The sequence below is a fragment of the Narcine bancroftii genome, chromosome 4 (genome assembly GCF_036971445.1).
Source record: "Narcine bancroftii isolate sNarBan1 chromosome 4, sNarBan1.hap1, whole genome shotgun sequence".
In the NCBI taxonomy this organism is placed as follows: domain Eukaryota; kingdom Metazoa; phylum Chordata; class Chondrichthyes; order Torpediniformes; family Narcinidae; genus Narcine; species Narcine bancroftii.
Genome location: NC_091472.1, coordinates 208,010,980 through 208,299,337, shown reverse-complemented (window position 1 = coordinate 208,299,337; position 288,358 = coordinate 208,010,980). Strand labels below are relative to the sequence as shown.

Genomic DNA, 288,358 nt, shown 5'->3' with positions numbered 1-288,358 from the left:
AAGTGGTTGTTATATTCAGAATATTTACATTTCAATTTACATTGATTAGATCTTAATATGTATATTTAAATTTTCTTTAATATTTTTTATTTTTTCTTTCTTTATGGCTCTCCTTAGGAAAGTTGGCTGAAGTGGGGGTGGTTGTTTTATATATAAAAAATAACACTCATGTTTATGGTTAATTGTTGTATATGTCATATAGTATTTCTTTTTTGAATGAATAAATAAAGTTTAAAAAAAGATAAGGGAAGGAGGGGCTGGATCAGGGACAGAGTGGGAGGATCAGTGAATGAGTCGGTGGATAAGGGAAGGCGAGGGGGATTGGGAAGGAGTGAGGGGATCAGGTAAGGAAGAGGTGGATAAGAGAAGGAGCGGGGGATCAGGGAAGAAGTCGGGGGATCAGGGAAGGAGTGTGGGTCATTAGGGAAGTAGTGAGGGATCAAGAAAGGAGTGGAGGATCGAGGAAGGAGTGGGAGGATTAGGGAAGGAAGCACTGGATCAGGGAAGGAATGGGGTGGATAACGTAAGGAGTGGGGTTCAGAGAAGGATTAGGGGATCAGAAAAGGAGTGGGGGTATCAGTGAAGGTGTGGAGTGGATAAGGGGAGAGGGAGTATCAGTGTAGGATTGGGGTAGTCAGTGAAGGAATGGGGTGGTTGGGTGGTGGGATCAGGGAAGGAAGGGGTGGATAAGGGATAGAGTGGGGTGGATCAGGGAAGGTGTGGGGGATCACCAAATGAATGGTGAATTAGGGAAGGAATGTGGTGGATAAAGGAAGAAGTGGGGGGAACAGAGAATGAATGTGGTGGATAAGGGAAGGAGTGAGGGGATCAGGGAAGGATTGAGGGGATCAGCGAAGGAATGAGGGGTTCAGGGAAGGAGTAGAGGAATCAGGTAAGGAGTGGTGGAATTCAGTGAAGGAGTGGGGGAATTCAGTGAAGGAGTGGGGGAATTCAGTGGAGGGGTGGGGGATCCTCAGGGAAGGAGTGGGGGATCCTCAGGGAAGGAGTAGGGGATCAGCTAAAGAGTGGGGGTCATCAACAAAGGAATGGGGGGATCAGATAAGGAAGAGGTGGATAAGGGAAGGAACGGGAGGATCAGGGATGGAGCGGGGGAGTGAGGGAATGAGTGGGGAATCAGGGAAGGGACAGGGGGGTCAGGTACGGAGTGGGGGGGATCAGGGAAGGAGTGGCGTGGATAAGGGAAGGAGGGGCAGGATCAGGACGGAGTGGGGGGATCAGTGAATGAGTCGGTGGGTACGGGAAGGCAAGGGGGATTGGGAACGAGTGAGGGGATCAGGAAAGGAAGAGGTGGATAAGAGAAAGGAGCGGGGGGATCAGGAAAGAAGCAGGGAGATCAGAGGAGTGTGGGTCATCAGGGAAATAGTGAGGGATCAAGGAAGGACTGGGGGATCGGGGAAGGGGTGGTGGGATTAGGGAAGGAAGCGCTGGATCAGGGAAGGAGTGGGGGTTCAGGGAAGGAGTGTGGTAAATAAGGGAAAAAGTGGGGTAAATCAGGGAAGGAGTGGGTGACCAGGGAAAGAGCGGGGAGGGATCAGGGAAGGAGTGGGAGGAATCAGAGAAGGAGTGGGGGGTATTGGGGAATAATTGGGTGTATCAGGGAAGGAGCAGGGTTGAAAAGGGAACGAGTGGAGCAATCAGGGAAGGAATGGGGGATCAGGGAAGGAATGGGGTAGATAAGGAAAGGAGATGGGGATCAGTGAAGGAGTGGGGGATCAGGGTAGGAGTGTGGTAAATAAGGGAAAAAGTGGGGTAAATCAGGGAAGGAGTGGGTGACCAGGGAAAGAGCGGGGAGGGATCAGGGAAAGAGTGGGGGATCAGGAGTATGGTAAATAAGGCAAAAAGTGGGGTAAATCAGGGAAGAAGTGCAGGATCAGGGAAGGAGCAGGGATAAGGGAAGGAGCGGGGGATAAGGGAAGGAAGGGTTGGAATCAGGGAATGAGCGGGGGGAACAGGGATGGAATGGGGTTGATAAGGGAAGGAGTGGGGGGATCAGGAAAGTAGTGGGGGGGATCAGGAAAGGAGTGTGTGAGTGAGGGAATGAGTGCGGGGATCACACAAGGAGTGGGGTTTTTAAGGAATGAGTGGGGGATCAGGGAAGGAAGAGGTGGTTAAGGGAAGGAGCAGGGGATCAGGGTAGGAGTGGGGGAATCAGGGAAGGAATGGGGTAGATAAGGAAAGGAATGGGGTAGATAAGGAAAGGAGATGGGGATCATTGAAGGAGTGAGGAGATCAGGGAAGGAGTAGAGGGATCTTGGAAGAAGTGAGGAGATCAGGGAAGAATGGGGGATTCAGAGAAGGAGCGGGGTTCATCAAGGAAGGAGCGGCGGGATAAGGGAAGGAAGGGGTGGAATCAGGGAAGGAATGGGGGTCATCAAGGAAGGAGTGGGGTGATCAGGGAAGGAGTGGGTGAATAAGGGAAGGACTGGGGGTATCAGCGAAGGAGCGGGGGGATCAGGGAGGAAGCGGGGTGTATCAGGGTAGGAATAGGGGATCAGGGACAGAGTGTGGTGGATAAGGGAAGGAGTAGGGGATCACTGAAGGGGTGGGGCAATAAGGGAAGAAGTAGGAGATAAAGGAAAGAGTTGAATGGATAAGGGAAGGAATGGAGGTATCAGGAAAGGAGTGAGGGGAATAAGGGAAGGAAGGGGTAGATAAAGGAAGGAAGGGGATCAGGGAAGGAGAAGGGGGAATCAGTGATGGACTGGGGGAAATCAGGGAAGGAATGGTGGTAATCAGGAAAGGAGTGGGGGGATCAGAGAAGGAGTGGGGGAGATCAGGAAAGGAGTGGGGGGTTCAGGAAAGGATTGTGTGAGTGAGGGAATGAGTGCAGGGATCACACAAGGAGTGTGGTTTTTAAGGAATGAGTGGGGGGATCAGGGAAGGAAGAGGTGGTTATGGGAAGGAGCGGGGGATCAGGGTAGGAGTGGGGGAATCAGTGAAGGAATGGGGAATCAGGGAAGGAATGGGGTAGATAAGGAAAGGAGATGGGGATCAGTGAAGGAGTGAGGAGATCAGGGAAGGAGTAGAGGGATCTTGGAAGAAGAGAGGAGATCAGGGAATGAATGGGGGATTCAGAGAAGGAGCGGGGTTCATCAAGGAAGGAGCGGCGGGATCAGGGAAGGAAGGGGTGGAATGAGGGAAGGAATGGGGGTCATCAAGGAAGGAGTGGGGTGATCAGGGAAGGAGTGGGTGAATTAGGGAAGGACTGGGGGTATCAGCGAAGGAGCAGGGAGATCAGGGAGGAAGCGGGGTGTATCAGGGTAGGAATGGGGGATCAGGGAAGGAGTGTGGTGGATAAGGGAAGGAGTAGGGGATCACTGAAGGGGTGGGGCAATAAGGGAAGAAGTAGGAGATAAAGGAAAGAGTTGAATGGATAGGGAAGGAATGGGGGTATCAGGAAAGGAGTGAGGGGAATAAGGGAAGGAAGGGGTAGATAAAGGAAGGAAGGGGGATCAGGGAAGGAGAAGGGGGGATTCAGTGATGGACTGGGGGGATCAGGTAAGGAATGGTGATAATCAGGAAAGGAGTGGGGGGGATCAGAGAAGGAGTGGAGGCATCAGAGAAAGAGCACGGTGAATCAGGGAAGGAGTGGGGTGGATCAGGGAAGGAGTGGGGGGTATCAGAAAAGGAATGAATTCGATAAGGGAAGGAGTGAGGGGATCAGAGAATGAGTGGGGTATCAGTGTAGTAAAAGTTAGGCATTAGGAAAGGAGGGGTATCGGGGAAGGAGTGAGGGCAGCAGGGAAGGAGTAGAGGAAATCAGAGAAGGAGTAGAGATCATTAGGGAAGTAGTGAGGGATCAGGGAAGGAGTGAGGGCAGCAGGGAAGGAGTAGAGGAAATCAGAGAAGGAGTAGAGATCATTAGGGAAGTAGTGAGGGATCAGGGAAGGAGTGTGGTGATCGGGAAAAAGTGAGGGGATCGGGGAAGGAGTGAGGGATCAGGGAAATATGGGGGGATAAGGGAAGGAGTGGTGTGATCAGGGTAGGACAGGTAGGACAGGCTGGATCAGGGAAGGAATGGGGGTACAGGGAAGGAGTGGGCTATTTGGAAAGGCGTGGTGGTATCAGGGAAGGAAGTGGTGGATAATGGTAAGAGCGGAGGGATCAGGGAAGGAGCGGGGTTACAGGGAAGGAGTGGGCAATTTGGAAAGGCGTGGTGGTATCAGGGAAGGAAGTGGTGGATAATGGTAAGAGCGGGGGGGGGATCAGGGAAGGAGTGGGAGGATATGGGAACGAATGTGGTAAGTAAGAGAATTAGTGGGGTAAATAAGGGTAGGGGTGGGGGATATGGGAAGGAGCGGGAGATCACGGAAGGAGTGGAGGGAATCAGGAAAGCGGGGGGGGGGAGTTCAAGGAAGGAGTGTTGGGATCAGGGAAGGCCAGGCTGGATCAGGGAAGGAGTGGTGGTTCAGGGTAGGAGTGGGGGGATCACGGAATGAGTGGGGGGAATCAGGGAAGGAGTGGAGGGAATCAGGGTAGGAATGGAGGGAATCAGGGAAGGAGTGGGGTGTAATCAGGGAAAGAGTGAGGGGATCATGGAAAGAGCGGGGTGAATCAGGGAAGGAGTGGAGTGGATCAGGGAAGGAGTAGAATGATCAGGGAAGGAATGAGGGATCAGGGAAGGAGTGTAGGGATACAGAAAAGGAGTGGGGGATCATCAGGGAAGGAGTGGGCGGTCAGGGAAGGAGTTGGGGGTGATCAGGGAAGGAGTGGAGTGGATCAGGGAAGGAGTAGGGGGAATCAGAAAAAGAATGAGGTGGATTAGGTGATCAGAGAAGGAGTGGGGGGTCTTTAGGGTAGTAAAATAATTAGGGATCAGCGAAGGAGTGGGGGTATCGGGGAAGGAGTGGGGGATCAGGGAAGGAGTGGGTTAATCAGCGAAGGAGTGGGGGGGATCAGGGAAGGACGGGCTGGATCAGGCAAGGAGTGGGGGGATTAGGAAAGGAGCGGGGGTTCAGATACAGAGCAGGGGTTCAGGGAAGGATTGATGTATCGGGGAAGGAGTGGGTGGATCAGTGAAGCTGTTGGGGGAACAGAGAAAGACGGGCTGGATCTGGTAAGGAGTGGGGAGATCAGGGAAGGAGCGGGGGATCAGAGAAAGAGCGAGGGCATCAGGGAAGGAGTGGGGTGGAAAAGGGAAGGAATGAGGGGATCAAGGAATGAATGGGGTGAATCAGAGGAGTGGAGGTCACCAGGGAAGTAGTGAGGGATTAGAGAAGGAGTGGGAGAATCAGAGAAGTAATGGGGGGATCAGTGGAGTGGAGGGAACAGAGAAGGAGTGGGGGGGATCACAGAAGGATTGGGTGTATCAGGGATGGAGTAGGTGGAATAATGGAAGGAAGGGGTGCATCAAGGATGGAAGGCGAATCAGGGAAGGAGAGGGGCTTTTAAGGAATGAGTGGGGGGATCAGGGAAGGAAGAGGTGGTTAAGGGAAGGAGCAGGGGGGATCAGGGAAGGAGTGAGGGGATCAGGGAAGGAGAGGGGGAATCAGTGATGGAGTGGAGGTCATAAAGGAAGTAGTGAGGGATCAGGGAAGGAGTGGGGGGATCAGGGAAGGAATGAGGGATCAGGGAAGGACTGTAGGGATACAGGAGTGGGGGATCATCAGGAAAGGAGTGGGCGGTCAGGGAAGGAGTCGGGGGATCAGGGAAGGAGTGGAGTGATCAAGGAAGGAATGAGGGATCAGGGAAGGAGTGTGGGGATACAGAAAAGGAGAGGGGAATCATCAGGGAAGGAGTGGTTGGTCAGGGAAGGAGTTGGAGGTGATCAGGGAAGGTGTGTGGGGGATCAGGGAAGGAGTAGGGGGGTCAGGAAAGGAATGGGGGGATCAGGAAGGAGTGGGCGTCATCAAGGATGGAATGGGGGATCAGTGAAGGAAGGGGTGGTATCAGAGAATGAACAGCGGGAATCAGGGATGGAGTGGGGGGATCAGGGAAGGAATTGGGTGGATAAGGGAAGGAGTGGGAGTTCTGGGAAGGAATGAGGTGGATAAGGTAAGGAGTGGGGGGGTTAAGGGAAGGAATGGGGGGGATCAGGGAGAGAGCGGTGGGGATCAGGGACGGAGTGCGGAGCATCAGAGGAGTGGGGGCATCAGAAAAGGAGTGGGGGGATCAGCGAAGGAGTGCGGGGATTCAGAGAAGTAGTGGGGGGGATCAGGGAAGGATTGGGTGTATCAGGGAAGGAGCAGGGTTGAAAAGGGAATGAGTGAGGCAATCAGGGAAGGAATGGGGTAGATAAGGAAAGGAGATGGGGATCAGTGAAGGATTGGGGATCAGGGAAGGAGTGGGGAGTATCAGAAAAGGAATGTCGATAAGGGAAGGAGTGAGGTGATCAGAGAACGAGTGGTGGGGTCTTCAGTGTAGTAAAAGTTAGGGATTAGGAAAGGAGTGAGGGCAGCAGGGAAGGAGTAGAGGAAATCAGAGAAGGAGTGGAGGTCATTAGGGAAGTAGTGATGGATCAGGGAAGGAGTGTGGTGATTGGGAAAAAGTGTGGGGATCGGGGAAGGAATGGGGATCAGGCAAATATGGGGGTATAGGGAAGGAGTGGTGTGATCAGGGTACGACAGGCTGGATCAGGGAAGGAGTGGTGGTACAGGGAAGGAGTGGGGGTATCACGAAATGAGTGGGGGGAATCAGGGAAGGAGTGGAGGGAATCAGGGTAGGAATGGAGGGAATCAGGGAAGGAGTGGGGTGTAATCAGGGAAAGAGTGAGGGGATCATGGAAAGAGCGGGGTGAATGAGGGAAGGAGTGTGGTGGATCAGGGAAGGAGTGGAGTGGATCAGGGAAGGAGTAGGGGGAATCAGAAAAGGAATGAGGTGGATTAGGTAAAGAGTGAGGTGATCAGAGAAGGAGTGGGGGGGTCTTCAGGGTAGTAAAATAATTGGGGATCAGCGAAGGAGTGGGGGGGTTCAGGGAAGGACTGGCGGGATTAGGCAAGGAGTGGGGGGATTAGGAAAGGAGCGGGGATTCCGATAAAGAGCACGGGTTCAGGGAAGGATTGGTGTATCGGGGAAGGAGTGGGTGGATCAGTGAAGCTGTTGGGGGAACAGGGAAAGACGGGCTGGATCTGGTAAGGAGTGGGGAGATCAGGGAAGGAGCGGGGGATCAGAGAAAGAGCGAGGGCATCAGGGAAGGAGTGGGGTGGAAAAGGGAAGGAATGAGGGGATCAAGGAATGAATGGGGTGAATCAGAGGAGTGGGGGTCACCAGGGAAGTAGTGAGGGATTAGAGAAGGAGTGGAAGAATCAGAGAAGGAATGGGGGGATCAGTGGAGTGGGGGGAAAAGAGAAGGAGTGGGGGGGATCACGGAAGGATTGGGTGTATCAGGGAAGGAGTAGGTGGAATAATGAAAGGAAGGGGTGCATCAAGGATGGAAGGCGAATCAGGGAATGAGAGGGGCTTTTAAGGAATGAGTGGGGGGATCAGGGAAGAAGTGGTGGTTAAGGGAAGGAGCAGGGGGGATCAGGGAAGGAGAGGGGGAATCAGTGATGGAGTGGAAGTCATAAAAGAAGTAGTGAGGGATCAGGGAAGGAGTGTGGGGATCAGGGAAGGAGTAGAATGATCAGGGAAGGAATGAGGGATCAGGGAAGGAGTGTAGGGATACAGAAAAGGAGTGGGGGATCATCACGGAAGGAGTGGGCGGTCAGGGAAGGAGTTGGGGGTGATCAGGGAAGGTGTGTGGGGGATCAGGGAAGGAGTAGGGGATCAGGGAAGGAATGGGGGCATCAGGGAAGGAGTGGGCATCATCAAGGATGGAATGGGGGATCAGTGAAGGAAGGGGTGGTATCAGAGAATGAGCAGCGGGAATCAGAGATGGCGTGGGGGGATCAGGGAAGGAATTGGGTGGATAAGGGAAGGAGTGGAGAGATCAAGGAAGGAGTGAGGGGATCGGGGAAGGAGTGGGAGAATCAAGGAAGGAGTGGGGGGATCAGGGAAGGAGTGGGGGTTCAGGGAAGGAGTGGAGTGATCAAGGAAGGATTGGAGGGATTAGGGAAGGAGTCGGGGGATCAGGGAAGGAGTGGAGTGATCAAGGAAGGAATGAGGGATCAGTGAAGGAGTGTGGGGATACAGAAAAGGAGTGGGGGGGTCATGAAAGGAGTTGGGGGTGATCAGGGAAGGTGTGTGGGGGATCAGGGAAGGAGTAGGGGAAGTAGTGGGGGGGATCAGGGAAGGTTTGGGTATATCAGGGAAGGAGCAGGGTTGAAAAGGGAATGAGTGAGGCAATCAGGGAAGGAATAGGGGGATCAGGGAAGGAATGGGGTAGATAAGGAAAGGAGATGGGGATCAGTGAAGGAGTGGGGATCAGGGAAGGAGTGGGGGGTATCAGAAAAGGAATGAGGTCGATAAGGGAAGGAGTGAGGTGATCAGAGAATGAGTGGGGGGGTCTTCAGTGTAGTAAAAGTTAGGGATTAGGAAAGGAGGGGTATCGGGGAAGGAGTGAGGGCTGCAGGGAAGGAGTGGAGGAAATCAGAGAAGGAGTGGAGGTCATTAGGGAAGTAGTGATGGATCAGGGAAGGAGTGTGGTGATCGGGAAAAAGTGTGGGGATCGGGGAAGGAGTGGGGGATCAGGCAAATAGGGGGATATAAGGGAAGGAGTGGTGTGATCAGGGTACGACAGGCTGGATCAGGGAAGGAGTGGGCAATTTGGAAAGGCATGGTTGTATCAGGGAAGGAAGTGGTGGATAATGGAAGGAGCGGGGGGGATCAGGGAAGGAGTGGGGGGATCAGGGAAGCAGTGGGGGGGATCTGGGAAGGAGTGTGGGGGATATGGGAAGGCGTGGGGTGGCAAAGAGAAGGAGTGTGGCATCAGGGAAAGAGTGTGGTAAATAAGGGAAGTAGTGGGGAAAATAAGGGTAGGGGTGGGGGATATGGGAAGAAGCGGGGGGAACGTGGAAGGACCGGTGGATCTGGGAAGCAGCGGGGGATCACGGAAGGAGTGGGGAGAATCAGGGAAGGAGTGGAGGGAATCAGGGTAGGAATGGAGGGAATCAGGGAAGGAGTGGGGTGTAATCAGGGAAAGAGTGAGGGGATCATGGAAAGAGCGGGGTTAATCAGGGAAGGAGTGGAGTGGATCAGGGAAGGAGTGGGGGGGATCAGGGAAGGACGGGCTGGATCTGGTAAGGAGTGGAGAGATCAGGGAAGGAGCGGGGGATCAGAGAAAGAGCGAGGGCATCAGGGAAGGAGTGGGGTGGAAAAGGGAAGGAATGAGGGGATCAAGGAATGAATGGGGTGAATCAGAGGAGTGGGGGTCACCAGGGAAGTAGTGAGGGTTTAGAGAAGGAGTGGGAGAATCAGAGAAGGAATGGGGGGATCAGTGGAGTGGGGGGAACAGAGAAGGAGTGGGAGGGATCAAGGAAAGATTGGGTGCATCAGGGAAGGAGTAGGTGGAATAATGGAAGGAAGGGGTGCATCAAGGATGGAAGGCGAATCAGGGAAGGAGAGGGGCTTTTAAGTAATGAGTGGGGGGATCAGGGAAGGAAGAGGTGGTTAAGGGAAGGAGCAGGGGGGATCAGGGAAGGAGTGAGGGGATCAGGGAAGGAGAGGTGGAATCAGTGATGGAGTGGAGGTCATAAAGGAAGTAGTGAGGGATCAGGGAAGGAGTGGGGGGATCGGGGAAGGAGTGGGGGGATCAGGGAAGGAGTGGGTTAATCAGCAAAGGAGTGGGGGGGGATCAGGGAAGGAAGGGCTGGATCAGGCAAGGAGTGGGGGGATTAGAAGAAGAGCGGGGGTTCCGAGAAAGAGCAGGGGTTCAGGGAAGGATTGATGTTTTGGGGAAGGAGTGGGTGGATCAGTGAAGCTGTTGGGAGGACAGGGAAAGACGGGCTGGATCTGGTAAGGAGTGGGGAGATCAGGGAAGGAGAGGGGGAATCAGTGATGGAGTGGAGGTCATAAAGGAAGTAGTGGGGATCAGGGAAGGAGAGGGGGGATCAGGGAAGGAGTGGAGTGATCAGGGAAGGAATGAGGGATCAGGAAGGAGTGTAGGGATACAGAAAAGGAGTGGGGGATCATCAGGGAAGGAGTGGGCGGTCAGGGAAGGAGTTGGGGGTGATCAGGGAAGGTGTGTGGGGGATCAGGGAAGGAGTAGGGGGATCAGGGAAGGAATGCGGGGATCAGCGAAGGAGTGGGCGTCATCAAGGATGGAATGGGGGATCAGTGAAGGAAGGGGTGGTATCAGAGAATGAGCAGCGGGAATCAGGGATGGCGTGGGGGGATCAGGGAAGGAATTGGGTGGATAAGGGAAGGAGTGGAGAGATCAAGGAAGGAGTGAGGGGATCAGGGAAGGACAGGGGGAATCAGTAATGGAATGGAGGTCATAAAGGAAGTAGTGAGGGATCTGGGAATGAGTGAAGGGATCGGGGAAGGAGTGGGAGGATCAAGGAAGGAGTGGGGGGATCAGGGAAGGAGTGGGGGGATCAGGGAAGGAGTGGAGTGATCAAGGAAGGATTGGGGGGATTAGGGATGGAGTCGGGGGATCAGGGAAGGAGTGGAGTGATCAAGGAAGGAATGGGATCAGGGAAGGACTGTGGGGATACAGAAAAGGAGTGGGGGATCATCAGGGAAGGAGTGGGTGGTCAGGGAAGGAGTTGGGAGTGATCAGGGAAGGTGTGTGGGGGATCAGGGAAGGAGTAGGGGGGTCAGGGAAGGAATGGGGGGATCAGGGAAGGAGTGGGCATCATCAAGATGGAATGGGGGATCAGTGAAGGAAGGGGTGGTATCAGAGATTGAGCAGCGGGAATCAGGGATGGTGTGGGGTGATCAGGGAAGGAATTGGGTGGATAAGGGAAGGAGTGGGAGTTCTGGGAAGGAATGAGGTGGATAAGAAAAGGAGTGGGGGGTTAAGGGAAGGAAGGGGGGATCAGGGAGTGAGCGGTGGGGATCAGGGACGGAGTGCGGGGCATCAGAGGAGTGGGGGCATCAGAGAAGGAGTGGGGAGAATCAGAGAAGGAGTGGGAGGATCAGCGAAGGAGTGGGGGGAATCAGAGAAGTAGTGGGGTGGATCAGGGAAGGATTAGGTATATCAGGGAAGGAGCAGGGTTGAAAAGGGAATGAGTGAGGCAATCAGGGAAGGAATAGGGGGATCAGGGAAGGAATGGGGTAGATAAGGAAAGGAGATGGGGATCAGTGAAGGAGTGGGGGATCAGGGAAGGAGTGGGGGTATCAGAAATGGAATGAGGTCGATAAGGGAAGGAGTGAGGTGATCAGAGAATGAGTGGGGGTGTCTTCAGTGTAGTAAAAGTTAAGGATTAGGAAAGGAGGGGTATCGGGGAAGGAGTAAGGGCAGCAGGGAAGGAGTGGAAGAAATCAGAGAAGGAGTGGAGGTCATTAGGGAAGTAGTGATGGATCAGGGAAGGAGTGTGGTGATTGGGAAAAAGTGTGGGGATCGGGGAAGGAGTGGGGGATCAGGCAAATATGGGGGGATAAGGGAAGGGGTGGTGTGATCAGGGTACGACAGACTGGATCAGGGAAGGAGTGGCGGAACAGGGAAGGAGTGGGCGATTTGGAAAGGCGTGGTGGTATCAGGGAAGAAAGTGGTGGATAATGGAAGGAGCAGGGGGGATCAGGGAAGGAGCGGGGGGATCAGGGAAGGAGTGTGGGGGGATCAGGGAAGGAGTGTGGGGGATATGGGAAGGCGGGGGGAGTTCAAGGAAGGAGTGGTGGGATCAGGGAAGGCCAGGCTGGATCAGGGAAGGAGTGGTGGTTCAGGGAAGGAGTGGGGGGATCACGGAATGAGTGGGGGGAATCAGGGAAGGAGTGGGGTGTAATCAGGGAAAGAGTGAGGAGATCATGGAAGAAGCAGGGTGAATTAGGAAAGGAGTGGAGGGAATCAGGGAAGGAGTGGGGTGTAATCAGGGAAAGAGTGAGGGGATCATGGAAAGAGCGGGGTGAATCAGGGAAGGAGTGTGATGGATCAGGGAAGGAATGGAGTGGATTAGGGAAAGAGTAGGGGGAATCAGAAAAGGAATGAGGTGGATAAGGAAAAGAGTGAGGTGATCAGAGAAGGAGTAAGGGGTCTTCAGGGTAGTAAAATAATTAGGGATCAGGGAAGGAGTGGGGGTATCGAGAAAGGAGTGGGGGATCAGGGAAGTAGTAGCTTAATCAGCGAAGGAGTGGGGGGGATCAGGGAAGGACTGGCTGGATCAGGCAAGGAGTGGGGAGATTAGGAAAGGAGCGGGGGTTCCAATAAAGAGCAGGGGTTCAGGGAAGGATTGATGTATTGGGGAAGGAGTGGGTGGATCAGTGAAGCTGTTGGGAGGACAGGGAAAGACGGGCTGGATCTGGTAAGGAGTGGGGAGATCAGGGAAGGAGCGGGGGATCAGAGAAAGAGCGAGGGCATCAGAGGGGTGGAAAAGGGAAGGAATGAGGGTATCAAGGAATGAATGGGGTGAATCAGAGGAGTGGGGGTCACCAGGGAAGTAGTGAGGGATTAGAGAAGGAGGGGGAGAATCAGAGAAGGAATGGGGGGATCAGTGGAGTGGGGGGAACAGAGAAGGAGTGGGGGGGGGGGATCACGGAAGGATTGGGTGTATCAGGGAAGGAGTAGGAGGAATAATGGAAGGAAGGGGTGCATCAAGGATGGAAGGCGAATCAGGGAAGGAGAGGGGCTTTTAAGGAATGAGTGGGGGGATCAGGGAAGGAAGAGCTGGTTAAGGGAAGGAGCAGGGGGGATCAGGGAAGGAGTGAGGGGATCAGGGAAGGAGAGGGGGAATCAGTGATGGAGTGGAGGTCATTCATAAAGGAAGTAGTGAGGGATCAGGGAAGGAGTGGGGGGATCAGGGAAGGAGTGGAGTGATCAGGGAAGGAATGAGGGATCAGGGAAGGAGTGTAGGGATACAGAAAAGGGGTGGGGGATCATCAGTGAAGGAGTGGGCGGTCAGGGAAGGAGTTGGGGGTGATCAGGGAAGGTGTGTGGGGGATCAGGGAAGGAGTAGGGGGATCAGGGAAGGAGTAGGGGAAGTAGTGGGGGGGATCAGGGAAGGATTGGGTATATCAGGGAAGGAGCAGGGTTGAAAAGGGAATGAGTGAGGCAATCAGGGAAGGAATAGGGGGATCAGGGAAGGAATGGGGTAGATAAGGAAAGGAGATGGGGATCAGTGAAGGAGTGGGGGATCAGGGAAGGAGTGGGGGGTATCAGAAAAGGAATGAGGTCGATAAGGGATGGAGTGAGGTGATCAGAGAATGAGTGGGGGGGTCTTCAGTGTAGTAAAAGTTAGGGATTAGGAAAGGAGGGGTATCGGGGAAGGAGTGAGGGCAGCAGGGAAGGAGTGGAGGAAATCAGAGAAGGAGTGGAGGTCATTAGGGAAGTAGTGATGGATCAGGGAAGGAGTGTGGTGATCGGGAAAAAGTGTGGGGATCGGGGAAGGAGTGGGGGATCAGGCAAATATGGGGATATAAGGGAAGGAGTGGTGTGATCAGGGTACAACAGGCTGGATCAGGGAAGGAGTGGTGGTACAGGGAAGGAGTGGACAATTTGGAAAAGCGTGGTGGTATCAGGGAAGGAAGTGGTGGATAATGGAAGGAGCGTGGGGGATCAGGGTAGGAGTCGGGGGATCAGGGAAGCAGTGGGGGGGATCAAGGAAGGAGTGTGGGGGATATGGGAAGGCGTGGCAAAGAGAAGGAGTGTGGCATCAGGGAAAGAGTGTGGTAAATAAGGGAAGTAGTGGGGTAAATAAGGGTAGGGGTGGGGGATATGGGAAGAGCGGGGGGAACGTGGAAGGACCGGTGGATCTGGGAAGCAGCGGGGGATCACGGAAGGAGTGGGGGCAATCAGGGAAGGCAAGGGGAGTTCAAGGAAGGAGTGGTGTGATCAGGGAAAGCCAGGCTGGATCAGGGAAGGAGTGGTGGTTCAGGGAAGGAGTGGGGGGATCACGGAATGAGTGGGGGGAAACAGGGAATGAGTGGAGGGAATCAGTGAAGGAGTGGAGTGTAATCAGGGAAAGAGTGAGGAGTTCATGGAAAAAGTGGGGTGAATCAGGAAAGGAGTGGAGGGAATCAGGGAAGGAGTGGGGTGTAATCAGGGAAAGAGTGAGGGGATCATGGAAAGAGCGGGGTGAATCAGGGAAGGAGTGTAATGGATCAGGGAAGGAATGGAGTGGATTAGGGAAGGAGTAGGGGGAATCAGAAAAGGAATGAGGTGGATAAGGTAAAGAGTGAGGTGATCAGAGAAGGAGTGGGGGTCTTCAGGGTATTAAAATAATTAGGGATCAGGGAAGGAGTGGGGGTATCGGGGAAGGAGTGGGGGGATCAGGGAAGGAGTGGGTTAATCAGCAAAGGAGTGGGGGGGGATCAGGGAAGGAAGGGCTGGATCAGGCAAGGAGTGGGGGGATTAGAAGAAGAGCGGGGGTTCCGAGAAGAGCAGGGGTTCAGTGAAGGATTGATGTATTGGGGAAGGAGTGGGTGGATCAGTGAAGCTGTTGGGAGGACAGGGAAAGACGGGCTGGATCTGGTAAGGAGTGGGGAGATCAGGGAAGGAGAGGGGGAATCAGTGATGGAGTGGAGGTCATAAAGGAAGTAGTGGGGATCAGGGAAGGAGAGGGGGGATCAGGGAAGGAGTGGAGTGATCAGGGAAGGAATGAGGGATCAGGAAGGAGTGTAGGGATACAGAAAAAGAGTGGGGGATCATCAGGGAAGGAGTGGGCGGTCAGGGAAGGGGTTGGGGGTGATCAGGGAAGGTGTGTGGGGGATCAGGGAAGGAGTAGGGGGATCAGGGAAGGAGTGGAGAGATCAAGGAAGGAGTGAGGGGATCAGGGAAGGAGAGGGGGAATCAGTAATGGAATGGAGGTCATAAAGGAAGTAGTGAGGGATCTGGGAATGAGTGAAGAGATCGGGGAAGGAGTGGGAGGATCAAGGAAGGAGTGGGGGGATCAGGGAAGGAGTGGGGGGATCAGGGAAGGAGTGGAGTGATCAAGGAAGGATTGGGGGGATTAGGGATGGAGTCGGGGGATCAGGGAAGGAGTGGAGTGATCAAGGAAGGAATGGGATCAGGGAAGGACTGTGGGGATACAGAAAAGGAGTGGGGGATCATCAGGGAAGGGGTGGGTGGTCAGGGAAGGAGTTGGGAGTGATCAGGGAAGGTGTGTGGGGGATCAGGGAAGGAGTAGGGGGGTCAGGGAAGGAATGGGGGGATCAGGGAAGGAGTGGGCGTCATCAAGATGGAATGGGGGATCAGTGAAGGAAGGGGTGGTATCAGAGAATGAGCAGTGGGAATCAAGGATGGTGTGGGGGAATCAGGGAAGGAATTGGGTGGATAAGGGAAGGAGTGGGAGTTCTGGGAAGGAATGAGGTGGATAAGAAAAGGAGTGGGGGGTTAAGGGAAGGAAGGGGGGATCAGGGAGTGAGCGGTGGGGATCAGGGACGGAGTGCGGGGCATCAGAGGAGTGGGGGCATCAGAGAAGGAGTGGGGAGAATCAGAGAAGTAGTGGGGTGGATCAGGGAAGGATTGGGTATATCAGGGAAGGAGCAGGGTTGAAAAGGGAATGAGTGAGGCAATCAGGGAAGGAATAGGGGGATCAGGGAAGGAATGGGGTAGATAAGGAAAGGAGATGGGGATCAGTGAAGGAGTGGGGGATCAGGGAAGGAGCGGGGGATCAGAGAAAGAGCGAGGGCATCAGAGGGGTGGAAAAGGGAAGGAATGAGGGTATCAAGGAATGAATGGGGTGAATCAGAGGAGTGGGGGTCACCAGGGAAGTAGTGAGGGATTAGAGAAGGAGGGGGAGAATCAGAGAAGGAATGGGGGGATCAGTGGAGTGGGGGGAACAGAGAAGGAGTGGGGGGGGGGGATCACGGAAGGATTGGGTGTATCAGGGAAGGAGTAGGAGGAATAATGGAAGGAAGGGGTGCATCAAGGATGGAAGGCGAATCAGGGAAGGAGAGGGGCTTTTAAGGAATGAGTGGGGGGATCAGGGAAGGAAGAGCTGGTTAAGGGAAGGAGCAGGGGGGATCAGGGAAGGAGTGAGGGGATCAGGGAAGGAGAGGGGGAATCAGTGATGGAGTGGAGGTCATTCATAAAGGAAGTAGTGAGGGATCAGGGAAGGAGTGGGGGGATCAGGGAAGGAGTGGAGTGATCAGGGAAGGAATGAGGGATCAGGGAAGGAGTGTAGGGATACAGAAAAGGAGTGGGGGATCATCAGTGAAGGAGTGGGCGGTCAGGGAAGGAGTTGGGGGTGATCAGGGAAGGTGTGTGGGGGATCAGGGAAGGAGTAGGGGGATCAGGGAAGGAGTAGGGGAAGTAGTGGGGGGGATCAGGGAAGGATTGGGTATATCAGGGAAGGAGCAGGGTTGAAAAGGGAATGAGTGAGGCAATCAGGGAAGGAATAGGGGGATCAGGGAAGGAATGGGGTAGATAAGGAAAGGAGATGGGGATCAGTGAAGGAGTGGGGGATCAGGGAAGGAGTGGGGGGTATCAGAAAAGGAATGAGGTCGATAAGGGATGGAGTGAGGTGATCAGAGAATGAGTGGGGGGGTCTTCAGTGTAGTAAAAGTTAGGGATTAGGAAAGGAGGGGTATCGGGGAAGGAGTGAGGGCAGCAGGGAAGGAGTGGAGGAAATCAGAGAAGGAGTGGAGGTCATTAGGGAAGTAGTGATGGATCAGGGAAGGAGTGTGGTGATCGGGAAAAAGTGTGGGGATCGGGGAAGGAGTGGGGGATCAGGCAAATATGGGGATATAAGGGAAGGAGTGGTGTGATCAGGGTACAACAGGCTGGATCAGGGAAGGAGTGGTGGTACAGGGAAGGAGTGGACAATTTGGAAAAGCGTGGTGGTATCAGGGAAGGAAGTGGTGGATAATGGAAGGAGCGTGGGGGATCAGGGTAGGAGTCGGGGGATCAGGGAAGCAGTGGGGGGGATCAAGGAAGGAGTGTGGGGGATATGGGAAGGCGTGGCAAAGAGAAGGAGTGTGGCATCAGGGAAAGAGTGTGGTAAATAAGGGAAGTAGTGGGGTAAATAAGGGTAGGGGTGGGGGATATGGGAAGAGCGGGGGGAACGTGGAAGGACCGGTGGATCTGGGAAGCAGCGGGGGATCACGGAAGGAGTGGGGGCAATCAGGGAAGGCAAGGGGAGTTCAAGGAAGGAGTGGTGTGATCAGGGAAAGCCAGGCTGGATCAGGGAAGGAGTGGTGGTTCAGGGAAGGAGTGGGGGGATCACGGAATGAGTGGGGGGAAACAGGGAATGAGTGGAGGGAATCAGTGAAGGAGTGGAGTGTAATCAGGGAAAGAGTGAGGAGTTCATGGAAAAAGTGGGGTGAATCAGGAAAGGAGTGGAGGGAATCAGGGAAGGAGTGGGGTGTAATCAGGGAAAGAGTGAGGGGATCATGGAAAGAGCGGGGTGAATCAGGGAAGGAGTGTAATGGATCAGGGAAGGAATGGAGTGGATTAGGGAAGGAGTAGGGGGAATCAGAAAAGGAATGAGGTGGATAAGGTAAAGAGTGAGGTGATCAGAGAAGGAGTGGGGGTCTTCAGGGTATTAAAATAATTAGGGATCAGGGAAGGAGTGGGGGTATCGGGGAAGGAGTGGGGGGATCAGGGAAGGAGTGGGTTAATCAGCAAAGGAGTGGGGGGGGATCAGGGAAGGAAGGGCTGGATCAGGCAAGGAGTGGGGGGATTAGAAGAAGAGCGGGGGTTCCGAGAAGAGCAGGGGTTCAGTGAAGGATTGATGTATTGGGGAAGGAGTGGGTGGATCAGTGAAGCTGTTGGGAGGACAGGGAAAGACGGGCTGGATCTGGTAAGGAGTGGGGAGATCAGGGAAGGAGAGGGGGAATCAGTGATGGAGTGGAGGTCATAAAGGAAGTAGTGGGGATCAGGGAAGGAGAGGGGGGATCAGGGAAGGAGTGGAGTGATCAGGGAAGGAATGAGGGATCAGGAAGGAGTGTAGGGATACAGAAAAAGAGTGGGGGATCATCAGGGAAGGAGTGGGCGGTCAGGGAAGGGGTTGGGGGTGATCAGGGAAGGTGTGTGGGGGATCAGGGAAGGAGTAGGGGGATCAGGGAAGGAGTGGAGAGATCAAGGAAGGAGTGAGGGGATCAGGGAAGGAGAGGGGGAATCAGTAATGGAATGGAGGTCATAAAGGAAGTAGTGAGGGATCTGGGAATGAGTGAAGAGATCGGGGAAGGAGTGGGAGGATCAAGGAAGGAGTGGGGGGATCAGGGAAGGAGTGGGGGGATCAGGGAAGGAGTGGAGTGATCAAGGAAGGATTGGGGGGATTAGGGATGGAGTCGGGGGATCAGGGAAGGAGTGGAGTGATCAAGGAAGGAATGGGATCAGGGAAGGACTGTGGGGATACAGAAAAGGAGTGGGGGATCATCAGGGAAGGGGTGGGTGGTCAGGGAAGGAGTTGGGAGTGATCAGGGAAGGTGTGTGGGGGATCAGGGAAGGAGTAGGGGGGTCAGGGAAGGAATGGGGGGATCAGGGAAGGAGTGGGCGTCATCAAGATGGAATGGGGGATCAGTGAAGGAAGGGGTGGTATCAGAGAATGAGCAGTGGGAATCAAGGATGGTGTGGGGGAATCAGGGAAGGAATTGGGTGGATAAGGGAAGGAGTGGGAGTTCTGGGAAGGAATGAGGTGGATAAGAAAAGGAGTGGGGGGTTAAGGGAAGGAAGGGGGGATCAGGGAGTGAGCGGTGGGGATCAGGGACGGAGTGCGGGGCATCAGAGGAGTGGGGGCATCAGAGAAGGAGTGGGGAGAATCAGAGAAGTAGTGGGGTGGATCAGGGAAGGATTGGGTATATCAGGGAAGGAGCAGGGTTGAAAAGGGAATGAGTGAGGCAATCAGGGAAGGAATAGGGGGATCAGGGAAGGAATGGGGTAGATAAGGAAAGGAGATGGGGATCAGTGAAGGAGTGGGGGATCAGGGAAGGAGTGGGGGTATCAGAAATGGAATGAGGTCGATAAGGGAAGGAGTGAGGTGATCAGAGAATGAGTGGGGGGTCTTCAGTGTAGTAAAAGTTAAGGATTAGGAAAGGAGGGGTATCGGGGAAGGAGTGAGGGCAGCAGGGAAGGAGTGGAGGAAATCAGAGAAGGAGTGGAGGTCATTAGGGAAGTAGTGATGTTCAGGGAAGGAGTGTGGTGATCTGGAAAAAGTGTGGGAATCGGGGAAGGAGTGGCGATCAGGCAAATATGGGGGGATAAGGGAAGGAGTGGTGTGATCAAGGTACGACAGTCTGGATCAGGGAAGGAGTGGTGGTTCAGGGAAGGAGTGGGGGGATCACGGAATGAGTGGGTGGAATCAGGGAATGAGTGGAGGGAATCAAGGAAGGAGTGGGTTGTAATCAGGGAAAGAGTGAGGAGATCATGGAAAAAGCAGGGTGAATCAGGAAAGGAGTGGAGGGAATCAGGGAAGGAGTGGGGTGTAATCAGGGAAAGAGTGAGGGGATCATGGAAAGAGCGGGGTGAATCATGAAGGAGTGTGATGGATCAGGGAAGGAATGGAGTGGATTAGGGAAGGAGTAGGGGGAATCAGAAAAGGAATGTGGTGGATAAGGAAAAGAGTGAGGTGATCAGAGAAGGAGTAAGGTGTCTTCAGGGTAGTAATATAATTAGGGATCAGGGAAGGAGTGGGGATATCGGGGAAGGAGTGGGGGGGATCAGGGAAGGACGGGCTGGATTAGGCAAGGAGTGGGGGCATTAGGAAAAGTGCGGGGGTTCCGATAAAGAGCAGGGGTTCAGGGAAGGATTGATGTATCGGGGAAGGAGTGGGTGGATCAGTGAAGCTGTTGGGGGAACAGGGAATGACGGGCTGGATCTGGTAAGGAGTGGGGAGATCAGGGAAGGAGCGGGGGATCAGAGAAAGTGCGAGGGGATCAGGGATGGAGTGGGTGAAAAAGCGAAGGAATGAGGGGATCAAGGAATGAATGGGATGAATCAGAGGAGTGGGGGTCACCAGGGAAGTAGTGAGGGATTAGTGAAGGAGGGGGAGAATCAGAGAAGGAGTGGGGGGATCAGATGAGTGGGTGTATCAGGGAAAGAGTGGGGGAATAACGGAAGGAAGGGGTGCATCAAGGAAGGAAGGGGAATCGGGGAAGGAGAGGGGCTTTTAAGGAAGGAGTGGGGGGATCAGGGAAGGAAGAGGTGGTTAAGGGAAGGAGCGGGGAGGATCAGGGAAGGAGTGAGGGGATCAGGGAAGGAGAGGGGGAATCAGTGATGGAGTGGAGGTCATAAAGGAAGTAGTGAGGGATCAGGGAAGGAGTGGGGGGATCGGGGAAGGAATGGGAGGATCAAGGAAGGAGTGGGGGGATCTGGGAAGGAGTGGGGGGGATCAGGGAAGGAGTGGAGTGATCAGGGAAGGAATGAGGGATCAGGGAATGAGTGTAGGGATACAGAAAAGGAGTGGGGAACATCAGGGAAGGAGTGGGTGGTCAGGGAAGGAGTGAGGAGATCAGGGAAGGAGTGGGGGAATCAGTGATGGAGTGGAGGTCATTAAGGAAGTAGTGAGGGATCATGGAAGGAGTGAGCGGATCGAGGAAGGAGTGGGAGGATAAAGGAAGGAGTGGGTGATCAGGGAAGGAGTTGTGGATCAGGGAGTGAGCGGGGAAACAGGGAAGGAGCGGGTGGATCAGGGAATGAGCTGGGGGATCAGGGAATGATACAGGTGGATAAGGGAAGGAAAGGGAGAATAAGGGAAGGAGAGGGGATCAGGGAAGGAATGGGGTGGATAAAGTAAGGAATAGGGGAAGAAGGAAGGAGTGTGGGGAATCAGAAAAGGAGTGAGGATCATCATGGAAGTAGTGAGGGATCAGGGAAGGAGTGGGGATCGAGGAAGGAGTGGGTGGATCAGGCAAGGAGTGGTGGGATCAGGGAAGCGCCGGATAAGGGATGGAGTCGGGGTTCAGGAAAGGTGTGGGGGGATCATGGAATGAGTGGGGGAGTTCGGGAATGAGTGGAGAGATCATGGAAGGAGTGGGGTGGATAAAGGTAGGAATGGGGGGATCTGGGAAGGAATGGGGTGGATAATGGAATGTGTAGGGGATCAGGGAAAGAGTGGGGGGATCAGTGAAGGAAGGGTGGCTCAGGAAAGGAATGGGTGATCAGAGAAGGAGTGGGGGAGTTCAGGAATGAGTGGGGAGATCACGGAAGGAGTGGGTGGTTAGAGGTAGAAGTGGGGTGTCTGGGAAGGAATGGGTGGAAAACGTAAGGAGTAGGGAAGCAGGGAAGGAGTAGGGGATCAGGAAAACAGTGGGGTGGATACGGAAGTAGTAAAGTGATCAGGGAAGGAGTGGAGTGTATAAGGGAAGGAGAGGGTTTATCAGTGAAGGAGTGGGGAAATTAGGGAAGGAATGGTGTGGTTAAGGGAAGGAGTAGTGCGATCAGGGATTGAAGGGGTGGCTCAGGTTAGGAGTGAGGGAATCAGCAAAGGAGTGGGGGTCATCAAGTAAGGAGTGGGGTGATCAGGGAAGGAGTGGGTGGATAAGGGAAGGAGTAGGGGATCACTGAAGGGGTGGGGCAATCAGGGAAGAAGTAGGAGATAAAGGAAAGAATTGAATGGATAAGGGAAGGAATGGGGGCATCAGGAAAGGAGTGGGGGGAATAAGGGAAGGAGAGGGGGGATCAGTGAGGGAGTGGGGGATGAGGGAAAGAGTGGGGGATCAGGGAAGGAGTGGGGGGATCAGGGAAAGAGCAGGGGGAAATCAGCGAAGGAAGGGGTGGATCAGGGAAGGAAGGGGGGATCTGGGAATAAGTGGAGGGATCAGGGAAGGAGTAGGGGTAATCAGGGAAGGAGTGGGGTAGATCAGGGAAGGAGTGGGGTGGATCAGGGAAGGAGTGGGGTGGATCAGGAAAGGAGTGGGGGGAATCAGAAAGGGAATGAGGTCAATAAGGGAAGGAGTGGGGTGATCAGTGAAGGAATGAGGTGAATAAGTTAAGGAGTGAGGGGATCAGAGAACGAGTGGGGGGGAATCAGAGAAGGAGTGGGGGGGTTTTCAGTGTAGTAAAAGTTAGGGATGAGGAAAGGCGGGGTATCAGGGAAGGGGTGGGGGCAGCAGGGAAGGAGTGGGGGAAATCAGAGAAAGAGTGGAGGTCATCAGGGAAGTAGTGAGGGATCAGGGAAGGAGTGTGGTGATCGGGAAAAAGTGTTGGGATCGGGGAAGGAGTGGGGGATCAGGGAAAGAGTGAGGGGATCAGGGAAAGAGCGGGGGGAATCAGGGTAGGAAGGGGTGGATCAGGGAAGGAAGGGAGGATCAGGGAAGGAGTGGGGGATCAGAGAAGGAGAGGGGATCAGGGAAGGAGTAGAGGGATCTGGGAAGAAGTGAGGAGATCAGGGAATGAATGGGGGATTCAGAGAAGAAGTGGGGGTCATCAAGGAAGGAGTGGCGGGATCAGGGAAGGAAGGGGTGGAATCAGGGAATGAGTGGGGGGATCAGGGAAGGCTTGGGGAGATCAGGGAAGGAATGGGGTTGATAAGCGAAGGAGTGAGGGGATCAGGGAAAGAGTGGGAGGTTTAAAGGAAGAAGTGGGGGGATCAAGGTATGAGCGGGTGAATCAAGGAAGGAGCGGGGATTCTTTAACTTTTTTATCAGATTCTTCCAATTTCTTTTTTAAGTCATCTACCTTCATTTCTATGGCTGTTTCTCATTCTTCCACCTTGTCCACTCTTTTTCCTATATCTGTCATGATCATCTCTAATCTATTCACTTTTTCTTCTCTACTTTTTATTCTTCTTTTTATTTCACTGAATTCTTGTGTCAGCCATTCTTTTAATGTTTCCATATATTCTTGAAAAATTATTTTATCCATGTACTGTCACTTCCCTTCATCTTCCATTTCTCTGTGTAAAGTTTGATGTTCTCCCTCCTCTTCTTCTGAGTCCACTCCAGGATCTCTGTCCTTTACCTCTGTCTCTTCTGGTTTTCTTGTTGGGTTGTTTATTTTAGTTTGTTGGATATTTTTGTTTTTATTATTTTTATTAATGGTGTCTTGGTGTTGGTCTTCTTCCTCTGAGTTGGTCATCTGTTGTTTCTTTGATTTCCTATTTTTATTCTCTTCCTTCTTGTTCCCGTTATTTTCTATGTTTTCCTGTTGGGAGGCTTGCTGACGAGTTTAAGAATCTGATAAAAAAGTTAAAGAAACACAGGAGCTGTTAGCTCAGAAGATGGATATAATGGAAAACTAAGAAGGGAAAGAAAGGGAAGAAAGAAAGTAAGGAGGGAATTAAGAAGGAGTCACGTGATGGAGTAGTGGCCGGTCAGGGAATTCCAGCCCTCTCCCGAAAAGTTTAAAAAAAACACACAAAGCACAAAGGTACGATTAAAATTTACAATAAAGTAAAAATAAAGGTGAGAAGAAAATGGCAGCGAAGAGAGAAAAGTCGAAAACAATGGGAAGAAAAGAGGAAGAAAGAACGTCGGAAGAAGAAGGTGAAGGCCTTACCTGTCCGAAGAGGCCCGCCACGGAGAGAGAAGCCCGCTCCCTCAGGTCAGTGGAAGTCCTGGACTCGGGACTACAAAAATGGCTCACAGAGCCGAGTAAAAGTGCGCAACCGCGCATGAAAAAAAAACTCACTGACGGGAGGGGGGAACAGCTGAGGAGTCGATCTCCACAGCTGAGAGAGACACCTGCAACACAGCAGCAGGTGCAGAACACAGACAATAACAACAACAAGAAAGAAGAGGGTAAAAAGAAAACAAGGAAACAACAGATGGTCAACCCAGAGGAAGAAGAAGAAGAACAGAAAGAAATGGAAGAAGAAGACAAAGGCAAGACAATGGATGTATCTTTTTTTAAAGAATATATGGAATCAGTGAAAGAACGGCAATTACAAGAATTTAATGAGATAAAAAGAAGAATTAAGAATGCAGAAGAAAAAATGAATAAAATAGAAATGGTCATGTCAGAGATAGGAAAAAGAGTGGAAAATATGGAAGAACGAGAAATAATTGTAGAAATGGAAGTAGAGGACTTAAAAGAGAAATTAGAAGAATCTAATAAAAAAGTTAAAGAGGCACATGAGCTGTTAGCTCAGAAAGATATAATAGAAAACTATAATAGAAGAAATAATATAAAGATAGTGGGCCTTAAGGAAGATAAAGAAGGCAAGAATATGAGAGAATTTATAAAAGATTGGATCCCCAGGATCCTAGGAAGACCAGAATTACAGGAAGAAATGGAAATAGAGAGGGCACATAGAACTTTAGCCCCGAAACCACAACCGCAGCAAAAACCAAGATCCATTTTAGTAAAATTCTTAAGATATACAAGAGGAAATATATTGGAGAAAGCAATGAAGAAAGTAAGAGAAGACAAAAAGCCACTGGAATATAAAGGTCAAAAAATTTTTTTCTCCCTAGACATAAGTTTTGAACTCCTGAAGGAGAGGAAGGAGTTCAAGACAGCAAAAACGATCTTATGGAAAAAAGGATATAAATTTATGTTAAAGTACCCAGCGGCACTTAAAATAGTTATTCCAGGGCAACAAAACAGACTATTCTCGGATCCAGAGGAAGCAAGAAAATTCGCAGAACAACTACAAAACAAGCAGAGAGATGAAGACATGTAATGAGAGTAAAAATGACCACGAACTATATGTATGTGTGTAAAGGGGTATATGTGTGTATATATATAGTGTGTATACATGAATGTATCCGTATTTAGAGGAAAATATATAGAGTATAGACAAGAATTAATAAGGGAGGGAAAGGGAATAGAGGGAATAAGGAGGGAATTAAAAGAGTGACCTTTGTTACATATGAAAATTGAAATCTTTTCCGGGGGGGCTGGGTGGGGAGGAGTTACGGTCACTGCAAAATCAGTTGACGTTTGCGAGTGAATTCGCAAATCCAAATGGAGAGGGGAGATGTGGTTGCCCGACAAGGGATAAAGGGCAACTCAGGAGGGGGAGGGGAGAATGGGGTTAAAGAAGTTTTAAATAGGAGAATAAGGAAAATGTTTGATGTTTTAGAAATGTTGTCTTATAAAGTGTTCAAAACAAGAAAGCAGAAATGGATAAGAAGGAAAGGTGATGATGGAGAAACGGAAAGGGAAGATAAACAAAGTATGAAATGGCTACGCTGAACTAAATGACTTTAAATATTAATGGGATACATAACCAAATTAAAAGGAAGAAACTGCTAAATTTACTGAAAAAAGAAAAAATTGATATAGCATTTGTGCAAGAAACACATTTAACTGAATTGGAGCACAAGAAATTAAAGAGAGATTGGGTAGGACATGTAACAGCAGCGTCGTATAATTCAAAAGCAAGAGGAGTAGCTATATTACTTAGTAAAAATGTGCCAATTAAAATAGAAGAGGAAATAATAGATCCAGCAAGGAGGTATGTAATGATAAAATGTCAGATATATTCAGAATTTTGGAATTTACTCAATGTATACGCACCTAATGAAGAAGATCAAAAATTTATGCAAGATATCTTTTTGAAAATCGCAAATACGCAGGGGAATATACTAATAGGAGGAGATTTTAACCTTAATTTGGACTCAAACATGGATAAAACTGGAAAAAAGACTAACAGAAAGAACAGTATAATTAAATCGATGCAGGAAATAAAACTTTTGGATATATGGAGGAAACAACACCCAAAGGAAAAGGAATATTCATATTATTCTGGTAGACATAAAACATACTCAAGGATAGACCTATTTCTGTTATCAGCCCACATTCAAGGAAGAGTTAGGAAAATGGAATATAAAGCTAGATTGTTATCCGATCACTCACCCCTGTTATTGGCAATAGAGCTGGAGGACATCCCACTGAGAATGTGTAGATGGAGATTAAACTCCATGCTACTTAAAAGACAGGATTTTAGAGAATTAATTGAGCGACAAATTAAAATGTACTTTGAAATAAATACAGAATCAGTGAAAGATAAGTTTATACCATGGGATGCAATGAAAATGTTCATCAGAGGGCAGATAATAAGTTATGTAACTAAGATGAAGAAGGAAAATAGAACAGTTGGAAAGGTAAATAACAAATACAGAAAAAGAATTAGCAATAAAGGAAGATACAACTAAAAGAAGAGAATTGGCAGACAAAAAAATGAAATATGAAACACTACAAACATATAAGGTGGAGAAGAACATAATGAAGACAAAACAGAAGTATTATGAGCTAGGAGAAAAAACGCACAGAATACTAGCGTGGGAGCTTAAGACAGAACAAACTAAAAGAACGGTTTTGGCATCAAGGAAAAAGGACAAACAAATCACATATAACCCAATGGAGATCAACGAAAACTTCAGGGAATTCTATGAGCAACTATATCAAACTGAAAACGAAGGGAAAGAAGACAAAATAGATGAATTTCTAACTAAAATTGAACTACCGAAATTGCAAACAGAGGAGCAAAATAAATTAATAAAACCATTTGAAATAGAAGAAATACAGGAGATATTTAAAAAAGTACCGAATAATAAAATGCTGGGAGTGGATGGACTCCCAATAGAATTCTATAAAACATTTAAAGACTTATTAATTCCTCCTCTCCTGGAAGTAATGAACCAGATTGAAGAAACACAAAACATGCCAGATTCATGCAAAACAGCAATAATTACAGTAATATCAAAGACGGGGAAAGATCCACTAACACCAGCATCATAGATCAATATCTCTACTTAACACAGTTTATAAGATAATAGCTAAACTATTAGCAAACAGATTGGCCGACTGTGTACCAAAAATAGTAAAACTAGATCAAACTGGATTTATTAACAAAAGACGAACAACGACAATATCTGTAAATTTATTAACAATCCATGCAGTACAAGGAAACAAAACTCCAACAGTAGGGGTTGCTTTAGACGCAGAGAAAGCCTTTGACAGAGTAGAATGGAATTATTTATTCAAAGTACACAAAAATTCAACCTGCCAGAGAAATATATTAATTGGATTAAAGCGTTATATAAGGGACCATTGGCAAAAGTGACTGTAAATGGATATATATCAAACCAATTTAACTTAAGCAGATCAACAAGGCAGGGATGACCACTATCTCCCTCACTGTTCGCGTTAGCTATAGAACCACTAGCAGAACTGATAAGAACAGAAAATAAAATAAGAGGGAAAAAAAAATAAGAGAAGGAATATAAAATCAGTCTATTTGCAGATGACGTTATAATATACTTAGCAGATCCAGAAATATCAATAAAAGAATTACATAAGAAATTAAAGGAATATGGAGAAGTATCGGGGTACAAGATCAACACAATAAAAGTGAAGCAATGCCAATGAATAATGCGGATTTCACAAAGTTTAAGAAAGAATCAGCATTTAGATGGCAAACACAAGCAATTCGATACCTAGGTACCTAGGTATACAATCTCGGCCATCTATACAAACTAAATTATCAGCCATTAATAAAAAATTACAAGACGACTTAGAGCATTGGAAAGACTTACCACTAACATTGATAGGTAGGATAAACTGTATTAAAATGAACATCTTCCCAAGGATACAATACCTATTTCAATCATTACCAATTCACCTAACAGAGAAATTCTTTAAGGAGCTAAAGAAAATAATAAGGAAATTCTTATTGAAAGGGGGGAAACTGAGGATAGCACTAGATAAATTAACAGAATGGTACAAACAAGGAGGCTTACAGCTACCAAACTTTAATTATTATAGAGCAGCACAATTAAGATACCTATCAGATTTTTATCAAACAAGGGAAAAACCAGATTGGACCAGATTAGAGCTAGATAAAATAGGGGAGAAGATACCTGAACATATACTATATAAGTGGGATGAAAAGTTGGTGCAACATAGGAATTCACCAGTATTGCACCATCTGCTTAATATTTGGAAGAAGATTCACATAGAAAGGAATAAAATAAATTATCAACTACCAAAATTAATATTGACACAAAATCAACTAATCTCTTTCACAATAGATAACCTTTCCTTTAGAGAATGGGAGAGAAAAGGGATCAAAAGAATAGAAAATTGTTTTTCGGGAAATAAATTATTATCTTTTGAACAAATGAAGGACAAATATAATAAAACTCACGATACAATATGTTTGCATACCACCAACTGAAAACCAACTTGAAGGACAAATTGGGAAACAGTCTGAGGTTACCAGAGGGAAGCAATTTTGAATATGTGATTACAGACACAATGATAATTTAAAAATTTATAACAAATACGTACATCAAACTGCAAGAAAAGGAGAACGAGGAAACAAGCTGTAAACCTAAACAAAAATGGGAACAAGATCTAAACATAAAGATAAAGAATAAAACATGGGAAAAGCTATGCTCCGGAACTATGAGAAGTACAATAAACACGAGGTTATGCATGATACAATATAATTGGTTACACAGGCTATACATCACACCCCAAAAGTTAAATAAATGGGACCCAACAGTATCAGACAGATGTTTTCGCTGTAAGAAGGAAACAGGAACAACAGTACATGCAATTTGGACATGTGAGAAAGTGAAAAAAATTTGGGAAGATCTAAACCAGGTGTTAAATAAAATCACAAAAAGCAACATACCAAAAAACCCAGAGATCTTCCTTCTAAGTAATATAAGAAATAAAGAACTTGGACTCGATTTGGACGGAGCACAAAAAAGATTTATTATGGTAGCCCCAGCTGTAGCAAAAAAATGTATTATGTCAACCTGGAAATTAGAAGACAACCTGAGAATACAGCAATGGTACATATAAATAAATTAATGTATTCCATTGAAAAAAAATAACATATAATTTAAGAAATAACATCACAATATTCGAACAAATATGGGAACCATACATGAAACACAATAGAGAAATCCTACCACGGACCTCCACCACCTAAAATGACATAAGGAGAAGACAACGAAATGAACTGACCCAGTATGCAAAAGTAAAAGACACGAATTTCTTGTTTATTTTTATTAAGTGACGACATTGTTTAACGGGTTCAATGTATCATATAGATTGAACTTTGAATAAATGGGGAGGGGGGTGAAGGAGGGAGAAAAGGGAGGGGGGTGAAAGAGGAGAAAATGACACTGTATATCTTTGGCTTGGCTTCGCGGACGAAGATTTATGGAGGGGGTAAAAAGTCCACGTCAGCTGCACGCTCGTTTGTGGCTGACAAGTCCGATGTGGGACAGGCAGACACGACTGCAGCGGTTGCAAGGGAAAATTGGTTGGTTGGGGTTGGGTGTTGGGTTTTTCCTCCTTTGCCTTTTGTCAGTGAGGTGGGCTCTGCGGTCTTCTTCAAAGGAGGTTGCTGCCCGCCAAACTGTGAGGCGCCAAGATGCACGGTTTGAGGCGTTATCAGCCCACTGGCGGTGGTCAATGTGGCAGGCACCAAGAGATTTCTTTAGGCAGTCCTTGTACCTTTTCTTTGGTGCACCTCTGTCACGGTGGCCAGTGGAGAGCTCGCCATATAACACGATCTTGGGAAGGCGATGGTCCTCCATTCTGGAGACGTGACCCATCCATATATATTCAAGAGAAAAATGTCTGTATGTATTTTGGTCAGTATGGTTCATAGTGTGTACTTTCATAGTAGCGGAGGATCTGGGAATGAGCGAGGATATCAGGGAATGATCAAGGGAATCAGGGAAGGAGTGGGGGGATCACGGAATGAGTGGGGGGATCAGGGAAAGTGCGGGGGGTATCAGGGATGAAAGGGGTGGATCAGGGAAGGAAGGGGGGATCAGTGAAGGAGTAGGGGGATTAGTGAAGGAGTGGGGGATCCGGGAAGGAGTAGGGGTAATCAGCGAAGGAGTGTGGTGGATCAGGGCATGAGCAGGGGGATCAGAGAAGGAGTGGGCGGATCACAGAATGAGTGGGGGGAATCAAGGAAGGAGTGGGGGGAATCAGGGAAGGAGTGGGGTGTAATCAGGGAAAGAGTGAGGGGATCAGGGAAAGAGCGGAGTGGAAAGGAAAGGAGTGGGGGGAATCAGAAAAGGAATGGGGTCGATAAGGGAAGGAGTGGGATGATCAGCGAAGGAATGAGATGGATAAGGTAAGGAGTGAGGGGATCAGGGAACGAGTGGGGGGACTCAGAGAATGAGTGGGGCGTCTTCAGGGTAGTAAAATAGTTAGGGATCAGGGAAGGAGTGGGGGTATCAGGGAAGGAGTGGGTGGATCAGGGAAGTAGTGGGGGATCAGGGAAGGAGCGTGGGTTCAGAGAAAGAGCGGGGGATCAGGGAAGGATTGATGTATCGGGGAAGGAGTGGGTGGATCAATGAACGAGTGGGGGATCAGGGAAGGAGTGGGGGGATCAGGGAAGTAGTGGGGGATCAGGGAAGGAGCGGGGGTTCAGAGAAAGAGCGGGGGATCAGGGAAGGATTGATGTATCGGGGAAGGAGTGGGTGGATCAATGAACGAGTGGGGGGATCAGGGAAGGAGCAGAGGATCCGAGAAGGAGCGCGGGGATCATGGAAGGAGTGGGGTGGAAAAGGGAAGGAGTGAAGGGATCAGGGAATGAGTGGGGTGAATCAGAGAAGGTGTGGGGTTCACCAGGGAAGTAGTGAAGGATCAGAGTAGGAGTGGGGGGAATCAGGAAAGGATTGGGGGGATCAGGGAAGGATTGGGTGTATCAGGGAAGGAGCAGGGCGGAAAAGGGAAGGAGTGGGGGAATCAGGGAAGGAGTGGGGTTTTTAAGGAAAGAGTGGGGGGATCAGGGAAGGAAGAGGCGGTTAAGGGAAGGAGCAAGGGGGATCAGGGAAGGCGTGGGGGAATCAGGAAAGGAATGGGGGGATCAAGGAAGGAATGGGGTAGATAAGTAAAGGAGATGGGGATCAGTGAAGGAGTGGGGGATTAGGGAAGTAGTGAGGGGATCAAGGAAGGAGTAGAGGATCTGGGAAGAAGTGAGGAGATCAGGGAATGAATGGAGGATTCAGAGAAGTAGCGGGGGTCATCAAGGAATGAGTGGCGGGATCAGGGAAGGAAGGGGTGGAATCAGGGAAGGAGTGGGGGTCATCAAGGAAGGAGTGGGATGATCAGGGAATGATTGATGTGGATAAGGTAAGGAGGGGGGTGGATCAGCGAAGGAGTGGGGTGGATCAGGGAAGGAGTGGGTGGATCAGGGAAGGAGTGGAGAGATCAAGGAAGGAGTGGGTGGATCAGGGAAAGAAGGGGTGGAATCAGAGAAAAACCATGGGGGTTCAGGGAAGGCGTGGGGGAATCACGGAAGGAATTGGGTGGATAAGAGAAGGAGTGGAGGGATCAAGGAAGGAATGAGGTGGATAAGGTAAGGAGTGAGGGAATCAGGGAAGCTGTGGGGAGAATCAGAGGAGTGGGGGTAATCAGGTAAGCAGGCAGGGGATCAGGGAAGGAGTGGAGAGATCAGGAAAGGAATGAGGGGATCAGGGAAGGAATGTGGGGATTCAGAAAAGGAGTTAGTTGGGGGTGAAAAGGGAAGATGTGTGGGGAACAGGGAAGGAGCGGGATGATCAGGGAAGGAGTGGGGGGAACAGGGAAGGAGTGGGGGTCATCAAGGAAGGAATGGGGGGATCAGGGAAGGAAGGGGTGGTATCAGAGAATGAGCAGCGTGGATCAGGGAAGGCGTGGGGGGATCAGTGAAGGAATTGGGTGGATAACGGAAGGCGTGGGGGGATCAGGGAAGGAATTGGGTGGATAATGGAAGGAGTGGGGGTTCAGGGAAGGAATGAGGTGGATAAGGTAAGGAGTGGGGTGATCAGGGAAGGAATGAGGTGGATAAGGTAAGGAGTGGGGTGATCAGGGAAGGAGTGAGGGGGATCAGGGAAGGATTGGTGATATCAGGGAAGGAGCAGGGTGGAAAAGGGAAGGTGTTGGGGACTAAGGGAAGGAATGGGGGGATCAGGGAGTGAACGGTGGGGATCAGGAACAGAGTGGGGGGAATCAGAGGATTGCGGGTCATCCGGGAAGTAGTGAGGGATCAGGATCGGAGTGGGTGGATCGGGAAAAGAATGGGGGAGCCGGGGAAGAAGTGGGGGGATCAGGGAAGGACGAGGGGGATCAGGCAAGGATTGGGGGGATCAGGGAAGGAACAGGGTGGAAAAGGGAACGTGTGGAGGATTCAGGGAAGGAGTGGGTTTTAAAGGAAAGAGTGGGGGGGATCAGGAAAGGAAGAGATGGTTAAGGGAAGGAGCAGGGGGGATCAGGGAAGGTCTGGGGGAATCAGGAAAGGAATGGGGGTATCAGGGAAGGAATGAAGTAGATAAGTAAATGAGATGTGGATGAGGTAAGGAGTGGGGTGGATCAGGGAAGGAGTGGAGTGGATCAGGGAAGGAGTGTAGAGATCAAGGAAGGAGTGGGTGGACCAGGAAAAGAAGGGAATCAGAGAATAACCAGGGGGGTTCAGGGAAGGCATGGGGGAATCACGGAAGGAATTGGGTGGATAAGAGAAGGAGTGGAGGGATCAAAGAAGGAATGAGGTGGATAAGGTAAGAAGTGAGAGAATCAGGGAAGCTGTGGGGAGAATCAGAGAAGGAGTGGGAGTAATCAGGTAGGGGATCAGGTAAGGAGTGGAGAGATCAGGGACGGAATGAGGGGATCAGGGAAGGAGTGTGGAGATTCAGAAAAGGAGTTAGTTGGGGGTGATCAGGGAAGGAGTGCGGGGAACAGGGAAGGAGTGGGGGTCATCAAGGAAGGAATGGGGGGATCAGAGAAGGAAGGGGTGGTATCAGAGAATGAGCAGCATGGATCAGGGAAGGCGTGGGGGGATCAGTGAAGGAATTGGGTGGATAACGGAAGGCGTGGGGGGATCAGGGAAGGAATTGGGTGGATAACGGAAGGAGTGGGGGTTCAGGGAAGGAATGAGGTGGATAAGGTAAGGAGTGGGGTGATCAGGGAAGGAATGAGGTGGATAAGGTAAGGAGTGGGGTGATCAGGGAAGGAGTGAGGGAGATCAGGGAAGGATTGGTGGTATCAGGGAAGGAGCAGGGTGGAAAAAAGGTGTTGGGGACTAATGGAAGGAATGGGGGGATCAGGGAGTGAACGGTGGTGATCAGGAACGGAGTGGGGGGATCGGGAAAAGAGTGGGGGAACCGGGGAAGAAGTGGGGGGATCAGGGAAGGATGAGGGGGATCAGGGAAGGAGTGGTGCGATCAGGGAAGGAGTGCGCGATTTGGGAAGATCAGGGAAGGAGTGGGGGGATCAAAAAGGAGTGGGGGAATCGGGGAAGTAGTTGGGGGAATCAGTGAAGGAAGGGGTGGATCAAGGAAGGAAGGGGGATCAGGGAAGGAGCAGAGGATCCGAGAAGGAGCGCGGGGATCAGGGAAGGAGTGGGGTGGAAAAGGGAAGGAGTGAAGGTATCAGGGAATGAGTGGGGTGAATCAGAGAAGGAGTGGGGGTCACCAGGGAAATAGTGAGGGATTAGAGAAGGAGTGGGAGAATCAGAGGAGTGGGGTGAATCAGAGTAGGAGTGGGGGGGATCAGGGAAGGATTGGGGGGGATCAGGGAAGGATTGGGGGGATCAGGGAAGGAGCAGGGTGGAAAAGGGAACGAGTGTGCGAATCAGGGAAGGAGTGGGGTTTTTAAGGAAAGAGTGCGGGGATCAGGGAAGGAAGAGGTGGTTAAGGGAAGGAGCAGGGGCGATCAGGGAAGGACGAGGGGGATCAGGGAAGGAGTGGTGGGATCAGGGAGGAGTGCACGATTTGGGAAGGAGTGGGGGGATCAGGGAACGAGTGTGCAAATCAGGGAAGGAGTGGGGTTTTTAAGGAAAGAGTGGGGGATCAGGGAAGGCGTGGGGGAATCAGGAAAGGAATGGGGGGATCAGGGAAGGAATGAGGTAGATAAGTAAAGGAGATGTGGATGAGGTAAGGAGTGGGGTGGATCAGGGAAGGAGTGGAGAGATCAAGGAAGGAGTGGGTGGACCAGGGAAAGAAGGGAATCAGAGAATAACCAGGGGGGTTCAGGGAAGGCGTGGGAGAATCACGGAAGGAATTGGGTGGATAAGAGAAGGAGTGGAGGGATTAAGGAAGGAATGAGGTAGATAAGGTAAGGAGTGAGGGAATCAGGAAAGCTGTTGGGAGAATCAGAGAAGGAGTGGGGGTAAGCAAGTAGGGGATCAGGGAAGGAGTGGAGAGATCAAGGAAGGAATGAAGGGATCAGGGAAGAAGTGTGGGGATTCAGAAAAGGAGTTAGTTGGGGGTGATCAGGGGAGGTGTGTGGGGATCAGGGAAGGAGTGGGATGATCAGGGAAGAAGTGGGGGTATCAGGGAAGTAGTGGGGGTCATCAAGGAAAGAATGGGGTGATCAGGGAAGGAAGGGGTGGTATCAGAGAATGAGCAGCATGGATCAGGGTTGGTGTGGAGGTATCAGGGAAGGAATTGGGTGGATAAAGGAAGGAGTGGGGGTTCAGTGAAGGAATGAGGTGGATAAGGTAAGGAGTGGGGTGATCAGGGGAGGAGTGAGGGGGATCAGGGAAGGAGTGAGGGGGATCAGGGAAGGAGTGAGGGGGATCAGGAAAGGATTGGTGGTATCAGGGGAAGAAGCAGGTTGGAAAAGGGTGAGGGACTAAGGGAAGGAATAGGGGGATCAGGGAATGAGCGGAGGGATCAGGGAAGGAATGGTGTGATCACGGAATGAGTGAGCAAAATATGAGCAGCGTGGATCAGGGAAGGCGTGGAGAGATCAGGGAAGGAGTGGGTGGACCAGGGAAAGAAGGGAATCAGAGAATAACCAGGGGGGTTCAGGGAAGGCGTGGGGGAATCACGGAAGGAATTGGGTGGATAAGAGAAGGAGTGGAGGGATTAAGGAAGGAATGAGGTGGATAAGGTAAGGAGTGAGGGAATCAGGAAAGCTGTTGGGAGAATCAGAGAAGGAGTGGGGGTAAGCAAGTAGGGGATCAGGGAAGGAGTGGAGAGATCAGGGAAGGAATGAAGGGATCAGGGAAGAAGTGTGGGGATTCAGAAAAGGAGTTAGTTGGGGGTGATCAGGGGAGGTGTGTGGGGATCAGGGAAGGAGTGGGGTGATCAGGGAAGAAGTGGGGGTATCAGGGAAGTAGTGGGGGTCATCAAGGAAAGAATGGGGTGATCAGGGAAGGAAAGGGTGGTATCAGAGAATGAGCAGTGTGGATCAGGGTTGGTGTGGAGGTATCAGGGAAGGAATTGGGTGGATAAAGGAAGGAGTGGGGGTTCAGTGAAGGAATGAGGTGGATAAGGTAAGGAGTGGGGTGATCAGGGGAGGAGTGAGGGGGATCAAGGAAGGAGTGAGGGGGATCAGGAAAGGATTGGTGGTATCAGGGGAAGGAGCAGGTTGGAAAAGGGTGAGGGATTAAGGGAAGGAATAGGGGGATCAGGGAATGAGCGGAGGGATCAGGGAAGGAATGTTGTGATCACAGAATGAGTGAGCAAAAAATGAGCAGCGTGGATCAGGGAAGGCGTGGGGGGATCAGGGAAGGAACTGAGTGGATAACGGAAGGAGTGGGGTTCAGGGAAGGAATGAGGTGGATAAAGTAAGGAGTAGGGATCAGTGAAGGAGTGGGTTAATCAGGGAAGGTGTAGGAGATCAGGGAAAGCGTGATAGGATCGGGGAAGGAGTGTGGGATTAGGGAAGGAGTTGGGGGTTAAAAGGAAGAAGTTGGGGGATCAGGGTATGAGCGGGTGGATCATGGAAGGAGTGGGGGGATCAGGGAAGGAGTGGGGAGGATCAAGGAAGGAGTGGGGTGGATCAGGGAAGGAGTGGGGTGGATCAGGGAAGGAGTGGAGAGATCAAGGAAGGAGTGGATAGATCAGGGAGAGAGCAGTGGGGATCAGGAACGGAGTGGGGGGAATCAGAGGAGTGTGGGTCATCAGGGAAGTAGTGATGGATCAGGAATGGAGTGCGGGGATCGGGAAAAGAGTGGGGGACTCGGGGAAGGAGTGGGATCAAGGAAGGAGTAGGAGGTTTAGGAAGGAGTGGGGGGATCAGGGAAGGAGTGGGGGGATCAGGGATGGATTGGGGGATCAGGAAGGAGTGGGGGGATCAGGGAAGGAGTGGGGGGATCAGGGAAGGAGTGCGGGCATCAGGGAAGGAGTGGGTAGGTCAAAGATGGAGCAGGGTATCAGGGCATAAGCGGGGGGATCAGGGAATGAGCGGAGGGATCAGGGAAGGAGTGGGGTGTAATCAGGGAAAGAGTGAGGGGATCAGGGAAAGAGCGGGGGAAATCAGGGAATGAGTGGGGGCATTCAGAAAAGGAATGGACTCGATAAGGGAAGGAGTGACGGGATCTGGGAACGAATGGGGGGAATCAGAAATGAGTGGGGAGGTCTTCAGTGTAGTAAAAGTTAGGGATTAGGGAAGGAGTCGGGGTATCGGGGAAGCAGTGGGGAGATCGGGGAAGAAGTGGGGGGGATCAAGGAAGGTCGGGCCACATCAGGTAAGGAGTGGGAGGATCAGGGAAGGAGCGGGAGTTTCAAGAAACAGCAGGGGATCAGGGAAGGATTGATGTATCAGGGAAGGAGTGGGTGGATGAGTGAAGGAGTGGGGGGATAAGGGAAGGAATGAGGAGATCAGAGAAGGAGTGTGGATGATCAGAACAGGAGTGGGGGGTTATCAGAAAAGGAGTGGGGATCAGGGAAGGATTGTGGGGGATCAGGGAAGGAGTGGGGGGGATCAAGGAAGGTGTGGGGGGATCAGAGAAGAAGTGGGATATCAGGGATGGAGTGGGGGATCAGGGAAGGAGTGGGGGTATCGTGGAAGGAGTGGAGTGATCAGGGAAGGAGTGGGGTGATCAGAGAAGGCGTGTGGGGATCAGGGAAGGAATGAGATGGATAAGGTAAGGAGTGAGGGGATCAGGGATGGAGTGGGGCGAATCAGAGAAGGAATGGGAGTCATCAGGGAAGTAGCTAGGGATTGGGGAAGAAGTAGGGGGGGATCTGGGAAGGAATGAGGGGATCAGAGAAGGAGTGTGGGTTATCAGAAAAGGAGTGGGGGGTTATCAGAAAAGGAGTGGGGATCAGGGTAGGAGAGGGGGGAATCAGTGAAGGAGTGGGGATCAGCGAAGGTGTCGGGGGATCAGGGAAAGAGTGGGGGGGATCAGGGAAAGAGTGAGGGGATCAGAGGAGTGGATAAATTAGGGAAGAAGTGGGGGTATTGAGGAAGGAGTGGGGGGATCGGGGAAGGAGTGGGGGATCAGGGAAGGAAGGCGTGGAATCAGAGAATGAGCAGCGGGGATCAGGGAAGGCATGGGGGGATCAGGGAAGGAATAGGGTGGTTAAGGAAAGGAGTGGGGAGATCAGGGAAGGAATGAGGTGGATAAGATAAGGAGTGAGGGGATCAGGGAATGAGTGGGGTGAATCAGAGGATTGTGAGTCACCAGGGAAGTAGTGAGGGATCACAGGATTGGGGGGGATCAGGGAAGGTATGGGGGATCAGGGAAGGAGTGGGGGGATCAGTGAAGGAGTGGGGGAATCAGAGAAGGAGTGGGGGAATCAGGGAAGGAGTGGAGGAATCAGGGAAGGAATTAGGAGATCAGGGAAGGAGTGTGGGTTATCAGAAAAGGAATGGGGATCAGGGAAGGAGTGGGGGGGATCAGGGAAGATGTTAGGGGTTCAGGGAAGGAGTGGGGGGATCAGGGAAGGAGTGGAGGGATCAGGGAAGGAGTGGGAGGATCAGCGAAGGAGTGGAGGATCGTGGAATGACTGGGGTGATCAGGGAAGGAATGGAGGATCAGGGAAGGAGTGGGGGCTCAGGGATGGAATTGAGTGGCTAAAGGAAGGAGTGGGGGACCAGGGAAAGTGCAGGGTATGTAATCAGCGGAGTGGGGTGTTCAGGGAAGGAGTGGGTGGATCAGGGAAGGAGTGGAGGGATCAGGGAAGGAGTGGGGGTATCAGGAAGGAGTGGGGGCTCAGGGACGGAGTGTGGGGATCAGGGAAGGAGTGGGGGATCGTGGAAGGAGTGGGGTGATCAGGGAAGGAGTGGGGGATCAGGGAAGGAGTAGGCGGATCAGGAAACAAGTGGGTGCAACAAGGAAGGAGTGTGGGGATGCAGAAAAGGTGTGGGGGTTCATCAGTAAAGGAGTGGGATGTCTGGGAAGTAGTGGGGTGGATCATGGAAGGAGTGGGGTGGATCAGGGAAGGAGTGGGGGGAATAGGGAAGGAGTGGGAGGATCATGGAAGATGTGGCGGGCTCAGGGAAGGAGTGGGGGATCAGGGAAGGAGTGGGTCGATCAGGGAAGGAATTGGGTGGCTAATGGAAGGAGTGGGGGACCAGGGAAAGTGCGGGGGATGTAATCAGCAGAGTGGGGGGTTCAGGGAAGGAGTGGGGGGATAGTAGAAGGAGTGGGGTGATCAGGGAAGGAGTGGAGGATCAGGGAAGGAGTGGGGGATCAGGGAAGGAGTGGGGGATCAGGGAAGGAGTGGGGCGATCAGGGAAGGAGTGGGGTGATCAGGGAAGGAGTGGGGCGATCAGGGAAGGAGTGCGGGATGCAGAAAATGAGTGGGGGGTCATCAGTAAAGCAGTGTGGGATCAGGGAAGGAGTGGGTGGATCAGGGAAGGAGTGGGGGTCTCAGAGACGGAGTGGGGGGGATCAGGGAAGGAGTGGGGAATCGTGGAAGGAGTGGGGTGATCAGGGAAGGAGTGCGGGATGCAGAAAATGAGTGGGGGATCATCAGTAAAGGAGTGTGGGATCAGGGAAGGAGTGGGTCGATCAGGGAAGGAGTGGGTGGATCAGGGAAGGAGTGGGTGGATCAGGGAAGGCATGGGGGGATCAGGGAAGGAGTGGACGGGTCAAGCAAGGAGCGGGGGATCAGGGAGGGAGTGGGGGGATCAGGGAATGAGCAGGGGGATCAGGAATGAGCCGGGGGATCAGGGAATCAACGGGGGGGGATCGCGAAAGTAGTGGGAGGAATCAGTGTGGGAATCATCAAGGAAGGAATGGGGGGAACGGGAAAGGAGTGGGGGGATCCGGGGTGAAGTGGAGGGATTTGCGAAGGAGTGGAGGGATCAGGGAAGGAATGGGGGGATCAGGGAAGGTTTTCGGATCATCAATGAAGAAATGGGTAGATCAGGGAAGGAAGGGATGGAATCAAAGAATGACCAGGGGGTTCAGGGAAGGCATGGGGAGATCAGGGGATTTGGGTGGATAAGGGAAGGATGGGGGGATCAGGGAAGGAATGAGGTGGATAAGGTGAGGAGATCAGGGACGGAGTGGGGGGAATCAGAGAAGGAATGGGGGTCATCAGGGAAGTAGTGAGGGTTCAGAGAGAAGTGGGGGAATCAGGGAAGGAGTGGGGGATCGGGGAAGGAGTGGGGGGATTGGGGAAGATGTGGGGAGATTTGGGAAGGACTGAGTGGATCAGGGAAGCAGTGGGGGAATCAGGGAAGGAGTGGAAGGATCAGGGAAGGAATGAGGAGATCAGAGAAGGAGTGTGGGTTATCAGAAAAGGCGTGGGGGGTTATCAGAAAAGCAGTGGGGATCAGGGAAGGAGTGTGGGGGATTAGGGAAGGAGTGGGGGGGATCAAGGAAGGTGTGGGGGGATCAGAGAAGAAGTAGGGTATCAGGGATGGAGTGGGGGATCAGGGAAGGACTGGGGGTATCGTGGAAGGAGTGGGGTGATCAGGGAAGGAGTGGAGTGATCAGAGTAGGCGTGTGGGGATCAGGGAAGAAATGAGATGGATAAGGTAAGGAGTGAGGGGATCAGGGACGGAGTGGGGCAAATCAGAGAAGGAATGGGGGTCATCAGGGAGGGGATCTGGGAAGGAATGACGGGATCAGAGAAGGAGTGTGGGTTATCAGAAAAGGAGTGGGGGGTTATCAGAAATGGAGTGGGGATCAGGGAAGGAGTGGGGGGATCAGTGAAGGAGTGGGGGATCAGGGAAGGTTTGGGAGATCGTGGAATGACTGGGGTGATCAGGGAAGGAATGGGGGATCAGGGAAGGAGTGGAGGCTCAGGGATGGAATTGAGTGGCTAAAGGAAGGAGTGGGGGACCAGGGAAAGTGCAGGGTATGTAATCAGCGGAGTGGGGGGTTCAGGGAAGGAGTGGTGGATCAGGGAAGGAGTGGAGGGATCAGGGAAGGAGTGGGGGTATCAGGAAGGAGTGGGGGCTCAGGGACGGAGTGTGGGGATCAGGGAAGGAGTGGGGGATCTTGGAAGGAGTGGGGTGATCAGGGAAGGAGTGGGGGATCAGGGAAGCAGTAGGCGGATCAGGAAACAAGTGGGTGCATCAAGGAAGGAGTGTGGGGATGCAAAAAAGGTGTGGGGGTTCATCAGTAAAGGAGTGGGATATCAGGGAAGTAGTGGGGCGGATCATGGAAGGAGTGGGGTGGATCAGGGCAGGAGTGGGGGGAATAGGGAAGGAGTGGGGGGATCGTGGAAGATGTGGCGGGTTCAGGGAAGGAGTGGGGGGTCAGGGAAGGAGTGGGGCGATCAGGGAAGGAATTGGGTGGCTAATGGAAGGAGTGGGGGACCAGGGAATGTGCGGGGGATTTAATCAGCAGAGTGGGGGGTTCAGGGAAGGAGTGGGGGGATAGTAGAAGGAGTGGGGTGATCAGGGAAGGAGTGGAGGATCAGGGAAGGAGTGGGGGATCAGGGAAGGAGTGGGGTATCAGGGAAGGAGTGGGGGATCAGGGAAGGAGTGGGGGATCAGGAAAGGAGTGGGGGATCAGGGAAGGAGTGGGGTTCAGGGAAGGAGTGGGGCGATCAGGGAAGGAGTGGGGCGATCAGGGAATGAGTGGGGCGATCAGGGAAGGAGTGGGGGGATCAGGGAAGGAGTGGGGGTCTCAGAGACGGAGTGGGGGGATCAGGGAAGGAGTGGGGAATCGTGGAAGGAGTGGGGTGATCAGGGAAGGAGTGGGTGGATCAGGGAACAAGTGGGTGCATCAGGGAAGGAGTGGGGCGATCAGGGAAAGAGTGGGGCGATCAGGGAAGGAGTGGGGCGATCAGGGAAGGAGTGGGGGGATCAGGGAAGGAGTGGGGGGATCAGGGAAGGAGTGGGGGGATCAGGGAAGGAGTGGGGGTCTCAGAGACGGAGTGGGTGGGATCAGGGAAGGAGTGGGGAATCGTGGAAGGAGTGGGGTGATCAGGGAAGGAGTGCGGGATGCAGAAAATGAGTGGGGGATCATCAGTAAAGGAGTGTGGGATCAGGGAAGGAGTGGGTCGATCAGGGAAGGAGTGGGTGGATCTGGGAAGGAGTGGGTGGATCAGGGAAGGCGTGGGGGGATCAGGGAAGGAGTGGACGGGTCAAGCAAGGAGCGGGGGATCAGGGAGGGAGTGGGGGGATCAGGGAATGAGCAGGGGGATCAGGAATGAGCCGGGGGATCAGGGAATCAACAGGGGGGATCGCGAAAGTAGTGGGAGGAATCAGTGTGGGAATCATCAAGGAAGGAATGGGGGGAACGGGAAAGGAGTGGGGGGATCCGGGGTGAAGTGGAGGGATTTGCGAAGGAGTGGAGGGATCAGGGAAGGAATGGGGGGATCAGGGAAGGTTTTCGGATCATCAATGAAGAAATGGGTAGATCAGGGAAGGAAGGGATGGAATCAAAGAATGACCAGGGGGTTCAGGGAAGGCATGGGGAGATCAGGGGATTTGGGTGGATAAGGGAAGGATGGGGGGATCAGGGAAGGAATGAGGTGGATAAGGTGAGGAGATCAGGGACGGAGTGGGGGGAATCAGAGAAGGAATGGGGGTCATCAGGGAAGTAGTGAGGGTTCAGAGAGAAGTGGGGGAATCAGGGAAGGAGTGGGGGATCGGGGAAGGAGTGGGGGGATTGGGGAAGATGTGGGGAGATTTGGGAAGGACTGAGTGGATCAGGGAAGCAGTGGGGGAATCAGGGAAGGAGTGGAAGGATCAGGGAAGGAATGAGGAGATCAGAGAAGGAGTGTGGGTTATCAGAAAAGGCGTGGGGGGTTATCAGAAAAGCAGTGGGGATCAGGGAAGGAGTGTGGGGGATTAGGGAAGGAGTGGGGGGGATCAAGGAAGGTGTGGGGGGATCAGAGAAGAAGTAGGGTATCAGGGATGGAGTGGGGGATCAGGGAAGGACTGGGGGTATCGTGGAAGGAGTGGGGTGATCAGGGAAGGAGTGGAGTGATCAGAGTAGGCGTGTGGGGATCAGGGAAGAAATGAGATGGATAAGGTAAGGAGTGAGGGGATCAGGGACGGAGTGGGGCAAATCAGAGAAGGAATGGGGGTCATCAGGGAAGTAGCTAGGGATCGGTGAAGAAGTGGGGGGGGATCTGGGAAGGAATGACGTGATCAGAGAAGGAGTGTGGGTTATCAGAAAAGGAGTGGGGGGTTATCAGAAATGGAGTGGGGATCAGGGAAGGAGTGGGGGGATCAGTGAAGGAGTGGGGGATCAGGGAAGGTTTGGGAGATCGTGGAATGACTGGGGTGATCAGGGAAGGAATGGGGGATCAGGGAAGGAGTGGAGGCTCAGGGATGGAATTGAGTGGCTAAAGGAAGGAGTGGGGGACCAGGGAAAGTGCAGGGTATGTAATCAGCGGAGTGGGGGGTTCAGGGAAGGAGTGGGTGGATCAGGGAAGGAGTGGAGGCATCAGGGAAGGAGTGGGGGTATCAGGAAGGAATGGGGGCTCAGGGACGGAGTGTGGGGATCAGGGAAGGAGTGGGGGATCGTGGAAGGAGTGGGGTGATCAGTGAAGGAGTGGGGGATCAGGGAAGCAGTAGGCGGATCAGGAAACAAGTGGGTGCATCAAGGAAGGAGTGTGGGGATGCAAAAAAGGTGTGGGGGTTCATCAGTAAAGGAGTGGGATATCAGGGAAGTAGTGGGGCGGATCATGGAAGGAGTGGGGTGGATCAGGGAAGGAGTGGGGGGAATAGGGAAGGAGTGGGGGGATCGTGGAAGATGTGGGGGGTTCAGGGAAGGAGTGGGGGATCAGGGAAGGAGTGGGGCGATCAGGGAAGGAATTGGGTGGCTAATGGAAGGAGTGGGGGACCAGGGAAAGTGCGGGGGATGTAATCAGCAGAGTGGGGGGTTCAGGGAAGGAGTGGGGGGATAGTAGAAGGAGTGGGGTGATCAGGGAAGGAGTGGGGGATCAGGGAAGGAGTGGGGTATCAGGGAAGGAGTGGGGGATCAGGGAAGGAGTGGGGGATCAGGGAAGGAGTGGGGGATCAGGGAAGGAGTGGGGGATCAGGGAAGGAGTGGGGGATCAGGGAAGGAGTGGGGGATCAGGGAAGGAGTGGGGCAATCAGGGAAGGAGTGGGGCGATCAGGGAAAGAGTGGGGCGATCAGGGAATGAGTGAGGGGATCAGGGAAGGAGTGGGGGGATCAGGGAAGGAGTGGGGGTCTCAGAGACGGAGTGGGGGGATCAGGGAAGGAGTGGGGAATCGTGGAAGGAGTGGGGTGATCAAGGAAGGAGTGGGTGGATCAGGGAACAAGTGGGTGCATCAGGGAAGGAGTGCGGGATGCAGAAAATGAGTGGGGGGTCATCAGTAAAGGAGTGTGGGATCAGGGAAGGAGTGGGTGGATCAGGGAAGGAGTGGGTGGATCAGGGAAGGAGTGGGTGGATCAGGGAAGGAGTGGACGGGTCAAGCAAGGAGCGGGGGATCAGGGAGGGAGTGGGGGGATCAGGGAATGAGCAGGGGGATCAGGAATGAGCCGGGGGATCAGGGAATCAACGGGGGGGATCACGAAAGTAGTGGGAGGAATCAGTGGGGGAATCATCAAGGAAGGAATGGGGGGAATGGGAAAGGAGTGGGGGGATCCGGGGTGAAGTGGAGGGATTTGCAAAGGAGTGGAGGGATCAGGGAAGGAATGGGGGGATCAGGGAAGGTTTTCGGATCATCAATGAAGAAATGGGTAGATCAGGGAAGGAAGGGATGGAATCAAAGAATGACCAGGGGGTTCAGGGAAGGCATGGGGAGATCAGGGGATTTGGGTGGATAAGGGAAGGATGGGGGGATCAGGGAAGGAATGAGGTGGATAAGGTGAGGAGATCAGGGACGGAGTGGGGGGAATCAGAGAGGGAATGGGGGGATCAGGGAAGGAGTGGGGGGATCAAGGAAGGTGTGGGGGGATCAGAGAAGAAGTAGGATATCAGGGATGGAGTGGGGGATCAGGGAAGGACTGGGGGTATCGTGGAAGGAGTGGGGTGATCAGGGAAGGAGTGGAGTGATCAGAGTAGGCGTGTGGGGATCAGGGAAGAAATGAGATGGATAAGGTAAGGAGTGAGGGGATCAGGGACTGAGTGGGGCGAATCAGAGAAGGAATGGGGGTCATCAGGGAAGTAGCTAGGGATCGGTGAAGAAGGTGGGGGATCTGGGAAGGAATGAGGGGATCAGAGAAGGAGTGTGGGTTATCAGAAAAGGAGTGGGGGGTTATCAGAAATGGAGTGGGGATCAGGGAAGGAGTGGGGGGATCAGTGAAGGAGTGTGGATCAGGGAAGGTGTGGGGGGATCAGGGAATGAGTGGGGGGTATCAGGGATGGAGTGGGGGATCAGGGAAGGTTTGGGAGATCGTGGAATGACTGGGGTGATCAGGGAAGGAATGGGGGATCAGGGAAGGAGTGGGGGCTCAGGGATGGAATTGAGTGGCTAATGGAAGGAGTGGGGGACCAGTGAAAGTGCAGGGTATGTAATCAGCTGAGTGGGGGGTTCAGGGAAGGAGTGGGTGGATCAGGGAAGGAGTGGAGGGATCAGGGAAGGAGTGGGGGTATCAGGAAGGAGTGGGGGTATCAGGAAGGAGTGGGGGCTCAGGGACGGAGTGTGGGGATCAGGGAAGGAGTGGGGGATCGTGGAAGGAGTGGGGTGCTAAGGGAAGGAGTGGGGGATCAGGGAAGCAGTAGGCGGATCAGGAAACAAGTGGGTGCATCAAGGAAGGAGTGTGGGGTTGCAGAAAAGGTGTGGGGGTTCATCAGTAAAGGAGTGGGATATCAGGGAAGTAGTGGGGCGGATCATGGAAGGAGTGGGGTGGATCAGGGCAGGAGTGGGGGGAATAGGGAAGGAGTGGGGGGATCGTGGAAGATGTGGCGGGTTCAGGGAAGGAGTGGGGGATCAGGGAATGAGTGGGGCGATCAGGGAAGGAATTGGGTGGCTAATGGAAGGAGTGGGGGACCAGGGAAAGTGCGGGGGATGTAATCAGCAGAGTGGGGGGTTCAGGGAAGGAGTGGGGGGATAGTAGAAGGAGTGGGGTGATCAGGGAAGGAGTGGGGTGATCAGGGAAGGAGTGGAGGATCAGGGAAGGAGTGGGGGATCAGGGAAGGAGTGGGGGATCAGGGAAGGAGTGGGGGATCAGGGAAGGAGTGGGGGATCAGGGAAGGAGTGGGGGATTAGGGAAGGAGTGGGGATCAGGGAAGGAGTGGGGCGATCAGGGAAGGAGTGGGGCGATCAGGGAAGGAGTGGGGCGATCAGGGAAAGAGTGGGGCGATCAGGGAATGAGTGGGGCGATCAGGGAAGGAGTGGGGGGATCAGGGAAGGAGTGGGGGTTTCAGAGACGGAGTGGGGGGATCAGGGAAGGAGTGGGGAATCGTGGAAGGAGTGGGGTGATCAGGGAAGGAGTGGGTGGATCAGGGAACAAGTGGGTGCATCAGGGAAGGAGTGCGGGATGCAGAAAATGAGTGGGGGGTCATCAGTAAAGCAGTGTGGGATCAGGGAAGGAGTGGGTGGATCAGGGAAGGAGTGGGTGGATCAGGGAAGGAGTGGGTGGATCAGGGAAGGCGTGGGGGGATCAGGGAAGGAGTGGACGGGTCAAGCAAGGAGCGGGGGATCAGGGAGGGAGTGGGGGGATCAGGGAATGAGCAGGGGGATCAGGAATGAGCCGGGGGATCAGGGAATCAACGGGGGGGATCACGAAAGTAGTGGGAGGAATCAGTGGGGGAATCATCAAGGAAGGAATGGGGGGAACGGGAAAGGAGTGGGGGGATCCGGGGTGAAGTGGAGGGATTTGCGAAGGAGTGGAGGGATCAGGGAAGGAATGGGGGGATCAGGGAAGGTTTTCGGATCATCAATGAAGAAATGGGTAGATCAGGGAAGGAAGGGATGGAATCAAAGAATGACCAGGGGGTTCAGGGAAGGCATGGGGAGATCAGGGGATTTGGGTGGATAAGGGAAGGATGGGGGGATCAGGGAAGGAATGAGGTGGATAAGGTGAGGAGATCAGGGACGGAGTGGGAGGAATCAGAGAAGGAATGGGGGTCATCAGGGAAGTAGTGAGGGTTCAGAGAGAAGTGGGGGAATCAGGGAAGGAGTGGGGGATCGGGGAAGGAGTGGGGGGATTGGGGAAGATGTGGGGTGATTTGGGAAGGACTAAGTGGATCAGGGAAGCAGTGGGGGAATCAGGGAAGGAGTGGAGGGATCAGGGAAGGAATGAGGAGATCAGAGAAGGAGTGTGGGTTTTCAGAAAAGGCGTGGGGGTGGATAAGGTAAGGAGTGAGGGGATCAGGGACGGAGTGGGGGGAATCAGAGAAGGAATGGGGGTCATCAGGGAAGTAGTGAGTGATTGGGGAAGAGGTGGGGGGGATTGGGAAGGAGTGGGGTGGATCAGGGAAGGTGTGGGGGATCAGGAAAGGTGTGGGGGATCAGGGAAGGTGTGGGGGATCAGGGAAGGTGTGGGGGATCAGGGAAGGTGTGGGGGATCAGGGAAGGTGTGGGGATTAGGGAATGAGTGGGGGGATCAGTGAAGGAATTAGGTGGATAAGCTAAGGAGTGAGTGGATCAGGGAAGGAGTGGGGAGAATCAGAAAAGGAGTGGGGATCATCGGGGAAGTAGTGAGCAATGAGGAATGGAGTGGGGGGGATCACGGAAGGAGTGGGAGAATCACGGAAGGAGTGGGGGGATCACGGAAGGAATGGGGGCATCTCAGAAGGAGTGGGGTGATCAGGGAAGGAGTGGGGGGATCAGGGAAGGAGGGGAGGGACCAGGGAAGGAGTGGGTGGATCAGGGAAGAGGTGGGGTTGTCAACGAAGGAGTGGAGGATCAGGGAAGGAAGAGGTGGAATCAAAGAATGAACTGCAGGGATCAGGGAAGGCGTGGGGGGATCAGGGAAGGAAATGAGTGGATAAGGAAAGGATTGGGGAGATCAGGGAAGGAATGAGATGGATAAGGTAAGGAGTGAGGGGATGAGGGAATGGGTGGGATGAATCAGAGGATTGTGGGTCAGCAGGGAAGTAGTGAGGGATCAGAGAATGAGTGGGGGGGTTCGGGGAAGGAATGGCTGGAAAATGTAAGGAGTGGGGTTTTAGGGAAGGAATAGGGGATCAAGGAATGAGTGGGAGTGATCAGAGGGGGAATCATCAAGGATGGAGTGGGGTTCAGGGAAGGAGTGGGGGGGATCAGGGAAGGTTTTCGGATCATCAAAGAAGGAATGGGGGTATCAGGGAAGGAATGAGATGGATAAGGTAAGGAGTGAGCGGATCAGGAATGGAGTGGGGGGAATCAGAGAAGGAATGGGGGTCATCAGGGAAGTAGCTAGGGATCGGGGAAGAAATGGGGGGGATCGGGGAAGGAGTGGGGCGATCAGGGAAGAAGTGTGGGCATTGGGGAAGGAGTGGGGGGATCAGGGAAGGAATAAGGGGATAAGAGAAGTAGTGTGAGTTATCGAAAAGGAGTGGGGGCTTATCAGAAAAGGAGTGGGGATCGGGGAAGGAGTGGGGGGATCAGTGAAGGAGTGGGGATCAGGGAAGGAGTGGGGGGATCAGGGAAGGAATTGCGTGTATAAGGAAAGGAGTCGGGAGATCAGGGAAGGAATGAGGTGGATAAGATAAGGAGTGAGGGGATCAGGGAATGAGTGGGGTGAATCAGAGGATTTTGGGTTACCAGGGAAGTAGTGAGGGATCACAGAAGGAGTAGGGGTATCGGGGAAGGAGTGGGGGTATCAGGGAGGGATTAGGGGTATCAGCGAAGGAGCAGGGTGGAAAAGGGAAGTAGAGGGATAAGGAAAGGAATGGGCGGAAAATGGAAGGAGTGGGGTTTTAGGGAAGTTGTGGGGGGGATCAGGGAAGGAATGGGGTTTCAGGGAAGGAATAGGGGATCAGGGATGGAGTGAGGGATCAGTGAAGGAATGGAGGATCAGGAAAGTTGTGGAGGATCAGGGAAGGAGTTGGGGCACTGAGGCTTTGGTGAGCAGAGGCTGAGGAAGAGCTCCCAATGAGGTAAGGTTTGGTCAGTCTTTTTTTAAAGTTTATCTTAATTACTCTAATTTAAATTGAAGAGCAGATGATGGAGGCAGATGGGAAGGGCCTGTGGTCCTATTGCCAGATGTGGGACGTCAGGGACAGCACAGATGTTCCTCATTTCTACACTTGCAAAAGGTGCATCCTATTCCAGCTCATGGAATCCTGGTTTAGGGAACTGGAGTTGCAGCTGGATGAACTGCAGATCATAAGGGAGGCAGAGACAGTGAAACGGAGGCAGTCACCTCCAACAGTCAGGAGTCAGGGAAATAGGTGACTGTAAGGAAAGGGGGGAGACAGGCAGTGCAGAGAACCCCTGTGGCTGTTCCCCTCAATAACAAGTATCCTGTTTTGGAAACTGTTGGGGGGGGGGGGGAGGAGACGATCCACAGGGGACGTCAGCGAGGTTGGGTCTCTGGCACAGGGGCTGGACCCTTGGCTCAGAAGAGAGGGGGGGGAAAAGAGTAGGGCTCTTGTAGTTGGGGACTCGCTGGTTAGGGGAGCAGATAGGAGGTTTACTGCTCGAGATTGGGGCACCTGATTGGTATGTTGCCTCCCAGGTGCCAGAGTCAGGGATGACTCTGGTCGAATCCACAGCATTCTGGAGGGGGAGGGTGAGCAGCCAGAAGTCGTGGTCCACATGGGATCCAATGGCATAGTTAGAAGTGGTGATGAGGTCCTAAAGAGGGATTACATCAAGTTAGAGAAGGAATTGAAGGACCTCAAGGGTGGCAATCTTGGGATTGCTGCCTTTGTCACATACTAGTGAGGGTAGAAATAAGACATTGTGAAGGATAAATGTGTGGCTCAGGAGCTGGGGCAGGAGGCAGGGGTTTGATTTCTGGATCACTGGGATCTTGTCTGGGGCAAGTCTGACCTGTCGAAAAGGGACAGGCTGCACTTGAACTGGAGGGGGAACCAATATCCTGACGGGCAGGTTTGCTAGAGCTGTTGGGGAGGGTTTAAACTAGATTGGCAAGGGGTGGGAATCTGAATGAGAGTATGGAGATTAGGGAGGAAGAACAACTGGATTGGAGGGAACAGGACATAAAAATAAATGAAGGAGGGAGATGGTAAAGGTAGAGGAGAACAAAAGGAGTAATGTGGAGGACATTCTCTCAAGGGCATATATTTTAATGCAAGGAGCATTGTAAACAAGGAGGATGAGCTTCAGGCATGGATGGACACATGGAAATACAATATTGTGGTCATCAGTGAAACTTTTTTGCAGGAAGGGCATGTTTGACAGTTAAATATTCCAAAATTCCATTGTTTTAGGAATGATAAAACAGGGGGGATAAAAGGTGGAAGAATTGCATTGCTTATTAGAGAGAACATTACACCTGTGGCAGGATGGTTTGGTGGCAGGATAGTCCAGCAAGATTATTTGCTTAGAACTGAGGAATGGCAGAGGCATGAAAACATCAACGGGAGTGTATTATAGACCACCAAATTGGATGAGGGAATTAGAGGAGCACATTTGTAAGGAGGTTGCATATATGTGTAATAAACATAAGGTGGTAGTTTCTGAACATTAACTGGGATACCCACACAGGGCTGGATGGAGTAGAGTTTGTTAAGTGTGTTCAGGAAAGTTTTCTTAATCAATATGTAGAAGAACTGACTCGAGATGGGGCAGAATTGGATCTCCTATTAGGGAACGAGATAGGTCAGGTGACAGAGGTTTGTGTTGGGGAACACTTTGGGTCCAATGATCACAATACTATTAGTTTGTGGCCAGTAATGGGAAGGAATAGAGGTGGGCCAAAGGTTGAGATTCTTGATTGGAAGAAATCAAATTTCGAGGGGATGAGAAAAGATTTGGAGGGTGTGGATTGGGATGTTATTTTCAGGAAAGAATGTAGCTGATAAATGGAAGATATTCAGAGGAGAAGTTCTGAGAGTGCAGAGTCGGTCTGTCCCCGTGAGGATTAAAGGAACGGTTAGAAACTTTAGGGAGCCTTGGTTTTCAAAAGATATTGGGAATGTGGTTCAGAGAAAGAGGGATGTGTACAACAGGTAGAAACACCACAGAATGGATGAACTGCTTGAGGAATATAAGGAACGTATATATAAATCTTAAGAAAGAAATTAGAAAGGCTTAAAGGAGATATGAATCTACTTTGGCAGACAAACTAAAAATAAATCCAAAGGGTTTCTACAGGTACATTAAAAGTCAAAGAATAGTGAAGGATAAAATTGGACCCTTCAAAGATTGGGAGTTAGGCTCTGTGAGAAGCCAGAGGAGATGGGAGAAATTTTAAACAATTTTTCTTATTCAGTCTTCACTAAGGAAAAGAATATTGAGCCAGATGGTGAAGAAATATGGTAGGGAGCTATAATGGAGAGGAAGCATCCACCACTGGGTGGCGCTGCTGCTCTCCTGTTCGGAGGACACACTACGGAGGCCACACTAATCAAGGTCAAGGACTCACCCCAAGCCATCAAGGTGACCCTTACAATTGGCCCAGGTAAATCACCTCAGTTCACCCCTGCTGAGCCCCTGCACTTGGCTTCGAGCCATTGGCCTCAGCAACCAACTGACCCTTACGATTGGCCCCCCAGCTTTGCCCCCAGAACTATAAAGTTCTGCCTCTTTGGACTCCTCGTGGCATGTAAGTATCACCTCCTGTACTGGGTTGGGGTGAGTCTCGAGGCTAGGTAGCAGAGCCGTAATTATACCAGTCAAGGGGTGGGGGCCCGTAATATTATCTTGATTTGATTGTTAAGTGTGTATGCTTTTGTAACTTCTCCAGTTTCTGTAGGTTTCCCCTCGTTAACTGAAAGTGTATATTTGCCTCCCCCTGCGTATTGTGTATTTGTAGAAGTTCGCTTTACATATCGACCCTGTTGTCCCATTTCCATCCCTGCAATAAACTTGTGCTTTGTACCTGTACTTTGGTCTGGTTCTTAACCTGTGGGACCCACACGAACCCAAACAACAGGAGCTCATGGATAATATAAGGATTACTGAGGAGGTAGTGTTGGCTTATTAAGAAAGATCAGGGTGGGTAAATCTCCAGGTCCCAACAAAATATTCCCTAGGACCCTGAGGGAGGTTAGTGAACAAATAGTGGGGGCGTTGATGTTAATATTCAAAATGTCACTGGCCACAGAGGAAGTGCTGGAGAACTGGAAGGTGGCTCATGTTGTTCTGATGTTCAAAAACGGATCCAAAATTAGACCTGGCAATTATAGGCCTGTAAATCTTCCGTCGGTGGTGGGTAAATTAATGGAAAGTGTTCTTAGAGATGGTATATACAACTATTTGGAACAACAGGGATTGATTCGGGGTAGTTAGCATGGTTTTGTACGTGGTAGATCATGTCTAATAAATCTTGTAGAGTTTTCTGAGGAAGTTACTAAAAAGGTTGATGAGGGGAAGGTGGTGGATGCTGTCTATTTGGACTTTAGTAAGGCATTAGATAAGGTTACCCATAAGAGGTTAGTAAGGAAGGTGGAAGCATTAGGTATTAATGATGAAACAGTGAGATTCAACAATAGTTGGATGGGAGATGCCAGAGTCGTGGTGAAAAATTGTTTGTTGAATTGGAGGCTAATAACAAGTGGAGTGCCTCAGGGATCGGTACTGGGTCCACTGCTGTTTGTCATATATATTAACAATCTAGATGATACAAAGATTGGCAGTGTTGTGGACAGTGAGGAAGATTATCAAAGCTTACAGGGTGATATAGGACAGTTAGAAGAGTGGGCTGAAAGATGGCAGATAGAGAGTAATATGATAAATGTGAGGTGCTACATTTTGGTAGGACTAATCAAAACCAGTCATACTGGTTAAATGGTAGACAATTGAGTGCAGTGGAACAAAGGGATTTAGGAGTCATGATACGTAATACTCTGGAAGTTGAATCACATGTGGATAGGGGGTTGAAGAAGGCAATTTTATAAATAGAATTTAGAACACAGGAGTTGGGATGTTACTGGTGAGGCAAAATTTGGAATATTGTGCGCAGTTTTGGTTGCCAAATTACAGGAAGGATATAAACAGTATAGAGAGAGGTCAGAGGAGGTTTACGAGAATGTTGCCAGGGTTTCAGGGTTTGAGTTACAGGGAATGGTTGAACAGGCTGGGACTTTATTCCCTGGAGCGTAGACGATTGAAGGGTGATTTGATAGAGGTATTCAAAATTATAAAGGGGAAAGATAGAGTCAACGTGGACAGGCTTTTTCCACTGAGCGTGGGGGAGATTCAAACAAGAGGGCATGGTAGAGTTTAGGGGAAACATGAGGGGGAATTTCTTCACACAGACAGTAGTGGGGGTATGGAATGAACTTCCAGCAGTGGTGGTATAAGTGAGATCAATGTTAATATTTAAAGAAAATTTGGATAGGTACATGGACAGGAGAGGTGTGGAGGGTTATGGGCCCAATGCGGGTCAGTGGGACTGGGTGGGAGATGTTCGGCACGGACTAGTAGGGCCAAACTGGCCTATTTCTGTGTTGTAAATGGCTATATGGTTAAATAATACTCAGATCTTCCATTTTTCCTTCCAACGTGGGTAAATTCACATTTATCAACATTGTACTCCATCTGCCAGAATCTTCCCCACTCACTTAATTTGACTATATCTCTCTGTAGAGTCTCTGTATCCTCTGCACAATTTGCTTTCCACTCAATTTGGGGTCATTAGAAAACTTAGATACACGACACTCTTTCAATCGTATTTATATCTTTCTTGCAGTTCGGTGACTCCATCTGTCCTTGCTGGCTACTTCCTCTCACTATTGCAAAGTAACTGTGAAGGATTGTTACTGAATATTTGTGGAAGAAAATAGAGAGAATCATCAGCTCTGCTCCTTTCCAAATGACAAGGTGAATGTGCCATGGGAACCAACTACTCTCCAAGTCTGATCATTTTCATAATGGAATAAAAACTTAATTTTCTCAAAATTTTTCCCCTTTTTGGCAGTAAATCAATTCTGCCCATTCATTATTCTTAATCCAAATGTTAAAGGACTACAGTAGTCCACATTTCAACCACTCACACAAAACGTGTCACAAACATGATGGTCTCTGCTGACTCTATGAAACCCCATGGGGAACCAACCACCTCCAGAGACCCCCAAACTGTCCACGAGTACTGAAAGCTCCCCTCCAGGGATACATACGCACATACGCATTTTCAGGAAAGGGGCAGGCTGTCAGCCAGAGCTGAACCCCAACGCTCACCACCAGGACCCATACACAGCCACATCATAACGGTATCATCTTTCTTTCTTTTCTTTGGCTTGGCTTCGCGGACGAAGATTTATGGAAGGGGTAAAAGTCCACGTCAGCTGCAGGCTCGTTTGTGGCTGACAAGTCCGATGCGGGACAGGCAGACACGGTTGCAGCTGCTGCAGGGGAAAATTGGTTGGTTGGGGTTGGGTTTTTCCTCCTTTGCCTTTTGTCAGTGAGGTGGGCTCTGCGGTCTTCTTCAAAGGAGGTTGCTGCCCGCCAAACTGTGAGGCGCCAAGATGCACGGTTTGAGGCGATATCAGCCCACTGGCGGTGGTCAATGTGGCAGGCACCAAGAGATTTCTTTAGGCAGTCCTTGTACCTTTTCTTTGGTGCACCTCTGTCACGGTGGCCAGTGGAGAGCTCGCCATATAACACGATCTTGGGAAGGCGATGGTCCTCCATTCTGGAGACGTGACCCACCCAGCGCAGCTGGATCTTCAGCAGTGTGGACTTGATGCTGTCGACCTCTGCCATCTCGAGTACTTCGACGTTAGGGATGAAAGCGCTCCAATGGATGTTGAGGATGGAGCGGAGACAACGCTGGTGGAAGCGTTCTAGGAGCCGTAGGTGATGCCGGTAGAGGACCCATGATTCGGAGCCGAACAGGAGTGTGGGTATGACAACGGCTCTGTATACGCTTATCTTTGTGAGGTTTTTCAGTTGGTTGTTTTTCCAGACTCTTTTGTGTAGTCTTCCAAAGGCGCTATTTGCCTTGGCGAGTCTGTTGTCTATCTCATTGTCGATCCTTGCATCCGATGAAATGGTGCAGCCGAGATAGGTAAACTGGTTGACCGTTTTGAGTTTTGAGTGCCCGATGGAGATGTGGGGGGGCTGGTAGTCATGGTGGGGAGCTGGCTGATGGAGGACCTCAGTTTTCTTCAGGCTGACTTCATAACGTCAAGGATAACTCCCAACCGACACCCCCCCCCCCCCCACATTGAGCGCCTGAAGACCAGGAGTGCTGCTCACAGTATTATCACTATTCCCAAATAAACAAAACAAAATCCTTAACCACCAGATCATCAATTACCCATTCTCATTACAAATTTATGAATATAAAGTAACCCATCTTCTCATTGGTTCCTCAATTTACTAGAGTAAGTTAACTCACTAATTATTGGACATGCCATCCGCCAGACGATTGGCTAGTCTATATGATCAGCTCCACATGGTGAGAATGACTTTATGTTCATAAGCAAAGTTCAACTTGCATAAAGATATAATTTCATTTTTTTTAATCCTATAACACAGTAACAGATCTTTCCAGCCCACGAGCCTGAGCCCAAGCATCTCAATTAACCCACAAGCCTCGTATTCATATTTTGGGATGATGTGCTTGGTTACAGGTGTTACGTACTTGACCAGCAGCAATGGAAATACGCCAAGACCATGGCACCTTCATGACAATGTTTTTTTAAATAATAATACTTCTTATCTAACTGATGTGGGTGGGTGGGGGGGTCGTGTGTGGGGGTGAGTGTGTGGGTGGGAGGGGTGTGGGGGGGTGCATGGGAGTGGGGGGGTGTGTGGTTGGGGTTGGTTTGTGTGTATGTGTGGGTAGGCTTGTATGTATGGGTGGGAGGGGTGTCTGTGGGTGGGAGGGGTGTGTGGGTTTGTGTGCGTGGGGGTAGGGGTGTGTATGTGGGGGTAGGGGTGTGTGAGTGGGTGAGATGGGTGTGTGTGGGTGGGGGATGTGTGTGGGTAGGGGTGTGTGTGGGTGGGTTTGTGTGTGTGTGGGTAGGGGTGTGGGTGGGTTTATGTGTGGGAGAGTGGGGGGATGTGTATGGTTGGGAAGGTTATGTGTGTGGGTGGGTGGGTGGGGGTGGGAGGTGTGTGTGGGTAGGGGTGCATGGGTAGAGGTATGTGTGGGTTTGTGGAAGGGGTGTGTGGGTGGGTTTGTGTGTGTGGTTGGGTGAGGGTGTGTGTGTGGAGGTGTGTGGGTGGGAGGGGTGTGTGCGTGGGTGGGAGGGGTGTGTGTGGGAGGTGTGTGTGTGTGTGGGTAGGGGTGTGGGTGGGTTTATGTGTGGGAGGGTGGGGGGTGTGTGTGGTTGGGAAGGTTATGTGTGTGGGTGGGTGGGTGTGTGTGTGGGTGGGTGTGGCAAAACCAAAACCATTACAGTTCAGGGAGTCCGTTTTGTTTTGAAACTTGGGATTCTTTAAATTGTTGCTCAAAAGTAATTCTGGAGTAAGTGTGAGGCCGCAGACTTCTCAAAATTCAAATATTTCTTGTAGTTTCCAGAGAATTATTTCTTCATATGAATTATTTCCCACTCTTGCCTGGAGGTTACGGAACTTGTGGTTTCTTCCACAATGATTTCACCAATTGAGGTATGAGTCTGACAAAGTTACCAGCACAATAGTTATAAATCAGAAACAAGAATGACCTTGCTTTCTTTTGACCATAATTGGGTCAGTCACAAGTGGCTATTTAAAATGCCACCGCAGCACTTCTCTCTCTCGACCAACATAAGCAGCCTTCTGGTGTCACTGTCACTCACAGAATGTCACGGCATTTCAAACCTGTGTTACTTGCAGGATAGTCAAGCACCACCTTCTGGTCTCAAATGTCTGTTTTCTGTAATATGTTCTCTCAAAATGTCTTTATCATGTGATATGACATCATTGCTATATTTGAATTTTCTTCAAAGTTACTTCAAAAGTATGAATCATAAGGAAAAGACTCTGTCCTGTCCAATGGCCATTGAATCAAAAGTCCTGCTTGTTTGAACAGATGCTTCTAAATTTATAGTCTAACAACATAGGTAATCAACAGATGGTTTCTTGTTTGACTAAGTCCTTCTTGAGTACTTCAGTTTTTAATGAACCATTGTTCTGATTCCATGGCATGTTTACAGTTTTTACTGACAATGAATCAAGGCATTTCAACTTCTCAAAATGGTTTCTGAATGTTAGGGTCCTGTGTCTTATTATTTTATGGGTGGACAGGGTAACAAAATAACTTTACTAAAAATAAATATTTCATAACTAAAGATCAATATTGACACAATTCCATCACACAGGAGACAGATTCCTCAATCTCACAGTCTGAAGAAGCGATATCCCAGCCTGGCAGACCTGATTTTGTTGCTCCTTTACCACCTCCTTAATGGTAGTGGGTCAAACATCCTGTGAGCTGATTGGAAAGTGTCCTCAATAATTCTTTAAACACTACGCTGAAATGCTCCCAGTAAATGTAATTCCTGCGGATACCGATGACCAGCAGAGTTTCTCCAGCTTTTGTGTGTATTGCAGCATAACTCTGAACATATTGCTTAAAGTCTTTGGAAACTCCAGAAGGTGCCAGAAAATTTGGAAAATATCCAATGCTATCTCCTTACTTGAAAAGGAAGAGAGCAGATAAGCAGTTCATGTGGGCATCTGCAGTTAGCAAATTGCTTGAATTTATGATCGGAGAAAATAACTATTCAGGAAAGGAGAATATAATCAAATCTAGGCAATGTGATTCTCTGAGGTGTCATGTTTGATTCATTTATTTGAATTTTTGAGGGTATGACAGGTAGGGTCGATGGAGGGGAATGTAGAGAGTGTTTAGATTTTTTTTTTAATTTGCCACATGAGAAGCTGGTGCATAAATTAAAAGCACAAGGTATTGTGTGAACATGCAATAGAAAATGATGTCAGAGACAGAATAAATGGGTTCTTTTCAAGTTGGATGCATGATACTAATGGAATACCCCAGGTTTTGTGGCCCTCAGTTCTTTACTGCTTACGCCTGTGTAATGGATTTGTGTTAATATTAATCTTTAAAGTTAAGTTATATTTTAGTAAATATTTTTGGGTGGACAGGGCACATTTGCATTTTGGACACAATTACTGAGTCCTTTGAAATGGAAGTTGGCAAATCTTGAAGACCAATTGTCTATAAATCCTTGGAAATCAGTGGAAACTGTGGAAACATCCATAAAAATGAAGTACTCAAGAAGAACTGCTGATCAAGGAAGCCATCTGTCTCAATCAGTGGTTCTCAACCTTTTTCTTTCCACTCACATCCCACTTTAATTAATCCCTATGCCATCGGTAATCTGTGATTAGTAAAGGATTGTTTAAGGTGGTATGTGAGTGGGAAGGGAAGGTTGGGAATTACTGCTCTAGACCCAATTGTCACTGAAATACTTTGCTTGAGAAAAATTGTCATTGGCCCATTTCCTTTTGAGTTATGTAACCATGCACATAACGAGTCAATTAGGTGCGATTAAAACAGTGGGTTTTAAACTTTTTCTTTTCTCCCATATCCCACCTTAAATAATCCCTTACTAATCACAGAGCACCTATGGCATAGGGATTACTTAACATTATATGGGAGTGGAAAGAAAAAGATTGAGAACCACTGCTTTAAATACAAGACCCTTCACTTATTTAATTGTGTTGTTAGAATGGAAATTCAGAGGCAGCTATTCAAACAAGCAGGACTTTTAATTCAATGTTACAGATGGTTCAGAGTCAGATCCTCTCAATCTTCTAGAGGAGATGCTTTCAGCATATGGATATAAAGTGGCTTCAAATGGGCCATCTGCCATGAATCATGCTTTTGGAAAAATGAAACAAACAGAAATGATGTCACGTGTCATGAGACATTTCAGAGAAACATTAGTGGAACCAGAGACATTTTGAAAACAGAAGATGCCTGGCGATCCTGTAGGTAACACAAAATAGAAGAGGCTTGACCATCCTGTAAGTCATGCAGGATTTGGAATTCTCCATATGAAAAGGAGGAACACTGGAAAAGTAGTTTTGAAGAATTTAGCCACTTCGCTGTCTCTTTGAAAAGAGGACAGATTCTAATCCATCCATTTTCATATGGGCCACTTCAGGTAATCCTTGTCTGGGTTTATGAAATCATTGTGGAACAAAATAGTCACTTCACTCTCTCTTTGGAAAAAAGGACATATTTATCGTATGGAACACAGATTCCAAAATCTCCATGGAAGAGAGAAAAATAATTCGTATGAAGAAATATTGCTCTGAAATTAACTCTCAAAATAATTTTGTGAGTTTTATAGAGGTCTGTTGACTTGATATTTCAAAATACTTCATTATTGCTTTTGAACAGCAGTAAAGATTTTGAGTTTCAACACAAAAGTTTTCTGAGACTGAACTTCAGTCCTCTCTTCAGAATCAAGCTTAAACTGTAATAGTTTGGGTTTTAACACACACACACACACACACACACACACACTTGCACGTAGTGGGGGTTAAGTTAGAGCTAAGTAAGAAGTGTTATGTTATTAATAATAAAAAAATTATTGTTTTACCAAAACCATTGATTTGGTTATTATCATTGCTTCTGATTTAGTTCGTAACATCAGTGACTGGAGAATGTGATGAAATGCAAGGTTTGTATATGAAGAACAGAAGGATGACGAGAATGAAGGTGGGGCTGCAAAAGGATAAATGAGGCAACAAGTGCCTGGAGGCAGAGGAGGTCCTAACTAAATACTTTGCTTCAGTATTCACAAGAGAAAAGGACCTTAATCAGAATAGAACAGGCCTGTGTGCTGGACAATGTGGAGATTAAGGTAGGGGACTGTTTGGATATTTTTAAAATCCGAGATTGATAGATCCCCAGGTCCAGAAGCACTATACCCCAGGTTGCTGTGGGAAGGGAGGGAAGAGATAGCTGGGGCAGTAGCTATGATCTTTGAATCTTTTTTGGCCACATGGGAGGTGCTGAAGGATTGGAGAGCGGCAAATGTAGGTCCCTTATTTAAAAAAGGTAAAAGGGAGAATCCTGGGAATAACAGACCAGTGAGTCTTGCGTCAGTGGTGTGCAACTAATGGAGAGGATTCTTAAGGAGAGGATCTATTAGCATTTGGAGAAATACAGTCTAATCAAGGCTTTGTGAAGGGAAGACCGTGCCTCTAATTGAGTTTTTTGAGGATGTAACAAAAGAAATTGATGAGGGTAGGGCTGTATATGTGATCTACATGGATTTAGAAAAGCATTTGACAAGGTCCCCCATGAGAGATTGTTGTGTGGATGAAACGTGACCTCCCTGCCTGTCTAGAATGTGTGTACTGTAGGTGGTCACGTGTCCTCCCCGTCTGAAACTTATTTGGAAGTTGCATCACCTGCCAATCAAGGTTGGACTCTGGCCACCCATTAGTGCACAACTGGCCATTGGCTGATTTAAATCACCCAGGGTCATTATTGGCTAGAAGCACAGATCAGCACTATATATAACACCAACACACAGCACATTCTTTCACTCTGCCTCGTGTTCTAAGCCCCGGACATCACTGCTTGCCAGGTTGTCACTGTGGAGGACATCACTGGAAGTGTCGTGGGTACGATGTGCACTACACTGAAGCTGAGCTGTAATATTGCAATAGATCAATACATGCAGAGCGCTGAATCCCATTGGTACAGGGGGAACAGGGACCTCTCCCTGCCCTCCGGAGTCAGCAAAAAAAGGCTGCACATTAATTATTGAATTTGTATACTATTAGACTAAATCAGTGATTTCTCTTCAAATATTACAGGTGCCTGCACTTTAATCTGGGATTCTGAATGCCAGCACTTCTTTCGGTAGATGACATTACACATAAGTATCATTAATTTTCCATAATAACCCCCATTTTTGGAGGGAAACACACTCAGTCCCTCATCCCCGTCGTCCTTGTTCCAGTGGGCATCCTCTCTTACCTTCGGTGGAAAGGTGACTCTTGACCCCCAGTACCCGCTGGCAGAGTAGTTCCAGCAACCTGGGGGATTATGGGTAATGAAGACGCCATTGCCCCCACATTGAGTCGTCACCACAATCCAGTGTGGAGCTCCAGAAACTCCGGGCATGGCAGCAGTGTGCATCTACTGCTGCATCGGGAGTTTCTTGTGGGGGTGGGGTGGGGAGAGCACAGATGGCCAGGTTGTGCCTGTGGGCCAGCCCAACAAGCTGGGAGAGCACCTGAAAACTGTCAGCACTCGGATCCACCACTTCGATGGCCCTCTCCCCTGCAGTTCTGCACCTTGTGTCTGGCCTTCTGCCCTGCTTGGCTGCCGGCTCCAGTCAGCTGATGCCAGCCACCTTTTAGCCGAGCTCCCAGGCCACCCCGTGGCCTCTGACCTCCAGCAGACTGATGCGCTGGTTGAGAGCCTCCAGTACGGCGCACGTCGAACCCACTACTCAGCCCGCACAGCAATCCTTACCCACCACCTGCACTCAACCCAGTCCAAGACGCAAAATAGACTGGCACCTGCCCTTGGTTTGGGGGGGGTGGGTGGGCCACAGAGAGATGGCCATGGACGACGGACAGCCAAGGGGGGAGTGGGGGGTGGGGGATGGACAGTAGGTCTAGGAGCAAAGCATTTGTTTAAAGAGACCAAAATCTGGAAGATTCCAAAAAACGACAAGTGTGCAGTCCCGATGGTCCCTGATAAAAGTTTGGTACCTGAACAACCAAAGGTGAGAGTGATTGTTTAAACGTTAATACGTCTACATTTTTAATCATCGTTGTTCTGTGATTTTGTATAATTAAGTTTTATTAATAAATGGAAGCCTTTGGTGCAGGGATATTTGGTCTCTGATTATCGTGTGACAGTTGCAGAAAACGTAATGTATAAATTGTTTTGAATGAAATCCCAGCAAAACAAAAGGGAGAACCGAAACTCACATTTGTAAATTGAGTTGTAAAATCACAATGCTGGAGGAAACGTAATGTATAAATTGTTTTGAATGAAATCCCAGCAAAACAAAAGGGAGAACCGAAACTCACATTTGTAAATTGAGTTGTAAAATCACAATGCTGGAGGAACTCCAACAATGTTGGTCTCTCAGCATCCGTAGGAGGTAAAGATGTATTACCAAAGTTTCTGGCCTGAGCCCTTCTTCAAGGTATCTTAACCCCATGAGAGCACTACGAGACCTACTGAGTTCCTCCAGCATTTGTGTTTTACCACAGTCGCTGCGTCAGATGAAGGGCAGGGACCATGGGACAAGATCAAGGGGGACCTTACTGAAGTTCAGCCTAGGACCCGGGTGGTAGTTAATATGCCACTGAGTTGTGATAGTAGGAAATTTTAATTTTCCACATATTGACTGGGACTCTCATACTGTAAAAGGGCTAGATGGCTTGGAGATTGTCAAATGTATTCAGGAAATGTTTTCTAAATCAAGTAGAAAGACTCCAATACTGGATCTCCTATTGGGGAATGAGACAGGACAGGTGACAGAAGTATATGTAGGCAACATTTTGGGTCATAATGCCACTAGTTTCAAATTAATTATAGAGAAGGATTGGCCTGAGCCTTGGGTTGAAATTCTAAATTGGAGAAAAGCCAATTTTGAGGAAATGAGAAAGGATCTAGAAAGCAGGGATTCTAAATTGTTTTTGGGCAAGAATGTGCTTCAAAGGTGAAATTTTGAGAAGATAGAATTTGTATGTTTTGTTAGGATCAAATTCAAGGTTAGAAGCCATAGGGAACCCTGGTTTTCAAGGGATATTGGGGATCTGGTTTGGAAGAAGGAAGAGGAATAACAGGTATAGGTAACATAGAGCAAATGAGGTACTTGAGGAGTATAAAAAATGCAAGAAATATCTCAAAAAAGAAATTAGAAAGACTAAAAGGCATTAGGCTGCTTTGGCAGAGAATGTGAAGGAATGTTTTAAGTGTTACTACAGGGTAGTAAGGGACAAAATCGGTCCCATTGAAGATCAGTGATCGGCTTTGTGTGGGGCCAAAAGAGATGGGAGAAGTCATTTTTTTTAATCAGGAAACTGGCATGGAGTTTTGGGAAGTAAGGAAAACAAGCAGTGAGGTCAAGGAACCAGTACAAATTAAAGAGGAGGAGTTTCTTGCTGTCTTAAAGCAAATAAAGGTGGATAAATCCCCATGGCCTGACAAGATATTCCCTCGGACCTTGAGGGAGGCTAGTGTAGAAATTGCAGGGGCTCTGGCAGAAATATTTAAAATGCCCTTAGACAAGGGTGAGGTGCTGGAGGATTGGAGGGTGGCTCAGGTTGTTCTCTTGTTTAAAAAAGGCTCCAAAAGTAACCCTGGAAATTGTATACCAGTGAGCCTGACATCAGTAGAAGGTAAATTATTGGAAGGTGTTGTAAGAGATTGGATATACAATTATTTGGATAGCCATGGACTGATTAGGGATAGTCAATGTGGCTTTGTGTATGGTTGGTCATGTTTAACCAATCTTAATTTTTTTGAGGATGTTACCAAGAACATTGATGAAGGAAAGCCTGTGGATGTTATCCACATGGACCTTAGTACACCTTTGTTAAGGTCCTGCATGGGAGGATAGTCAGGAAGGTTCAGACACTAGGTATTCATGGTGAAGTTGTGAACTGGATTTGACAACAGCTGGATGGGAGAAATTAGAGAGTAGTGATGGATGATGGCTTCTCAGACTGGAGCCCTGTGACTAGTAAAGTGCCTCAAGGATCGGTGCTGGGACCATTGTTGTTTGTCATGTATATCAATGATCTGGATGATAATGTGGTAAATTGGATCAGCAAGTTTGCAGATGACACTAAGATTGGAAGTGTTGTGGACAGCAAAGGTTTTAAAAGCTTGCAAGAGGGGTCTGGACCAGCTGGGAAAATGGGCTGAAAATGGCAGATGGAATTTAAAGCAGACAAGTGCTTTGGAAAGACAAACCAAGAAATGACATATATGGTGAATGGTCGGGGAATAAGGAGTGTGGAAGAACAGAGGGACATTATTCCCTGAAAGTGGCGTTACAGGCGGATAGGGTTGTATTGGCATATTGGCCATCATAAAACAAAATATTCAGTACAGGAGGTGAGATGTTATAGTAAAGTTGTATAGACATTGGTGAGGCCAAATTTGAAGTATTGTGCAGTTTTGGTTACATAACTACAGGAAAGATATCAGTAAGATAGAAAGAGTGCAGAGATTTACTAGGATGTTGCCCAGACTTCAGGAACTGAGTTAACAGGGAAATTATGAGGGGGATAGACAGAGTAAATGTAGATGGGCTTTTTCCACTGAGAGTAAGAGAGATACAAATCAGAGGAAATGGTGAAGGGTGAAAGGTGAAATGTTTAGGGGGAACATGAGCATGGTGGGGGCTGAGGAACGAGCTGCCAGCTGAAGTGGTGAATGCAAGTTCAATTTTAACATTCAAGAGGAATTTGGACAGGTACATGGATGGGAGAGGTATGGAGGGCTATGGACTAGGTGCAGGTCAGTGAGACTAGGCAAAAAAAAGGGTTCGCCACAGAAAGGCTGAAGAGGTCGGTTTCTGGGCTGTAATGTTTTGTGGTTCTCAGGTTCCTCACCACTGCCTCTACATGCAAGTTCAGCTTTAGGGAGTCTTGCACAAGAACTCCCAAGTCTCTCAGCAATTTCTGAAAGTCCACACCTTTAGGATGGCACAGTTGGCTCAGCGGATAGTGCAACACCTTTACAGATCCAGTGATCGGAGCCAGACCTGGGATTGAATCCCACGCTGTCTGTAAGAAGTTTGTATGTTCTCTCCGTGTCTGTGTGGGTTTTCTCCGGGGGTTCCGGTTTCCTCCCACACTTCAAAAAAAAAGTACCGGAGTGTTGGTTAAATTTGGCGTAATTTGGGCGGCAGACTCGAGGGGCTGAATTGGTATGTTACAGTGCTGCATGTCTAATTTATTTTATTCCTTCCACCAAAGTGCATGATCATGCTGTGACGTTCTCCCATTTTTCAGTTAATTTTATTGTGTGGGACTGTCCCTTTAAGGGAACAGATTTAGCAAAAGCCACCAGGTTTGGAAAGTGACTGTGAACTAGCAGCAGGCTGTAAAGACAGCATGTTCCAGAAGTTGATAATTTAGCAGAGTGAAGAGGAGCAGCCCCGGAGAAGTCAGGGGCAGAGACAATGTGACCAGATTTTTAAAAAGACAATGAATCATTTGCTCAGATTATTTTAAGAAGGCGGCACAAGAGTAAATAGCTCTTTGACCTCCTTTGTAGGAATGACAAACATACTTGGCCACATTGTGTGGTTATAGACAAACTGTCAGATTTCCTCCTTTGGTTTGTAGAGGAATGAGAAGACCACTTTGACTGACCTACAAAAATGGTTCTACTTGCAGAAGAAATATTGCACTCTACTTCAACTGACCCCTGAAAGGATTCTGGAAACTTCATGAGCATTACTTACTTTGTATCCCCAATGCCAAAGAAGAGGGGAACTTTAGTTGGCACTTGTCTAAAAAGAACACTTCATTGAAGCACCTCAACAAGGGTTTTGTGTTAATCAACAGTCAGTCAACCCTGGTCTCACTCTCTTCATGAACTGTTAACTTCATCTTAAGCCTGCTTATCCGACCCATCTAAAGCCTGCGTGTCGCATTCATCTAAGGCCTGCGTGCCTCAACCATCTAAAGCCTGCGTGTCGCATTCATCTAAGGCCTGCGGGCCTCAACCATCTAAAGCCTATGAGTCACATTCATCTAAGGCCTGCGTGTCTCAACCATCTAAAACCTGCATGTCGCATTCATCTAAGGCCTGCGTGTTGCATTCATCTAAGGCCTGTGTGCCTCAACCATCTGAAGCCTGTGTGTCTCAACCATCTGAAGCCTGCGTGTCGCATTCATCTAAGGCCTGCATGCCTCAACCATCTGAAGTCTGCATGCCGCATTCATGTAAGGCCTGCGTGTCTCAACCATCTAAAGCCTGCGAGTCGCATCAATTTCAAGCCCACGTGTCATCAGTAAATTTCAGAAACTGAACTGTGGACTGCCTTTCGAGAATTCAGCCTTGAGCTGCAGTGGTTTGGGGTGTTCCACACACACCAATATATTCACGCATAGTTAAAGAGTTTAAGTGAGATATGTGCAGATAAATCTAGTTAAGTTTAGATAAGTTAGTTAAATTAGATTATGTGTTATGTAATTGTTGATTAATTAAAAATATTATTTTAAATATAACATCGTCTGGGCTAATCTATCACTGCTGTCGTGTACGTAATCATACACTTCTCTACACTGCACTCCATCTGCCATTTCTTAGCCCAATCTTCCAATCGGTCTAACCCCTTCTGCAGACTTTCTCAACACTTCCTGCGAATCCTCCCACCTTAGTATCGTCTACAAAGGAAAACCACTTCAGGGTGGGCATTCCTCGAAGATACTTCGTAGTGCAGCAGCTGAATGGAGTTAAACATGAAAGTCTGCAGATGTGGTTGAAAGCAGAGGGACAGAGGGACAGTCATAGGGACTCTCACTGAACTCCCTTCAAAGAGAAACTTGTACACTAATTCTTGTGTATGTATCTCGATTGAGTTTTCCCCTCTTATCCACTTATGTGAACAGCAATGGGGAAAAAATTGGTCATGGAATTCATTGAGATTGGCCAATACTGAAGAGTCTGGAGGGATGATGATGTTGTGAAGAGTTTTGTATTCAGTTCCGCTTGCCTCATAACAGGAGGGATGTAGATGTTTTGGAGTGAGTGAAGAGCCTGGGGCGACTCGGTTAGAGTAGTGGCTAGTGCAAAGCTGCTACAGAACCAGTAATCGGGACCAGGATTCAAATCCCGCATTGTCTGTAAGAAGTTTGTACATTATTCCTGTGTCTGCCTGGGTTTTGCCTGGGGGCTCTGGTTTCTTCCCATCATTTAAAACGTACTGGGGGTTGTACGACAATTGGGCAGCATAGCTCGTGGGCCGGAAGGGTCAGTTATTGTGCTGTATGTCTAAAAAAAATTAACCTACAAACCCTGAATATTTTTAAAAGGGTGGAGAAAACCAGAGCACTCAGAGGAAACCCAGGCAGTCACGAGAAGAACGTACAAACTCCTTACAGACAGCGCTGGATTTGTTCCCTTGTGGTTGGCATTGTAATACCATTGTGCGAGCCGCTGAGGTAACTGTGCCACTGATAGGGGTGATGTCTTTCACAGGAATCTTTGGACATTTTGAGGATGAACTGGGAAATTGCCCCAGAATGATTCATGGGATGAGGGCCTTCTATTATCGGATTTGACTGTGGAAAAGTGAGTAGTTCACCGAGGAACAGAGGAAGTGGAAATGAGCTTTCTAAATAGAGAGACAGGCAGAAGAAAAGTTGATTCAGATATGAAAGAATCTGAAATGTTCTTTCAGGTTTAAATTCATTTTCTTATTTTTGGAAAGTAAAATATTACAGATGCTGGAAATCGAATCAGAACAAAAGCAGGAAAGAGTTTACATGTTACTTCTGTGACCTAAAATGATGGCGACATTAGGGTCCGGGTTCAATAGTCAGCAAATTCTAGAATCTGAAAAGAAACCCAATCTGCTGGAGGAAGTCAACGGCTCGAGGGGCTTTAGTGGGAGGAAAAGAATTGTCAACATATGGAGTCTGAGCCCTTAGACCACACATGTCAAACTCTGGCCCGTGGGCCAAATTTGGCCCGCGATATAATTATATTTGGCCCGCAAGATCATTTCAAAAATGTATTAGAGGTGGCCCGCTGGCCGCCCATGCACAGTAATACAACAAATCCCAGAATGCATTGGCGTCAGCCTGCTAATCGCCCCCACCTCCTCTGTTTACGTTGCAGAGTCTCACCGTGGACTCTGGTTTTGGGGCCTGGCCGGTGTCAGGGGAAGCCAAGGCCGCTTCCCAGCACCCGGAACCGGAGGCCTTGGGCCTGACCTCGCCAGGACCGTTGCCCACTCCCCCTCCCTGCTGCAGGCCAATCCGCGACTCACGGTGACGGGGCCGCTGATCCGCCGAGATGCCGCCCTGCAGCGAGAGCCGATGCCCCCGCACTGTCGTTGTCCAACCCGATCGCCCGCAAACCCCGCCCTCCCGCACACAGGCCTGAGTAAGTATTATGAACTTTAATCTCAGGATAAAACGATCTTCCAATAGTTTCATGTCACAGTGATAAATATATTCCTGGTTAAAAATGGTCCTGCACCTGGATACAAGCTCATTAGGCATAAAACTTGAAAAGTGTGTAAATCAAAGGATATCTGTACCAATGGAAAAAGGGCATGGCAAATAACCCTGCTAGAGTTCATGCCCACAATCAGTCACCCATTTGATTGTTTCAGGAATCATGTTATTCTCCCACATTCTCAATAGCCCTCAGATTTTACTATTCGACAGCACACTAGCAACATTTGACAAATCCTCTATAGAGAAATATTATTCATTGAATATTTTATTTCTCATTTGTTAATGCTTCTGGAAAGAGTTTATCCAAAACTATTATTAAATATTTATTTTAATAAGAAAAAGTTTAACATTACATATGTTGAAAGAAGAGAAAACATGCAGATGTTGTTGAAAATTTTCAATAAATATTTAGTTCGGCCCTCGACTTAGTCCAAGTTTTTAATTTTGGCCCTCCGTGAATTTGAGTTTGACACCCCTGCCTTAGACCATCCCTTACTAAGCACAGAGCACCTATAGCATCATATGTAAAGGATTGATAAGTGATGACTTCAGGTGGTGTATGAGTGGGAAGAAAAATGTTGAGAATCATTGCCTGAATGTCCCAGTGTTTTCTGCTTTTATTATGTAGTTCTTATTTGTGCTTTGTGATAGTTCCATCTGTAGCCATTACTTACCAGGGTTTGGATCCTGGTGAGGTCTGCAGAACTGAAAGGCCACAATTCGCCAATCCGTCTGTTGAGCAACAGGAAAAGAAAGCGATGGTCAATGCCTGTACAAACACCAAAATGCTGCAGGAACTCGGAGCTGTTTTAATTAGCATCTAGGATCTTTAAGACAAAAATATATTCCCAAAGTTTTGGGCCTGAGCCCTTCAAGGGAAAAATCAAAAAGGCAGAAGCAGGATGTAGGAAGTCTCAGAATTCAAAGAATGGGGGAGGAATCCAGACCAACAAAAGGAGTTAATTGGATGTGATAAGGGTCGAGGTTGAATTTCCCAGTGCTGCGCTTCCAAAGACGTTGTTCGGATTGGTATCAAAGCAGCAGTAGCAGTATCCAACAATCCACCCCACCCCATGGCAGAAAGATTGCTAGACCCATCGTGTCTTTCCGTCGCTTCTGGCTTTCCACACCTGCACACTTCAAATGCAATTCGCAGAAACAGCCTGTTCTAGAGCCTGGAGATTTCTGGATATGGAAGGCAGCCATGAAAATATCAGAAAACTCAGCTTTTTCCCAAATTGCTGAAAGCCAGATTAATATTTTCACGTGGAGAACTCAGCAGCCAATCGAGAAATTCAAATTATCATCAAAATGTTCCATAACGAACGAATAAATAAAGTTTAAAAATAATGTTCCGTAACGTGAAAATAAGTTGGGAAAACAAAGTTGAACACCCATTACATTCTCCCTTGGCCTTGAGTCCAGAGGATGAGAAAGACCCGAGTTTGACTGCATCAGTTTACAGGGAATTCCCACAGGGAATTCAGGGGAAGATTCTTCATGCAGGAACAATGTGGAACCCGTCATTTGGCTTTGGAGATTGTAGACCCATTGGCGATGATCTTCCAGAAATCGATAGACGCTGGAGAGATTCCAAAGGATTGGAAAGTCACAAATGTGGTTCCGCTGTTTAAGAAAGGTGGGAGACAGAAAAAAAGGAAACTATAGGCCGATTAGTCTGACGTCGGAAAGATATTAGAGTCGATCCTCAAGGATGAGGTGATGAAATACCTAGAGATGCATGACAGGATAGGTCCAAGGGTAGATCTTGCCTGACCAACCTATTAAAGTTTTTTGAAGAAATCTCAAGTAGGATCGACAAAGGGAGGCTGTGGATGTTATCTATTTAGATTTTCAAAACGCTTTTGATAAGGTGCTGTATATTAGGCTGCTAAATAAGATGAGGGTCCATGGAATTACAGGGAAATAATTAAACTGGATAGAGAAGTGGCTGATAGGCAGAAAACAAAGGGTTGAAATTAAAGGTTCCCATTCTTCTGTGTTCCATAGGGGTCGGTGTTGGGGCCGCTGCTATTTACAATTTATATTAATGATTTGGATTGTGGTATGAATGGTTTTGTGGCCAAATTTGCGGATGACACCAAGATAGATGGTGGAGTAGGAAATGTAGTAGAAACTGTAAAGTTGCAGAAGGATATAAACAAATTAGGAGACTGTGGAAAATTATGGCAGATGAGATTTAACATACAGAAATGTACAGTTGTACATTTTGGCAGTGGAAATAAACAGACAGAATACTATTTGGATGGGGTGACAATTCAGACCTCAGATGTGCAAAGGGACCTGGGTGTCCTCGTGCAGGGAAACCTAAAAGTTAATGACCAGGTGAAATTGGTAATGAAGAAAGCAAATGCTATGTTGGCATTCACTTCAAGAGGAATAGTGTAATAGAGCAAAGAGATGCGGCTCTATGGGGCACTGGTAAGACCTAATTTGGAGTACTGTGTGCAGTTTTGGGCCCCCTATCTTAGAAAGGATGTGATGTTGTTGGAGAGGGTGCAGAAGAGATTTACTAGGATGATTCCCGGAATGCAAGGGCTAATGTACAAGGAACATTTTGCAGCTCTTGGATTGTATTCATTGCAGCATAGGAGAATGAGGGGGATCGCATAGAGGATTTTCATATTTTGAAAGGTTTAGATAGGGTGGATGCAGGCAAGGTGTTTCCCTTGGTGGGTGAATTGAGGACAAGGGGTCATAATCTGAAAATTAGAGGTTATTTATATAAAAAATAAATTATGAAGAACTTCTTTAGCCAGAGGGTCGTGGATCTATGGAACACGCTGCTGCAAACAGCAGTGGAAGCCAGATCACTAGGGGTATTTAAACAAGAAATAGACAAGTATCTCATTAGTGAGGGCATCAAGGGATATGGCGAAAAGGCCGGAAATTGGAACTAGTGTAGTTTAGTATAGATTTACGGAACAGACTCGATGGGCCTAAAGGCCTGATTCTGTTCCTTTGTCTTGTGATTTCAGGGAGGGACTGAGGTGAATGGCAGGGCTGCATTTAGTAGGAATCTTGAGTGAACACTCAGAGGGAAGAAAAACACAAGAATACTCCTGCAGGATGAGAGAAGGCTAGTGTATAGCAAAAGCTTTGGCTGAATAGCTTCACATTGGGTTGCAGAGACAGTAAGGACTCAAGGCACAGAGTTTGAAAACAGAACTCCATTTTTTTGTCACAGATACAGAATTAAATTCCTGCCCCATTGTTGGAGCTTCCAACATCAGCACAAAAACAAAACCATCTGGGCCCAATGAGTAAATGCAAAATCCAACACAGATGATCCTTTGTGAGTTTGCAACTGGATGTAACAGCTGTGATGGTTTAATATTCAAAATACAGTTTATTTCACTTTCTCCCTGCTATGAGTCTGCTGGGGTTCCAGCAGGTAGGATGACTGAATGAATCCTTTCCCACAATTGGGGAAAACAAATGGCTTGTCCACGGTGTGTCAACAAATGGGAGTGGATGAAACCCCTTCCCACAGCTGGGGTAGATGAACGGCTTCTGTGTAGTGTGAACCTGCTGGTGGGTCACCAGGTTGGAAGACTAAGTGAACCTCTTTCTGCACCGGTATGAATCCCCTGGTAGGTCAGCAGGTGGGATGGTTGAATTAATCCCTTCCTGCATTCCGACCAGGAGAGTTTTTTCTCCATGCTACAACTGATCTGGTGTCTCATCAGGCCAAAGGAGTAAGTGAATGCCCTTTGTGAGGATACACTGGTGTGTTTTCCGAGCTCTGGGTCAATGGTTTGTTGCAACAGGTTTCCATGAGAAGTTAAAACAAAGGGTTTCATTTTAGACACAAAGCAGGTCCACAAGTTTCCAATGGTTTTTTCCCCCAAAATGAATTGATATATTGACATCAAAGAATAGGTTTGTCTGCAGGGTGGTTGATCCTGATCTCATCTACACAAAGGAGTCTCGTAGGGGCTCTCCTGGCTGTGATGAGTGTGCTCTGGGAAAAGGGCCTCGGCTTCTGCTGCAGCTAATGCTCTTCAAGACTCTCACTCAGAGTTGGGAATCTCACTGCCCGGTTATCCAATCACATTTTTTAGTGGCCAGAAATTACACACATTCACAGCATTTAGGTGGAGATGAACTGATGCAATGTCAAGTTTCAGATTCCCATACACAAAATATCAATAGCTACGGCTAATGGGTCAAATGAGATCATGTTATTCTCATAGAATCCTAGTAAATACATGCAGTAGGAGGCCTTTCAGCCCCTCAAGCCTGCACAATCATTCAAAATAATCAGTTCTCAAGTCCTGCTTTCTCTCCATATCACGTATCCCTTCAGCCAATAGGGCTACATCCAACTTCCAACACCACTTTTGACCTGTGTATGTCCCCGTATCCCTTCCTCCTTCCACTCCTCTCCTCCCCCCATTTTTTGATTCAGACATCTGTCTACATTTTGCTCATACCTTGGGGCAGGGCTCAGGCCCAAAACGTTGGTGATGTCCCTGAGTCTCCTGTAGACACTGCAGGACCTGCTCAGTTTCTCCAGCATGAGTGTATTTTGCATTCTTTCAGTAACAACCTTAAGAATCTCATCACCATCAGCGAGATGAACTCAGATGGTTCCCAATTACTCTGCCTATGTGCCCAAACACACTCTGCACCCAGGCAGCAGGGCACTGCTACTTTACCCACAATCCCTTCGAACCAGAAACCCATCTATCCTTCACAGTGCTCGACAACAGCACTGCGCCCCAGTGTCCCCATCCCACCACAACGCGCCTGCATCCCAGTGACCACCTGCAACGTGCTTGTGCCCCAATGACCACACCCCCCCCACATGCCTGTGCTCCAATGTACTACTCACCCACAACAATGCCCCTGGACCCCAGTGTCCCCCAACAACACACCAACGCCTCAGTGTCCCCCACAACGTGTTTGCACCCACAACGTGTTTGTTCCCCAGTGCTCTCCCACAAGGCGCCTGTACCCCAGTGCTCTCCCACAAGGCGCCTGCACCCCAGTGCTCTCCCACAAGGCGCCTGCACCCCAGTGCTCTCCCACAAGGCGCCTGCACCCCAGTGCTCTCCCACAAGGCGCCTGCACCCCAGTGTCCCCACATAATGCACCAATGTCCCAGTGTACCCCCACAACGTGCCTGGCTGGGACCGTGTTTCCACCATCCCAACGCGCCTGCGCCTGTGTCCCCCAACCCCAACGCGTCTGCGCCCCAATGTTCCCCCCCCAACAATGCGCCTGCGCCCCAATGTTTCCCCCCCAACAATGCGCCTGCGCCCCAATGTTTTCCTTCCCCACCCCACACACCCCCCCCCCACACACCCCCCCCCAACACACCCCCCCCCCAACAACGCGCCTGCGGAGCGGGCGGAAGGTGCAGGAACATTGTGGGCCCCTGGAACTGGGACTGACCCGAAGCGGTAGCTTCCGGCGTCTCCGGGAATCGCGGCAACTCTCCCAGGCCAGTCGCCCCTCAGCGCCGATGTAACCAGCGGCCGTCCACGCACGGCCTCTGCCTTCTGCGCGTGCGCGTTTCGTTCCCCTGACGAGTGCTTGGGTCCGACTCTTGATGGAGGGAAGGGGGGATGAGGGGAGGGAGGGGATGAAGGAGGGAAGGGGATGAAGGGGAGAAGGAGGAGGGAGTTGGGTGAGGAGAAGGAGGGAGTAGGGAGGGAGGGGATGAAGAAGGGAGGGGTGGGGATGAAGAAGGGAGGGGTGGGGAGAAGGAGGGAGTGAGGTGGGGGAGAGGTGGGAGGGAAAGGGAGATGAGGGGACAGGGGCGGAGGGAGCGGGGTGAGGGTCTTGGCAGCCACCAGCATGCCATGGGCTGACATTAGCACCGCACAGGCCCAGCAGTCCAAGGGTGAGCACACCTCCATGCTTTGTTCCTGGTTGAGGGATGTGGGTTTTATTCATGGTGGCGGTGGGTCAATGGGTTTTATTCCTTCGAGGGGTGGGGAGGAGGGGTTGTGGATTCAGGCTCCTGCTACTGCTAGAGTGGGGTTCTGTTTTATCCTAGCAGAGTGGCGTTAGTACAGTGTATGGGCTCCCCAACTTGTGACTGAAAATATTTTTTTTAATGTATAAAATTTACGTTTTTTATGTTGTATTTGACAAATTTGCCTTGTAGACAAAGCCTCTTTAGGCAAAGTCTAAGAGACGGCAAACTCTGACTTCAAATCCCCAGGCTTGGCTCACCTAGCTATCAGTACCTGGAAAGGGCCCCAGCTTTAGGCAAATAGCACGTCAGTCTAGCAGTTGGGGCTGGCAGCTGTGACATAGCGCGGGAAACAGTTTCCCTTGCAGTCTGTAGCAGCAAACTCGGTGAACAAAGGATCCGTAAGGACAATGGCCAGCGAGCACGGTCTTGAAACAGACCACTGTGGGGCAATCCCACACCACCAGGTCCAGTGGCCTGGGACCCAGAAAGTGTCGTTTGTCCTCCACACGGTGCTTAAATCTCTATGGAAAACAACAAATAGAATTCAGCGACTGGCAACTTGGGAGCCCCCTCAACGGGAGGCTGTCATTGCACGACAGGGTCATCGTTTCCGCAGACGCGACCAGGTCTGCATTCTTCTACTGCCTCTACAGTTATTTCCACCTGAAACGTTCAGTGTCTAGGTGTCAACTCAGACTTAGACGCCACCTCCCCAGGGATGTCTGGCATCATCGATCCGGAGCTCTCTCATCTGGGCATTGACATCTCCACCCTCAGCGAGACTCCTAATGGAGTCCAAATGCTCTCCCACCCATACATGGCACGGAGAGGAGGTGCAGCCAGAGACACTTGCTCCTGATGGGATTGTGAGGTGCACATCTACATGACCGGCCCCGTATGACACGAGTTGTAGACCCTCCATTGACTACCATCCATCGGAAAATAGAGAAGTACAGGTATTGGACTTTAGCCAGCAGGAATTTTTTGAGGATGGGTAATTTAGATAATACAATACCTTTGTTCAACACAGTGTTGTTTCAGATACAAATGGTGGTTTTGTTATTGTGACAGGGAAATTGAATTATAAATTGGTGCTATTTGCTAATGTTTAGGGCCCAAATTTAGATGACACTGGATTCTTGAATTCTTGCCTGATTTGAGGCTTAATTCATTGGTGGTGGGAGGAGACTTTAATTGCTGGTTATATCTGATTTTAGATTGTTTGACCCCTAAACCAACCACTTTACAAATCTTTTTTATTAATATGTGGCATTATTGATGTCTGTGTTTTTCCATCCAAAAGATGGAATATTCATTTTTTTGCTTACGTTCAACGTACACATTCGCAGATTGACTAATTTAATGATGGTCAAATAATCCCACTAATTCGATCTTTAAAATAGTCATTTCTGACCATGTTCCTGTTGTTAGGAATTAAAGTACCTTTAAAGAAATTGCTCGAGACAAAAATTGAGAACAAAGAACATTTATTACTACAACAATGCAAAGTTGGGTGCTTCCCCTTACCCTGGGAATACACACACACACTGGGGCTCACCCAACTTTTATACAGTTGATTTCAGTGTAGGAATACCCTCCCCCTTACATTCTTCTGCCTCCTGCTGGAGAGGTTTGGCATTAGGCAATCCTGCCTGCCTACGTGCAATTTCAGTATACTTGGAGAACCAGGGGGGGTTATCCTGTCGGTGTCCCTTCATGTCATTGTCCTTATTCACACCTTCCTGATTCTCGGGGCTACAGTCTCTTGATATGCAGAGTTGACTCATTCTATCTAGGGTTGGCTAATTTCATATGTATAAATCTGTGTATGGTTAGCTAATTAGAAATGTATGACTTGGTACTTCTGTCCAGGGCTAGGAGACCCTTATCTGATCCAGACTACCTCAACTTCCTACATTCTATTGTACCTTACCATTCCTTATCTTAGTCCTATGGTCTTGTCACAAAGGATAGAAGATTCTTATGTTAATCGTGCTGACTCTGCTTTCCTGCATCCTAAGCCCCAAACTTATCCTGTTTGAACTGGTTTCAGCCATTTTACTGATGAACTTTAGTTTCTTCCATGTTCATAATTTTAGATCAATTTTCCCATCTCTCACAATCCTCACTTTTCTTTTAGATCAGTAATACTGATCTTTCACCATGATCAGTGTTACTGATCTTTGGTTACTAGTGTCAGTGTGACTGATCCCCCCCCCCCTCTCCTCACTTTTCTTTTAGATCAGTAACACTGATCTTTCAAGTGTAAGGTGTAGTTTTACCCAGCTGGTCAATAACCGAATTGTAATGTCTGTGTAAAGTCTTTAGGTAGGGGAGCACCATGAAGGTCAGGGGAGTGAGTCCAGCTGCTTATTAGGGTTTGGAGTATCAGGCTCCAGTTCTCAGTAAAGAGTCTAGTCCATCCCATACGTTGAAATATTGAAGCAGTGTCTTTGAAGCACACGACCTTTGTTAAGTGTTGTCCCGACGAAGTCTGTGAGAGGCGCTGCCTTCAGCAGCGAACAAGTAGCAGTCTATGAGAAGCGCTGCCTTCAGCAGCGAACGAGTAGCAGTAGTCAGGCGGTTCCGTTTGATTGTGGCTCGTATCTGATGTCCTCTTCAGCCCCGAACCCTAGGGCCACCGATCTCCGAAGGCTGTTTGGAGCCTGATATTAAAGTGTCAAGCAGCTCACGTTGTTGGAAACTGGTGCTCCCTTTCATGGGGTGATGAAAAGTGACCAAGCAGGGGGGATTGTTTCTTGTGATTTAACTGTGTGTTGCAGCTTGTCTGCTAACATTAGCATATATATCATTGAACTTGTGAGTTGCAGCCTGTCTGTGTACATTAGCATATGTATTAACTCTCTCTCTCTCTGTTACATGTACAATGCTGACTACCATTCTGTCTGTCTTTGTCCCACCATGTCCTTTGTGCTATCGCTTCAAAACTCCTGTCTTTAATACCTGTGTAGGCTATGATACAAATTAGATGTACTCCACTAAAGCTGTTTAATTCCCCTGGTCCGTATTGGGATCCCTTATATCCCATTATGATTATACATTAAATCTATGCCCTGTCTACATTCTAAAGGAGCTGAATTGTAACCTCTGCTGCCCCTATTCCAGGGGGGCTTAAAACATTAACGAACAATATTCCAAAGAAATTAGTAAACAACAATGAACAATACATGTAAAGCTCATTAAAAACAGCACTAAAATACAATAAGAACTGAATAAAGCACAATAAATGTAAAGCTCATTGAAAACTGCAATAAAATACAATAAGAACTGAATAAAACACAATAAATGTAAAGCTCATTGAAAACTGCAATAAAATACAATAAGAACTGAATAAAACCACAATAAATGTCAAGCTCATTGAAAACTGCAATAAAATACAACAATAACTGAATAATCAAAAGACAAGTAAAATACAACAATAACTGAATAAACCATTAAAGAAACGAAAAAAAATGTTAAATTACGGCACTTTGTAACAATCTGACTTTCCTTTGTGTTAGTGTAAAAATTGTAAAATGAAACACAAACCATATTTGCATGGGTTTTGAATATGTTAGACCTTATTAAAATGCAGTTGGAGCTGCTTGTCTGTATGGGGCACAACCCTCCAATTTGTTAGAGTGAGTACATAACAGACATTGCAGCACAAGAGCCCCTGCAAGAGAACTTGAAACATATTCAACCTTTAGTTCTGCCTTAAGTAAAATGCCTTGTGCCACAGCTCACAGGAGCTGGCCTTATTTAAAACAGTCTGTAAAACAGGCACCAAAAAAAAGTTAAAGATGTTCTTATGAAGATTGCACACACAATAATTTAAGTACAGGCTAGTTTCTATTATATTCCACTTAAAAGTTCTGCTGCATGAATCCTGGAGCTTGTGGAGTCATTATTGAATCAAGAAATATTGGTACCATGCCAATCTCATTCTAACATGCCAATTTTTCCAGTCCTTAAGTCAAGATGTACTGAATAGCATCTGGTACAAGATCTGTGAGTTCTCAATGATATTATTATTCTTATGCACCCAATTGTTCTGAACTATGCCACCAATTTAAATCATATTCCACCTATTGCAATACTCACACAGCACCATAGACCAGTTCGCAGGTTTATTTCTCCATTAAGCTGAATCCAGTCGCGCAGGGTTTACCTCCGTGATTATTTACAATGTAACTTCTGCACTACCGGATTTAAATATAAACCTGATGAATGGGGAAAGTTATCATGAATTAAATAACAGCGGCAATACAGAGAAATTGTGCTGAGGCATTAATTTCACTCCAGAGGAAAATGCACCAGAGAAATGAATGATTAAACTTATAGGAATCCCCATAGGAATCCCCAGAGGTATCTTTATTCTCCAGAGGTGGGTGATCTTTAAACTCACGGACCTTGACTGCTGAATGTGTAGAAGAAATGTATTAAATGTGTTGATAGGGCTCCATACCTCTAACTGCAAGACAAGAGCCTGAAGCCTCAATTTCAAGTGCCACAGTGCACTTAAAGGGACATGCACACTCCCCCTTCAACTGGCTGATCCAGCCACTTTACACATCAGATCCTTTCTTTATCTCACATACACTTAAAGTTAAGATGTATAGAACTCACCCTATTTGCGCAAACATTTCTCCCTGCAAATGTTATAACATCACTCAACTCTCAGGTACTCCCTGTGCAAAATCACATTTAAATACAATTTATTTCATAAATTGGAATTAACTGGTAGTTAAATTCGCTAATTCTACAGTATTGAAAAACGATCATTTATGACATTTAATTTTTAGCATGAATTTTAATCAATATTGGTCAGTGACTGAAGTGGGAAGTCGTGATTTATGAAATTATCTCTGGTCTCTACTCTCCCACTCCCTGCACTTCTCCCAACATTCAGGAGCTGGCACACAGTCCCTGCCTTTTTTTTTCATGTTACTCATCTACTATTCCTTTAACTGCTTGCATCAAAATGTTAGCCTTTGCTTTCTGCTTATCCTCAGATGTCTGGACAAATGCTTTTTGTGTGATCTGTAGAAGCTGGGTTATTCCCTGCTCATGCCAATTTTCTGTCTTTTGTAATTTTCTCTTAATGTCTGGGGCTGAGTTGGTAACAAAACCTGTTAGTACCAATTGTTCCCCTGCTGGGGATTCTATGTCGAGACCCCCATATTGTATATATATTTGGTCCCAAAAATTGGTCTAACTGTTCGGCACATCCCTGGGGATCTTCTATCAGGGAGGTCAGTTCTTTCTTAAAGTTACACACTTCAGTACTGGTCAGGGGCACATTTACGAAACCGAGACCCTCTCTCATGGGAACTTCCCGCAGTGGTCTCATCCAATTGGTTTCTGGCTTATTAGGTCTGGGTTCCTGCTCCCTGGGAAATGAATCAAAGGGTTCTGCCCTTTCTTCCTGAAGAGTCTCACGCTGTTCTGAATTAAAGTTACCTCTCTCTCCTGCCAACAGAGGTGGTAATCGAGTGCTTTGTGAGCAAGTTATCATACCACTCCTGCTCTCTTCTCTCTTCTCTAGTGGTGGGGGAGGTGGGGAAGGTGCAGAAGGGTAGGTCATAGGAGGGGAAGGAAAGATAGGAGCTGGCATAGGAGGAACATAGGGTGGAGGGAGGGAATGTAACACATCCCAACCCTGTGATTCAGGGACAAGAGGTTCCTCCTCTCTCTTATCCCTGGATTCTTTCTCATTCAAAACCAGCTGTTCAATGGATCCCTTGAGCCAGCAGGCTGCATATTCCCTGCTCTCAACATTGTCTTTCTGGTTTTGATAGAGCCATAAGTTCAAAGCTTCACACATCCATTCATCCTCGGATCCGAATTTTGGCCAGTACACGGAGCTCCCTTTAACCGGGTATCTCACCCATTCATTACAACAATACCTGACCGTCGTCAGTTTGTCTTTACCGCGGGTCTTTCCTGTGCCCCACTCAGATAACATCATCCCAAGCGGGCTGTACGTAGCTATCTGGTGGTCACGTCCTGTGTCAGGACTCTCATCTCTACTGCCCGCTATTCCCATACTTAGGAACAAGTAAAATACTCTTACCGAGTTCTGGCAGTACTGCTCTAGCGCGCGTCCTTCCGCCGTTTGTTCTCAATGCCTCTTCTCGGATATCACTCGCTTCTTCCACTGACCAGCCACCCGTCGCCCGTGAGTCCAGCTGAATCAGCCGGGGTGCACCTACTCTCGTCGTCGGGGTACTCTGTCAGTGGAGGGAGTGTGATCCCGGACGAGCCCCCATTTGTTAGGAATTAAAGTACCTTTAAAGAAATTGCTCGAGACAAAAATTGAGAACAAAGAACATTTATTACTACAACAATGCAAAGTTGGGTGCTTCCCCTTACCCTGGGAATACACACACACACTGGGGCTCACCCAACTTTTATACAGTTGATTTCAGTGTAGGAATACCCTCCCCCTTACATTCTTCTGCCTCCTGCTGGAGAGGTTTGGCATTAGGCAATCCTGCCTGCCTACGTGCAATTTCAGTATACTTGGAGAACCAGGGGGGGTTATCCTGTCGGTGTCCCTTCATGTCATTGTCCTTATTCACACCTTCCTGATTCTCGGGGCTACAGTCTCTTGATATGCAGAATTGACTCATTCTATCTAGGGTTGGCTAATTTCATATGTATAAATCTGTGTATGGTTAGCTAATTAGAAATGTATGACTTGGTACTTCTGTCCAGGGCTAGGAGACCCTTATCTGATCCAGACTACCTCAACTTCCTACATTCTATTGTACCTTACCATTCCTTATCTTAGTCCTATGGTCTTGTCACAAAGGATAGAAGATTCTTATGTTAATCGTGCTGACTCTGCTTTCCTGCATCCTAAGCCCCAAACTTATCCTGTTTGAACTGGTTTCAGCCATTTTACTGATGAACTTTAGTTTCTTCCATGTTCATAATTTTAGATCAATTTTCCCATCTCTCACACTGTGTTATATCTTTAAACTTTCCTGGTCTTTGCTAAATAAGCAGACATTGGTGTTTTAATTCAACCCTACTATCTGACTCACCAAGGCAAATAGCGCCTTTGGAAGACTACACAAAAGAGTCTGGAAAAACAACCAACTGAAAAACCTCACAAAGATAAGCGTATACAGAGCCGTTGTCATACCCACACTCCTGTTCGGCTCCGAATCATGGGTCCTCTACCGGCACCACCTACGGCTCCTAGAACGCTTCCACCAGCGTTGTCTCCGCTCCATCCTCAACATCCATTGGAGCGCTTACACCCCTAACGTCGAAGTACTCGAGATGGCAGAGGTCGACAGCATCGAGTCCACGCTGCTGAAGATCCAGCTGCGCTGGATGGGTCACGTCTCCAGAATGGAGGACCATCGCCTTCCCAAGATCGTGTTATATGGCGAGCTCTCCACTGGCCACCGTGACAGAGGTGCACCAAAGAAAAGGTACAAGGACTGCCTAAAGAAATCTCTTGGTGCCTGCCACATTGACCACCGCCAGTGGGCTGATAACGCCTCAAACCGTGCATCTTGGCGCCTCACAGTTTGGCGGGCAGCAACCTCCTTTGAAGAAGACCGCAGAGCCCACCTCACTGACAAAAGGCAAAGGAGGAAAAACCCAACACCCAACCCCAACCAACCAATTTTCCCTTGCAACCGCTGAAATCGTGTCTGCCTGTCCCGCATCGGACTTGTCAGCCACAAACGAGCCTGCAGCTGACGTGGACTTTTTACCCCCTCCATAAATCTTCGTCCGCGAAGCCAAGCCAAAGAGAGACTATCTGATAAAGGATTTCTAAAGTTCTCGGAGGAACAAGTTACTTTCTTTTTCGAAATAAAAATTCTGAGGAAGAGACTTCCAGTCTAATTATGTGGATGCTTTTAAGGGTTTTATTAGCAGACAAATTAACTTCTTTCTTTCTTTGGCTTGGCTTCGCGGACGAAGATTTATGGAGGCGTAATGTCCACGTCAGCTGCAGGCTCGTTTGTGGCTGACAAGTCCGATGTGGGACAGGCAGACACGGTTGCAAGGGAAAATTGGTGGGTTGGGGTTGGGTGTTGGGTTTTTCCTCCTTTGTCTTTTGTCAGTGAGGTGGGCTCTGCGGTCTTCTTCAAAGGAGGTTGCTGCCCGCCGAACTGTGAGGCGCCAAGATGCACGGTTTCAGGCGAGATCAGCCCACTGGCGGTGGTCAATGTGGCAGGCACCAAGAGATGTCTTTGGTGCACCTCTGTCATGGTGGCCAGTGGAGAGCTCACCATATAACACGATCTTGGGAAGGCGATGGTCCTCCATTCTGGAGGCGTGACCTACCCAGCGCAGTTTGATCTTCAGCAGCTTGGATTCGATGCTGTCGGCCTCTGCCATTTCGAGTACTTCGATGTTAGGGATGAAGTCGCTCCAATGAATGTTGAGGATGGAGCGGAGACAACGCTGGTGGAAGCGTTCTAGAAGCCATAGGTGATGCCGTTAGAGGACCCATGATTCGGAGCTGAACAGGAGTGTGGGTATGACAACAGCTCTGTATATGCTAATCTTTGTGAAGTTTTTCAGTTGGTTGTTTTTCCAGACTCTTTTGTGTAGTCTTCCAAAGGCGCTATTTGCCTTGGAGTCTGTTGTCTATCTCGTTGTTGATCCTTGCATCCGATGAAATGGTGCAGCCGAGATAGGTAAACTGGTTGACCGTTTTGAGTTTTGTGTGCCCGATGGAGATGTGGGAGGGCTGATAGTCATGGTGGGGAGCTGGCTGATGGAGGACCTCAGTTTTCTTCAGGCTGACTTCCAGGCCAAACATTTTGGCAGTTTCCGCAAAACAGGACGTCAAGCGCTGAAGAGCTGGCTCTGAAAGGGCAACTAAAGCGGCATCGTCTGCAAAGAGTAGTTCACGGACAAGTTGCTCTTGTGTCTTGAAGGCCAATAAAGAGAAAACTGATTTAGGTAACCAACTGAAACAATTAGTTCAAAGATACACTCTGGATCCAGACCCAGATTTATATAAACGGCGTGTTCAAATTAAAACTAAATATCAGCTCTCCTAATGTATCCAATTGAAAGCCAACTATTAAAAGCTAAAAGTCAAATCTATAATCATTGAGATTAGACAGGTAAACTATTGGCTAACCAAATAAATGGTTTAGTAGCCAAATGGTAAATCAAAGAAATTTGTAAAGATAATGATACTTTTAAGGAATTTTATTTTGAACTGTATATTTCCAAGTCTCCTCAGATTAATATTTTTATGAATTAATGTTTTTGATCAATTGAATATTCCTGTATTATCTGCTGCTGATCAAAATAAATTGAATCACCCTATTTTGAATGAAGAAATTATTGAGGCTGTACGTTCATTACATTCTGGGAAGTTACCAGGTCCTGATGGAATTCCTGGAGAATTTTTAAATTTTTTTCAGTGGATTAAATTCCTGTATCTATGCCCTTCTTCCTGTGTTCTTACTAACTTTGAGGATTCTAAACCATTTCAACTTCAGCATGGAACTAGACAAGGATGCCCTTAAAGTCTATTGTTTTTGACCTGGCTCTAGATCCCTTAGCTATCGCTTTTCAAGAATGTAATGAGATTATGGGCATTTTAATGAAGGGCACAAATCGTAAAATTTCACTTTATGCTGATGATTTTTGGCTCTTCATTTCTAATCTTGAGACTTCATTTCCTTCTATGGCTATTTTAATTTTTAATTTTAGTCAATTTTCAGGTTATAAGTTAAATTTAAATAAAAATCAACTTTGTCCTTTGAATAATTTGGCTCCGATAAATACTAACCTTGCTTTTAAGATTGTAAGAAATCAATTTGTATCAATTACTAAACATTATAAACACTTACTCAAAGAAAATGTTCTCACTTTAATAAAATACATGAGAGGGGTGTCATCATATTGGTCACCCCTTTCTTTATCATTGGTTGGTCAAATCAACACTATTAAAATGAATATATTTCCTACATTTACATATCCTTTTCAGGCTTTGCCTGTTTTTACTCCCATCTTTTAATTTCCTTGATTCAATCTTTTCTAAAACATTACAGCACTGTACAGGCCCTGTGGCCCTCCATGTTGTTCCAAACCATATAAAAGTGCTAAATCCTCCCTACCCTATAACCCTCTATTTTCCTTTCATCCATGTGCCTTTTAAAGGCCCCTAATGTTTCATCCTCTACCACCACTCCTGGCAAGGCATTCCAGGCCTCAACAACTCTCTGTGTAAAAAAACATACCCCAATGTCTCCCCTATACTTCCCTCCCTTAATCTTATACATGTGTCCTCTAGTGGTTGTTATTCCCACCCTAGGAAACTGTATTGTCTGTCCAACCTATCTATGCCTTGATCAAGACCCCTCCCATCCTTCTGCATTCCAAAGAGAAAAGTCCCAGCTTTGCCAACCTTGCCTCATAAGACATGCCCTCCAATCCAGGCAACATCCTGGCAAATCTCTGCACCCCTTCCATAGCTTTCACATCCTTCCTATAATGAGGCGACAAGAGTTCAAATGTGGTCTCACAAGAGACTTAAAAAGCTGCAACATGACTTCTCTACCCTTATACACAATCCTCCTTTTAATGAAGCCCAGAATCTTATCTTCTTATACACAAAAGAACAAACACCCTTGCCTAAATAAAGTTCATCTACAAAAACGTAAAAAGAATGGAAGTCTAGCCTTACATAACTTTAGGTCTGATTATGGGCAGTCAATGTACAAAATCTTACATTGGGGTCATATTAACCATGAAGACTGTCCAATATGCCTCTCTTTGGAATCCAATTCTGTTACAAAATTTTCCGTTATTTCTCTTCTTGGATCCTCCCTTCCTATTCTTTCTTTGGCTTGGCTTCGCGGACGAAGATTTATGGACGTCTGCTGCAGGCTCGTTGGTGACTGACAAGTCCAATGTGGGACAGGCAGGCACGGTTGCAGCGGTTGCAAGGGAAAATTGGTTGGTTGGGGTTGGGTGTTGCGTTTTTCCTCCTTTGTCTTTTGTCAGTGAGGTGGGCTCTGCGGTCTTCTTCAAAGGAGGTTGCTGCCCGCTGAACTGTGAGGCGCCAAGATATACGGTTGGAGGCGATATCAGCCCACTGGTGGTGGTCAATGTGGCAGGCACCAAGAGATTTCTTTAAGCAGTCCTTGTACCTCTTCTTTGGTGCACCTCTGTCTCGGTGGCCAGTGGAGAGCTCGCCATAGAACACGATCTTGGGAAGGCGATGGTCCTCCATTCTGGAGACATGACCCACCCAGCGCAGTTGGGTCTTCAGCAGCATGGATTCGATGCTTGCGGACTCTGCCAGCTCGAGTACTTCGTTGTTGGTGATGAAGTCATTCCAATGAATGTTGAGGATGGAGCGGAGACAGCGCTGATGGAAGCGTTCTAGGAGCCGTAGGTGATGTCGGTAGAGAACCCATGATTCGGAGCTGAACAGGAGTGTGGGTATGACAATGGCTCTGTACATGCTGATCTTTGTGTATTTCTTCAGGTGGTTGTTTTTCCAGACTCTTTTATGTAGTCTTCCAAAGGCGCTATTTGCCTTGGCGAGTCTGTTGTCTATCTCTTTGTCGATCCTTGCATCAGATGAAATGGTGCAGCCGAGGTAGGTAAACTGGTTGATCATATTGAGTTCTGTGTGCCCGATGGAGATGTGGTGGATGGGGGGGGGGGGGGGGCTGGCTGATGGAGGACCTCAGTTTTCTTCAGGCTGACTTCCAGGCTGTTAGAAATAGAAGTACCTTAACAGAAATTGCTCGAGACAAAAATAGAGAACAAAGAACATTTATTATAATAACAATGCAAAGTTGGGTGCTTCCCCTTACCCTGGGAATACACACACACACTGGGGCTCACCCAACTTTTATACAGTGAATTTCAGTATAGTAATACCCTCCCCCTTACATTCTTCTGCCTCCTGGATGGGTTTGGCATTAGGCAATCCTACCTGCCTACGGGCTGTTTCTGTGACTTGGAGGACCAGGGGGTATCCTGTCAGTGTCCCTTCATGTTATTATCCTCATTGTCCTTATTCACAACCCTGCCCTTGTCCCCATTCACACCTTTCCGACTCTCACAGCTACAGTCTCTTCATATGCAGAGTTCGCTATTAGGGTTTATTAATTTAATATGTAGAACTTGGTACATCCGTGTAAGGCTTACTAATTAAATATGTAGAACTTGGCTCTTCTGTCTAGGGCTAGGAGACCCTTATCTCACCCAGACTACCTCTACTTCTTACATTCTATTATTCCTTGCCTCTCCTTATCTTATTCATACAGTGGGCTCACTGATCCTGTCTCGAAAGGACTAGAAGGTTCTTATCTTACATAGGCTGATTCTGCTTCCTGCATCCTAATTTCCATGCTTAGCCTGTTCATACTGGTTTAATCCATCACTCCATATGTCTGTACTTGTTTGCCCATCTTTCATATTTTCATGTCAAGTTTACTCATCTCTCACAATCCTCACTTCTCTTTTAGATCAGTGTCACTGATCTGTCAAATTAACTATGCTATTGGCAAAGTTGGTCTTTCTCCCAGCGGGTCAATAAATGAATTGCAGTGTCATTAGCATCCATTTGGGAAACACATCCTTTGGGTTATAGAAATAGGGGTCTGCAAAATCATGAAATGAATACAAGCATTTAGGTAGGGGAGCACCACAATGACCAGAATAGTGAGTCCTGCTGCTATAAGGGCTGTGAGTATCAGGCTCCAGTTTTCAGTAAAAAGTCTAGTCCATCCCACATCAGTCCAAGTTTGCCAAGTCTGAACATGGGCACGGGCAGATTCTTGTCGAAGTCCTGAAGCAGTGTCTTTAACCGCCTGACTGTTGTAAGCATTGTCAGTACTGAGTCTCGCACAGACGCTGCCTCCAGCAGCCAACGAGCAATAGAGAGCCAGGCGGTGGGAAAGACAGACCATGGTCAGGTATTGCTGTCTGGAAGGGGCTAAAAAACACGATAAAAGGGAATTCGGTATATTGGCCAAAGTTTGGATCCGATGAGGACTGGATGTGTCAGGCATTGAACATCTGGCTCTATCAAAATCAAAGAGATAATATTGAGAGCAGAGAATATGCAGCCTGCTGGCTCAGGGGATCATTTGATCAACTGGTTTTGAATGAAAAGGAATGCAAGGACAAGAAAGATAAGGAACCTTTTGTCCCTGAAACACAAGGATGGGATGTGTTACATTCCCTTCCTCCACCTTATGCTCCTCCTATGCTGGCTCCTATCTTTCGCCCCCTCCTATGCTCTACCCTTCTGCACCTTCCCCTCCTCCCCCACAGCTAAAGAAAGGAGAAGAAAGTAGGGGTGGTATGATGACCCTTCACAAAGTACTCGATTACCACCTCTATTGACAAGAGAGAGAGGCGACTTTAATTCAGAGCAGTGTGAGACCCTCCGGGAAGAAAGGGCAGAACCCTTTGATTCATTTCCCAGAGAGCAGGAACCTAGACATAATAAGCCAGAAAATAACTGGATGAGACCTTTACGGGAAGTTCCCATGGGAGGGGGTCTCGGTTTTGTAAATGTGCTCCTGACTAGTCCGGAGGTGTGTAATTTTAAGAGAGAATGCCCAATGCAAGCCAGGGACTCGCGACCTTACGCACTGATGTGTTGGAATTAATTAATTAATCATAGAAAATATGTCTTATGTACTATTCAGTTTGTATACATGAATTCAGTACTATGTAACAATTTAATATTTACCTTGTGAGAGATGGGAAAATTGATCTAAAATTATGAACATGGAAGAAACTAAAGTTCATCAGTAAATGGCTGTAACCAGTACAAACAGGATAAGCTTGGGGGTTAGGATGCAGGAAAGCAGAGTCAGCACGATTAACATAAGAATCTTCTAGTCTTTGTGACAAGACCATAAGACTAAGATAAGGAGTGGTAAGGAACAATAGAATGTAGGAAGTTGAGGTAGTCTGGATCAGATAAGGGTCTCCTAGCCCTGGACAGAAGTACCAAGTCCTACATATCTAATTAGCTAACCATACACAGATTTATACATATGAAATTAGCCAACCCTAGATAGAATGAGTCAACTCTGCATATCAAGAGACTGTAGCCCCGAGAATCAGGAAGGTGTGAATAAGGACAATAACATGAAGGGACACCGACAGGATACCCCCTGGTCCTCCAAGTATACTGAAATTGCACGTAGGCAGGCAGGATTGCCTAATGCCAAACCTCTCCAGCAGGAGGCAGAAGAATGTAAGGGGGAGGGTATTCCTATACTGAAATCAACTGTATAAAAGTTGGGTGAGCCCCAGTGTATGTGTGCATTCCCAGGGTAAGGGGAAGCACCCAACTCTGCATTGTTGTAGTAATAAATGTTCTTTGTTCTCAATTTTTGTCTCGAGCAATTTCTTTAAAGGTACTTTAATTTCTAACAAATGGGGGATCGTCCGGGATCACACTCCCTCCACTGACAGAGTACCCCGACGACGAGAGTAGGTGCACCCCGGCTGATTCAGCTGGACTCACGGGCGACAGGTGGCTGGTCAGTGGAAGAAGCGAGTGATATCCTAGAAGAGGCATTGAGATCAAACGACGGAAGGAAGCGCACTAGAGCATTACTATTGGAACTCGGTAAGAGTAATTTTACTTGTTTATAAGCATGGGAATAATGGGTAGAGAGTCCTGGTTCAGGATGTGAACACCAGATAGCTACGTACAGCCCGCTTGGGTTGATGTTATCTGAGTGGGGCACAGGAAAGACCCGTGGTAAAGAAAAACTGACAATGGTCAGGTATTGTTGTATTGAATGGGTTAAATACCCGGTTAAAGGGAGCTCCGTGAACTGGCCAAAATTCGGATCCGAGGATGAATGGATGTGTCAAGCTTTGAACCTATGGCTCTATCAAAACCAGAAAGACAATGTTGAGAGCAGGAAATATGCAGCCTGCTGGCTCAAGGGACCCATTGAACAACTGGTTTTGAATGAGAAAGAATTCAGGGATAAGAGAGAGGAGGAACCTTTTGTCCCTGAATCACAGGGTTGGGATGTGTTACATTCCCTCCCTCCACCTTATGTTCCTCCTATGCCGGCTCCTATCTTTCCTTCCCCTCCTATGACCTACCCTTCTGCACCTTCCCCACCTCCCCCACCACTAGAGAAGAGAGAAGAGAGCAGGAGTGGTATGATAACTTGCTCACAAAGCACTCGATTACCACCTCTGTTGGCAGGAGAGAGAGGTAACTTTAATTCAGAACAGCGTGAGACTCTTCAGGAAGAAAGGGCAGAACCCTTTGATTCATTTCCCAGGGAGCAGGAACCCAGACCTAATAAGCCAGAAACCAATTGGATGAGACCACTGCGGGAAGTTCCCATGGGAGAGGGTCTCGGTTTCGTAAATGTGCCCCTGACCAGTACTGAAGTGCGTAACTTTAAGAAAGAACTGACCTCCCTGATAGAAGATCCCCAGGGATGTGCCGAACAGTTAGACCAATTTTTGGGACCAAATATATATACAATATGGGGGTCTCGACATAGAATCCCCAGCAGGGGAACAATTGGTACTAACAGGTTTTGTTACCAACTCAGCCCCAGACATTAGGAGAAAATTACAAAAGGCAGAAAATTGGCATGAGCAGGGAATAACCCAGCTTCTACAGATCACACAAAAAGCATTTGTCCAGACATCTGAGGATAAGCAGAAAGCAAAGGCTAACATTTTGATGCAAGCAGTTAAAGTAATAGTAGATGAGTAACATGGAAAAGGCAGGGACTGTGTGCCAGCTCCTGAATGTTGGGAGAAGCGTTGGGAGTGGGAGAGTAGAGACCAGAGATAATTTCATAAATCACGACTTCCCACTTCAGTCACTGACCAATATTGATTAAAATTCATGCTAAAAATTAAATGTCATAAATGATCGTTTTTCAATACTGTAGAATTAGCGAATTTAACTACCAGTTAATTCCAATTTATGAAATAAATTGTATTTAAATGTGATTTTGCACAGGGAGTACCTGAGAGTTGTGATGTTATAACATTTGCAGGGAGAAATGTTTGCGCAAATAGGGTGAGTACAGAGAAATTGGCATGGCACCAATATTTCTTGATTCACTAATGACTCCACAAGCTCCAGGATTCATGCAGCTAAACTTTAAGTGCAATATTATAGAAACTAGCCGGTACTTAAATGATTGTGTGTGCAATCAACATTGGAAAAATATGAAAGGTAATACAGGTGCTCCCCTACTTATGATTTTACGATGACACAATAGCATGACTGTCATTTACTTTCATATAATGTGTTAAAGGTCATCACAAGCATCATTGATTTCCTCGTTGGTTAATCACATTTTCGGAAAGCTTACAGGGACTGTTGGGAGAGAGCAAGGTAGTGGGATCAGTATGAGGACTGATACAGTGCTGTCAATGTTAGACAAGGTACGTCTCCAATTAAGATTTTTTTTCAACTTATGCTGGGTCTGCTGGAACGCAACCCTATCGTAAATTGAGGAGCACCTGTGATGTTCTTCTATCTAAAGCCAGCTTTAGATAAACTCTTATCATTCTGACAAATCCAGGTCTAAGTCTAATTTTCCTCCAGCCTTTGAGCAAGCGCTTCCACTGCTGCATCTTACTGATCACCTCCTCACCAATGAATCAGAAGACCATGGTGTATGGCACTCACTGCACAAGCAGTCTGAAAATGTGTACAAGCCTGTTCAACTTCATTTTACAAAATCAACAATCGGTTCCAGGCTCCCCAATGCTCTCTGTGGAGAGAAAATTGCCAGATTTTTACCCTTTTAATGCCCTTGGTTATGTTTGCCTCTTCTCAAAGATTACATGGCTGCACAGAGGAGCAAGGCTGGAAGTGCCTTGAAGTAATCTGTTGGCTACACTTGTGACCTTTAGTCAGAAAATGCATGGGCTCTTGTCTCACTTTGGGTAGTGCAGCGGTTAGTTCAACTATATTACAGTGGCACTGATGAGTACATGGATGTGAGGGGGTTGGAGGGTTATGGGCAGGGAGTAGGTAGGTGGAACTAGTTGGAGTTTCATGTAAATCGGTGCGGACTAGAAGGGCCAATATGGCCTGTTTCAGTACTGTTATTGCTATATGGTTTTTATATGGAATATGGTTGTGAGCTGTGGCACAAGGCATTTTACTTAAGGCAGAACTAAAGGTTGAATATGTTTCAAGTTCTCTTGCAGAGGCTCTTGTGCTACAATGTCTGTTATGTACTCTAACAAATTGGAGGGTTGTGCCCCATACAGACAAGCAGCTCCAACTGCATTTTAATAAGGTCTAACATATTCAAAACCCATGCAAATATGGTTTGTGTTTCATTTTACAATTTTTACACTAACACAAAGGAAAGTCAGATTGTTATTCATTTTATTAAAATCTAGTGATTGGTTATATGTAAAAGCATGGCAAGAGGATCAACTAAAACCTGCCTGGGATGGTCCCTTCTGTGTACTTTTAATTACAGACACCGCAGTAAGAACAAGAGAGAAAGGCTGGACCCACATTCAAAGAATTAAACCAGCTTCTGAACCACAACATCACAACACACAGATTCAACCCTCAACCTGGCGTGCAGTTCCTCATCCTTCAGACCTGAAACTTACACTGCGCCGTGACAAAGTGCCGTAATGTTACATTTATTGTTGTATTTTTTTAACTGTTTATACATTTATTGTTGTATTTTTAACTGTTTATTTTTTTAACTGTTTATTCATTTATTGGGGTATTGTTTGTTAACTGTTTATGTCACTTCATTACTCGCTATGTTTTAAGTCCTCCTGGAATAGGGGCAGCAGAGGTTACAATTGTGCTCCTTTAGAATGTAGACAGGGCATAGATTTAATGTATAGTCATAGTGGGATATGGGTTAACAAGGGATTCCAATACGGACCAGGGGAACTGAACAGCTTTAGTGGAGTACATCTAATTTGTATCTTAGCCTACACAGGTATTAAAGACAGGAGTTTTAAAGCGATAGCACAAAGGACATGGTGGGACAAAGACAGACAGAATGGTAGTCAGGATTGTACATGTCGCAGAGAGAGAGTTAATATATATGCTAATGTACACAGACAGGCTGCAACTCACAAGTTCAATGATACCCATGCTAATGTTAGCAGACAAGCTGCAACACACAGTTAAATCACAAGAAACAATCCCCCCCCAGCTTGGTCTCTTTTCATCACCCCGTGAAGGGGAGCACCAGTTACCAACAACGTGAGCTGCTTGACACTTTAATATCAGGCTCCAGACAGCCTTCGGAGATCGGTGGCCCTAGGGTTCGGGGCTGAAGAGGACATCAGATACTAGCCACAATTCAACGGAACCGCCTGACTACTGCTACTCGTTCGCTGCTGAAGGCAGCGTTTCTCACAGACTTCGTCAGGACAATGCTTACAAAAGTCGGATGGTTAAAAGACACTGCTTCAATGTTTCAACGTGAATCTGCCCATGCCCATGTTCAGACGTGGCAACTTCGGACTGATGTGGGATGGACTAGACTCTTTACTGAGAACTGGAGCCTGATACTCACAACCCTAATAAGCAGCTGGACTCGCTACTCTGACCTTCATGGTGCTCCCCTACCTAAAGACTTTACACAGAGATTACAATTCGGTTATTGACCAGCTGGGTAAAACTACACCTTACACTTGAAAGATCAGTATTACTGATCTAAAAGAAAAGTGAGGAGGCGGGGGGGGGGGGATCAGTCACACTGACACTAGTAACCAAAGATCAGTAACACTGATCATGGTGAAAGATCAGTATTACTGATCTAAAAGAAAAGTGAGGATTGTGAGAGATGGGAAAATTGATCTAAAATTATGAACATGGAAGAAACTAAAGTTCATCAGTAAATGGCTGTAACCAGTACAAACAGGATAAGCTTGGGGGTTAGGATGCAGGAAAGCAGAGTCAGCACGATTAACATAAGAATCTTCTAGTCTTTGTGACAAGACCATAAGACTAAGATAAGGAGTGGTAAGGAACAATAGAATGTAGGAAGTTGAGGTAGTCTGGATCAGATAAGGGTCTCCTAGCCCTGGACAGAAGTACCAAGTCCTACATATCTAATTAGCTAACCATACACAGATTTATACATATGAAATTAGCCAACCCTAGATAGAATGAGTCAACTCTGCATATCAAGAGACTGTAGCCCCGAGAATCAGGAAGGTGTGAATAAGGACAATAACATGAAGGGACACCGACAGGATACCCCCTGGTCCTCCAAGTATACTGAAATTGCACGTAGGCAGGCAGGATTGCCTAATGCCAAACCTCTCCAGCAGGAGGCAGAAGAATGTAAGGGAGAGGGTATTCCTATACTGAAACCAACTGTATAAAAGTTGGGTGAGCCCCAGTATATGTGTGTATTCCCAGGGTAAGGGGAAGCACCCAACTTTGCATTGTTGTAGTAATAAATGTTCTTTGTTCTCAATTTTTGTCTCGAGCAATTTCTTTAAAGGTACTTTAATTTCTAACAACCTCATGGTGAAGGGAAAGAGTAATGTAAGTAAGGGGCAGCCACAGTATGTAGCAAAGTTGGCTGATTGCAATAGGTTTAGAATTGTCTGGTCCCAAAATACAAAAGAGAGGATATGTATGAAACAATTTAGTAGGAATGTTAAGGCAAAAGGAGGTGTTGATTAGCACAAACAAAAAGAATCTGACAGACTGTCAGAAACAAAGAGAATGGAATCAGTAAGGAGGTGTTTAGTAAAACAGAAGAATATGGCCAGATGAGAACAAATAAATAATTAGAAATATCTGGGGTATAAATTGATTTCTGATCAAAACAACAGGATATTCTGACCTTGAGGATTAAAATAGATGGGAGCTCTACACCCCAGATAACTACAGAGCAGGAAATTACTTGTGATAAATCTTATACAAGAAATCTAGCAAAGGAAGCCAACTTTTGTTCTGTATGATAAGGTTGAGCTATATAAACTGTAGAGACTGGACAGTAGAGGTCAGTCTTGGGGAATAGCTCACTGTGCAGGTGACCTATGAACTAATGACTGAACCAGAGCTCTGTTAAGCTTTATTCTTATGCTGCGTAATAAACTGATTCTCCTATCACTTCATTTAACGAACACGCTGGACTCAGATGACACATAGACTAAATTAAGGGTAGGGTAAAGCCAGAGTCAGACAGATGGAAGCAGATTATGAATACGGGGGGGTCACGGTTCTCAGTCAATACACACCATGGGGCTGCACGGAGAACCATTGGTAAATTTAAGCATAGGACCCTACAGTGACAAGATGACATTTTTTAGTAGATTCTGGGGCAGCCCGGTCTAGTATTTTACAACCACTGTTGGAATCTAGGGGTTAAAACATTATGAAAGAAATGATTAATTAATAAGTTTATATTTACTGCATGGTTCAGGGAAAAAGAGGAATGTGATTAAGTGGCAATCACAGCATGGAGCAAAGTTGGCTGAGCAAAACTGTCTGCTCCCAAAATGCATAAAATGATTTAGGAGGAATGCTCAAACTGAAGGAGGTGGGGAGTAGCACAGGAGACACAGGCCAGACCAGAACAAAGAATGGCCTGCAAGAAACAAAGGGAATGGGAAACCAGTCTAGGAGGAAGATTAAGGCATGAAGAGGTGTTAAAGAGAACAGCAGAAATTGGCCAGACAGGAACAGAATGGTGATTAGAAATATCTGGGGATGAATTAATTTCTGATCAAAACAACAGGATAGTCTGGCCTGGAGGATTAAGATGGGAGCGCTACACCCCAGATATCTGCAAAACAGGAGATGACTTATGATAACCCTTATGCAAAAAGATCTAGCAAAGGAAGACAACTTTTGTTCTGTATGATAATGAAATCTAGCAAAGGAAGCCAACTTTTGTTCTGTATGATAAGATTGATATATATAAACTGAGCCAACTGGACAATAGGAGTCAGTCTTGGGGTATAGCTCACTGTGCAGGTGACCTATGAACTAACAATTGACCCAGAGCTCTGTTAAGTTTTATTCTTGAGATCCAGCTGCGCTGGATGGGTCACGTCTCCAGAATGGAGGACCATCGCCTTCCCAAGATCGTGTTATATGGCGAGCTCTCCACTGGCCACCGTGACAGAGGTGCACCAAAGAAAAGGTACAAGGACTGCCTAAAGAAATCTCTTGGTGCCTGCCACATTGACCACCGCCAGTGGGCTGATAACGCCTCAAACCGTGCATCTTGGCGCCTCACAGTTTGACGGGCAGCAACCTCCTTTGAAGAAGACCGCAGAGCCCACCTCACTGACAAAAGGCAAAGGAGGAAAAACCCAACACCCAACCCCAACCAACCAATTTTCCCCTGCAACCGCTGCAACCGTGTCTGCCTGTCCCGCATCGGACTTGTCAGCCACAAACGAGCCTGCAGCTGACATGGACTTTTTACCCCCTCCATAAATCTTCGTCCGCGAAGCCAAGCCAAAGAAGAAACCGAATACCTTCTCCTATCACTTCATTCAAAGAACACGCTGGACTCAGACCACACATAGACTAAATTAAGAGTAAGGTAAAGCCAGACTCCGACACCACCTGAGGGTGTTAAGATAGAGGGGACAGTGATGATTTCGGGAGTAGGAGGAAGAGACTTTACAGTCCCTGTATTAAGAGATGTAAGAATACAAATGGGAGAAAAGATAATAACAGAGGATATTTTACTAGTTCCCCAAGCTGGAGTTTGTTTGTGAGGACGAGATTTACAGGACCAATTGGCTATCGGCACCAGACCACAGGAATCAAGTATCAGGGTTCAATTGTATGTATTAAGCGAGGAAGATTGAGAACTAATAAATCCTGGAGTATGGGCAGAAAGAGGCAATAGAGAAGTGTTAGATATTCCTCCCCTGCAAGTTACTTTAAAAGATTCTGAACAAGTAATTAGACGAAAACAGTATCCAATTCCTATGGCTGGCTGAAAGAGGCTGTAGCCAGTAATTGACCAGTTGGTGAAAGATGGTATACTCGAACCTTGTATGTCACCTTTTAATACCCCAATTTTACCTGTCCAAAAACCAGACGGTACCTATCAATTAGTGCAGGACTTGAGGGAGCTGAACAAAATTATTCTCACCCGTCACCCGGTTGTACCTAATCCCTATACAATAATGGGTAAAATCAATCCCCATAGTAAATGGTTTAGAGTGATTGACCTCGAAGATGCTTTCTGGACCTGTCCGTTAGCAACAGAGAGCAGAGACATGTTTGCCTTTGAATGGGAAAATCCTTTTACTGGACGCAAGAATCAATACCAGTAGACAGTCCTTCCCCAGGGCTTTACAGAATCACCAAATTTATTCGGTCAGGTCTTAGACCAAATACTAGATGAGGCTCCCCGGAGAGAGAATTGTCAGTTGATACAATATGTTGATGATTTGTTAATTACGGGAAAAACGTATGAATTAGCTAAACAGTATACTGTTGAACTTTTGAATTTTCTGGAGAATAAGGGTCTCAGGGTGGGCAAATCCAAATTACAATTTGTTCAATCAGAAGTTAAATACTTAGGTCATCTGGTAAGTCAGGGAACTAGGAAAATAAGTCCAGAGAGGATACGTGGTATTCTACAGATCCCCCCACCAAGAATGCCCAAGAACTTAGGAAATTCCTTGGTTTAGTGGGATACTGTAGAATCTGGATTGAAAATTATTCTAGCCTGGTCAGATTTCTCTATGATAAACTCACGATTCTAGGGGGTGAAGCTGTTGTCTGGACAGAGGAAGAGATTAAAGATTTTAACTTGGTGAAACAGTGCCTTATTAGTGCCCCAGTGTTGGCTTTACCCAACCTAAATAAGCCATTTGACCTATATACCAATGCGAAAGGAGGTGTAGCCATCGGAGTACTAACACAAGAGAGGGCAGGCTGCGGACAGCCAGTTGCTTTTCTGTCAAAAGTTTTAGACCCTGTTTGTCGTGGTTGGCCAGAATGTGTGCAAGCCATTGCAGCCACTGCTATTTTAGTTGAGGAAGGACGAAAGATTACGTTTGGTGCCCCGATGATAGTTCACACCCCTCACACAGTCCGCAATGTTCTCTTACAACGTGCTGGAAGGTGACTCACAGACTCTAGAATTTTAAAATTTGAAGCGATCCTAATGGATAGGGATGATTTGACCCTGATTACGAATAAAGAACATAATCCAGCAGCTTTCTTGGTTTCTCCAAATTCTGACAATACCATAAATGAGTTAGAGCATGTATGTTTAGAGGTAATAGATTTACTGACCAAAATTAGAGAGGATTTAAGTGATGAGCCTTTACAGGAGGGTGAAAGGTGGTTATTGATGGATCTTCTCGTTGCATTGATGGCACTTGCTATAGCGGGTATAGTGTAGTGGATGGGAAAGAAGGAGTGGTGATTGAAGCCGGTCACCTTCCTGGTCATTGGTCAGCACAATCTTGTGAATTGTACGCCCTCTGTAGAGCTCTCCAGGGTCTAGAGAACAAGGTGGGCACGATCTACACAGACTCAGAGTATGCTTTTGGTGTAGTGCACACCTTTGGGGAGATCTGGAAAGAGCAGGGAATGATCACTGGAAAAGGACAAAAGTTGATCCATGAAAACTTAATTGTCCAATCTCTAGATGCTCTTACATTACCTGAGGAAATAGCTGTAGTTCATGTACGGAGCCATCAAAGTGGTGACAGTCCTGAAGCACAGGGGAACAGACAGGCAGATGCAGCTGCCAAACAGGCTGCGCTCACGGAGAAAATAGACATGCAGCTGTTACTGCCCACCCCAGAGTATCCTATTCATTCTATTAAACCTGCTGATTGGGTATATGTAAAAGCATGGCAAGATCACCAACTAAAACCTGTCTGGGATGGCCCCTATTGTGTACTTTTGATTACAGACACTGCAGTGCGAACGAAAGAAAAGGGGTGGACTCAGATACAACGAATTAAACAAGCTGCTGATCCACGGACTAAAGACATTGATAATCTACCCTCCACCGGGCGTGCTGTCCTTCATCCTTCTGATCTGAAAGTTACACTACGCCGGGAAAAAGTGCTGTAATGTTGTTTTTACCATTTACTGTATTGTTTACTTGTTGGTTCCCCGTTTTTGGGACATCCCTAAATTACTCACGATGTATTAAGTCCTCCTGGAATAGGGGCAGCAGAGGTGACAATTATTTACCTTTAGAATGTAGACAGGACATAGATATAAAGTATAGTCATAGTGGGGTATGGGTTAATATAGGATCCCAACATGGACCAGGGGAACAGAACGGCTCTAGAGGAGTAGATTTGATTTGTATTTTGGCCTCTGCAGGTATTAAAGAGAGGAGTTTTAAAGGGATAGCACAAAGGAGATGGTGGGACAAAGACAGACAGAATGGTAGTCAGGATTGTACATGTGGCAGAGATAGAGTTAATATTTATGCTAATGTTCGCAGACAAGCTGCAACTCACAGGTTAAGTGACAAGAAACACCCCTCCCCAACTTGGTCTCCTGTAAAGCATTCTTTGGGTCACACAGACATTCGGAAAGTTAAAAAAAAACCACCACTGTAAGGGGAGTTCCAGCTGTAAACGAAGTAAGCTGCTCCAGAATACTAAAGCTGCTTGGCATTTAAATCGTTTAATCAGACTCCAGGCAGCTTTGGAGATCATCACCGAACAGATAGCAATGGCCCTGAATTTAGGGACTGAAGAAAAATGACAGATACGAGCCACAGTTCAACAAAACCGCCTGGCTCTCGATTACTCGTTGGCTGCTGAAGGCAGCGTTTGTGAAAGACTGGTTAAGGACAATGCTCACAACGGTCAGGCGGTTAAAGACACTTCTTCAGGAGTTCGAAAATCTTCCCATGCCCAGGTTCAGACGGGGCAACCTTGGTCCGGTGTGGGATGAACTAGACTTTCTATTGGTAACTGGAGTCTGATACCCATAGCCCTTATAGCAGCTGGACTCGCTATTCTGGCCATTATGGTGCTCCCCTGCCTAAAGACTTGTGTGCAGTGTTTAATTCAACGGGCCCTTCGGCAGGTCACTACAACCCAAATGATGTATGCTTCCCAAACTCCGTTTGATGATGCTGAGGCCGCAGTTCGTTTACTCACTCGCTGGGAAAGGGACCAAGATTAACAGAACACTACCAAATGGGGATTTACTAAGCGTAGCTAAAGAAAAAGGGTGGATTGTAAGGGATACTGGAATGTGAGGAATCAAGCAAGTGCTCATTAGAAATGAAGTATTATGGGTTAACTTAAGGTGAAGGGATACTGGAATGTGAGGAGTCAAGCAAGTGCTCATTAGAAATGAAGTATTATGGGTTAAATCAGGGTGAAGGGATGCTGGAATGGGAGGAAGGGTTATAAAAGTATAATAAAATAAGGATCTTCAAAACAAGATAGCAAGTAGATAGCTTTAGCAAGTCTTGGCGAATGATTAATGAGTAAAGAACAACATGATTATCCAACTGCACGAAAACCAACAAGGTCGGGTCAGATACAGCAATGAGCTCTCTGAACCCTTCTCCATTAACAATGGCGTGAAGCAAGGCTGTGTTCTCGCACCAACCCTCTTTTCAATCTTCTTCAGCATGATGCTGAACCAAGCCATGAAAGACCCCAACAATGAAGACGCTGTTTACATCCGGTACCGCACGGATGGCAGTCTCTTCAATCTGAGGCGCCTGCAAGCTCACACCAAGACACAAGAGAAACTTGTCCGTGAACTACTCTTTGCAGACGATGCCGCTTTAGTTGCCCATTGAGAGCCAGCTCTTCAGCGCTTGACGTCCTGCTTTGCGGAAACTGCCAAAATGTTTGGCCTGGAAGTCAGCCTGAAGAAAACTGAGGTCCTCCATCAGCCAGTTCCCCACCATGACTACCAGCCCCCCCACATCTCCATTGGGCACACAAAACTCAAAACGGTCAACCAGTTTACCTATCTCGGCTGCACCATTTCATCAGATGCAAGGATCGACAATGAGATAGACAACAGACTCGCCAAGGCAAATAGCGCCTTTGGAAGACGACACAAAAGAGTCTGGAAAAACAACCAACTGAAAAACCTCACAAAGATAAGCGTATACAGAGCCGTTGTCATACCCACACTCCTGTTCGGCTCTGAATCATGGGTCCTCTACCGGCACCACCTACGGCTCCCAGAACGCTTCCACCAGCGTTGTCTCCGCTCCATCCTCAACATCCATTGGAGCGCTTTCATCCCTAACGTCGAAGTACTCGAGATGGCAGAGGTCGACAGCATCGAGTCCACGCTGCTGAAGATCCAGCTGCGCTGGATGGGTCACGTCTCCAGAATGGAGGACCATCGCCTTCCCAAGATCGTGTTATATGGCGAGCTCTCCACTGGCCACCGTGACAGAGGTGCACCAAAGAAAAGGTACAAGGACTGCCTAAAGAAATCTCTTGGTGCCTGCCACATTGACCACTGCCAGTGGGCTGATAACGCCTCAAACCGTGCATCTTGGCGCCTCACAATTTGGTGGGCAGCAACCTCCTTTGAAGAAGACCGCAGAGCCCACCTCACTGACAAAAGGCAAAGGAGGAAAAACCCAACACCCAACCCCAACCAACCAATTTTCCCCTGCAACCGCTGCAACCGTGTCTGCCTGTCCCGCATCGGACTTGTCAGCCACAAACGAGCCTGCAGCTGACGTGGACTCTTTACCCCCTCCATAAATCTTCGTCCGCGAAGCCAAGCCAAAGAAGAAAGAACAAAGACATGATATTTCCTGGCTAACAAGTTTGCAGGATGGCACATAAACTGTTAAGAAGTTAGAATCCACGTAGGCAGAATTACCTAATGCTAAACCAATCCAGGAGGCAGAAGAATGTTAGGGGGAAGGTATCTCTGTACTGAAATGAAATGTATAAAAGTTGGGTCAGCCTCAGTATCTGTGTGTATTCCCAGGGTAAGGGGAAGCACCTAACTTTGCATTGTTGTAATAGTATAATAAAAGTTCTTTGTTCTCAATTTTTGTCTCAAGCAAATTCTGTGAAGGTATTTCTGTTTCTCACAGTGGGGAAGGATTAGATTGTTCAGGGGTACTTTCACAGAAGTCGGCACAGCATTGTGGGAAGAAGGACCTGAACTGTACCGTAATGTTCTATGATTAAACTTCACTTTGGAGGTGAAGGTGGGGATTTTTGCTTCACTGGACCATGAAGGGAACGGGCCAAGAGAATTAGGAACTAGGCGTGGGAGAGTGAAGCTGTCCCAGGACAAGGGGTGATCTCAGGAAGAGATGATTGTGAAATACTGGAACAAACAGGTCAGTCTGCACCTGCTGAGTTCTTCCTCCACCCTCTAGTTTGAGCTTTGTTACAAATTTACCTTCACAGTAATGAGCTGCACCAGTCAAACCCAATGATTTTTATTGCACCATGTGACCTCAACATCCCTATGGTGAATTGACTGGAACTAGTAATCCAAACCCTCCACTGTTCTAAGGGCACAAACTTGATAAATCACATACTGAACAACAATGCATTAAATTGCAAGGATCCAACAACCACTTTGCTACCCAGAGAAAGACATGCACTCTGAAGTCACAGTGGTTATATGTAATTACACCACAAGGTCACCAGGGGCCATCCTGGTGACCTTGTATATAAAGCAGTCCAGAGCTACAGTCTAGCCTTCCAGGTTCCTCTTGCAGAGAGACAAGACGTCCTAGTGTACATATTACTTTATTAAAGCTGTCTTATACTTGCACTGCTGGTGTGGTTATTATCAGTACAGTCACAGCCCAGATGGACCACACTCAGCCCATAGTAGACAGAGCTCTGCAGCATCCTACCACATCCTGGAGAGACACAGGCCTATACGAACCAGCTCAGGACTCAGGCATGGCACAGTACAGCTCCAATAAAATACAGCAAGGATATGTACAAGGAGAGGCCAACCACAGTCCTGCAGGTACACAGTCTGCTCCAACCTCAGCAAAGGGGAAGTGCAGGTGAATGTCATAAATGTTCTACCCCAAAGGTTTGTGGAGGGAATTTCACGCAAAGTATTTGAAGAGAGGGAACTGGCTCTAAACAGTGGGGCAGCGACAAACCTGCTCCATTCAGCAAGGCGTCGATGAACCAGCTGCACACAGCAAAACGATGCAGAAGTGGCTCCACACAATAGAGCTGTGTGGAACTGGCTAGGAAGAGCAGCATTTATTTAGCTGAATGGTCTGAGGGCGGGGAGGAGGGCAATTCCTAATCATTTTACTATGGTGATGCATAGACACGGGATTGCAGCAGTCACACCCTGGTTATGTGGAGAATTGGTGAACTGTTGTGGGAAATGTCATGAGAGATGGGCAACAGTTTCTTGAAAGTCAGATGGTGCATATGTAATCTCCAAGGCCAAGGCGTCCAAAGAACCAAGCTCAGAGCTGACGGTCAGGGATAGCTCTGTGTCCAGTCATCAATACAGCACTCTCCCAGTGAATCCCAGTTCATTGCATTCATCCCTTCCTACAGAATTAAGGGTCTGTGAATGAAGAGCACATGGGATCAGAAACTGGCAGAAGACAGAAAAAAAGAATATACAGTACATCCACTATTTACAAATTTAGGCAGTCTGGGGGTCTGGAGATCCTGGTGGAGCACCTTAACACCAGGGGGGCCTTGAGCTCCTTGGGTCTCCTGATCCCCTTGTGATGGAGGAGCAGTGGGCTGGGCTCCGGCTCGATGATGGGTGGGGGGTGGATTTCACTCTCCTCCTCAACTGGATCCACTGAGGCCCTGAGTGGGGGTGGAGAGAAAGAGCTCAATAGCTCGTGGAGCACCTGAGGCAACGGACCCTCTTCCAGCAGGTGCCAGATCCCTGATGGAGACGGTGTCCTCCCTGCCAGCCAGATACTCCACGTAGGTGTATGTGGAATTGGCATGAAGCAGTTTCACCTTCTCCTCCGGGGGTCAGTCTTGCTTCTCCTCACATGCTTCTTAAGAAGGACCAGACCAGGATTAGTGAGCCAGGCTGGAAGTGTAGTCCCTGATGCTGACCATCTGTCGAATGTGAACAGTAGCTTGTGTGGAGTAGTATTGGTTGCAGTACAGAGTAGTGACCGAATGGAGTAGAGCGTGATGGTGAGGACATCCTGCTAGTGTGAGTCTGGAAGGCCTTTTTGTTTCAGAGCAAGTTTGATAGCCTTCCAGATCGTGGCGTTCCCTTTTTCAACCTGCCCATTCCCCCGGGGGTTATAGCTGGTAGTCCTGCCTGATGTGATGCCCCTCACTAGCAAGTACTGATGTAGCTCGTCACTCATGAAGGATAAGCCCTGGTTGCTATGAATATAGCCGGGATACCCGAACAGGGTGAAATCAAGTCTAGGGCCTTCATAACAAACGAGGGGTGGATGTGTTTGAGCATGGAATGGTGAATAGGAAGTGAGAGTACTCATCGATGACCGAGAGAAAAAGATGTTCCCGTTAGTGGAGGGGCTTAAAATCGAGGCTGAGCCATTCAAAGGGCCTGGATGACTTGAAAAGGTGTACTTTCATGGGGCGATAAAAGTGCGGCTGGCACTCGGCGCAGACATGGCATGACCTGGTCATCTCCCTGACGTCTTCTACCGAGTAGGGCAAATTGTGGGACTTGACAAAATGAGCCATGCAGGTGACCCCTGGATGGCAGAGCTCATTATGTATGGTCTGCAGTTGGCCAGTGTGTGCAGAGGCACAGCATACCCTGGACAAGGCATCTGGAGGATCATTAAGGGCTCCTGGATGATAGGCAATGATAGGAGTTCGATCCTCCACCTAGAAATTTTGTCATTCTTGATTTTGCTCCTCTTGATGTTGCTGAACATGAATGTGACAGAGCACTGGTCAGTGAGGAGTGTAAATCTTCTACCAGCCACACAGTGCCTCCAATGCTTTACGGCTTCTGCAATGGTCTGAGCCTCTGATGTGTTCCAGAGTTTGTGGCCTTGTAACGTCCCTAATTGAGGGTAGCAGCCAGGGCTACATCAAAAGTGTCACTTTCCACTTGGAAAGGTACATTCTTGTCCACCGCGTGCATGGAGGCTTTCGCAATGTGGTTTTGGAGGTAATTGAAAGCCACCTGGGCTTCAGCTGAGAGGGGGAAGTGGTGGAATTTAAGCGTGGGTGAACTTTGTTGCCGTATTGAAGGACCCACTGGGCATAATATGAGAAAAACCCCAGGCATCTCCTCAAAGCCTTTGTGGTCCCAGGGAGGGGGAACTCTAACAGGGCGCGCATCCTATCAGGATCAGGGCTAATGATGCCATTCTCCATCATGTAGCCAAGGATAACCAGTTGTCCTGAATACACACTTGTCAGAATTGTAGGTGAGATTCAGGGCTCTCGCCGTGTGGAGAAAGCTCTGGAGATTGGCATCATGGTCTTCCACGGTGTGGCCACAGATGATGACATTGTCGAGATAAAGAAAGGTAGCCTTCACCCATACTCTTCTACCATTCTCTCCCTCTGCCGCTGGAAGATAGACACCCTGTTGGTAATGCCAAAAGTGACCCTCCGGAACTGATAGAGTCTACCATTAGTCTCAAATTCTGCGTACGGGCGGTCCTTTGAAAGGATTGGCAGCTGGTGATGGGCAGCTTTCAGGTCGATGATCGAATACACCCGATACTCTGCAATATCATTCATCATGTCCGAATTGTGAGGGGAGGTATGTGTCCAGGAGTGTGTATCAGTTAAGAGTTTGGCTACAGTCACTCACTAACCTGGACTTGTTTTCCCCCTTTATAACCACCATTTGCTCTCTCCACTGGCTGATGCTGGGCTCGATGATCTCTTCTTCCACCAGGCGCTGGGTCTCTGTCTTTATGGACTCCCTGTGTGCCGCGCTGTACCTCCTGGTCTTGGTGACGATGGGCTTATAGTTGGCAGGCAGGTTTGGGAATAGAGGGGGAGGGTCGATGTTCAGCGTGGAGAGGCTGCAAGTGGATTAAACGTAAACAGAGGAGGTGGGGGCGATTAGCGGGCTGACGCCAATGCATTCCGGGATTTTTTTATTACTGTGCATGCGCTATACTGGCGTGGCGGCCAGCGGGCCACCTCTAATACATTTTTGAAATGATCTTGCGGGCCAAATATAATTATATCTGGCCTGCGGGCCAGAGTTTGACATGTGTGAACTAAGGTAATACCATTTGATTATTTGCCATGGAACACCATCAATGTATGGGAAAGAAAATATTAATAGTTAAATCCATATACGGAGTCCAATTTTCTACAAAAAAGGGGTAATTATTTTTTAAATTATATGCTATTTTTACCAAAACAATACAAGATCTCATTTCCACATGCCATCTTTAAATACTCAAATTAGTCTAATTTCTCTAAGTAATTGCAAGACATTTTCTAGCTGCGGATAGAGCCAATCTCAAAAAAAGCAAGGTTAAGCTTTTAAGGTGACACACGAAGTCCAGACCCAACAGTACCAGAACACACAATTCATCCAAAATGTACAGACAAAATTTACAAAATTCCCCACCTTCGAATGATGAATGAACTATACAATGTTTTTGTACATGCGCTGAATGAGACTGAGACACGAGGAAGATTTGATAATTAGAAGGATACATTTTAATGTTATACTTTCATACAGTCCGTGAGTCTATAAAACTTTCCGTGGAGCCTGTGTCGATTAGGCACTTGATAGAATGTCTGTTTACCTTCATCATTACCACAGAGTTACTGATCTGGTGAGGTCTGTTCTGGTTGAGGACCAGCGATGCCAGTTTGCTGGAGATGCCTTGTTCCTCACTTGAGTGATGCCCTCTGTCCTGAGTCGACCTGTGCAGGTAAGATGGTGCTGACCTCGTGGCGTGGAAATATGGCCACCCTCCTTTTTCTTCTGATGATGATGGCGCCAAATTTGAATTCAGGCCATGGCAAGAGGGCCACCAAGCCTTTTTGTGCTGTTTCCGAAGGTGGTGGGTTGCACAGCAGGTGATCTCGGATGAGATCAGGGCAGATGGCTTGGTGCTGGAATTGGATCTAGGAATGGTGCAGGACGTGGACTTCCCTGGACCTCCCTTCACGTGGCAGACACTTGCCCAATGTCCCTTCTTTCCACACTGGAGCATGTCGAATCTTTAGCGGGGCAACGGACTCAGGGGTGCTGACCTTTTCCATAGAAAAAGCACTTCCTGACACGGGAAGCAGCGGCCATTAGAGCCAGGGCAGCTGTAGCTGGAGCAGCTGGTCCTTGGAGGTGCTCACCTGAGAGTGCGAGTTTGCTGGCTTCGAGATTGTCGTCTTTGAGCCTGGGCGGTTCCAGTGATTTGGCCAGCTCAACATGACAAGCTAGGTCCTTCTTTCCCGACTCAAGTAGTCGCTGCCTCACATACCTCGAGCAGACTCCTGTGACCAGGGTGTCCCGGATCTGCTTGTCTTCTCGGACATGGCCTGAAGCCGCTTCATACCTGCACTTCTTAGCAAGTGTCCGTAGATCCAGCAGGTAGTCGTTGATCAACTCTCCAGGCCATTGGCCGTCGCCTTCATGTAACAAATCTTCAGCTCCTTGATGGCGGTCTGGTGGTCTCTAATGACTGAGTACCCCTTCATTCCTACCCAGGAGATGAGCACGGACCTCTGGAGTTTGTCTGTGTGAAAGATGTCCCTGGTCGCGTTCAGATAGGCTTGGAAGCAGTCTAGCCAATATGCGAACTCCTCAGTTGCGTCGGGGGACTGGGGGTCTATTAGTAGCATATTGGGCTTGAGTAATGCATCCATCCTTGTATAAAAAGCTAAAAAAATTGTAGCATAAATAAAAGCTCTCACATGTCTGGAGGACAAATGCTTTTATTAGCTTTCAGCAATGGGTAGGGTTCACTAGTAGGCTTCAGATGGATTCTGGGTTTAGACGGGAAACCAGGGTTATATATGGGTAAACGGGGGTGGAGCTGGGAGGCGGAGCCAGTCATCAATACAGCACTCTCCCAGTGAATCCCAGTTAACTGCACTCTGAAATGTTGTTACAGTTCCTGCCTCCATCACATCCTCTGGCAGCTCAATCCAGACACCGACTTCTCAGCGTGTAAAACATTTACCGCACAGATCCCTTTCAAACTTCCTGCCTCTCACCTTCAACCCATTCCCTCCAGTTTTACCCACTCCCACCATGGGGAACAGATTCTGTCCATCAAGCCTATCTGTGCCTCTCCTAATATTATGACCCCAACCCCTTAGCTTCCATCTCTCCAGAGAAACCAGGAAACAGCTGATCCAATCACTCTTTATAACTCAGGCTCTCCAATCCAGGCACCATCTTGTAAATCTTTTCTGCCTACTGCCCATGATCATCACATATTTCTCGCAGTGTGACTACCTGAACTGCACATTACTCTCCAAGGGTGATCAACCAGCATTTTGTACAAGTGAAACATCACATCCCAACTTCTTCACTCAAAGCTTTGGCTGATGAAGGCAAGCATGGCATTCACTTTCTTCCCCACACTGTCTATCAATGTCATCACTTTTAGGGAACTATGTTCATGAATCAAGGTCTCTGTTCCATAACACTCCTGCCCTAGTCTAACCTTCACAAATGCTTCAGTTCGCACTTGTCTGAGTTATATTCCATCCACCTTTCCAGTTGATCTCATCCTGTTCGAATCTGACACTCCCTTCTTTACATTCCACTGTACCAATGATTGTGATGTCCTCTGCAAACATATTTATCCTGCCAGCTACATGGAAATCATTAATATATCTGACCAGCAACAAAGAATATAGCACCATTCCCTGTGGCACCCCACTGGTTAAAGGCTCCAATCTGAAAAAAGAAGGGATGTAAAATGGGGTCACAGATGGTCAAGAACTAAGATTTCATAAGGTCACAGGACTGGCGGAGGTTACAGAGAGAGTGGGGGTGGGGGTGGAGCCAAAGTGGTGTTTATACACGAAGATGAGAATGAGATTGCTAAAAGTGAAGCAAGAATTCGGGAGAGTGAGGCACTGACAGACACTTACTGTACCCTACCTGGCAGGCAGCAATAGAAGACAGTGATGTACACACTGGAGGGGCAGTCAGGTCCACAAGACCCCATCAGTCAGGTCACACATCCATATGGCAATGGCAGAGAGCAAGGACCAGCTTGCTTGATGCAATGGCCACTTTCTTCATCTCTCCAAATTTATCTGCAAACCAAAAGAGAAGCCAATTAGATTACCTCTCATCCTTCTAAACCCCAGTAGTCCAGAACAATCCCTCTCATCAGTTCAAACCCTAACCTCAGGCTCCAATTTTTAGATGCAAAGTAAACAATGCTGCAGAACCTGGAAATCTGAAATAAAGACACCAACTGGGGAAAATGCTTCAAGGTCACCATCAACCTCCAATGCTTCAAATTTTATTGCAATTAAAACCATCCCAGTGACATACTGGTGAAAATTTTCATATCCTGCCCAACTTTATGACTTTAAAATAAATGCACTTTGGAAAATCCAATCCTCCTTCCTTTCTCCCTGCCTGTCCAGATGACTGAACCAATTCTTACCTGACTCAAGCAGTTGCTGCCTCATGTACCTTGACCGGACCCCCGTGACTATAGTGTCCCGGATCTGTTCTTCCTCACCATAGCCGTTTGATACCTGCACTTCTTGACAAGCATCCACAGATCAGGCAGGTAGTCATCAATTTTCTCTCCTGGGTGCTGGCGACGTAGAGCGAGTCGGTGCCTCATTAGGACCTCGTTCTGCAATTTCAGGAACTGAGCCTTCAACGCCTCGATGGCAGCATCATATGTAACGCAGTCCCTGATAACTGCATACACTTTCGTTCCTATCCTGGAAACGAGTATGGGCCTCCTGAGTTCATCAGTGAGGAAGACATCTCTGGTCACAATCAGGTAGGCCTGGAAGCAGTCTAGCCAGTACGTGAACTCTTCAGCCGCATCGGGGGACAGAGGGAGTAACAGCAGGAAATCTGGCTTAAGTAGCTCATCCGTCATTTAGGAAATTAGCTAATTGTAGCGTGAATAAAAGGTCTCGCGACTGGAGGGAGAACATATACTTTTATTAGCTTATAACTAAGGGTAGGGTCTTACAGTGGTCTTCAGAGGGGCTTAGGGTTTAGGTGGGGGCTTAGGGTTTAGGTGGGAAACCAGGGTTATATAGGGAAGATGGGGGTGGAGCCGGCCATCAGTATAACTCACCACCAGCAATATGGTTGTTGGGGGGTCTGGATCCTTGCAATTTAATGCATTGTTGTTCAGTGTGTGTTTTATCAGTCTGTGGAGGGTTTGGATTACTAGTTCCAGTCAGTTCACCACAGGGATATTGAGGTCACACAGTGCAATAAAAATCATTGGGTCTGACTGGTGCAGCTCATTGCTGTGAAGGTAATTCTGCAGCAAAGCTCAAACCAGAGGGTGGAGGAAGAACTCAGTAAGTGAAGATTGACCTGTTTGTTCCAGTATTTTCTGTCTGAATTTCACAATCATCTCTTCCTGAGATCACCCTTTGTCCTGGGACAGCCTCACCCTCCCATGCCTAGTTCCTAATTCTATTGGCCCATTCTCTTTATGGTCCAGTGAAGCAAAAATCCCCACCATCACCCCCAAAGTGAAGAAGTTTGAATCATAAAACATTACAGCACAGTTCAAGTCCTTCTTCCCACGATATTATGCCGACTTCTGTGAAAGTACACTTGAACAATCTAATCCTTCCCCACCACACCCATAAATCTCTGTTTTTCTTACTTCCATGTGCCCATCTTTTAAATGTCCCCAGTGTACCAGCCTCCACACAACCTCCGACAATGCATTCCAGTGACCTAGCGATCTCTGTGTAAAAAAAAAATCTTTCCTCAGACATCTCCCTGAAACAAGTGAGGATGTGAGAAACATGTGAAGGATCACTCACATAAACAGACATCCACTGGTATCTGGAATTGTCACCTGTTAAAAGGGTGTTGTCTGTACTCCCAATCCATGCAGTGGAGTGGTAAACAACACTGTTTCAACACAAGCATCCTGGGAATTAATCCAGTGCTGTCTGTAAGGTGTTTGTAAGTTCTTCCCATATCAGTGTGGGCTTCCTCCAGTTGCTCCCCTTTCCTCCAACCTTTCAAAAAGTACACGTATAATTGGGGAGCACTGGCTTGTGGCCAAAAGAACTCTGTTAACGTGCAATATGACTAAATTTTAAAAAGCCCCTCATCAGCTCTTAAGTCACATTTTAAACATCATCGCTCCAAGGAAAAAAGGCCCAGTTCTGTCAACCTTGTATATAAGACACATTCTCCAATCAAGGCAACGTTCTGCTAAATTTCCTGTGCACCCTCTGTATAGCATCTACATCTTCCTGTAATGCAGCAACCAGAACTGAATGCAATACTCCATGTATGGTCCAACTAGAGTTTTAAAGAGCAGCAACATGGTTTTTAAATCAATACCCAGACCATTGAAACTCAGCACATCATTTGCCTTTTTAACCTCCCTATCACTCACACAACTGTGAGGAATCTATGGACCTGGACCCCAGGATCCCTCTATTCCTCCACCTGTCAAAAATCCTGCCATTAGCCAAATACTTTGATTTCAAGTTCAAACTTCCAAAGTGCATCATTTCACATTTATCTTCCTATGGCAACCATCTACACTATGCACAACAGCTCCAACCTTCATTTCAACTGAAAATGTACTGACACAATATTCCAGTTCTTCAACCAAGACATTGATACAGTAAAATCACAAAACCTTACAAATAGTGGAAGATTCCCAGCACAGATCCCTGCAGAACACCACTGGTCACTGACCTGCAGGCAGAATACGTTCCACTCATTATTGTTCTGTTTTCTGCAGTCAAGACAATTGCGAATCCAAGCAGGCAAGGTTCCTTGCACAATTAGTGAAGAATCTCCATTGTTGCATCTACTACAACGATGAGATGCATCAACATTTAAGCAAGGTAGTGTTTAGACATGTGGGCCCTATGGACTACTTTAAATTGTATGGAAAGTTTAAAGAAATAATTAGGAAAAAATAGATATAGAAAGAGAAAATCTCAGAAAACCAAAATGTTTTCTAAATTGTATCCAGATCCTCAAAGTATGATTAACCTCCTGATTGTCAGTTATGTTATTAAAAAGTATAGGAAGGGAGGATCCAAGAAGAGGAATAATGGAAAATTTTGTGACAATTGAATTCCAAAGAGAGGCATATTGGGCAGTCTTCACAATATAATATGATCCAAATATAAGATTTTGTACATTGACTACCCATAATCAGACCTAAATTTTGGTAAGGCTAGACCTCCATTCCTTTTACATTTTTGTAGATGGAATTTATTTAGGTGAGCGTATTTGTTATTTTATATATAAGATAAGATTCTGGACTTCATTAATAGGGGTATTGTGTGTAAGAGTAGAGAAGTCATATTGCAGCTTTATATGTCTCTTGTGAGACCACATTTGGAATATTGTGTCCAGTTTTTGTCGCCTCATTATAGGAAGGATGTGATAGCTATGGAGAGGGTGCAGAGGAGATTTGACAGGATGTTTCCTGGTTTGGAGGGCATGTCTTATGAGGCAAGTTTGGCAAAGCTGGAAATTTAATTCTGATCACCTCATTATAGAAGGATATGGAAGCTATGCAGAGGGTGCAGGGAAGATTTACCAGGTTGTTACCTTGATTGGAAAACAACTCTTATGAGCCAAAGTTAGTAGAGCTGGGACTTTTCTCTTTAGAGCGTAGAAGGATGATGGAAGACTAAATAGAGATCTACAAGATAATGAGAGGCATCTGTTTCGCAGGGCATAAACAGTAGACAACAGAGGACATAGAGTGAAGGGAGGGAAGTTTAGGGGAGACATCAGGGGTAAGTTGAGGAGCTCAACATGGTGCTTGGAAAGGTGAGCATTGCTCAGGGCAGGGAGCTGCCCAAGAAGAGCAAGAATCGGAGAATCATCAATCTGATTACCCAAAGGCTCTTTTCAGAGCCACTCATAGTATCTGTGGAAGGGCAACCACTGGCTACACGAGTGCAGGGCATTTGCACTCAGTGTATTTGTCACTACTGATTCTCCACCCTGACGCCTGTGTCTGAGGAGCAGAATGTTCTGCCCTTCTGATGTGGTTCCTACCCCCTGGATTGTTCAACATTTGTCTCTGTTGGCCCTTGTACCTCCTGGGCGATTTCCACAAAGGAATGAGGAAATGCTCACACTGGCCCCTCTTAATGGTTCTGCATGAATGTGGAGGCACGTTTGTGATTGGTGGAGTAGGTTTCATCTCATTGGTTACATGGAAAAAGCCTGAACAGACAAGCATGAACAGAGAGCAAAAAAATCAACGTGGAAAATACCCGCATCTCCACAAGGCCCTAACTTTTGAAAAGCTCCCCAAAGCAAAAATATCTGACAAATTGCCTTAAAAATCCAGAATCCAACACAATCCTGATGCTGTGAGACCAGCTGAAATCCTCCTGCATTTATATGTGTTTTTACTTGGATTGGAGGAGATCCAAGGAGAAAGTGGAATAGACGTTTTCTCGATTCCCAGAGTGATGGGAGTGGATGCAGAAGAGAACTGAGTCTGTTTCCCATGGGGGGGAGGGGGTGTGAGACTGGGGTGAATGAGTTGCAGGTTAGAGAGAGGGGATTTAAAGTGAGTTGAAGATAAATATTTCAAATACAGCTTAAATGGTGTCTTGAATGAGCCGCCAGAGGATGTGGTCGATACAAGAACAGTAACAACATTTCAGAAGCATCTGCAGAATTACTTGGATGAATAGGACATTAAGAGAGTTGTTATTAATGTGGGCTGGTGGATTTGGTGTAGACAGTCATCACAAACATGTTGGGCCATAATCACTGGTTTCTCAGTCTTCAAACCCCTGGTAATAAGACTCCAGCCTGTCTGCAGTGGACTGGCCTAGAGTGGCTCTTCATTCTGAGCTTGCATCTTTTCAATTGTGAATCTGCAGGGGTCATCCACTGCATCCGGTGCTCCCATTGTGTCCTTCACTGGATCAGAGAGACAGGGTGTAGATTGGGAGATGCTTTGCTGAGCACCTTCCCTCTGTCCACACTAGTGACAGAGAACTTCTGGTGGCCAACCAATTCCATGATGTCAGTCCATCATCTCATGTACTGAAAAACCATAGACACTTGTAAATTAGACGACAAACACCTACTAATTCATCTGGGCACTCACCAATCAGAACATATTAACATGGACATCTCCAGTTTCCTACTCTGGGTCTCTTTCTTTCCCCTCCCTGTCACCTTTCCTCCATCTCCCACCTCCTTTTCCTATCCTACCATCTCCAACAATCTAATCTTTTCTCTCTTCTACCCTCCCACCTGTATCCACCTGTGACCTCCTACTAGTTAGCCTGTTATCCTTCCATGACAATTCCTCCATCCTCTCTTATTCTCCACTCCTCTCCCCAGCTGACGAAGGCCCCAGGCCCAAAAGAGTGCATTCAACATCAACCTATGCAAAATTTCTTATTTAACTTTGTTAAATATTAGTTTAATCTTTGATTGATACACAATAGTTCTGATTCATTTCTTAAAGTGTGTAGAAATATTCATAAGTTTCGGGGACGGGATCATTGGAAGAAAGACCACACTTGTCCATCATTACGCTGAAACCACACAAAGGTGTTTGGACACTCTTGACTAGAAGAGGTAAAGAAATGGCGATGACATTGTACAAAGAGCTCTCACTGTGAGTTTGTACCCAAATCATACATCATGCAAGTCACAGGAGTTACTGATAAAAAGCAGAGTGCAATATACATTGCCAATAGTTTTGAGCATTTTGGAGTTTTTAGTCCGAATGCTTTGGTCAACAGCTCAGAACAAATATGAGCACATTGATGGTCCCTTTGACAATCTTATTTTCAACCAATGTTCAGGAAGGTTAAAAAAGTGGGCTGTACCATCTGTCAGCCCTTGGTTTGTTCTCATCTTATTTGTAACCCTATCAAAGTCCAGTTTCACCTACTGTTAATGAAACAGTTGATTTGCTTTCTCTCCAAGTAAATTACAGCCAGTTCAGTGGGTGAGTTTTGGATGTGCTAATGCATCTGTCATATAAGATCAGAGAACATGACAGCACAGTACAGGCCCTTGGGGCACGAGGTTGCGCCAACGAAGATGAACCTAATCCACAATTTATTTTTTCCTGACTTCACTCCCACCACCCTTGGATCAATGAGAGTCTTTTTGAATATCCTTACTGACCCAGCCAACACACACCACTCTTGAATAAAATACTCAACTCTGACCTCTCCACTCACCTTAAACAGATTTTATTTATGAATTTTAAACCAAAAGGATTACGGTTGTTAATCTGCTCCAGGCTCTTCTATTTCTTTAAAAGTGTCTGAACTGTTGGGGTTGATGAACATTATGATAAACGGAGCAGAGGATGTGGAAAATGAGCAAATATCACCATTGAGTGAAAGAGTGAACAGAAAACAAAACGAGATCACAGAATAGCTTGAAGCAAGTAGTCGTGTTCATTCGGGCATTAAAGAGGAAGCAACAAATAAAGGAGTTCTCTTCTGTGTGAGATGAGGAAGTTCAGAGATGGGGGTTGGGAGAGGACAGAACTGGGGTATCAAATCCGAACGGGGAAAGGAGGGGAGAAATGTGACGGTACAAGTAAGGGGAGTGAAACACCGAAGTGAACCTCGTCTCCTTTCCCCATGCAGCAAGGAGCCATCATCGAGGAACAGTAGGCACAGCACTTTCGTCTGGCGGGCTAGTGGCTCTTAAAAGAGCCGTTGGTGGTTGTTGATGTCGAGGCTGGGTTCAGGCGCGCTCCCCGCGGATGCGACGGGCCAGTTGGATGTCCTTGGGCATGATGGTGACGCGCTTGGCGTGGATGGCGCACAGGTTGGTGTCCTCGAAGAGCCCCACCAGGTAAGCCTCGCTGGCCTCCTGCAGGGCCATGACGGCCGAGCTCTGGAAGCGCAGGTCCGTCTTGAAGTCCTGGGCGATCTCCCGCACCAGGCGCTGGAAGGGCAGTTTGCGGATGAGCAGCTCGGTGGATTTCTGGTAGCGCCGGATCTCCCTCAGAGCCACGGTGCCGGGTCTATAGCGATGGGGCTTCTTCACTCCGCCCGTGGCGGGAGCGCTCTTCCGCGCCGCTTTGGTGGCCAACTGTTTGCGAGGAGCTTTTCCTCCGGTCGATTTGCGCGCTGTCTGCTTCGTCCGGGCCATTCTCAATTCAACAAACGACACACACACACACACAAGGAGCACAATGAGGAAACCGGCTCTGGCGACAGCTTATATACAGTGTGTCTGCATCCGCCCCAGGGCTTTGATTGGCTGCCATCGACATGCCAATCATCTTATTCCAGGTCTGCGATTCGACCCGCCATCTCATGACAGCCGGGGCCGTTTCACATCTGTAGCAGCAGTAGGTGAATGTGAGTCTGGAGTTCGGATTCATCCAATCACAGAAAGCGAGAGAGCACAGGTTGATTGGCTGCAGTTTCGTTTCAAATCTGGCGCCAATTTCCGAACTGGCCCCGAAATAATGGGGTCGGGGAGGTTACAAAGAAATTCTTCCCCCTGAAATGAGGGAAAGCCTCCTGATCAATTAATGAACCCTGACTTTGATGGTTTTTGTCGATTCCCTTTGGATGATGACTGGATCTGCTCCCCACCCCACTGTGTGTGACGAGTGGTGCGGACTGACTGAACCGCAGCTGGAGCTGAGGGGAGGGACGGGGGGTGGTGTTCAGCTGTGCCGGATACTGGGGAGAAGCGGCTGTTGCCCATTGGGAAGTTTCCAGCCGGTTTTCGTGTCCGTGTATTAATAACGTGTTATGCGGGGAAGAAGGCGGCGGAATGGTTTGGAGGAACGCCTTGGGCTGTCGATCAGTCCTTTCTTGAATCTCCGATGGCTGTTGGCCGAACCTCCCCTTTCCTCATCGGTCACCTCTGATCAGCTGTTGATCGGATGGTGTGGGCACAATTGCCAAGCTCGTTCCGCTGCCGGGTCACAGCTCCCTCTGTGAGGCGATGGGCGGCTCTGACAAGAGCCTTTGTTTGCTTGCGGGGAGAATGCACGGAGTTCTTCAGCCGCAGAAGCCATAGAGAGTGCGGTCCTGGCGTTTCACCCCCGAAGCCTGTCTTTTCTCCCCACACTTCCGTAGTGAACTGAGATTCACTAGTGGTGAGTTATAGTGATGGCCGGCTCCACCCCCATCTACCTGGTTTCCCACTTAAACTCTGAGCCCCTCTGTAGACCACTGTAAGACCATACCCTCAGTTATAAGCTAATAAAAGCGTATGTTCTGCCTCCAGTCGCGAGACCTTTTATTCACGCTACAATTAGCTTATTCTCTAAATGATGAGCTACAAGCCAGATTTGCTGCTTTTAGACCCTCTGTCCCCTGATACTTGACGCGACTGAAAAGTTCATGTATTGGCTAGACTGCTTCCAGGCATACCTTATCGTGACCAGAGACGTCTTCCACACCAATGAACTCAGGAGGTCCGCACTCGTTTCCAGGCTAGGAACAAAAGGGTATGCATTCTTCAGGTACTGCACTACATATGACGGTGGCATCGAGTCTCAGTTCCTGAAGTTGCAAAACGAGGTCCTCGTGAGGCACCAACTCGCTCTACATAGCCAAACGCCAGGAGAGATCATTGATGACTACCTGTTGGATCTGTGGACGCTTGTCAAGAAGTGCAGGTATGAAGCGGCCATTGCCCGCGTTCGCGAGGAAGAACAGATCTAGGACACTCTAGTTGCGGGGGTCCGCTCTAGGTACATGAGGCAGCGATTCCTTGAGTCACATAAGAAGGACCTTGTTAGTCACGTTGAACTGGCCAAATCGTTAGAACCGGCCAAGCTCTAGAACAATGACCTTGGAATTAGTTTGCTCACTCACGCAGGTGACCCCTTCCTAGGACCGGCTGCTCTTGCTACCACAGCTCTGATGGCTGCCACTTCCTGTGCTCGTGAGCGCTCCCGGGCCAGGGAGTGCTTTTTCTGTGGAAAGAGAATCCCCAATCTCGTTGCCAGGCTAAAGATTCAGTGTGTTCCAGCTGTGGCAAGAAAGGACATTAGGCGTTTGCCGCGCCTGGGGAAGTCCACGGCCTGCACTGCTGCTAGATCCAATTCCAGCCCCAAACCGTCTGCCCCAAATTCACCCAACCCCACTTGCTGCGTTACACGCCGACGTAGGGTGGCAGTGAGGAAATGCCATCTTGCCGCGACCCAAATTCAAACTGGGTGCCATCATTGTCAGAGGAGGAAGGAGGGTGGCCATCTTGCCACACTACAAGGTCGACGCAATCTTGCTGACGGGCAACCCAGGATGGTGGGGACCACTCGAGTGAGTGGAGTCACTGCGGTCCGAGACGCGATGATTCTAGATCAGGACAGACCCCACCAGCTCAACAACTCCATAGTGACTGTGAAGGTAAACAGACATTCCACTAAATGCCTGATGGACTCACAGATTGTGCAAGATTACAACCCAAAAGTTGTATCTTTCCAATTATCACATATTCCTTGCATCTCAGTTGCATTCTTTTGTTATGAGCCCAAAACCCAGCAGCAATAGATATTCACCATGTGAGAGATGGGAAAACTGATCTAAAATTATGAACATGAAGGAAACTAAAATTCATACATCAGTTAATGGCTGTAACCAGTACAAACAGGATGAACTTGGGGATTAGGATGCAGGAAAGCAGAGTCAGCACGATTAACATAAGAATCTTCTAGTCTTTGTGACAAGACCATAAGACTAAGATAAGGAGTGGTAAGGAACAATAGAATGTAGGAAGTTGAGGTAGTCTGGATCAGATAAGGGTCTCCTAGCCCTGGACAGAAGTACCAAGTCCTACATATCTAATTAGCTAACCTTACACAGATTTATACATATTAAATTAGCCAACCCTAGACAGGATGAGCCAATTCTGCATATCAAGAGACTGTAGCCCCGAGAATCAGGAAGGTGTGAATAAGGACAATAACATGAAGGGACACCGACAGGATACCCCCCCTGGTCCTCCGTATACTGAAATTGCACGTAGGCAGGCAGGATTGCCTAATGCCAAACCTCTCCAGCAGGAGGCAGAAGAATGTAAGGGGGAGGGTATTCCTATACTGAAATCAACTGTATAAAAGTTGGGTGAGCCCCAGTATATGTGTGTATTCCCAGGGTAAGGGGAAGCACCCAACTTTGCATTGTTGCTGTAATAAATGTTCTTTGTTCTCAATTTTTGTCTCGAGCAATTTCTTTAAAGGTACTTCTATTTCTAACAACCATGACAAATGGTTACTTAAACAAAAGTTTTTAATTATCTTTAAACATGAAAGCAGAATCAAGCTTTAACATCACTATTAACTTAACTAACCTAACTTAACCACCCCCCTTCTAATTTTAAGTGCATGTGTATGTATATTTAAGAAAGTTCTTTGGTTCACAATCTAATCTCACTTCTCATTCTTCCAAGTTCTCTGATTGCAAGCAACTCATATACTGTGCACAGAATTTAACATGTATAAATTTCACCAGATTTTGGTGCTCGAAAGGTAAATGGTTACTGCTCAGAAAGGTTCTTGTAGGTTGGCAGAGAGAGATGTGTGATTCCAGGATTTCCACAATGGAGGTACCACTATTAGTCACCTCAATGTCTTGCTGATGAAAACTTGCCTTCTCCAGATGATAACCTCTTTCTTTCAGGCTACCACAGACAATAGACAATAGGAAGTGGAGTAGGCCATTTGGCCCGTCGGGCCAGCACCGCCATTTTAGATCATGGCTGATCATTACCATCAGTACCCCTTTCCAGCCTTATCCCCATAACCCTTAACTCCGTTACCCACAAGAGTCTTATCTAACTCTCTTTTGAACATAGTCAGCGAATCCGCCTCTACCACCCTCTGTGGCAGAGCATTCCACAGATTCACACTTCTCTGGGTAAAAAAATGCTTTCTCATCTCCGTCCTAAAGGGCCTACCCTGTATTCTTAAACTATGCCCTCTAGTCCTCGTCTCCCCCATCATTGGGAACAAGTAATCAGACTTCACCTTGTCTATCCCCCTGATGATTTTATATACCTCAATCATGTCCCCCCTCATCCTTCTAAACTCCAATGGATACAAGTCCAGTTTTTCTAGCCTTGCTGCATATGACAACCCTGCCATCCCTGGAACTAACCTTGTAAATCTGCGCTGCACACCCTCCATTGCTAGTATGTCCTTCCTCAAGTTTGGAGACCAGAACTGGACGCAATACTCCAGGTGGGGTCTCACCAGGGCCCTGTATAACTGCAGAAGGGTGTCTCTGTTCCTATACTCCAATCCCCTCTTTATGAAAGCCAACATTCCATTTGCCTTCTTCACAGCTTTCTGAACCTGCATGCTAGCCTTCAGTGACCGGTGAACAAGTACACCCAGATCCATTTGCACTTCCCCACTCCCTAGCTTGTCTCCATTTAAATAATACTCAGCTTTCCTATTACTTCCCCCAAAATGAATAACCTCACATTTGTTCACATTGAAATTCATCTTCCATTTAGCCGCCCACTCCTCCAGCCTGTCCAAATCCCTCTGCATTTTCCTTACATCCTCCTCACACCCCACACCGCCACCCAGTTTAGTGTCATCTGCAAATTTGCTCATGTTATTCACAATCCCCTCATCCAAATCATCAACATAAACTACAAACAACTGAGGACCCAACACCGATCCCTGAGGCACTCCACTCGTCACATCCTGCCATTCTGAAAAAGACCCATTCACTCTAACCCTTTGTTTCCTATCTCTTAACCAATTTCATATCCATGTCAGCACCTTACCTCCAATACCATGCTCCCTGATCTTGCCCACTAGACTCCCGTGCGGTACCTTATCAAAGGCCTTCTGGAAGTCCAAATACACCACATCCACTGGCTCTCCCGAGTCCACCCTCTTTGTCACATCCTCAAAAAATTCCAGAAGGTTAGTCAAGCATGACTTACCCTTAAGGAATCCATGCTGACTAGCCCTTATACTATTATTACTGACTAAGTGTTCTGCTATTTCTCCTTTTATGATGGACTCCAATATCTTCCTGATGTCAGGCTAACCGGTCTATAATTTCCCGTTTTCTCCCTCCCTCCTTTCTTAAAAAGCGGCACCACATCAGCCACTCTCCATCCTCAGGGACCTCCCCGGAATCTGTGGAACTTTGGAAAATGTCGACCAGTGCCTCCACAATTTCCATAGCCACCTCTTTAAGCACCCTAGGATGCAGCCCATCAGGGTACCTTTCTGTTCCACTTATTCCAAGAGAAACATCACACAGATAGCATTTCCAGCCATCCACCACTCTGGAGCTTCTGTTTCAGTTCCAACAAGCTTCTCCTGGCTTGTTACAGCTTTCTGTGTCACACACAGTCCAAGACTCCCTTTTATCTCTTTCTCTCTAAGATTCTCAGACTCAAACTGCCAGAAAGCCTCACTCTCTCTCTCACTCTCTCTCTCACTCTCTCTCTCACTCTCTCTCTCACTCTCTCTCTCACTCTCTCTCTCACTCTCTCTCTCACTCTCTCTCTCACTCTCACTCTCACTCACTTTCTTTCTCAAAAAACACCTGACATTCTCCAGCAAACAATAGGAGTTAGTCTTCTGGTCCATCTGTTCTTTTTAGGTAAACAAGAACCCCCTCAATGACCTCTAAGCAATCTTGTCAAAAGCCTTGCAAAAATGTATCAGTAGACAGCCTGTCTGGTTTCTGTGGCTCAAAGACAATAGTCCATTCATTTATGAAATCAATTCAATTAACACCCACTTATCATTCTGCACAGTTTCTGCAAAGTACTGTGGATATGAAATCTCCAGTATTTCAAATAACATCTACTTTAAAGTGTGTGCAAGACACCGAGTTCCTGACTGGCCATTTCACCCCCGAAGCCTATCTCCTCTCCCCACACCTCCCCTGCCAGACTGGTTCCTGCAGTCAACTGATATTCACTGTTGATGAGTTATAATGATGGCCAGCTCCACCCCCATCTACCCATATCTACCCTAGTTTCCCAACTAAACCCTACTCTTCCCAATTTATCTCCCCAAAACATCTCCAAATATTCTGTTACACTATGCATATTCAAGAACATTGTATAGTACATTTGTTGTTTGAAGGGGGGGAATTTTGTAAGATATGCCCATATGTACTTGATGAATTGTGTGTTCTGGTGCTGGTGGGTCTGGACTTCCTCTGTCACCTTAAAAATGTGACCTTTTTATGGTCATCTCCCCCACATAATAATTCAGAATGGAGGGCCTCTAAAATCAGAACCTACATGTAGCCTCTCCACACTGAATTTCGACCACAACCCCACCTCTCTTCCCGAATCTGTCCTCTGACTGCAAACCAATTGCTACTAAGAGTAGGAGGTACAGTACAGAAGATAGAGATTTCATACATTCTGAGACACAACATCTGCTTGATGAGATATTGTCGAACCTCACACCAGCCTGTAGAAAGTGCAAGTGGTAGTGGTAAAAGGGGAAAACAAGTCCAAATGTTTGTGCTCATGCACCATCATGTTGAAATAACAAGACCACACCTGAAGTTGTCAGCCAGCGAAGAGAGAAGCCGTGTTATCAGGCTTGATATAGACACACAACATGTGACCTGGTATCTGGACATCTGAAGTGCTAATGACCTCATAGCTACATTGAGTAGGCCAGGGCTTCTCAGTAAACCTACGGGTGCTGTAGTGTACAGCCTCGTGGCTGTAGTGGCTAGTTGCAGTAGATAGGAGGTTGTGTGTCTAGCTGTCACAAGATGGGAGCTGTTAGTGCTGGTTCTGCTCACTCCCTCTAAGCGTACCAGCTTCCTCCCCCCCCCCACCCACCCCAGAACCAGTGGTAAGCGACCAACTGGCTAAGCAGTTCCGAATTAGTGCGGACGTCCCACGATAGAACTGAACAGGGAGAGCAAAACTGACTTGCCATTTGTGGTGTCGTGCATTATGTATGAAGGCTGCTGGGGGAGAAAGTGATATGTACCATACATCCTAACAGGGCTCAATCAAGTTGACAGCCACAAACAATTATTGAGAACACAAATAAATACAATAGGAATCATGTGAGACACTTAACGTATGCAAAAGGTAATCACAGATAGTTGCAAAAAGTCAGAGTTGATTACTGATAATTACAGTTATGGCACATGAGAAATCCAGAACAGTATCAAACATTTGAGTAGCATGACCAAAACTGAAAGTCCATACTGTAAGCAGGTTGTTGGTAATTGTTTGAGTCGCTAGTGCTAATCTCAGAGTCCAGAACGAAAGCGTTAACTATAGAAAGTCAAATAGCAGCTAAAGTCTGCTATGACACACAGGAGCTGGTAGGTGGTGCTCTGCAGAGATGACTGTCCATTACTGCTTAACGTCTGTAGTGTCCTACAGGAGGTGACAGGTGGCACTGTGCTGAGCGACTGTCCTTTGCTGCTGAAAGTTTGCTGGCGGCTCATTGGGCTGGTAAGCTCTGCTGCACTGGGACTGAAAAACCTGTACTGTCTGCCTGGTCGGCAGGAAAAGGTCACAGTAGCATCATCAACAGGCAATAGTGTATGTACTGAGTGAATGACTGAAAACCTATTGCAATCTGCCGGCAGGAAAAGGTCACAGTAGCATCATCAACAGGTGGCCTTTTTTATGCTTTAGATTGCAGGGCATCAGACCTGGGTCACAGAATCTTCCATCGGGGGGTGGCTGGCTGCCCCCTGGATTACGTGATCTTGCCTTGGGGGAGTAAGTGGTTGTCCCCAGATCACAGGCTTCTTCTAAAGGAGGGGTTTCTAGTCGTTCCCTGGTCAAGTGATCTTCTTTGGGGGAAGCTGGTGAAACATGAGGGATGTTTCCTCAGGTCACAGCTGCTGAGATGCAAACCTCCCGAAGTTTGAACACGCAAGATTTAAATGTCTGTGCTGCCGGTTGCAGACTACTTGCTGATAAATTACCACTTCAGAGTCATGGAGTGCGATCGCATTCTGGATAAACTGAGTTTCTAATGCTATGCTGTGTCGAGCAAAAACACGCAGCCTTTTGATATCTGCAGACAGTTTAAAATGTTGCTGATAAACGTTCCCCTGACATTACAACTTGTCCAGACTTGTTGCACAGTTCTCAAGGCACACTAGATAACAGCTTGGCCTATTCTGAGTCTCCAAAGTGAGTGAGTAGGTTGTAAAACAGTCTTTCAAACTTCCAAACAGTTACCTTCTACGTTGCCCCTTGCTGTTCGTTCAGTCGACGGTGAAGAGAAGAGTGACCGGCCTCCTGGTAATTCACTTGCTGACCTGCAATGTGACACTGATTGACTTGCAGTCATTTGTAGCTACAGTTTACTGGAGCAGTGCGAAGTTGGCTCAGCTGGGTCAGGTAGTCCGTCATTCATTCTTGGCTCATTGGAGCATTACCACAAGCAAGCTGCTTGTTGCTGTCAAGCGTGTCCTTTATTTATTGGTGGCTCATTGGCACGTGGCTGTAGCAAATTAATTTGAGCTTGGCCGTTGAGCGTGTCCTTTATTTATTGCTGGCTCATTGGCACGTTGCTGTTGAGCATGTTTGTTGGAGGGTTTTGGTACCGCTAGACCCATCGGGGCCACCAATGTTGCGGATGATGTTTGTGTTCATGTGCCATCATGTTGAAATAATGGGACCACACCTGAGGTTCTCAGTGAAGAGAGAAACGTTTATTACAGTGTTATCATGCTTGATATAGACACACAACATGTGACCTGGAGTTGTGACATCTTAAGTCATGGACTTCTCAGTAGATGCTACTGAGTCACTGTGCCTCATGGCTGTAGTGGCTAGTTGCCAGTAGATAGGAGGCTGTTGTGTCTAGCGTCACAAGACAGGAGCTATTGGCGCTGATTCTGCCCACTCCCTCCAAATGTACCAGTACAAGTGCATCATTTCACATTTACCTGGACTGCATTCCCTCTGCCACTTCTCTGCCCAAATCTGCATCCTTTCAATATACTGTTGTAATCTGTGGCAACCATCTACACTATGCACACCAGCTCCAATCTTCATGTCAACTGCAAACTTATTGTCACAACTTTCAGGTTCTTCAACCAAGTCATTGATACAGTAAAAATCACAAAGACCAAGATTCCCAGCGTAGATCCCTCTAGAAAACCACTGGTCACTGACCTGCAGGCGGAATATGTTCCACCCATTATTGTTTTATTTTCTCAGACAAGACCATTATGGATCCAAGCAGCCAAGGTTCCTTGTACTGCATGTATCAACACCTTCTAAATTAGTGTAGCGTTGCCTCACTAAATTCCAGACATATCACATCCACTGTTTTACCTTCATCTATTTCTTCTGTCACATTCTTTCCCTCACAATGCACGATCTGCCCCTCTATTTTCAATCTCTCCAAAACCGTTGCTGATCTAAATCCACAATGGAAATTATGCCTGCTCCTCACCACAGTTCAGGGAATTCAGGACACGTACAAGCGCTGGTCTCTTGTGGGGCAGGATAGGACATCAGAGCAGGTGCTGGGGCTGGAGAAACTGTGGTCAGGATCCAACTGTAGGGATCAGGTCAGTCAGACAGGAAAGGGGGCAGGGGAGATTCCCTGGTACATTGCCAGGACCGGAGAGGAGGGATGTGCTCGGTCAGGGTTCTTTTCCTGGGAAGAAAATGCTGATGGGAGGTGTGAAGGTTGAGAGACATTGAGCAGGGGAGAAGAAGTTGTTCTCGGAAGATGCAGGGACACAATGACACAGAGTGAGGTTGTGTGGGTTTCAGTGAGGGGATGAATGGGGGAGATGTGAGTAGCAAAGGGGTGTGGGAACAGGGAGGCAGGGAATTCCAGGAAAACCTGAATTTTGAGACATATAATTGAGGGGTTGATAACAGAAAGATCCTGACCACAAAGAACAGGAGAGGGCTTCAGAGAAGGTGGGACCATGTAGCATAGGAAACTCTATTCACCCCACAATGTCTGTATTGCCTCATGTTCTCTGTCCATCCATCCCTGGCCTTTTCATCTACCTGTCCAAATTTCTTTTCACTGTTCCTCTCATATCTGTGTGGCAGATATGTCTGTATAAAGCCGCACATTATACTCCTGTGCGAATGTTGGGTAGCCATCTGAAACTGGATTCCCCGGCTAGGAGGTCTACTTACCAAACCTTCTCCAGTAGGTGTAATATCCTACTCGGAGTATCTCCCGTGGCAGCTGAAAGCAGCCGGGCTGCCAGGGGGTGGGCTGTTGATATTATCAGCCATCGATTCTGGGTTTCATTGGGTTTTATTTACGCACAGCACCTGCAGTGCGAGTCAGAGGCACCGGCAGCGTGAGTCAGGTGGGTGGGAATCACGTCTGAGTTGTTTGTCACTCATGCCTTGATGCGCTGTAAATGACGTCAAGGCAGCATGGGCGGGACAAGGCTACAGCCCCGAGGAGCCGGCTATTGCTGGTAGACAGCTATCCATCAGCTGGCTCATTCAAGTGACAAAAAGATGTCCTCTCCACGGCCACATGAACGTGCCAGCTGCACTATCCCAGCCGCAACTGCTAGCTCATGATCTTCCCTGGAGCACCTGAAAGTGCCTAAAGACTTCGGTCTTGGAATAGGGGAAACTGAAAGGAACTCTGTGGTGACCTGAAAGAAAGAGGTTATTGTAGGAGTTTAGAAACAGTTACTTTTTGATTATTGTAGGAGTTTAGAAACAGTTACTTTTTGATTATTGTAGGAGTTTAGAAACAGTTACTTTTGGATTATTGTAGGAGTTTAGAAACAGTTACTTTTTGATTATTGTAGGAGTGTAGAAACAGTTATAGAAGGTAGAAAAAGCAAGGAAATAGCTAAAATGTTCTTTGTGTAAAATGGCACATGAAAAAGTAGACAAGATAACAGAGGAATTTAAGGAGATATAGAAATATGCACGTACACACAAAAGGCTTGTTTAATTAGGGGGTGGGGAAAGGAGGTGTGAGTACGGGATAGGAGAAAGTCGGAGTCAGTCAAAAGTCAGGCGAATAGGGAAAAGTGCCAAACCAATCCAAGAAGGATAAATGTAATAAAAATGTAAGGGGAGGTGAATTGAAAAATGTATAAAAACAAAAAAGCTTCCCGCCCTCGGTGTACTTTCCCGAGGTAGGGGGAGAGTACCCAACCTTGCAATGTTGTAAATGTAATTAAATGTTCTTTGTTCTCAACTTTTGTCTCGAGCATATTTTGTGAACGTGAAGGCACTTCTCACATTATCATCTGGAGAACCCTGAAAGGGGGCAGGTTTCGTCAGCAAGACACTGGAGTGGCTATCATGGAATGAGAAAACTCTCTCTCTGAAAACCAGCAAGAACTCTCCTGAGCGGTAACCATTTACCTGTTAAGTACCAAAGCCTGGTGAACTATATTAATGTGCACAGTACACGAATTGCGTGCAGCCAGTGATATTGGACTGTGATCCAAATAACTTTTCTAAACTTACATACACATTACACACACATGCACTCAGAATTAGAGGGGGGTTAAGTAGGTTAAGTAAATCAATAGAGATAAGTTAAAGTTTGATTCTGTTTTCATGTTCAAAGATAATTAAAAGCAATTTATGTTTAAGTAATTCTTTGTATTGGTGCATATCTATTGCTGCTGGGGTTTGGGGTCCTCTGGTTGTAACATTATGGGCAAGTACTGTATTCATTATTATGCAAATTATCAATAATTTTTTTAAAAATCCTTCTGGCTGGGTCTCTCTCTTTCCCCTCCCTGTCTCCTTTCCTCCATCTCCCACCTCCTTTTCCTAACCTACCCTCTCCAACAAACATTCTAATTTTTTCTCTCTTCTACCCTCCCAACTGTATCCACCTGTGACCTCCTACCAGTTTGTCTGTTATCCTTCCCTCCATCCTCTCTTATAATCCACTCCTCCCCCCACCTTGACGAAGGCCCCAGGCCCAAAACAGAGCACTCGACACCAACCTCTGCAGACTTTCTTGTTTAACTTTGTTAAATCTTAATTTAATCTTCAATTGATACGCAATAGTTCTAATTCATTTCTTCAAGTGTGTAGAAATGTTCAAAAGATTCGGGGACGGGATCATTGGAAGAAAGACCACACTTGTCCATCATTATGTTGAAGCCACACAAAGGTGTTTGGATGCTCTTGACTAGAAGAGGTAAAGAAATGGTGATGTCATTGTACAAAGAGCTCTCACTGTGAGTTTGTACCCAAATCATACATCATGCAAGTCACAGGAGATACTGATAAAAAGCAGAGTGCAATATATATTGCCAATAGTTTTGAGCATTTTGGAGATTTTAGTCCGAATGCTTTGGTCAGCAGCACAGAACAAATATGAGCACATTGATGGTCCCTTTGACAATCTTATTTTCAACCAATGTTCAGGAAAGTTAAACATGTGGACTGTTCAATCTGTCAGCCCTTGGTTTGTTCTCACCTTTTTTGTAACCCTGTCAAAGTCCAATTTCACTGCCTATTAATGAATCAGTTGATTTGCTTTCTCTCCAAGTAAACTGCGGCCAGTTCAGTGGGTGAGTTTTGGATGTGCTAATGCATCTGTCATATAAGATCAGAGAACATGACAGCACGGTACAGGTCTTTGGCCCACAGTATTGTGCCATCGAAGATAAACCTAATCCTCAATTTAATTTTTCCCAACTTGCTGGCTATGTGTTGAATGTCCGTTGTAAATTTGGAAATGTAGGACAGGTGCCGCTGTTGCCTGGCTGAACACGGATCTGACACCTTAATGAAGACGAAGGTGAGGGCTTTGTGGTCCATGTAAATTTTGAACTTCCTGTCCTCCAGGAAGTAACATAAGTGCTGAATTGCCAGGTATAAGGCTAACGGTTTTCTATCAAAGGCCCTGTACTCGAGCTCTGGTGTTTACTGAAAAAAGGCCAGCAGTTGCCATTGTCCATTCATCAATTGCTCAAGTTCACCCTCGACCGCTGTGCTGGTGGTGTCTGTTGTGAGGGCAGTCGGAGTGTCTGTCTGCAGGTGCACGAGGAGGATGGCATTGGCTAGGGCATTTTTGGTGGCCTGTCAGGCCTTGGTTGCCTCCTGGGTCCATTGTATGTTTTTACTGTGTTACGAACCTTGAGGACTCCAAATACTGGCAGCAATAGAAATTCACCAAGATAAAAGTTAAACAAAAGTTGCTTTTAATTTTCTTAAAACATAAAAACACGATCAAACTTTTAACTTATTACTATTGTGAGAGATGAGTAAACTTGACATGAAAATAAGAAAGATGGGGAAACTAGTACAGACACATGGAGTGATGGATTAAACCAGTATGAACAGGCTAAGCATGGAAATTAGGATGCAGGAAGCAGAGTCAGCCTATGTCCACACATAGGCTTCTAGTCCACACATGTCAAACTCTGGCCCGCGGGCCAAATTTGGCCCGTGATATAATTATATTTGGCCCGTAAGATCATATCAAAAATGTATTAGAGGTGGCCCGCTGGCCGCCGCGCCAGTATAGCGCATGCACAGTAACCGCTGTGTCCCAGGGTGAGAGAGAGAGAGAAAAAGTAGTGGTGGGTGGTTTTATAAACACGCTGTCGTGTCCCCCCGCCCACCCCCCCCCCAACGCAGCGCGGCCTGGCCGGTGTCAGGGGAAGCCAAGGCCGCTTCCCAGCACCCGGAACCCCAGTGGCACAGCGTTTCTTGGAGCTGCAGATGGAGTTGGGACACTGGAGGGAAGATTGGGGCTCCCCGCCGGGCAATGGGGGCGCCAGGCGCCGGCCGCCCTGCGCCTTCCCACCGGACCAGCGGCGGGTGCCCGGAGTACACGTGGAGAGCGAGGCTGGTCGGGCAGGTAGGGTGGAACTGTCGGACTCTGGCTTTACCTTACTCTTAATTTAGTCTATGTGTGGTCTGAGTCCAGCGTGTTCTTTGAATGAAGTGATAGGAGAAGGTATTCGGTTCAACAGTCAGTTTATTACACAGCACAAGAATAAAACTTAACAGAGCTCTGAGTCAGTCGTTAGTTCATAGGTCACCTGCACAGTGAGCTATTCCCCAAGACTGACCCCTATTGTCCAGTTGGCTCAGTTTATATAGGTCAACCTTATCATACAGAACAAAAGTTGGCTTCCTTTGCTAGATTTCATTATCATACAGAACAAAAGTTGTCTTCCTTTGCTAGATCTTTTTGCATAAGGGTTATCACAAGTCATCTCCTGTTTTGCAGATATCTGGGGTGTAGCACTCCCCTCTTAATCCTCCAGGCCAGACTATCCTGTTGATTGGATCAGAAATTAATTCATCCCCAGATATCTCTAATCACCATTCTGTCCCTGTCTGGCCAATTTCTGCTGTTTTCTTTAACACCTCCTCATGCCTTAATCTTCCTCCTAGACTGGTTTTCCATTCCCTTTGTTTCTTGCAGGCCATTCTTTGTTCTGGTCTGGCCTGTGTCTCCTGTGCTACCCACCACCTCCTTCAGTTTGAGCATTCCTCCTAAATCGTTTTATGCATTTCCTCTCCCTGTATTTGGGAGCAGACCATTTTGCTCAGCCAACTTTGCTCCATGCTGTGATTGCCACTTAATCACATTCCTCTTTTTCCCTGACCCATGCAGTACATATAAACTTATTAATTAATCATTTCTTTCATAATGTTTTAACCCCTAGATTCCAACAGTCCCCCTTTTGGTCTCATGAAAATGAGACCAACCACCAGTTAACTTATGGGACCAAGACCTCAGGAGTTTTTTCAAGGACCGGCATCTCTGACCCCTTGTTAAACTTAACCTCACAAACTTAGCCATTATGAACACACTTCAGTCCAGTGGGGGCCCCAACACAGTGTTCAGGAATGTCAGTCCAATCCGCAAAGTACTGTTTCGGTTCGTTATGGGCTTCCCAGGCTGACCACAAACACTTTGTACAGTTGTTTCCTTCTCCAGATGCTTCAATGGCTAGGAACAACATCACCCATAGTCCCCACATAGTATTCATCCCAGCTCCCTTCATTGTTTTGATGCCAATAAATGGATTATACCATCAACCACTGGTATACAGTCACCGTAGTCCAATAGTCTCTTTAAAAAGGGACATGTTAAGTGTTCTTAGTCCGAAGTTTCTTCACAGAGTCCCAGTCATCTCCGTTTGAATCTGTTCCAGTGTCCGTGTCGGTAGGTCCGTTGCTGTTCACTGACTCCATGATACCACGTCTCGCTTTTTCCCTGTAGTCGAACCACGTGGGACGTCCTCTCCACCACTCTGTAGGGTCCTGTCCACCTGGGCTCCGACCACTTTCTCTTGATGACCTTTAGCAGAACCCACTCCGCGACTGAAGGTATCGGTGTTTCCCCTTCTCTGTTGGGACTTATGACCTGTTGTGAAAAATCTGACACCAGAGCCGTTAGTTTATCATAATAAAGCTTGCATCCCATTGAACTTACCTCATTCTTCGTAGTCTGAATTCTGGCTCCCGGTCCAGGAAACTGGTGCCCCTTTTGTAGTTCATATGGAGTAAATCCTGTCACAGAACTTACCGAACTCCTTATTGACATTAATGCCAGGGGCAACGCATCCACCCAATTTAGTTTGGTCCATGCCTGTACTTTCCTGATCTTACCTTTTATTGTTTGGTTCATCCTCTCCACTTTCCCTTGGGATTGTGGATGGTACATCGTTCCAAATGACTTCCATTATCGGACCTAATTTTTCTAGGAAATCCGTGTCTCGGAATATACTGGTTGATCAGGAATTTACATACCGTCCTTGCATCTTCTCTTTTGGCAGGGATTGCCTCTGGCCACCCTGTGAACACATCTACTGCTACTAAGAGGTATCGATAACCTCTCAATCATGTCCGTATAATCAAGTACGATTTCCTGCCCTGGTAACGTAGGTAACGGGAACTGTCCTTCATGTGGCTTTACAGTCGCCTTGACATTGAAAGTTATACATACCTCACACTCTCTAATATGGTTCTCCACCATCGCTGGCAGGAAGGGGTGCCACCAATGTATCAAGTACCTTATCATCTGCTTCTTTCCACAGTGTGTTAGCTCATGCGCCTCCTCGAGGAGGGGTTTCATGAGTCCAGATGGTAAAACTGGCCTCCCGTCTATCGATCTCCATAGTCCTTGATCCTCGGTTGCCCCCCTTTCCTCCCATACCATCCTTTCCTGAGGTGATGCCTTTGCTTGTTCCTGTACTATTACTTCTACCCTACACGGTGGTAATAAGTCATGTGCTGTTCTGTCTGCCTGTATCATAATAAACTGAGGGCCGTATCCTGCTGCCCTTTTAGTGGCCATGTCTGCTTCCTGATTTCCCCGAGCCACCATCGTATCTGTTCTATCATGTCCTTTACATTTAAGAACTGCTAATGCCCTTGGTTTCAGGAGGGCCTCAGCCAGTTTCCTAACGTCCTTCTCGTGTTTAATTGGGGTCATTGCTGCTGTTAAAAACCCACTTCTAATCCATTGACTAAGTTCAACCTGTATTGTCCCTACCACATATGCCGAGTCTGTATATATATTGACCTACTTCCCTTCTGCCCATTCTAATGCTGCTATCATTCCCTGTAGTTCTGCGAGTTATGCTGACTCCTTTCCTCTCACTGTCCCTGTAATGATTTCTTCAAATCCTCCTGTAGTTTTTCATACCACCACATAGGCAGCTTTCAATCCATCTGTGGGGTGTCCGTAACAACACCCATCTGTAAACAAGGTTTCATCTGGTTCTCTTAAGGGTATAGCCTGTAAGTCAGGTCTTATTTTAATATCCTTCACTACCCTCTTCTCACAACAGTGTGGTTCTCCCCTCTCCCATATTGTCTGCCATGTTAATGCCTTCATGGGTAAACGTAACATATGGAGCATTCAGGATCTTTTCTAATCTCGTCTGCCTTAGCGAAGTCATTGTAAATGCTGTCGAGCTCACAAATGCTACAATACTATGTGTTGTTAATACCGTCAGGGCATGTCCCATTACTATGTGTGCCACCTTTTGTAGAATCTTTGCTACTCCCGCTGCATGTCTTGTGCATGGTGGGTGTCTGTCTTCCGTCGGGTCTAGTGTGATACTCACATACATGAGCACACATCTTCCACCCCCTTTTTTCTGAAAAAGAACACCATCAATTTCAGAAACATCCAAAAAGAAAGGTAGTTTATAATTTGGAATTGCCAAATCTATAGCTGTTGTAAGAGCTTGCTTCAATAGAATAAAACTCATCTCAGCCTGCGCAGTCCAATCAAGTGTAGCTCCCAGATTCCTCATCCCCTGCTCATTCACCAAAGTTCGCAGTGGATGTGTCAACTCACCGTACGATGGGATAAACTGCCTACTATACCCTGACAAACCCAAAAACGAAAGCATCTCCTTTACTGTCTTTGGTTTTGGATGATGTAGTATCGCTGTTCGATGTGCAAGGGAAATCCCTGTGCCTTTCGCTGAGACCATTCTACCTAAAAAGGTGACCACCTGTCTGCAGCATTGCAGCTTTGAGCGAGAGACTTTAAAGCCTGCCTTGAACAGCTGCACTAGCAGGAGACAGGTGGCCTCCAAACAGGAAGTATGATCAGGTGCTGCTAATAGGATGTCATCTACATACTGGATCAGAACTACCCCACCTGGCAGTGCTAGCCCCCCCAGCTGTTCTTTCAACACCTGATTGAAAATCCCTGGAGATAAGATAAAGCCCTGCGGAAGCCTAGTATACCGCAACTTTCTACCTCTATACGTGAACAAAAACACATCTCTTAATGGTTCTGCCAGCGGCAAGCAAAAGAAAGCATTCGCTAAATCTATGCAAGAGAACCACTTGTGGTTAGGGGTTAAAGCAGTCATGGCAGTATATGGGTTTGGTACTGGAACTGCAGGTGTTCGCACAATACCATTGATGCGCCTTAAGTCATGGGCCATCCGATATTTGCCCGTGTCTTGTTTAGGAACAGGTAAGATGGGTGTATTCCAACTAGAACACGAATGTTCCAACACCCCTGAATACATAAGGCCATCAATGGTATCTGCCAAACCTTCCTCAGCTTCAGGTTTGTGGGGATACTGCATCTGCCAAATAGGGGTGTAATCTGACAGTTCGAAGGTTATGGGATCAACCTGCTGACAAAAACCCACATCTGCTGATCCCACTTACCACAGGTTCTCAGGGAGAGAATCTAGCATAGGAGCCGAGTCGGGGTGATCCATCTTCTCTCTACCATGAAAGCGTTCAATCTGTCTATGCTCAAGGAGGACTCGATCATATGTCGGGGACAAAATTCTGTATGCCTGACCAGATGAGGAGAACTGCACTGTCGGTATTTGGGTGTCAGACCAGTCACTAAGGGACATCAAGTTCCGACACATCGGTCCCAAATCTTTTGCCTGGTGAGTAGTGCCAATTGCAAGGGTGACATGAGGAATGGCCTCACCTGCCATCTCATACCATTCCAGCTGTTCAGATGTCAGTGCCACCATAGCGGCCACTCCCTCCTTTCCTACCACTATGTGGTCCGAATTAATCTCCCATTGCATACCCTCTACCTCGTCATAAAAGGCATGCTGATACATTTCATCCCCATCCCTATCGTAAAAGAGGGTCATATGGGGGGGGTCCGAGGGAGGGGTATACGGGTGTATCGTCTGGATCCACGGCTTCCATTGATTATAAAGCTTTAGCAGCCCTCCCTTCTGTGGGTCCTCTGGTTCCAACAGTCCCCAGTAAATGTCAGCCCATTGTCCCTCAGACGCAGATCCTCCAGCTGCCGCCAACAACATCTGAGAACCGGAATGAAGTGTAGTTAATGAACAGTTCATAGAATATCCATTTGGAAAGGTGACCTCTATTCCGCTGGGTCCACAAAGGATCGATCCTCCGCACCTGACCAACAGGTCTCTGCCCAAAAGATTGGTAGGGCACCTGGCTGACAAAATCTATTGATGTGTAAAAGTCTGTCCCGCCACAGAAGTGACTAGTGGTGTAGAAAACGGCAGATTTTCTGGTGTACCCGAGAACCCTATCAGCTGGACGCAAGAGAATGATGTTTTATCTTGAAACTCAGCGCCAGTGAGTGTTGAAAATCTGGCTCCCGTATCCACTAAAAAGGATACTTCCATGTCCATTACTTTAATCTGCAGGAAAGGGTCTGCCAACCTAGCCTGCTCGTGGGTGCTCGGGCTCCGTCACTGTGGGCAATATTGCTCCTCCTCTGTCAGCAAAGGGAATTGTCTCTTCGGAGCTAGAGCCGCATAGGGTGCCTGATGTACCGGGGGTGGCACTGACGATCTCTGGGACTGGACCCAATGCTCATTTTGTGGTGGTCCATATCCCCTTCCCCCAGTGTCCCGAGGATCCCAAGCTAGGGGGCAGTCTCTCTTCCAGTGTCCTGGCTGACCGCATACAAAACATACGGCTGGTTGCATTCGTGGAGCACCCCGACCTCTCCCTCTTACTCGGAATCCCCCCAATGGACCTCCCATTCTGCCCACATAGGTGGGACCCGGTGCCCAATATGGGGCCGGGTGCCAACTCATATTATTCCCTTGTGGTGGCTGCGGTGGCTGCTGAATCATCTGGTTCGCACCCTTTGAGGAATTCTTTTTTGTCTCATTTGCCTTTTTTCTAGCCTCTTCCAATTGAAGCTTAAGGAGTTGCACTTGTGCCGACTCCGTAGTTTGTTTGTCCTCCTTTTGCTTAGCCCTGTAACGTTTCATGTGATGGGTCAAATGTTTTTCCCATTGCTCATTCGAGCAGCCAGGAATATCAGGGTTATTCTCTAATGCTTCCCTAACTACAGCTGGCAGTCCACTCGTTACTGCAGCCCTAAAGAGTGTAGTCTGCAAGGGTTCTGTGGCTGGGTGTACTCCTGCTTTATCCGTCCAACTCTCCTTACACTGACTCAAAAAGGTCAAGATCTCCTCATCCTCTGACTCCTTTTGTCTATTGTGAGGAGTGGGGGTGGTGTGATCCTCTGACATTCCCACCGAGAAGGCATTCTCAAGTGTCTGTTCTTGCTCTCTCTCATTTGTTTTTTCCAGTCGCATACTAGTTTCCCTCACTTTACATACATCATTCTGTATTTCCTTTGTTAACTCCTTCATTTCCTCCACCCTCTCCTGCGCAACTCTCTTCAGTCTCTCCTTCGCCTCATGTAGTTCTGGACCTGTTAACTCAGTGACATTCACTATTCGCTCACTTATCTGCATCACTGGCATCTGGGGAATAGGATAAGGTGGTGGCAATGTCTCTGGTAACTTTGGATATAGCGAGGCTGACGGCTTAACCTCCCCCGTTTTCTCCTTTATGATAGTGGTCCCTTTTTAATATCATGTTGAAGGTTCGCTTCCACAGCCATGCAAGCCAATGTCATAATGTGTAAATCTGCCCTTCTCTGTTCCTTCACTTCTTTCTGTTGTTTAAGCCTTCTTCTATTCCATATAGATCCTTGTCCCTTTGCCTCCTGTTCCTGTATCTCCTTGGGTGCTTCCCTCTCTGCTTCTCCTAAGTACAGTACCAGCCGGATTTTTTCAAACCCTCGTGGCACCTTCCCCTGACTCTGCAGCTCTCTCCATATCTGTTCGTACCGTGCCATAGCCTGTACCTCCTCTCCCTTCGGTAATCCTCCCAGTAATTGATTCCTTGTTTTTTCCCACTGTCGGTTTACAGATGGGGGAACTCCTCTGTCTTCCCCGAGCTCTTGCCCAACATCCCTATTTACTCCTTCTATCTCTGTTCCGATTTTTAACCCTTTAGACTTGGTACTTCACTGGGTCTCTCCCCTGGTAGGATTTTGACACCCTGCAATCTACTTCGACTCTTCCCACGTTATTATAAACACCAGCGGCACACTGTACACAATCCTTAAACAAATACTTATTATAAACTATTATGATACACTATACGATTCTTAAACAGATACTTATACACTCTAGAAGCAAATAACTATAACACAATACACCTTATACAGATACTTATTATACACTACTATGGTACACGATCCTTAATCAAATACTTATTACACACTATAGAAACAAATAACTATCACAATACACCTTATTCTAATTGGCCAAGTGTCTAAACCTATCTCTCGAGATCGCTACGAGGGGACTCCAACCCCGTTCTACTCAGGGGACTCCAACCCCTTTTTTACTACAGGGGACTCCAACCCCGTTCTACTAGGGGGACTCCAACCCCCTTTTTTCTACAGAGGACTCCAACCCCGTTCTACTAGGGGGACTCCAACCCCCTTTTTTCTACAGGGGACCAACCCCGTTCTACTAGGGGGACTCCAACCCCCTTTTGCTTTATTCTTTGGCTTTAACGAGGGCTTTTGCAGAGTAGTGACAACATACAATTTTATCGTTGCCAATAGCAGAACTTGGTTTAAACAGGCATCTGCTTACCTCCCTTTGTAGAATGGTCACTTGTTGTTATCACCACACCACAATCGACCGGTGTTTCGTATCTTTTTCTTCCGTCACTTCTCCATCTTCATTATGTCGGGGTCACCAAATTGTCGGACTCTGGCTTTACCTTACTCTTAATTTAGTCTATGTGTGGTCTGAGTCCAGCGTGTTCTTTGAATGAAGTGATAGGAGAAGGTATTCGGTTCAACAGTCAGTTTATTACACAGCACAAGAATAAAACTTAACAGAGCTCTGGGTCAGTCGTTAGTTCATAGGTCACCTGCACAGTGAGCTATTCCCCAAGACTGACCCCTATTGTCCAGTTGGCTCAGTTTATATAGGTCAACCTTATCATACAGAACAAAAGTTGGCTTCCTTTGCTAGATTTCATTATCATACAGAACAAAAGTTGTCTTCCTTTGCTAGACCTTTTTGCATAAGGGTTATCACAAGTCATCTCCTGTTTTGCAGATATCTGGGGTGTAGCACTCCCCTCTTAATCCTCCAGGCCAGACTATCCTGTTGATTGGATCAGAAATTAATTCATCCCCAGATATCTCTAATCACCATTCTGTCCCTGTCTGGCCAATTTCTGCTGTTTTCTTTAACACCTCCTCATGCCTTAATCTTCCTCCTAGACTGGTTTTCCATTCCCTTTGTTTCTTGCAGGCCATTCTTTGTTCTGGTCTGGCCTGTATCTCCTGTGCTACCCACCACCTCCTTCAGTTTGAGCATTCCTCCTAAATCGTTTTATGCATTTCCTCTCCCTGTATTTGGGAGCAGACCATTTTGCTCAGCCAACTTTGCTCCATGCTGTGATTGCCACTTAATCACATTCCTCTTTTTCCCTGACCCATGCAGTACATATAAACTTATTAATTAATCATTTCTTTCATAATGTTTTAACCCCTAGAATCCAACAGAACCCACCCGCCAATCTCGGGAGTGGCGTGGGCTGGATCGGGATTAGCCGCGCTCACCTGCTCCTCCACCACTGACCGGGATCCCAGCGCGGTCCTGAGCGCGGAGACTGCCCTGGAAAAGTCCTGGGACACCGGCACGGAAAGAAAAGGGGGTCCGGGAGAAACTCGGCAGGTCAAGGGGGGTCTGGGAGAAACTCAGCAGGTCAAGGGAGGTCCGGGAGAAAGTCAGCAGGTCAAGGAGGGTCCGGGAGAAACTCAGCAGGTCAAAGGGGGATCCGGGAGAAACTCAGCAGGTCAAGGGAGGTCCGGGAGAAACTCAGCAGGTCAAGGGGGGTCCGGCAGAAACTCAGCAGGTCAAGGGGGGTCCGGGAGAAACTCAGCAGGTCAAGAGGGGTCCGGCAGAAACTCAGGGGGGCCTGACCTCGCCAGGACCATTGCCCACTCCCCCTCCCTGCCGCAGGCCGACCTGCGACTCACGGTGATGGGGCCGCTGATCCGCCAAGATGCCGCCCTGCAGCGAGAGCCGATGCCCCTGCACTGTCGTTGTCCAACCTGATCGCCCGCAAACCCCGCCCTCCCGCACACAGGCCTGAGTAAGTATTATGAACTTTAATCTCAGGATAAAACGATCTTCCAATAGTTTCATGTCACAGTGATAAATATATTCCTGGTTAAAAATGGTCCTGCACCTGGATACAAGCTCATTAGACATAAAACTTGAAAAGTGTGTAAATCAAAGGATATCTGTACCAATGGAAAAAGGGCATGGCAAATAACCCTGCTAGAGTTCATGCCCACAATCAATCACCCATTTGATTGTTTCAGGAATCATGTTATTCTCCCACATTCTCAATAGCTCTCAGATTTTACTATTCGACAGCACACTAGCAACATTTGACAAATCCTCTATAGAGAAATATTATTTATTGAATATTTTATTTCTCATTTGTTAATGCTTCTGGAAAGAGTTTATCCAAAACTATTATTAAACATTTATTTTAATAAGAAAAAGTTTAACATTAGTTATGTTGAAAGAAGAGAAAACATGCAGATGTTGTTGAAAATTTTCAATAAATGTTTAGTTCGGCCCTCGACTTAGTCAAAGTTTTTAATTTTGGCCCTCCGTGAATTTGAGTTTGACACCCCTGTTCTAGTCCTTTCGACAGGATCAGTGAGCCCATCGTATGAATAAGTTAAGGAGAGGCAAGGAATAATAGAATGTAGGAAGTTGAGGTAGTCTGGGTGAGATAAGGGTCTCCTAGCCCTAGACAATAGACAATAAACAATAGGAGCTGGAGTAGGCCCTTCGGCCGTTCGAGCCAGCACCGCCATTTTACAGATCATGGTTGATCACTACCATCAGTACACCTTTCCAGCCTTATCCCCATAACCCTTAACTGCTTTGCCCACTAGAGTCTTACCTAACTCTCTTTTGAACATAATCAGCGAATCTGCCTCTACCACCCTCTGTGGCAAAGCATTCCACAGATTCACACTTCTCTGGGTAAAAAAATGTTTTCTCATCTCCGTCCTAAAGGGCCTACCCTGTATTCTTAAACTATGCCCTCTAGTCCTCGTCTCCCCCATCATTGGGAACAAGTAATCCGACTTCACCCTGTCTATCCCCCCTGATAATTTTGTATACCTCAATCATGCCCCCCCTCATCCTTCTAAACTCCATCGGATACAAGTCCAGTTTTTCTAGCCTTTCAGCATATGTCAACCCCACCATCCCTGGAACTAACCTTGTAAATCTGCGCTGCACACCCTCTATAGCTAGTATGTCCTTCCTCAAAATTGGAGACCAGAACTGGACACAATACTCCAGGTGGGGTCTCACCAGGGCCCTGTACAACTGCAGAAGGGCGTCTCTGTTCCTATACTCCAATCCCCTCTTTATGAAAGCCAACATGCTATTAGCCTTCTTCACAGCTTTCTGAACCTGCATGTACCAAGTTCTACATATATAATTAGTAAGCCTTACACAGATTTATCAAGTTATGCATATTAAATTAGTAAACCCTAGACAGGATTAGCGAACTCTGCATATGAAGGGACTGTAGCTCTGAGAGTCGGAAAGGTGTGAATGGGGACAAGGGCAGGGTTGTGAATAAGGACAATGAGGATAATAACATGAAGGGACACCGACAGGACACCCCCTGGTCCTCCAAGTCACAGAAACAGCACGTAGGCAGGTAGGATTGCCTAATGCCAAACCCATCCAGGAGGCAGAAGAATGTAAGGGGGAGGGTATTACTATACTGAAATTCACTGTATAAAAGTTGGGTGAGCCCCAGTGTCTGTGTGTATTCCCACGGTAAGGGGAAGCACCCAACTTTGCATTGTTGTTATAATAAATGTTCTTTGTTCTCAATTTTTGTCTCGAGCAATTTCTGTTAAGGTACTTCTATTTCTAACAAATGGGAGCTCATCCGGGATCCCACTCCCTCCACTGACAGAGTGCCCGACGACGAGAGTAGGTGCACCCCAGCTGATTCAGCTGGACTTACGGACGACGGGTGGCTGGTCAGTGGAAGAAGCGAGTGATATCCGAGAAGAGGCATTGAGAACAAACGACAGGAGAACGTTAAGGAAGCGCGATAAGAGTAGCTACTGGATCTGGTAAGAGAGATTTTTATACCTGTCAGTATGGGAGGTATGGGGAGTAAGAAAGAGAATCCTAGTGAAGGTTTGGATGATCAGATAACCAAACAGAGTCCGTTAGGAGTAATGTTATCTGACTGGGGTTCGGGGAGAACCCGGGGAAAAGACAAACTTATCATGATTTAGTACTGTTGTCTGGAATGGGTTAAAAGCCCTATTAAAGGGAGCTCGTTATATTGGCCGAGGCTCGGATCCGAGGATGACTGGATGTGTCAGGAACTGAACATCTGGCTGTATAAGAATCAAAGGGATAACACTGAAAGCAGGGAATATGCCGCCTGCTGGCTCAGGGGATCGGTTGACGAACTGGTCCTGAAAGAAAAGAGAAGTGAGGACAAGAGAGATGAGAAACCTCTTGTACCTAGAACACAAGGATGGGATGTGTTACATTCCCTTCCTCAAGAGAATAGGGGTGGTATGATGACCCATTCGCAAAGTATTAGATTGCCTCCACGGTCGACAAGAGACAGAGGCAATGGTAGTTTTGAGCAGAGTGAGAACCTCCAGGAAGAAAGGGCAGGACAATGTGAGTCAGTTTCTGAAGAGCAGGATTTCAGAAATAATAAGCTAGAAGTTAGCTGGATGAGACCCCTACGGGAGGATCCCGTGGGATGGGGTCTTGGTTTTGTAAATGTGCCCTTGACCAGTACGGAGGTGCGTAATTTTAAGAGGGAAATGATTTCCCTGATAAAGGATCCCCAGGGATGCGCTGAACAATTGGATCAATTGTTTGGACTGAATATATATACATGGGATGAATTAACGGCTATATTTAGGACTCTGTTTACCTTGGATGAGCGTGGAATGATTCACCAGGCAGGGATTAGAGTCTGGGATCGGGATCACCAAGGGGGATCAGATGCGGTACCTGGAGAAGCTAAATTCCCCTTGGCTAGACCTAATTGAGATAAAAATACCAATGATGGTCGGGTATTAATGGAAGAGTATAGGGTTTAATCTGATTAAAGGAATCAGGGAATCTGTTCCGAAGGGACAGAACTTTAAAAAGACATTCGAAGTTCCTCAGGGACCCGAGGAGACCCCCTCGGCATTTTTGAATAGATTGCGTATGGCTATACAGCAATATGGGGGTCTGGATATAGAATCCCCAGCAGGGGAACAATTAGTATTAACGAGTTTTGTTACAAATTCAGCCCCAGGCATAAGGAGGAAATTACAAAAAACTGAGAATTGGCATGAGCAGGGAATAACCCAGCTCCTACAAATTGTGCAAAAAGCCTTTGTACAGAGATCTGAGGATAAGCAGAAGGGAAAGGCTAAGATTTTAATGCAGGCATTTAAGAGAGCTGTGGAGGGGCAGCAAGGAAAAGGTAGGGACTGTGTGCCAGCTCCTGGACATTGGGAGAAGTGCCGGGAGTGGGAGAGTAGAGACCAGAGATAATTTCATAAATCACGACTTCTCACTTCAGTCACTGACCAATATTGATTAAAATTCATGCTAAAATTTAAATGTCATAAATGATCGTTTATCAATACTGTAGAATGAGCGAATTTAACTACCAGTTAATTCCAATTTATGAAATAAATTGTATTCAAATGTGATTTTGCACAGGGAGTACCTGAGAGCTGAGTGATGTTATAACATTTGCAGGGAGAAATGTTTGCGCAAATAGGGTAAGTTCTATACGTCTTAACTTTAAGTGTATGTGAGATAAAGAAAGGATCTGATGTGTAAAGTGGCTGGATCAGCCAGTTGAAGGGGGAGTGTGCATGTCCCTTTAAGCACGTTGTGGCACTAATGAATTGTATGCTGTTCACTTGAAACTGAGGCTCCAGGCTCCTCTCTTGCAGTTAGAGGTATGGAGCCCTCTCAATAGATTTAGTACACATTCAGCAGTCAAGGTCTGTGAGCTTAAAAGATCGCCCACCTCTGGAGAATAAAGAAACCTCTGGGGAATCCAATAAGTTAATGATTGATTTCTCTGGTGCATTTTCCTCTGGAGTGAAACTCATGCCTCAGCACAATTTATCTGTATTGCCGCTGTAATTTAGTTCTGGAATATGATTTAATTAGTGGCATAGTTCAGAACAATTGGGTGCATAGGCATAACAATATCATTAACAGCTCACAGATCTTGTATCAAATGCTATTCAGTACATCTTGACTTAAGGACTGGAGAAATGCCACAAGCTCCAGGATTCATGTAGTAGAACTCTAAGTGGAATATAATAGAAACTAGACTGTACTTAAATGATTGTGTGTGCAATCCTCATAAGTACATATTTTGAATGTTTTCGGTGCCGGTTTTTACAGATTGTTTTAAATAAGGCCAGCTCCTGTGGGCTGTGGCGCAAGGCATTTAATGTTTAAACTACAATAGCGACGTTAAATAATCGTTAAATTCATTGCTGTCTGCAGTGACAAAGACATGTCTTATTCCCACTCGGCTATTTTTAAAATAAATTCATTTCAGAATACAGTTAATATCACTCACCGAATCGTTATGGCTAATGGTGTGATTTTCAAATACGAAGCGATCTTGATGGATAGGGATGATCTTACTCTGACTACAAGTAGAGAACATAATCCAGCAGCCTTTTTAGTCTCTCTAAGCTCTGCCAACACCATCAATGAGTTAGAGCATATATGTTTGGAGGTGATAGACCTGCAGACTAAGATTAGAGAGGATTTAAGTGATGAGCCTTTACAGGAGAGAGAACGATGGTTTATTGATGGCTCTTCCCGCTGTATTGATGGCACTCGCTATAGCGGGTATAGTGTAGTGGATGGGAAAGAGGGGGTAGTTATTGAAGCCGGTCGCCTTCCCGGTCACTGGTCAGCCCAATCTTGCGAATTATATGCCCTCTGTCGAGCTCTCCAAGGTCTGGAAAATAAGGTGGGCACAATCTACACAGATTCAAAATATGCCTTTGGGGTAGTGCACACCTTTGGGAAAATCTGGAAGGAACGGGGAATGATAACGGGTAAAGGACAGAAATTGATGCATGAGAACCTAATCGTCCAATCCTTGGAGGCTCTGACGTCACCGGAAGAAATAGCTGTGGTTCATGTACGGGGCCATCAAACTGGTGACAGCCTTGAAGCACAGGGCAACAGACAGGCAGATGCAGCTGCTAAACAGGCTGCGCCCACAGCGAAAGTGGACTTGCAGCTGTTACTCCCCATCCGACAGGAGCTTAAAAAGACTCCCATCTTTTCACGAGAAGAGGAGGTTTATATGAGGGATCAGGGGATGCGTCAAACTAGTGATGGGTTGTGGTGGACAGCCGAAGGATGCCAAGTGCTGAACAAAGCATTGGCACAGCAAATTTTTGATCAGCTCCACCAACAGACACACTGGGGAGCCCAGGCACTTGTTGACACTTTTGTACGCTCCTTTCATTGTTCGGGCGTATACACTGTAGCCAAGCAGAGTACTCAGGGGTGTCCAATTTATCAGAAAATTAATGAGATAGTCATGCGCCAGGTAATGCCTAGCGGTCGCGATATCGCTGTACGCCCTTTCCAACGGATACAAGTGGATTTCACAGAGTTACCTAAGATAGGTGTTCACAAGTACCTGTCGGTGATGGTAGATCATTTCACACGATGGGTTGAGGCTTTCCCGACCCCGAATGATCGTGCTAGCACCATTATCAGAGTACTGCTGGATTCTGTGATTCCACGGTATGGGATGATCCAGACGATTGACTCGGATCGGGGTACACACTTTACTTCTCGGGTACTCCAGGGGGTTTGTAAAAGACTGGGCATAGACTGGCAGCTCAGAAGGGTTTACTAGCTCAAACTCACCCCTGGAGTATCCTATTCATTCTATTAAACCTGGTGATTGGGTATTTGTTAAAGCTTGGCAAGATAAACAACTAAAACCTGTTTGGGATGGCCCCTACTGTGTACTTTTGATTACAGACATCGCTGTATGAACGAAAGAAAAGGGTTGGAGCCACATCCAACGAATCAAACGAGCTGCTGAACCACAGACTACAGATCTTGAAAATCCACCCTCCACCTGGCGTGCAGTCCTTCATCCTGACTTGAAAGTTACACTACGCCGGGAAAAAGTCTTGTAATGTTGTTTTTATTATTTATTGTACTGTTTAATTGTTGCCTCCCAAATTCTGGGACATCACTGAAGTATTCAACATGTATTAAGTCCTCCTGGAATAGGGGCAGCATAGATGGCCAGTATTTTACTTTAGAATGTAGACGGGGCATAGATATAGGGTACGATCATAGTAAGGTAGGGGTTAATATAGATTTCAAATGTGGACCAGGGGAACAGAACACCTCTCAATATGATGATTTTAATGGTATTTTTTACTCTGCAGATATTAACAAGATCAGTTTTAAATGTTTAGCACAAAGCAGGTGTGGGCACAAAGGCAGACAGGATAATTGTCAGGATTGTACATGTGGCAGAGAGAGTTGATACATATGCTAATGTTCGCAGGCAGGCTACAACTCACAGATTCTTTGGCTTGGCTTCGCGGACGAAGATTTATGGAGGGGGTAAAAAGTCCACGTCAGCTGCAGGCTCGTTTGTGGCTGACCAGTCCGATGCGGGATAGGCAGACACGATTGCAGCGGTTGCAAGGGAAAATTGGTTGGTTGGGGTTGGGTGTTGGGTTTTTCCTCCTTTGCCTTTTGTCAGTGAGGTGGGCTCTGCGGTCTTCTTCAAAGGAGGCTGCTGCCCGCCAAACTGTGAGGCGCCAAGATGCACGGTTTGAGGCGTTATCAGCCCACTGGCGGTGGTCAATGTGGCAGGCACCAAGAGATTTCTTTAGGCAGTCCTTGTACCTTTTCTTTGGTGCACCTCTGTCACGGTGGCCAGTGGAGAGCTCGCCATATAATACGATCTTGGGAAGGCGATGGTCCTCCATTCTGGAGACGTGACCCATCCAGCGCAGCTGGATCTTCAGCAGCGTGGACTCGATGCTGTCGACCTCTGCCATCTCGAGTACCTCGACGTTAGGGGTGTGAGCGCTCCAATGGATGTTGAGGATGGAGCGGAGACAACGCTGGTGGAAGCGTTCTAGGAGCCGTAGGTGGTGCCGGTAGAGGACCCATGATTCGGAGCCGAACAGGAGTGTGGGTATGACAACGGCTCTGTATACGCTTATCTTTGTGAGGTTTTTCAGTTGGTTGTTTTTCCAGACTCTTTTGTGTAGTCTTCCAAAGGCGCTATTTGCCTTGGCGAGTCTGTTGTCTATCTCATTGTCGATCCTTGCATCTGATGAAATGGTGCAGCCGAGATAGATAAACTGGTTGACCGTTTTGAGTTTTGTGTGCCCGATGGAGATGTGGGGGGGCTGGTAGTCATGGTGGGGAGCTGGCTGATGGAGGACCTCAGTTTTCTTCAGGCTGACTTCCAGGCCAAACATTTTGGCAGTTTCCGCAAAGCAGGACGTCAAGCGCTGAAGAGCTGGCTCTGAATGGGCAACTAAAGCGGCATCATCTGCAAAGAGTAGTTCACGGACAAGTTTCTCTTGTGTCTTGGTGTGAGCTTGCAGGCGCCTCAGATTGAAGAGACTGCCATCCGTGCGGTACCGGATGTAAACAGCGTCTTCATTGTTGGGGTCTTTCATGGCTTGGTTCAGCATCATGCTGAAGAAGATTGAAAAGAGGGTTGGTGCGAGAACACAGCCTTGCTTCACGCCATTGTTAATGGAGAAGGGTTCAGAGAGCTCATTGCTGTATCTGACCCGACCTTGTTGGTTTTCGTGCAGTTGGATAATCATGTTGAGGAACTTTGGGGGACATCCGATGCGCTCTAGTATTTGCCAAAGCCCTTTCCTGCTCACGGTGTCGAAGGCTTTGGTGAGGTCAACAAAGGTGATGTAGAGTCCTTTGTTTTGTTCTCTGCACTTTTCTTGGAGCTGTCTGAGGGCAAAGACCATGTCAGTGGTTCCTCTGTTTGCGCGAAAGCCGCACTGTGATTCTGGGAGAGTATTCTCGGCGACACTAGGTATTATTCTATTTAGTAGAAACACCCCTCCCCAACATGTGCTATTGTAGAGCATCCTTTGGGTTACACAGCCATTTCAATTCTTAAACACCATTACTTTAAGGGGAGTCCCAATGGTAAATGAAATAAACAGCTCCAGAATACTAAAACTGCTGGGCATTTAAATCGTTTGTTCAGACTCCAGGCGGCTTTGGAGATCGTCGCCAAACGGATGGCGATGACCCTTAATGTAGGGGCTGAAGAAAGACAGCAGTCAGGCGGTGAAAGACACTGCTTCAGAACTTCGCCAAGAATCTGTCCATGCCCATGTTCAGACTTGGCAACCTTGGACTGATGTGGGATGGACTAGACTTTTTACTGAAAACTGGAGCCTGATACTCACAGCCCTTATAGCAGCAGGACTCACTATTCTGGTCAGTGTGGTGCTCCCCTACCTAAAGGCTGGTATTCATTTCATGATTTTGTGAACCCCTAGTTCTATAACCCAAGGGGTGTGTGTTTCCCAAATGGATGCTTATGACACTGCAATTAGTTTATTGAACCGGTGGGAGAAAGACCAACTTTGCCAATAGCACAGTTAATTTGGCAGATCAGTGACACTGATCTAAAAGAGAAGTGAGGATTGTGAGAGATCAGTAACGCTGATCTTTTTGAGAGATCAGTATCACTGATCTAAAAGAGAAGTGAGGATTGTGAGAGATGAGTAAACTTGAGATGAAAATATGAAAGATGGGGAAACTGGTACAGACACATGGAGTGATGGATTAAACCAGTATGAACAGGCTAAGCATGGAAATTAGGATGCAGGAAGCAGAGTCAGCCTATGTAAGATAAGAACCTTCTAGTCCTTTCGACAGGATCAGTGAGCCCACCGTATGAATAAGATAAGGAGAGGCAAGGAATAATAGAATGTAGGAAGCAGAGGTAGTCTGGGTGAGATAAGGGTCTCCTAGCCCTAGACAGAAGTACCAAGTTCTACATATATAATTAATAAGCCATACACAGATTTATCAAGTTATGCATATTAAATTAGTAAACCCTAGACAGGATTAGCGAACTCTGCAAATGAAGAGACTGTAGCTCTGAGAGTGGGAAAGGTGTGAATGGGGACAAGGGCAGGGTTGTGAATAAGGACAATGAGGATAATAACATGAAGGGACACTGACAGGATACCCCCTGGTCCTCCAAGTCACAGAAACAGCACGTAGGCAGGAAGGATTGCCTAATGCCAAACCCATCCAGGAGGCAGAAGAATGTAAGGGGGAGGGTATTTCTAGACTGAAATTCACTGTATAAAAGTTGGGTGAGCCCCAGTGTATGTGTGTATTCCCAGGGTAAGGGGAAGCACCCAACTTTGCATTGTTGTTATAATAAATGTTCTTTGTTCTCAATGTTTGTCTAGAGCAATTTCTGTTAAGGTACTTCTATTTCTAACACTATTAACTTAACCCCCTTCTAATTTCAAGCGCACGTGTATGTAATGTGTATATGTTCAGGAAAGTTCTTTGATTCACAGTGCCATCTCATTCCTCTAAGTTCACTGGTATCAAATCAGATAATTCTTATACTGTGCGTTGAATTTAACATTTAGGAATTTTCACTGGGATCTGGTGCTTAAAGTTAAATGGTTACTGCTCTTGTCAGTTTCAGAGACAAAGATTTGTTGCTCATTGGTCACACAATGTGATTTCCTCTGATCGGTCACTTCATGGTCTTGCTGAAGAAATGCCTCATCATGGGTTTTCCAAATGATAAACTAATCTTCCAGGTCACCACAGAGCTCCTCTTATTTCCCTTATTTCAGGAGAAACACTCTAGCCAGCCATTTCCTTTTGTGAGGACTACAAGGGTTTTCAACAGGCTGAACTCAGAACTCACAACCCTTCTTCAAAATGGGGTTTTCAACAAGCCTGCAGCTTGCCATGTTGCAGCCTCCCAAAGCTACTGCAGAACTGACTTTTCTCTCGCTCCCAAAGAAATCATATTTGTTCTTTCCTCTCTGCTTGTAAAATCAGAACTTCTTGCAGGGCTAACCCAATCCTTGAAAGGTCTTTATCAGCACTTGGAGCATGGACTATTCCACTTGCACCTGTCTTTTGCAAAGCCACTGGTGCCTACATGTCTGGCTGCAGCCAAAGTTCTTGCATTTTAAATGAGATGTGTTTTGTGAAGTGTAAGTATCTGTTTGTTAAGGGCCCTGCACAGAACCCCCACAAGCTAGCTCTTTTAAAGACATATTTACATATAATATAACCCATAACAACTGGGTCCTGCCATGAGGAGAAAGAGTGGGCTCACGATGCAGGCCGCTGCAGGTATGTAGTGGTGATAAAAGTTGACCATACCTGCAAACTCTTGTAGTTTCTTCACCGTCGATGGCCTGGGGAAAGAGCAAATAGCAGCCACCTGAGTGGGTAATGGTCTGGCTCCATGTTGGTCAATATGATGGCCCAGGAAGTCAATAGTCTCTTGGCCAAACTGGCACTTGGCCGGGTTGATGGTTAGGGTGAAATTGCTCAGCCTGGAGAATGATTGTTTTAAGTGGGTGGCATGCTTGGTGCAGGTGAGGCTGATGATTAAAATGTCATCGAGGTAGACAAAGCCAAATGCAGATCCTTGCCCACTGCATCCATCAGCCTCTGGAAAGTCTGAGTCATGTTTTAAAAGTAGTTAATAAGTGGTTGTGTTGCAATGCTGAAGAAGGTCATCAAAGGTTGCAGCAGGATACAGATTGGTGGGAAATCTGGGTGGAGAAATTGCAGAGAGTTTAACCTAACAAGTGTTGCATTTTGGAAAGTGAAATGTGGGAAGTACGTGGGTGGGAAATGGCAGGACCCTGTGGAGCACTGGAGGACAGAGGGATCTTGGGTGTGGGAGTCCACAGATCCCTGAAGGGCATGCAGAGAAATTCAAACAATCCAAAGGGGGTTATGATGGCGATTTTTGGGATGTCTTCGGGGTGAGCCCCTGATGAGGTCCACCTTTGAGAATATCCGTGCCCCTTGCAGGTTAGTGGTGAAGTCTTGGATATAGGCTACAGGATATTTGTTTGGTATGGTGGTCTTGTTGAGGCGGCGTTCGTCTTCGCACGGCCTCCAACCACCTGCTGTCTTGGGGACTGTGTGGAGAGGGAAGCCCAAGAACTATCGGAGCACCACAGTTCATCTTTTTGAACTTGTCCATGGCAAGGTTGAGTTTTTCAGGTGGGATACGACACATTCTGGCATGGAGGAGAAGGCACTCTTTAATGATTTGGTGCCTCACTCCATGTTTGATTTCTGCTGAATGGAAGTGAGGCATGGGATAGAGGGGAATTCTGCTAGGACCTGAGCAAATTAGTTGTCGGCAGTACCCACTAAGTGCAGGTTGGAGCTGGTGAGTTCAGTGGCCTTGAGTGAGAGTGACTGAAATGTCCGGGTGTGCACCAACTGGCACCCCTTGATATCCAGCAGGAGTGAGTTGGCCTGCAGGAAATCGCCACCCAGTAATGATTGTTGCAAGGCTGCCACCATAAACTTCAAGTGAATTATCTGTCCTCGAAGTGTAGGGGAATTGTGTGGGTGCCCAATTTTCGGATGTTGGAGCCGTTTGCCGCTTGGAGCTCCCAGCCCACTTTGCCGCAGTGGGCCTCCAGGCTGGATGGGGGAATGATGCAGTATTGTGCCCCAGTGTCCAAGAAATGCCCAGACAGGGATTCTTGAATGTGTGACAGGCTGGTTGTTGCAGCCTTTAATGACAGCCGGGCTGGGTTTTCCCTGGAATGCGCAGGGGGAGTGGCATTGATGAGCCTCGGAACCCCACCGTTGGTGGTAGAAACAGTACTGCTCACTGATGGGGTGTGGCATTCGAGTGGTCATTCGGTCAGACGAATGGTCAGTTGGTGGTCCTCCTGGCCGGGCGCTGATGACGCGTTGCTGGCACCTGCTCGAGCGAAGCGCAGGTGTCCCCTGTGATCCACCAGCAATGATTGGCCAGTTTCACTGCTCTGCTGGCAACCTATGGAAACAGGTGTTTCAGCCCAAATGATGCTTTGCTGGTTGCCACGTTCGATGGCCATTTCCTGTGTCAGCCCGAGGCACTGGTCGCTGCAATATAAACAAATTATAGAAGATGGAAATGATTGGAGACATCTCGGAGATAGGATTTGTTCACATCTGGAAAAACTTAGATTTATTGTGGATATCTAACATGAACCTGTGCGGTAGAGGGTATCTCATGGGTGAATATGTTTGAGGAGTTGACACAGATGGGGGAGAGCATTGGTTGTTCTTGACAAAATCTCTCATGGAGTGCTGATCCAGGATTTAGTCACCTCTGATCTACAATGTCTTGGTAGATTGGATTCAGAAACATCTTAGCCAGAGAAGACTGAGAGTGCAGGTGGAGGGGAATGATGGGGGGTGGTGGGGTTTGTGTGTGGGAATATAAGTCTGCCTGAAGGTCAGTGATCAGTGTTTTCCTGCAGGGATCAGTCCTGGGAGCTCTGTTGTCTATGAGATGGAGCAATGGTTTGGATGAAAAAGTAGGTGGGCTGATTGGTGTCTCCATACAGAATAAAAAGTGGTTGTGTTGCAATGCTGAAGAAGATCATCAAAGGTTGCAGCAGGATACAAATTGGTGGGAAATCTGGGTGGAGAAATTGCAGAGAGTTTAACCCAACAAGTGGAAAGTGTTACATTTTGGAAAGTGAAATGTGGGAAGTACGTGGGTGGGAAATGGCAGGACCCTGTAGAGCACTGGAGGACAGAGGGATCTTGGGTGTGGGAGTCCACAGATCCCTGGAAGGGGCAAGATGAGTTGATTGGATGGTCAGGGAGTCTTACAGCGAACTTGCCTTCATTACCCAAGCACTAAACATGGATGGTAACAAGTCATGGTGCAACTGTATCACACTTTGTTTTGACCACATTGTATGTGGTTCTGGTTGCTAGGTTACAGGAAGGATGTGGAAGAGTTGGACAGGGTGCAGGAGAGCTTGACTAACATGTTGCCTGGTTTGGAGTGTATAAGGAGAGGTTGGACAAACTTGGATTGTATTCCCTGGAGCATTGGAGGTTGAGGGACAGCTTGATTAAAGCTGATAAAACGAATGAGCAGCATAGATAGGGTGGAGAGGCTTTTTTGCCAAGTTCAAATGTAATTGACTGAGGCCAGAGCTTGAAGGGGAGAGGGGGAACAGTTTGAACAGATCTTTTTGCCCAGTGAGTGATTGGTGTCAGGAATGTGCCAACAGGGTGAGGGTGGAAGCAGATCCAAGAGGAACTATGAAGAGACATTTGGACAGGAAGATGAAGTGTTCGTGGATGAAGGGACAGAGAATACGGCAGCCTGCACAGACAGCACGGGCCAAAGGGAGTTTCCTGTGGATGGTCCCATCTTCTCAAGGGTCTCATCTGTTCTCAGTGATCAACAGTGCCAACTGCTTCCTTCTCACATCAAACCCTCAATGATATCGTTCAATATCCCCTGTACTTGCCAAACTCAAATCTCCTCCCACTCTCCCCATCCCCCATCCCGTTGCTACTTTGTTTCCCCTAATCACCCCCAAACCAAAGCCCACACGACTTCACTCCATGCCATTCTCTCCTTGTCCACCACCTCCCCATGACTACTGGGAAAAACTCCTTCCTGTACCCTGCTCATCATCATGCACCCTTCACATCTTTCAACAGCTGTTACTTCCCAGGAAAACAACCCCATCTGAGTACATCCTTCCACTGAACCTGGACTCTTCAGTCTTGGCAATGTCCCAGCAAATCTCCTCTGTCCCCTCTCCAGTCTTTCATCTTGCTCATGTGATAATAAGCAGGACCTAACCCCAGCCTCCACGTGGAGCCCGATAACACTTACTCCAGTCCCAGCACCTAGCCTGATATCCCAGCCTCTCCCAGAAGTAGCCAGGGTCCTGTATGTGCCCTGAATTCCCTGATCTGTGATGGGGCGTAGGCATCTGTAATAGAGAGGCTGTAGCCACCACAGGCTACCGCACTCCCGGAGGACATATTGCATGTCAATCAAGGTCAAGACTCACTCCAAGCCATCAAAGTGACCTTTGTGACTGGCCTAAATTAAAAGGTTTTGCAGTCAAGGCACCCTGCCTGAACTCAGCCCTGACCTTCACCCAATTGGCCCAGGTGAATCATCTAGGCTGACCCCTGCTGAACCCCTACATTTGCCTTTGAGCCATTGGCCACAACAGCCAATGGGGCCCAGTCTTCCCTGAGTAATTGGCCCCCACAATACTGCCTGCAGAACTATAAAGGACCTGCCTCTTTTGACCTTTCCTGGTATGTATTACCTTTCGCACTGGGTTGGGATGAGTCCCGAGGTTATGTAGCTAGAGCTGTGTCTGTACCGGTCAAGGGGTGGGAGCATGTAGTATCACGTTGATTCTGACTGTTGATTTTATGTATTTAAGTAATTTCCCTTGTTATCCAGTGTATATTTACCCCTTGCTTATTGTGTTTGTGTGCATAGGTTCATTTAACATTTCGACCCTGTTGCCCCATTTGCATCCCCAAAATAAATGTGTGCTTTGTACCCCAACTTTTGTCTGGTTCTTAACCTGTGGGATCCATGCGAACCTTCACAACAATTGGAGTGCTGCACCTACATACCCGACGAATCTTTCAACATCACCCACCTGCCTGACCACATTCGGGACTTAGTGGCCAAAATTAATAACTCCAGGAACCAGATTCTCCAGCATCACCACCTCATGGGGACACTGGTGGCCATTTGGCTCCATTGGGGGTATTTGGGTGACTATCATTCACTGGGGGATTGTATTTATTCTTATTATCATAGTCATAATTATTCTTTGTTGTGTCTGTCAAATTATACGCACCTCGGCATTGCCCCACTAACCTCAGTTATCACCTGTCATATATTATTAGTGTGCAGTGTATCTTCTGAATGGGGTGGATTGTAATGGAGAGGCAGCATCCACCACATGCTGGCGCTGCTGCGCTCCTGTTCGGAGGACACACTACGTGCCAATCAAAGTCAAAGACTCACCCCAAGCCATCAAGGTGACCCTTGTGATTGGCCCACCTAAATCACCAGGAGCTGCAGTCCAGGCAGCCTGCACAGACTTTCACCCAATTGGCCCAGGTAAATTACCTCAGCTGACCCCTGAATTTGGCTTTGAGCCATTGGCCACAACAGTCAATGGGGCCCAGACTGCACTGAGTGATTGGCCCCCCAGTACTTGCTGCAGAACTATAAAGAACCATGTGCCCCTTTGTACTGCCTCTTTGGACTTCTTGTGGCATGTAATTATCACCTTCCACATAGGTTGGGGTGAGTCTCGAGGCTAGGTAGCAAGAGCCGTGTTCGTAACACCCCCACAACCCCTTCTCTTTCCATCACTACTCCAAAGACATTTCTAATCCAATATTTCTGAATCCCCAATGAGGATCCCAGGTGTTTAAATCTTGGATCAGAATCCCATGAGGGAGTTTGTCAAATCCCTCACTAAAGTCGATACGAACAATAAGCAATGCCCCTTCCCCATTGATGTCAACTTCTCAAATACACTCACTTAAATTTGTAAGATATTCTCCACCACACAAGTTCATGTTGACTGTTCACAATAAATTATCCTTTTCCAGATGTGAGTAAATCCTATCTCAGAGACATCTCCTACCATTTATCTATTGATTGTCTCACCAGCCTTTGTTTTTCAGCTGGTTGTCTTGTTAAACAAAGGAAGAACATTGACGATTTCTCAGTTACCTGGGATATTTATCATAGGCCCTGGTGAATCATTCACTTCAATGTTCTCCAGTGACCCAACACCACCTCGTGCTTGACATAATTGTGGCCTCGAATATCCATTCTCTACCATTTTTCAGCCTTCAGACACTATTAAAGTTAATAAACCCCCCCACCACCTTCCCTGTGAACCAGTCAACTTTTGATATCTTCTGTACTTCTCCATTACCCAATGATGGAAGGGAGCCAGTGGAGGGTCCTCAACACGTGTCACATGGGGCCGGCCATATAGATGTGCACCTCACAATCCCATCAGGAGGAAGTGTCTCTGGCTGCACCTCCTCTCCCACCACACGTATGGGTGGGAGAGCATTTGTACTCAATTTGGAGCAGACAGGACGCAGACAGGCTCCCAGACAGATGGATCAGGGAGGTGTCCCACCACAGGTCCAGCCGGGTTGATGGGTGACTGTTAGGAATGTCAGGTGTGTGACCCAGGAGTCCCCTGTGAATGTCCTCTCAGACATGGAGACCTTTTGGATACTGTTGTGGGAAAATCCCTTCTCAGGGAAAACAGCAGCATCACAAGGTCTCCCATGAGAGACTCCTTCAGATAGTCCTGGGGCATGGGATTCATGGTGCCTTGTCTTTGTGGATACAAAATTGGCTTGCATGTAGAAGGTAGAGAGTCATGGTGGAAGGTAAGTATTCGGCCTGGAGGTCAGTGATGAGTGCAGTTGTGCAAGAATCTGTTCTGGGAGCCCTGCTCTTTGTGATTTTTTTATATAAATGACCATGTTGAAGAGCCAGAAGGTTGGGTCTGTAAGTTACCAGATGATTTGAAGATTGGCGGAGTTGTGGATGGTCCTGAAGATTGTCATAGGTTACAAAAGGATATAGACAGGATGCAGAGTTGGCAGATGGAGTTCAATCCAGATAAGTGTGAGATGATGCATTTTGGAAAGACAAACCAGAAGGCTGAGTATAGAGTTTATGATAAGAGTGTGGATGAAGAGTGGGATATTGGGTACCAAATCCAGTCATTCCACAAGGTGGCTCCAGATGTTGATAGAATGGTTAAGAAGGCCTAAGGGATGTTGGACTTCATTAACAGGGGGATTGAGTTCAAGAGTCAAGAGGTCATGTTGTAAATCTACAAATCTCTGGTGCGACCACATTTAGAGTACTCTGTTTAATTCTGGTCACTTCATTATAGGAAGGATATGGAAGCTATGGAGAAGATGCAGAGGAGATTTTACCAGGTTGTTACCTTGATTGGAAAATAATTCTTAAGAGGCAAAGTTAGTAGAGCTGGGACTCTTCTCTTTGGAGCGTAGAAGGATAATGGGAGACTAAATATAAGTTTACAAGCTGAAGAGAGCATGTTGGAAAATACGAGTGGACATAAAGTATGTACAAAGCAAAGGGAGGGAATTTAGGGGAGAAATCAGTGGTAAGGTTTTATAGAACATTGTGGGTGCCTGGAATTCCTTTTCAAGCATCTTGGGTGGAGCCAGAAACATTAGGACCATTTAAGAGACTCTTAAACAGGTACATGGATGGAAGAAGAATAGAGGGTTAAGGGGTAGGGAAGGTTTAGGACTTTTTAAAAAGAAATATATGGTTCGGCACAACATTGAAGGTCGAAGGGCCTGTACTGCGTTGTAGTGTTCTGTGTTTGATCACACAGGTCAGTGGCACTGTTGGTGGGTCTGCTTTAAAGCAGGCTGGTGCAATGCTGAGGTGAGCCATGGTGGGGTTTCTGTTATGAGCGACACAGACAGGCACTTTTGTGAGTGGGGAATCCAGAATGGTGCCTGGATCATGGAGTTCATTTAGTAGATTTGAAGGACATGGGATTCTTTAAATGTTCTGCTTCCAAAATCTTGCATGTACTGCCTCATCCCTTTTCAAGTCCATTTGAAACCTCTCATCATCCAAAGTTCCTGAACCTTGCCATCCCTGTTTTTCTTCCTCACAAGAAGAAGAGGATCCTAAATTCTAACCAAGTGGACTTTAGCCAACTCCTTGTGTCAGATGTTAACATCTGCAATAACAGCTCCAGACCCATAATCACAGTTACTGCCCAATATTGTCAGACTTGATCTTTTTACACTCTACGCCAAAGATCAGTCTGTTCAAGAACAATTGATAAAACTACAGAGTAAGATAACTGGTCCAAATATGCATTCCCATTGGAAACTGGCTCTTTTGCCATTTCAAGGACAAGTCTGCATTATCCCTGGACAGACTATCAACAGTTTAACGAAGCCCCCACCCCCAAGGATGCAAATCCTTCCATATCTCAGCCTCTGGCACTCAGGAAGACCCAGTCAATGGTGGGGAAATTAAAGTCACTCACCTGAACACCCATCAGGAGTTACTTTCTGTGAAGACAACTTAAAAACGAAGCAGCAGAGATAAGATCCCTGGTGGACAAAAGGAAGCAAAGACCCAAGTCATTTTACAGCAATATTTAGCACAAGAAGGTAACCAGGGTAAGATTAGGAACTAAAGGAGTGAAATGGGTGTGGAGCCAGAGGATGTGGATGAGGTCCAAAACAAATATTTCTCATCAGTATTCATTGAGGGATTCTAATAAGATATTTCTGGGTAGGAGAGAGCGATGCTCCAAACCATATTTAAATTAAGTAGGAATTCTGTGATCGCAGCTGAATGATGGACAAATCCCAATACTGGTGGTGTCAGGGAGGAGATTGCTGGGATACCAACACTGGCCACAGGTGAGGTGTCATGCCAACGTGACTGGAGGACAGCAACTACAGTCCCTTCATTCAAGGATAAACCAGCTAATTACAGGCCAGTGAGTCTAACATCAGTGACTGAATGAAGTCATGAATGACTGAGAGTTTATTGTCAGATTCAGAAGGACAATGTAAGAGATGTAATGAAATTCTTACTTGTAGCAGCTTCCCAGTTGTGTCGAGCAGAGACAGACACAGACAAACAGAAATTAAGATGCCATGAAGATGAAAAGCAAATTCTAACGTGGCCCTGGACAACAAAATGACCCATATCATCCTCGTGCCATCTGCCACGATGAGGAGCTCAACAAGGTGCTTGGAAGGGTGAGCATCGCTCAGGGCAAGGAGCTGCCCAAGAAAACTGGTGGGGACAGTAAAGCCAAGAGCAAGTGAATCAGAGAATCATCGATCTGATGACCCAAAGGCTCTTTTCAGAGCCACTCATAGTATCTGTGGAAGGGCAACCACCGGCTACGTGAGTGCGGGGCATTTGCATTCAGTGTATTTGTCACTACTGATTCTCCACCCTGACACCTGTGCCTGAATAGCAGAATGTTCTGCCCTTCTGATGTGGTTCCTACCCCCTGGATTGTTCAACATTTGTCTCTGTCCGTCTTTGTACCTCCTGGGCGATTTCCACAAAGGAATGAGGAAATGCTCACATTGGCACCTCTTATTGGTTCTGCGGGAATGCGTAGGCGCGTTTGTGATTGGTGGAGTAGGGTTTCATCTCATTGGTTACATGGAAAAAAACAGACAGGCGGCTCATTCACCCACGAACTGAAAGCAAAAAATCAACGCGGAAAATAACCGCTTCTCCGCAAGGCCTTGACTTTTGAAAAGCTCCCCAACGAAAAAATATCTGACAAATTGCTTTAAAAATCCCAAATCCAACACAATCCTGATACTGTGAGACCAGCTGAATTCCTCCTGCAGTGTGAATGGGTTGCAGGTCCATCCCAGTGACAGAGACCTCCCAGTGGCCAACTAAGTCCATGATGTCAGTCCATGACCTCATATACTGTTAAATCAAAGTCACTTGTAAATAAGAGGACCAACACCTACTAATCCATCTGGGCACTCACCTACCAGAGCACATTAACATGGACCTCATTTCCTCCCGGGGTCTCTCTCTTTCCCCTCCATGCCACCTTTCCTCCATCTCCTACCTCCTTTTCCTATCCTACCATCTCCAACAAACAATCTAATCTTTTCTCTCTTCTACCCTCCCAACTGTATACACCTGTGACCTCCTACCTGTTATCCTTCCTTGACAATTCCTCCATCCTCTTATTCTCCACTCCTCTCCCCACCTTGACGAAGGCCCCAGGCCCAAAACAGAGCACTCAACACCAACCTCTGCAGACTTTCTTGTTTAACTTTGTTAAATCTTAGTTTAATCTTTGATTGATACACAATAGTTCTGATTCATTTCTTAAAGTGTGTAGAAATGTTCAAAAGATCCAGGGACGGGATCATTGGAAGAAAGACCACACTTGTCCATCATTACGTTGAAGCCACAAAAAGGTGTTTGGACGGTCTTGACTAGAAGAGGTAAAGAAATGGCGATTACATTGTACAAGCTCTCACTGTGAGTTTGTACCCAAATTTTACATCATGCAAGTCACAGGAGATATACCGATAAAAAGCAGAGTGCAATATATATTGCCAATAGTTTTGAGCATTTTGGAGATTTTAGTCCAAATGCTTTGGTCAGCAGCACAGAACAAATATGAGCATATTGACGGCCCCTTTGACAATCTTATTTTCAACCAATTTTCAGGAAGGCTAAAAAAAATGGACTGTACAATCAGTCAGCCCTTGGCTTGTTCTCACCTTACTTGTAACCCTGTCAAAGTCCAATTTCACCTACTGTTAATGAAAAAGATTATTTGCTTTCTCTCCTAATAAAATACGACCAGTTCAGTGGGTGAGTTTTGGATGTGCTAATGCATCTGTCATATAAGATCAGAGAACATGACAGCACAGTACAGGCCCTTGGGCCACGAGTTTGCACCAACGAAGATGAACCTAATCCACAATTTATTTTTTCCTGACTTCACTCCCACCACCCTTGGATCAATGAGAGTCTTTTTGAATATCCTTACTGACCCAGCCAACACACACCACTCTTGAATAAAATACTCAACTCTGACCTCTCCACTCACCTTAAACAGATTTTATTTATGAATTTTAAACCAAAAGGATTACGGTTGTTAATCTGCTCCAGGCTCTTCTGTCTATTTCTTTAAAAGTGTCTGAGCCGTTGGAGTTGATGAACATTATGATAAACGGAGCAGAGGATGTGGAAAATGAGCAAATATCACCATTGAGTGAAAGAGTGAACAGAAAACAGAACGAGATCACAGAATAGCTTGAAGCAAGTCGTTGTGTTCATTCGGGCATTAAAGAAGAAGCAGCAAATAAAGGAGTTCTCTTCTGTGTGAGATGAGGAAGTTCAGAGATGGGGGTTGGGAGAGGACAGAACTGGGGTATCAAATCCGAACGGGGAAGGGAGGGGAGAAATGTGACGGTACAAGTAAGGGGAGTGAAACACCGAAGTGAGAGGGTCAGACACCTCATCTCCTTTCCCCCTGCAGCAAGGAGCCATCATCGAGGAACAGCAGGCACAGCACTTTCGTCTAGCGGGCTAGTGGCTCTTAAAAGAGCCGTTGGTGGTTGTTGGTGTCGAGGCCGGGTTCAGGCGCGCTCCCCGCGGATGCGACGGGCCAGTTGGATGTCCTTGGGCATGATGGTAACGCGCTTGGCGTGGATGGCGCACAGGTTGGTGTCCTCGAAGAGCCCCACCAGGTAAGCCTCGCTGGCCTCCTGCAGGGCCATGACGGCCGAGCTCTGGAAGCGCAGGTCCGTCTTGAAGTCCTGGGCGATCTCCCGCACCAGGCGCTGGAAGGGCAGCTTGCGGATGAGCAGCTCGGTGGATTTCTGGTAGCGCCGGATCTCCCTCAGAGCCACGGTGCCGGGTCTGTAGCGATGGGGCTTCTTCACTCCGCCCGTGGCGGGAGCGCTCTTCCGCGCCGCTTTGGTGGCCAACTGTTTGCGAGGAGCTTTCCCTCCGGTCGATTTGCGCGCTGTCTGTTTCGTCCGGGCCATTCTCAATTTAACAAACGACACACACACAAGGAGCACAATGAGGAAAACGGCTCTAGCGACAGCTTATATACAGTGGGGTCTGCATCCGCCACAGGGCTTTGATTGGCTGCCATCGACATGCCAATTATCTTATTCCAGTTCTGTGATTCGACCTGCCATCTCATGACAGCCGGGGCGGTTTCATATCTGTGGCAGGAATAGGTGAATGTGAGTCTGGAGTTCGGATTCATCCAATCAGAGAGAGAGAGAGAGAGAGAGAGAGCACAGGCTCTTCGATACCGTGTGATTGGCTGCAGTTTCGTTTCCAATCCCCCGCCAATTTCCGAACTGGCCCCGAAATAGTGGAGTCGGGGAGTTAACCAAGAAATTCTTCCCCCTGAAATGAGGGAAAGCCTCCTGATCAATTAATGAACCCTGACTTTGTTGGTTTTTGTCGATTCCCTTTGGATGATGACTGGATCTGCTCCCCACCCCACTGTGTGTGACGAGTGGTGTGGACTGACTGAACCGCAGCTGGAGCTGAGGCGGGGGGTTTCAGCTATGCCGGATACTGGGGAGAAGCGGCTGTTGCCCATTGGGAAGTTTCCAGCCGGTTTTCGTGTGCGTGCATTAATAACGTGTTATGCGGGGAAGAAGGCGGCGGAATGGTTTGGTGGAACGCCTTGGGCTGTCGATCAGTCCTTTCTTGAATCTTCGATGGCTGTTGGCCGAACCTCCCCTTTCCTCATCGGTCACCTCTGATCAGCTGTTGATCGGATGGAGTGGAAATGTACGCTGTGGGCACAATTGCCAAGCTCGTTCCGCTGCCGGGTCACAGCTCCCTCTGTGAGGCGATGGGCGGCTCTTACAAGATCCTTTGTTTGCTTGCGGGGAGAATGCACGGAGTTCTTCAGCCGCCGAAGCCATAGGGAGTACGGTCCTGGCGTTTCAGAACGTACACCACAAAAAATGGCGGTGACCGTCTTGCGCTTGGCGTGCTCGGTGTCGGCTGATCACATTCTCCAGGAAAACCTTCAGCACCCCGCGGGTCTCCTCGTAGATCAGCCGCGAGATCCGCTTGACCCCGCCACGCCGAGCCAGGCGGCGGATGGCGGGCTTGGTGATGCCCTGGATGTTATCACGGGGCATTTTACGTTGCCCCTGGATCCGCCTTTGCCCAGTCCTTTGCCTCTACCAGACATGATGCCGCTTCACTCAAGTCGCTGCTGCTGTCTGCTCTTCAACACAGCGCCCCGACCTGCTCGAGAAATGTGCAGAGGGGAGGGGACGAGACGGGGGTCAGAGTGACGGCCTCTCATCTTCCAGCTCCGCCCCGGGTCGTGCAGCCGCCAATTGCCTACCGTTTATCGGCAGCAGAACCGAAACAGGGCATGGGCGCAGCAGACACGCTCTTTATTTCATGGGCCATCCCGCCCGTCGATGCTGCCCCGCCGCCGTCCAATGAGATCAGAGCTCACCTGGCCGTGACCTCAGCTCCATTCACCCTCCTGTTCTCCACAACCCTTAATTCCCCTCTTATTAATAAAATCTATTTGCCCGTGTCTCAAACAGATTGAAGGAGATGGCCTCTACTGTTTCACCGGGGAGAGATTTCCAAGGATTCACTCATCTCTGGGAGAAACAGTTCCTCTTCCTCCTCATCTGGCTCCTCAGTGTCCTCCCCGAATCTTCAATGCACGACCCCGAGTTCCGGTCTCCGGCCGTTTCACCCCCTAAACCTACCTCCTCTCCCACACCTCCCTTGCCGGACTGGTCCGCAGTCTACCGCCTTAACCAGGCCACTGTGGGGAACCTCCCTGCGTTGGGCAGCGGGGATTGTCCATGCGTGTCACCTTCTCACCGACTCCCCCGGAATCTGCCCGGGACGTGGTGGCTACAGCGAATTTACAGCGGAGTTTAAGGAAATGATACCCTCCCCCACCCCCCCCCCCCCCCCCCCCCCACCGCAATGAGAGTTCGTTTTCAGGTTAAGAAACGATTGGGTTCAGCGCTTCACTGAGATGTGGGTGGCTCTGAGAAGAGCCGTTGGGGTCAGTACGAGTTGAGCTTATGAATTCACTTCTTGGGCACTGTTTTGGGTTTTAATTTCAGCTGGGCAACTTTTTTGGTCGCTTTTCCTTTGGTGACTGAGGCCTTCTTGGTCGCTGGCTTCTTCGGAGCCGCCTTCTTGGCCGCTGGCTTCTTCGGAGCCGCCTTCTTGGCCGCTGGCTTCTTCGGAGCCGCCTTCCTGGCCACTGGCTTCTTCGGAGCCGCTTTCTTGGGCGCCGTCCTTTTAGTCGCTGCTGCCTTGGCCCCTTGTTTCTTGGCGGAAAATTTCTTGGGCGTTGATTTCTTGCTCACTGCTTTTTTGGGTGAAGATCTCTTCATCACGGTCTTCCTTTGCTTCGATACCGTGGCCGCTGATTTCTTCGCTTTCTTTGCCAGTTTCACGGTTCCTTCTTTCTTCGGGACCTTAAAGCGGCCCGCCAAACCCGCATGACTGTCCTGAACCAGGGCGCCACTCTTCAATTTCATCTTGATGCTCATCTTGATGCGCTTGTCCAATTGCTTCACATCGACTCCATGGGCGAACAGAGCCTTCTTCATGGCAATTACGGACATCCCTTTCCGATCACGGCAATCCGCCACAGTCTTGATGATCTGATCGCCCAGCTTGGGACCACCTGTGTTGGAGCGAGCGTTCACCTTCTTCTTCTTGGAAGCCTTAGTTTGGGCTGCGGGGGCGGCAGGAGGAGCTGCCTCGGCGTCTGCAGTCTCCGTCATGCCGGTCAGCCTCCAACGATCTCTGCTCTGAAAACTGAGTGAGAAATGAAGCGAGAGGCGGCGGCACAGAGCAACTTAAAGGCAGTGAGCGGACGGCGCGGAGACATCTCGCTGTCAGCTCCCGGCCCCTCCACCGTCTGTGTTTCTTCCAGTTCCAAATTTCTCCAAATCTAATGAAAATCGGAAACACGGGAGCCCCAGACAGACCCCTGTCCGACTCCGAGGCCGGAATCTTTGCTGGAAACGCAGTGAAATCCGATTCAAAGGAAGCGCTCGCCATTTAAACCCATTTCATCGCTGCACTGATCGCATTCATTGAACATGTTCGCTGCTTTTTGACGAAAAAATTAAAACCATGGAAAACTTTGTGGTTCATTCCCTCTTCAGGACAGAGGCGGGGGGCGGCGCTATCCCGTGACGGAGATTTTTTTTCGTTGTCCACAGGAGGGGATGACAATTCGGGCGATGTGTTCGGACCCACAAACACACCGACTTCGGTCTAAGGCACGGCCCCTTGAACACACTCTCCCTGACACCATATTCCATCTCCACATTCACAGCACCAAACGTTGACCGCTGCAGTCTCCAGGACAGGTTTACCCCTCTGCTCCACATGTGCTGCGGATTCTCGGAGTGCAAGGCCCCGTCCAAATGAAATATAACCAAGTCACTTTAATTCACTGATCCCCCTGACACACCACTCATGACACTGGGCCAAGAGAGAGGGAGACTTTTTTGCCGGATAAAAGTATTTCAAAATTTTCACTATTTCTGTAGTTAATTTTAATTGGAGAGACTGGCATAACTTTAACAGCCTTTATTTATCTTGTAGCTCGGCTCCATCTACTGTCACTGGTGTAGGCAGAGTGAAGGTGCTCAGCAAGGCATTTCCCAATCTGCGCCCTTCCTCTCCTTTTTTCAACACTTTATTGATAATATTAAAATACATATAAAAACAAATAAGACAAACTAAAATAAAATAAACAAAACCACCCTCCTCCCTCCCACAACAAACCCCACAAGGGGGGCAAAAGAAAAAAAAAACATCAGTTAATTACTTACATACACTGTGTGATGTTTCAAATTTACAATAAAAAATAAAATACTTCTAAACCCATAAATTCCAAATAAGATGACCACATCTGAACAAAAAAAGAATAATTATCATGCAAATTATATATTATTTTCTCCATATAAATATAAGATCTCAACTCATTATGCCAGCGGGCTATATTTAACTCCACATTATCTTTCCATGTAATCACAATACATTTTCGCGCTACCACCAATGCGAAACAAACGGCATCTGAAACTTGTCCAACCCGAAACCAGTTAAAGATCAGTATAACCCAGCAAAAAAATGAATGGATCCAATGGTAATTTAATCTTAAATAATTTTTCAAAAAGTCTTTAATTTTTTTCCCAAAATGGTCGAACCTTATTACAAAACCAAACTCCATGTAGAAATGTTCAGTATGAACATTTTTACTCAAACTTAGTTAATTTAGGTAGCATCATTTCTCTTCCAAAATTATCTATCACCAAAGCATGCACTTGATAATATACAAATAAAGAATTAAGTGGTATCCCAAATTTTTCCCCAAGTCCTTTAAAAGAAACTGTCCATCTTCAAAACAATCATCGATCACCTTTATACCTTTAGAATCCCAATTCTTTAAATACAGATTATTCATCGAAAAAGGAATAACTCTATTTTGATATAACGGAGTTTGGGCCACAATCTTACCCCCAGATCCTTTTAGTCCAAGTCGGTAATAAATGTTTTAAGACTGGCATATTATATCCATGTTTTTCTTTGGCTTGGCTTCGCGGACGAAGATTTATGGAGGGGGTAAAAGTCCACGTCAGCTGCAGGCTCGTTTGTGGCTGACAAGTCCGATGCGGGACAGGCAGACACGGTTGCAGCGGCTGCAGGGGAAAATTGGTTGGTTGGGGTTGGGTGTTGGGTTTTTCCTCCTTTGCCTTTTGTCAGTGAGGTGGGCTCTGCGGTCTTCTTCAAAGGAGGTTGCTGCCCGCCAAACTGTGAGGCGCCAAGATGCACGGTTTGAGGCGATATCAGCCCACTGGCGGTGGTCAATGTGGCAGGCACCAAGAGATTTCTTTAGGCAGTCCTTGTACCTTTGCTTTGGTGCACCTCTGTCACGGTGGCCAGTGGAGAGCTCGCCATATAACACGATCTTGGGAAGGCGATGGTCCTCCATTCTGGAGACGTGACCCATCCAGCGCAGCTGGATCTTCAGCAGCGTGGACTCGATGCTGTCGACCTCTGCCATCTCGAGTACTTCGACGTTAGGGATGAAAGCGCTCCAATGGATGTTGAGGATGGAGCAGAGACAACGCTGGTGGAAGCGTTCTTGAAGCCGTAGGTGATGCCGGTAGAGGACCCATGATTCTGAGCCGAACAGGAGTGTGGGTATGACAACGGCTCTGTATACGCTTATCTTTGTGAGGTTTTTCAGTTGGTTGTTTTTCCAGACTCTTTTGTGTAGTCTTCCAAAGGTGCTATTTGCCTTGGCGAGTCTGTTGTCTATCTCATTGTCGATCCTTGCATCTGATGAAATGGTGCAGCCGAGATAGGTAAACTGGTTGACCGTTTTGAGTTTTGTGTGCCCAATGGAGATGTGGGGGGGCTGGTAGTCATGGTGGGGAACTGGCTGATGGAGGACCTCAGTTTTCTTCAGGCTGACTTCCAGGCCAAACATTTTGGCAGTTTCCGCAAAGCAGGACGTCAAGCGCTGAAGAGCTGGCTCTCAATGGGCAACTAAAGCGGCATCGTCTGCAAAGAGTAGTTCACGGACAAGTTTCTCTTGTGTCTTGGTTTGAGCTTGCAGGCGCCTCAGATTGAAGAGACTGCCATCCGTGCGGTACCGGATGTAAACAGCGTCTTCATTGTTGGGGTCTTTCATGGCTTGGTTCAGCATCATGCTGAAGAAGATTGAAAAGAGGGTTGGTGCGAGAACACAGCCTTGCTTCACGCCATTGTTAATGGAGAAGGGTTCAGAGAGCTCATTGCTGTATCTGACCCGACCTTGTTGGTTTTCGTGGTGAAGAGAAAACCAACAAGGTCGGGTCAGATACAGCAATGAGCTCTCTATATCCATGTAACAAACAACAATTCCACTTACATCTAAATTGATGAACCTGAAACTCAGAAATACAAGCCAATTCAACTTTAGCCCAACTCAGAGGTTGAGTAACATCTAACATCTTATTAACAAATTTTAATGATGCAGCCTCATAATAATTCTGAAAATGAGGCAGTTGAAGTCCCCCTAAAGCATATTTCCAAGTCAATCTCTGCAATGCTACTCTAGCTAATTTACTTTTCCATAAAAATCTCCTCACCGCAGTATTCAATCCTGAAAAATACCTTTGGAAGCGGACATGGAATTGATTGAAAAAGATATTGAATACGTGGAAAGATATTCATCTTAATTCAATTCCCCCGACCTATTAATGTTAAAGGAAGATCTTTCCACTTATTCAAGTCCACTTTAATCTTTTTGAAAATGGTACATCATTTAATTTATATAAAGATAAATTGGTCAAGGGGCCAATAAAAGGAGTGAAAGGGGAGGGAGCGGCCAGCGAGGAGCGGTTCAGTGAGTGAGTGGAGGCAGGCAAGGAGAAAAGGTAAGCTGAGTTATTTGCCTTTGTATTCAGTCATGCCAATAGGGTTAGTGCTCTGTACTGGGTGTCAAATGTGGGAACAATGGGTGACCTCCACCCTCCCAAATGGCCACATCTGCACCAAGTGTACGGAGATGCAGTTACTAAGCGAGCGAATTAGGGATACGGAGTTGCAGATTGATGACCCGCGGCTTGTAAGGGAGAGTGAGGAGTTAATCAACTCAACTTTCAGGGTGATAACCCGTGTCAGGTAAGTGGGAAACTGTCAGGGGAGGAAAGAAAAAAGCGAGAAAAATGGAGAGCACACCAGTGACTATCCCATTCAGCAACAGTTATGTTGTGTTGCATTCTGTTGAGGAAGATGACTGGACAGAAGATAGCCATGGGCACCAGGTCAATGGCAATGAGCCTGGCAGAGTGGTGCAAAAGAAAAGGAAAAGGAGAAATGCAGTAGTTATTGGGGACTCCATTTTCAGGGGTACAGACAGGAGGTTCTGTGAGCCAGCTAAGTATACCCACATGGTGTGCTGCCTCCCTGGTGCAAAGGTACGAGATATCACAAATCGGGTCCAAAATATTCTGAGAGGAGAGGGAGAGCAGCCTGATGTCTTGGTACATGTGGATACAAAAGACATTGACAAGAAAAGGGAGAAGGTAATGAAAAGGGATTACAGTGAGCTGGGATGAAAGCTGAAAGACAGGAACGCTAGGGAGGTGATCTCGGGATTACTACTTGTTCCAAATGCAAGTGGTGAAAAGAATGTAAGGATAAGGAAAATGAACGTGTGGCTGAGGTGCTGGTGTACAAGGCAAGGATTTGGCTTCTTGGATCATTGGGATCACTTTTGGGGAAGGCATGATCTTTACAAGAGGGACGGGTTGCACCTAAATCCAAAAGGTGTCAACATTTTGGCAAGTATGTTTGGTACAGCAGTGGGGCAAAAGGGTAGGGAAGATAAAGTAATGGCCAGGAAAAGTAAAACAGGAAAAGTAATGTTGGGAGGAGAAAGTAAAAAATCAGATGGTGCAGTGAGTTTTCGGGTCAATGATAGTGTTAAGAAAATTACAAAGAAAAATCAAAAGAAAAGGTTACAGAAGTCACTAGATATTAAAAGGACAAAGAGCATTAGGGCACTTTATCTGAATGCCCGCAGTATTAGAAATAAGGTTAGTGAACTTGAGGTGCAAATCGGTACCCATGCCTATGATTTGGTAGCCATCACGGAAACATGGCTACAAGGTGACCCTAAATGGAAATTAAACTTTCAAGATGGTGCAAAGAGATAGACAGGATGGTAAGGGAGGTGGAGTTGCACTCTTAATCAAAAATGAGCTCCAGGCAGTAGTGAGGAATGATATAAGATCTAAAGAGCATAATGTTGAGTCCATTTGGGTAGAGATAAAGAATAACAAAGGGAAAAAATTATTGGTGGGTGTTATCTATCGCCCACCATATAACCTGGCACAGGAAATAAATAGAGAGATAAGTGAGGCATGCAATAATGATACGGCAGTCGTCTTGTGGGGACTTTAACTTCCACATAGATTGGGAAAATCAAGTTGGTCGTGGGAGTCTGGAAGAGGACTTCATAGAATGCATCCGCGATAGCTTTCTTGAGCAGCATGTTAAGGAACTAACAAGAGAAAATGCTCTCCTGGATCTAGTGTTGTGCAATGAGATAGGTAGAGTAAATGATGTAATAGTCAGAGACCATCTGGGAAAAATAGTGATCACAGTATGATTGAATTTCTCATTCAAATGGAAGGGGAAATAGTTAGATCTAAAACTAATATGACATACCCACACTCCTGTTCGGCTCCGAATCATGGGTCCTCTACCGGCATCACCTACGGCTCCTAGAACGCTTCCACCAGCGTTGTCTCCGCTCCATCCTCAACATCCATTGGAGCGCTTTCATCCCTAACGTCGAAGTACTCGAGATGGCAGAGGTCGACAGCATCGAGTCCACACTGCTGAAGATCCAGCTGTGCTGGGTGGGTCACATCTCCAGAATGGAGGACCATCGCCTTCCCAAGATCGTGTTATATGGCGAGCTCTCCACTGGCCACCGTGACAGAGGTGCACCAAAGAAAAGGTACAAGGACTGCCTAAAGAAATCTCTTGGTGCCTGCCACATTGACCACCGCCAGTGGGCTGATATCGCCTCAAACCGTGCATCTTGGCGCCTCACAGTTTGGCGGGCAGCAACCTCCTTTGAAGAAGACCGCAGAGCCCACCTCACTGACAAAAGGCAAAGGAGGAAAAACCCAACACCCAACCCCAACCAACCAATTTTCCCCTGCAGCCGCTGCAACCGTGTCTGCCTGTCCCGCATCGGACGTGTCAGCCACAAACGAGCCTGCAGCTGACGTGGACTTTTACCCCCTCCGTAAATCTTCGTCCGCGAAGCCAAGCCAAAGAAAACTAATATATTATGCTTAAACAGGGGTGACTACCATAGTATGAGGAAGGAATTGGGCAGAGTGGACTGGGAGCACAGGCTAATGATGAAACAGTTGAGGAACTGGAAGATTTTCAAAGAAATATTTTGTAATGCTCAACAAAAATATATTCCGGTCAGAAAAAAGGGCAGCAAGGGAGGGAAAAATCAACCGTGGTTAACAAAGGAAATAAAGGAGAGTATAAAATTGAAGGCGCAGGTGTACAAAGCTGCAAAGAGCGGTGGGAAACTGGAAGATTGGGATAACTTTCAGAGACAACAAGAGACAAAGCAGATAATAAGAAATGGGAAAAAGGATTATGAAAGTAAATTGGTACAAAATATAAAAACAGAAAGCAAAAAATTTTATATATATATAAAACGGAAGAGGGTGGCCAGAGTTAACATAGGACCCTTGAAGGATGAGAACGGAAAACTGGTAGCAAAAAATGAGGAAATGGCCGAGGCATTGAACAAATATTTTGTGTCAGTCTTCACGGTGGAAGACACGTCCAGCATGCCCAAGTGTGGAGTTAAGGATGCGAATGTTGGGGAGGGCCTTGATAAAATGGTTGTTACAAAGGAAGTAGTGATGGAGAAACTAATGGGACTAAAGCCAGACAAATCACCTGGTCCTAATGATATGCATCCAAGAGTTCTGAAGGAAATGGCAGAAGTTATAGTTGATGGATTGGTGGTTATATACCAAAATTCCTTGGATTCTGGGGAAGTCCCAGCAGAATGGAAGACAGCAAATGTCAGGTCACTTTTTAAGAAGGGATGTAGGCAGAAGACTGGAAATTATCGGCCAATTAGTTTGAAGTCTATCATTGGAAAAATGCTTGAAGCCGTCATTAAAGATGAAATAGTGAAACTTTTGGAATGTAAGGGTTCAATCAGACAGACGCAGCATGGTTTTAGAAAGGGAAGATCTTGTTTGACAAACTTGTTAGGATTCTTTGAGGATATAATGGGTGCGGTGGATAGAGGGGAACAGGTTGATGTTGTATATTTAGATTTCCAGAAAGCGTTTGATAAGGTGCCGCACAAGAGATGTATCAGTAAGTTACAGGAAAGTGGAGTCTGGGGAAGTATATTGGCCTGGATTGAAAATTGGTTGTCTGACAGAAAGCAGAGAGTCGGGATAAATGGGAGTTTTTCAGTTTGGCAGAGAGTGGTAAGTGGGGTGCCGCAGGGGTCAGTGTTAGGCCCACAACTGTTCATCATTTACATGGATGACTTGGAGGAGGGGACAAAATATGGTGTAGCCAAGTTTGCGGATGACACCAAATTGAGTGGAAGAGCAAATTGTAATGAGGATGTGGAGAGTCTGCAGAGGGATATAGTTAAGCTGGATGAGTGGGCAAAGGTCTGGCAGATGGAGTACAATGTTAGTAAGTGTGAGGTTATCCACTTTGGCAAGAAAAATAAAAGAGCTGAATATTATTTAAAGGGTGAAAAACTACAGCATGCTGTTGTGCAGAGGGACTTGTGCATGAATCGCAAAAAGTTAGGTTGCAGGTACAGCAGGTTATTAAGAAGGCAAATGGAATTTTGGCCTTCATCGCTAGAGGAATTGAATTCAGGAGTAGGGAGGTAATGTTGCAACTGTATAAGGTACTGGTGAGACCGCACCTGTGTCTAGTTCTGGTCTCCATATTTGAGGAAGGATATACTGGCTTTGGAGACGGTCCAGAGGTGGTTTACTAGGTTGATCCCTGGGATGAAGGGGTTGACTTATGATGAAAGATTAAATCGTCTAGGATTGTATTCGCTCGAGTTCAGAAGAATGAGAGATCTTATAGAAACATATAGGATTATGAAGCGTATGGATAGGATAGATGTAGGAAGGTTTTTTGAGCTAGCCGGGGAAACTAAAAGGAGAGGACACAGTCTCAAGATTCGGGGGAGTAGATTTAGGACAGAGATGAGGAAAAATAGTTTTTCCCAGAGAGTAGTGAATGTTTGGAATTCTCTAACCAGGGAAGTGGTTGAGGCTGCTTCATTAAACATATTTAAAATTCGGTTAGATAAATTTTTACATGATAGAGGAATTAGGGGATATGGGGAGAAGGCAGGTAGGTGGAGTTAGGTCATAAATTAGATCAGCCATGATTGTATTGAATGGCTGAGCAGGCTCGATGGGCCATTTTTGGCCTACTCCTGTTCCTACTTCTTATGTTCCTATAAGATTGATATTTTACATCAAGAATTACCCCTAAATACTTACTTTTTATTAGACCATCGCCATTTTGTAATCTGTTTACATTCAGTATAATCATCATCTGAAACTAGTGGTATTTCACTTTTGTCCCAGTTTACTTTATACCCAGAGAGTACTTCATATAGCTCCAAACACTTTTGCACATGTTTCAAAGATTGTTCCGGATGTGTTAAATATATCAACACATAGTAAACAGATTAATCATATATATTTTATAATGAAAAATCACCACCAAAACTATAGACTGTCTTCAGACAGAAAAATCAAACTCCAATGCAACCCAAAGTTTGGTGGGGGGGGGGTGGGGGTCCTCCCCGAGGAATGCTGTTTAGTTTAACTACTGGTGCATGAATATCAGAGCTCACAAGTAACCATCCCAAGTATAATAAAATGGACAGATTAAATTGGCAATTACTTGCAGCAATATGGATTTCAGGCTGGTCACTCCATAACACCAAGATACCACATATTCAATCTGAAGATTGTTTAGCTACTTTTCCAGCTTGGTGATAAATATGCAGATAACAAATCTGTAACTGCACAATTAACATATCAGACCTTCAAGTTCAACTTCCTGTAACCACTCACCTATCTTTAGCCATGCCTTCAGATAATTCAAGCACCTAGAAGAAAAGCTTGTCAAATCATGCAGTGGATTGAAACAAAACCAATGGGTTCATTCTTGAACAGATTTAATTGCCCACATGGGCATACAAGTTATGTACACAATTATTTTCTCAACATTAGAAGGGCCAAATTAATACTGATCAACATCTGCTGGATTGATTTTTGATGTCCGTTCCTGTAATCTCCAGTCCACTCTTATTCTGATCTTTTGACTGTGACCTGCTGTTACAAGACCTGATAAAAGCTGAGGAATACCTCAGTAGGGAGGTTATGATGAAATTGTACAAGGCATTGGTGAGGCCAAACTTGTAGTACTGTGTACAGTTTTGGTCACCAAATTATAGGAAAGATATAACCAAAATAGAGAGCGTGCAGAGAAGGTTCACAAGAATGTTGACAGGATTTCAAGGTTTGAGTTACAGGGAAAGGTTGTGCAGACTAGGGCTTTTTTTCTCTGGAGCGTAGAAGATTGAGGGGGGACTTGATAGAGGTGTTTAAGATTTTAAAAGGGACAGAGAGTAAATGTGGATAGGCTTTTTCAATTAAGAGTGGGGGAGATTCAAACTAGAGGGCATGGTTTAAGATTGAAGGGGGAAAATTATAAGGGGAACATGAGGGGAAATTTCATTACGCAAAGGGTGGTAGGGATGTGGAATGAGCTTCCGGAAAACGTGGTTGAGGCGGGATCATTGGTTACATTTAAGGATAGACTGGATAGTTACATGGAGAGGTATGGACCGGGTGCTGGTCAGTGGGACTAGGAGGGTGGGGATTTGTCATGGCATTGACTAGTAGGGCCAAACTGGCCTGTTCTGTGCTGTAAGTGGTTATATGGTTATATTTTCTGCAATTTTTATTCCTTTAATATTCTCATTTTGTCTAATTACTTGAATTAATGGTTTTATGACCAATGCAAATAAGGCTGGTGACAATGGACAACTTTGATGTATTGTTCTCGATAATTTAAATGACAAAGAGGTTTGGCCATTCGCCACCATCCTGGCAACTGGATTTTTATATAATGCCTGAACCCAACCAATAAAGACTGGTCCAAAATTAAATTTTTCTTGTACTTTAAATTTAAAAATTCCATTCCACACGATCAAATGCTTTTTTTGCATCAAGTGCGACAATAATTGGTTGGTTGGGCTGATGTCTCGACGCCTTGATCAAGAATATTATCTGAAGCATACCTTTTCTATGGGAATTATCAATCTCAATTTTTTGAGAATGATCATGATGCATTAATTTTTGCAAATTTTTTGTCACACGTGCATGTTCGATCAGATCGACCACAATCACCTAAGACAAGGGTATCTGACAATTGGAATGGGAATTGGAACAGGAAGAAGGGGGAAATGACGCAAAGTTTGCTTGACATTGAAGATCCAGAACAATCTTTGGGACTGGAGTCAGTAGCATGAACTTGAACAAGATGATTAATTTTTACCAAGCTCAGGTAGGTGGGGTGGATTTCTCTGATAAGTCATCTGCCACTAGTGGTATTGTCCACACCCAGTTAATTGGGGATTTACTACATTTATCATTGTTTTAGGGAGGTTTTTTTAATATATATTTTAATTTTTTTGAGGATTTTTTTTGGTTGATTGGAAAAGGGTTTTTTTTTTATTTATGCAAGGGGAGCTTTTTTTTAATATTTGTAATAGCTATACAAGTTTTTTCTTAGTAAAAATATAGCTAATTTGAATTTTGTGACTTTTAATTCTCAGGGTCTTAATAATCCGATTAAATGTAAATGAGTATTAGCATATTATTAAAAAGATGAAGGCTGATAATGGCCTTTTTTCAAGAAACACATTTAACTGAAAAAGAACATGTGAAGTTGAAAAGAGATTGGGTTGGACATGTCGCTTCTTTTAATTCTAAGGCACAAGGAGTGGCAATTTTGGTTCATAAGAAGATACCGTTTGAACTGGAATCATTTTTTGAAACGGCTGGTAGAGTTTTGAAGGTGAATTGTAAAATTTTTGCAGAATCATGGACGTTATTGAATGTGTATGCACCTAATGTGGATGACGAACGATTTATATCCGAAACATTTTTGACTTTAAATCAGACTAATGAAAATATTTTAATTGGAGGAGATCCGATCCAAGGCTCCATTGATCCAATTCCCCAGGTCGATTTAAAGAAGTCTCTCATGGGAAACCATGTGATGCTGCTGTTTCCCTGACAAGGGATTTTCCCATAATAGTATCCAAAAAGGTCTCCATGTCTGAGAGGACATTTACAGGGGACTCCTGTGTCACATGCTTGACATTCCTTACAGTCACTCCAACCCGGCTGAACCTGTGGTGGGACACCTCCCTGAACCACCTGTCTGGGAGCCTGCCTGCCTCCTGTCTGCTCCTAATGAAGTCCAAATGCTCTCCCACCCATACGTGTGGTGGGAGAGGAGGTGCAGCCAGAGACACCTGCTCCCAATGAGATTGTAAGGCACACATCTACTTGACCGGTCCCGTGTGACACGTGTTGCGGACCCTCCACAGACTCCCATCATTGGGTAATGGAGAAGTAAATAAGAAATCAAAAGTTGACTGGTTCATCGGGAAGGTGGGTATTAACTTTAAGTAGTGTCTGAAGGCTGAAAAATGGTAGAGAATGGATATTCGAGGCCACAATGATGTCAAACACGAGGTGGTGTTGGGTCACTGGGAGAACATTGAGGTGAATGATTTACCAGGGCCCATGATAAATATCCCAGGTAATTGAGAATCAAGAGAGGAGATGGTTGCAGCTTTGACAAAGATCTTTGTTTCCTCTTCAACCACAGGTGAGGTTCCAGAGGAATCAATAGTCAGTGTTGTTCCTTTGTTTAACAAGAACAATCGGTTAAAAAACAACAATTTAAAGGCTGATGAGACAATCAATAGATAAATTATAGGAGATGTCTCTAAGATAGGATTTACTCACATCTGGAAAAGGATAATTTATCGTGGACAGTCAACATGAACTTGTGCGGTAGAGAATATCTTACAAACGTCAGTGAGTGTGTTTGAAGAGTTGACAGCGATGGGGAAGGGGCACTGCTTATGTTCCTATCAACTTTAGTGAGGGATTTGACAAACTCCCTCATGGGATTCCGATCCAAAATTTAAGCACCTGGGATCCCCAATGATTGGTAGGTTGGATTGAGAAATGTCTTGGCAAGAGAAAATCAAAATAGTGATGGAAGGAGAAAGGGTTGAGGGTGGGGGAGGGGTGGGTGAATCTGCCTGAAGGTCTGTGACCAGTGTTGTTCTGCAGGGATTTGTTGTGGAATTTCTGTTGTCTGTGAGATCTGGAAACGGTTTGGTTGAAAACATAGGTGGGCTAATTCATGTCTGCATACAGAACAAAAAGTGGTTGTGTTGTATCTGTGGGATATCTTGGTTGAGAATTGGTAGAGAGTTTAACCTGGATAAGTGGGAGGTCTTGCTCTATGGAAAGTCAAATGCAGGTCCCTGAGGAGCACTGATGGACAGAGGGATCTTGGGTGTGTAAGTCCACAGGTCCCTAGAAGGGATAAAGAAGCCTCATGGTGAACCTGCATTCATTACTCAGGCACTGAACATGGATGGTAACAAGTCATGGTGCAGCTGTATCAAACCCTGGTTCAACCACATGTGGAGAAATGTGTGTGGTTCTGGTTACTACATTACACGAAGGATGTGGAGGAGTTGGACAGAGTGCAGGAGAGCTTGACTAACATGTTGCCTGGTTTGGAGTGTGTAAGGAGAGGTTGGACAAACTTGGATTGTATTCCATGGAGCACTGGAGGTTGAGGGACCACTTTATTAAAGCTGATAAAATGAATGAGCAGCCCAGATAGGGTGGAGAGTCTTTTTCACGCAATGGCCGAGGCCAGAGTTTGAAGGAGAGAGGGGGGAAGAGTTTGAACAGAACTTTTTGACTTCCTGCTGGCTGTTAATGGAGTAGTAGCTTTTTGAATTTGCTCCCATTTACCTTAAGTTTCCAACCTTTTGAAATCCTTATTCTTAAACTCCACATTGCTAACTGAATCTACCTGGATTTGGCATTGTCTTTAACATGGCTACAAGGAGAAAAGCTACTAGAAAAGAAGAGGACCCTCCTGAGTCTGAAGCCTATTATGGATTTGCTTCGACAATATAGAAAAGAATCCTCTGATGAATTACCAATTCAGAAATGAATTGAAGCAGATGGAAGCCAAACTGGATTCGTTTTACAAAACCTTAAAAAATACAATAAATGTATTCAAGATAATGAAGCATTCTTCGACTGTTTTGGATGGATGAATGGATGATATGCAAAAGCTCTGAAAAAACTTATCAATGACTAAGATATAACTTAGAAATTCTGGGCTTGGAAGAACAACTGCCATCTATTATCTCTCCATTTCATTCACTCTATCTCTAATTCTATGTAGCTGATTCACTTTAATTTTTTAGTGTTTAATTAATAGAATAATATCTCAACAAGTTAATTCCTCACTTTATACATTCTGATTCTTGATATTTAAAAATCATTTAACTTATAAAATGTTAAGTTCTTTGATTCTGAATTAAATATTAAAATTAACATTTTAATATTTGTGCATTCCTTACTTAAAGGTTTTCTCACATTAATAATGGAAATACACGTTATTCATATTACGAAAACAATAGTTATCTCAGTTTCTGCCCTTGGTTTAACTGCACTGGCTCTGTTTTGTCTCATTTGGAACATATTCAAGCTTTCATTGTAATATTGGACTTTTGCCAGCAGGAAATTTTTGGGGATGGGTAATTTATATCGTACAATACCTTTGTTCAACACAGTGTTGTATCAGATACAAATCGTTGTTTTGTTATTGTGACAGGGAAATTGAATTATAAATTGGTGGTGTTTGCTAATGTTTAGGCTTCAAATTTGGATGACCCTGGATTCTTTGAATGTTTTTTATTTAATTCTTGTCTGATTTGAGGCTTAATTCATTTATGATGGGAGGAGACTTCAATTGCTGATTATATCTGGTTTCAGATCGTTCGTCTTCTAAACAAACCACTTTACTAATCTTTTTTTATTAAAATGTGGAATTATTGATGTCTGGTGGGTTTTTTTCCATCCAAATGACAGGAAATATTCATTTTTTCTTATGTTCAACGTGCACACTCGCAGATTGACTAATTTTAATGATGGTCAAATGATCCCACTAATTCGAACTTGAAAATATTGAAATATAATCATTTCCAACCATGGTCCTGTGTAGTTATCTTTAAACTTTCCTGGTCTTCCTGAATAAATAGACAATAGCATTTTAATTCCTACTATCTGATAAAGGATTTCTAAAGTTCTCGGTGGAACAACTTACTCTCTTTTTTGAAAAAAAACTGTGGAAGAGACTTCCAGTCTAATTTGTGGGATGCTTTTAAGGTTTTTATTGGTGGACAAATGATCTCTTATACTGCAAGCATTAGGAAAAAGGTCAGTAAAGAGAAAATTGATTTAGTTAACCAACTGAAAAATTAGATCAAAGATACGCTCTGGATCCAGACCCAGATTTATATAAATGGCGTGTTCAAATTAAAACTAATGTTTCTTCTAATCTATCCAATTGAAAGCCTTTGGCGGCGCACATCCTCACGGTGAACCGGCCCTGCTTGTATCACCACGTGGTGGGGCAGCCATGGGGAAATGGCATTGTCAGAGGTTTCTCCCTGACTCCAACATCCCTTCCAGCCTCCCAGGCAGCGATTATGACATCACAATGCACCAGGTGACTGAGCTCATGCTACCCTTAAAAGGGCGCGCTGAATTTGAATAAAAACAGTCGTTAACAACTTTCGGTGTGGCAGAGGTGATTTCCTTCGGATCCTGCAAGCGCCACAGTGGTGACCCCGATGGGCCTAGGCGGCTATCTAGACCCAGCAAACGATGGATGCAGCCGAGGTGAACGCAGCAGCCCTCAAACTTCGCCCCCTTCTGGCCCCATCGCCTACGGACATGGTTCGAGCAGGCAGAGCCACAATTCCACCTCCGCAACATCTCAGCCAATGCCACAAAATTTTACCACGTCATGGACGTGCTGGACCAGGACACGGCAGTAAGGGTGGATGACATCATTCACTGGCCACCAGCAGTGGGTAAGTACACCGCCCTCAAAAATCTACTCCTGGTGAAGTTTGGCCTCACTCCCCAGCAGCGTACTTCCAGGCTCTTATATCTGGATGGGTTGAGGGATCGCAGCCCCTCAGCCCTCATGGACAAAATGCTGGCCCTGGCGGAGGAGCATGAACCGTGTTTCCTCTTCCGCCAGATATTACTTGAACAGATGCCAGAAGATATCCGGCTCCATCTGTCCAAAGAGGATTTTTCCAACCCCACAAGGCCGCAGCCCAGGCAGATGCCCTCTGGTGCGCAAAACAGGAGAACGAAGCAGCCCTCAGCCAAGTCTCCAAGCCGGGGCCCCACCGTCCGCAGGATACCCCCAAGCACAAGCCAGAGAAAAACCAGTCATCATGGTGCTTTTATCACCAGCGCTGGGGAGTGAAAGCCCGGAAGTGCCGCCAGCCCTGTGACTTCCAGGGAAAAGGCCAGGCCAACCGCTGTTGATGGCTGTGATGGTTGGCCACGTGAAAAGCCTCCTTTACGTCACTGACAAGTCCACGAGCTGCCGGTTCCTGGTGGACACAGGGGCCGACCTGAATGCCCTCCCTGCTACAGCCTTGGAAACTCACACCTGGAGTCCCGGTCCAACCCTGCGGGCTGCCAATGGTTCCGCAATCAAGACCTATGGCACCCGTAGGGCACAGATACAGATCGGGAATGAAAAGTTCACTTGGAGATTCGTCCTGGCCTTGATGGGCACCGCGCTGTTGGGGGCTGACTTCCTAAGGACTCATGATCTGCTGGTGGACGTGAGGGGCAGGAGGCTGCTCAACGCCCGCACCTTCCGCTCGGTGCGCCTGCGGACGGCGGACAACAACAGACCCAAAATCGACAGGGTAGCCACCGCCACAGACTAGTTCGCCGAGATCCTCAGTGTGTTCCCTGCTATCCTGGAGCCATGCTTCGATGTCGCCTCCCCCTGCCATGGAGTTTTCCCATCACATCTCTATGAAAGGCCTCTTGCTGCACACCAGAGCTAGGCAGCTGCCACCGAAGAAGCTAAAACAGGCAAGGGAGGACTTCTCCAGGCTCCAGGAGCAGGGCATCATTCGGCGATCAGACAGCCCTTGGGTGGCACCACTGCACATGGTCCCGAAGTCATCAGGGGGATGGAGGCCCTGCGGAGACTACATTAAATGATGCCACAACTCCAGACAGGTACCCGGTCCCCCATATCCAGGACTTTGCAGCCAACCTCCACGGCATGCGGTTCTTTTCAAAAGTCAATCTGGTGCGCGGATACCACCACATCCCGTGACGTTGGAAAGTCCGCCATTATAACCCCTTTCAGCTTGTTTGAATCCCTCTGGATGCCGTTCGGTTTGAAGAACGCGGCCCAGACATTTCATCGCCTCATGGATGCAGTAGGTAGAGATTTGGACTTTGTCTATATCTACCCAGATGACATCCTGGTAGCCAGCCGCAGCCATGAAGAGCACAAGGCCCATCTCCGTACGCTGTTCGCTCGGCTGGCAGAATTCAGCCTCACAATAAACAAGGCCAAATGCCAGTTTGGGAAACAGACATTGCATTTCCTGGGGCACACCATCTCAGTGTCTGGGGAAGCTCCAGCACTGGAGAAAGTGGCAGCTGTCCAGCATTTTCCCAAACCCTCCTCCTTCAAGGGCCTGCAGGAATTCGTGGGAATGGTAAATTTTTACCAGAGATTCATCCCCATCATCATGCGCCCTCTTTTTGTGGTGATCACAATGAAAGAGAAGACCCTGGCCTGGTCGGAGGAGGTGGACGAGGCCTTCACTGCAACGAAACAGGCCCTCGCAGAGGCGACTTTGTTGGTGCACCCGCTCCCGGAAGCGCACACGGCGCTCTTGGTTGACACTTCTGCCATGGCGATCAGGGGAGTACTGGAACAGTGGCCTGGATGGGCAGGCACCCGCTGGCATTTTTCAGTAAGCAGTTGCGGCTGCCGGAGCTTAAATACAGTGCTTTCGACCAGGAGTTCCTGGCGCTGCACTTGGCCATCCGCCACTTCCGATACTTCTTGGTGGGCAGAACTTTCACCGTTTTTAACGATCACAAGCCCCTCACCCAAGCACTGGCTATGGCCAAGGACCCGTGGTCAGCCAGGCAACAGCGCCATCTGTCCTATGTGTCCGAATTCATGACAGTCATCCAGCACAGGGCGGGCAAGGACAATGTGGTCACGGATGCGCTCTCCCACCCGACCATCAGCACGCTAGCTCCCGGCCTCAACTATGCGCAACAAGTGCAGGCCCAGCAACACGACGCCGAAACTCAAGCTCTGTGGACTGCCATCTCAGGTCTCCAGCTCGAGGATATCCAGCTTCCTGACTTTGTCCAGCCACTGCTCTGCGACACCTCCACTGGTTCACCGTGCCCAGTAGTTCCACAGGTGTGGAGGGCAAGGGTCGTCAGCTCTATCCATCGCCCACCCCTCAGTAAAAACTACTGTGCGTATGGTGGCGCAGCGATCGTCTGGCACGGCCTCAAGAAAGAGGTGCCAGCACTAACACACAACTGCATCAGGTGCCAGACCATCTAAAGTCCACAGGCACACGCAGGCCCTTGTTCAACATTTCGACTCTGCAACGTGGAGGTTCCAGCATATCCACGTGGATGTCGTGGGCCCCTTGCCGGTGTCCAAGGAGTCGCGGTACCTGTTTACCATAGTGGACAGACCAATCAGATGGCCGGAAGCCATCCCGGTCTGTGAGGCATCAGCGGAGGCATGCGCTAGAGCCCTGGTCAGCCAGTGGATCGCTCATTTCGACATGCTGGTGCACATCACAAGCGACAGCAGCACCCAATTTACCTCCGCACTATGGTCGCAGCTGGCAAGGCTTTTAGGAGTAACACTCCACCACACCACAGCCTACCACCCACAGTCCAACGGGTTGGTAGAGAGGTTCAACTGACACCTTAAGTCCACTCTGATGGCAAGACTTTACGGCCCTGACTGGGTGGACAAGTTGCCCTGGGTTCTCCTTGGGATTAGGACAGCGCCCAAGGAGGACCTGCAAGCCTCATCAGCAGAAATGGTTTACGGCGCACCACTCCCTGCTAGGCGAATTCTTCGGCCCGGAGGCCTAGATGACCCACAACAAAGGTGAACAGCTCACAGACCTCCATAAATGACTGGGCAACCTAACCCCGCCGCCCCCGTCGCACCACGGCACCCGACCATCCCATCGACCGAAAGATCTGGATGTGGCGCAATTTGTGTTTGTCATGAGCGCCCATATGAAGGGCCATACAAGGTTCTCCGGTGGTTGGGTGGGACTTTTAGATGTGGGGGACAGGGAAGAACGGTTTACTGTGGACCGCTTAAAGGCTGCTCATTTAAACATCACAGCCGGTGCAGACGGCCGTGCCCAAGTGCTGGGGCCGGCCGCAAAAGCGACAGGATGCTTAGCCGGTACTGGGGGGGGGGGGGGTTTGTGTGGTAGTACACATCCTCATGGCGAACCGGCCCCACTTGTATCACCACATGGCAGGGCAGCCTGGGGAAATGGCGTCGCCAGAGGTTTCTCTCTGACTTCAGCATCCCTTCCAGCGCACGCCCTAGGCAGCTATTTTGACGTGACAATGCACCAGGTGACTGAGCTCATGCTGCCCTTAAAGGGGCGTGCTGAATTTGAATATAACATAACATACATAACAATTATAGCACGGAAACAGGCCATTAGGCCCTTCTAGTCCGCACCGAACCAAACACCCCTTTCTAGTCCCACCTCCCTGCACAATGCCCATAACCCTCCATCTTCTTCTCATCCATATACCTGTCCAACCTTTTCTTAAATAATACAATTGACTCCGCCGCCACTATTTCTCCCGGAAGATCATTCCACACGGCTACCACTCTCTGAGTAAAGAAGTTCCCCCTCATGTTACCCCTAAACCTCTGCCCCTTAATTCTTAACTCATGTCCTCTTGTTTTAATCTTTCCTCCTCTTAACGGAAATAGTCTATCCACATCCATTCTGTCTATCCCTTTCATAATCTTAAATACTTCTATCAAATCCCCTCTCAACCTTCTGCGATCCAAAGAATAAAGACCCAATCTGTCCAATCTCTCCCATACTCCAGATGCTTAAACCCAGGCAACATTCTGGTAAACCTTCTCTGCACTCTCTCCACTCTGTTTATATCCTTCCTATAATTAGGCGACCAGAACTGCATACAGAACTCCAAATTAGGCCGCACCAACGTCTTATACAATCTCAACATCACCTCCCAACTCCTATATTCCATGCAATGATTGATAAAGGCCAGCATACTAAAAGCCTTCTTCACCACCCTATTCACGTGAGTTTCTACCTTCAGGGAACGATGTACCGTTACTCCTAAATCTTTCTGCTCTTCTGTATTCCTCAATGCTCTCCCATTTACCACGTATGTCCTATTCTGATTCTTCTTACCAAAATGAAGCACCTCACACTTATCAGCATTAAATTCCATCTGCCATTTTTCAGCCCACTTTTCTAAGCAGCCCAAATCCCTCTGCAATCCTTGAAAACCTTATTCATTATCCACTATTCCACCTATCTTAGTATCGTCTGCATATTTACTAATCCAATTCACCACCCCATCATCTAGATCATTAATGTATATAACGAACAACAATGGGCCCAATACAGATCCTTGAGGCACACCACTGGTCACTGGCCTCCAACCTGACAGACAATTATCCACTACCACTCTCTGGCCTCTCCCTTTCAGCCAATGTTCAATCCATTTGACTATCTCAAAATTTATACCTAAAGACTGCACCTTCTTAACTAACCTTCCATGTGGTACCTTATCGAAGGCCTTACTGAAGTCCATATAGACCACATCCACTGCGCTACCCTCATCCACATTCCTAGTCACCTCTTCAAAAAATTCAATCAGATTGGTCAAACATGACCTTCCTCCCACAAATCCATGTTGAGTGCTCCTGATCAGACCCTGTCTATCCAGATGTTTATAAGTACTATCTCTAAGAATTTTCTCCATTAATTTACCTACCACAGACGTCAAACTTACAGGCTGATAATTTCCAGGCTTCCTCCTTGAACCCTTTTTAAATAACGGAACCACATGCGCAATGCGCCAATCCTCCGGCACTATCCCCATATCTAATGACAGTCGTAACCTTCGGTGTGGCAGCAGTGAATTTCTTCTGCTCCTGCAAGCACCACAAGCCAACTATTAAAAGCTAAAAGTCAATTCTATGTTCATGGAGGTAAAACAGGGAAGATATTGGTTAATAAATAAAAGCTTTCGTAGCCAAATGTGTTTTAGATGTGGGGAACAGACAGGAGGTTTTTTTTAAATTCTGTATGGGCACGTAGAAAATTTAAACCTTTCAGGGAAAAAGTTATAAAGTTTTTGAGAGATTTATTTAGAATGGATTTTCAACTTGACACGTTCATGTGTTTATTGGGTTATATGAATACATTAACGACAGGGTTGCGGCTGGATGAATCACAATTAGCATTTATACGATTGGGATTGGCTGTAGCAAGAAAATGTATAGCTATTACGTGGAAAAATGATGTGGCATCAGGAATTGCAATTGGGTTTGTATTTGGAAAAGATAACTTATAATTTGCAAAATAATTATCTTTTTTTGTTAAAATGTGGAGTTTATATTTGGAATTTATGGGTTTGGATATTAAATGATATGTAAAGGTTTGGCACACCAAGCAGTAATCATTAAATACCCGGATTTAATATTTTTAGCTCCGAGGGGGGCGTGGGTGTGATGGGATAGTTTAGGTGGGGGGGAGGTAAGGGTTTTTTGTTGTTAAAACTTTTCATGGTTTATAAAACTTTTAAATAAAATTTTGAAAAAAGAAATAAATGATACCTTTAAGGAATTTTATTTTGAACTGTATATTTCCAAGTCTCCTCACGTTAATATTATAATGAATAATGTTTTTGATGAATTGAACATTCCTGTTAATCAAAAGAAATTGAATCAACCTATTGAAAATGAAGAAATTGTTGAGGCTTACGTTCATTACATTCTGGGAAGTCACCAGATCGTGATGGATTTCCTGGTTAACTTAAAAATTTTTCCTCAGTAAATACATCTTACTGATGTTCTTTTTTTTCCTGATTCTTTTAAACTGGGCAAATTGCCACGGACTTCTTACGAGGCTTCAATCTTGCTAATTCTTAAAAAGAATAAAAATCTAGTTGACTGCTCTTCATGCAGGCCCATTTTTCTACTCAACATTAACACTAAAATTCTATCCAAGTTTTGGCTCATGGACTTGAAAATATTTTGTCATTTATTATATCTTATGATCAGACTGGTTTTATGAAAACTCGGTCTTCCCATTTCAATGTACACCATTTATTAATCTTATATTCTCTCTTTCTAATGAGTTTTCGGAATGTGTGGTATCTCTGTATGTGGAGAAAGCTTTTGACCAGATAGAATGGAATTATTTCTTGAAAAATTTTAATTTTGGGGTTGACTTTATTCAATGGATTAAATTACTTTATCTATGCCATTTTCTGTTGGGTATAAGCCCGCCCTCTGCTAGACATCATGTATAACTCTTCTAATAGAAGCAAAGGATGAGAAAGCATCATGTCTCTGAGTCTTAACTGTGAGTGCATTCACAACAGTGGCGATTAGGATGGGATACGAAACCTACACATAACTCCACACACCAAACACGAGAAGGAAAACAACAGAAGAAGGGTAGGAAACAACTATGTAACAACCCCAACAAGTTCCTGCCAAAAGATCAAGGCGAAAGTGCACCAAGATGGTGGAGGGAAAGTTCAGGGAATTCAATGAAGTAGAAGAAAGTTGGGATAACTATGTAGAATGGTTTCACCACTACTATGTAGCCCACAATATTGTGAAAGGTCCAGTAAACCACAAACTTGCCCTCTTCTTCAATATAATGGGCAAAAAAACATTCAACATCTTTAAGATCTTCCTGGCCCCAGAGAATCCAGGGACGAAGACATTCAACGAATTCTGCACAGCTCTAAGGAACCACTTAAGCCCCAAACCACCAGTTATGGCAGAAAGGCAACAATTCTATGAAAGAAGACAAGGAGCATGAAAAACAGTAAGTGAATATCTGGCATCATTGCACAAGCTGACAGAGCACTGTCATTTTGAGCAGTTTCTAAATCAGGCATTGCGAGACACTTTAGTGATGGGGCTGGCAAATTTCCAAGCAAGGCAAAAATTATTAGCAATAGATGAAGACGTTACATTACATATTGCATACAGGGTTGCCTGCAGCTCTGAAATGGCAGATAAAAATTTGGATTTGGGTCAACCATACCTACTGGTTAGGAGGTCTTCCCACCAACAATGTTTCTGTTGTGGGAAATACAACCACCGACCTGAAAACTGCTTCTTCAAAATTTCTAAATGCAGCCATTGCGAAACAGAAGGACCTATCAAAGCTAAATGTTTACCTCTAATGTGCAGGTGGCCTGCAAATAAACAAGGCAGCTAAAGTCAAAACAATTGCAGAGAGAGAGAAGCAACCTAGCAACGATGAAATTTAAGCTCCTGAGATATTACACATCCAAGGAATAAATGGAAGAAACACAGAAATATTTATAAAGCTAAAAATAAATGGACACCCCCTAAAGATGGAGTTAGACATAGGGGCAGAGGTGTCCCCATTGCAGTTACATGTAAAGGAAAGCTTGCTACCATGCCTCCAGGTAAAAACAACTGAAATAACTCTAAGATCTGTTACAGGAGACAGAATCAAAGTGTTTGGAAAATGTACGGTCCAAGTACAATACAAACTACAGCAATCAAAAACACTCTCTCTCTACATCGTAGCTACCCAGGGACCAGCACTTTTTGGATGAAACTGGCTGCAACACATTCACATAGACTGGCTGGAAATCGGTTCAATACTAAATGTAAACCACATAGACACCTCCCAGCCAGAACTCGGCCAAATCTCCAACAACCACATAGTGGTTTTCCAACAAGAACTGGGGAAAATCGAAAGTGTTCAAGCCAAACAGCAATTAAAAGATAACACAGATCCAAAATTCTTCAAAGCCAGAATTGTCCCATTTGCTATGAAAGGGAAAATTGAGGCTGAATTAAACAGACTAAAACATGAAGGCATATTAGAACCAATACAATATAGTGATTGGGCAGCACCCATCGCATCCGTACGAAAAGCAAAAGGTCAGATTCACATTTGCACCGATTAAAGTCACCATCAATCCATCACTGAAAATACCCGAACACCCCATGCCCAAGCCAGAAGAATTGTTCCAAGCACTAAATGGAGGGCAAAAATTCACAAAACTAATTTGTCACAAGCATATCAATAGATAGAATTGGACAAAAAAAAAATCAAGGGAATATGTGACGATCGATACCCATCTGGGTCTATTCACCTATACACACGGGCCTTACAGAATTTTAGCAGCACCTGCGATTTATCAAGTAACAATTGACATATTACTACAGGGACTCTCAGTTGGGTGTTACCTAGATGATATCATCATCATGAGTCGAAACAACAGTGAACACTTACAAAACCTTAAAAAGGTTTTAACCAAACCATAATAGGCTATTATACGATTACGAAAGGACAAATGTGTTTTCATGTACCTTTCAGTAACATATCTTGGGTTTAAAATTGACAACGAGGGGGTGCAAATGCATCCTGCAGGAACAGAATATATGTCTAATATATATGTCTACACTATGCAGGCCGCTGAACCAATTACTCAAGAAAGATCCCACATGGTATTGGAACACAGAAACTAAGAACACAGTTGATCAACTAAAGGAAATACTAACGTCAACAAATAAGGTGCTGATTCACTACGACGCTAGTAAAGAAGTTACACCAGCCATGGATGCTTCACCAGTGGGACTAGGAGCGGTACTATCCCAAATCATAGAAAAAGGTGAGCAACCAATAGCGTATGCTTCATGAACACTAACCACAAGCAAACGCAATTATGCCCAACAAGAAAAAGAGGGATTGGCAATAACCTTTGGTGTAAATAAATTCCACCAATATCTTTACGGAAGGAAATTCATCCAGATCACAGACAACAACAAACCTCTTAGTTTAATCCTGGGGCCACACAAAGGTATGCCAGTATTAGCTGTGGTCAAAATTCAAAGATGGGCCATGCTACTAGCAACGTATAACTATAATATAAAACATAAACCAGGAACACTCAACAGCCATGAAGATGCCTTATCATCTAGACAGAAAAACGAGAAGAAATTATTAAATGAACAGCAGATGCAGCAGCCATCAACCAAGAACAACTTCAACAACTGCCCATTACAGCCCAGATGATCGGAAAGGAAACTCGAAAAGAGGCAACATTAAGCAAGGTCCTATACTTCACCCTTAATGGGTGGCCCGCATCTGAAGTCATCCCAGAAGATCTAAAACTTTACCACACACGTCACTACATCAGTTGAAGAAGGATGTTTACTATGAGGTTCCCGTACAATTATTCCAGCCAAATGGCAAACTACCATGTTATCAGAACTGCACCACAACCATCCGAGAATGGTACGAATAAAGGCACTGGCCTGGATGCATGTCTGGTGGCCCTGCATAGATAGAAACATTGAAACAACAGTAAGAGAATGCAAAGTATGTCAATCAATGCAGCCAAAAATGCCACAAGCAGAAGCTAACCCATGGAAATGGCCATCCAAACCTTGGCATCGGATTCATGTAGACTTCGCTGGACCATTCATGGGTGACACTTTCCTCATAGCTGTGGACGAACACTCCAAATGACCAGTAATTTCAGAGCTAAAAAACACCAAAGCAGATCCCACGATTGACCGTCTACGAGCTCTTTGCCACTTATAGATTACCTCATGAATTAGTTCCGGACAATGGGTCTCAATTTACATCAGAACATTTTTAAAAATGTATGCACAACAACAATATGAGGCATATTTTGTCCGCACCCTTTCACCCAAGTACTAATGGGGAGGCAGAAAAGTTTTGTAGAAACATCTAAATGCCTCCTGGACACACAAAATCACAGATTTTCTATTAGGGTACAGAAACATGCCACATTCTGCCACAAAACGCACCCCAGCAGAACTAACGTTTGGCCATTGTAGAGCGCGTCGAAAGAATCAAAGGCCTGTTGATTCAAACCAAGGCTTTTATTAACTAGAAGACTGGAGCGTATCACATGTAGGTCGACCAGTCCAGAATGGCCTGGTCTGGCTAGGAGCAACCCTTTAAGACCTGCCAGTAGGCGTGGCTATGCTCTCAGCCGATCACAGTCATCCTACACTACAATCTGTACATTTGCACATTGGTGATAGAATCTGTACTATCACATTCACCCCTACTTTGAGAACTGACCCCGGGGTGGATGGAGGTTAGGGGCTGTACCGGTCAGGGGGCCTGACCATCCGGTGTGACCGCTATGGTGCCGGGATTGGGGTCGCTGGAGTCGTGTCGCCGGCAGGCTTGTTGGGTGTGGCCACTGCTTCGCTCAATTCCCCAACGTCGTTGTCGACAGTCTGCCCTGAGCTGGTGGTGTGGTGCTGGTCCCTCTGTTCAAGCACATGACCTGGGGAAGAAGGACTTGGATGAGGTTGGGTTGGAAGCACTGCTGGACCTGATCCAGCTTGGGCTAGGCCCCTTAATGAGACTGTGTCCTCCCACCCATCCAGGTACTCAATGTAGGCATAATGCGGGTTCGCATGGAGCAGAGTCACTCCGCCAACCAAGGGGTTGTTCTTTGCGTACCGGACGTGGCGTCGCAGGAGGACCGGCCCGGGAACCACGCCGTATGGTTGTACCCGATTTGGATTTCCTTGGGAAAGAGAACATCCTTTCATGGGGGGTGGCATTGGTTGCGGTGCATAGGAGGGAGCGGATGGAGTGTAGGGCACTAGTGAGCACGTCCTGCCTTTGGACCGGAGGGCAAGCGTAACGGCTTTCCAGACGATGGCATTCTCTCTTTCGACCTGCCCATTACCACGTGGGTTATAGCCAAGCCATGAAAGACCCCAACAATGAAGACGCTGTTTACATCCGGTACCGCACGGATGGCAGTCTCTTCAATCTGAGGCGCCTGCAAGCTCACACCAAGACACAAGAGAAACTTGTCCGTGAACTACTCTTTGCAGACGATGCCGCTTTAGTTGCCCATTCAGAGCCAGCTCTTCAGCGCTTGACGTCCTGCTTTGCGGAAACTGCCAAAATGTTTGGCCTGGAAGTCAGCCTGAAGAAAACTGAGGTCCTCCATCAGCCAGCTCCCCTCCATGATTACCAGCCCCCCCACATCTCCATCGGGCACACAAAACTCAAAACGGTCAACCAGTTTACCTATCTCGGCTGCACCATTTCATCAGATGCAAGGATCGACAATGAGATAGACAACAGACTCGCCAAGGCAAATAGCGCCTTTGGAAGACTACACAAAAGAGTCTGGAAAAACAACCAACTGAAAAACCTCACAAAGATAAGCGTATACAGAGCCGTTGTCATACCCACACTCCTGTTCGGCTCCGAATCATGGGTCCTCTACCGGCACCACCTACGGCTCCTAGAACGCTTCCACCAGCGTTGTCTCCGCTCCATCCTCAACATCCATTGGAGCGCTTACATCCCTAACGTCGAAGTACTCGAGATGGCAGAGGTCGACAGCATCGAGTCCACACTGCTGAAGATCCAGCTGCGCTGGATGGGTCACGTCTCCAGAATGGAGGACCATCGCCTTCCCAAGATCGTGTTATATGGCGAGCTCTCCACTGGCCACCGTGACAGAGGTGCACCAAAGAAAAGGTACAAGGACTGCCTAAAGAAATCTCTTGGTGCCTGCCACATTGACCACCGCCAGTGGGCTGATATCGCCTCAAACCGTGCATCTTGGCGCCTCACAGTTTGGCGGGCAGCAACCTCCTTTGAAGAAGACCGCAGAGCCTACCTCACTGACAAAAGGCAAAGGAGGAAAAACCCAACACCCAACCCCAACCCACCAATTTTCCCCTGCAACCGCTGCAATCGTGTCTGCCTGTCCCGCATCGGACTTGTCAGCCACAAACGAGCCTGCAGCTGACGTGGACTTTTTACCCCCTCCATAAATCTTCGTCCGCGAAGCCAAGCCAAAGAAGATAGCTGGTGGTCCTGCTTGAAGCAATAGCACGCTCCAGAAGGTACTGCTGCAGCACTGTGCTTATAAACGAGGATCCCCTGTCACTGTGGATGTAACTGGGGTACCTGAAGATGGCGAAGATGATGTGCAGGGCCTCTATTTCTGAGGAGGCAGTCATGTCCGAGCAGGGCACAGTGAATTGGAAGCTTGAGTACTCATCGATGGCTGTAGGTATTACAGTTGGTCGACGGTAGGGGCCCTTGAAGTCCATGCTGAGACGCTCAAAGGGGCGGGTGGCTTTGATGACGTGGGTGTTCTCCGGACAGAAGAAGCGGGGCTTGCACTCAGCGCACACCAGGCAGGCTCGGGTCATGGGAGTGAATCTCTTCGACTGTGTAGGGCAGGTTGCGAGCTTTGACAAAGTGCGCGTGCCTAGTGACCCCTGGTTGACAGAGCTCCTCGTGGAGTCTCTGCAGCCTGACAAGTTGTATGTTGGCGCAAGACCCCCTGAAGAGCACATCTGCCAGGTTGTTGTTTACCAGGCCAATACAGTATATCATAATTAAAGGTGGAGAGTTCGATTTTCCACCTGGCGATTTTGTCATTCTTGATCTTACCTCACTGGGTATTGCTAAACATGAAGGAGACCGCGCATTTGTCGGTCAGTAGTGTAAAGCGCCTGCCAGTGAGCTAGTGTCTCCAACGATGTACTGCTTCAACTATGGCCTCAGCCTCCTTCTCGACAGAGGAGTGTCAGCTCTCAGGACCCTGGAGGATTCTGGAGAAGAAGGCTACTGGCCAGCTGGCCTGGTTCAAAGTGGCTGCCAGTGCAAAGTCAGACGCATCGCTCTCGACTTGGAACAGGATGGACTCGTCGATGGCATGCAGCGTTGCAGCAGCGATGTCCAATTTGATGCGGTCGAAGGCTGCTCTGGCTTCAGTTGACAGGGGGAAGGAGGTGGTCTTGATGAGTGGGCATGACTTTTCGGCATAGTGTGGAATCCATTGGGCATAGTAGGAGAAAAAGCCCAGGCAGCATCTGAGGGCCTTTTGGTTGTGGGGGAGGGGGGGGGGGAGTCCATGAGGGGGCGCATGCGGTCAGGCATTACCACCCTGTTCTCCACCACACAACCTAGAATTGCGAACCGAGTGGTCCGGAAGACACACTTGTCGAAATTGTAGGTCAAGTTCAGCCGAGTTGCAGTCTGAAAAAATTTCTCAAGGTTGGCATCATGATCCTGCGTGTCATGGCCGCAGATGGTGACATTGTCCAGATACGGGAAAGTAGCTATTAGCCCGTTCTGGTCCACCATCAGGTTAATTTCCCTCTGGAAGACCGCAACGCCATTTGTGACCCCAAAGGGTACCCTGAGGAATTGATACAGCCAACTATACACTTCGAAGGCCGTGAAAGGTCGGTCTTCTTGGCGGATCGGGAACTGGAGATAGGCCGAACGTAAGTTAATGGTGGAGAACACGTGGTATTGGGTGATCTGATTCACCACATCTGTGATTTGTGGAAGGGGGTACGCATCCAGAAGCGTGAAGCGGATGATTATCTGGCTGTAGTCAACCACCATCCGTGGCTTCTCCCCGTTTTTAACAACCACCACCTGGGCCCTCCAGGGACTCGAGCTAGGTTTGATAATCCCCTTGTCCAGCAGTCTGCGCACCTCGCTTGTGATAAATTTCCTGCGTTCATAGCTATATTGCCGGCTTTTGGTGGCCACAGGCTTCCAGCCAGGGGTGAGGTTTGCAAAGAACACTTGCGGAGCAACTCGGAGGGTGGAGAGGCTACAGGTGAGGCCCCGAGGCGTGGGGGTGAGTGGCTCGGGCTGCCGCTGGCGGGAGGCTTCCGGGGTGGAGTGGTTACAGACAGAGTGGAGTGTGGGGCCTCCCAAAGTGCAGGGAAATGGTTCAAAACTGACACTGAAAGTCCAGTCCCGGCAGTACAGGGGCGCACATTTGGGGAAGGACTAATAGTTTGAAGTCTGTGAACGTGATGCCTTGGACTTTCAGGGTCACCACGCAATGCCCCTTTACCCCGGTTGAGTGTAATCTGGTTACCCATGAAATCCTCTGGGCAGTGGGGAGAATAGCAAGTTCGCAACTCTTGGCCAGGTCTGGGCGGATAAAATTGTCAGTTGACACCGAGTCAAATAAGCATTTGGTACAGTGTCCATGCACTTTAATTTGTTCCATTGCTTTTGTGAGGGGATGAGGGCAGTCCTGGTCTAGGGATACTGATACAGTGACTTCTAATGGGGACAGTGGAGTCCTACGTGATAAGGTCACGCAATGTGTGCGTGGTGACATCACAGAAGCAGTCAGGCTGGAGCAGTCAGCGTCAAGGAGTTGGTGCTGCTTCCTGCAGCCTGCTGGGGGTGTTTGCCACCCAATGGTAAGTGCTGGGGGTCGCTGCTTGCTGTCGGCGGTGGGGCGGTCGTCGGTGGTCGTAGCAGTGGGTATCGGGTCAGTAGCGTCGGTCGCGGCGGCGTGTCCCTGGTTGGCCACGTCGGTAGCACCAGTGGGTACCGGATCGGTAGCGTCGGCGGATCCCCGGTCGGCTGCGTCGGTTATGGCAGCGGAACCCGGTCGGCTGCGTCGGTTGTGGCGACGGGTCCCCGGTGTAAGGTAAAAACATCATGAGATGGGACCGGAGAAGGAGTCACCCAGTACTAAAGAGTAACAGGATGCAGGTGTGACCTTGTACGCTCAAGATAAGTTTGGCACTAACAAGCTGATGAGCAGCAGACTAACAGTGAAGGGTAGCAACAGCTTATTCATTGGACAGTGTAATGGTATGATAATTTACTAAGTGTGTGTCCTGAGGTATAAAAAAAACACCACTTGCTGAGATCAGGAGAATGAGCCTTCTCCAAATAACACTGTTAGTTGTAAGTGTTACAATCCGGTAATAAAGAACCTTGATTTCAACTCAGTCTGGTATCTGACTCACTCATTCTCGAACAAAGCAGACCTAACGTCGGGCGGCGGCCTCGGCGGGTCCCCGGGCGGCGGCCTCGGCGGGTCCCCGGGCGGCGGCCTCGGCGGGTCCCCGGGCGGCGGCCTCGGCGGGTCCCCGGGCGGCGGCCTCGGCGGGTCCCCGGGCGGCGGCCTCGGCGGGTCCCCGGGCGGCGGCCTCGGCGGGTCCCCGGGCGGCGGCCTCGGCGGGTCCCCTGGCGGCGGCCTCGGCGGGTCCCCGGGCGGCGGCCTCGGCGGGTCCCCGGGCGGCGGCCTCGGCGGGTCCCCGGGCGGCGGCCTCGGCGGGTCCCCGGGCGGCACCCTCGGTCGGTCCCCGGTCGGCAGGTCCCCAGTCAGCAGCATCGGGCTCAGCAATGATGGCGGCGGCGGGTCCCTGGTCGGCAGTGGTGGCGGCCGTTGAAATCGAGGCTGGAGCCTGGTTGCTTCGTGAGGAAGGGTAAAGCAGGCCAACATCATTGTGGCGAGAGTGGGTTGTACCTTCCGCACTCGGCATCTGCCCAATGACGTCAGGCGCTGCCGCACGGTGGAGAGCTCGCTCTCATTGGCGAGAGATCTGTGCAAGAAATGTTTGAATGGGAGGGTGGTGGTTGGGCTTCACACAAGGCACTGTGTTTGACGGTGGCCATTTTGGAGCGACAGACTACAGCAAAGTGGCCATTTTTAAGGCACTTCTGGCACTTGGCTTTTCTCGCCGGGCACTGGGACCTGCTGTGCTTATCCCTCCAGCAAAAATAACACTTCAGTGTCGCATCGGGCAGCATAGTGGCAGCTGACAGGCCGTCGGTGTGCCGGGGTTGAAGGAGGGCATCCTACTCACATCAGAGCGTGGGGTCCAGCCCGGAGAGTACACATCCATACTTAAGACCACATCCTCCATTGTCACGGTGATCTGAATCACATCCTCTTGATTTTCTCCCCCGTGCTCTTGCAGGCACTGCCTCACCTCATTCGATCGGACCCCGGCTACGTAGGCATCCCAAATGAGATCGTATGTGGTCTCCGCAGCAGTTCTCTCTGTGCAGGTACAGTCCCTGCCCATTGCCCTTTATGCTTGAATACAAGCTCTACAGGACTCACCAGGCTGTTGCCTCCTTGTTGCTAGTTTGTACCAAGCATAGACCCTGTTCACCGGTCACTCGTAGAGCCCTTTCAGCACCTTCATGGCTGCGGCATAAGAGGTCGCGTCCTGGATGCTCTGGTAGACTCTCGGGGACACCATAGTCATCAATATTAGTAGTCGATGGCTGACCTCTATCATGGCAGGGTCAGAGAGTTGTAAGTATGTTTCGAAGCATCTCACCTAGTGCTTAAAGTCATTTGCGGCTGTAGCCGACTGTGGGTCGATGTCGAGGCGTTCCAGCCATAGCAATATGCTCCATCCCTTCAAAACTTTCTAGTTAATAAAATTGTAGAACGCGTCGAAAGAATCAAAGGCTTGTTGATCCAAACCAAGGCTTTAATTAACTAGAAGACTGGAGCGTATCACATGTAGGTCGACCAGTCTAGAATGACCTGGTCTGGCTAGGAGCAACCCTTTAAGACCTGCTAGTAGGCATGGCTATGCTCTCAGCCGATCACAGTCATCCTACACTACAATCTGTACATACGTACATTGATGATAGAATCTGTACTATCACAGCCGCAACCTGCAGATCAGACTGTCCACAGTTCATCCAGATCTGGGTCTCAGATTGCAAAAAACAGCATCGCCACAAACTTCACCGAGAACATTGGAAGTGACCAAGAGAGTTCTGGGACAAGATTGCAGACAATATAAAGACCACGGGAGGTAGGAGTATCCTTACAAAAATTGAGCCCCAGCTCATACTCTGTTCTAGTGGGGGACAGATTGTGGAAGCAACACATTGACCAATTACACCAAGATCCATGAACTGCCTCATTAGCTGGAGGAGGTGGAACTAGACCTGCTGTGGCCTGCACTGACCATGCCACCCTTCCGGCTGAGTGAGTGGGGGGGTGCAGAGATGGTCTTGGAGCTGAGGAGTCCAGTAACTGAAACACGCAGCCAGGAGTGCAACGAAGACAGGCAGTCGGTGCAGAAGGTCAACGAAGATGGGCAGACGCCACCAACTTGACCCAACTATCTATGGGTCCCGAGCAAAGACTGGCACAGCAAACCATGCCGAGGCAGTCCAAAAGAGAAAGAACATGAACGCTTTAAGAACTTTGGTCCCTGATTATTATTAAATACTTTCCCTTATAATTATAATTACTTATGAGATATATTCTAATTCTCCCTTTTAGTCTTGAGTCCGATATAATCTTATCAGCTTGAAGGGGCACAGTCAGCATTTATCGCGGTGGGGAAGAGTGTTGGGTACAAGCCTGCCCTCTGCTGGAGATCATGACACCCATGTCATAATGTCACCCTTCCACCCTTTGTGTCAGTAGCCATGTTAGTCTAATAGAAGTAAAGGAGGAGAAAGCATTACGTCTCTGAGTCTTAATTGTGTGAGGGCATACACACATTCTGCCTGTGTTCTTACTAACTTTCAGAATTCTAAATCATTTCAACTTCAGCATGGAACTAGACAAGGATGCCCTTTAAGTCTATTGTTTTTGACCTGGCTCTAGATCCCTTAGCTATCGCTTTTCAAGAATGTAACGAGATTACGGGCATTTTAATGAAGGGCACAAATCGTAAAATTTCACTTGATGCTGATGATTTTTGGCTCTTCATTTCTAATCTTGAGACTTCGTTTCCTTCTATGGCTATTTTAATTTTTAATTTTAGTCAATTTTCAGGTTATAAGTTAAATTTAAATAAAAATCAACTTTGTCCTTTGAATAATTTGGTTCCGATAAATACTAACCTTGCTTTTACAATTGTAAGAAATTAATTTATATATTTGGGTGAATCAATTACTAAACATTATAAACACTTACTCAAAGAAAATGTTTTAACTTTAATAAAATACATGAGAGGGGCATCATCATTGGTCGCCCCTTTTTTATTATTGGTTGGTCGAATCACCAGTATTAAAATGAAAATATTACCTACATTTACATATCCTTTTCAGGCTTTGCCTGTTTTTACTCCTGTCTTTTTTTTATTCTCTTGATTCAATCTTTTTATAAACATTAAAACATTACAGCACTGTACAGGCCCCGTGGCCCTCCATGTTGTTCCTAACCACATAAAAGTGATAAAACCTCCCTACCCTATAACCCTCTACTTTCCTTTCATCCATGTGCCTTTTAAAGGCCCCTAATGTTTCATCCTCTACCACCACTCCTGGCCAGGCCTCAACAACTCTGTGTAAATTAACCTACCCCTGATGTCTCCCCTACATTTCCCTTCCTTAATCATATACATATGCCCTCTAATGGTTGTTATTCCAACCTTAGGAAACAGGTATTGACTGTCCAACCTATCTCTGCCTTTCATAATTTTGAAGGCCTTGATCAAGACATTCCAAACAGAAAAGTCCCAGCTTTGCCAGCCTTGCTTCATAAGACATGCCCTCCAATCCAGGCAACATCCTGGTAAATCTCCTCTGCACCCTTTCCATAGCCTCAACATCCTTCCTATAATGAGGCAACAAGAACTGGACACAATATTCCAAATATGGTCTCACAAGAGACTTATAAAGCTGCCACATGACTTCTCCACTCTTATACACAATCCCCCTATTAATGAAGCCCAGAACCTTATCTTCTTATACACAAAAGAATAAACACCCTCACCTAAATAAATTCCATCTACAAAAACGTAAAAAGAATGGAGGTATAGCCGTACCAAACTTTAGGACTGATTATGGGCAGTCAATGTACAAAATCTTACATTGGGGTCATATTATATTAACAGTGAAGACTGTCCAATATGCCCCTCTTTAAATCCAATTCTGTTGTAAAATTTTCCATTATTTCTCTTCTTGGATCCTCCCTTCCTATACCTTTTAAAAAAGTAATTGACAACCTAGAGGTTAAACATACTTTGAGGATCTGGATACAATTTGGAAATTATTTTGGTTTGCTGAGATTTTCTCTTTCTATATCTATTTTTTTCTAATTATTTCTTTAAACCTTCCATGATTGACATAGAGTTTAAAGAATGATATAGATTAGACATTAAAGGATTTAAAGATTTATTTATTGAGGGAAAACTTTCTTTTTCTGAACAACTGTCAGTTAAATATAGCTTACCAAATACTCTTTTTCTCATTGTTTACAGATTAGACATTTTTTGTGTCTCAATTGCATACCTTTACTAAGAGCTTTGATAAGAATTCAATACATGTGATTTTTATTTTACAACCTTTGGTTCAAAATCCAACATTTATTGACATGTTGTTTGGAATAAGAGAGGGTCCCTCAGTTAAAATTTTAAAAAGCTTGGTAACAGGACCTGCAGCTTTAAATATCCGAAGAAACTTGGAATGTAATTTTCAAATTGGTTAATACCTCATCTTTATGTGCTTGCCACTCATTCATACAATTTAAAGTAGTCCATAGAACCCACATGTCTAAACACTATTGTAACAATATTAATATTTGGGGAGAATTTATAAGATTTAGTGTAGGTCATATACGTACACACATTTTAAAAAGATCTTATTTGAAAGAGTGAAGAATTCACATTGCAAGATCTCTGGAGAATGTAAGCACCTTTCACAAGTAGGTGTTAATTGAACTGATGTCATAAAATGCTTGACTATTGTTTTGCTGGAGTCATGCTGTCTATCAGTCCCCTATCTGTAAAGTGCTCACAGAAAGGTCAATTCTGGATTGTTTTACAGAAATATTGACGGGGTAGACGGCGGCGGCCCCGATACGGGCAGGAGCAAGGGGGAGACGGCGGCCCCAGTCCGGGCACAGGGAGAGCAGCAGCGGCCCCGGCCCCGGTCCGGGCGAAGGGTAGACGGCGGCGGCCTCGATACGGGCAAGAGCAAGGGGGAGATGGCGGCCCCGGCCTCGGTCGAGTGAGACAGGCGGAGGCCCCGGTCCGGACAGGGAGTGGGAGGCGGCGGCCCCAGTCCAGGCACAGGGAGAGAAGCAGCGGCCCCGGCCCCGGTCCGGGCGAAGGGTAGACGGCAGCGTCCCCGATCCGGGCAGGAGCAAGGGGGAGACGGCGGCCCCGGCCTCGGTCGAGTGGGGCAGGGGGAGGCCCCGATCCGGGCAGAGAGTGGGAGGCGGCGGCCCCAGTCCAGGCACAGGGTGAGCTGCGGCGGCCTCGGCCCCGGTCCGGGCAGTATGGACCGACCTAGGAGGGGAGGCAGGCCCCTCCAGCCCGGGTAAGAAACCTGCATAGGAGAAGGCCACTCCGATATAAAACCTACGACCCAAGGACCTCGCTGCCACGTCCCAGCTTGCTTGGCCACGGCACACGAACCATGGGTGTAAAGGGTGGGGCCAGTACTGCGCGCACTGCACTCCACCTAAAAGCTCCTTTGCGCAGGCCCGAGGACAGGTCCACGTCCTCCCCCTCCACGTCCTCCCCCTCCACGTCCTCCCCCTCCACGTCCTCCCCCTCCACGTCCTCCCCCTCCACGTCCTCCCCCTCCACGTCCTCCCCCTCCACGTCCTCCCCCTCCACGTCCTCCCCCTCCACGTCCTCCCCCTCCACGTCCTCCCCCTCCACGTCCTCCCCCTCCACGTCCTCCCCCTCCACGTCCTCCCCCTCCACGTCCTCCCCCTCCACGTCCTCCCCCTCCACGTCCTCCCCCTCCACGTCCTCCCCCTCCACGTCCTCCCCCTCCACGTCCTCCCCCTCCACGTCCTCCCCCTCCACGTCCTCCCCCTCCACGTCCTCCCCCTCCACGTCCTCCCCCTCCACGTCCTCCCCCTCCACGTCCTCCCCCTCCACGTCCTCCCCCTCCACGTCCTCCCCCTCCACGTCCTCCCCCTCCACGTCCTCCCCCTCCACGTCCTCCCCCTCCACGCCTTCCCCCTCAAAAGATGCTCACAAACTCAAGCTAGCATGCTGGAACATCAGAACCATGCTAGACAAGGCTGACAGCCACCGACCTGAACGTCGGTCTGCCCTCATTGCACATGAACTCCTCAGACTTGACATCGACATAGCCGCTCTCAGTGAAGTCCGCCTGGCAGATGTAGGCAGCCTCCAAGAACGCGGCGCGGGCTACACACTCTACTGCTCTGGCAAGCCTTCGGATGAACGACGCCTATCTGGTGTAGGCTTCATGGTCAAGAGCTTCATTGCCTCCAAACTCGAAAACCTTCCGATAGGCCTCTCGGACCGAATCATGTCTATGCGACTCCCCCTTCAGAACAAGCGTCACATCACCCTCATCAGTGTCTATGCTCCAACCCTCCAGGCGGAACCAGCAGAAAAGGACAAGTTCTACACCGACCTGCGCAACCTCATCCAACGCACCCCTACAGCCGACAAGGTTGTCATCCTGGGCGACTTCAACGCTCGTGTCGGCAAAGACTCAGAAACCTGGCCAGGAATCCTGGGCAAGCATGGCGTCGGCAAGTGCAATGACAATGGGCGCCTCCTGTTGGAGCTCTGCGCAGAACAGCGGCTTGTCATTACAAACACCCTTTTTCAGCAGAGGGACAGCCTTAAGACCACCTGGATGCATCCCCGATCCAAACACTGGCACCTCCTGGACTACATCCTGGTGCGAGAAAGTGACAAACGAGATGTGCTCCACACCAGGGTCATGCCTAGCGCGGAATGCCACACTGACCACCGGCTGGTTCGCTGCAAGCTCAACCTTCACTTCAAACCAAAGCCCAGGAACAATAAAGCCCCCAGAAAGAGGTTCAATGTTGGAAACCTGCAGTCAGACGAAGCGAGAAGAAACTTCCAGGCAAACCTCAAAGCAAAGCTCGACGATGCAATCCGCCTCACAGACCCGTCCCCTGAAACCCTCTGGGATCAGTTGAAGACTACCATACTGCAATCCACTGAAGAGGTACTGGGCTTCTCCTCCAGGAAAAACAAGGACTGGTTTGACGAAAACAGCCAGGAAATCCAGGAGCTGCTGGCAAAGAAGCGAGCTGCCCACCAGGCTCACCTTACAAAGCCGTCCTGTCCAGAGAAGAAACAAGCCTTCCGTCGCGCATGCAGCCATCTTCAGCGCAAACTCCGGGAGATCCAAAATGAGTGGTGGACTAGCCTCGCCAAACGAACCCAGCTCAGCGCGGACATTGGCGACTTCAGGGGTTTCTACGAGGCTCTAAAGGCTGTGTACGGCCCCTCACCCCAAGTCCAAAGCCCGCTGCGCAGCTCAGACGGCAAAGTCCTCCTCAGCGACAAGATCTCCATCCTCAACCGATGGTCAGAACACTTCCAATCTCTTTTCAGTGCCAACCGCTCAGTCCAAGATTCCGCCCTGCTCCAGCTCCCTCAACAGCCCCTAAGGCTAGAGCTGGATGAGGTTCCCACCCTGGATGAGACATATAAGGCAATCGAACAACTGAAAAGTGGCAAAGCAGCAGGTATGGATGGAATCCCCCCAGAAGTCTGGAAGGCTGGCGGCAAAACTCTGCATGCCAAACTGCATGAGCTTTTCAAGCTTTGCTGGGACCAAGGTAAACTGCCTCAGGATCTTCGTGATGCCACCATCATCACCCTGTACAAAAACAAAGGCGAGAAATCAGACTGCTCAAACTACAGGGGAATCACGTTGCTCTCCATTGCAGGCAAAATCTTCGCTAGGATTCTACTAAATAGAATAATACCTAGTGTCGCCGAGAATATTCTCCCAGAATCACAATGCGGCTTTCGCGCAAACAGAGGAACTACTGACATGGTCTTTGCCCTCAGACAGCTCCAAGAAAAATGCAGAGAACAAAACAAAGGACTCTACATCACCTTTGTTGTCCTCACCAAAGCCTTCGACACCGTGAGCAGGAAAGGGCTTTGGCAAATACTAGAGCGCATCGGATGTCCCCCAAAGTTCCTCAACATGATTATCCAACTGCACGAAAACCAACAAGGTCGGGTCAGATACAGCAATGAGCTCTCTGAACCCTTCTCCATTAATAATGGCGTGAAGCAAGGCTGTGTTCTGGCACCAACCCTCTTTTCAATCTTCTTCAGCATGATGCTGAACCAAGCCATGAAAGACCCCAACAATGAAGACGCTGTTTACATCCGGTACCGCACGGATGGCAGTCTCTTCAATCTGAGGCGCCTGCAAGCTCACACCAAGACACAAGAGAAACTTGTCCGGGAACTACTCTTTGCGAACGATGCCGCTTTAGTTGCCCATTCAGAGCCAGCTCTTCAGCGCTTGACGTCCTGCTTTGCGGAAACTGCCAAAATGTTTGGCCTGGAAGTCAGCCTGAAGAAAACTGAGGTCCTCCATCAGCCAGCTCCCCACCATGATTACCAGCCCCCCCACATCTCCATCGGGCACACAAAACTCAAAACGGTCAACCAGTTTACCTATCTCGGCTGCACCATTTCATCAGATGCAAGGATCGACAATGAGATAGACAACAGACTCGCCAAGGCAAATAGCGCCTTTGGAAGACTACACAAAAGAGTCTGGAAAAACAACCAACTGAAAAACCTCACAAAGATAAGCGTATACAGAGCCGTTGTCATACCCACACTCCTGTTCGGCTCCGAATCATGGGTCCTCTACCGGCACCACCTACGGCTCCTAGAACGCTTCCACCAGCGTTGTCTCCGCTCCATCCTCAACATCCATTGGAGCGCTTACATCCCTAACGTCGAAGTACTCGAGATGGCAGAGGTCGACAGCATCGAGTCCACGCTGCTGAAGATCCAGCTGCGCTGGATGGGTCACGTCTCCAGAATGGAGGACCATCGCCTTCCCAAGATCGTGTTATATGGCGAGCTCTCCACTGGCCACCGTGACAGAGGTGCACCAAAGAAAAGGTACAAGGACTGCCTAAAGAAATCTCTTGGTGCCTGCCACATTGACCACCGCCAGTGGGCTGATATCGCCTCAAACCGTGCATCTTGGCGCCTCACAGTTTGGCGGGCAGCAACCTCCTTTGAAGAAGACCGCAGAGCCTACCTCACTGACAAAAGGCAGAGGAGGAAAAACCCAACACCCAACCCCAACCCACCAATTTTCCCCTGCAACCGCTGCAATCGTGTCTGCCTGTCCCGCATCGGACTTGTCAGCCACAAACGAGCCTGCAGCTGACGTGGACTTTTTACCCCCTCCATAAATCTTCGTCCGCGAAGCCAAGCCAAAGAAAGAAACCTAAGATAACAATTTGAGAAGAAGAAAGAATTCCTGTTGTTTGCTGGAGAAGGTGGGGGTTTTGCAAGACATGAGTCACAGTTGGAAAAGTGAGAGTTGAGTAAACAGCTCAGTCAGTCAGTCAGTGTTTGGGACACTGACAAGTGAAAAGTGCAATCCAGGGAAAACTGTTTGAAACTGATGAAAGCAAGTTCCAGAGCAGTAGATGGCTGGAAGTGCTAACTGTCTGATGTTTCTCTTGAAATAGAGGAAGGAATGGAACTCTGTGGAAGCTTGAAGAAAGAGGTTACCATCTATAAGACCCTGATGGGGCAAGTTTCATCAGCGAGACCCTGAGGTGACTAGTGGTGGTACCTCAGTTGTGGAAATCCTGTAGCAACAAATATCTCTCTCTGCAAACCCTACAAGAACCTTCCTGAGTGGTAAACATTTACCTTTCAAGCACCAAGCCTGGTGAACTTTACACATATTAAATTCTGTGCACAGTATGGTGATTGCCTGCAATCAGAGATCGTGGAAGGAGACGTGAGATTAAACTGTGAACCAAAGAACTTTTCTTGAATTTACACACATTACATACATGTGTGCTTAGAATTAGAACAGGGTAATTTGGGTTAGTATAGAGTGTAGTTTAAGAATAGAGTTAAGTTAAAGTTTGATTCTATTTTCATGTTTGAAGTTGATTAAAAATAACTTTTGTTTTGAAAGTCACTTGTCTTGGTGAATTGCTGCTGGGTTTTGGGGTCCTTTGGGCTCGTAACACTATCTTGCTTTTATCTCCTCATTGTAATAAATGCGACAATGGAAATGCTTCACTAATTCATATGTTTTGGACATGCCAGTGTATTGGGAAATCCTGGAATTAAGAATTACAACATTCTCTGCATTTTTAAAGTTAATTTTAAGCCTAATCCTTTAACTGCCTTGTTCGTCATTGATGGAGAGACGGCCATAACTTTAATGGCATCTGACTTGCATGTATTAGCCTTTATTTCTCTTATGGCTCGACGGGCAGTGTTGCTCAAATGGAAGGACTTTGCTCCACCTACTTGTGCTCAAATGGCTACGTGACATTATGTCACATTTAAATAGAGAATATTAGATGCTCAATTTCCAATTTGAATTGAAATTTTTAAACACTCTGGGGACCCTTTTTGAATTACTTTCAAATTTTTTTGATTTGGTATTAATGCAGAGGTGTTGACTAGTAAGGTCATTTATTTATTACTCTCTTTGCCAAACAGCTTCATTTTTGGTAGTGGACTGAGATTTTCTTTTTATAATAAAATACTATAATAATATAATTTGTTTGAGACTGTGGGTACCTTGGATGGAATGCTATGATCAAAATGTAACATATTTTATTTTACTTTTAATATGTATTCTTATGTACTTATTTTTAATGTGGAATTTCAATTTCAATAAATACATAAAAAAATAAAGAAGAGGGTGGCTGGTGTGCCATGTGATGTCTTGGAGCTAGACTTGAATTCTCTGCTCCCTCCAAAAAAGGTTTAAAAGAGTTAAGAAGCCTGAACTAACTGCAAGAAAATAGAAGAGGAAGCCATTCGAAGACCTTCAGAACAATAAACAATGCCTCCTAAGAAAGATAAACCGACTGTTACTTTTCAAGAGCTTGAACAAGAAAAACAAGCTGATAAAGAAGAGAGGCCTATATTGAAGAAGGATCCTGCAGCTCTCCGGAAGGCAAGTTCCCATGGTGACTAAACATGTTAAGGAGCAAATTAAGAAGGTTCAAGGCGGAGTCAATTGTATTATTTAAGAAAAGATTGGACAGGTATATGGATGAGAAGAAGATGGAGGGTTATGGGCATTGTGCAGGGAGGTGGGACTAGAGAGGGGTGTTTGGTTCGGTGCAGACTAGAAGGGCCTAATGGCCTGTTTCCGTGCTGTAAATTGTAATTGTTATATGTTAAAGCTGAGACAGCTGCAACTAAAAAAACAATTAACTAAAAAAATTGATTGGTTAGAAAATTTTAGTAATTGAAATAATATAAAAGTTGTTGGACTTAAGGAAGGTGATGTTGGGCAAGATACGAAGAGATTTTTACAATGTTGGATATGGCAAACTTTGGGGGGTAACTGAATTTCAAGGAGACATTAAGATTGAAAGAGCTCATCAAGTATTACGATCTAAGCCACAGCCAGATTAGAAGCCACGTTCAATTCTGGCCAAGTTGCTTCAATATGAAGTGAGGGAGAAGATTTTGGAGCTGGCTGCAAAGCCAGTGAAGGAGAACCAATCGCTATTGATTTACAATGATAATAAGATTTTCTTTTATCCTGATATAAGTTTTGATTTGTTGAAAAAAAAAGAAGTAATTGAATGCTGTTAAAAATGTTATGAAAAAAAGGATACACTTTTGTTTTAAGGTACCCAGCTGTGTTAAATGTTTTTGTTCCTGAGGGGAAAAATAGATTTTTTATGGAACCCAATGAAGCGAAAATGTTTGCAGACACGTTGCCTGAGAATATGAGACAAGAACTGGGAGATATTTGAAGAGAGAGAGGAAGTGGAAATATTGCAGTTGGGGATGTATAATGAAATGATACAAGTTTTAGGAGGAGAGAGAATATTAGAGAGGACAGTTTCTACCTGATAGATCTGTGTAAAAATGTGAATTGATCATTGTAATTTTTGAGTAGATTTGAGGCATAAGAGATAGTAAAATTTAGGGGGAGTGAAGTGAGAGTAGGAGCCTGGCATCCGTGGAATCTCATGGGAGGGTTTTCAATTACAACTCCTATAGATCAGGGATATAAAGAGATACTGTTAATAACGTACACCTTTAGGGGGTGGGGTGTAGGATTTTGGTTATTTTCTCTCTTTAATATACCTAAATTTAATAATTGTATTATGAAATATTTAATTAGTATTTTGGATGTAGGAGGAGCGGAGATGGTAAGTTGGACGGTTATTGAATTTTGAGAGTTTAGATGGCTGATAAATTGAATTTTATTAGTATTAATATTAATGGGATTCAGAATCAAATAAACCGGAAAAAACTATTAGTTTATATGAAAAAAATTAAAACAGACATAGCTTTTCTTTTACAGGAAATGCATTTGACAGAAAAAGAACATCAAAAATTAAAAATAGATTGGGTCCGAACAGTAATAGCATCATCCTTTAATTCTAAGGCTAAAGGTACAGCAATATTAATTAATAAAAAATTACCAGTTAAAAAATTGGATTAAATATAGATATAGCAGGGAGATACGTGGTGAATTGTCAGATTTATTCGGAACAATGGACCTTAATGAATGTATGTGCACCAAATGTAGGTGATGTCAAATTTATGCAAGATGTCTTTATGAATTTATCAAATGCCAAGGGAAAGGTTATATTGGGAGGGGATTTTAATTTTGCTTTAGAACCTAAATTAGATAGATCAGGAGATAGAATGATGAAAAATAAGGTAGCAAAAATGGTAACAGATTTGATGAAAGATATGGATTTAGAGAATATATGAAGAAAAATCCACCCAAATGAAAGAGATTATTCTTTTTATTCTTTTCGATTTAAAACATATTGATGGATAGATATGTTTTTAATTTCTGCACAACTTCAATATAGAGTACAAAGAGTGGAATATCAAGCGTGGGTTTTATCAGATCATTCACCTTTAATTGTGTCTATTTCATTGGAAGAAGAACAAAAAGGTTGAAGAAAAGGGAATTTTGTGATTTTTATGAGGCAATAGATAAAAGTTTTTCTAGATACTAACAAGGATTTAGTTGCGAATAAGTTTGTATTATGGGATTCAATGAAGCATATTTGAGAGGTCAAATAAGTTATATTTCAAAAATAAAGAAAGAATATATGAAAGAAGTAACTCAATTAGATAAAGAAATAATGAAATTGAAGAAAGAAATTCAAGTACATAAAGATGAGGAGAAGAGAAAATTGTTAGAGTTGAAGAAATTAAGACTTCTTGCTGTGACTTAGAGTGGAGAGAGATATAATGAGAACATGACAAAAATATTATGAGTTGGGTGAAAGGGCCCATAAAGTTTTAGCATGGCAATTAAAAATGGAACTGATTTCTAGAACAATAATTGCAAATAAGAAATTATCAGGGCAGATGCCTTACAAAATACAGGAAATAAATGATAATTTTAAAGACTTTCATGCTAAACTTTATCGTTCAGAGTCTAAGAGAGATGATAATAAGATAAGAGATTATTTGAGACAAATTACATTACTGATGTTAAAGAAGGATGAAAAGATTGCCCGAGAATTTTCAGAAAACGTTTATGAGACTTTAATGTCTCTACAAAATAATAAGGTGCCAGGTAAAGACGATTTCTCACCAGAATTTTATGAACAGTTTAAGGAGCTATTAATACCTGTATTGATGGAGGTATTAGGTCAAATGAAAGAAGTTTATGATCTACCTGAATCTTTTAAAACAGCATTAATAACAGTAATTCCAAAAAAAGGGAAAGATTGTTTACAGCCTTCTTCATATAGACCTATATCATTATTGAATACAGATTATAAAATTATATTGAAATTGTTAGCTAATAGGCTAGTTGAATTTTTGCCAAAATTAATACATTTAGATCAAACTGGTTGTATTAAAATTAGAAAAGCACCAGATAATATAGTTAAATTTTTAAGTTTGGTACAAAATAACACAAGATAGAAAGATTCCCACGGTAGCATTAGATGCAGAGAAAGCATTTGATCGATTGGAATGGGATTTTTTAAATTTGAGACATTTAATGCTTCTGAATTCCAAATAAGTTTATAAGCTGGATAAAGGCATTGTATGATCAACCAAAAGCAAAAGTGATTACGAAAAAACAAATCTCACAACCCTTTTTGCTTGAAAGGTCTTCTAGACAAGGTTGCCCATTATCACCATTTTTTTTTAAACCATTGGCGGAAGTAATTAGAATTGATAATGAAATTAAAGGATTTGAAGTATGTAATAAAGAACATAAAATTAGTTTATTTGCTGATGTTATAATATATTTAACAAGACCAGAAATATCTTTAAATAAGTTGAATGAGAGATTAAAAGAGTATGGGTTAGTATCGGGTTATAAAGTGAATGTTGATAAAAGTGAAATCATACCTATGTTGGATATGGATTACTCTCAATGTAGAATATTGACAAAATTTAAAATGGCAAAATAAAGCAATTAAATACTTAGGAATTAAAATTAGTAGAAATATAATTAGTCTGTTTAAACTAAATTATTTGCCATTGTTAAAAAAATTGGACAGGTATTTGAAAAGATGGAAAGATTTACCAAAAACATTAATAGGACAAGTGAATTGTATTATAATGAAAATTTTTCCAAGAAAACAATATTTTTTTCAATCATTGTCCATTCAAGTACCAGAATTTTTCTTTCAAAACTTGAAAATAATATGTGAATTTCTTTGGAAAGGTAAAATGTTAAGAATTAGTTTAGAAAAATTAATGTGAAAATTTGATCAATTTTTAAGAATTATTTTAAAGCAGCTGAATTGAGGTCTTTGTCCTCCTATTATCAACGGGATGAAAAACTAGCTTGGATTCAAATAAAAATGAATAAAATTGGTGAAACTATTCCAGAGTTAATTTTGTATAAATGGAATAGTGAATCATTTACAGGAACTAATTGGCATAGTAAAGGTATACAGAGAATAAAAGATTATTTCTTAGGATCTTTTTTTCTTAACTTTTGATCAATTAAAAGAAAAATACAACATACATTATAATTTTTGCATATTATCAATTAAAAATGTATTTGAAAAGAGACTGGGAGCAGATTTGAGACTCCCTAAACAAAGTCAATTTGAAGTTATAATTACAGATATATTTGTTGTTCAGAAATATATTACTAATATGTATATAAAATTACAAAATACTGTAAAGAAAAAAGATTTATATAAATCAAAAATTCGATGGGAGAAAGATTTAAATATACAAATTCAGGTGGAGATTTGGTCAAAATTGTTATGAAAGAGTGTGTCACGAATACTGTAAATGTTAGATAGCAAATGGATCAATATAATTTTCTTCATCAATTGTATTATATTCCACATAAGGTAAATGGACAATACTAATTATTCAAATAAGAGTTTTCGATGTGCGAAAGAAATAGGGACTATTTTGCATTCAGTGTGGTCTTGTGAAAAAGTGGAAAGGTTTAGGAATGAACTGAGTTTATTATTAGGGCAAATTATGAAGATAACAATACCAAAGGATCCAAGAGTATTTTTACTTGGAGATATTTATGAAAACCATATAAAATTGAAATTGGACAAATGCCAAGAACAGTTGCAAAAGCAACTGCAAAGAAATGTATAGTGATACAATGGAAAGATGGAATGAAGTAGATGGTATAATGAGATGTGAAATTGTATACCTTGGTAAAAAAATTACAGAAAGTTTTAAGGAATCTTGTTGAAAATTTTTATAGTATTTGGAAACCATATATGGATTTTATGGATAATTTTCCATCCACCTCTTCTACCTTATCCACTCCTCTTAATTAGTAATTTTTAATAATAATTAATGATTGTCTATGCTAATATTATTGTATATTAAATGGTAAGTGTTTCTTTTCTTTCCTTTTCTTACTATTGGGTGGGAAGGGGATGGGGAGAAAATATATAAAAGTGCTATTTTTGTATAATTGGCTATGGATATTTGATTAATGTTTAATTCATTTTTTCCTGTAATAATGCAAACAATTAAATAAAATTTAAAAAAAAAGGAATGTGGGGTGGAAGTAGATCTGACAGGATCAGTGAAGAGAAATTTGGACAGACAGATGAAGAGACCGGTGATGGATGGTCAGAGAACAGGGAAGGCAGCATAGACATCGTGGGCCGAAAGGAGTTTCCTGTGGCAACCGTCTACAGGATGCACAACAGCTCCAACCTTCATGTGCTGCATGGTTCCACCTTCTCCGAGGTCAGGATCTGCTACCTGCTTTTTCTCTCATCCGACCCTCGATGATATGTCTCGATATTCAGGTTTTCCTGGAATTGCCTTCTTTGTATCCCTGACTGGCACCTCCTCACAACTGCTGAGAACATCTCTTTTCCTGTCCCCTGCTCAATTTCTCACATTTCCCTCAACAGCTTGTTCCCAGGAAAACAACCCTGATGACCACATCCTTCCCCTGAACCTTGACTCCCAGGTCTGGACAATGTATCGGGGAATCTTCTCTGCCCCCTCTCTAGTCTGTAGGATCCAACGCCAGCCTCCAGCTAATTCTCGCCACACTTTCTCTCATCCTAGCACCTGATCTGAAGTCCCATCCTGCCCCAGAAGAAGCCAGGGTTCTGTATATGCCCCAAATTTCCTGATTTGTGGTGAACAGCAGGCATCGTCCCATCGTCATATTTAGATTAGGAACAGTTCTGGAGAGGTTGAAAAGAGGGGGGGGCAGATCGTGCAGTCTGAGGGAAAGAAGGTGTGAAAAGAAATTGATGATGGTAAGGTAGTGGATGTGATATGTCTGGAATTTAGTGAGGCATTTGACACGGTCCCCCATACCAACTAATTTAGAAGGTCATGATATATGCGGTGCAAGGAACCTTGGCTGCTTGGATTCACAATTGTCTTGACTACAGGAAACAGAGCAATAATGGGTGGAATGTATTCTGCCTGCACGTGAGTGACCAGTGGTGTTCTGCAGGGGTCTGTGCTGGGAATCTTGGTCTTTATGATTTTTACTATATCAATGACATGGTTGAAGAACTGGAATTGTATGTCAGTAAGTTTGCAGTTGGGCAGAGAAATGGCAGAGGGAGTTGAGTCTAGATAAATGTGAAGTGATGCACTTTGGAAGATTGTGGTTAATGGCAGGATTTTTGACAGTGTGGATCCTGGGGTCCAGGTCCATAGATTCCTCATGGTTGTGTGAGTGATAGGGTGGTTAAGAAGGCATATGGTGTGCTGAGTTTCAATGGTCTAGGTATTGATTTAAAGACATGTTGTAGTTCTTTAAAACTCTAGTTGGACCACACATGGAGTATGGCATTCTGTTCTGGTCACTGCATTACAGGAAGATGCAGGTGTTATAGAGAGGGTGCACAGGAAATTTAGCAGAACGTTGCCTTGATTGGAGAATGTGTCTTATAAACAAGGTTGACAGAACTAGGACTTTTTTCCTTGGAGCAATGAAGCTTAAGATGTGACTTGAGAAAGACACACAAGGAGCATATTAAAATTTTGGCCACAATCCAGCGCTGCCCAATTATACGCGTATGTTTTGAAAGTTTGGAGGTAAGCAAAGCAACTGGAGGAAACCCACGCAGATATGGGAAGAACTTACAAAACACCTTACAGACAGCACTGGATTAATTCCAGGGATGCCTGTGATGAAACAATGTTGCATTAACTACTCCACTCTATGGATTGGGAGTACACACAACACCCTTTTAATGGGGAGACAACTCCAGATAGCAGTGGACATCTGTTTGTGAGTGAAGGAATGCTTCAAGGAGAAAGATATTTTTGTAAAATACAGAGATCGCTGCTGGGTCATTGGAATGCATTGTCGGAGGTTGTGTGGAGACTGGTACACTGGGGACATTTAAAAGATGGGGACATGGAAGTAAGAAAAACAGAGGTTTATGGTTTGGTGGGAAGTATTAGATTGTTCTGGTGTACTGTCACCAAAGTCGGCACAATATCGTGGAATGAAGGACCTGTACTGTGATGTAATGTTCTATGATCAAACGTATTCACTTGGCGGGGGGGGTGGGGGGGGGGTGGTGTTTGTTACTTCACTGGACCATGAAAGGAACAGTCCAAGAGAAAGAGGAACCAGGCATGGGAGAGTAATGCTGTCCCAGGACAAGGGGTGACTGTAGGGATGAACCGGCTCCACGCACTGGGCCAGTGACAAACCGACTACACCCAGTGGGCCAGCGACGAACCAGCTCCACCCAGCGGGCCTGCGACGAACCAGCTCCACCCAGCGGGCCTGCGACGAACCAGCTCCACCCAGCGGGCCTGCGACGAACCAGCTCCACCCAGCGGGCCTGCGACGAACCAGCTCCACCCAGCGGGCCTGCGACGAACCAGCTCCACCCAGCGGGCCTGCGACGAACCAGCTCCACCCAGCGGGCCTGCGACGAACCAGCTCCACCCAGCGGGCCTGCGACGAACCAGCTCCACCCAGCGGGCCTGCGACGAACCAGCTCCACCCAGCGGGCCTGCGACGAACCAGCTCCACCCAGCGGGCCTGCGACGAACCAGCTCCACCCAGCGGGCCTGCGACGAACCAGCTCCACCCAGCGGGCCTGCGACGAACCAGCTCCACCCAGCGGGCCTGCGACGAACCAGCTCCACCCAGCGGGCCTGCGACGAACCAGCTCCACCCAGCGGGCCTGCGACGAACCAGCTCCACCCAGCGGGCCTGCGACGAACCAGCTCCACCCAGCGGGCCTGCGACAAACCGGCTCCACAGAGCAGGACCATGCACAACTAGCTTGGAAGAGCAGCATTGATTCAGCTGAATGGACTGAGGGCGGGGAGGAAGGCAATTCCTGATCCTTTTTCTGTGGTGATGCAAACACACAGGACTGCAGCAGTAATACCCTGGTTATGTGGGGAATTGGTGAACCATTCTGGGAACTATCATGAGAGATGGGCAACAGTTTGTTGAAAGTGAAAAGGTGCAAATATCATTGCAAACCTTAACTCTAAACCAAATAGCCAAGCTCAGAGCTGATGGTCCAAGATAACACTCAAATGTTGTTACAGTTCTTGCCTCCATCACATCCTCTGCCACCTCAATCCAGACACCGACTTCTCAGCATGTAAAATATTTACTACACAGATCCCTTTCAAACTTCCTACCTCTCACCTTCAACCCATTCCCTCCAGTTTTACCCACACCCGCCATGTGAAACAGATTCTGTCCATCAACCCTATCTGTGCCTCTCCTAATATTATGCCCCCAATTATTCATCTCTTAGCTTCCATCTCTCCAGGGAAACCAGGAAACAGCTGATCCAATCACTCTTTATAACTCAGGCTCTCCAATCCAGGCACCATCTTGTGAATCTTTTCTGCCTACTGCCCACAATCATCACATCATTCTCGCAATGTGACTACCAGAACTACACCTTACTCTCCAAGGGTGGATCAACCATCATTTTGTACAAGTGAAACATCACACCCCAATTTCTTCACTCAAATCCTTGGCTGATGAAGGCATGCATGGCATTCACTTTCTGCCCCACACTGTTATCAATGTCATCACTTTTAGAGAACTGTGTACATGAATCCTAAGGTCTCTGTTCCATAACACTCCTACCCTGGTTTAACCTTCACAAATGCTTCAGTTCGCACTTGTCTGAGTTATATTCCATCCACCGTTCCAGTTTATCTCAATCCTGTTCAAACCTAACACTCCCTTCTTCACATTCCACTGTACCAATGATTGTGATGTCCTCTGCAAACATTTATCCTGCCCACTACATTCCCATGGAAATTATTAATATATCTGACAAGCAACAAAGAACAAAGAACCCAATACCATTTCTTGCGGCACACCACTGGTTAAAGGCTCCAATCTGAAAAGAGAAAGGATGTAAAATGGGGTTGAAGATGGGCAAGAGCAAAGATTTCAAAAGGTCACAGGACAGGCGGAGGTTACAGAGAGAGTCGGGTGGGGAGGGTTAAAGCCAAATTTGTGTTTGAACATGAGGATGAGAATGAGATTGCTAAAACTGAGGTAGGAGTTTGGGGGTTTGAGGCACTGACAGACACTTACTGTTCCCTGCCTGGCAGGCAGCAATAGAAGACACCAATGTCCACACTGCAGGAGCAGTCAGGCCCACAAGACCCCACCTGTCAGGTCACATGTCCATATGACAATGGCAGAGAGCAAGGACCACGTTGTTTGATGCAAATTCCCCCTTCTCCATCTCTCCAGATTTATCTGCAAACCAAAGTGAAGCCAATTAGTTACAACTCATCCTTCCAAACCCCAGTAGTCCAGAACAATCAATCTAATCAGTTCAAACCTTTACCTCAAGCTCCAATTTGTAGATGCAAAGGAAACAATGCTGCAGAACTTGAAAATCTGAAATAAATACACAAACTGCTGCAAGTCCTTGGCAGCTGAGGCAGAGCCTGTGGAGAAGGAAACAGAACTGACACACAGATCTGCTTCTCACTTTAATAATTTTAAAAAAGGCATAGAGCACGGTAACAAGCCATTTTGGTGCACAAGCCCGTGACACCCAATTAACATACACCCACTGTACTTTTTCAAGAAATGGAGGAAACTGGAGACCACAGGCAAAATCAACACACAAACAGTGAATACCTCCAAACTCCTTAGAGACAATGTGGAATTCGAAATATGATCCCAATCACTTGCGCTGTAACAGTGTTGTCCGTGCTGGCCGGAGACATTTCGTGACCTGCCAACTGTTTTGTTTCCCAGAAATCCCTTTATGTTCTTGATTTGAGCAGCTGTTGGCTGGTCTGAGAATCACCAAATGGCAGGAACAGTTTCTCTGCATCAACCCATTCAGTTCAGCTTGAGTCATGTCAATGCAACTCTTTCCCAGTCCAGGGGATCTGATCACAGAATGTGGAACATACACCATGCCCTACATTCTCAGGCCAGAGACTGGGACCAGACCTAACCCTCTAATTCCAGGACAACTGTGGCCCAACCAATGTTTGATCAGCATCCCAGAACCATGCTGATCTTTTCTTCTCTGCCCTTTAATGAAGTCAAGGATCTATTTATCCCACTCAGTCTCTACTCATAGTCATAAAGTTGCAGAGACAGGAAGCCCCAAAATGGCCCCTATATTTCAACCAAGGTGCCTGTCCCTTTTGTCTGTGACACAACCTTATCCTTCCAAACCTGTCCAATCCAGGAATTTGACTAAATTTCTTTTCACGTATATACTCCCCAATACTGGGGAAAATGCTTCAAAGTCACCATCAACCTCCAACACTTCAGAGAGAAACGTGCGTGCAAATTTTATTAACTAAAACCATCCCAGTGACATCCTGGTGAAAATTTTCACATCCTGTCCAACTTCACAACATTAAAAATAAATGCACTTTGGACAATCCAACCCTTCTTACTCCCTCATTTCTTACTGCCTGTCCAGATGACTGAACCACTTTGATTTAACTTCCACATTCCCCTCACTCCCTGCCTGACCAGCAACAGCAAATATCCCAAACGATGCACTGGTTCACCCCCACCTCAGGTGTAAACTGCCCGTCTTGTACCAATCACACCACCTGTTTAAAAACTAATCACTTACCCAGGCCCCAAGGATGCAAAACACCCACTGGATTTCCCCCCCCCCCCCCGCCATAAGAGCCTGTCTGTGCTCCTAACCAGAGGACCCCCCACCCCCAATCGGGGTTGACAACCACTGTTGGTGATGGAGCCACTGACCCAGATGATGTTGCTGCTGCTACCCCTGAGAAGGGATGCCCGCAAATGGATGACCGAGTCTGAGAGGGGGGCGGTGACAGGGGCCTCCTGTCCGTACGGCGCTCACCCACTAAGCAGGACAACCAGCTGGCACATGTGGTGGGCCGCCCTCCCTGAATCCCCTGCCTGCTCCGTGTCCACCTGCTGCTCCCGAGGGGATTGAGAAGGACACTTCCAGCTGACGGGCTCCGTGTGACAGGAGGCGCTGGCCCTCCACTGACTCGCTCCCATCAACTGTGGGGGGTCGAGGGGGCCCCGGACCTTAGCCTGGACTTGGTGCCGTTCGTCCTTTTTGCCGAGGCCGCTTTTCACCAGAAAGCGTAGAAACATTTCCGCCACGGGCTCCTCTGACTCCAGCGTCTCGGGGGAGCCCGCCGAGCGCATGGAGCCGCGCCGCAAGGGCCAAATCCCTCCGCAGGCTGCGGCTTCTTTCATGGGTCACACGCCCGTGGCCGAGGGAACGGCGCCCAGGGCCGCAACGGGCCCTCTATGACGTCAGCGCGCACTCGCCCGGCTCGGCGGCAGTCCCTGCTCACAGGGACTTCACAGAAACTGTTCCACATTGGATGTAGAACAGAGGAAGAGAAGAGAAAGGTTCACCAGGGAACAGGATGAACAAAGCAGCGAAGAAGGAGTAAAATAAATGACCGAGAAAATGGGGGAGAGATAAAGCTGGCCAGAAATATGGAAAATAGACCGTCACAGTTTCTCTTTCAATGTTTGAAAGGAAAGTTCGGAAGCCAGAGGGGGAGAGAGCAGTTGAGAAAGACGTGTTTACCATCATCCTGATCAAATGCTGGTTCCGTCGCAGCTGGAAGTCTGTGTACAGTAGAGTTCAGCACTCTGGACGAAGGACATGACTGCAGTGGACAGGGTGCACAGGGGGTTTGCCAGAATTCGCCGGGAAGGGATACGATGGGTGATGGGTGGAGATTGGATGGGCCCAGGTGCAGGTGGATGAAGACAGCAGAAGAGCTCATAGCCTTGGACAAAACTTATCAGCTGGGTAAATGGACTTTCACCCAGCAAAGAAGAGTGATTGGGACACATGGGTCTTCCTTTCTCCTTGACGAGTGCCATGAGAGAGTAACTTAGTTATATTTCAGTTGGAAGGGGGTTTGATGTACGAAGTAATCACCTGTTGTATGAGAAAATTATTTAAGAAAGATGAGGCGGATCAGAATCTAGGGTTGAGAGACCGTGAGGGACGCCGGCCCCGGAGAGTTATTATCGACAGGGTTGAGAAACGACAAGTCACTCCGAGAATCCGCAGCACACATAGAGCAGAGGGGTAAACCTGTCCTGGAGTCTGCAGCGGACAACGTTTGGTGCTGTGAATGTGCAGATGAGAATATGGTGTCAGGGAGAGTGTGTTCAAGGGGCGGTGCCTTAGACCGAAGTCGGTGTGTTTGTGGGTCCGAACACATCGCCGGATTTGTCAGCCCCTCCTGTGGACAACGAAAAATAAATCTCCGTCACGGGATAGCGCCAGCCCCCGCCTCTGTCCTGAAGAGGGAATGAACCACAAAGTTTTCCTTGGTTTTAATTTTCTGTCAAAAAACAGCGAACATGTTCAATGAATGCGATCAATGCAGCAATGAAACGGGTTTAAATGGCGAGCGATTCCTTTGAATCGGATCTCACTGCGTTTCCAGCAAAGATTCCGGCCTCGGAGACGGACAGGGGTCTGTCTGGGGCTCCCGTGTTTCCGACTTTCATTAGATTTGGAGAAATTTGGAAGTGGAAGAAACACAGACGGTGGAGGGGCCGGGAGCTGACAGCGAGATGTCTCCGCCCCGTCCGCTCACTGCCTTTAAGTTGCTCTGTGCCGCCGCCTCTCGCTTCATTTCTCACTCAGTTTTCAGAGGCAGAGATTGTTGGAGACTGACCGACATGACGGAGACCGCAGACGCCGAGGCAGCTCCTCCTGCCGCCCCCGCCGCCCAAACTAAGGCTCCCAAGAAGAAGAAGGTGAATGCTCGCTCCAACACAGGTGGTCCCAAGCTGGGCGATCAGATCATCAAGACTGTGGCGGATTGCCGTGATCGGAAAGGGATGTCCGTAATTGCCATGAAGAAGGCTCTGTCCGCCCATGGAGTCGATGTGAAGCAATTGGACAAGCGCATCAAGATGAGCATCAAGATGAAATTGAAGAGTGGCGCCCTGGTTCAGGACAGTCATGCGGGTTTGGCGGGCCGCTTTAAGGTCCCGAAGAAAGAAGGAACCGTGAAACTGGCAAAGAAAGCGAAGAAATCAGCGGCCACGGTATCGAAGCAAAGGAAGACCGTGATGAAGAGATCTTCACCCAAAAAAGCAGTGAGCAAGAAATCTGTCTCGAAGAAATCAACGCCCAAGAAATTTTCCGCCAAGAAACAAGGGGCCAAGGCAGCAGCGACTAAAAGGACGGCGCCCAAGAAAGCGGCTCCGAAGAAGCCAGTGGCCAGGAAGGCGGCTCCGAAGAAGCCAGCGGCCAAGAAGGCGTCTCCGAAGAAGCCAGAGGCCAAGAAGGCCTCAGTCACCAAAGGAAAGGCGACGAAAAAAGTTGCCCAGCAGAAATCAAAACCCAGAACAGCGGCAAAGAAGTGAATTCATAAGCTCAACTCGTACTGATCCCAACGGCTCTTCTCAGAGCCACCCACATGTCAGTGAAGCGCTGAACCCAATCTGGTGTTTCTTAACCTGAGAACGAGCTCGCATTGAGGAGCGGGAGGGTGAGGTTGGGGATAATTTGCTTTAAACTCCGCGATCTCCAGTAAATTCGCTGTAGCCGCCACATCAGGTGGAGAGAGACAGTGAGAGGGTGAAACGCGTGGAGAATCCTGCTGCCCAACACAGGGAGGCTCCCCACAGTGGCCAGGTTAAGGCGGTAGACTGCGGACCAATCCGCCAGGGGAGGTGTGGGGAGAGGAGCCAGGCTTCGAGGGCAAAACGACCGGAGTCTGGAACTCGGGGACGTGCATTGAAGATTCGAGGAGGAGACTGAGGAGCCAGATAAGGAGGAACAGGAACTGTTTCTCCCAGAGATGAGTGAATCCCTGGAAACCTCTTCCCTGTGAAGCAGTAGAGGCAACCTCCTTCAATTTGTTTGAGACATGGGCAAATATATCTTATTTATAAGCGGGGAATTAAGTGTTGTGTAGACTAGGAGGGTGAATGAAGCTAGGGCCACGGCCAGGTCAGCTCTGATCTCATTGGACGGCGGCGGGGCAGCATCGACAGGTCGGATGGCCGACTCCTGCTCCTCAGTCCCATGATCTGGTGAACCTTCACGTCCTTAAAAATAAAGAGCGTGTCTACTGAGCCTAGACCCTGTTTCGGTTTTGCTGCCGGTAAACGGTAGGCAATTGGCGTCTGCACGACCCGGGGCGGAGCTGGAAGATGAGAGGACGCTCTCCGCTCTGCCGTCACTCTGACCCCGTCTTGTCCCCTCCCCTTCACTCTGCGCGTTTCTCGGGCAAGTCGGGGCACTGTGTCGAAGAGCAGACATCAGCAGTGGCTCTGTCACTGAGCAGCGACTTGAGCGGCATCATGCCTGGCAGAAGCAAAGGCGAAACCAAGCGGCATCGTAAAGTGCATCATCAAGCCCGCCATCCGCCGCCTGGCTCGGCGTGGCGGGGTCAAGCGGATCTTGGGGCTGATCTACGAGGAGACTCGCGGGGTGCTGAAGGTTTTCCTGAAGAATGTGATCAGGGATGGGGTCACCTACACCGAGAACGCCAAGCGCAAGACGGTCATCGCCATGGATGTGGTGTACGATCTGAAACGCCAGGACCGCACTCTCTATGGTTTCGGCGGCTGAAGAACTCCGTGCATTCTCCCCGTAAGCAAACAAAGGCTCTTGTAAGAGCCGCCCATCGCCTCAGAGGGAGCTGTGACCCGGCAGCAGAACGGGCTTGGCAATGAGGACTTATTCATTGTGCCCACACCGTGCATTTTCACTCCATCCGATCAACAGCTGATCAGAGGTGATCGAGGTTCGGCCAATTGCCATCGGAAATTCAAGAAAGGGCTGATCGACAACCCAAGGCGTTCCTCCAAACCATTCCGCCGCCTTCTTCCCCGCATAACACGTTACTAATGCACGCACACGAAAACCGGCTGGAAACTTCCCAACGGGCAACTGCCGCTTCTCGCCAGTCTCCAGCACAGCTGAACCCCCCCACCTCTCCCCTCAGCTCCAGCTGCGGTTCAGTCAGTCCACACCACTTGTCACACACAGTGGGGTGGGGAGCATATCCAGTCATCATCCAAAGGGAATCGACAAAAACCATCAAAGTCAGTGTTCATTATATGATCTTTTTTTCTCATTTCATTTCAGGGGGAAGAATTTCTTGGTAAACTCTCCGACCCCACTATTTCGGGGCCAGTTCGCAAATTGGCGGGGGTTTTGAAACGAAACTGCAGCCAATCACACGGTATCGAAGAGCCTGTGCGCTCTCTTTCTCTCTCTCTGATTGGATGAATCCGAACTCCAGACTCACATTCACCTCCTCCTGCCACAGATGTGAAACGGCCCCGGAAGGGAGGTCGAATCGCAGACCTGGAACAAGATGATTGGCATGTCGATGGCAGCCAATCAAAGCTGATGCTAGGACACTCTATGGCCATTGGCGGTCTCCGAGTCGTATATTCCAACTCCGCAGCGCAGCCCTCCGCTGAATGAACACGACTACTTGCTTCAAGCTATTCTGTGATCTCGTTTTGTTTCTGTTCACTGTTTCATTCAATGGTGATATTTGCTCATTTTCCACATCCTCTGCTCAGTTTATCTCAATGTTAATGAACCCCATCAGCTTAGAGACTTTAAAAAAAAGACTGAAGAACCTGGACCAGATTGACTCTACCGTGATCCTTTTATTGTGGCAGTGTAAGAAGCACAGCCACCACCTTGAGGGTTGTTAAGGTCTATTTTATTTGAATTTGGCGCGTGCCCCTTTTAGGGCAGCGTTTGTTCAGTCACTCCATGCGCGATGACGTCATCACGCGCCGCGGGGAAGTTTGACTGAGAAAGGAACCCCCGACGGCGCCATCTCCCCAGGGCTGCCCTGCTGCATGGCATTGCAAGTGGGGCCAGTTCGCCTTGAGCGAGTTGGCTGCCATACAACCCTCCCCCCTCTTGAACCGGCTACGCGTCCCGCTACTTGTGCGGCGGCCCCTTCGCTTGGGCTGGCCGTCTGCACCGACTGTGATAAGTCCAGATCGGCCGCCATCGGGCGATTTTCGTAAACAGTTCCTCCCTCCCCCAAAAGTAGACCTTGTACGCCCCCTCATACGGGCGCTGCAGCGGTGCCCCCTGTGGTGCCCTCCACACGAAAACGAATTGGGCAGAGTCAAGCTCCATGGTGAAGTGGACTGGCCGGGTGCCATGGCGTGATGGAGATCTCCTGCGGAGATCCGCCAGCAAGTTTGTGTCTGGTCGCAGTATGAGATTCAGGGCCAAAGATCTCACCAGGCAGGGAGAGCAGTGTGCTGTATACCATCTCCGCCAACGAGGCTTGCAGGCTTGCAGGTCTTCCTTGGGTGCCCCTTGGAATGTGGTCACCATCTGAGTCCATAGTGCAGACATGAACTGTGCGCCCCTGTCGCTGGTAATGTGAGTTGGGGCTCCGAATCGGTTGATCCACTGGCTGACCAGAGCTTTGGCGCACATCTCTGCAGAGGCCTCCTTGATCGGGAAAGTCTCGAGCCATATCGTGGCACGGTCCACCACCGTGAGAAGGTAACACAGCTCCCTGGATACTGGCAAGGTCCAATGACATCGACATGGATGTGCTGAAACCTGCGAGCCACCGAGTTGAAGTATTGGATGGGCACCTGCGAGTGTTGGTGGACTTTGGAGGTCTGGCACCTGGTGCAGTTCCTGGCCAGCTCCGCCACCTCTTTCTTTAGTCCATGCCATACGAACTGCTTCGCGACCATTGCACGGTTGTCTTCACTGGGTGAGCGATGTCGTGGATCATGCTGAAGACTCTGGCTCTCCGTGAATCATGCTGAAGACTTTTGCTCTCCAGTGCGGCGGGATTATCGGAAGCGGCACACCTGTCAAAATGTCACAGAGCAGCATGTCTGGGCTGTTGGGCACTTGGACGTCTTTGAGTTTGAGGCCTGAGATTGTGGTCCGCAGGGTTTGTGTCTCCACATCATTTCTCTGGGCCTGAGCCAGTTGAGTGTAGTCCAGGCCAGGGGCGAGAGTGTTGATGGCTGGGCGTGAGAGTGCATCCACCACCACATTGTCCTTGCCGACCCTGTGCCAGATGTCGGTAGTGAACTCCGATACTTACGAGAAGTAGCGCTGTTGTCTGGCAGACCACGGGTTCTTGGCCATCGCCAGTGTCTGGGTGAGGGGTTTGTGATCCGTATAAACTGTGAACAGCCTGACCTCAAAAGAATAGCAAAAATGGCGGGTAGCCAGGTACAGCGCCAAGAACTCCCAGACGAAGGTGCTGTATTTGAGGTCCGGTGGGCGCAGCTATTTGCTGAAAAAGGCCAGCAGCCGCCATTGTCCACAGAGCCACTGTTCCAGGACCCCACCCCTCCCCACTGCTGTAGCTGAAGCGACCACAGAGAGTGCTGTGTGCGTCTCCGGTCGTGGATGTACCAGCAGCGTTGCACTGGCCAGATCCTCTTTTGTTGCCACGAACGTATTGTCAGCCCCTTCCGGCCAGGCCAGGAGTTATTTTTGGTGGCCATGAGCACGAACAATGGGTGGATGGTGCAAGCAGCCCCGGGAATGAACTGATGGTAAAAGTTCACCAACCCCATGAACTCCTGCAGGCCTTTCAGGGTGGAGGGTTTAGGGGAAGTGTTAGATGGCCGCCACCTTCTCCGACACCAGGGCGACCCCAAGAACTGGAGGGAATCTCTTATGAACTGGTATTTGGCCGCGTTGACAGTGAGTTGAAATCCGCCAGCTGGGCAAAGAGGATACCGAGGTGGGCCTTGTGCTCTTTGCGGTTGCGACTGGCAATCAAGAGACCCTGATCCCTCAGAAAGTCGGCCCCCAATAGCACGGTGCCTACCGAGGCCAGGATGAACCACCAGTGGAATTTGTCCCTCCCGATCTGGTCAGTGCCCTGAGGGTGCCGTAGGTAGTGATGGTGGAGCCGTTGGCCACCCGCAGGGTTAGACCGCAAGATCGGGTGCAAGTCTCTAGGGCAGGGGTGTCAAACTCAAATTCACAGAGGGCCAAAATTAAAAACTTGGACTAAGTCGAGGGCCGAACTAAATATTTATTGAAAATTTTCAATAACATCTGCATGTTTTCTCTTCTTTCAACATATGTAATGTTAAACTTTTTCTTATTAAAATAAATGTTTAATAATAGTTTTGGATAAACTCCTTCCAGAAGCATTAACAAATGAGAAATAAAATATTCAATGAATAATATTTCTCTATAGAGGATTTGTCAAATGTTGCTAGTGTGCTGTCGAATAGTAAAATCTGAGGGCTATTGAGAATGTGGGAGAATAACATGATTCCTGAAACAATCAAATGGGTGACTGATTGTGGGCATGAACTCTAGCAGGGTTATTTGCCATGCCCTTTTTCCATTGGTACAGATATCCTTTGATTTACACACTTTTCAAGTTTTATGCCTAATGAGCTTGTATCCAGGTGCAGGACCATTTTTAACCAGGAATATATTTATCACTGTGACATGAAACTATTGGAAGATCGTTTTATCCTGAGATTAAAGTTCATAATACTTACTCAGGCCTGTGTGCGGGAGGGCGGGGGTTTGCGGGCGATCGGGTTGGACAACGACAGTGGGGGGGCATTGGCTCTCGCTGCAGGGCGGCATCTCGGCGGATCAGCGGCCCCGTCACCGTGAGTCGCGGATCGTCCTGCGGCAGTGAGGGGGAGTGGGCAATGGTCCTGGCGAGGTCAGGCCCGAGGCCTCCGGTTCCGGGCGCTGGGAAGCGGGCGCTGGGAAGCGGCCTTGGCTTCCCCTGACGCCAGCCAGGCCCCAAAACCAGAGTCCACGGTGAGACCCTGCAACGTAAACAGAGGAGGTGGGGTCGATTAGCGGGCTGACGCCAATGCATTCTGGGATTTATAGTATTAGCTGTCCATGCGCTATACTGGCGCGGCGGCCAGCGGGCCACCTCTAATACATTTTTGAAATAATCTTGCGGGCCAAATATAATCATATCGCGGTCCAAATTTGGCCCGCGGGCCAGAGTTTGACATGTGTGCTCTAAGGGGAAGACGCTCAACTCAGCCTCTGTGTTCACCAGGAAGCGACAGCCGGTTGATCTGTCCATAACATGAAGGAGGCTGTTCACATGGCCAGCTGTCACAGCCATCAACGGCGGCTGGCCTGGCCGTTTCCCTGAAACCCGCAGGGTTGCTGGCACTTACGGGCTTGCGCTCCCCAGCGCTGATGGTAGAAACACCAGGTTGACTGGCTCTCCTTCTGCTTGGTCTTGGGGGCGGCCTGCGGGCAGCTGGATCCCAGTCATGTTACCTGGTTGAGGGATGCCTCGTTCTCCCTCTTCATTCGCCAGAGGGCATCCGCGAGGGCTGCTGCTTTTCGCGGGTCTGAGAAGTCCTCATCAGTAAGGTGCAGTTGAATATCCTCTGGCATCTGCTCCAGGAATATCTGGCGAAAGAGAAAACACGGCTTGTGGTCTTCTGCCAGGGCCAGCATCCCATCCATCAGCGCCGAGGGACTTTTGGCCCCAAGTCCATCCAGGTGTAGCAGCCTGGAAGCCCATTGCTGGGGAGTGAGCCTGAAAGTTCCCAGCAGCAGATCCTTGGGACGGTGTACTTGCCCACAGCCAAGGAGTGGTGGATAAGGTCATCCACCCTCACTACCATGTCTTGGTCAGCGAACTTACAATGTGGTAAAACATCGTGGCGTTTGCGGAGATGTTGCGAAGCTGGAATTGCGCTTCTACTTGCCTGAACCACATTCTTGGGTGGTGGGTCCAAAAGGGGGGGGGAAGCTTGATGAAGATAGCATTAACCTCTGCCGAATCCATGTTACTTGAGTCCAGAAAACGTCTGGGCTCGTCGGGGTCACCACTGTAGTGGTGTGAACAGTGTAAGAATCACAGTCATTAATAACTGTTTTATTTGAATAAAGCCTGTGCCCCTTTAAGGGCAGCATTGGTTCGGTCACCACATGCGTGATGACGTCATCACACTTCCTGGGGCACGCGCAGTGGGGGAGGTTTGACGGAAGGAACCCCCAACAGCGCCATCTTCCCAGGGCTGCCCTGCCCCGTGGTGTTACAAGTGGGACCAGTTCACCTGAGCGAGTGAGCCACCACATTATCTTAAAATTCATTAACAAAATTTGTTCAAGGTGAGTGGAGGTTTGTGAGTGGAGAGGTCGGAGTTGAGTATTTTACACAGAGTGGTGTGTGTCGTCTGGGACAATAAGGATATTCAAGACTCTCATTGATGCAATGAAGATGGAGGGTGATGGGAGTGAAGTCAGGAAAAATTAAATTGTTGATGAGGTTCATCTTCATTGGCACAATATCGTGGCCCAAGGGACTGTACTGTGCTGTCATGTTCTCTGATCTTATATGACATATGCATTAGCACATACAAACTGAACTGGGAGAAACCAAATCAACTGTTTCATTGTCAGTAGGTGAAATTGGACTTTGACAGGGTTACAAATAAAGTGAGAACAAACCAAGGGCTGACAGATTGTACAGTCCACTTTTTTTTAACCTTCCTGAACATTGGTGGAAAATAAGATTGTCAAAGGTTCGTCAATGTGCTCATTTTTGTTCTGTGCACTTGACCAAAACATTTGGACTAAAAACTCCAAATGCTCAAAACCATTGGCAATATATATTGCACTCTGCTTTTTATCAGTATCTCCTGTGACTTGCATGATGTATGATTTGGGTACAAATTTCACAGTGAGAGCACTGTACAATGTCATCGCCATTTCTTTACCTCTTCTAGTCAAGAGCATCCAAACACCTTTGTATGGCTTCAACATAATGATGGACAAGTGTGGTCTTTCTTCCAATGATCCCATCCCCGAATATTTTGAACATTTCTACACACGTTAAGAAATGAATCAGACTATTATAAAGTTAAACAAGATAGTCTGCAGAGACTGGTGTCGAATGGAGTGTTCAATTTCAATAAATATATTGTTGCACACAGAGTGGCTGTTGTCAGGAATGTGCCACGAGCTGGGGGTGGAAGCATATATTAGAGGAACAGTCAAGAGAAATTAGGACAGACAGATGAAAAGACCGAGGATGGATGGATAGACAGACCACACTGCAGGCAGCATGGACATCATGGCCCGAATGTAATTTCCTGTGCTGTATGGTCCAACCTTCTCTGAAGGCCTCACCTGTTTGTGGTCAGGATCTGCTATCAGCATGGCTGTTTGGATCCACAATAGTGCTGTCTGAGAAATTACAAAAATAATGGGTGGAACATATTCTGCCCTGCAGGTAAGTGATCAGTGGTGTTCTGCAGGGATCTGTGCTGGGAATCTTGCTCTTTGTGTTTTTTACTGTATCAATGACTTGGTTGAAGAACCTGAATGTTGTGTTAATGTTGACATGAAGATTGGAGCTGTTGTGCATAATATACATAATTGCCACAGGCTATAACAGTACATCAACAAAATGCAGAGTTGGGCAGAGAAGTGGCAGGAGATGAGTCCAGATAAATGTGAAATGATGCACTTTGGAAGCTTGAACTTGAAATCAGAGTATGTGGTTAATGGCAAGATTTTTGAGTGTGGAGGAACAAAAGGATCCTGGGGTCAGAATCTTGGTTATCATGTGAGTGGTTATGAAAGCATATGGTGTGCTGAATTTCATTGGTCAGGGCATTGATTTAAAGCAAGAATTACAAAACTAGGGCTTTTATCCTTGGAACAATGAGGACTAAGATGTGCCAAGAGAGATATGAGCTGGTGGGGGACATATTTAAATTTAGGCATGCTGTACTTTAACAGATCCTTTTCGGCCACAAGTCAGTGCTTCCCCATTACACATACGTTTTGAAGGGTGGGAGGAAATCGGAGCAATTGGAGAAAACCCAGTCAAATATGCGAAGGACTTAAAAACATCTTACAGACAGCACTGGATTCATTCCCGGGTTGCTTGTGTTAAAACAGTGCTGAGCTAACCACTACGCTAATGGTGCTGTCTCTGCAAGGATACGGCACTCTTTTCACGTGGCGACAACACCAGATACCAGAGAATGTCTGTACAGTGAGAGTTGTGAAATGTTTCAAGCCAATGTCATAGGAAACATTTACGTTAACATTGTGATAGACGAATGTGGAAAATGAGCAAATATCACCATTGAGTGAAAGAGTGAACAGAAAACAAAACGAGATCACAGAATAGCTTGAAGCAAGTAGTCGTGTTCATTCGGGCATTAAAGAAGAAGCAGGGAGTTCTCTTCTGCGTGAGATGAGGAAGTTCAGAGATGGGGGTTGGGAGAGGACAGAACTGGGGTATCAAATCCGAACGGGGAAAGGAGGGGAGAAATGTGACGGTACAAGTAAGGGGAGTGAAACACCGAAGTGAGAGGGTCAGACACCTCGTCTCCTTTCCCCCTGCAGCAAGGAGCCATCATCGAGGAACAGTAGGCACAGCACTTTCGTCTGGCGGGCTAGTGGCTCTTAAAAGAGCCGTTGGTGGTTGTTGGTGTCGAGGCCGGGTTCAGGCGCGCTCCCCGCGGATGCGACGGGCCAGTTGGATGTCCTTGGGCATGATGGTGACGCGCTTGGCGTGGATGGCGCACAGGTTGGTGTCCTCGAAGAGCCCCACCAGGTAAGCCTCGCTGGCCTCCTGCAGGGCCATGACGGCCGAGCTCTGGAAGCGCAGGTCCGTCTTGAAGTCCTGGGCGATCTCCCGCACCAGGCGCTGGAAGGGCAGCTTGCGGATGAGCAGCTCGGTGGATTTCTGGTAGCGCCGGATCTCCCTCAGAGCCACGGTGCCGGGTCTATAGCGATGGGGCTTCTTCACTCCGCCCGTGGCGGGAGCGCTCTTCCGCGCCGCTTTGGTGGCCAACTGTTTGCGAGGAGCTTTCCCTCCCGTCGATTTGCGCGCTGTCTGCTTCGTCCGGGCCATTCTCAATTCAACAAACGACACACACAAGGAGCACAATGAGGAAAACGGCTCTGGCGACAGCTTATATAGAGTGGGTCTGCATCCGCCACAGGGCTTTGATTGGCTGCCATCGACATGCCAATCATCTTGTTCCAGGTCTGTGATTCGACCTGCCATCTCATGACAGCCGGGGCGTTTTCATATCTGTGGCAGGAGTAGGTGAATGTGAGTCTGGAGTTCGGATTCATCCAATCAGATAGAGAGAGAGCACAGGCTGCAGTGTGATTGGCTGCAGTTTCGTTTCAAATCCCCCGCCAATTTCCGAACTGGCCCCGAAACAGTGGGGTCGGGGAATTTGCAAAGAAATTATTCCCCCTGAAATGAGGGAAAACCTCCTGATCAATTAACAAACCTTGTCCGTTCATTAATAACGTGTTATGCGGGGGAAAAGGAGGCGAAATGGGTTGGAGGAACGCCATGGGCTGTCGATCAGCCCTTTCTTGAATCTCCGATGGCTGTTGGGCGAACCTCCCCTTTCCTCATTGATCACCTCTGATCAGCTGTTGATCGGATGGCGTGGAAATGCACGCTGTGGGCACAATGAATAAGGTCTCGTTGCCAAGCTCGTTCCGCTGCCGGGACACAGCTTTCTCTGTGAGCCGATGAGCGGCTCTTACAAGAGCCTTTGTTTGCTTGCGGGGAGAATGCACGGAGTTCTTCAGCCGCCGAAACCATAGTGAGTGCGGTCCTTGCGTTTCAGACCGTACACCACATAACATGGCGATGACGGTCTTGCGCTTGGCGTGCTCGGTGTAGGTGACCCCAACCCTGATCACATTCTCCAGGAAAACCTTCAGCACCCCGCGGGTCTCCTCGTAGATCAGCCCCGACATCCGCTTGACCCCGCCACGCCGAGCCAGGCGGTGGATGGCGGGCTTGGTGATGCACTTTACAGTGCCGCTTGTCTCCGCCTTTGCCAGACATGATGCCGCTCAAGTCGCTGCTCAGTGACAGAACCGCTGCTGCTGTCCGACACAGCGCAGACTTGCCCGAGAAACGTGCAGAGTGAAGGGGAGGGGACGAGACGGGGTCAAAGTGACGGCAGAGCGGAGAGAGTCCTCACATCTTCCAGCTCCGCCCCGGGACGTGCTGCCGCCAATTGCCTACCGTTTATCGGCAGCAGAACCGAAACAGGGTCAAGGCTCAGCAGACACGCTCTTTATTTCTTTGGAAGTGAAGGATCACCAGATCATGGGACTGAGGAGCTGAAGTCGGCCATCCGGCCTGTCGCCGTCCAATGAGATCAGAGCTGACCTGGACGTGGCCTCAACTCCATTCAACCTCTTGTTCTCCACAACCTTTAATTCCCCTCTTTTAAATAAAATATATTTGCCCGTGTCTCAAACAGATTGAAGGAGGTGGCCTCTACTGCTTCACCGGGGAGAGATTTTGACTGTTGTGCAGGGGGGATTCTCCACGCGTGTCCCCCTCTCACTAACTCTCTCCCCCGGAATCTGATCCGGACGTGGCTAAAGCGAATTTTACTGGGGATCGCGGAGTTTAAAGGAAATTATCCCCAACTACCCCCCCCCCCCCCCAACCTCAATGCGAGTTCGTTCTCAGGTTAAGAAACACATGATTGGGTTCAGCGCTTCACTGAAATGTAGGTGGCTCTGAGAAGAGCCGTTGGGGTCAGTACTTTACGAGTTGTGCTTTTGAATTCACTTCTTGTTCGCTGTTTTGGGTTTTGATTTCCGCTGGGCAACTTTTTTCGTCGCCTTTCCTTTGGTGACTGAGGCCTTCTTGGCCGCTGGCTTCTTCGGAGCCGCCTTCTTGGCCGCTGGCTTCTTCGGAGCCGCCTTCTTGGCCGCTGGCTTCTTCGGAGCAGCCTTCTTAGGCGCCGTCCTTTTAGTCGCTGCTGCCTTAGCCCCTTGTTTCTTAGCGGAAAATTTCTTGGGCGTTGATTTCTTCGAGACAGATTTCTTGCTCACTGCTTTTTTGGGTGAAGATCTCTTCATCACGGTCTTCCTTTGCTTCGATACCGTGGCCGCTGATTTCTTCGCTTTCTTTGCCAGTTTCACGGTTCCTTCTTTCTTCGGGACCTTAAAGCGGCCCGCCAAACCCGCATGACTGTCCTGAACCAGGGCGCCACTCTTCAATTTCATCTTGATGCTCATCTTGATGCGCTTGTCCAATTGCTTCACATCGACTCCATGGGCGGACAGAGCCTTCTTCATGGCAATTACGGACATCCCTTTCCGATCACGGCAATCCGCCACAGTTTTGATGATCTGATCACCCAGTTTGGGACAACCTTTGTTGGAGCTAGCGCTCACCTTCTTCTTCTTGGGAGCCTTAGTTTGGGCGGCGGGGACGGTAGGAGGAGCTGCCTCGGCGTCTGCGGTCTCCGTCATGTCGGTCAATCTCAAACGATCTCTGCTGCTGAAAACTGAGTGAGAAATGAAGCGAGAGGCGGCGGCACAGAGCAACTTAAAGGCAGTGAGCGGACGGGGTGGAGACATCTCGCTGTCAGCTCCCGGCCCCTCCACCGTCTGTGTTTCTTCCACTTCCAAATTTCTCCGAATCTAATAAAAGTCGGAAACACGGGAGCCCCAGACAGACCCCAGTCCATTTCTGAGGCCGGCATCTTTGCTGGAAACGCAGTGAGATTCGATTCAAAGTAAGCGCTCGCCATTTAAACCCGTTTCATTGCTGCACTGATCGCATTCATTGAACATGTTCGCTGCTTTTCGACAGAAAAATTAAAACCAAAGTAAACTTTGTGGTTCATTCCTTCTTCAGGACAGAGGCGGGGGCCGGCGCTATCCCGTGATGGAGATTTTATTTTCGTAGTCCACAGGAGTGGCTGACAATTCGGGCGATGTGTTCAGACCCACAAACACACTGACTTCGGTCTTAGGCACCGCCCCTTGAACACACTCTCCCTGACACCATATTCCCATCTGCACATTCATAGCACCAAACGTTGACAGCTGCAGTCTCCAGGACAGGTTTACCCCTCTGCTCCACATGTGCTGCGGATTCTCGGAGTGACTTGTCGTTTCTCAACTCTGTCTATAATAACTCTCCGGGGCCGGCGCCCCTCACGGTCACTCAACCCTAGATTCTGATCCGCCTCATCTCTTTCTTAAATAATTTTCTAATAAAACAGGTAATTACTCCGTACACCAAGGCCCCGTCCAAGTTAAATATAACCAAGTCACTTTGATTTACTGATTCCCCCTGACACACCACTCATGACACTCGGCCAATGTCTCCTACTCACTCTTTGCTTGATGAAAGTCCATTTATCCAGCTGATAAGTTTCGTCCAAAACTATGAGCTCTTCTGCTGTCTTCATCAAACTACACCTGGGCCCATCCAATCTCTCCCCATCATTTATTACATCCCTTCCAGGCGAAATCTGGCAAACCTCCTGCAGTCCATTGCAGTCATGTCCTTCGTCCAGAGTGCTGAACTCTACTGTACACAGACTTCCAGCTGCGACGGAACCAGCATTTGATCAGGATGATTGTAAACACGTCTTTCTCAACTGCTCTCTCCCCCTCTGGCTTCCGAACTTTCCTTTCAAACATTGAAAGAGAAACTGTGACGGTCTATTTTCCATATTTCTGGCCAGCTTTATCTCTCCCCCATTTTCTCGGTCATTTATTTTACTCCTTCTTCGCTGCTTTGTTCATCCTGTTCCCTGGTGAACCGTTCTCTTCTCTTCCTCTGTTCTACATCCAATGTGGAACAGTTTCTGTGAAGTCCCTGTGAGCAGGGACTGCCGCCGAGCCGGGCGAGTGCGCGCTGACGTCATAGAGGGCCCGTTGCGGCCCTGGGCGCCGTTCCCTCGGCCACGGGCGTGTGACCCATGAAAGAAGCCGCAGCCTGCGGAGGGATTTGGCCCTTGCGGCGCGGCTCCATGCGCTCGGCGGGCTCCCCCGAGACGCTGGAGTCAGAGGAGCCCGTGGCGGAAATGTTTCTACGCTTTCTGGTGAAAAGCGGCCTCGGCAAAAAGGACGAACGGCACCAAGTCCAGGCTAAGGTCCGGGGCCCCCTCGACCCCCCACAGTTGATGGGAGCGAGTCAGTGGAGGGCCAGCGCCTCCTGTCACACGGAGCCCGTCAGCTGGAAGTGTCCTTCTCAATCCCCTCGGGAGCAGCAGGTGGACACGGAGCAGGCAGGGGATTCAGGGAGGGCGGCCCACCACATGTGCCAGCTGGTTGTCCTGCTTAGTGGGTGAGCGCCGTATGGACAGGAGGCCCCTGTCACCGCCCCCCTCTCAGACTCGGTCATCCATTTGCGGGCATCCCTTCTCAGGGGTAGTGTTGGAATCTAGGGGTTAAAACATTATGAAATAAAGGATTAATCAATAAGTTTATTTGTACTGCATGAGTCAGGGAAAGAGGAATGTGGCTAAGTGGCTGTCACAGCATGGAGCAAAGTTGGCTGAACAAAATTGGCTGCTCCCAAGATACAGGGAGAGGATATGCATAAAACGATTTAGGAGGAATGCTCAACTGAAGGAGGTGGGAAGTAGCACAGGAGACACAGGCCAGATCAGAACAAAGAATGGCCCGCAAGAATCAAAGGGAATGGAAAACCAGTCTAGGAGGAAGATTAAGGCACGAGGAGGTGTTAAAGAGAACAGCAGAAATTGGCCAGACAGGGACCGAATGGTGATTAGAAATATCTGGGGATGAATTAATTTCAGATCTAAACAACAGGATAGTCTGGCCTGGAGGATTAACATGGGAAGGCTACACCCCAGAAATCTGCAAAACAGGAGATGACTTGTGATAACCCTTATGCAAAAAGATCTAGCAGGGAAAACAACTTTTGTTCTGTGTGATAAGATTGACCTATATAAACTGTGCCAACTGGACAATAGGGGTCAGTCTCGGGGAGTAGCTCACTGGCAGGTGACCTATGAACTAACAGACTGACCCAGAGCTCTGTTAAGTTTTATTCTTGTGCTGTGCTGTGCTGTGTGGTGTAATAAACTGACTGTTGAACCGAATACCTTCTCCTATCACTTCATTCAACGAACGCGCTGGACTCAGTTCACACATAGACTAAATTAAGAGTAAATAAATTAAAGCCAGAGTCCAACAGTAGCAGCAGCAACATCATCTGGGTCAGTGGCTCCATCACCAACAGTGGCTGTCAACCCCGATTGGGGGTGGGGGTGGGGTGTCCTCTGGTTAGGAGCACAGACAGGCTCTTATGGCGGGGGAATCCAGTTGGTGTTTTGCATCCTTGGGGCCTGGGTCACGAATCCTCAGTGATTAGTTTTTAAACTGGGTTACCTTGGTGGGATTGGTACAAGATGGACTGTTTACACCTGAGGATGGGGGGGGGGGGGGGGGGGGGGCGAACCAATGCATCGTTTGGGAGATTTGCAGGGAGTCTGGCAGGGAGTGAGGGGAACGTGGAAGTTAAATCAAAGTGGTTCCATTGTCTGGACAGGCAGCAAGAAGGGTTAGATTGTTGAAAGTGCATATTTTAATGTTGTGAAGTTGGACAGGATGTGAAAATTTTCACCAGGATGTCACTGGGATGGTTTTAGTTGCAATAAAATTTGCACGCACGTTTCTCTCTGAAGGGTTGGAGGTTGATGATGACCTTGGAGCATTTTTCCCTGTATTGGGGAGTAGGAAGAAAAGATGTCATGTCGCATATTTCGGGCAATTTGTACACATGGAGGATGGTGTGGATATGGAAAGAACTTTCATATCAAAAATATAAAGGCAGGTACATATATACACATGAAATGAAATTTAGACAAATTCCTGAATTGCATAGGTTTGGAAGGGTAGGATGTGACACAGACTAAGGGGACAGGCTCAGACAGGCACCTTGGTTGAAAAAGACTTTGGACACAGGAGCCATTTTGGGGCTTCCTGTCTCTGTAACTTTATGACTATGAGTAGAGACTGAGTGGGATAAATAGATCCTTGACTTCATTAAAGGGCAGAAAAGAAAAGAGCAGTGTGGTTCTGGGATGTTGATCAAACATTAATTGGGCCACAGCTGTCCTGGAATTAGAGGGTTGGCTCTGGTCCCAGTTTCTGGCCTGAGAATGTAGGGCATGGTGTATGTTTCACATTGTGGGATCAGATCCTTTGGACTGGGAAGGAGTTGCATTGACATGACTCGAGCTGAACCGAACGGGTTGATGCAGGGAAACTGTTCCTGCCATTTGGTGATTCTCAGACTAGCCACAGGAGCTCAAATCATGAACAAAAAGGGATATCTGGGAAATAAAATAGTTGGCAGGTCACGAAATATATATCGGTAGCATGGACAACACTGTTACAGCGCAAATGATCGGGATCAGTTTTCGAATTCTGCATTGTCTCTAAGGAGTTTGTAGGTTTTCGCTGTATGTACATTGGTTTTACCCAGGGTCTCCAGTTTCCTTGCACTCTTGAAAAAGTACAGGGGGTGTAGGTCAATTGGGTGTCATTGAGCGTCACAGGCTTGAGCACCAAAATGCCTAATTTTTAAAAAATTTTAAATTGAGAAGCAGATCTGTGTGTCAGTTCTGTTTCCTTCTCCACAAGCTCTGTCTCAGCTGTCAAGGACTTGCAGCAGTTTGTGTCTTTATTTCAGATTTCCAGGTTCTGCAGCATTGTTTTCTTTGCATCTAAAAATTGGAGCTTGAGGTTAAGGTGTGAACTGATGAGATGGATTGTTCAGGACTACTGGGGTTTCGAAGGATGAGTGGCAATCTAATTGGCTTCTCTTTTGGTTTGCAGATAAATCTGGAGAGATGTAGAAGGTGGCAATTGCATCAAATGAGCTGGTCCTTGCTCTCTGCCATTGCCACACAGATGTGTGACCTGACTGGTGGGGTTTTGTGGGTTTTACTGCTCCTGCAGTGTGGACATCAGTGTCTTTTATTGCTGCCTACCAGGCAGTGAACAGTAAGTAACTGTCAATGCTTCACTCTCCTGGCTTCCTGCCTCACTTTTAGCAATTTCATTCTCATCCTCGTGTTCAAACACCACTTTGGCTTTACCCCACCCCCAACCCACCCCCAGTCTCTCGGTAACCTCTGCCAATCCTGTGACCTTTTAAATCTTCGCTCTTGCCCATCTTCGACCCCATTTTACACACCTTCTCTTTTCAGATTGGAGCCTTTAACCAGTGGTGTGCCGCATGGAATGGAGTTGGGTTCTTTGTTGCTTGTCAGATATATTAATGATTTCCATGGGAATGTAACGGGCAGGATAAATATGTTTGCAAAGGACATCACAATCAATGGTACAGTGGAATGTAAAGAAGGGAGTGTCAGGTTTGAACAGGATTCAGATCAACGAGTAAGGTGGATGGAATAAAATTTAAATAAGTGCGAACTGAAGCATTTGTGAAGGTTAAACCAGGGCAGGAGTGTTATGGAACAGAGACCTTAGGATTCATGTATACAGTTCCCTAAAAGATATGGCATTGATAGACAGTGTGGGGAAGAAAGTGAATGCCACGCTTGCCTTCATCAGCCAAGGCTTTGAGTGAAGAAGTTGGGTTGTGATGTTTCACTTGTAGAAAATGCTGGTTGATCCACCCTTGGAGAGTAATGTGCAGTTCAGGTAGTCACACTGGAAGAATGATGTGATGATCGTGGGCAGTAGGCAGAAAAGATACACAAGATGGTGTCTGGATTGGAGAGCCTGAGTTATAAGGAGTGATTGGATCAGCTGTTTCCTGGTTTCCCTGGAGAGATGGAATCTAAGGGGTGGCATGATTGGGGGCATAATATTAGGAGAGGCACAGATAGGGTTGATGGACAGAATCTGTTTCACATGGCGGGTGTGGGTAAAACTGGAGGGAATGGGTTGAAGGTGAGAGGTAGGAAGTTTGAAAGGGATCTGTGCAGTAAATATTTTACATCCTGAGAAGTCGGTGTCTGGATTGAGGTGCCAGAGGATGTGATGAGGCAAGAACTGTAACAACATTTGAGTGTTATCTTGGACCATCAGCTCTGAGCTTGGCTATTTGGTTTAGAGTTAAGGTTTGGGATGATATTTGCACCTTTTCACTTTCAACAAACTGTTTCCCATCTCTCATGGCATTTCCCAAAATGGTTCACCAATTTCCCACATAACCACAGTGTTATTGCTACAGTCCTGTGTGTTTGCATCACCACAGAAAAAGGATCAAGAATTGCCTTCCTCCCCGCCCTCAGACCATTCAGCTGAATCAATGCTGCTCTTCCAAGCTAGTTGTGCATGGTCCTGCTCTGTGGAGCCGGTTCGTCGCTGGTGCACTGGGTGGATCTGTTTTGCCGCAGTCACGCTGGGTGGATCTGGTTTGTCGCAGGCCCGCTGAGTGGAGCAGGTTCATCACAGGCCTGCAGGGTGGATCTGGTTTGTTGCAGGCCCGCTGAGTGGAGCAGGTTTGTTGCAGGCCCGCTGGGTGGAGCTGGTTCGTCGAATGCCCGCTGGGTGGAGCTGGTTTGTCGCAGGCCCGCTGGGTGTAGCTGGTTGTCCTTGGCCTGGTGTGTGGAGCCGGTTTGTCCCTGAGCTCACCCCTTGTCCTGACACAGCATTACTCCCCCATGCCTGGTTCCTCTTTCTCTTGGCCCATTCCTTTCATGGTCCAGTGGAGTAACAACTCCCATTCACCCCCCCCCCCCCCCACAAATGAATACGTTCAATCACAGAACATTACAGCACAGTGTAGGTCCTTCATTCCACGATGTTGTGCCAACTTCTAATCCTTCCCCATCACACCCATAAAACTCTGCTTTTCTTACTTCCATGTGAGCATCTTTTAAATGACCCCACAACCTCCAGCAATGCATTCCAGTAACCAGCGATCTCTGTGTTTAAAATAAAATATTTCCTCAGACAACTCCCTGAAACATTCCTCATCTCACATAAACAGATGTCCACTGGTATCTGGTATTGTCTCCCCATTAAAAGGGTGCTGTGTGTACTCCCTATCCATGCAGTGGAGCGGTTAATAAAACACTGTTTCATCACAAGCAACCCAGGAATTAATCTAGTGCTGTCTGTAAGATGTTTGTAAGTTCTTCCCATATCCGCATGGGTTTCCTCCAGTTGCTCCGCTTACCCCCAACTTTTCAAAACGTACACATATAATTGGGCAGCACTGGCTTGTCAGCTCATGTGTCTTTCTCACATCACATCTTAAGCTTCATTGCTTCAAGTAAAAAAGTCCTAGTTCTGTCAACCTTATTTATAAGACACATTCTCCAATCAGGGTAACGTTCTGCTATATTTCCTGTGTACACTCTGTATAGCATCTGCATCTTCCTGTGATACTCCGAATGTGTTTTATAGAGCTGCAACATGTTCTTGCGGGTCTTTAAAACAATACCCCAACCAATGAAACTCAGCACACCATATGCCTTCTTAACCACCCTATCACACAACAACCATGAGGAATCTATGGACGTGGACCCCAGGATCCTTCTGTTCCACCATACTGTCAAAAATCCTGCCATTAACCATAATCTTCCAAAGTGTATCACTTCACATTTATCTGGACTCAACTCATAACATAACATAACAACAATTTACAGCACGGAAACAGGCCATTAGGCCCTCCTAGTCCGCACCGAACCAAACACCCCTCTCTAGTCCCACCTCCCTGCACAATGCCCATAACCCTCCATCTTCTTCTCATCCATATACCTGTCCAACCTTTTCTTAAATAATACAATTGACTCCGCCGCCACTATTTCTCCCGGAAGCTCATTCCACACGTCTACCACTCTCTGAGTAAAGAAGTTCCCCCTCATGTTACCTCTAAACCTCTGCCCCTTAATTCTTAACTCATGTCCTCTTGTTTTAATCTTTCTTCCTCTTAACGGAAATAGTCTATCCACATCCACTCTGTCTATCCCTTTCATAATCTTAAATACTTCTATCAAATCCCCTCTCAACCTTCTACACTCCAAAGAATAAAGACCTAATCTGTCCAATCTCTCCCTATACTCTAGATGCTTAAACCCAGGTAACATTCTGGTAAACCTTCTCTGCACTCTCTCCACTCTGTTTATATCCTTCCTATAATTAGGCGACCAGAACTGCACACAGAACTCCAAATTAGGCCGCACCAAAGTCTTATACAGTCTCAACATCACCTCCCAACTCCTATATTCCATGCAATGATTGATAAAGGCCAGCATACTAAAAGCTTTCTTCACCACCCTATTCATGTGAGTTTCTACCTTCAGGGAACGATGTACCGTTACTCCTAAATCTTTCTGCTCTTCTGTATTCATCAATGCTCTCCCATTTACCACGTATGTCCTGTTCTGATTCTTCTTACCAAAATGAAGCACCTCACACTTATCAGCATTAAATTCCATCTGCCATTTTTCAGCCCACTTTTCTAAGCAGCCCAAATCCCTCTGCAATCCTTGAAAACCTTCTTCATTATCCACTATTCCACCTATCTTAGTATCGTCTGCATATTTACTAATCCAATTTACCACCCCATCATCTAGATCATTAATGTATATAACGAACAACAATGGGCCCAATACAGATCCTTGAGGCACACCACTGGTCTCCGGCCTCCAACCTGACAGACAATTATCCACTACCACTCTCTGGCCTCTCCCTTTCAGCCAATGTTCAATCCATTTGACTATCTCAAAATTTATACCTAAAGACTGCACCTTCTTAACTAACCTTCCATGTGGTACCTTATCGAAGGCCTTACTGAAGTCCATATAGACCACATCCACTGCGCTACCCTCATCCACATTCCTAGTCACCTCTTCAAAAAATTCAATCAGATTGGTCAAACATGACCTTCCTCCCACAAATCCATGTTGAGTGCTCCTGATCAGACCCTGTCTATCCAGATGTTTATAAGTACTATCTCTAAGAATTTTCTCCATTAATTTACCTACCACAGACATCAAACTTACAGGCCGATAGTTGCCAGGCTTCCTTCTTGAACCCTTTTTAAATAACGGAACCACATGCGCAATGCGCCAATCCTCCGGCCCTATCCCCATATCTAATGACATTTGGAAAATTACCGCCAGAGCCTCTGCTATTTCTTCCTTCACTTCTCTCAATGTCCTGGGGAAGATCCCGTCTGGTCCCGGAGACTTATCCACCTTTATATTCTTCAAAAGCCCTAAAACTACATCTTTTGTAATCTCTATATTCCCCATATTTACCCAATTTGCTTTTTTTTATCTCACATCTCCCAATATCCTTCTCCTTAGTGAATACCGAAGAAAAGAAACTGTTCAATATCTCTCCCATTTCTCTAGGCTCCACACACAGTTTTCCGCTCTGATTTTATAAGGGACCAATTTTGTCTCTAGCTTTCCTCTTACCATTAACATATTTGTAGAACTCTTTTGGATTAGTTTTCACCCTGCTTGCCATAGTTTTCTCGTACCTTCTTTTAGCTTTCCTAATTCCACTCTTAAGATTCCACTTACATTCAATGTATCTTTCAAACATCTCCTTAACTCCATGCTTCTTATATCTAATGTACGCCTCCCTTTTTCTTCGAACCAAGTTTCCAATATTCCTTGAAAACCACGCCTCTCTCAAACCTTTTGCCCCTCCTTTTAACCTAACAGGAACATAAAGCTTTTGCACTCTCAAAATCTGATCTTTAAAAGACTTCCATCTCTCTACTACATCCTGCCCATAAAACAAATTGTCCCAATGCACACCCTGCAAGTCCTTTCGCCTCTCCTCAAATCTAGCTTTTCCCCAATCAAAAACCTCAACCCTTGGCCCTGACTTCTCTCTTTCCATAATGACATTGAAGCTGATGGCATTATGATCACTGGACCCGAAGTGCTTGCCAACACTAACCTCCGTCACTTGACCCATCCCATTTGCCAACAGTAGATCTAACACTGCTCCTTCTCTGGTTGGCACCTCTACATATTGTTGTAAAAAACTATCTTGCACACATTTCACAAACTCTAACCCATCCAGTCCTTTCACAGAATGTGTTTCCCAATCTATATGTGGAAAATTAAAATCTCCCATAATTACAACCCTGTGCTTATCACAAATATCTACTATCTCCCTACAGATTTGCTCCTCTAGGTCTCGGTCCCCTCCGGGTGGTCTATAATACACCCCTACAAGTGTAACCTCTCCTTTCCTACTCCTCAGTTCCACCCAAATAGCCTCCGTGGATGTGCCCTCTAATCTATCCTTCCTAGGCACCGCTGTAATATTTTCCCTGACAAGCAATGCAACCCCACCTCCTCTTGCCCCTCCAACTCTATCACACCTAAAACAACGAAACCCAGGGATACTCAGCTGCCAATCACATCCCTCCTGCAACCATGTCTCACTAATCGCTACCACATCATACTTCCAAGTATCAATCCACACCTTCAGCTCATCCACCTTTTTTACAATACTCCTGGCATTAAAATATATGAATTTCAGAGATTTCCCAATTTTTAATCCCTGTTTTCCCTCCTCTTTAATAACAACATTATTTACTTTTCTTGCCAATTGCCCTTCATCTTCTTCCAGAGCATTTCCCTTCTCTATCACCTACCCATCCATATTCAAATACTTACTACAAACTTTCTTTGTTTGCATTCTAACCTTCTCCTTACTGCTCTGTACTATTTTGTTCCCTCCCCCCAACCCTCTGCCACTTCTCTGCCCATCTCTGCACCTTGTCCATATACTATGGCAACCGTCTACACTATGCACAACAGCTCCAACATTCAGATCAACTGCAAACTTACTGACACACAATTCCAGTTCTTCAACTGGTACAGTAAAAATCACAAAGACCAAGATTCCAAGCACAGATCCCTGCAGAACACCACTGGTCACTCACGTGCAGGCAGAATACAATCCACCTATTATTGATCTGTTTTCTGCAGTCAAGACAATTGCGAATCCAAGCCAAGGTTCCTTGCACCGGATGTATCATGACCTTCTAAATTAGTCAGTATTGGGGACCTTGGTAAATGCCTCATTAAATTCCTGACATATCACATCCACTACCTTACCTTCATTAATTACTTTTCTCACCTCCTTTCCCTCAGAATGCACGACCTTCCCCCCGCTTTTCAACTTCTCCAGAATCGTTCCTATTCTAAACTTGACGATGGGATGATGCCTGCTGTTCACAAATCAGGAAATTTGGGGCATATACAGAACCCTGGCTTCTTCTGGGGCAGGATGGGACTTCAGAGCAGGGACTAGGATAAGTGAAAGTGTGGCCAGCATTCAGCTGGAGGCTTGCGTTGGGTCCGACAGACTGGAGAGTGAGTGGAGAAGATTCCCAGATTGCCAGAGCAAGGGAGTCAAGGTCATCAGGCTTGTTTTCCTAGGAACAAACTGTTGAGGGAGTTGTGAGAAATTGAGCAGGCAACAGGAAGGAGTTGTTCCCAGCAGTCGTAGTGAGGTGGATTTCAGGGATACAATGACACAGTGAGGTCATGTGGGCTTGCCAGCCAATTCCAGGAAAATCTGAATATCGAGACATATAATTGAGGGTCTGATGAGAGAAAAAGCAGGTAGCAGATCCTGACCTCAGAGAAGGTGGGACCATGCAGCACATGAAGGTTGGAGCTGTTGTGCAGACAATGCCACAGGATACTCCATTCGGCCCACGATGCCTGTGCTGCCTGCCATGTTCTCTGTCAATCCATCCCTCTTCTCTTCATCTGTCTGTCTAAATTTCTCTTCACTGTTCCTGACAGATCTACTTCCACCCCACCCCGTGGCACATTCCTTTTTTTTAAATGTTATTTAGTTGTTTGCATCATTACAGGAACAAATGAATCTCCCACCCAAACATAAGAAAAGGAAAGAAAAGAAACACCTACCATTTAATATACAATAATATTAGCATAGACAATCATTAATTGTTATTAAAAATTACTAATTAAGAGGAGTGGATAGATAGAAGAGGTGGACGGAAAGTTATCCATAAAATCCATGTATGGTTTCCAAATAGTATAAGAATTTTCAACTTGATTTCTTAAAATTATACGTAATGTTTTCCAAAGGTATACAATTTCACATCTCATTATACCATCTACTTCATAACACTTCTCCATCATCTTTCCATGATATCGCTATACATTTTGCAATACTTAAAAAATGTTCTTGGTAATTGTCCAATTTCAATTTTACATGGTTTTCATAAATATCTCCAAGTAAAAATACTCTTGGGTCCTTTGGTATTGTTATCTTCATAATTTGCCCTAATAATGAACTCAGTTCATTTCAAACCCTTTCCACTTTTTCACAAGACCACACTGAATGCAAAAAAGTCTCTATTTCTTTTGCACATCGAAAACACTTCTTTGAATAATTAGGATCAAGTCCATTTAACATGTGGGCAATACAATTGATGAAGAAAATTATATTGAACCATTTGATATCTAACATTTACTGTATTCGTAACACTTTCATAACATAATTTTCACCAAATCTCCTCCTGAATTTGTATATTTAAATCTTTCTCTCATCGGATTTTTGAGTTATATAAATCTTTTTTCTTTACAGTATCTTGTAATTTTATGCACATATTAGTAATAAATTTCTTAACAACAAATGTATCTGTTGTTATATCTTCAAATTGACTTTGTTTAAGGAGTCTCAAATCTGCTGCCAGTCTCTTTCTCAAATATATTTTAATTGATAAAATGCAAAAATTGTATTATTTGTATATTGTATTTTTCTTTTAATTGATCAAAAGTTAAGAAAAAAGATCCTAAGAAACAATCTTTTATTCTCTATTTACCTTTACGATACCAATTATCAAATAAAGAATTATTCAAAGTAAAAGGAAGAAGTTGATTTTGTTTTAACAACATTTACGATAATTGATAATTTTTAATTCCTCTCTCAATATGAATTCTATTGCAGGCATTTAAAATATGTTTCTATATGGAAAAATCTTTAGTTCATGTAAACGATTCACTATTCCATTTATACAAAATTAACTCTGGAATAGTTTCACCAATTTTATTCATTTCTATTTGAATCCAAGCTAGTTTTTCATCCTGTTGATTACAGGAGGACAAAGACCTCAATTCAGCTACTTTAAAATAATTCTTAAAATTTGGTGGCCGTAGTCCACCCTTATCAAATTTCCACATTAATTTCTCTAAATCAATTCTTGACATCTTACCTTTCCAAAGAAATTCAAGTTTTATTCAAGTTTTGAAAGAAAAATTCTGGTACTTGAATGGGCAATGATTGTAACAAATATTGTATTTTTGGAAAATATTCATTTTAATACCAAAAGCATTAAATGTCTCAAATTAAAAAAAAATCCCATTCCAATTGATCAAATGCTTTCTCTGCTACCGCGGGAATCTTTCCATTTTGTTATTTCTATTTCTTAAAAATTTAACTATTAACTGGTGCTTTTCTAATTTTAATAAAACCAGTTTGATCAAAATGTATTTGGCAAAAATTCAACTAGCCTATCAGCTAACAATTTCAATACAATTTTATAGTCTGTATTCAATAATGATATAGGTATCTATGAAGAAGGCTGTAAACAATCTTTCCCTTTTGTTTGGAATTACATTTATTAATACTGTTTTAAAAAATTCAGGTAGATCATAAACCTCTTTCATTTGACCTAATACCTCCATCAATACAGATATTAATAGCTCCTTAAATTGTTTATAAAATTCTGGTGGGAAACCTTCTTCACATGGCATCTTATTATTCTGTAGAGACATTAAAGTTTCATAAACTTCTTTTTCTGAAAAATTCTCAGACAATCTTATCTTTTCATCCTTCTTTAACACCGGTAATTTAATTTGTCTCAAATAATCTCTTATTTTATTATCATCTCTCTTAGTCTCTGAACAATAAAATTTAGCACAAAAGTCTTTAAAATAATCATTTATTTCCTGCATTTTCTAAGTTATCTGTCCTGATAATTTCTTTGTTCTAGAAATTCGCTCCATTTTTAATTGCCATGCTAAAAGTTTTTAGGCCCTTTCGCCCAATTCGTAATATTTTTGTTGTGTTGTCATTATATCTCTATCCAATCTATAAGTCTGCACAGCATTAAGTCTTAATTTCTTCAACTCTAACAATTTTCTATTCTCTTCATCTTTATGTACTTGAATTTCTTTCTCCAATTTCATTATTTCTTTATCTAATTAAGTTACTTCCATGTTTTTTTATTTTTGAAGTATAATTTATTATTTGACCTCTCAAATATGCCTTCTTTGAATCCCATAATACAAACTTACTCGCAACTGAATCCTTATTAGTATCTAGAAAAACTTTTATCTATTGCCTCATAAATATCACAAAATTCCCTTTTCTTTAACCCCCATCTATAACATTTTTGTTCTTCTTCCAATGAAATAGACACAATTAAAGGTGAATGATCTGATAAAACCCGCGCTTGATATTCCACTCTTTGTACTCTAGATTGAAGTTGTGCAGCAATTAAAAACATATCTATCCGTGAATATGTTTTAAATAAAAAAGAATAAAAAGAATAATCTCTTTCATTTGGGTGGATTTTTCTCCATATATCCACTTAATCCATATCTTTCATCAAATCTGTTACCATTTTTGCTACCACATTTTTCATCATTCTATCACTCGATCTATCTAATTTAGGTTCTAAAGCAAAATTAAAATCCCCTCCCAATATAACCTTTCCCTTGGCATTTGATAAATTCATAAAGACATCTTGCATAAATTTGACATCATCTACATTTGGTGCATATACATTCATTAAGGTCAATTGTTCTGAATAAATCTGCTACATCTTTATTAATATCCAATATTTTAACTGGTAAATTTTTATTCATGAATATTCCTGTACCTCTAGCTTTAGAATTAAAGGATGATGCTATTACTGTTCTGACCCAATCTCTTTCTAATTTTTGATATTCTTTTTCCATCAAATTTGTTTCCTGTAAAAAAAAAGCTATGTCTGTTTTAATTTTTTTCATATAAACTAATAGTTTTTTCCACTCTATTTGATTCTCAATCCCATTAATATTAATACTAATAAAATTCAATTTATCAGCCATCTATACTCTCATAACATCCAATAACCATCCAACTTTCCATCTCCACTCCTGCATCCAAAATACTAAGTATTTCATAATACAATGATTAAAATTAGGTGTATTAAAGAGAGAAAAGAACTAAAACCCTAAGCGCCCCTCCCCCCAAAGGAGTACGTTGTTAACAGTGTGTCTTTATACCCCTGATCTATTGGAGTTGTCATCGAAAACCACACCCACCCATGAGATTCCGTGGAATCCAGGCTCATACTCTCACTTCCCTCCCCCTAAATTTTACTATCTCTTATGCCTCAAATCTACTCACAATGATCAATTCATTTTTTTTTACACAGATTTATCGGGTAGAAACTATTCTCTCTTCTCTTAAAACTTATATCATTTAATTATACATCCCCAACTGCAATCTTTCCACTTTCTCTCTCTCTTCAAATATCTCCCAGTTCTCGTCTCATTTTCTCAGGCAACGTATCTGCAAACACTTTCGCTTCAAACAAAGAATCTATTTTTACCCTCAGGAACAAATATGTTTAACACTGCTCTATACCTTAAAACAATCTTCGCTAGGATTCTACTAAATAGAATAATACCTAGTGTCGCCGAGAATATTCTCCCAGAATCACAGTGCGGCTTTCGCGCAAACAGAGGAACTACTGACATGGTCTTTGCCCTCAGACAGCTCCAAGAAAAGTGCAGAGAACAAAACAAAGGACTCTACATCACCTTTGTTGACCTCACCAAAGCCTTCGACACCGTGAGCAGGAAAGGGCTTTGGCAAATACTAGAGCGCATCGGATGTCCCCCAAAGTTCCTCAACATGGTTATCCAACTGCACGAAAACCAACAAGGTCGGGTCAGATACAGCAATGAGCTCTCTGAACCCTTCTCCATTAACAATGGCGTGAAGCAAGGCTGAGTTCTCGCACCAACCCTCTTTTCAATCTTCTTCAGCATGATGCTGAACCAAGCCATGAAAGACCCCAACAATGAAGACGCTGTTTACATCCGGTACCGCACGGATGGCAGTCTCTTCAATTTGAGGCGCCTGCAAGCTCACACCAAGACACAAGAGAAACTTGTCCGTGAACTACTCTTTGCAGACGATGCCGCTTTAGTTGCCCATTCAGAGCCAGCTCTTCAGCGCTTGACGTCCTGCTTTGCGGAAACTGCCAAAATGTTTGGCCTGGAAGTCAGCCGGAAGAAAACTGAGGTCCTCCATCAGCCAGCTCCCCACCATGACTACCAGCCCCCCCACATCTCCATCGGGCACACAAAACTCAAAACGGTCAACCAGTTTACCTATCTCGGCTGCACCATTTCATCAGATGCAAGGATCGACAATGAGATAGACAACAGACTCGCCAAGGCAAATAGTGCTTTTGGAAGACTACACAAAAGAGTCTGGAAAAACAACCAACTGAAAAACCTCACAAAGATAAGCGTATACAGAGCCGTTGTCATACCCACACTCCTGTTCGGCTCTGAATCATGGGTCCTCTACCGGGATCACCTACGGCTCCTAGAACGCTTCCACCAGCGTTGTCTCCGCTCCATCCTCAACATCCATTGGAGCGCTTTCATCCCTAACGTCGAAGTACTCGAGATGGCAGAGGTCGACAGCATCGAGTCCACGCTGCTGAAGATCCAGCTGCGCTGGATGGGTCATGTCTCCAGAATGGAGGACCATCGCCTTCCCAAGATCGTGTTATATGGCGAGCTCTCCACTGGCCACCGTGACAGAGGTGCACCAAAGAAAAGGTACAAGGACTGCCTAAAGAAATCTCTTGGTGCCTGCCACATTGACCACCACCAGTGGGCTGATATCGCCTCAAACCGTGCATCTTGGCGCCTCACAGTTTGGCGGGCAGCAACCTCCTTTGAAGAAGACCGCAGAGCCCACCTCACTGACAAAAGGCAAAGGAGGAAAAACCCAACACCCAACCCCAACCAACCAATTTTTCCCTGCAGCCGCTGCAACCGTGTCTGCCTGTCCCGCATCGGACTTGTCAGCCACAAACGAGCCTGCAGCTGACGTGGACTTTTACCCCCTCCATAAATCTTCGTCCGCGAAGCCAAGCCAAAGAAAAAAAATACCTTAAAACAAAAGTGTAACCTTTCTTTGCCGAATCGTAAAAATCTCTTCGTATCTTGTCCATCGTCGCCTTCCTCAAGTCCCACATTTTTTATATTATTTTAATTACTAAAATTTTCTAACATGTCATTTTTTTTAGTTAATTGTTCATTAGTTGCAGCCACCTCAGCTTGAACTTTCTTCATTTGCTCTTTAACATGTTGAATTTCAAATTTATTACCTTTAATTTTTGGGTCCAAGACTTCAAATTTTTGTTCCATTTGAAATGACATTCTCTCCACCTTCTTTGTAGAACCCTTATTTTCAATTATACCCTCATTACATTTTTTATCTTCCATTGTTAACTGTAACAAAGCTTGCTGGAAAGAATCCAAATACTTCTTCATTTCAGATGTAGATATGTAAGACTCCTTTATTTTCTCCTGTTTTTTGGCCAAAACTCTGTGTTCAACATGCATTTCTTCTTCTTTCTACTCCTCATCTTGATCTCTGGAGCTGGAAACTTCTTGAGCTATTTTTAAAATTGCCTCTTTTTTTTCTTCTCTGTGCATGTGTGACTCCTCACGCATGTGCAATATCACTTCTTCACCCTTGGCAGTCGGCCATTGTTGGAGGAGACCTTCAACAACAATGTCCAAGGTCTCCCCAGCTCCAGGTCTATCACCACGGGCACTTGCCTTCCGGAGAGCTACAGGATCCTTCTTTGAGGTAGGCCTCTCTTCTTTATCAGCTTGTTCAAGCTCTTGAAAAGTAACGGTCAGTTTATCTTTCTTAGGAAGCATTGTTTATTGATCTGAAGGTCTTCCAATAGCTTCCTTTTCTCTTTTCTTGCAGTTAGTTCAGTCTTCATAACTCGTTTTTAAACCTTTTTTGGAGAGAGCAGAGAATTCAAGTCAAGATCCATGATGTCACATTCCTGACACTGGCCACTCTCTGTTCTTTATTTTTCTATGTATCTATTGAAATTGAAAATCCACATTGAAAAACACAGAGTACATAAGAATACATACTAAAAGTAAAATAAAATATGTTACACTTCGATCATAGCATTCCATCCAAAGTACCCGCATACTCAAACAAATTATTTTATCATAGTATTTTATTATAAAAAGAAAATCTCAGTCCACTACCAAAAATGAAGCTGTTTGGCAAAGAGAGTAATAAATAAATGACCTTATTAGTCAACACCTCTGCATTAATACCAAATCAAAAATTTTGAATGAAAGTAATTCAAAAAAGGTGCCCAGAGTGTTTGAAAATTTCAATTCAAATTGGAAATAGAGTATCTAATCTTCTCTGTATTTAAATGTGACATAACGTTGCGTAGCTATTGAGCATGAGTAGATGGAACAATGTTCTTCCATTGGAGCAACACTGCCCGCTGAGCCAATAGACAATTAAAGGCTAAAACATGCAAGTCAGATCTCTCACAATGATCAGTGTTACTGATCTCAGGGTTACTGGTCTCAGTGTTACTGATCTCTCACAATCCTCACTTTTCTTTTAGATCAGTATTACTGATTTGGTAAAGTGGAACTTGGTGGTTTTCCCAGCTGGTCAATAAACGGATAGCAGTCTCTGTGTCCTCAGAGAGATGTTGGGGACCGTACATCCTTTGGGTGAAAGTTTTCTGACGAAAGGGTTGATGATTTAAACGATGTGCACAAGTCTGTAGGTAGGGGAGCAGTAAGATGGTGAGAATAACGAGTCCAGCTGCTATAAGGGTTGCGAGTATCAGACTCCAGTAACCGGTTAAAAGTCCAGTCCATCCCACAGAGGACCAAGGTTGCAAAGTCTGTACCTGGGCATGGAAAGTTTTTCGAAGTCCTGAAGAAGTGTTCTTAACCGCCTGACCGTTGTAGGTAGTGTCTTTAAGGATTCTTTCACAAGCGCTGCCTTTAGCAGCGAAGCTGTAATTGAGAGCCAGGCAGTCTTGTTGAAGTGTGGCTGGTAAACGTTGTTTATCTTCGGCCCGTAACCTCAGGGCCATTGTGTTCTATTTGATGATTATGCCCAAGGCTGCATGGAGTCTGATTAGATGTTTCAGATGGCAAGCAGCTTTAGCGATCTGTAGCAGCTCTTGTCGTTTATAACTGGAACTCCCCTTAACGATGTGGTGGTAAGGATTCTGAATGCCGGAGGAACTCAAAGGATGTTTGAGAAAAGACCAGTCTGGGGAGGGTTGTGTATTATGGTTAGAGATGTGTGTTACGGTATGAGTATAATTGAAGTTGTTAGTTGAAGCCTGTTTGTGTACATTAGCAAATGAATACACTGAAATTCACTGTATAAAAGTTGGGTGAGCCCCAGTGTATGTGTGTATTCCCAGGGTAAGGGGAAGCACCCAACTTTGAGAGGTAAAATGAATACATTTGCTAATGTATTCTCTCTCTCTCTGTGACATGTACATTGGTTACTAACATTCAGTGTGTCTTTGTCACAGGTGGAGGGTTGAGTCTGACTGTCGTGATCCTGTGGTTTGGTAGCTGGTTTGATTCGTTGGATGTGGGTCCAGCCTTTTTCTCTCATTCGCACGGCAGTGTCTGAAATCAAAAGTACACAGTAGGGACCATCCCAGGCAGGTTTCAGTTGGTTATCTTGCCATGCTTTGACATAAACCCAATCACCAGGCTTAATAGAATGAATACGAAACTCCAGGAGCAGAGTTTGGGCTAATAATCCCTTCTGTTTCAAGTTGTGGATAGAAGTAGAAAGACCCTGTAGAAATTTTGAAATGTATTGGTCATTAGCCTCAGGGATAGGGATATCAGTGTGGAATCCCATAAATGGAAGTCCAAACATCATTTTGTATGGTGAGACTGCAAGGTCTTTACAAGGGGCTGTGCGAGTTCTAAGCAGGGCTAATGGTAAAGATTTAATCCAGGAGAGGCCAGTCTCTTCATGAAGTCGAGTGAGCTGATTTTTCAAAGTTTGATTCATTCGTTCAACTCGACCTGAACTTTGGGGGTGCCATGGGGTATGTAGTTGCCAGTCTATTCCCAGTTTCTTGCAGACACCCTGGAGAACCTGAGAGGTAAAATGTGTACCTCGGTCTGAATCAATGGTTTGAATCATACCATATCTTGGAATCACAGATTCAATAAGTATTCTGATCACAGTGCTGGCGTGATCATTCGGGGTGGGGAAAGCTTCAACCCATCGTGTGAAATGATCTACCATCACCAGAAGGTATTTGTAAATACCAATTTTAGGAAGTTCTGTAAAGTCAACTTGTATGCGTTGAAATGGGCGAACGGCTATGTCGCGACCGCCAGGCATTGCATGGCGCATAGATTTCTTATTGATTTTCTGACAGATCGGACAACAGCGAGTTGTGAGTTTAGCTATTGTATATATGCCGGAGCAGTGTAGGGATCGTTCAAAGGTTTCGACAAGCGCCTGGGTTCCCCAATGTGTCTGCTGATGTAGCTGATCTACCACTTGGCGAGCTAATGCTTTGTTAAGGACTTGACGTCCGTCTGCCGTCCACCACAACCCGTCGGCAGTTTGGCGAAATCCCTGATCTTTCATTGAGACCTCCTCTTCCCGTGAAAAGATGGGAGTTTTTTTTTAAATCTCTGCGAGTGCAGCCTGTTTGGCAGCTGCATCAGCCTGTCTGTTGCCCTGAGCTTCAGGACTGTCACCACTTTGATGTCCTCACACATGTACTACGGCTATTTCGGTAGGGAGCGTCAGAGCATCTAGGGATTGGACAATTAAGTGTTCATGGGCTAACTTCTGTCCTTTACCAGTTATCATTCCTCGTTCATTCCAGATCTTCCCAAAGGTGTGGACTACACCAAAAGCGTACTTAGAGTCAGTGTAGATAGTGCCTATCTTGCTCTCTAAACCATGGAGTGCTCTACAGAGGGCATATAATTCACAGGATTGCACTGACTTCAATCACCAGTCCTTGCTTCAATCACCAGTCCTTGCTTCCCATCCACTACACTATACCCACTATAGCAAGTTCCTGCAATGCAACGTGAAGAGCCGTCAATAAACCATCTTTCACCTTCCTTTAAAGGGACATCAGTTAAATCTTCTCTAATTTTGGTTTGTAGATCTATAACTTCTAAACACCCATGTTCTAATTCATTTGTGGAATTATCCGAATTTGGAGCGACGAGGAAGGCTGCTGGGTTGAGGGTTTTAGTTGTAAGCAAGGTCAAATCATCCCTATCCATTAGGATCGTTTCATATTTTAAAATTCTAGAGTCTGTGAGCCACCTTCCGGCACGCTGTAAGAGAATATTGCGGACTGTGTGAGGGGTGTGAACTATCATTGGGGCACCAAACGTAATTTTTCATCCTTCCTCAACTAGAATAGCAGTGGCTGCAATGGCTTGTACACATTCTGGCCAGCCACGACAAACGGGGTCTAAAACCTTTGATAGGAAAGCCACTGGTTGTCTATAGCCTGCCCTGTCTTGGGTTAGTACTCCGGTGGCTACACCTTCTTTTGCATTAGTATATAAGTCAAAAGGCTTATTTAAGTCGGGTAGTGCCAAGACTGGGGCACGCGTAAGGCTATGTTTAACGAAGTTAAAATCTTTAATCTCTTCGTCTGTCCAGACAAGAGCTTCGGTCCCTATTATCGTGAGTTTATCATAAAGAAATTTGACCAGGCTAGAATAATTTTCCATCCAGATTCTACAGAATCCCACTAACCCAAGGAATTTCCTAAGTACCTTGGCATTTTTGGGAGGGGGAATCTGCAGAATACCAGTTATTCTCTCTGGACTAATTTTCCTGGTTCCCTAGATGTCCTAAGTATTTAACTTCCGATTGTACAAATTGTAGTTTGGATTTGCTGACTCTAAGACCTTTTTTCTCTAAAAAATTTAAAAGTGCAGCAGTAAGTTCTTTAGCTAATTCGTACATTCTTCCAGTAATTAACAAGTCATCAACGTATTGTATTAGCTGACAATTTTCTCTCCGAGGAGCCTCATCTAGTATCTGTTCTAAGACCTGACCGAATAAATTTGGTGATTCTGTAAAGCCCTGAGGAAGCACAGTCCACCGGTATTGATTTTTATGTCCAGTAAAGGGGTTTTCCCATTCAAAGGCAAACATGTCTCTGCTCTCTGTTGCCAATGGACAGGTCCAGAATGCATCTTTGAGATCAATGACACGAAACCATTCATTATGGGGATCGATTTTACTCATAATCGTATAGGGATTAGGTACAACAGGGTGACGGGTGAGAATGATTTTGTTCAGCTCCCTTAAGTCCTGTACTAATCGATAGGTACTGTCTGATTTCTGGACAGGTAAAATTGGGGTATTAAAGGGTGACATACAAGGTTCGAGTATACCATCCTCAAGCAACTGGTCAATTACGGGCTGCAGACCTTTTCGGCCAGCCATAGGAATTGGGTACTGTTTTCGTCTAATTATTTGTTGAGAGTCTTTTAAAGTTACTTGTAGGGGAGGAATGTCTAGCACTCCTCTATTGCCTTTTTCTGCCCATACTCTCAGATTTATGTTCTCGATCTTCCTCGCTTAAAACATATAATTGAACCCCGATGCCTGATTCCAGTGGTCTGATACCGATAGCCAATTGGTCCTGTAAGTCTCATCCTAACAAGCATACTCCAGCTTGGGGAAGTAGTAGAAGATCCTCTACTATTACCTTATCTCCCATTTGGATTCTGACCTCTCTTAATACAGGGACTGTAAAGTCGCTTCCTCCCACCTCTGAAACTATCACTGTCCCTTCTATTCTTGCTGTAGAATACTAGATCGGGCTGCCCTAGAATCAACTAAAAGTATCATGTTGTCACTGTGGGGTCCTATACATAAATTTACTAATGGTTCTCCGTGCAGCCCCACGGTGTGTATTGACTGAGAACCGTGACCCCCCTATTCATAATCTGCTTCCATCAGGGCATAGGATCGCGTGTCCCTGGCTCGCAGTGGGCAATCCTTTTTAAAGTGTCCTTCCTTTTTACAATGGAAACAGACAAATGCTCCTGTTTCCCAATCTCTACCTGGGTTTCTAGGGGTCCCCGGGAAGGGTCGCCATCCCCGGAATCCTCCTCTACTCCTCCATCTACTGGGGTCCCCACTTCCCCACCCGTGGCTCCCCTCACCGCGTGCAGGAGCTGGCACATAGTCCCTACCTTTTTCATGTTGCTCATCTACTATTTCTTTGACTGCTTGCATTAAAATTTTCGCCTTCCCTTTCTGCTTATCTTCAGACCTCTGGACAAATGCTTTCTGTGCAATCTGTAGTAGCTGGGTAATTCCTTGCTCATGCCAATTTTCCATCCTTTGTAATTTTCTTCTAATGTCTGGGGCTGAGTTGGTAACAAAACCCGTTAGTACCAATTGTTCCCCTGCTGGGGATTCTATGTCGAGACCCCCATATTGCTGTATTGCCGTGCGCAATCTATTCAGAAATGCAGAGGGGGTCTCCTCGGGACCTTGGGGAACCTCAAAGGCTTTCTTAAAATTCTGTCCCTTTGGGACAGATTCCTTGATTCCTCATCAAATTAACCCTGTATTCTTCCATCAATACCCGACCATCATTGGTATTTTTATCCCAATTAGGTCTAGCCAAGGGGAATTTAGCTTCTCCAGGTACCGCATCTGGTCCCCCTTGGTGATCCTTATCCCAGACTCTAATCCCTGCCTGGCGGATCATTCCACGCTCATCCAAAGTAAACAGAGTCTTAAAGATAGATGTTAACTCCTCCCAAGTATATAGATTTGGTCCCAAAAATTGGTCTAACTGTTCGGCACATCCCTGGGGATCTTCTATCAGGGAGGTCAGTTCTTTCTTAAAGTTACGCACTTTAGTACTGGTCAGGGGCACATTTACGAAACCGAGACCCTCTCCCATGGGAACTTCCCGCAGGGTTCGCATCCAGTTGGTTTCTGGCTTATTAGGTCTGGGTTCCTGCTCCCTGGGAAATGAATTGAAGGGTTCTGCCCTTTCTTCCTGAAGAGTCTCACACTGTTCTAAATTAAAGTTACCTCTCTCTCCTGTCAACGGAGGTGGTAATCGAATGCTTTGTGAGTGAGTTATCATACGACTCCTGCTCTCTTCTCTAGTGGTGGGGGAGGAGGGGGAGGTGCAGAAGGGTAGGTCATAGGAGGGGGAGGAACATAAGGTGGAGGGAGGGAATGTAGCACATCCCACCCTTGTGGTTCAGGGACAAAAGGTTCCTCCTCTCTCTTGTCCTTGTATTCTTTTTCATTCAAAACCAATTGATCAAACGATCCCCTGAGCCAGCAGGCTGCATATTCCCTGCTCTCAAGATTATCTCTCTGGTTTTGATAGAGCCAGATGTTCAATGCTTGACACATCCAGTCATCCTCGGATCCGAGCTTTGGCTAGTACACGGAGCTCCCTTTAATCGGGCTTTTAACCCATTCTATACAACAATACCTGACCATGATCAGTTTGTCCTTTCCACGGGTCCTTCCCATGCCCCACTCAGATAACATCAACCCAAGCGGGCTGTACGTAGTTATCTGATTCTCACATCCTTTACCAAGACTCTCTTCCCAAGACTATCACACTTCCCATACTGATAGGCAAGTAAAATTCCTCTTACCGGGTTCCAGTAGCAATGCTCTAGCGCGCTTCCTTAACGTCCTTCCGTCGTTTGTTCTCAATGACTCTCCTCAGATATCACTTGCTTCTTCCACTGACCAGCCACCCGTCGTCCATGAGTCCAGCTGAATAAGCTGGGGTGCACCTACTCTCATCGTCGGGCACTCTGTCAGTCGAGGGAGTGTGATCCCGGACGAGCCCCCATTTGTTAGAAACAGAAGTACCTTTAAAGAAATTGCTTGAGACAAATATTGAGAACAAAGAACATTTATTACAACAACAATGCAAAGTTGGGTGCTTCCCCTTACCCTGGGAATACACACATACACTGGGGCTCACCCAACTTTTATACAGTGAATTTCAGTATCAGAATACCCTCCCCCTTACATTCTTCTGCCCCCTGGATGGGTTTGGCATAGGCAATCCTTCCTGCCTACGTGCAGTTTCAGTGGACTTGGAGGACCAGGGGGTATCATGTCGGTGTCTTCTCATGTCATTATCCCCATTGTCCTTATTCACAACCTTGCCCTTGTCCCCATTCACACCTCTCAGAGCTACAGTCTCTTCATATGCAGAGTTCGCTAATCCTGTTTAGGGTTTACTAGTTTAATATACATAACTTGATAAATCTGTGTAATGGCTTACTAATTATATATGTAGAACTGGCTTATACTGTCTAAGGTTTTTAATTATTTATGCAAGCCTTGCTAATTATATCTGGGGCTTGGAGACCCTTATCTCGTTCAGACTAACTCTACTTCTATCATCAATTGTCTGTCCTTATCTCCTTCATTCAGTGAACTTGCTGATTCTGTCTGAAGGGCTAGGAGATTCTTATCTTACTCAGACAAAGTGTCAGCTTCCTGCCTTCTAATATCCATGTCTCATGTTGTTTGTACTGGCTTCATTCATTTACTTATGTATCAATTTTATTTTCTTCATTTCTTCATGTTCATATTGCAATATCAGTTTTTCTCATCTCTCACAGTGGGATTAGAGAAGTCCTGTGGCAGCTTTATAAGTCTCTTGTGAGACCACATTTGGAATATTGTGTCCAGTTCTTGTTGCCTCATTATAGGAAGGATGTTGAGGCTATGGAAAGGGTGCAGAGGAGATTTACCAGGATTTTGCCTGAATTGGAGGGCATGTCTTATGAGGCAAGGTTGTGTTAGAAACAGAATTACCTTTAAAGAAATTGCTCGAGACAAATATTGAGAACAAAGAACATTTATTACAACAACAATGCAAAGTTGGGTGCTTCCCCTTACCCTGGGAATACACACATACACTGGGGCTCACCCAACTTTTATACAGTAAATTTCAGTATCAGAATACCCTCCCCCTTACATTCTTCTGCCCCCTGGATGGGTTTTGCAGAGGCAATCCTTCCTGCCTACGTGCAGTTTCAGTATACTTGGAGGACCAGGGGGTATCCTGTCGGTGTCCCTTCATGTTATTATCCTTATTCACACCTTCCTGATTCTCGGAGCTACAGTCTCTTGGTATGTAGAGTTGGCTCATCCTGTCTAGGGTTGACTAATTTAATATGTATAACTTTGTAATTAGATATGTAGAACTTGGCACTTCTGTCAATCCAGACTACCTCAACTTCCTATTCTATTGTTCCTTACCGCTCCTTATCTTATTCTTATGGTGGCTCATTGATCTTGTCACAAAGACTAGAAGATTCTTATGTTAATCGTGCTGACTCTGCTTTCCTGCATCCTAATTCCCAAGCTCATCCTGCTTGTACTGGTTACAGCTATTAACTGATGTATGAATTTCAGTTTCCTTCATGTTCATAATTTTAGATCAGTTTTCCCATCTCTCACAGTTGGCAAAGCTGGGAATCTTCTGTTTGGAATGTCTTGATCAAGGTCTACAAAATTATGAAAGGCATAAATAGGTTGTACAGCCAATACCTGTTTGGGATAACTACAATTAGAGGACACATGTATATGATTAAGGAAGGGAAGTGTAGGAGAGACATCAAGGGTAGGTTAATTTACACAGAGAGTTGTTGAGGCCTGGCCAGGCATGGAGGTAGAGGATGAAACATTAGGGGCCTTTAAAAGGCACAGGGATGAAAGAAAAGTAGAGGGTTATAGGGTAGGGAGGTTTTAGCACTTTCATATGGTTTGGAACAACATGGAGGACCACGGGGCCTGAACAGTGCTGTAATGTTTTAATGTTTATAAAAAGATTGAATCAGGGGAATAAAAAAAAGACAGGAATAAAAACAGGCAAAGCCTGAAAAGGGTATATAAATGTAGATGATATATTCATTTTAATAGTGTTGATTCGACCAACCAATAATAAAGAAAGGGGTGACCAATATGATGACGCCCCTCTCATGTATTTTATTAAAGTTAAAATATTTTCTTCGAGTGTTTATAATGTTTAATAATTGATTCACCCAAATATGTAAGTTGATTTCTTACAATCATAAAAGCAAGGTTAGTATTTATCGGAACCAAATTATTCAAAGGAAAATTATGTAAGAGATGAGGCGGATTAGAATCCAAGGTTGAGAGACCGTGAGGGGCGCCGGCCCCGGAGAGTTATTATAGACAGAGCTGAGAAACGACAAGTCACTCCGAGAATCCGCAGCACATATGGAGCAGAGGGATAAACCTGTCCTGGAGTCTGCAGTGGTTAATGTTTGGTGTTGTGAATGTGCAGATGGGAATATGGTGTCATGGAGAGTGTGTTCAAGGGGCGTTGCCTTAGACCAAAGTCGGTGTGTTTGTGGGTCCGAACTCATCGCCCGAATTGTCATCCCCTCCTGTGGACAACGAAAAAAAATTTCCGTCACGGGATAGCGCCGCCCCCCGCCTCTGTCCTGAAGAGGGAATGGACCACAAAGTTTTCTTTGGTTTTAATTTTTCCGTCGAAAAGCAGCGAACATGTTCAATGAATGCGATCAGTGCAGCAATGAAACGGGTTTAAATGGCGAGCGCTTCCTTTGAATTGGATCTCACTGCGTTTCCAGCAAAGATTCCGGCCTCGGAGTCGGACAGGGGTCTGTCTGGGGCTCCTGTGTTTCCGACTTTCATTAGATTCGGAGAAATTTGGAAGTGGAAGAAACACAGACGGTGGAGGGGCCGGGAGCTGACAGCGAGATGTCTCCACCCCGTCCGCTCACTGCCTTTAAGTTGCTCTGTGCCGCCGCCTCTCGCTTCATTTCTCACTCGGTTTTTAGCAGCAGAGATTGTTGGAGACTGACCGACATGACAGAGACCGCAGCCGCCGAGGCAGCTCCTCCTGCCGCCCCCGCAGCCCAAACTAAGGCTCCCAAGAAGAAGAAGGTGAACGCTCGCTCCAACACAGGTGGTCCCAAGCTGGGCGATCAGATCATCAAGACTGTGGCGGATTGCCGTGATCGGAAAGGGATGTCCGTAATTGCCATGAAGAAGGCTCTGTCCGCCCATGGAGTCGATGTGAAGCAATTGGACAAGCGCATCAAGATGAGCATCAAGATGAAATTGAAGAGTGGCGCCCTGGTTCAGGACAGTCATGCGGGTTTGGCGGGCCGCTTTAAGGTCCCGAAGAAAGAAGGAACCGTGAAACTGGCAAAGAAAGCGAAGAAATCAGCGGCCACGGTATCGAAGCAAAGGAAGACCGTGATGAAGAGATCTTCACCCAAAAAAGCAGTGAGCAAGAAATCTGTCTCTAAGAAATCAACGCCCAAGAAATTTTCCGCTAAGAAACAAGGGGCTAAGGCAGCAGCGACTAAAAGGACGGCGCCTAAGAAGGCTGCTCCGAAGAAGCCAGCGGCCAAGAAGGCGGCTCCGAAGAAGCCAGCGGCCAAGAAGGCGGCTCCGAAGAAGCCAGCGGCCAAGAAGGCCTCAGTCACCAAAGGAAAGGCGACGAAAAAAGTTGCCCAGCGGAAATCAAAACCCAAAACAGCGGCCAAGAAGTGAATTCAAAAGCACAACTCGTAAAGTACTGACCCCAACGGCTCTTCTCAGAGCCACCTACATTTCAGTGAAGCGCTGAACCCAATCATGTGTTTCTTAAAATGAGAACGAACTCGCATTGAGGAGCGTGGTGGGGGGGGGGGGGGGGGGGGGGAATCATTTCCTTTAAACTCCGCGATCCTCAGTAAATTCGCTGTAGCCGCCACGTCTCGGGCAGATTCCGGGGGAGAGAGTCAGTGAGAGGGGGACACGCGTGGAGAATCCCCGCTGCCCAACGCAGGTAGGTTCCCCACAGTGGCCAGGTTAAGGCGGTAGACTGCGGACCAGTCGGGCAGAGGAGGCAGGTTTCGGGGGTGAAATGGCCGGAGTCTGGAACTCGAGGACGTGCATTGAAGATTCGGGGAGGACACTGAGAAGCCAGATGAGGAGGAGGAGGAACTGTTTTTTCCAGAGATGAGTAAATCCATGGAAATCTCTTCCCTGTGAAGCAGTAGAGGCAACCTCCTTCAATCTGTTTGAGACACGGGCAAATATATTTTATTTATAAGAGGGGAATTAAGTGTTTTGGAGAACAGGAGGGTGAATGGAGCTGAGGCCACGGCCAGGTCAGCTCTGATCTCATTGGACGGCGGTGGGGCAGCATCGAAGGGCCGGATGACCACTTCTGCTCCTCAGTCCCATGAAATAAAGAGCGTGTCTGCTGCGCCCATACCCTGTTTCGGTTCTGCTGCCGATAAACGGTAGGCAATTGGCGGCTGCACGACCCAGGGCGGAGCTGGAAGATGAGAGGCCGCTCTCCGCTCTGCCGTCACTCTGGCCCCGTCTCGTCCCCTCCCCTTTACTCTGCACGTTTCTCGTGCAGGTCGGGGTGCTGTGTCGAAGAGCAGACAGCCGCAGTGGCTCTGTCACTGAAGCGGCATCATGTCTTGTAGAGGCAAAGGACTGGGCAAAGGCGGAGACAGCGGCACCGTAAAGTGCTCCGTGATAACATCCAGGGCATCACCAAGCCCGCCATCAGCCGCCTGGCTCGGCGTGGCGGAGTCAAGCGGATCTCGGGGCTGATCTACGATGAGACCCGCGGGGTGCTGAAGGTTTTCCTGGAGAATGTGATCAGGGATGGGGTCACCTACATCGAGGACGCCAAGCGCAAGACCGTCATCGCCATGTTATGTGGTGTACGGTCTGAAACGCCAGGACCGCACTCTCTATGGTTTCGGCGGCTGAAGAACTCCGTGCATTCTCCCCGCAAGCAAACAAAGGCTCTTGTAAGAGCCGCACATCGGCTAACAGAGGGAGCTGAGTCCCGGCAGCGAAACGAGCTTGGCAACGAGACCTTATTCATTGTGCCCACAGCGTGCATTTCCACTCCATCCGATCAACAGCTGATCAGAGGTGACCGAGAGGAAAGGGGAGGTTCGGCCAACAGCCATCGCAGATTCAAGAAAGGACTGATCGACAGCCCAAGGCGTTCCTCCAAACCATTCCGCCGCCGCCTTCCCCGCATAACACGTTATTAATGCACGCACACGAAAACCGGCTGGAAACTTCCCAATGGGTAACAGCCGCTTCTCCCCAGTATCCGGCACAGCTGAATCACCCCCCCCCCCCCCCCTCAGCTCCAGCTGCGGTTCAGTCAGTCCGCACCACTCGTCACACACAGTGGGGTGGGGAGCAGATCCAGTCATCATCCAAAGGGAATCGACAAAAAACATCAAAGTCAGGGTTCATTAATTGATCAGGAGGCTTTCCCTCATTTCAGGGGAAGAATTTCTTTGTAACCTCCCCGACCCCATTATTTCGGGGCCAGTTCGGAAATTGGCGGGGGATTTGAAACGAAACTGCAGCCAATCACACGGTATCGAAGAGCCTGTGCGCTCTCTTTCTCTCTCTCTGATTGGATGAATCCGAACTCCAGACTCACATTCACCTACTCCTGCCACAGATGTGAAACGGCCCCGGCTGTCATGAGATGGCGGGTCGAATCGCAGACCTGGAATAAGATGATTGGCATGTCGATGTCAGCCAGTCAAAGCCCTGGGGCGGATGCAGACCCACTCTATATAAGCTGTCGCCAGAGCCGGTTTTCTCATTGTACTCCTTGTGCGTGTCGCTTATTGAATTGAGAATGGCCCGGACGAAGCAGACAGCGCGCAAATCGACCGGAGGGAAAGCTCCTCGCAAACAGTTGGCCACCAAAGCGGCGCGGAAGAGCGCTCCCGCCACGGGCGGAGTGAAGAAGCCCCATCGCTACAGACCCGGCACTGTGGCTCTGAGGGAGATTCGGCGCTACCAGAAATCCACCGAGCTGCTCATCCGCAAACTGCCCTTCCAGCGCCTGGTGCGGGAGATCGCCCAGGACTTCAAGACGGATCTGCGCTTCCAGAGCTCGGCCGTCATGGCCCTGCAGGAGGCCAGCGAGGCTTACCTGGTGGGGCTCTTCGAGGACACCAACCTCTGCGCCATCCACGCCAAGCGCGTTACCATCATGCCCAAGGATATCCAACTGGCCCGTCGCATCCGCGGGGAGCGCGCCTGAACCCTGCCTCGACACCAACAACCACCAACGGCTCTTTTAAGAGCCACTAGCCCGCCAGACGAAAAGTGCTGTGCCTGTTAATGGTTATATGGTTACTGTGCCTCGATGGCTCCTTGCTGCAGGGGGAAAGGAGACGAGGTGTCTGACCCTCACTCATTTAGGTGTTTCACTCCCCTTGTCCCGTCATGTTTCCCTCCCTTCCCCATTAGGATTTGATACCCCAGTTCTGTCCTCTCAACCCCCATCTCTGAACTTCCTCTATTTGCTGCTTCCTCTTTAATGCCCGAATGAACACAACGACTTGCTTCAAGCTATTCTGTGATCTCGTTCTGTTTTCTGTTCACTTTCACTCAATGGTGATATTTGCTCATTTTCCACATCTTCTGCTCCATTTATCACAATGTTTATCAACCCCAACAGCTCAGACACTATTTTTTAAGAAATAGAAGAGCCTGGAGCAGTTTAATACAATAGTAATCCTTCTGGTTTAAAATTCATAAATAAAATCTGTTTAAGGTGAATGGAGAGGTCAGAGTTGAGTATTTTACTCAGAGTGGTGTGTGTTGGCTGGGATAATAAGGATATTCAAAAAACTTATTGATTCAAGGGGGGTGGGAGTGAAGTCAGGAAAAAATAAATTGTGGATTAGGTTGGCGCAACCTCGTGGCCTTGAAGTTTTGTCATGTTCTCTGATTTTATATGACAGATGCATTAGCAAATCCAAAACTCACCCACTAAACTGGCTGTATTTTACTTGGAGAGAAAGCAAATCAACTGTTTCATTAACAGTAGGTGAAATTGGACTTTGGGTTACAAATAAGGTGAGAACAAACCAAAGGCTGACTGATTGTACAGTCCACTTTTTTTAACCTTCCTGAACATTGGTTGAAAATAAGATTGTCAAAGCGACCGTCAATGTGCTCATATTTGTTCTGTGCTGCTGACCAAAGCATTCGGACTAAAATCTCCAAAATGCTCAAAACTATTGGCAATATATATTGCATTCTGCTTTTTAGCAGTATCTCCTGTGACTTGCATGATGGATGATTTGGGTACAAACTCACAGTGAGAGCTCTTTGTACAATGTCATAACCATTTCTTTACCTCTTCTAGTCAAGAGTGTCCAAACACCTTTGTGTGGCTTCAACATAATGATGGACAAGTGTGGTCTTTCTTCCAATGATCCTGTCCCCATATTATTTGAACATTTCTACACAGTTTAAGAAATTAATCAGAACTATTGTGTATCGATCGAAGATTAAACCAAGATTTAACTAAGTTAAACAAGAAAGTCTGCAGAGGTTGGTGTCGAGTGCAATGTTTTGGGCCTGGGGCCTTCGTCAAGGTGGGGAGAGGAGTGGAGAATAAGAGAGGATGGAGGAATTGTCAAGGAAGGATAACAGATAGGAGGTCACAAATATACAGTTGGGAGGGTAGAAGAGAGAAAAGATTAGATTGTTTGTTGTAGATGGTAGGATAGGAAAAGGAGGTGGGAGATGGAGGAAAGGTGACAGAGAGGGGAAAGAAAGAGACCCAGAGTAGGAAACTGGAGATGTCCATGTTAATATGTTCTGGTTGGTGAGTGCCCAGATGAATTAGTAGGTGTTCGTCGTCTTACTTACAAGTGTCTTTGGTTTTTCAGTACATGAGATCATGGACTGACATTATGGAATTGGTTGGCCACCACATGTTCTCTGTCACTAGTGTGGACAGAGGGAAGGTGCTCAGCAAAGCATCTCCCAATCTACGCGCTGTCTCTGATCCAGAGAAGGACCCAATGGGAGCACCGGATGCAGTTGATGACCCCTACAGATTCACAATTGAAATGATGCAAGCTCAGAATGAAGGGCCACTCTAGGCCAGTCCACTGCAGACAGGGTGGAGTCTTATTACCAGGGGTTTGAAGACTGAGAAACCAGTGATTATGGCCCAACATGTTTGTGATGACTATCTACATCAAATCCACCTGCCCACATTAATTCCAACTCTCTCAATGTCCTGTTCATTCAAGTAATTCTGCAGATGCCTCTGAAATGTTGTTAATGTTCTTGTCTCGACCACATCCTCTGGCGGTTCATTCAAGACACCAATTACGCTGTATTTGAAATATTTATCTTCAGCTCACTTTAAATCCCCTATTTCTAACCTGCAACCCATTCACCCCAGTCTCACCCCCCCCCCCCCCCATGGGAAACAGACTCTGTTCCTCTTCTGCATCCACTCCCATCACTCTGGGAAACGAGAAAACATCTATCCCACTTTCTCCTTGGATCTCCTCCAATGCAGGTAATCACAGACATAAATGCAGGAGGAATTCAGCTGGTCTCACAGCATCAGGATTGTGTTGGATTCCGGATTTTTAAGGTAATTTGTCAGATATTTTTTCTTTGGGGAGCTTTTCAAAAGTCAAGGCCTTGCTGTGATGTGGGTATTTACCGTGGTGATTTTTTGCCATTCATTGGTGAATGAGCCACCTATATGTTCAGGCTTTTTCTATGTAATCAACGAGGTGAAGACCTGCTCCACCAATCACAAACGCGCCTCTGCATTCCCGCAGAACCAATAAGAGGTGCCAGTGTGAGCATTTCCTCATTCCTTTGTATAAATCGCCCAGGAGGTACAAGGGTCAACAGAGACAAATCGTTGAACAATCCAGGGGGTAGGAACCACATCAGAAGGGCAGACCAGGCGTCAGGGTGGAGAATCAGTAGTGACAAATACACCGAGTGCAAATGCCTTGCACTCGCGTAGCCAGTGGTTGCCCTTCCACAGATACTATGAGTGGCTCTGAAAAGAGGCTTTGGTTCATCAGATCAATAATTCTGCAATTCACTTGCTCTTGGCTTTACTGTCTCCGCTGGGTTTCTTGGGCAGCTCCTCGCCCTGAGTGATGCTCACCCTTCCAAGGACTTTGTTGAGCTCCTCGTCGTGGCGGACGGACAACGGCAGGTGCCTGGGGATGATACGGCCCATTTTGTTGTCCAGGGGCACATTAGAATTTGCTTTTCATCTTCATGGCATCTTAATTTCTGTTTGTCACAACTGGGAAGCTGCTGCAAGTAAGACTTTCATTACATCTCTCCCTTGTCCTTCTGAATCTGAAAATAAACTCTCAGTCATTCATGACTTCATTCAGTCACTGATGTTAGACTCACTGGCCTGTAATTAGTTGGTTTACCCTTGAATGAAGGGTCTGCAGTTGCTGTCCTCCAGTCACGTTGGCACGACACCTCACCTGTGGCCAGTGTTGGTATCCCAGCAATCTCCTCCCTTACCCCACCAGTACCCTGGAATACACCTCGTTGATCCATCATTCAGCTGTGGTCACAGAGTTCTTACTTAATTTAAATATGGTCCGGAGCATCACTCTCTCCTACCCAGAAATCTCTTATTACAATGCCTCAGTGAATACTGATGAGAAATATTTGTTTTGGACCTCACCCACATCCTCTGGCTCCACACGCACTTCACTCTTTTAGTTCCTAATCTTACCCTGGTTACCCTCTTGTGCTCAATATTGCTGTAAAATAAAATAAAATTCCTTTGTCCACCAGGGATCTTTTCACTGCTGCTTCGTTTTTAAGTTGTCTTCACAGAAAGTAACTCCTGATGGTTGTTGTGGTGAGTTATTTAATTTCCTCGCCACCGAGTACCAGAGGCTGGATTTGCATCGTTGGTGGGGGCTTCTTTAAACTCTTGATACTCTGTCCAGGGATAATGCAGACTTGTCCTTGAATAGGGAAAAGAGCCAGTTTCCCATGGGAATGCATATTTGGACCAGTTATCTTACTCTGTAGTTTTTACAATTGTTCTTGAACAGACTGATATTTGGCGTAAAGTGTTAAAAGACCAAGTCTGACAATATTGCGCAGGAACTGTGATTGTGGGTCTGGAGCTGTTATTGCAGATGTTAACATCTGACACTGGGAGTTGTCTAAAGTCCACTTGGTTAGAATTCAGGATCCTCATCTTCTTGTGAGGAATAAAAACAGGGATGGAAAGGTTCAGGAACTTTGGATGATGAGAATTTGCAAATGGATTTGAAAAGGGATGAGGCAGTACATGCAAGATTTTGGAAGCTGACGCCGGGCAGGACATCTAAAGAATCCCAAGTTCTTTAAATCTATCAAATGAACTCCGTGATCCTGGCACCATTCTGGATTCCCCACTCACAAAAGTACTTGTCTGTGTCCCTCATGACAGAGACCCCACCATGGCTCACCTCAGCATTGCCCCAGCCTGCTTTAAAGCAGACCCACCGATGGTGCCACTGGCCTGCATGATTAAACACAGAACACTACAGCACAGAACATGCCCTTCAGCCCTCAACATTGTGACAATACATATATTTCTTTTAAAAAGTCCTAAGCCTTCTCTACCCTGTAATCCTTTATTCTTCTTCCATCCATGTACCAGTTTTTAAATGCCCCTAATGTTTCTAGCTCCACCACAATGCCAGAGTTGAATTCCAGGCACCCAAAATGCTTTGTGAAAACTTTTCTCTGATGTCTCCCCTAAACTCCCCTCCCCTCACTTTGTACATACTTTATGTCCTCTGTCCTCTACTGTTTGTGTCCTGGGAAACAAGTGCTGAATGTCCACCCTATCTATGCCTCTCATTATCTTGTAGACTTCTATTTAGTCTCCCATTATCCTAAGCTCCAAAGATAAAAGTCCCAGCTCTACTAACTTTGGTTCATAAGAGTTATTTTCCAATCAAGGTAATAACCTGGTAAATCTCCCCTGCACCCTCTCCATAGGTTCCATATCCTATAATGAGGTGACCAGAATTAAATAGAGTACTCTCTTTTTTTTAAATTTTTTTATTTTTCACACCATAAATCACATTAGCCATGATACACACTTTTTCCTTTTCACACATATACAGTGACATTTTCTCCCCCCCCCCCTCCTCCCAACCCACCCCCCCACCCCCCCCCCCCCATCCATTTAAGGTATACAATCTAGGATACATTAAACCAGTCAGACAATGTTGTCACTCAACAAAAAAAAAACACCAGAAATTCTACTGAGTCCATTCTTTTCTTTCCTTCTCCTTCCATCAACTTAGGTAATGATTGTCCCCGGTAGGTTTTCGCTATTGTATTTAATGTAAGGCTCCCATATTTGTTCAAATATTTCAATATTATTTCTTAAACTATATGTTATTTTTTCCAATGGAATACATTTATTCATTTCTATATACCATTGTTGTATTTTCAAATTATCTTCCAATTTCCAGGTTGACATAATACATTTTTTTGCTACGGCTAGAGCTATCTTAACAAATCTTTTTTGTGCATCCTCCAAATCAATTCCAAATTCTTTGTTTTTTATGTTACTTAGGAGAAAGATCTCTGGATTCTTTGGTATATTGTTTTCTGTTATTTTATTTAATATCTGGTTGAGATCTTCCCAAAATTTTTCTACTTTCTCACATGTCCAGATTGCATGAATTGTTGTTCCCATTTCTTTTTTACATCGAAAACATCTATCAGATACTGTTAGGTCCCATTTATTTAACTTTTGAGGTGTAATGTATAGTCTGTGTATCCAGTTATATTGTATCATACGTAGCCTCGTATTTATTGTATTTCTCATCGTTCCAGAACATAATTTCTCCCATGTTTCCTTTTTTTATCTTTATATTTAAATCTTGTTCCCATTTTTGCTTAGTTTTACCATTTGTTTCCTCATTCTCCTTTTCTTGCAGTTTAATATACATATTTGTTATAAATCTTTTGATTATCATTGTATCTGTAATCACATATTCAAGGTTACTTGCCTCTGGCAAACTCAAACTGCTTCCTAATTTATCCTTCAAGTAGGATCTCAATTGGTAATATGGCAACGCTGTATCTTGAGTTATATTGTACTTATCTTTCATTTGTTCAAAGGATAAGAATCTATTTCCTGAAAAACAATTTTCTATTCTTTTAATCCCTTTTTTGTCCCATTCTCTAAAGGAAAGGTTATCTATTGTAAAAGGGAGTAACTTGTTTTGCGTCAATATTAGTTTTGGTAATTAATAATTTGTTTTATTTCTTTCTACATGAATCTTCTTCCAAATATTGAGGAGATGATGTAATACTGGAGAAGTTCTATGTTGTACCAATTTTTCATCCCATTTATATAATATGTGTTCAGGTATCTTTTCCCCTATTTTATCTAATTCTAATCTCGTCCAGTCTGGTTTTTCCCTTGTTTGATAAAAATCTGATAGGTATCTTAATTGTGCGGCTCTATAATAATTTTTAAAGTTTGGCAGTTGTAAGCCTCCTTGTGCTATCCTCGGTTTCCCCCCTCTCCATAAAAATTTCCTTATTATTTTCTTTAACTCCTTGAAGAATTTTTCTGTCAGTTGTATTGGCAATGCCTGAAATAAGTATAATATCCTTGGGAAAATGTTCATTTTAATACAGTTTATCCTTCCTATTAGTGTTAGTGGTAAATCTTTCCAATGCTCTAAATCGTCCTGTAATTTTTTCATTAGTGGATAATAATTGAGTTTATATAGTTGGCCGAGATTTTTGTTTATTTGTACACCTAGGTATCTTATTGCCTGCATTTGCCATCTAAATGGAGATTCCTTCTTAAATTTAGAGAAATCCGCATTATTCATAGGCATTGCTTCACTTTTATTTACGATTATCTTGTAACCTGACACTTCTCCATATTCCTTCAATTTCTTATATAATTCTTTTATTGATAGTTCTGGGTCTGTTAAGTACACTATAACATCATCCGCAAAAAGACTGATTTTATATTCCTTGTCTTTTATTTTTATTCCTTTTATATTATTATCTATTCTTATCAATTCTGCTAGTGGTTCTATAGCTAACGCAAACAATAAAGGTGATAGTGGGCATCCCTGCCGCGTTGACCTGCTTAAGTTAAATTGCTTTGATACATGTCCATTTACTGTCACTTTCGCTAACGGTCCCTTATATAATGCTTTAATCCAATTAATATACTTCTCGGTAAACTAAATTTTTGCAATACTTTGAACAAATAATTCCATTCTACTCTGTCAAAGGCCTTCTCTGCGTCTAAAGCAACTGCTACTGTAGGTGCTTTATTTCCTTCTACTGCATGAATTAAGTTAATAAATTTGCAAATATTGTCTGTTGTGTGTCTTTTTTTGATAAATCCAGTTTGGTCTAAATTTACCATTTTCGGTACATGCTCTGCTAATCTGTTTGCTAATAGTTTAGCTATTATCTTATAATCTGTGTTTAGTAAAGATATTGGTCTATATGACGCTGGTAAGAGTGGATCTTTCCTTTGCTTTAGTATTACTGTAATTATTGCTGTTTTACATGAATCTGGTAAGCTTTGTGTTTCATCAATCTGGTTGATTACATCCAGGAGGGGCGGAATTAATAAGTCTTTAAATGTTTTGTAGAATTCTATTGGAAGTCCATCCTCTCCTGGTGTCTTATTATTTGGTAATTTTTTTTATTATCTCTTGTATTTCTACTATTCCAAATGGTTCTGTTAATTTATTTTGTTCCTCTATTTGTAGTTTTGGTAGTTCAATTTTAGTCAGAAATTCATCTATTTTCCCTTCTTTCCCTTCGTTTTCAGTTCGGTATAATTGTTCATAAAATTCTCTAAAGTTTTCCTTAATTTCTTTTGGATTATATGTAATTTGGTTGTCTTTTTTCCTTGATGCCAATACCATTTTCTTAGCTTGTTCTGTCTTAAGCTGCCATGCTAGGATTTTGTGCGTTTTTTCACCCAGTTCATAATATTTCTGTTTTGTCTTCGTTATATTCTTCTCCACCTTATATGTTTGTAGTGTTTCATGTTTTATTTTTTTATCCGCCAATTCTCTTCTTTTAGTTGTATCTTCCTTCATTGCTAATTTTTTTTCTATATTTACTATTTCCCTTTCCAACTGCTCTGTTTCCTGATTATAGTCCTTCTTCATCTTGGTTACATAACTTATTATTTGCCCTCTAATGAATGCTTTCATTGCATCCCATAGTATAAACCTATCTTCCACTGATTCCGTATTTATTTCAAAATACATTTTTATTTGTTTTTCAATAAATTCTCTAAAATCCTGCCTTTTAAGTAACATGGGGTTTAATCTCCATCTATACATTCTTGGAGGGATGTCCTCTAGCTTTACTGTCAATATTAAGGGTGAATGGTCCGATAGTATTCTAGCTTTATATTCTGTTTTTCTTACTCTATCTTGCATACTAGCTGATAACAAAAATAGGTCTATTCTTGAGTATGTTTTATGTCTAGCCGAGTAATATGAATATTCCTTTTCTTTTGGGTGTTGTTTCCTCCATATATCCAAAAGTTGCATTTCTTCCATTGATTTAATTATAAATTTGGTTACTTTGTTCTTTCTGTTAATTTTTTTCCCAGTTTTATCCATATTTGAATCCAAATTCAGGTTGAAATCCCCTCCTATTATTATGTTCCCTTGCGTATTTGCTACCTTCAAAAAGATATCTTGCATAAACTTTTGATCTTCTTCGTTAGGTGAATATACATTGAGTAGATTCCAAAACTCCGAATATATCTGACATTTTATCATTACATATCTCCCTGCTGGATCTATTATTTCCTCTTCTATTTTAAATGGCACATTTTTACTAATTAATATAGCCACTCCTCTTGCTTTTGAGTTATACGAAGCTGCTGTTACATGTCCTACCCAATCTCTCTTTAATTTCTTGTGCTCCAATTCAGTTAAGTGTGTTTCTTGCACAAATGCTATATCAATTTTTTCTTTTTTCAGTAAATTTAGCAGTTTCTTCCTTTTAATTTGGTTATGTATTCCATTAATATTTAAAGTCATATAGTTCAGCGTAGCCATTTTATATTTTGTTTATCTTCTCTTTCCGTTTTTCCATCATTACCTTTCCTCCTTTTCCATTTCTGTTTTCTTATTTTCAACTCTTTACAAGACAACATTCCTAAAACATCAAACATTTTCCTTATTCTCCTATTTAAAACTTCTTTAGCCCCAATCTCCCCTTCCCCTCCTGAGTTGTCCTTTATCCCTTGTCGGACAACCACATCTCCCCTCTCCATTTGGGTTTGCGAATTCACTCGCAAGCATCAGCTGATTTTGCAGTGACCGCAACTCCTCCCCACCCAGCCCCCCCCAGAAAAGATTTCACTTTTCATATGTAACAAAGGTCACTCTTTTAGTTCCCTCCTTATTCCCTCTATTCCATTTCCTTCCCTTATTAATTCTTGTCTATACTATCTATATTTTCCTCTAAATACGGATACATTCACGTATGCACATTATACATATGCACACTTATACCTCTTTACCCACATACATATAAATCGTGGTCATTTTTGCTCTCATTACACGTCTTCATCCCTCAGTCTATTTTGTAATTGTTCTGCAAATTTTCGTGCTTCTTCTGGATCCGAGAATAGTCTGTTTTGTTGTCCTGGAATAAATATTTTCAATACCGCTGGATGCTTTAGTATAAATTTATACCCTTTCTTCCATAAAATCGCCTTTGCTGTATTGAACTCCTTTCTCTTCTTTAGGAGTTCAAAACTTATATCTGGATAAATGAAGATTTTTTGCCCTTTGTACTCCAGTGGCTTGTTGCCCTCTCTTACTTTTTCCATTGTCTTCTCCAGTACCTTTTCTCTTGTAGTATATCTTAGGAATTTTACTAAAATAGATCTTGGTTTTTGTTGTGGTTGTGGTTTAAAGGCCAATGCTCTATGTGCCCTTTCTATTTCCATTTCTTGCTGTAGTTCTGGACATCTTAGGATCCTAGGGATCCAATCTTTTATAAACTCTCTCATATTCTTGCCTTCTTCATCTTCCTTAAGGCCCACTATCTTTATGTTATTTCTTCTGTTATAATTTTCCATTGTATCTATTTTCTGAGCTAACAGTTCTTGTGTCTCTATAACTTTTTTATTAGATTCCTCTAATTTCTTTTTTAAGTCCTCTACCTCCATTTCTACTGCTGCTTCCCGCTCTTCCATCTTGTCCATTTTCTTTCCCATTTCTGTTAAGGTCATATCTATTTTATTCATTTTCTCTTCTGTGTTGTTTATTCTTCTTCTTAAATCATTAAATTCCTGTGTTTGCCATTCTTTAAATGACTCCATGTATTCTTTAATAAGAGAAAGTATATCCTTTATCTTGCCTTTCCCTTCTTCTATTTCACTGTACTCTTCCTCTTCCTCTTCTTCTTCCTCTGGGTTGGCCATCTGTTGTTTCTTTGTTGCCCTTTTCTTCTCTTCTTTCTTGTTTTCATTGTCTTCTGTGTTCTCTTCTTGCTGCAGGTGTTCTGCAGCTGTCATTGCCGGCTGTGGAGATCGACTCCCCAGTTGGTCACCCCTCCCGTCGGTGTGTTTTTTTTCATGCGCACCGCGCATGCGTGGTTGCGCACTTTTACTCGGCTCTACGAGCCATTTTTGTAGTCCACTTTCTACCGACCTGAGGGAGCGGGTTTCTCTCTCCACCGCGGGCCTCTTCGAACAGGTAAGGCCTTCTCCTTCTTCCTCCGTTGTCTTCTCTTCCTCTCTTCTTACCGTTGGTTTTGATTTTTCTTTTTTTGTCGTCATCTTCTTTCCACCTTTATACTCACTTTTCTTTAACTTTTATTTCTGTGCCTTTGTGTTTTCCTTTGTTTTTTCCGACTTTTCTGGAGAGGGCTGGAGTTCACCGTCCGGCCACTACTCCATCACGTGACTCCCCCCAAATAGAGTACTTTCAATGTGGTCGCACCAGAGAAATGTTCCAGCTTTGCCAACCTTGCCTCATAAGACATGCCCTCCAAACCAGGAAACATCCTGTTAAATCTCCTTTGCACCCTCTCCATAGCTTTCACATTCTTCCTATAATGAGGCAACAAGAACTGGACACAATATTCCAAATGTGGTCTCACAAGGGACGTTTGAAGCTGCAATATGACTTCTGTACTCTTACACACAATATCCCTATTAATGAAGCCCAGAATCTTATCTTCTTATATATTAAAGAACAAATACGCTCACCTAAATAAATTCCATCTACAAAAATGTAAAAGGAATGGAGGTCTAGCCTTACCAAACTTTAGGTCTGATTATGTACAAAATCTTACATTTGGGTCATATTATAATAACTGTGAAGACTGTCTAATATGCCTCTCTTTGGAATCCAATTGTCACAAAATTTTCCATTATTTCTCTTCTTGGATCCTCCCTTCCTATACTTTTTATTAAAGTAACTGACAACCAGGAGGTTATACGTACTTTGAGGATCTGGATACAATTTAGAAAACATTTTGGTTCACTGAGATTTTTTCCTAATTATGTCTTTAAACTTTCCATACAATTTAAAGTAGTCCATAGGGCCCACATGTCTAAGCACTATCCTGCTTTTATGTTTTGGACATGCCAGTGATTTGGGACATGCTGGAATGAAAGATTTCAACATTTTCAGTATTTTTAAAGTTAATTTTAAGCCTAATCCATAAACTGCCTTGTTTGACATTGATGGAGAGAAGGGCAAAACTTTAATGGCATCTGATTTGCATGTATTACCTTTTAATTCTCTTATGGCTCGGCGGGCAGTGTTGCTCAAATGGAAGGACGTGCTCCACCTACTCGTGCTCAATGGCTATGTGACATAGTCACGTTTACATAGAGAGAAGGTTAGATGCTCAATTTCCAATTTTTATTTAAATTATCAAACACTCTGGGGACGCTTTTTGAATTACTTTCCAAATTTTTGATTTGGTATTAATGCAGAGGTGTTGACTAATAACGTCATTTATTTATTACTCTTTATTTTTGGTAGTGGCCTAGCTTTTCTTTTTATAATAAAATTCTACAATAATATAATTTGTTTGAGAATGGATGGAAAGCTATGATCGAAGTGTAAATAAATATTTTCCTTTCAATATATATTCTTAAGTACTCTGTGTTTTTCAATGTGGATTTTCAATTTCAATAAATACATAGAAAAATAAAGAACAGAGAGTGGCCGGTGTCAGGAATATGCGACAGGGTGGGGTTGGAAGTAGATCTGACAGGAACACTAAAGAGAAATTTGGACAGACAGATGAAGAGACCGGGGATGGATGGACAGAGAACATGGCAGGCAGCACAGACAACATGGGTCAAATGGAGTTTCCTGTGGCAAATGTCTACACTATGCACAACAGCTCCAACCTTCATGTGCTGCATGGTCCCACCTTCTCTGAAGGCCTCACCTGTCCTCATTGGTCAGGATCTGCTACCTGCTTTTTCTCTCATCAAATCCTCAATGGTACGTCTTGATATTCAGGTTTTCTTGGAATTGCTTCCTCACCGCTCCCCCACACATCCCCTCACTGAAGCCCACATGACCTGACTGTGTCATTGCATCCCTGACCTCCACCTCCTCATGACTGCTGAGAACAACTCCTTCTTGTCCCCTGTTTAATGTCTCACACCCTCACACCTCCATCAACCGTTCATTCCAGGAAAACAACCCCACCTGACCACATCCTTCCCTGGTCCTGGTGGGTAGAATCTCTTCTATCCACACTCCAGTCTGTTGGACCAAACACCTCTAGCTGTATCTGGGTCACACTTTCTCTTATCCTGTTACCATATAACAGTTTATGGCATGGAAACAGGCCACCTCGGCCCTTCAAGTCGACGCCGGTTCACTCAAACAACTCCACTAGATCCCCTCGCCTATTCTCCGCCCATAACCGTCCAACCCCCTCCTATCCATATATATATCCAGCCTCCTCTTAAATGAAAGAAATGACTCTGCCTCAACTCTTTCCTCCGGAAGATTATCCCATTCAGCCACCACTCTCTGAGTGAAGAAGCATCCTCTAATGTTGCTCCTAAAATTTTGCCCCCATACTTGTGCCCTCTTGTTTCAACCTCCCCTGTTCGCAGGGGGAAAGTCTACTTGCATCTAGTCTATCTTCCTTTCATAATTACTTACCAAATGCCTTCTTAACCACCCTGTCAACATGGGAATTCACCTTCAAAGAACGCTGCTCCATAACTCCAAGATCTCTTTGTTCTTGTGCATTCCCCAATGTCCTCCCCTTTACTACATATGTCCTATTTTGATTATATTTTTCCGAAATGAAGCACCTCACACTTCTCTACATTAAATTCCATCTCCCATCTTTCAGCCCAATTTTCCAAACAAATAAAATCCCTCTCTAATCCCTGAAAACCTTCCTCACTATCCACCACTCCCCCTATTTTCATATCTTTTGCATATTTAAGTAAATATGCATTTACTTAAATCATCCAAATCATTAATATAAATTATGGACAGGGGACCTAGCACCAATCATTGAGGCACGCAGCTCATCACAGGCTTCCATCCCGACAGATAGTTGTCCACCATGACCCTCTGCTGTCTCTCCTCCAGCCACCTCTGAACCCATCTTACTATTTCTATATTAATCCCTAATGACTGAACCTTCCTTACTAACCTTTCATGTGGAACCTTATCAAAAGCTTTGCTAAAATCCAGATAGACTACATCAACTGCCTGACCTTCATCCACCTTTCTTGTCACTTCTTCAAAAAACTCAACAAGGTTCATCAAACTTGACTTCCCCTTCACAAACCCATGCTGGGTGCTACAGATCAATCCCTGCTTATCTAGATAGTTATACACATCATCTCTAAGAATACCCTCCATAACTTTCCCTACCATCGAAGTCAAGCTTACAGGCCTATAATTACATGACCGACACCTCGTGCCATTTTTAAACAACGGAACAACATTATCAATCCCGCGGCACCACACCCTCCTCCAGTGATCGTTGAAAAATCACTGACAGTGCCTCCGCTATTTGCTCCCTGACCTCCTTTAATGTTCTGGGGGAAATCCTATCAGGACCAGGAGAGTTATCCACTTTTACTAACCCTAGAAGCTCCAAAACCCTCTCTTTACTAATCTTTATCTTTTCCATAACTAAGCCATTTGCCTCACTTATCTCACATATTCCAATGTCCTTTTCCTTCATGAACATAGATGAAAAAATCATTTAATATTTCTCCCATCTGATACTTTTCCTCGCACAGGTCACCGCTCTCATTTTCCAGCAGTCCTATTCTATCCTTAACCCTCCTTTTACTATTCACATATCTGTAAAAACCCTTAGGATTCATTTTTACCTTATCATCTATTGACACCTCATACCTTCTTTTTGCCTTTCTAATTTCCTTCTTAAGGTTTTGTTCTGCAATCTATGTAATAATCAAACATCTTATCCATTTTTTTGCTTCTTAAATTTAGTAAATGCCTCCCTCTTATCCTAAACCAACTTCCTAATTTTTCCAGGAAACCACGGTTCCCTTGAACTTTTGACCTTGCCTTTTGATCTGACTGGCATGTAAAGATCCTGTACTCTCAATATCTCTTCTTTAAATACCCTCCAAATATCCTCTACATCCTTTCCAGAAAAAAGATCAGCCCATATAATTTTCTGCAAATCCCTTCTCACTTCTTCAAATCTAGCCTTCCCCCACTTGAAGACATTCAACCTCGGAGCTGACCTATCCCTTTCCATATTTAAGTTGAAGCTAATGGAACCATGAATACTGGATCCAAAGTTCTCACCAACGCACACTTCCGTCATCTGCCCTATTCTGTTCCCTAACAATAGATCTAACACTGCCTCCCCTCTTGTAGGCACCTCAACATACTGCTATAAAAGCAATCCTGAACACATTGTACAAAGTCTAAGCCTTGATTGTGTTTCCCAATCAATGTTAGGAAAATTGAAATCCCCAACTATCACACCCTATTTCTACTACACATCTCAGCTATTTCCCTGCACATTTGCTCTTCCAGTTCCCTATCATCTTTTGGCGGCCTATAATATACCCCTATATTTGTAGCCTCACCTTTCTTATTTTTTAGTTCAACCCACAGAGCCTCCCGCGATGAGTCCTCCAGTCTATCTTGCCTCAGCACCGCTGTAATATCTTCCCCAACAAGCAATGTCACACCTCCCCCTCGTACCCCTTAAATTCTGTCATGTCTAAAGGAGCAAAATCTTGGAATATTTAGCTGCCAGTCACAGCCTTGGTTCAACCATGTCTCACAAATTGCTATCACATCATAACTCCACATGTCAATCCACACCATGAGTTCATCCATCTTGTTTACCACACTCCTTGCATTGAAATAAATGCATCTCAAAGATCTTCCACATTTAAATTTCTGTCTCTCACCCTCTCTACAATTGTTACTATGGCCACTATTTATTACCTGCTGCTGTTCCACCTCCAGATTGTGTGAAAAAAACTTTTTTCTTTGCCTAAAGACTCTGTTTTTGTTATCCTCCCTGACATGAACCCTTGTCCTCAACCTTACTAGTTTAAAGCCCTAACAAATGCCCTGCCAGGAGACTGGTACCTCTGGGATTTAGATGTAACCCATCCTTACAGTATAGGTCCCATCTGCCCCAGAAACAATCCCAGTGGTCCAAGAACTTAAAACCCTGTCTTTTACTCCACCCCTTCAGCAACACATTCAATCTCCACCTGACTCTAATTTTTCCCTCACTATTGCATGGCACAGGAAGTAATCCAGAGATTACACCCTTAGTGGTCCTTCTTCTGAGCTCCCTGCCTAACTCCTTATATTCATTTTGCAGGACCACTTCTTCCTTCTTACCATTGTCATTGGATACTGACGTGAACCACGACCTCAGGGTCATTTCCTTTCCCTTTAGGATGTTCTGGACACATGTGGCTACATCCTGGACCCTGGCCCCAGGGAGGCAAACTTTATCTACAAAAACCTCTGTCCGTCTGCCTCACCATCGACTCCCCTATAACTATCACCCTATTTTTCCTATTACTTCCTTTCTGGGCTACAGAGGCTGACCCTATACCTCTGCCTACCTTAGCCTAACTATCGCCTTCCTCAGTACTCAAGGAGAAGTACTGATTTCTGAGGATTTCAGGCTCAGATGCTCTCTCTGGAGCCCGACCTTTCTCTTTCTTCCTCCTAACAGTAACCCACTTCCCCTCCTCCCATGGGCCAGGTGATGGCCTTGCTCTCCCTGACCAAAGCAAGGTCATCGAGCTGCAGCTCAGTGTCCCTTAGACACTGCAACTCAGCACACTTAGTGCACACATGGACATCCAGGAAGTTAGAAGACTCCATGACTTCCAACATGTGTCAAAGGCAGCAGAAAACTGCCTTCTCACTCATCCTTCCTTCCTCTCCTTGTACCTTACCAGAGTAAATATAAAAAGATGTATATTAAACTAAATGTGACTGTCTTACCTCAATTTAGGTATGCTTGTCTTCAGCCTCTGCTCTGACGTGCCATCCTGCCTCAGAAGAAGCCAAGGTTCTGTATATGACCCGAATAGGAGTTTTGTGGATAAGGCAACATTGGGAATCCATTGTCTACAGAAGTTTACAAGTCCTAAAAATGCCCACATTTGCTTCAGTGACTCAGGTTGTGGGAACCGGGAAATTGGTTCCAGACGACTTTGGGTGAGCCGTCTTTCTTTGGCACTTAATATTATGCCTTGGAATTTTACCTCCCTTTGTCCTTTGGACACGTTCCTTTCTGGGATTACATATCCCCAGTTGTATAATGCCTTCAGTAGAGTGACGGTGTCTTCCTTGTTCTGATCCTCTCCTGTGCTCGCAAGTAGCAAGTCATCAACGTACTGAATGATAGTAGATGTCCTTGGAAGTGACGGATCCAACAGTTTTCCCTGTAAAACTTGTGAAAACAGTGTTGATGAATGCACAAATTCTTGTGGTAAGTGGGTCCATGTATACTGCTGACCTTCATAGGAGAAGGCAAAGAGGTATTGGCTGTCTTTGTGTAGTGGAATAGCAAAGAAGGCATGCGGAAGGTCCACCACAGTAAAGTCACAGGCATCTGGGGGTACCAGGCTCAATATGGTTGCTGGGTTGGGGACAATCGGGGCCACAATTTTGTTTACTGCCCACAGATCCTGTACCAGGCGCCACTTGGTTCTTCCTGGCTTTGGCACTGGGAATATAGGAGTGTTGCTTGGCGATTGGCAAGGGACTAGGATTCCTTGAGCTACGAGGGATTTTGCAAGTGAGCGATCCCCTCCGCTACCTCGGACTTCAGTGAATATTGTGGAATGGACTGTAGTTTCACCGGGCTTTAAGAGTACCTCAACGGGTGTGCAGTTAGTTTTTCCCACCTCGTATGGGGATGTGGACCATAGTTGTTCTGAGATGTCGTTTGTTAAGGGTATTTTGTGTCAATTTATGGTCCCTGCAACTTGCACTGCCTGTGGCCATAGCTCTATAGTCCCTTGCTCAAGGGTCTGGGGTTCATGCGAATGGATGTTTGTGTTGTTCACCAGAACCCAGCTCCTTAGCCCTGTGGCCCTCATTTACTTTTAACATAATGTGCGGGTGGACTAAGCCTGATTGTCGACATAGATCTGGTACCTTTACAATTAATGGCTCTCCTGGTTGTCCTGTAATTTTTTTCTAGGATGCGAACCTGAACTTATGTCCTCTCAAATACAGCAAAGTGATCCTGCATGGTGTGATGGTCGGTGACATTATCAAAAAGGGGTGTTTATTCAAAGCCCACTGACCACCATTGCAGATTGTTCAAGCGAAAAGCCATCATTCTTTGTTTAATGTGTTCATTTACATGAACCCCTCTGTCCAAACACACAATTTCAAGTCCCATCCCCATCAATAAATCTCTTCCGGAAAGGTTGCATCCCAATCCCTGGGTGATGGAGAAGGGAAGGCAATGTTTTGTGTTGCCATATGTGATGGCCAGGGGGTCCGTGGAATTATATTGTTTAGTCCTGCCTTCCAATCCAGAAAGGCATACTGTTTTTTCTGACACCAGGATGCGGTAGTGTTCAATTAGTTTGTGGTCCAGAGTGGAGTGTCACTCCCATGTCTATCAGAAAGGGGATGGGGAACCCCGGGACATTCATGCTGATAATGGGTTTGTTGTTTCTCTCTGAAACCAGGGGAAACATTGGAGATGGTGTTTCAGGCTTTTGTCATTGCCTGAAAGGGTTATGGGAGGTGAAGGGAGTCTGTCTGTCCTGTGGGATATTCATATTCTCCGGTTGTATAGAACTCTTCCTCTACATCTGAAGCAATTATTTTGTTGCCAATAAGATCTGAAATAACCATCAGGTGGTTTGTTGTACTGTGGACCTGGAACCTGATCATTTCTGTACCTTGTGGGCATGGGGGGTCTGTAGACCTGTCACCTGTATGCGGGCTGTTGAGCCCTTTGGTATAGTATTTGACAGCTGCTGGCAGCCATGCTGTCTGGAGTGAAGTTGTCAGGGTCAGTTTCCTGCGGGCAGAGGGGAAATTCATGTTTGAGTTTTGGTGCTGCAGGAGCCTCCAACTCTTGTTTGGTGGGCCAAAAAGTGAGTACTGCATGTTGCACCTGGATGTTAACTGCCTAGTCAAGATTAGTTTTAATGAGGCTGTTTTGTCCAGCAGGCACTGCATTATAATAGCATTAAATGGTGGAGAGGTTCTCCCAAGTTGTAGGTCTGATTCCCTGGTTGTGTTCTGTAAATGGAGGTGAATCTGCCCCAAAAGTCAGCGGTAGCCTCTTTATTGTGTGGTTTACATGCTAGTACTTTCCCCATATCAATAGGTCACTTCAGTGATTCAGCAAGCCCGTACAGTATGCAGTTAATTTGCCCCTGTTCAGTGTTACATATTTGTACTAGTGTATTAAAGGATGTGGTGGGTGTTGCTCCCTCACCTATCGCATTTGTCCATTTTTCATTCTCATTAGTGTCTAATATTGCATGTATGAGGGAAAAGAGATTGCGGGGTTGTGCTGCATACAAATCTACAAATCTCTGGTGCGACCACATTTAGAGTATTCTGTTTAATTCTGGTCACTTCATTATAGGAAGGATATGGAGGCTATGGAGAGGGTACAGAGGAGATTTACCAGGTTGTTACCTTGATTGGAAAATAACTCTTATGAGCCAGTTAGTAGAGCTGGGACTCTTCTCTTTGGAGCGTAGAGCTCTACAAGCTGATGAGAGCATGCTGGTAAATACGAGAGGACATAAAGTATGTACAAAGCAAAAGGAGGGAATTTAGGGTAGAAATCAGTGGTAAGTTTTTAGAGAGCATTGTGGGGCCTGGAATTCCTTTTCAGGCATCGTGGTGGAGCCAGAAACATTAGGAGCAATTAGTTGCCCATTAAAAGCCAGCTCTTCAGCGCTGTTTTGCGGAAACTGCCAAAATGTTTGGCCTGGAAGTCAGCCTGAAGAAAACTGAGGTCCTCCATCAGCCAGCTCCCCTCCATGACAACCAGCCCCCCCCACATCTCCATCGGGCACATAAAACTCAAAACGGTCAACCAGTTTACCTATCTCGGCTGCACCATTTCATCCGATGCAAGGATCGACAACGAGATAGACAACAAGCTCGCCAAGGCAAATAGCGCCTTTGGAAGACTACACAAAAGAGCTTGGAAAAACAACCAACTGAAAAACCTCACAAAGATTAGCATATACAGAGCCGTTGTCATACCCACACTCCTGTTCGGTTCCGAATCATGAGTCCTCTACCGGCATCACCTACGGCTCCTAGAACACTTCCAACAGCGTTGTCTCCGCTCCATCCTCAACATTCATTGGAGCGACTTCATCCCTAACATTGAAGTACTCAAGATGGCAGAGGCCGACAGCATCGAATCCACGCTGCTGAAGATCCAACTGCGCTGGGTAGGTCACGTCTCCAGAATGGAGGACCATCGCCTTCCCAAGATCGTGTTATATGGCGAGCTCTCCACTGGCCACCGTGACAGAGGTGCATCAAAGAAGAGGTACAGGACTGCCTAAAGAAATCTCTTGGTGCCTGCCACATTGACCACCGCCAGTGGGCTGATATCGCCTCAAACTGTGCATCTTGGCGCCTCACAGTTCGGCGTGCAGCAACCTCCTTTGAAGAAGACCGCCTAGCCCACCTCACTGACAAAAGACAAAGGAGGAAAAACCCAACACCCAACCCCAACCAACCAATTTTCCACTGCAACCACTGCAACCATGTCTGCCTGTTCTGCATCGGACTTGTCAGCCACAAACAAGCCTGCAGCTGACGTAGACATTTACCCCTCCATAAATCTTCGTCTGCAAAGGCAAGCCAAACAAAAAAGAAACAGGTACATAGATTGAAGAAGAATAAAGGGTTAAGGGGTAGGGAAGGTTTAGGACTTTTTAAAAAGAAATATATGGTTTGACACAACATTGAGGGTCGAAGGGCCTGTACTGCGCTGTAGTGTTCTGTGTTAGATCACGCAGGTCAGTGGCACTGTTGGTGGGTCTGCTTTAAAGCAGGCTGGTGCAATGCTGAGGTGAGCCATGGTGGGGTTTCTGTCATGAGGGACACAGGCAGGCACTTTTGTGAATGGGGAATCCAGAATGGTGCCAGGATCATGGAGTTCATTTGGTAGATTTGAAGAACTTGAGATTCTTTAAATGTCCTGCTTCCAAAATCTTGCATGTACTGCCCCATCCCTTTTCAAGTCCATTAGCAAACTCTCATCATCCAAAGTTCCTGAACCTTGCATCCCTGTTTTTCTTCCTCACAAGAAGAAGAAAATTCTGAATTCTAACCAAGTGGACTTTAGCCAACTCCCCATGTCAGATGTTAACATCTGCAATAACAGCTCCAGACCCACAATCACAGTTCCTGCGCAATATTGTCAGACTTGGTCTTTTAACGCTCTATGCCAAATATCAGTCTGTTCAAGAACAATTGTAAAAACTACAGAGTAAGATAACTGGTCCATATATGCATTCCCATTGGAAACTGGCTCTTTTGCCATTTCAAGGACAAATCTGCATTATCCCTGGACAGAGTATCAAGAGTTTAAAGAAGCCCCCACCAACGATGCAAATCCAGCCTCTGGCACTCAGGAAGCTACAGTCAGTGGTGAGGAAATTAAATAACTCACCACAACAACCATCAGGAGTTACTTTCTGTGAAGACAACTTAAAAACGAAGCAGCAGAGAAAAGATCCCTGGTGGACAAAGGAATTTTATTTTATTTTACAGCAATATTGAGCACAAGAGGGTAACCAGGGTAAGATTAGGAACTAAAGGAGTGAAGTGCGTGTGGAGCCAGAGGATGTGGGTGAGGTCCAAAACAAATATTTCTCATCAGTATTCACTGAGGCATTGTAATAAGAGATTTCTGGGTAGGAGAGAGTGATGCTCCGGACCATATTTAAATTAAGTAAGAACTCTGTGACCACAGCTGAATGATGGATCAACGAGGTGTATTCCAGGGTACTGGTGGGGTAAGGGAGGAGATTGCTGGGATACCAACACTGGCCACAGGTGAGGTGTCGTGCCAACATGACTGGAGGACACAACTGCAGACCCTTCATTCAAGGGTAAACCAACTAATTACAGGCCAGTGAGTCTAACATCAGTGACTGAATGAAGTCATGAATGACTGAGAGTTTATTGTCAGATTCAGAAGGACAAGGGAGAGATGTAATGTAAGTCTTACTTGCAGCAGCTTCCCAGTTGTGTCGAGCAGAGGCAGACACAGACAAACAGAAATTAAGATGGCATGAAGATGAAAAGCAAATTCTAATGCGCCCCTGGACAACAAAATGGCCGTATCATCCCCGGTCACCTGCCGTTGGCCGTCCGCCACGACGAGGAACTCAACAAGGTGCTTGGAAGGGTGAGCATCACTCAGGGTGGGGAGCTGCCCAAGAAAACCGACGGAGGCAGTAACGCCAAGAGCAAGTGAATCAGAGAATCATCGATCTGATGACCCAAAGCCTCTTTTCAGAGCCACTCATAGTATCTGTGGAAGGGCAACCACTGGCTAGGTGAGTGCGGGGCATTTGCACTCGGTGTATTTGTCACTACTGATTCTCCACCCTGACGCCTGTGTCTGAATATCAGAATGTTCTGCCCTTCTGATGTGGTTCCTACCCCCTGGATTGTTCAACGATTTGTCTCTGTTGACCCTTGTACCTCCTGGGCGATTTACACAAAGGAATGAGGAAATGCTCACACTGGCCCCTCTTATTGGTTCTGTGGGAATGAGGACGCGCATTTGTGATTGGGTGGAGCAGGTCTTCATCTCATTGGTTACATGGAAAAAGCCTGAACAGACAGGCGCCTCATTCACCCATGAACAGAAAGCAAAAAACCACCGTGGAAAATCCACACATCTCCACAAGGCCTTCACGTTTGAAAAGCTCCCCAAAGAAAAAAATATCCGATAAATTGCCTTAAAAATCCCAAATCTAGCACAATCCTGACACTGTGAGACCAGCTGAATTTCTCCTGCAGTTATGTGTATGTTTACCTGGACTGGAGGAGATCCAAGGAGAAAGTGGAATAGATGTTTTCTCATTTCCCAGAGTGATGGGAGTGGATGCAGAAGAGGAAGAGGAACAGAGTCTGTTTCCCATGGGGGTGTGTGTGAGACTGGGGTGAATGGGTTGCAGGTTAGAGAGAGGGGATTTAAAGTGAGCTGAAGATAAATATTTCAAATACAGCATAATTGGTGTCTTGAATGAGCTGCCAGAGGATGTGGTCGAGACAAGAACAGTAACAACATTTCAGAGGCATCTGCAGAATTACTTGAATGAACAGGACATCGAGAGAGTTGGAATTAATGTGGGCAGGTGGATTTGATGTAGATAGTCATCACAAACATGTTGGGCCATAATCACTGGTTTCTCAGTCTTCAAAACCCTGGTAATAATACTCCACCCTGTCTGCAGTGGATTGGCCTATTGGGGCACTCAATTCTGAGCTTGCATCTTTTCAATTGTGAATTTGCAGCGATTATCAACTGCATCCATGCTCCCATTGTGTCCTCTGGATTGGCGAGACAGGGCGCAGATTGGGAGATGCTTTGCTGAGCACCTTCCCTCTGTCCACCCCAGTGACAGAGACCTCCCAGTAGCCAACCAATTCCATGATGTCAGTGCATGACCTCATGTACTGCAAAATAAAAGTAACTTGTAAATGAGATGACCAACTGTCCTGGGTAAACTTGTATCTCTACTTTGTTCGTTTTAGATTAGTCACAGTGTTTGAGCTACCAAAAGAAAACAGACACACACGCTAAGAGCACTTCAGTTTATACAAATCTTTATTACTAAATCTAGAGCTGATTTCAAACTACAATATGCAAGCCCTTCCCAATTATACTTATCAACGCCTGGACTGGTCTCAACTGCCGAAGCGAGGCAAACCGCACACTTGTAGTAGGTTGACGGGGCGCGGGTAGCAGCTTCTCCACCTACCCTGACTGGGACATCGGTTGGACTCTAGAAGTTCTTCTTCTTGTTGAGAGACTTTCCACCCCTCAGAGAGTCTCAAACTTCAGCAGAAACATTGCAAGCATTGCAGAACGGACCCACTGGTGGAGCCTGTGGAAGTGAGGCAGGCGAACCCTCACTAAGTCTACATCGTGTTCGAGGAGGGACAGGAAGACTTGATGGTCACCAGGGACCTCGCACTGGCAGGAGATGTGGGCGGTGCAGAACTACAGACCCCTAAAGATTGGCAGGACAGGACGGCAGACGACACAGGAACACCACAGGCTCTGGAGGATCAGGAGGAAGGAATCACGGTCGATGCGGGAGGGGCATAGACACCCATGGAGCAGCATGAAGACCAGCAGACGAACACACCCCCATGGGCGGAAAGCCTTGCATGCACGCATCATACCCTCGCTTAGGGCAAGACCACCAGGCCCTGGCACCCTCCACCTCCCCTACCCCAGCTCCCCTAACCCCAGCTCCCCCACCCCAGCTCCCTGAAGGAAGAGGAAACTGTGTCAAATACTGGACTGCGTCAATTATAAAGAGACAGAGGGGGTGAGGGGAGGGTCAGTCACAATTTTTAAAGGGGGGGTGAATGTGGTGGCATGTCATGCATGATGTCATTACACCACTAGGTCACCAGGTGAACCCAAGGGGAATCCTTTCCACGTCATTCTGGCCTAGGCTTGTACAGAGGCAAGACCAAGGTCTCAAAGCCTAACTATTAAAACTAGTGTTTTTTTACCTGCACTCTGCCTCGTGTGGTTTGATGCTAGTATCCTACACACAGCACCAAACATTAACCACTGCAGTCTCCAGGACAGGTTTACCCCTCTGCTCCACATGGGCTGCGGATTCTCGGAATGACTTGTCGTTTCTCAGCTCTGTCTATAACTCTCCGGGGCCGGCGTCTCTCACGGATTCTCAGCCCTGGATTCTGATCCACCTCGTTTCTTCCTTAAATAATTTTCTCATAGAACAGGGGATCACTCCATACACCAAGGCTCTGTCCAACTGAAATATAACCAAGTCACTTTAATTCACTGATCCCCCTGACCCACCACTCATCACACTCGGCCAATGTCTCCCACTCACTCTTTGCTGGATGAAAGTCCATTTATCCAGCTGATAAGTTTCATCCTAGGCTGAGCTCTTCTGCTGTCTTCATCATTGTACTACACCTGGGCCCATCCATCTCCCCACCACCCCACTGTGAGAGATGAAAAAAACGGATATTGCAATATGAACACGAAGAAATGAAGAAAATAAAATTGATACATAAGTAAATGAATGAAGCCAGTACAAACAACATGAGACATGGATATTAGAAGGCAGGAAGCTGACACTGTCTGAGTAAGATAAGAATCTCCTAGAGAATCAGCAAAAGGAGATAAGGACAGACAATTGATGATAGAAGTTAGAGTTAGTCTGAACAAGATACAGGTCTCCAAACCCCAGATAGAATTAGCAAGGCTTGCATAAATAATTAGAAAACCTTAGACAGTATTAGCCAGTTCTACATATATAATTAGTAAGCCATACACAGATTTATCAAGTTATGCATATTTAATTAGTAAACCCTAGACAGGATTAGCGAACTCTACATATGAAGGGACTGTAGCTCTGAGAGTTGGAAAGGTGTGAATGGGGACAAGGGCAAGGTTATGAATAAGGACAATGGGGATAATGACATGAGAAGACACTGACAGGATACCCCCTGGTCCTCCAAGTGCACAGAAACAGCACGTAGGCAGGCAGGATTGCCTAATGCCAAACCTCTCCAGCAGGAGGCAGAAGAATGTAAGGGGGGGTTATTCCTATACTGAGATAAACTGTATAAAAGTGGGTGAGCCCCAGTGTATGTGTGTATTCCCATGGTAAGGGGAAGCACCCAACTTTGCATTGTTGTATAATAAATGTTCTTTGTTCTCAATTTTTGTCTCGAGCAATTTCTTTAAAGGTAATTCTGTTTCTAACACCACCAATTAGATCCCTTCCCGGCGAATTCTGGCAAACCCCCTGCGCACCCTGTCCACTGCAGTCATGTCCTTCGTCCAGAGTGCTGAACTCTACTGTACACAGACTTCCAGCTGCGACGGAACCAGCATTTGATCAGGATGATGGTAAACACGTCTTTCTCAACTGCTCTCTCCCCCTCTGGCTTCCGAACTTTCCTTTCAAACATTGAAAGAGAAACTGTGACGGTCTATTTTCCATATTTCTGGCCAGCTTTATCTCTCCCCCATTTTCTCGGTCATTTATTTTACTCCTTCTTCGCTGCTTTGTTCATCCTGTTCCCTGGTGAACCTTTCTCTTCTCTTCCTCTGTTCTACATCCAATGTGGAACAGTTTCTGTGAAGTCCCTGTGAGCAGGGACTGCCGCCGAGCCGGGCGAGTGCGCGCTGACGTCATAGAGGGCCCGTTGCGGCCCTGGGCGCCGTTCCCTCGGCCACGGGCGTGTGACCCATGAAAGAAGCCGCAGCCTGCGGAGGGATTTGGCCCTTGCGGCGCGGCTCCATGCGCTCGGCGGGCTCCCCCGAGACGCTGGAGTCAGAGGAGCCCGTGGCGGAAATGTTTCTACGCTTTCTGGTGAAAAGCGGCCTCGGCAAAAAGGACGAACGGCACCAAGTCCAGGCTAAGGTCCGGGGCCCCCTCGACCCCCCACAGTTGATGGGAGCGAGTCAGTGGAGGGCCAGCGCCTCCTGTCACACGGAGCCCGTCAGCTGGAAGTGTCCTTCTCAATCCCCTCGGCATTCAGTGTGTCTCTCCCCGCCCGGATGGGTGGGAGCAGGAGGTGGACACGGAGGAACAGGCAGGAGGCCGGCGGGTCCCAGGCAGGGGATTCAGGGAGGGCGGCCCACCACATATGCCGGCCGGCTTAGTGGGTGAGCGCCAGGACGGGCAGGAGGCCCCTGTCATTGCCCCCCCCCCCCTCCTCAGGCTCGGTCATCCGTTTGGGGACATCCTTTCTCAGGGGAAGCAGCAGCTGGGTCAGTGGCTGTCAAACAGGGTGGGCCAAAGCCCACGTCAGCCCCAATTGGGGGTGGGGGTTCCTCTGGTCAGGGGCACAGGCAGGCACATTGGGGTTTGGGATCCAGTAGGTGTTTTGCATCCTTGGGGCCTGGGTCACGGATGCTCAGTGATTAGTTTTTAAACAGGGATTGGTACAAGACGGACAGTTTACACCTGGGGTGGGGGTGAACCAGTCCATCGTTTGGAAGATTTACTGTTGCTGGTCAGGCAGGGAGTGAGGTGAATGTGGAAGTTAAATCAAAGTGGTTCAGTCGTCTGAACAGGCAGTAAGAAATGAGGGAGTAAGAAGGGTTGGATTGTCTAAAGTGCACTTATTTTAATGTCGTGAAGTTGGATAAGATATGAAAATTTTCACCAGGATATTTCTTTCTTTCTTTTCTTTGGCTTGGCTGCGCGGATGAAGATTTATGGAGGGGTATGTCCACGTCTGCTGCAGGCTCGTTGGTAACTGACAAGTCCGATGCGGGACAGGCAGGCACGGTTGCAAGGGAAAATTGGTTGGTTGGGGTTGGGTGTTGGGTTTTTCCTCCTTTGTCTTTTGTCAGTGAGGTGGGCTCTGCGGTCTTCTTCAAAGGAGGTTGCAGCCCGCCGTACTGTGAGGTGCCAAGATGCACAGTTGGAGGCAATATCAGCCCACTGGCGGTGGTCAATGTGGCAGGCACCAAGAGATTTCTTTAAGCAGTCCTTGTACCTCTTCTTTGGTGCACCTCTGTCTCGGTGGCCAGTGGAGAGCTCGCCATAGAACACGATCTTGGGAAGAGACGTGACCCACCCAGCACAGTTGGGTCTTCAGCAGAATGGATTCGATGCTTGAGTACTTTGATATTGCTGATGAAGTCATTCCAATGAATGTTGAGGATGGAGTGGAGACAGTGCTGATGGAAGCGTTCTAGGAGCTGTAGGTAATGCCGGTAGAGGACCCATGATTCAGAGCCGAACAGGAGCGTGGGAATGACATCGACTCTGTACACACTGATCTTTGTGTGTTTCTTCAGGTGATTGCTTTTCCAGACTCTTTTGTGTAGTCTTCCAAAATATGATATATTTATCATATAAATGATCTGGAGGATTGGGCGGTAAATTGGATTAGTAAATATGCAGATGATACTAAACTATTAGGAATTGTGGATGATGAAGAGGGTTTTCAAAGATTGCAGAGGATTTAGACTCCTTGGAGGTGTGGTGCTTCATTTTGGAAAGAATAATCAAAGCAAGACATATGTGATAAATGGGAGGACATTGAAGAATGCAGTGGAGCAGAAAGATCTAGGAATAACGGTGTATTGTTCCCTGAAGGGAGGAGCGCATGTGGATAGGGTGGTGAAGAAGGCCTTTAGTATGCTGGCCTATATAAATCAGTGCATAGAATATAGTGGTTCGGAAGTAATGATGAATCTGTACAAGGTATTGGTGAGGTCAAATTTAGAGTACTGTGTGCAGTTCTGGTCACTGATTTATAGGAAGGATATTAACAAGATAGAGAGAGTGCAGAGAAGATTTACAAAAATGTTGCCTGGGTTTCAGCATCTGGAATACAAGGAGAGATTGAGCAAATTAGGTCTTTGTTCCTTGGAACGTAGAAGGCTAAGAGGGGATTTGATAGAGGTGTTTAAGATAATGAGAGGGATAGATAGAGTTGATGTGGAAAGGCTTTTCCCATTGAGAGTATGAGAGATGGATACAAGAGGTCATGGGTTGAGAGTTGATGGGTTTAGGCGTAACATGAAGGGGAACTTTACTCAGAGAGTGGTTAGTGTGTGGAATAGGCTTCCGGGAAAGGTGGTGGAGGCAGGGTCAATTTTGTCATTTAAGAAAGAGTTGGATAAGTATATGGATAGGAGGGGGATGGAGGGATATGGGCAGAGTGCTAGTAAGTGGGATTAAAGGAGGGTACTTGGATCAGTGCGGACTAGAAGAGCCAAATTGGCCTGTTTCCATGGTGTAATTAGTATATGGTTATAAAATTTGCATGCACATTTCTCTCTGAAGTGTTGGAGGTTGATGGTGACTTTGAAGCATTTTCCCCAGTATTGGGGAGTAGGAAGAAAAGAGGTCATGTCGCACCTTTCGGGCAACGTGTACACATGGAGGATGATGTGGATATGGAAAGAACTTTCATACCAAAATATAAAGGCAGATACAAGTATACACATGAAAAGAAACTTAGACAAATTCCTGGATTGGACAGGTTTGTGACACAGACAAAAGGGACAGGCTCAGACAGGCACCTTTTGGGGCCTCCTGTCTCTGCAACTTTATGATTATGAGAAGAGACTGAGTGGGATAAATAAATCCTTGACTTCATTAAAGGGCAGAAAAGAAAAGAGCAGTGTGGTTCTGGGATGTTGATCAATCATTAGTTGGGCCACAGCTGTCCTGGACTTAGAGGGTTGGGTCTGGTCCCAGTCTCTGGCCTGAAAATGTAGGGCATGTTGTATGTTCCACACTCTGTGATCAGATCCCCTGAACTGGGAAAGAGTTGCATTGACATGAATCAAGCCAAACTGAACGTGTTGATGCAGAGAAACTGTTCCCGCCATTTCGTGATTCTCAGACCAGCCAACAGGAGCTCAAATCAAAAAAAAAGGGATTTCTGGGAAACAAAATAATTGGCAGGTCAGGAAACATATCTGGGTAGCACGGACAACTCTTGTTACACCGCAAGTGATTGGGATCAGGTTTCGAATTCTGTATTGTCTCTAAGGAGTTTATAGGTTTTCACTGTATGTGCATTGGTTTTACCCGGGGTTTCCAGTTTCCTCCAACTCTTGAAAAAGTACAGGGGGTGTAGGTCAATTGGGTGTTATTGGGCGTCACGGGCTTGTGCACCAAAATGGCCTGTTACCGTGCTGTATGCCTATTTTTTTTATATTAAATTGAGATCTGTGTGTCAGTTCTGTTTCCTTCTCCACAGGCTCTGCCTCAGTTGCTGAGGACTTGCAGCAGTTTGTATCTTTATTTCAGATTTCCAGGTTCTGAAGCATTGTTTACTTTGCATCTAAAAATTGGAGCTTGAGGTAAAGGTGTGAACTGTTGAGACAGATTGTTCTGGACTACTGCAGTTTAGGAGGATGAATGGTAATCTAATTGGCTTCTCTTTTGGTTTGCAGATAAGTCTGGAGAGATGGAGAAGGTGGCAATTGCATCAAACGAGCTGGTCCTTGCTCTCTGCCATTGCCATATGGATGTGTGACCTGAGTGGTGGGGTTTTGTGGGCCTGAGTGCTCCTGCAGTGTGGACATCAGTGTCTTCTATTGCTGCCTCCCAGGCAGGGAATGGTTAGTGTCTGTCAGTGCCTCACTCTCCCGGCTTCCTGCCCTTGCTTTAGCAATCTCATTCTCATCCTCATGTTCAAACACCACTTTGGCTTCCCCCCCCCCCTCCCCCAACGATCTCATCCCCACTCTCTCTGTAACCTCTGACAGTCCTGTGACCTTTTGAAATCTTCACTCTTGCCCATCTGTAACCCCATTTTACATCCTTTCTCTTTTCAGATTGGAGCCTTTAACTAGTGGTGTGCACAGGCAATGGTATTGGGTTCTTTGTTCTTTGTTGCTTGTCAGATATATTAATAATTTCCATGGGAATGTAGTGGGCAGGATAAATGTTTGCAGAGGACATCACAATCATTGGTACAGTGGAATGTGAAGAAGGGAGTGTCAGGTTTGAACAGGATTGAGATAAACTGGAAAGGTGGATGGAATATAACTCACCCAAGTGTGAACTGAAGCATTTGTGAAGGTTAAACCAGGGCAGGAGTGTTATGGAACAGAGACCTTAGGATACATGTACACAGTTCTGTAAAAGTGATGACATTGATAGACAGTGTGGGGAAGAAAGTGAATGTCACGCTTGCCTTAATCAGCCAAGGCTTTGAGTGAAGATGTTTGGATGTGAT

General features: G+C 46.4%; 10 protein-coding genes and 1 pseudogene across 23 annotated transcripts; 5 read left to right on the top strand and 6 right to left on the bottom strand.

Moving 5' to 3' along the window:
* Positions 1-112,573: 112,573 nt before the first annotated feature.
* Positions 112,574-114,218, bottom strand: LOC138760040 (histone H3). The gene has a single exon (XM_069930468.1). The coding sequence runs from the start codon at positions 114,142-114,144 to the stop codon at positions 113,734-113,736; it is 411 nt and encodes a 136-aa protein (XP_069786569.1). The 5' UTR covers positions 114,145-114,218; the 3' UTR covers positions 112,574-113,733.
* A 13,655-nt stretch (positions 114,219-127,873) lies between these two features.
* Positions 127,874-225,492, bottom strand: LOC138761528 (histone H3-like). 14 transcript variants are annotated; one of them, XM_069933808.1, is made up of 8 exons: positions 213,042-213,455; positions 211,536-211,638; positions 211,277-211,444; positions 170,115-170,149; positions 154,934-155,000; positions 147,201-148,940; positions 135,318-135,491; positions 127,874-131,033 (listed from the first exon to the last, which is right to left on the bottom strand). In XM_069933808.1, the coding sequence occupies exons 1-3, from the start codon at positions 213,407-213,409 to the stop codon at positions 211,334-211,336; spliced, it is 582 nt and encodes a 193-aa protein (XP_069789909.1). In that variant the 5' UTR covers positions 213,410-213,455; the 3' UTR covers positions 127,874-131,033; positions 135,318-135,491; positions 147,201-148,940; positions 154,934-155,000; positions 170,115-170,149; positions 211,277-211,333. The 14 variants fall into 14 exon arrangements, with proteins under 14 accessions (XP_069789909.1, XP_069789908.1, XP_069789912.1 ...); XM_069933807.1 differs by lacking the exon at positions 170,115-170,149; XM_069933811.1 differs by lacking the exons at positions 170,115-170,149; positions 211,536-211,638; positions 213,042-213,455 and adding an exon at positions 220,685-225,492.
* LOC138761525 (histone H3) lies at positions 157,360-158,549 on the bottom strand. The gene has a single exon (XM_069933794.1). It carries the CDS (start codon positions 158,445-158,447, stop codon positions 158,037-158,039), a length of 411 nt encoding a protein of 136 aa, XP_069789895.1. The 5' UTR covers positions 158,448-158,549; the 3' UTR covers positions 157,360-158,036.
* On the bottom strand, positions 159,314-160,239 carry LOC138761526 (histone H4 type VIII-like; annotated as a pseudogene).
* LOC138760039 (histone H1-like) lies at positions 160,475-161,231 on the bottom strand. The gene has a single exon (XM_069930467.1). The coding sequence runs from the start codon at positions 161,208-161,210 to the stop codon at positions 160,503-160,505; it is 708 nt and encodes a 235-aa protein (XP_069786568.1). The 5' UTR covers positions 161,211-161,231; the 3' UTR covers positions 160,475-160,502.
* LOC138761527 (histone H1-like) lies at positions 213,167-216,274 on the top strand. Its single transcript, XM_069933795.1, has one exon. The coding sequence runs from the start codon at positions 214,760-214,762 to the stop codon at positions 215,558-215,560; it is 801 nt and encodes a 266-aa protein (XP_069789896.1). The 5' UTR covers positions 213,167-214,759; the 3' UTR covers positions 215,561-216,274.
* LOC138760242 (histone H4 type VIII-like) lies at positions 216,504-220,297 on the top strand (the record flags this gene model as incomplete). Its single annotated transcript, XM_069930573.1, has 1 exon — positions 216,504-220,297. A coding segment is annotated over one exon (270 nt), but the record flags the coding sequence as incomplete, so codon positions are not given.
* Positions 225,493-226,626: 1,134 nt separating the features above from the next.
* Positions 226,627-229,129, bottom strand: LOC138760038 (histone H1-like). The gene has a single exon (XM_069930466.1). The coding sequence runs from the start codon at positions 227,544-227,546 to the stop codon at positions 226,746-226,748; it is 801 nt and encodes a 266-aa protein (XP_069786567.1). The 5' UTR covers positions 227,547-229,129; the 3' UTR covers positions 226,627-226,745.
* Positions 229,130-254,895: 25,766 nt separating this feature from the next.
* Positions 254,896-255,757, top strand: LOC138761522 (histone H1-like). Its single transcript, XM_069933790.1, has one exon. It carries the CDS (start codon positions 254,922-254,924, stop codon positions 255,612-255,614), a length of 693 nt encoding a protein of 230 aa, XP_069789891.1. The 5' UTR covers positions 254,896-254,921; the 3' UTR covers positions 255,615-255,757.
* Positions 255,758-255,766: 9 nt separating this feature from the next.
* LOC138761524 (histone H4 type VIII-like) lies at positions 255,767-256,914 on the top strand. Its single transcript, XM_069933793.1, is given in 3 exon segments — positions 255,767-256,566; positions 256,569-256,777; positions 256,779-256,914. Coding segments are annotated over 3 exon segments (300 nt in total). The 5' UTR covers positions 255,767-256,532; the 3' UTR covers positions 256,836-256,914.
* Positions 256,915-257,132: 218 nt separating this feature from the next.
* On the top strand, positions 257,133-261,693 carry LOC138761523 (histone H3). Its single transcript, XM_069933792.1, has one exon. The coding sequence runs from the start codon at positions 257,737-257,739 to the stop codon at positions 258,145-258,147; it is 411 nt and encodes a 136-aa protein (XP_069789893.1). The 5' UTR covers positions 257,133-257,736; the 3' UTR covers positions 258,148-261,693.
* The last annotated feature ends 26,665 nt before the right edge of the window (positions 261,694-288,358 follow it).

Bases quoted from the DNA above. Each gene is read 5' to 3' on its own strand.
- LOC138760040 (XM_069930468.1), bottom strand. From the start codon at position 114,144: ATGGCCCGGACGAAGCAGACAGCGCGCAAATCGACCGGAGGAAAAGCT.
- LOC138761525 (XM_069933794.1), bottom strand. From the start codon at position 158,447: ATGGCCCGGACGAAACAGACAGCGCGCAAATCGACCGGAGGGAAAGCT.
- LOC138760039 (XM_069930467.1), bottom strand. From the start codon at position 161,210: ATGACGGAGACTGCAGACGCCGAGGCAGCTCCTCCTGCCGCCCCCGCA.
- LOC138761528 (XM_069933801.1), bottom strand. From the start codon at position 210,002: ATGCTGCTCTTCCAAGCTAGTTGTGCATGGTCCTGCTCTGTGGAGCCG.
- LOC138761527 (XM_069933795.1), top strand. From the start codon at position 214,760: ATGTCTCCGCCCCGTCCGCTCACTGCCTTTAAGTTGCTCTGTGCCGCC.
- LOC138760038 (XM_069930466.1), bottom strand. From the start codon at position 227,546: ATGTCTCCACCCCGTCCGCTCACTGCCTTTAAGTTGCTCTGTGCCGCC.
- LOC138761522 (XM_069933790.1), top strand. From the start codon at position 254,922: ATGACAGAGACCGCAGCCGCCGAGGCAGCTCCTCCTGCCGCCCCCGCA.
- LOC138761523 (XM_069933792.1), top strand. From the start codon at position 257,737: ATGGCCCGGACGAAGCAGACAGCGCGCAAATCGACCGGAGGGAAAGCT.